The sequence below is a fragment of the Homo sapiens genome, chromosome 2 (genome assembly GCF_000001405.40).
Source record: "Homo sapiens chromosome 2, GRCh38.p14 Primary Assembly".
Taxonomy (NCBI): domain Eukaryota; kingdom Metazoa; phylum Chordata; class Mammalia; order Primates; family Hominidae; genus Homo; species Homo sapiens.
The window spans coordinates 157,707,712-157,951,504 of record NC_000002.12 but is presented as its reverse complement, the minus strand read 5'-3'; the positions used below and the strand labels follow the sequence as shown (position 1 = coordinate 157,951,504).

Here is a 243,793-nt window from a genome sequence, read left to right as displayed (position 1 = left end):
ATAACCCAATTTTATTTTATTTTATTTTTATTTTTTGCTGTTCCTTGCAGAGCTAATTCTTAGGCAGTGGGCCCAGGGTCAGCCCCAATTTTAAAATGGACCAAAAACCTGAATAAACATTTTTGCAAAAAAGACATACAAATGGCCAACAGGTATATGAAAAAATGCTTAATATCACTAATCATTAGAAAAATGCAAATTAAAATCACAATGATCTATCACCTCATGCCTGTTAGAATGGCTATAATAGAAAACACAAGTGTTGGTGAGGATGTGGAGAAAAGAGAACGCTTGTACACTGTTGGTGGAAATGTAAATTAGTGCAGCCATTATAGAAAAGAATATGGAGGTTCCTCAAAACAATTAAAAATAGAACTACCATATGATCCCGCAATCCCACTTCTGGGTATATATCCAAAGGATATGAAATTAATATGTCAAAAAGATATCTGCTTGCCCATGTTTATTGCAGCATTGTTCACAATAACCAAGATATAGAATCAACCTAAGTGTCCATCAATGGATGAATAAAGAAAATGTGTATCTATACAATGGAATGCTATTCAGTCTTAAAAAAGAAGGGAATCTTGTCATGTGACAACATGGATAAACGTGGAGGACATTATGTCAAGTGAAATATGCCAGGCACGGAAAGACAATCTGAAAAAGTCAAACTCATAGAAGCAGACAGTAGAATTAGAATGGTGGTTATTAGGGGCTCATGGTTCCCCGTTGGTCGGGAAGGTCATGACATAAAATAGCAGGATTGGAGATATAGATGCTAGTCAAGAAAAGTCAAGAAATATAAATTTTGAGTTAACTATCAGAAATACCTTCAGGAGATGTATGTTGCGGTGACTATTGTTAATAACATATTGAATATTTGAAAGTAGCTAAGAGAGTTGGTTTTAAGTGTTCTCAGCACAAAAAAATAAGTGAAGTAATGCATATGCTAATTAGCTTGATTTAGCCATTCCACAATGTATGCATATATCAAAACATCATGTTGTACACCATACATATATACAATTTTTAGTCATCAGTTAAAAAAGGGAAAGAAAAGGTGGCTCACATTTCTCCCATTGAATCTTCTTTTTTTCTAAGTGCAGTCATCCCTTCGTATCCTCAGGGGATTTGTTCCAGGACCCCCGAGGATACCAAAATCCATGGAAGCTCAAGTCCCTGATATAAAGTGGTGTAGTATTTGCTTATTATCTGAGCACATCCTCCTATACACTTTAAATCATCTCTAGATTACTTATAATGCCAACACAATGTGAATGCTATGTGAAGCATTGTTGTATTGCATTCTTTTGAATTGGCATTCTTTTTTATCATTGTCTTGTTATGTTTAATTATTTTTTTCCAAATATTTTCTAACTGAGACTGGTTAAATCCATGGATGGGGAACCACAGACACAACAAAGGACCAACTATAATTTCACTTGTATAAGTTCCTTATATGTGAGGAGAGTAAAGGAAAGAAAATTTCAAAGGTCACAGAATTATTAATTGACAAGGTAGAAGCTCAGCTTCCTTAAGTTCTAGCCAAGCTTCTTTGATATAGTAAAGTATTTACAAAGGAGTCAATGTTCAACTCTTATTAATATTATGGGTTTAAAATGTTTTCATTATCTAATTATACTTGGTCTCCTCTGATTTTGTTACCACTCCCCACTCATGCAACGTCATGCTCTCTTACTGGATACCTGATGGTTTCTTCCCTTTTATACTGGGATCTTTCCATTTGGCTCTACCAGACAAATTTCATTTAAGCAAATTATTAGAATCAGACGAGAAATTTTAAAGGCAATGTGACACGTTTTGCCTAAGACTTGGGCAAATGTCTGAAACTCTCTATACTCCAGTTCATTTTAGCTTCATATCTGTGATTGTTTGCTCTTTATAAATACTCACAACAGGGTTATAATATCCCAGGTATTAACTGAGCCTGTAAAACTGCCTGTGATTTTAGGTGGAGGATAAAGGGAAAGAGACAGAGCTGATTCTACCGGGGATCCAACAGAGCTTTGATGATATGGACTGTTTCCTGTTTTGCCTGTGAAGATTGTCCAGAGCTAAAGTAAGAAAACATGTGGAGAATATGGAGATAAAATATGAGACAAAAGGTAGAAAATGGACAAAAGGAAAATAATATATGTATTATACATTTTATAATTAAGAGTGTAAAGGATTAGCTGGAGGTAGTGGTGTGGGCCGGTAGCCTCAGCTACTTGGCAGGCTGAGGTGGGAGAATGATTTATAAGCCCAAGAGATGGAGACTGCAGTGAGCTGTGATTATGCCACTGCACTTTAGCCTGGGCAGCAGAGTAGGACCTTGTCTCTAAATTAAATTAAAGAATGTAAAGGGGAGCCAGGCACAGTAACACACATCTGTAATCTCAACTACTTGGGAGGCTGAGGTGGGAGGATTACTTGAGACCAGCAGTTTGAGGTCAGCCTGGACAACATAGTGAGACCCCATCTCTACATAAAAGAAAAAGAAAGAATGTGAAGGGGAATGCTCAGGTGGTATTGCTATGAACTACACTGTCACTATATCAAACAGATCAATTTTAGCTGTAAATGACAGAGACCTTAAAAAATGGTGACTTAACCATTAGGAAAGTTCTTCCTCAACAGACAGCAATCTGGAGGTAGGTGATCCCCAGTTGGGTGGGGAGCTCATGACATAGCAAGGGCCCACACTTTTCCCACCTGCTTAGAGGACCATCCTCTGCATGTCGACCAAGTTTCCCATTTTGATCATAAGGTGGCTGCTGGAGCTCCCAGCACAAAATTCTCACACATCAGCTCCTATCAATACCTAAGCAGGAAGGAAGTGGATATGGGTAAAGAGAGACTTTTCTTTTTCTATGCCTTTCTCTTAACTGAGAGGACAGTCTTTTTCTAAACTACTCAACAGAACTTAGTAGCATGCCCCTAGACCAACACAAAGAGAAATGGGATGGCAGTGTTGTAAACCAATCCTAATTCATGTCTTAGGATTAGACATACTACTATAAGAGAGAAGGTAGACTGGCCAATGGGTAGGCAAGCATCAGAATCAGTCACACAAATACACACACACACACAAACACAGAATCAATCAACTATCAGAATTAATAAGGGATTTGGGCGAGGTTGACAGACGCAAGACTATACTAAAAAACGGATTGCCTTTAGCCTCAATAACAAAATAAGAGTATTTTGTAAATTATGCCATTCATTTTTGCAACAAAAATAAAGTATCTTAAATTAACCCAGATATTTTGTTAACATTAGCCAATTGACCAAGAATACACAAGACATCTATGGAGGAAATTTTAAGACTTTTATAAAGGGCACAGATATGAATTTAGTACATGAAAAGACTTTATAGTCTCAAACATAATATTTTAAATATCTAATTACACTAACGTAAAAATCAATTAATATATGTAAAGCAGTTGATTAAAATTCCAGTTAGATTTCGTGAGGAAATTTATACTCTAGAATTTATATGCCAACTAATTTCCTAGACTAAGTTGCCATTTTAAATGTAGACTCCTACTTTGTAATATTAAAACATAAACAGTAGTAATAAGGAGCAGGATGGTGTTTATTTGAATAAGGAATTGAAAAGGGAAGCAGAATTTCTATTCATAGAATAATGGATTTACTATAGTGTTAAGCTTTAGGCAATTATGGGAGCTGGCAGAAGAGTCTATATAAGCTTTTGCATCTGCATCTAGTGTTGACCTCAAGCGTTTATAGGTCAGACAGACTAGCAGATGGAAAGGAAAGCTAGCTGTGGCTGAGAAGATGGGCAAACTGGAACCAGTGAAGACAAACTGGAGCTGGAACTGGAACCCACAAGACAGAGCAGAACCAGTGTGTGTCTCTTGCCATTTCCAACATCAGTGCTATGAGTGATCAGTAGAAGGTGGGACCTTTCACCATGGAACTGTCCACATACTTGGGGCAGAAATTGGAGAATCTGGTGGAGATTTGACAGGAGCTGGAGGAGCTGGATGTCTCAGTTGATTCAATAAGATAAGCCAGCAGATCAGTAACAATGCATGCAAGATGTTGCTATACATGGCACTTTCTGAGGACCTTCAGAGCAGATAGATGATAGATAGATAGATAGATAGATAGATAGATAGATAGATAGATAGATAGATAGACAGATAGACAGATAGATAGACAGATAGCTGCCCCTTCACTTACCACTTTTCAAGTATCACACAAAATGCCTCCTGTGGCCAAAACAAACTGAGGACCATAAGGAAAAAATAATTACAGGAAATGTAATTCCAGTAAAACTAATCTGACACAGTTCAAAGCTATCACAATATTGTATTGTTGGTTTGGTTCAAGAACAAACAGACAAAAAACAGAAGTGAGTGCCAGGGACATGTTTATACAGAAACTTAATAGACACTAAAGGAAAACTAGCTATATGCACACAAAGACTGGATCTTTATACAACATAATAAAAAATGGACTCCAGATAGATTTAAGAATAAATATGCTGTAATCCCAGCACTTTGGGAGGCCGAGGTGGGTAGATCACAAGGTCAGGAGTTCAAGATCAGCCTGGCCAAGATGGTGAGACCCCATCTCTACTAAAAATACAAAAAATTAGCTGGGCATGGTGGCGGGCGCCTGTAGTCCCAGCTACTCGGGAGGCTGAGGGAGAGAATTGCTTGAATCCGGGAAGCGGAGGTTGCAGTGAGCCAAGATCGCACCACTGCACTCCAGCCTGGGTGACAGAGCGAAACTCCGTCTCAAATAAATAAATAAATGAATGAATAAATAAATAAAAGAATAAATATGAATGTTATAACTATAAATTTATAAAATAAAATATAGAACATTTTTGTGACTTAGGAGTAGGGAAGGGTTACTTATACAAAACTTCAGAAGCACAAGCTATAACAAAAAGAAAAAAAGTAAAGTAATTTGATTACACCTAAATTGAGGCTTTCTGTTGAACAGAGAATACTTTGGACAAGATTGTGTAGTTAGGCCTGGGTGTGGTGGTTGACACCTATAATCCCAGCACTTTGGAATGCTGAGGCAGGAGGATCACTTGAGGCCAGGAATTTGAGACCAGTTTGGGCAACATAGTGAGACTCCATCTCTATTAAATTGAAAAATAAATATTTTTTAAAATAAAAATTTTTGAATGTACAAATAAAATCACAGTTGAGCAAAGGAATACAAAAAAACACTCAAGTGTATTAGCTGGATGCACACATATTTATTCCCGCCCCCATTGTGTAAAAGCAGCCCTACTGCCTCCTAAAGAACAGGGTCCGTGATCCCTGCCAAGATGATAACTTCTCTTCGTGTCTGCCAGTCCCTGGACACAAGAAGCATGAAATGCCTGGTGGTGGTTGTTGTCTACATTTGCTGGATCTCCTAGCAAAACCGTGCCTCCTTTGGTAACCAGGACCCTAACCCTTCAGAGCCTAGGGTTGTGGGGAGAGAAAGTTCAAGTCTCCACTGAGTCTTTAGGAGTGATGGTAAGTGGGGTCACTCCTGCTTCTATTCCTTAGTTCTTGGACCCCTGATTTTTCTTACTGGAGATACAGTGTCATGTAAAAATGTTTTGATTCAATCTTCTGGGAGATGGAAGCCAATCTATCCTGATGCCCAGTAGCTGGAGCTCTTTCTGGAGAATGAAACCCCTTTTTGGTAAAGTATTGTCTCTAAGCTAGCATTTCAACTGTGTCTTCGGCATGACATTTCAATCTCCCAGACTGCCAGCTTCTGAGTGGTGTGGTATGTGATATGACCAGTGGATCCAATTGTCATAGGCTCACTCCTATACCTCCTTTGCAGTAAAGTGAACTCCCTGCTCTAACAGTGTCAGGAAAGGATCCTTTCCTAAGGAGAAAACATTTCACAAATTCTTGGATGGTGATGGTAGCTAAGGCTGTGCATGCAGGAAAAGTAAACCCACTTCCAAAACGTGTGTTTATTCTTATTAGAACAAACCTCTGGCTTTTCCAAGTTCTAAGGGGCTTGTAGTAGTTAACTTACCACTAAATTGTCTCCTTGAGAAACTATATATCAGATGCTCAGCATCAGTGTCTGCCCCTGGCAAGTTGAACATTTGATGCCAGCAACAGCTAAATTCACCTTGGTAAGTGGGAACTCATACTATCTGGCCCATACATAACATCTGTCTCTCCTACCATGCCCATTTCATCATCAACCCATTGTGCCAGCACTGGGGTAGCTGATGACAGAAACTGGTGTAGTAATGCTGTCTACTTGGCTGTTTAGATCAATCTCCATGGTTAACGCTCTTTGGTGGATATGTGATACAAAGACTTTCTCACTTCATTCCTACTCCCATTTGTTCAACCACCTCCTTATCTCATTCCTTCAATCTTACTCTTTCATGGGCTCCTGCCCATGAGTCTGGATTTATTGTTACATCAAGCCGCTACTCCTTTTACACAAAGTGGATCAACAGGTGAATCATTCCAAGCTACCTATTAGAAAGATTGTCCTTGTCCCTCACTATAGTCTTTTAAAACCTCTTCGGAATGAGACTGCAGTTCAATTGTTTCCATTTTTAAGAAACACATACTAAGCTCTTCCATTTCTAAATCAAGCTTTGGATTTTGGTTCTTCCATTAGCTGGTCATGAGAGATTCCCAATATGATCATAGTGAGGTGAAGGAGAGGTCTTAGTATGCAGTGGTGAAATTCATGGGGGTCTGGGCTACATGCTTATGCTGCTTGTTTTTTGCTAGTCCTTCTTATGCTTGGAGCTCATGCTTATCTTTAGATAACTGCTGTGGCGCTTAAGCAACCTTATGATTTGGAGATTCTGTGTGAATCAAGCTCATGTTGGGCATTTCTTGGAGGCATGACCATTGGTGTCTCCTGGTCAGGCATTTTTATGAATTCTATGAATGCCGGGCAGTATCCCAGGAGTTTTGTTTTGGTTTTTTCAAGTATATAATTCTCTTTGCTCCAGAATCTCAGAAGCTGGCACTGTTATTCTCCTGCTGGGGCTTACTGTAGCCCCATTGCCACTTTGTATCTTTTCTTGCTACTGGTATTTCTAATACCACAGTATCTGCAGAGTCTTGTCGTCCAAGTAGTGGAGCTGCTAGTCCTCCACCTTGGATTTGGTACAGAAATCTTTTCTGCACTAGGACCTTCTTAAAGATGCCAATATTTCTTTCTTTTTCTTTTTTTTTTTTTTTTTTTTGACAGGGTCTTGCTCTGTTGCCTAGGCTAGAGTGCAATGGTGGGATCACAGCTCAGTGCAGCCTCAACTGCCCAGGCTCAAGTGATTCTTCTACCTCAGCCTCCTGAGTAGCTGGGACTACAGGCTCATGCCACCACACCAGCTGATTTTTTTTATTTTTTGTACAGATGAGGTTTTGCAAGGTTGCTCAGGCTAAAGATGGCAATATTTCTTATCAGTTGGTGCATGGGCTGAAGTATTCCCTAGTGCGGAATAAGCTATCTCCAGAATTGAGGGCAACGTATTATGCATAGAGGTTTCTTCCTTGTAGTGAAAGGTGCAAGATGTAATGGTTTGTCTTTTACTTTGAAATATGTGCCCTGATATATTAATACTTTTGACTACAGGACTCCTAAAATTTTGCTTACATGTCAGCCCCTGGTTCTCTATAGGCTTTATCTCATATCCTATGGAGCACATGTATCTTACTAAGTCCTCTAATGCGCTAGCCATTTTTTATTCATTAGCTCCAATTAACATAATATCATTGATGTAGTAGGTCATTGTGAAGTTTTATAGGATGCCCAGATGGTCCATATCTCTCTGGACTGTATTATTACAGAAAGCAGAAGAATTAGCATAGCTTTGGGACAAAACCATAAATATGTCTTTTTACCCATACCATGAGAATGCAAACTCTTTCTGATCAGAATATAAAAGAATGTTTTTGCCAAGTCAGTGGCTATGTACCATGTACCTGAAACCCTTTTCATCTCCTCTAGCAAAGGTATTAATTATATCTAGTCCTGTGGCTGAAATTAGGGAAACAACTTATTTAAGTTTGCAGTAAACTGACACTTTCCAGGAGCAATCTGGTTTCTTGTGGAGCCAAATTGGCAAATTAAATGGAAATATGAGAGCATCTATTATCTCTGCATCCTCAAAAGTAGTACTAATTTCTGCCATCTACCAACCTGGGGTGGTTATATTGTTTTTGGTCCTTTGATGATATCTTAGTTCATTTGTGCTGCTACAACAAAATGCCACATATTGGGTAATATTTAAACAACAGAAATTTATTTTCTTGCAGCTCCAGAGGCTAGGAAGTCTAGGATTAAGGTGACGGAAAGTTTGATATCTGTCAAGGGCCTGTTCCCTGTTTCCAGGCTAGCACTTTGTTGCTGCGTCCTCATATGGTGGAAGAGATGGAAGGGAATAAACCTGCTCCCTCAAAGCCTTTTATAAGTCCTAATCCTATCCAGGATGGCTCTGCCCTCATAATTTAATCACCTCCAAAAGGCCCTCCATCTGGCAGATCACTTGAGGTTAGGAGTTCAAGACCAGCCTGGACAACATGTCGAAAACTCATCTCTACTAAAACTACAAAAATTAGCCAGGCATGGTGGCACATGCCTGTAATCCCAACTACTTGGGAGGCTGAGGCAGGAGAATTGCTTGAACCCAGGAGGTGGAGGTTGTAGTGAGCTGAGATCACACCACAGCACTCCAGCCTGGGCAACAGAGCAATTTGCTGTCTCAAGAAACAAAACAAAACAAAACACCTCCCTCTTAATACTATCACATTAACCATTAAGTTTCAACACATGAATTTTGGGGGACACATTTAGACCGTATCAGATGGGATTGAGTAGAAGATGGGGTATTTTTAGAGGCTTCCACTTGGCATTTCCCACTATGAGATCCCTTACTCTACAGGCCAAAGACCCAAAGTTAGGGTTGTGCCAAGTACTACATAGGGCAATCCCAATTATACTTTTGTGAACCAGAGGAATGACAGCTAGTTGGGAAAACAAACCCAATAGGCCTGCTATAAGCAAGACTTTGGTCATAACACTGTAAGGCCTCATTCTAACAGGGAGACCATGATGTTACTTTGGGTCTCTGGATTTTGATGTCACCTCAGACCTTTGCCTCCCACAATGTCCAAAATATTTGGGATACCTGAGTAAGTGGGCATTTGTCCCTTTGGAGAAAGACTAGCAGGTATTATTAACACGTATATTTGGCTGGGCACAGTAGCTCACACCTGTAATCCCAGCACTTTGGGAGGCCGAGGTGGGTGGATCACCTGAGGTCAGAAGTTCGAGACCAGCCTGACCAACATGAATAAACCCCATCTCTACTAAAAATACAAAATTAGCTGGCCGTGGTGGCTCATGCCTCTAATCCCAGCTACTCAGGAGGCTGAGGCAGGAGAATCGCTTGAACCTGGGAGGCGGAGGTGAGCCGAGAGATGTCGCCACTGCACTCCAGCCTGGGCAACAAGAGCAAAGCTCCATCTCAAAAACCAAAGAAACAAACACACAAAAAAATGTATATTTGGCATGAGGTTAGGGTCTATCCTTCTGGAAGCCTGGCCCTTTTTTCAGTCAATGGGTTCTGTAGCTGAAAACGAATTTAGATCCAGGAGCTAAATTGCTCTCAATTTAGTTGTCACCCATATTCAATTTCTTCTGATAGTACAGGCCGAGTTATACTCTTACTGTCAATATATTTTGCCCCTATGGATACTGTATTCCAACCATCTCCTTTACTCTCTGACGGTCAGGCCCTTTTGGTTATAACCCTATGAGTCTGCTACTCATTTAGATAATTATGTCAATGTGGCTTCTGGCAGTTCCTACCATAACACACCCTCTATTGTTTTGGAATCCTAACATCCCCACTGCTTTTATTGAGTCTACTCTGTAATGGCCTCTCCTAATATTAACCCTGTCTAATAAAGAAATCCCAGCACTAAACATTTTAGTGATGCTGGTACCCCTCTCACCTGTGCATTACTATGGCCTTGCTAATGGTGTGCACAATAGTCCCTCTCATGGTACATAATCATCTGGTGAGTCTTTCAGCATTACATAGATATTTAATGCCTATTTCAGCATGCCCATTTCCTTAAGCTTTTAATCCTTTCCTCCACTGCCTACCATAGCAATTCTGGCATTTCAACTTTAGTATGGTTTGTTATTTTCTGCATGCTTCTGGGATCTATACTAGTAGTGAGTTGCTACCGTCTCCTCAGATCCTTGACAGAGTATTGAATCTTGTATTTTTGGAGAGTGCCCCAAATAAATAAAGTCTCTCCTATCCAATATATTGTTCCAGATTGCTTAATGGTGCACCCTCAGAATCCAGTGCCAATAATGCCAACCAATACATTCTGTTTAGGTCTTGCAATTCCTTTGGGTAGAGCTTCTTTTCATCCTTATCAAGCCCAGCAAATCTGAAGCTGTATTACGTTGGAACTTAACCCTGGTTATAGATCTAGTGGCCAGGAAGGGAAATGGGAGCAAATCAGGAGGCAAATCATGTGCCTACAGGAAAAGCCCTCTCCATTGTCTTCAAGCAAGAAGGATGTGCTAACTCTTGGAGAGGGATGGTCACTTCTGCAGACCAGGAGAATTCAAAGAAGCCTAGGGGTTCAAAATCTTAAATGACATTCACCCAAATCTCCCCAGCTCAAGGGACAGTGTCCTGTTTTTCCTAATCTTGGCCCTAACCTTAGCATAACAGAATTGCTTTAATTCTGCATTTCCTTTCTTGCCATTATTATTACTAATTAAGAAAAAAGCCCTCTCTGTCTGTATGTGTACAAGTGTACACACATGCATGTACATCCAATGAAGTGAATATGAATTTAAAGAAATCTCTAGAAGAAAATATCAAACTTTTAATACTGGTTAAATACATGAAGGAGAGTACAATGAAAAGCTTTGGAGAAAGAAATTTGCACAATTTTCTATACATTCTTCCATGTCTAAATATTTTTTGCAAATATTTGTATAACATTTTAAAGTATTAGGAAAAGTAAAAGGATCAATCAACGTAGGGGAAGAGAACTGGAAGAGGGAAGAAAACTTTAGCCATGTCCTTTATTCTCTCCTAAGAAGTTTGACCTCACTTCACCCAACCCAAGAGGAGAGAATGAATGGGTGATGGGCATTGAGAGCTTGTGCGATGAGTCATTTCCTTGCCCCTGGAGAAGGTGGGAATGAGGAGAAGGGGGCTTACTGTCCGTAGTCAGCCATACTCTTTCATTCCTCCTTCAGAAAGGGCCCAAGGGCTTGGGGATTGCAGCTCTGATCCAGGGACCATGGGAACCACATGAGAGGCATATGAACCTGGGTACATTGCAGAAGGATGATTCAACTAGGGACAGTCATGAGTGACACCACAGGAGGAGGTGTATCTGTGCAGAAACAGCTCTTCACAGCTTTTTGGAACATCGGCATGGTAGGAAAGGGCAAAATAATCTATATAAATAAAGTTAAGTTTCTGTCTGTTAAAACAATTGATTAGACAGATTTTCAATACATTTGACAAAGGTATTTAGAATCACATATTGGTTTTCTGTAGCTACTATAGTAACAAATTACCACAGACCTGGTGGTTTCAAACAACAGGAATTTATTCTCTCACAGTTCTGGAGGTCAGAATTCCAAAATTGGATTCATAAGGCAGAAATCAGGGTGTTGGCAGGAACATGCTCCCCCTAAAGGCTCTAGGGGCCTTGACTCTTCCAGTTTCTGGTGGCTGGCAGTATTCCTTGACTTGTGGCCATGTCACCCCAATTCTCCTATGACTTCACATCATCTCTCTGTGTAGATAAAACTTCCCTCTCCCTCCCTCCTATAAAGGCCCTTGAGATTCCATTTAAGGTCCACCGTAAATGTAATTTGGATAATCTCCCCATCCCAAGATCCTTAACTTAATCAAATCTATAGAAACTCTTTATCCTTATCAATTAACACTTACAGGTCCCAGAGGTTGCAACTTGACATGCTTGGGAGCCATTCAGCCTACTGCAGATGGACTGAATTAAAACATGCAACACACATGAAGTTAATGTTGGGAATTCTGGTTTTTCAAAGAGCAGTCTGCTTCTAGAGAACCCAAAATTGAGAAACAATAGCAGTTTCGTGTATCTGTCAATCAGAAGAGAGCTATGGTATGTATTAAGACACCAATTAGAGAAAATAATTGGTGGCTTCAAAGTCGAGCTCTGCCTCCCCAACTCAACCTATTGAGTAGAATTTCTGCATTTGATTCTTACCCTGACTAAAGGCATAAGAGTCGACACTGATGTGTAGGCTTCAGTTCACAGGAAGTCTGCTTCTCACATGAGCAACTCCCTATAGCTGACTTCTCAGTAATAAGTAGGGATTTATTTGTGTAACCATGTAGAATCCAAGTAGGAAGTCAAATTGTAGTAATAATACTAGCTAACGTTTCTTGAGCATTTATTATATCCCTTGTAATGTGCTAATTGCCTCTCATGTATTGTCCTATTTAATTTCAAAGCAAACTTTTGAGGTAGCTTGACTCACTAAGGCTCTTTGATTATATCCACCACAAGCAAACAAGATTAATTGGAAGGCCTCTGGGCTGGCTCACAAATCAGGAGAGCTGCAAAAACAGGGTTGGTAAGGACAGAAATAACAGCAGTTCAAGTGTGAAGAACTCAGTTCTTGGTGCTTTTCTCAGTTATCATTGGATAACTATCTAGATGACCTTTCACCTCTGTGGGTTTCCACTCAGAGTTTGAATTCCAAGCAGACTTAATCTCACCCTGGTGGGACAGAGCCACAATCATTGGCTTTGCCTGGGACAAATGCCCACCCTGGGCCAGGGGAGCAGGTTCAGACATGAAAAAAGAGTGAGGAGTCGGGTGCAGTGGCTCAAACCTGTAGTCCTAACACTTTGGGAGGCCGAGGCGGGTGGATCACCTGAGGTCAGGGGTTTGAGACCAGCCTGGCCAACATGCCGAAACCCCGTCTTTACTAAAAATACAAAAATTAGCTGGGTGTGGTGGCACATGCCTGTAATCCCAGCTACTTGGCAGGCTGAGACAGGAGAATCGCTGGAACCTGGAAGGCAGAGGTTGCAGTCAGCCTAGATCATGCCACTGCACTCCAGTCTGGGTGACAGAGCGAGACTCTGACTCAAAAAAAAAAAAAAAAGTATGTGTCTCAAACACTATTTTGCAAGCGTGAAAGAAGGAAGAGATAGAATTGTGACGTTAAGTTCCCCAAGTCACTAAGCAAGCTGATAGTGAAACTATAATATATCTTTCAGTCTGTGACCTTTGGAACTCTCTGATAAGATGCAGACTACTTTAGCCATGTAGTAGACAGCTGATGTTTTTGCTAGGCCAGTACTGTGGATTAAATTGTGTCCTCCCAAAATTCACATGTTGAAACCCTAACCCCCCAATGTGATGGTATATGGAGATAAGGCCCTTGGGAGATAATTCGGTTTAGATAAGGTCATCAGAGAAGAGTCCTCTTGATGGGATTAATGCCTTTATAAAAAGAAGAAAAAGTTACCAGAGCGCTCTCTCTGCCACATGAGGACACAGCAAGATGACAGCTTTCTGCAAGCCAAGAGTGTGTCCTCACCAGAACTCATCCATGCCAGCACCCTGATCTTGGTCTTCCAACCTCCAGAACTGTGAAAAGGGTCTCTGTTATTTAAATCACCAGTCTATGGTATTTGTTATAGTTGGTGCCCAAGCCAACTAAGACAACCATGCCATCCATGCCAGCACCCTGATCTTGGTCTTCCAACCTCCAGAACTGTGAAAAGGGTCTCTGTTATTTAAATCACCAGTCTATGGTGTTTGTTATAGTTGGTGCCCAAGCCAACTAAGACAACCATGCCATCCATGCCAGCACCCTGATCTTGGTCTTCCAACCTCCAGAACTGTGAAAAGGGTCTCTGTTATTTAAATCACCAGTCTATGGTGTTTGTTATAGTTGGTGCCCAAGCCAACTAAGACAACCAGCATCCGTACCCCTTATTTTGGAAGCAGCTTTCCAATTCTAGGAAGTATTTTTTTTTTTTTAGACAGAGTCTCACTTTGTCACCCAGGCTGGAGTGCACAGTGGCATGATCTTGGCTCATTGGAACCTTCGCCTCCCAGGTTCAAGTGATTCTCCTGCCTCAGCCTCTCCAGTAGCTGAGATTACAGGTGCCTGCCACCGTGCCCAGCTAATTTTTGTATTCTTAGTAAAGACGGGGTTTCACCATTTTGGCCAGGCTGGTGTGAAACTCCTGATCTCAGGTGATCCACCCATCTAGGCAGTCTTAATAGGAAAGTCAAGGCCCGGTGCGGTGGCTCACACCTGTAATCCCAGCACTTTGGGAGGCCGAGGCAGGCAGATCACGAGGTCAGGAATTAGAGACCAACTTGGCCAATATAGTGAAACCCTATCTCTACTAAAAATACAAAAATTAGCCGGGCATGATGGTGCGCGCCTGTAATCCCAGCTACTCAGGTGGCCGAGGCAGGAGAATGGCGTGAACCCGGGAGGCGGAGCTTGCAGCGAGCCAAGGTCGCGCCACTGCACTCCAGCCTGGGTGACAGAGTGAGACTCCGTCTCAAAAAAAAAAAAAAAGTCAAGCACAGGGCCCTCTACCAAACCAAGCCAATCAGACTCTCCAGGGAGAATGACAGAGAGACTCTAGGTGGGTGAAATGGGGTTATTCTCATGGCATGACCTAAGGAAAGAAGGTATGTATATTTCTGACTAAGATTCGGTAGCTTCCTGCTCCTCTTTCTTCCCAAGACCTGGCTCATCAGTGTTTCCTTTAATTCTGTAAGCTATAAAGTGTCCTTCCAATAAATTCCTTTTTCCATCTAGGTGAGTCAGAGCTTCTTTCAGTTTTTTGCAGAACTGATTCAGCAATGGTAGCTGGGAGTGAGCACTGCAAGCAACAGAACTGCTGTGGAAATAGCAGAATTAGGTGCAAGGCAATGAGAATTCCCCAGTGTAGTTTAGAAAGCTGAAGCCAGTTATTTTTCTTGAACTTCCCAATTCATATATTCACCAATAAATTTCCATTTTTGCCCAATCTAGTCCTGATTAATATAAGCTACTTATGCAAAATGCAAGGACTTATGCTAGTAAGGTGTTTCTCTTCTTGTGGTTATTTGGTGAATTGATGTGGGCTGCCGTTGTGTATGTGCCTGGAAGCACTTTTTTTAACCCATTAGAGTAGCCTCAATGCACATCAATACCTGGCCCCAAACCAAGCCTTTGGCTTTTATAACCCTCAAGCTAATAAATGAGAACTGGAAATTTAGGTGCACAGAGAAGTACCCAACCACACTCCCCTTCTAAGATTATTGTATTAGAAAGAGCCTATGGAAAGCAAAAAGGCAGAGCACAGCAGGCGAGCATAATAATAATGATGACCACTATTTGTTAAACCCTTACTATGTGCCAGACATTGGGCTATTATGTCACTTAATCCTGGAAGAGCAATACTATTATGTTTTGTTTTGTTTTATTTTGTATCTAAGGTTGAGCTGCAGAGTCTCAGAGCTGAATTGATTCAATCAGTCATTCTTTTCTGTTACGGGCATGATATAATCATCTGTCTAGACATGACCCCTATTTTTTATCTTCTTTATCCTTCATCCCCAAGTGTATCTAATGTGTGTCCTTCCAATCTACTTTCCATAGACTTACAGATCCGTAAAAATATGTAGTATAGTGTCTGCTTTTAAACTGTATATAAATGAATCATACTGTATGTCTCACTCTGCAATTTGCTTTTTTTACTCAGCATTATGTTTCTGAGATTCATCCACGTTGATATATATAGAGAGAGCTAGTTCATCTGTTTAAACTGCTCCATTGTATGTGATCATATCAATATACTGTACCTTACTTAGGTATTTTCTCTTGACAGATATCTAGACTGTTTCTAATTCTTTCCTAATACAAAAAAAAAACTTCAATGAATAATCTTGTACACATCTCTCCATGCATTGTGCAACAGTCTCTCTAAGATTTACCTAGAAGTAGAATTGCCTTAGGCTATATATATTTTCAGTTTTAGGAAATCTTGCCAAATTACTTTTCAAAGTAGCTTTACTAATTTACACTCCCACCAACAGTATATGAGAGTTCTTGAGAGAGATAATATTTAGTATCTACATTTTGCAGGTGAGGAAACTGAGGAAACACAAAAAATGTCCAAAGTAAAATACTGTATCTATCTGAACCATGTCTATCTAGCTCCAGAACTACATTACTCAATGTCATGATAAGATATACACTAATTAACATAAGAAATATATTCAGCTGCAAGTGACAGAACCATCTACCAGTAGCTAAAGCAGTATAGGCATTTACCATCTCACTTAACACCATGGACTGAAGAGAGGTAGTTCCAGAGCAAGTCAGTAGCTCAGCTCTGGCAACACAGGTACTCTTCAGTTTTTTTATTCTGTCACCCTTAGCTGTTTTCACCCTTATCTTATCTCTTCTCAGTCCTATGATGTCTGACATCGTTCTGACATTGCGTTTGAGTTCCAAGCAGGAAGAAAAGGGTTGAGGTGGTGGTGTATGCAGGCAGTGGTACCATGAAGCTCTTTGCTTGTTCTCCTTTTTATTGGAAAGAAAAATGCCTTCCTTGAATCTTCACTCATCCAAGCCTACTTCCTTTATCTCACTGGTCAGAATTTGGCCAGAGCCCACTGCTGAAAGAATTTCAGGTAAAGTGGAACGAGATGATCATGTATGGTTTAGATAATCATGACTCAGCTACTGGGGCTAAGGAAGGATCTGCTTTCCTGGATCTAAAGCCATCTTCAAGTCTAAAACCTGTTCTGTTAGTAAGAAAGAAAGGAAACAACTCTTGGATATTGACATGGTTTTTCTTCCAACTTGGTATCTTCTTAGATTTCTTTGCTGACATCCTCATCCCACTGAGTTGTTAAATTCTTGCTTGGTCCTGGTCCTCTTCTCTTTCCAAGATATTTAAAAGAAGGCCAACAGATGGCCAACAGGCCAAATTTGAGTTTTTAACCCCTGCTGTATGCTCCCTAGGCTGATAGTATCCATTTTTATAGTTTTAATTACCATTTACATATTGATGACTCCTAAATTTGTATCTCCAGCTTCCTCCTCTGCCTTGAGTTTCAGATCCATATGTACCATTGCCTACTTGGATATTCCTAAGACACATCAAAGTCAACGTATCCAAAACTGAGTTTTTCACCTCCCACCCAAACTTGCTCTTTCTTCTTTGGTGAATCCTATCTCAGTAAATACCACCCCCTTCCACTCAGTTACCCAAGTTAGAGACCTGCAAGATATCTTGGTATTTTCACTCACTTCCCACATAATAACTCTCAATTTATCTGCTTTTCTTCATCTCCATTGCAACCCTGACCTAAAATTTTGTGATTCAAGTGTTTGTAGTGTGGACCAGCAGCACGGCACCTGGAAGCTTGTTAAAAATGCAGAATCCCAGGCTCTACCTGAGACCCACTAAATCAGAAATCTGCATTTTAACAAGGTCTCCAGGCAAAATTCTTTAAAATTTGAGAACTTCTCTTCTCGTCTTCTGACATAGTTTACTATGTCAAAGTAAATCTCTGGCCCCCTAAAACTCTTCCTTTACACTGCAAACCTCATAAGTCACCTCCCTCATTAAAGCCCATAACTAGCTCCCCATTGCTTTAGAGACAGAATGCAAAAGCCTACAGAGTACAAAGCCCTGCGGAAGTTCCCCCGCTGCCTAGTCTCCAGCCCCATTCTGCCTTCCCTTGTGGACGCCAGCCACATTAGTCTCTTTCCAATTCCTGTGCCAGGCTATATTTTTTCCAACTCGGGGCCTTTTTTGCCTGCTGTCCACCCCTATACCCAGCATGATCTCAACTGCCCTGGCATATAGCTAACTCCTACTCTTTTGCTTCCTCAAAAAAGCCCCTTCTCTCACAGCCCAAATGAGATTAGCAGCTCTCCTGTTAAGCTCTCGTTGCACATCATGCTCCTTTAAACATTTATCACAGTTGTATTTAAATAATGAAGGGTGTGTTTCATCATTCAATGTCAGTCTTCCCAATTGAATTGAAGTTATACAAACAACTGTATCGGCTCTGTGCATTGTTACATGCTTTCAGGGCCTAGCACAGTGCTGGATGCACATTAGGCATTCAATCAGTATCTGTTGACTTAATGAATATGAATGAATAATCATTCCCTGGGAGTTGTCTTGGCTCAGGGTGGCCCCACTTTCTTAGTTCAACTGGAATCAAGAATCAGAAAAAGACCTCAGAGGGCCAAGGAAGTATAATTTGACCACCAGCAGCTAATCAGGGATGAAAATGTCCAATTCTGACTGATGGACCTCATGCACGTGCTGAAAGAAAAACAGAAGCAGCCCGCCTGAGGGTGATGGTAAACATTTTGTTCCCCAGCCAGTGCCCTCCTCCTCAATACACTCCCAAACTGACCTTTAGAAACACTTTTGTATAGTGGGAGGTCTCTTTTAACCTCCAGTGAATAGGGGTATGAAGTGGTGTTTGCTTTTTGCCCTTTGTTCTCTGACTGAGAAAAGTCTGGAGGCGGTGGAGTGAGGCTTAGTAATACAATTGCCTTCCCTTTCATATGCTAAAGAGGGTTTTTCCTCCTGGTTTAGTATAATCTAAGAGTTGTGGAGGTCTGGAAGGGATCCACTCCTCTTCCTTTTGGCATCTCATTTCCTGCAGACTAGGGGTAACTTTGCAATTAATAGAAAAACCAGAGCTGTAAAAATATCGTCAACATTGCCCACCAAGCAACTCTGTGAGTTGAGCCAGTGTAGGATCGTTAAATACTAAGTTTACAGGAAGGACATCCAGGTGAAATGCGGGAAAGTCCCGCCATCGTTGAAGCTGGCCAGAGATCCTTGCGTTCCTGCCATTCTCCACACCCGAAGGAAAAGTTGAGGTTGACTTGCTCAAAATAGCATGTTGTCACAGCCTTTGACTTCCATACAGGTGTAGATCTGGGTTTTGGGGTATTACATTTATACAGTTCGGAGGGTTCCCCAAATTAAGAAACAGAATCTTATGAATAAAATCAGGTTCAGGGCTTCGGAAAGATCTAGTGCGACTGAGGACAAGCTTTGTGATATATCCACATCTACCCCCAGCTGAATATACGGGAAAAGCTGAGGCTTCAAAGCCCTTGGGCAAGTGTCTCACTACCTAAAGGCTTTATCCAGTAATCTGTAAAATGGAACTCTCAATCCCTTCTCCACAGAGACAAGGCAAAGATGCGTAAGACAATGGCAGAGAAAGTACCCATTATTTGATAGGAAATACTCAGTCTTGTGGAGACCTCTTTGGGAATTTACAAATCCCTTCTGGGCTGCCTTCTCCTTCCCTTTAGTATCTCTTTTGCCTTTAAATTTTTCCAGGTACTTCTGTGATCAATCTAGGATATGTATTCTTACTGCAGACTTAAGGAAAGTTCCCAAACAGGCAGCTGAAGTCAATACATTTGTTTGGACATCACAAGATTTTTAAATAAATTTAATTTGCTTTACTTTTATTGTTTTATCCTTAGCTTGCTTTTTTCATATTTTTCTTTGTTTTACTTCATAAAGAGCCAGTGCAAGTTTATTTGGGTTTTTTTGTTTTTGTTTTTTTCTTGTTTGGTTTGTTTAATTTGATTTGTTGTTTAATTTTTTGCCACTGTGCAAAAGGCAATCCAAAGGTCAGTCTGGTGTGTGTGTGTGTGTGTGTGTACTGAATTAGGTCCATATTGTTTACCATCCCTAATGTTTACCATCCCTTACCAGCTCCATGTTTATAATCCCGAGGGCATCTGAGTTTATAATAAATCAAAATCTGCTAGCAAACACACAGAGGAGTAGGAAAGGAATCAGGAAAATGCTGTAAACTAACACATAGCAAGTAGGGAAACAGCACTGGAGTTTGAGGGAGCCTCTGGCCTGGTACTACCTGGTTCAATTCCCATTTTAGCCACTTACCAGCTTTTAACCTATAGCTATATTCATTTGAACTTTCTAAATCTCACTTTGCTCATCTAGAACACTGGGATATTTATAGAGCTTTCCTTAGAGTTTTGCTGTGAGGATTAAATGAGAAAATCCTCTCGAAGTGCTAAGAATAGTCAGTGGAACAGGGTAAACCCTCAATAAATGTTAGTTATTATTAACAGCACCTCCTGTGTAGCCCGTAGTGAGCTTTATATATGTCACCTCATGTCACAGCACTGAGAGGTTAAATGGCCTGCCCAAGATGGGGAAATGTAAGAGTTTAGACAAAGAAGCTATTTTTAATGAGTTTCCATTTACTGCTTTTTACCAAATCAAAGACTCATGGATTTGTAAGATTTGTAATGCCTATTTCCAAGCATTAAAACGTAAGAAAATTATATGTCTCAGAAACAAAAGATAATAGCGCTCTTTCCACTACACTACATCATGTATCTCCCCCCAAATTTCTTTTCATTAGCACATTGTCCAATGATAGATGTGCCCATTGCCAGCATTATTTATTAGCTAGATCATGTACAGATACCTCACTCTGGAGTCCTGTAGCACTTATTGTACCTTCCATTGTCATCACTTCAAGATGTGATCCAGATATTTGGCAGATCAAGCTGGGAAGGTCACCCTTCTCCCAACTAAAGAAAACCACTAGGCAACTGTATGGTAATGTTCAGTTTCTAACCTAATCCAAGTTTTATGCTGACCTACTCTGCAGAACACCTTAGTAGAGGCTGGGGAGACCTGACTGTGGAAACCACCCTGTGGAAAATGGGGTGATGTAGAAAATAAATTCAGAATTTGGTGTGAAGAACCTGAGTCCAGTGGCAACCTTTTCAACAGAAGTAACTATGAGACTTGGGGGAAGTGACATCCTCTATAAAATGACACTAATAATCCTACCCCGCTTACTTCTGATCAACAGAGTGAAGATCTATGATATGCAGGTTGAGCATCCCTAATCTGAAAATCTGAAATCTGAAATGCTCTAAAATAAGAAACTGTTTGAGCACTGGCATGACACCACGAATAGAAACTCCACACCTGACCTCATGTGATTGGTCGCGGTCAAAACACAGGCACATAACACAGAGTTTTTCAGCATTCCCAAAGGAAAAAAGACCCTCTCAGCCCCTCGTTAACTTTGACATCTTTTCCATACATACCCAGACTTCCCCACACAAGCACACCCACCAAGGTTAATAAAATGGCACATGTGCAGGCCAGACACACCAATGGCAGATTCCCCATGATGCCCTACACAAGGCCAAAACCTACATGCATTACTCACTGTGGGTTTTTGCTTATTCTCTGCTTTGTGGTGTGAAAATTTGTTGAACATGTCAAAAGTGCCTGCAGATAACTCCTCTGGGTAACAGTGATAAGAAAAAGAGGAAGCATTTATGTTTATCCAAAGTACACAGAAAGTCAAGCTGTTGGAGAAACTGGACAGCAGTGTAAGTGTGGAATGTCTTAAACAAGAGTATGGTGTTGGAATGACCTCCATATGTGACCTGAAGGAACAGAAGGATAAACTGTTTAAGTTCTATGCTGAAGTGATGAACAGAAGTCAATGAAAAATAGAAAAACACTGCATAAAGCTAAAAATGAAGATCTTGATTATGTACTGAAAGAGTAGGTCTGTCAGTGTCGTGGTGAACTTATGCCACTTAACAATATGCTGATCATAAAACAAGTGAAGATTTATCATGATAAACTAAAAATTGAAGGGAACTGGTGAATATTCAACAGGCTGGTACAAAATGTTTATGAAACCAATCAAAAATGATGTCCCTGGGGATCCATGTCTTTTTGTTAGCATAATAACGGACTGGTAAGAAATTCATTCCAGAAATTTAAGAAAAAACATAGCATTAAGTTTTCGAAAATTTGTGGTGACATACCAGGTACGGTGGCTCACGCCTGTAATCCCAGAACTTTGGGAGGCAGAGGCAGGCAGATTGCCTGAGGTCAGGAGTTTGAGACCAGCCTGAGTAACATGATGAAACCCCATCTCTACTGAAAATACGAAAATTAGCCAGGCATGGTGGCACATGCCTGTAATCCCAGCTACTCAGAATCACTTCAACCTGGGAGGCGGAGGTTGCAGTGAGCCGAGATCATGCCACTGCACTCCAGCCTGCACAATAAAGTGAGACTGTCTCAAAAAGAGAAAAAAAAATTGTGGTGGTAAAGCATCTGCTAATCACAAAGCAGTGGAGAAACTCTTTGATGAGTTTGCCAAGGTCATTGGTTATGAAAATTGGATGCCAGAACAAGTCTATAATGCTGATGAGACATTGCTGCTCTGGCATTATTGTCCCAGAAAGACATTGACTACAGCTGATGAGACAGCATCTACAGGAATTAAGGCTGCCAAGGACAGAATAACTGTGCTGGGATGTGCTAATGCAGCAGGCGTGCATAAGTGTAAACTTACTGTGATAGGCAAAAGCTTACATCCTCCCTGTTTTCAAGGAGTGAATTTCTTACTGGTTCTTTATTATATTAACAAAAAGAGATGGATCACCATGGAATCTTTTTCTGATTGGGTTCACATTTTGTACCAGTGGCTTGTGCTTACTGTAGATGGCTTACTGTAGATGGCTTGTGCTAAACTAGATGATCACTGCAAGATTTTGCTATTCCTTGACAACAGTTCTGCTCATCCTTAGTTGAAATTCTCACCAGAAATAATGTTTATACCATGTACTTTCTCCCAAATGTGACTTCAGTAATTTAGCCATGTGACTCAGGTATCTTTAGGTCAATGAAGAGTAAATATAAAAACATTTTCTTGAACAATATGCTAGCAGCAGTGAACAGAGGTGTGGGTGTGGAAGATTTTCAAGAGGAGTTTAGCATGAAAGATGACATATATGCTGTTGCCAACACTTACAACACAATGACTAAAGGCACAGTGTACATGCCTGACACAACCTCTGGCCTGCCACTATGTTCAGAGTTGATGATGAACAAAGTGGTGACTTTGAAGAATTCCCTAAGTCAAGTGAGAAAAAAATGTCTCTGACCTTCTTACATATGCAAAAAATATATTTTCAGAGGCTGTTGTAAGTAAGCTGGAAAAAGTGGATATTGAAGAAATTTTTAACATGAATAATAAGTCTCCAGTTGTTCATTTATCAACCAATGGTGAAATAGCTGAAATGACTCTGAATCAGTATGATGGTGATAGTCCAGGCATGGTGGCTTACACCTATAACCCCAGTGCTTTGGGAGGCCAACGTGGAAGGTCACTTGAGCCCATGAGTTCAAGACTGGCCTGGGCAACATAGGAGACTCCCATCTCTACAAAAAATTAAAAGTTTGCTGGGCATGGAGGCACACACCTGTAGTCCTAGTTACTTGGGAGGCTGAGATGGGAGAATCACATAAGCCCATGAGTTCAAGGCTGCGGTGAGCTATGATCTATAATTTGTGATCAAGCCATTGCACTCCAGCCTGGATGAAAGAGTGAGACCCTGTCTCTACAAAGAAAATTAAAGAAACAACAACAACAAAAAGATGATGGTGACAATGAAGTTGATCTTAACATTGCAGAAAAAGTACCTATAGGCAGCATGCTGAAAATGTGTGATGGGCTTATTGAAGGATGAAAGCAGCATGTATTCATAACAGAACAAGAAGTCATGTCAGTTAATAAAATCAGAGGCTTCTAAGACAAAAACCATTGTTAATGAGGCAGATGACTTTGGAGGAAACATTTTAAAAAGCTATCCAGCAGAATGTCTCCTCATTGCTAGAGGACCCACTTCCTGGTCCCTCAACTGCTTCTGATGTTTCTTCTCACCTGAAGAAAAAAAAAAAAAAAAAAAAAAGTACAGTGTACAGTAACCTTTTAATCCAAACCTTTTAATTGTAGGTGGAGACAGAAAGCCCACAGTTGTTTGTTTTGCTGTTGACAGTTGGTACAAATATCCTGATGATGTCGCTGTGCCGCTCAGTTACCCCAAACACATCATTTTTTCCCTGTATTAATTGTGTGTCATACTTTTTCCTGTATGTATGTGTGAATAAGTGTAAGAAAACAATTGCTTATCAGTAGCATATAAAGTCAAAGTCAAGAATGATGGTGATGCCAAAAAACCACACATTGTCCACATGGGTGGGTAAGATAGTGACACCTTTGCTTTCTGATGTTTCAATGTAACTGTTTCATACACAAAAATGACCAAACATGTTGTATAAAATTACCTTCAGGTATGTGTATAAGGTGTATATAAAACATAAATGAATTTTGTGTTTAGACTTGGGTATCATCCCCATGATATCTTATCATGTACATGCAAATAGTCCAAAATTGGAAAAAAATCTCAAACCCAAAAAATTTCTGGTTGCAAGCTTTTCAGATAAGGGGTACTCAACCTGTAACACTTGTGAAACATAATATGTGTGGATATGCTGTACAAATGTAACCTTTATTAATGTCGTTGTTAATTGCTGTAGCTTGTTACTTTTAGCAGGAAATAGGAAATAAGATGGTGGAAGTTGGGCAAATCACATACAGAAAAGGTATATGTATATGTGATTGTGTATGTATTCTGAAAAGTCTAAAAGGGTGTATTCCAAATTGTATATGGTAGTGGGGCTTACTTCCATATTTGTGGATTAAGTTGTTGTTACAACAAACATATTTTTTATTTTTTTAACATTTCTTTGTAATATTCAATAAAAATATGTAGTTTTAATAATATTTTTGTTTCAATAAATCTATAAAAACAACAAAGAATCTCATGCTAAGAAGAGGTTCTTTTCAGGCCAGACGCGGTGGCTCGTGCCTGTAATCCCAGCACTTTGGGAGGCTGAGGTGGGTAGATCACCTAAGGTCAGGAGTTCGAGACCAGCCTGGCCAGCCCTGTCTCTACTAAAAATTCAAAAATTAACCAGGCATGGTAGCACATGCCTGTAATCCCAGCTACTTGGGAGGCTGAGGAAGGAGAATCTCTTGAACCTGGGAGGTGGAGTTTGCAGTGAACCAAGATTGTACCATTGCACTCTAGCCTGGGTGACAGAGCAAGACTCCGTCTCAAAAAAAAAAAAAAAAAAAAAAGAACAGTAGCGTTTCCAGAAACTATGGTTTGACCAAATTGAATCAATTCTTAACACATCTTATTCTAGCCCACCACCTCACCCCAGTATGTTACAGATCATGTGAAAAAACAGCCCCTACTAACCAACTCTGTTTTAAATTCTATGGCCAGGTTTTTCTTTTTTTTGAGATGGAGTCTCGCTCTTACCGCCTAGGCTGGAGTGCAGTGGGGCGATCTCAGCTCACTGCAGCCTCCACTTTCTGGGTTCAAGCTATTCTCCTGCCTCAGCCTCCTGAGTAGCTGGGATTACAGGTGTCCACCACCACGCCCAGCTAATTTTTGTACTTTTAGTAGAGACAGGGTTTCACCATATTGGCCAGGCTGGTCTCGAACTCCTGACCTCAGGTGATCCGCCCACCTCGGCCTCCCAAACTGCTGGGACCACAGTCGTGAGCCACCGCACCCAGCTATGGCCTAATTTTTGATGGTTGTTAGTTTTGGTTTGTTTTTTTCTTACAAAACTTTAGTTAGATGTCTTCACTTAAGAAGGGAATCCCTCTTTTGAAGGAAAAACAATGAATTTTCATACCACTAATTATTAAGATTTACAATCAAAAGAATCTCAATTTGAGCAAAGAATCAGCAGTTTCTTCAAATGAAAAGCACAACATCTCAGAAATTGGAAATTTCTCATAAAATTTTAAAAACCAAAACAATTACCTTTTAAGAAAACTAAAAAATTCATCGTTTCACCTCCATGGCCAGTCTATGACAGGCTCTTTTGCTGATAGGACTTCCTCCTCTCACCTTTGAGATTGATAACATGCTTATAGCTCTCTCCTCAGACCTGGTCTTCTAACGGCCTCTTCTTTGGAGATCACACATCTGGTACCACCTCTTTGCATATAATTTCCAAATATTTTTTTCTGGCTTGAAACACCCTTCTCATTTCTGTAAAACTTTTCACTTATCAGTTAGCCCAATTTACACTCATTGCTAGTATCTCATCCCATACCTGCTCAGAACGAAATTAATCTTTCCTTCTTTTTGTTTTGTTTTGTTTTGTTTTGTTTGTTTGTTTTTGGTACACCGTAATTCTTCCCAGTCAACCAAGAGCAGCCAAGACTGATATGTTTTTCTTTGACTTCTTCCTTCTCTATGCCCCACAATTCTTTGCTTAGATTTTTATTATGCCCTTTGCTTCTTCCCACGTCTACTCCCACCTCCCTGGTTCAGGCTCTTGCTTTCAAAGCAAGCAACACAAGTGAAGAGAAACAAGCAATAGGAGGTGAGAGAAGCACTCACAATGGGTCTAGCATGTGACTGAGAACTTGAAAGATATTCTCCTTAAGTGAAAAAGGTATTCCAAAATAATAAAATAGCATCAATAGAGGCACCCCAGGCACAGATATGCCTGGCATCATGAAAGAAAAGGAAGAAGCTGGTGGGGCTTTTGTGTTGGGGCTGTATAAAGATTCTCAGGGATTAGGTTGGACAGGTAGGTTCATTCCAGAAAGACTTTGAATTCCATTCTCTAAGCAGTGGAAAAATAAACTTATGTGGCAAGAAAACCTGTTATAAAACTGGTGTGGGCCAGGTGCAGTGGCTCACACCTTTAATCCCAGCACTTCGGGACGCTGAGGCAGGAGGATCACTTGAACCCCGGAGTTTGAGACCAGCCTGGGCAACAAAGTAAGACCCTGTCTCTGCAGAAAATGTAAATATTACAACACAAAAACTGTCGTGATAGCCAAGGGAACAAATCATGGAAGTACTAATTATGGCAATAAGAATTGACACACAACATATTTGACTCTTAGAATCCACTGTTTTGGTGACTAGTTGCTTGTGGGAGAGGGGCAAGTGGGAGATGAAGACACTAGAGGTAACTGAGTTTGGTAGCCTGGGTACTTAAAAGCATGATTCACCTTGAAGAGCAATGCAAATTGAGATTTGCATTTCCGAATGACAGTAAAGTTCAGTTTTAGGCATGTAGATTGTGATGTGTCAGTGGGATATGCAGGTGGAGAGGTCCAAAACACACTATTACCTCTGTGAGTATGATCTCCTAGGAAATCTATTCCTAGATCCCCGTTGGATATATGGCTTTTATTTATATATCCCATCAAAACAAAGACAACCCGTCTAGCCCTGAACCTATCATGGTTTCTTTGCCACAAACCACCTTCACATTCCCACTGGTCTGTTTTGGATAATGATATTTTCATTTTCCAAAGTCCTTGTCTAGTACCTATAGGTTGTTTCCAATTCCTTTCTCCTTTAATGCTTATCTTTACTTAGGCACCAAATCTTATTAATTTTTTCTTTTACACTTTTCTCACATCCACAAATCTTCTGCCTTATCTAACTGCTGCTGCCTAACTCTGGCCCTTATTTTTTTTATACCTTAGTAATCACTTCCTAACAGGACCGTTGCTGCCAGGCCTGCCCCCTAACAACCCATTCTATCTCCCACAATAAGGTTACTCTTCCTAAAACCCTAAATTGATCTTGTCACTCCCCTTCTCACAAACCTTCATTTCAAAGCAAGCAACACAAATGAAGAGAAACAAGCAATAGGAGGTCAGAGAAGCACTCACAATGGGTCGAGAATGTGACTCAGAACTTGAAAGATATTCTCCTTAAATGGAAAAGCCTGGACAACATAGCGAGGCGCTGTCTCTACAGAAAATGTAAACAAAACAACACAAACGCTTTCTCACAAAACTTCATTGACTTTCTGTTATGAACAAGATAAAGTTCAAATTCCTTAATATGATTCAATTCATAATATATATAGTCTAGCATTCTCTCCAGCCAAACTGATCTACTTAGCATCCTAGGAAACTACTCTACTCTCCCCAGGTTTTACTTCATTGTCTGCATTTTAATCAGAGTATATGGAGGGCAAAAAATAATTTTTTTAGAAACACTTAATAAATACGTGGGTAAATCTCTGTTCGGGGCTCTCAGCTCTGAAGGCTGTGAGACCCCTGATTTCCCACTTCACACCTCTAAAAAAAAAAAAGAAACACCTTGAAATGTCAAAAGAGAGGTGCTTGGTGTCTTGGCATAGTCTCAGAAGGGACTCCATTGAACACATCTGGCTAACTTGCCATGCCAGGGGCTCCAATCACAGATCTAAAGACTACATAAAAGAAGGGAAAGAAAAAAGAAGAGAAAGTGCGGAATAAGTGAATAAAGAGGAGATCAAAGAAAGAGATGTGTAGGAGTTGGCCATAAAGGACACACATTACAGTTCTCAGCCCTTTCTAAATAACCAGTCTTTATAAACTTAAAAGTGATTAACCTCTTGCCTTGGAGTGCCTCAAGGGCAGAAATCAAGTCTTGTTTTGTTTTTGTTTTTTTTTTTGTCCTCAGCACCCAGCACAAAGGCTGGCACATAGATGGTGCTCAATAAATGATTCTCAAATGAATTGCCAGCAACTGACTCATTTTCAATTAAAGGATGTTGGTGACTTCACCATCCTCCCAGATTACATTCTGCACTTGTAAAGACTGCTTTTGCTTTCTGTGTGCCTTTTCAAAGATGTCCAGAACAACACTGAGGAAAAAAACAGCACTCGAAAAGGGATTTTTAAAAATACAGTATATATTGGGAAAATTGATTTACTTCGACATACTGCTATTTATTGGTCCTTTTTCTAGAATCATATTTGACTTTCTGTCTCATTTCCAGTTATGAGTAACTCCCACCATTAACTCTTTCAGGCAATAATCACTCATTGCTAGTCACTGTTCTTGCTATGTTGGTATAATCTGTTTTTCCCTCTTAATAAACGTATTACTCTGTGATAGTTGCTAATGAAGTTCATTCTTTCTGCCTCCACCTCTTCCCCATCTTGCCAGACCATTTGGAATTCTAATCCTGTCCTGGATGCTCGCCTTCCTAACTGACGATGGGTGTCATCTGCTAACAGCATGCTATCATCTGTCAGCTCTAGGAGCTTATTTTCTGTTCTATCCATGTAAATCATTGATGAAATATTAAAGAATCAGCCCCAGAATGGAGGCCTGTGGGACATGATTTCTAATATCGCTGAGTTTGACATGAGTATCATTGATAATAAATTTGTCGTAAAACTACCTACCACAGAGCCACACTTACCCCAGTGTATTGGCGGAATACACACAGTCTTGGGGAAGGTAATCAAAAGTCTTCCTGGGGCCAAATAGCCATGGAAAAGTTTAGGGAGAAAACTAACGTACTGACTGCCCATATTTCTGTTAAGCAGGCACTTCATGTATGTTAATTTAATGAATCCCTCCACCACTCTATAAGGCAGTATAGTATAGTGGTTAATGCCAGGGATCCTAAGGTTAACGTGTCTGAGGTTGAATTTTTACTCCATCACTCTCTAGCTGCATGAAATGGGCAATATATTGAAATTCTCTGTGCTTAATTTTTATCATCTGAAAAATAACAATAGAATTCACCTCAAAGAATTGTTTTGAGGATCCCATTGCATGTAAAGCACTTAAACAGTGCCTGGCACACTCTGAATTTTCTACAAATCTTAGCTGTTATTATTATCACATATTAAAGTTGAGGAAACTAAGGCTGGTATGTAGCAGAGCCAAAATTTGAGACCTGAGTGTGTCTGACTCCAAGTCTCAGCTCTTTCTACTCTATTGTACAGACTTTTAGGTTTATATTCAACATATTTCCAAAAGAGATTTCAGATAAAAATGGCTCTAGCAGTCAGAAATGCATTAGATTGTACCTAAGCCTCATAATTTAAGCCACTATTTATTTGTTGGGGAGGTATTTATATTTGGTTGAGTTCTGCTTGAAAAACAAGTTATTTTATAAGAGAAAATAAATGACCTGAGTATAAAATGAAAATCATATAATACTAGGTTTGAAAAACTTCAGGGATCAACTAGTTAAAACTATAGACTAATGACTAATGAAGGGTTCTTCTGGGATTTTTGTTAAATTTTTTTCTAATTACATAAGTGGTAAGTGCTCAAAGTAGAAAACTTGGAAAACTCTGACAAGCCCTAAGGAGAAAAATCACCCATAATTCAAGTAATACTGATAATCACTATTAATGTTTTCATGTGTGTACTTTCCTTAATATTATCTTTCTTTATAAAATGAAAAAAATAACAAAATGAAAAAATGTAGCTTTGTTTACAAAAATTTTCTTTACAAAGTTGTGTCACAGTATGTACGCTATTTCAGTAGGCTGCTTTTTCACTTAGCAATAGATCATCAGCTTTTTTTCTATGTCCTTGTCTTACTGATTTTTAATATTTGAAAAATCTATAAAAAACAAATCATAGGAAAGTACCATAAATAACTAATCCCCTTTTGTTGGACATTTAGGTTGATTCTATTTTTTCCCTTACTATTATAAATAAAACTGTCACGAAGAGCCTTGTATTATGTTGTTGCATAATTCTCTCATTATGCACAAATCCTTCTTATCCTTAACAGATGGTTAGCCAGCCTCTGTTTGATCACTTCCAGTAACAGGGAGCTCACTTCTTTGCCAGACAGCTCATTCCATTTATGGACAACTCTAATTGTTAGAAAGTTCTTTATTTTTAACCCAAATCTGTTCCCCTTAACTTACACTCATTGATTCTAGTTTTGTGGTCTGGAATTACCCAAAGCAATCTTTTTTTTTTGTACTTGGAAGCCCATCAAATACTTGAGGAAGGCCATAATGAAACTCCCTAAGTATTCTCTTCTTGAAGATAAATATCCACGTTTATAAGTCTTATGATAAAAAAGGATGAGAAATTGGTTGTGGTGAAGGGGTTCCTCAAGAAAGATATAAATTTGGTGACAGATCATATTCCCTTTTTGCTTTGGCCTCCTGGAAGCTCAGAGCCTACTTGGCTGCCCTGTTTTTGTAACAGTAGAACCTTGTCACCTGTTTATATGTGCAGTTTCTTTTCTCTTGGACCTAATCATCCTATTTTGCCTATATTTTTTCTGTCTATAAGTTTTCCTTAAAAAAAAAAACTTACTGGTAGATCTCTTGAAGATGGAAAGTAGATTAGTGGTTACCAGAGGCCAGGAAAGGTAGAGGGGTGGGGTGATAAAGAAAGGGGAATTAATGGATACAAATACTCAGTACAATAAAAGAAATAAGACTTGGTGTTTTGTAGATCAGTAGGGTGACTGTAGTTAACATTAGTCTATTGTATATTTCAAAACAGCTAGAAGAGAATAATTAGGATGTTCCTAGCATAAAGAAAAATAGTTAAGGTGATGAATATTTTAATTATACTGATGTGATTATAGGAATGCATCAAATGATCACACATACCGCTAAAATATGTATATCTATTATGTATCAATTAAAAACATAAAAATAAATAATAAAAATGTTAAAATTTACTGCAGGCGCTCATAAATCCTCTGTAGTACAAGATATAGTATAATCACGTAGGTTTCTCTATTATATTTAGCCACTCTGTACAAAATTAGTTGATCCTTTTGGTTCCCTCTTAGTATTTTAGTACACATGCATGTCTTTAACTTCCAAAAGCTATCAGAGCAAAGGAATAGTTTTAATTCCCTGCCCCTTTTCTCTGGTGGGGGAACTGAATGGAATGGGAGGATAGATAACAGATTCTCATTCCTCCTAATCATTAGTAGTTTCTCATATTTTCAATATCTCCTCTGTCATCCAATGGCATCATTTTCTGTTCTTAAAAGACACTGTAACACGTATCTCACTGACCCTCAGAGCAATGATCACCACGCATGACACTGCAGGGTTCACAGACTATCCATATACATGTGAGGATGGGTCATCCTCCCTGCAGCACCTCTGATAGCAAAGTACTATTATCCTCATTGCAGCCTTGGAGAACAGAGGCTCAGAGAGGTGAGACTTGAATCCAGGTCCTCTAACTCTGAATCTGAGAGCCCATCCATGCCCCTACAGTGCATGGACTTCAGAAGAGCTCCAGACAGACCCAAGCCAAGAGGATTTCACTCCCGTTGGCCAGGAGGCAGGCAACTCTGCATGTTCCTCCTTTCAGTCAGGAATCCAGCTCTGATGATCCTCTTCCCACAGAGAGAAGCGTGCCGGCTGCCAGTTGCATATGGCTTGACGAAGATAGGAGAGGACATAAAGACACCCCCCACCTCCCTGTGCCCCCGGAGGAAAATCAAGCAGATTGTTTCCTACGTGGAGGAAGTGGATGTGAGAAACCTAAGGCAGCAGGCAGACCTCAAATAGGTGAGAATCACAGTGACTCCCCTGACCCCCTTGCAAGCTCTGTCTTGAGGAGCCAGGTTCGAAGGCACCAGGGCTGCCTGTGGGCCAAAGAGCTAGACCATTTCAGCCCCAGGAGCTTCCTCCCCGAGATGCCCACCTGAAGAGAAGCCGCTCTTGCCTTCAGCCTCCCTGGAAGACCTCTGCTGCCGGCAGGCTGGTCGATGTAACAGCTCAGAGTTGAAACCCTCTTAAAAATAGCTCTGTTCCCTTCTGGGTTTAGCAACTCACACTTGAAAAGCTCTTTATTCTTTATAATGAATAGAGAGCAGGAACTTTTCATTGACAAAGAGGAGCTAAAATACAAAATAAAGGCAGAGCGATGGTAGTTATTCTTTTGAAGCGGTGGACAGAGAGGGCTTCAGTACTCAGCTTTCACAGCTATCAACCCTTTCCTTGGGTTATTCCTGGAATAGAGGCATGAAGAGGCTTTTGAGCGGCTCTTGCTGTCAAAAGCTCTTGTGTGGTGGGCAGTATTTCAGGTGACAGCATTAGCTAGAGACCAGCAGAGCAGCTTGAAGTTGAAATTTCAATCTAATTAATCGACTGAAGGAGAAAAAGACCTGAAAGAAGGGCTTAACTCTTTGCTATGCAGACCTCCAAGACTCCTGACCATACTGAGGAAGGGAGCAGGTCTGACAGTAACAGGATGGGAGTGAAAGGTCAAGAAGCCAATACTTATCTTGGTGGGAGGGACCACCATTAGGTATGTGTTGGGGAACCTTGTCTGTCAGAGAGGCCAGAATTACTCAATTTATGTCTTACCCATGAATCAAGAGTAATACAGATGGAGGAATAATGTCAAGTCTAGTTTCAAAGTAATTTATTTTCTTTAAATCAAATGAAATGCATCTCTCAGAGTCCCAGTGAGTTGGTGAGAAATTTGATCTCAGTTATTATTTGGGTCTTCTTCCCTCTTTCCAAATATAAACATCTGGGAGGCATATGAGTTACCTGGGAAAGAGGGAAAAGACATGTAAATTATGCAGCGTAATTGAAGCTGGTCATATGCCAAAAACTCCAAATCACATTGTCTTAAGATAGGATGTTTATTCCTTGCTCAGGCAAAGTCCAACGTGGATGTTCATGATCAGGAAGCCATCTCAGGCAGCTCTCCTCCAAGCAGTGACTCAGGGATCCAAGCCCCTTCCAAGATGGGTCTCTGTCATCATCTGGGCTTTGAAATCATTTGCTTCCTACCACTATGACTGGAAAGGAATTAGAGGTAGAGATAGAGAGATCATAAGGATATATTTACGAGTCAGGCCCTAAAGTGGTATATATTACTTTAGCCCACATTCAATCAGTCAGACTCAACCACTTAGCTGTAAGTTGATACAAGGAGGCTGGCAGAGAAATAGAATTTAACTGTGTGCCCAGTAAACAGAAATATCTATTGATAAAATTTAGCAATCTGTACCAATGTATCTAATCTTCAGGTCATATGGCTTTTTCTGTTAGTCTTCTCGTTCATTCCACATGGTCCATAGAAGCTTGGTGCTCTCTGTTTGTCAGAAGGATTCAGTGAGGCTGGAAACCACACCTGCTACAGTCTTGCTGCTTCTTCTGGAGAGGGGCATCATGGACCCGTCAAATTCTAACTCTTCTTTTTCTCTTTCCTCTGAAGCATCCTTTTCTCTTCTCCTAGGATTTCTAGTATAACTTTTTTTTGTTTTGTTTTTTGACACAAAGTCTTGCTCTGCCGCCCAGGCTGGAGTGCAGAGGCGCATCTCCGCTCACTGCAACCTCCACCTCCCGGGTTCAAGCCATTCTCATGCCTCAGCCTCCCAAGTAGCTGGGATTACAGGCGTGTGCCACCACGTCTGGCTAATTTTTGTATTTTTAGTAGAGACCTTTTTTTTTTTTTTTTGAGAAGGAGTCTTGCTCTGTCGCCCAGGCTGGAGTGCAGTGGCACGATCTCAGCTCACTGCAAGCTCCACCTCCCGGGTTCACGCCATTCTCCTGCCTCAGCCTCCTGAGTAGCTGGGACTACAGGTGCCCGCCACCACGCCCAGCTAATTTTTTGTATTTTTGGTGGAGATGGGGTTTCATCGTGTTAGCCGGGATGGTCTCGATCTCCTGACCTTGTGATCCGCCCACCTCGGCCTCCCAAAGTGCTAGGATTACAGGCATGAGCCACTGTGCCCGGCCACGAGACGGGGTTTTGCCATGTTGGCCAGGCTGGTCTCGAACTTGTTACCTCAGGTGATCTACCCACTTCAACCTCCCAAAACGCTGGAATTCCAGGCGTGAGCCACCATGCCCAGCCCCATGAGGCAATTTCTACTAACTCATAGAAAAAATATTTAAGTATTTTATTGGCAGAAATTATTTTAGCTGGAAATGACAGGGACATTGACATAACCAGCTTAAACAATAAAAAAAAATTAGTATTATTTTAAATAACAACAACAAAAGCCAAAGGTAGAGCAAGTATTATAATTGGAGCTGGGGATTTATTGCTTTGCTGTTCTTTGTGCTCCCTCATCCTCCAGATAGAGGCGTTTTCTTCAGGTTGATTCCTTCTGGTGACTGCCATCAGCTCTTGGAACAACATGCTTCCTCATTAGAAAATTCTTTATAGGCCAGGTGTGGTGGTTCACGCCTGTAATCCTAGCACTTTGGGAGACTGAGGTGGGCGGACCACCTAAAGTCAGGAGTTTAAGACCAGCCTGGCCAACATGGTGAAACCGTGTCTCTACTTTAAAAAAAAAAAAAAACAAAAATATTAGCCAGATGTGGTGGTGCATGTCTGTAATCCCAGCTACTTGGGAGGCTGAGGCAGGAGAATCGCTTGAACCTGGGAGGCAGAGTTTGGGGTGAGCCGAGATCGCGCCATTGCACACCAGCGTGGACAACAGAGTGAGACTCCGTCTCAAAAAAAAAAAAAAAAAAAAAAAAAGAAAAAAAAAAAAGAAAAATCTTTCCTCCTACCTTTGAACAAAAGTAGTCTGATTAGGCTCGTCTGTATCACTTGCCCATCTCTGATCCAACAGCAGTCTCTAGGAGTCATGCCATGCACTGATTCACTGAAGCCTAAATTCTGAAACCAATCACTTGCAAGGAGATTAGAGTTACTAGGATTGGCTTCAGTTGAGGATAGGGCTGGCTTCCTGAGACACTTGGGCACCATGAATGGGGTTGCAGTGGGGCTTTTGTAAATAACATTAGGGTTCTGTTTGAAAAAAGGAAAATGGTGGGAAGGATGCTAAGGAGGCAACCCTGGGAGAAGGAAGGTCTCTTGGGATGGGTGGACTTAGACATCTTTCCTTTCTCTCTTCCAGGAAAACCTAATCTCTCCTAGTGCTGTTACATTTCTTAATGTGGCAATAGCTGTAACTCATACCCTTAAAACCTTGCACAGTGCTGTGGATTCAATTGTCCTGCTTCTTTGTATGTGATCATATCACATAAATTCAATCAAGTGGGGGTTTGTAGGAAGGCTGATTGTGGTCAAGGTCCAAATTCTACCCTCCATTCTATGCTTACTGGAAATATAGTTGATCTTTTGATCTTCATCTGTTGGATTCCTATATCTATTTCTAATTAACTCATAACCGGGGGTAGGCGGACATGATTATCATCCCTAAAAACCTCAACATGTGTGCTCTTCAGAGCAAACCAGAATCTAAAGGATTTGGAGAACTGTCACAAAGAGGAAATGTAAAATTCAATGTTGAGACCTTGTGCAGCCATCAGAAAAAAATATCAAGACTTTCTGCTGCCATACATCAGCTAGATATATCAGATATTCGGTAAGTTCAAAGTGCACAAATTTCAGGAGCATAGCCATCAAGAAAGCTGCACTGCTAGTAATGGGAACTCTGTCTTTGGAAGTATTCATGCACTGACTGGATGACCATCTCCCAAGTATGCCTAAACATGGAATTCTGCACGTTTGGGAAGTGGAACACAGTTACTTTCATGATACGATCCAACTTTTTTTCCAAGTAATTCTGTTTTGCTAATTGTTTGACCTGTGGTTTTCAAAGTGTAGTTCCAGTAGCAGCATTAGCACCATCTGGGGAACTTGTTGGAAATGCAGATTAACAGGTCACACCCTAGCTCTCCTGTTATGGGTGGAATTGTGTCCCCCAAAAGGATATGTTGAAGTCCTAACACCCAGTACCTCAGAATGTAGCCTTATTTGGAAATAAGGTCATTGTAGATGTAATTAGATAAGCCAAGATGAGGCTGTACTAGCGTAGGGTGGGCCCTTAATCCAATGACTGATGTCCTTATAAGAAAAGGAGAGAGAGACACGGATACACAAGGGGAGACCTCCATAAGATGATAGAGGCAGATACTGAAGTTATATACCTGTAAATCAAGGAACACCACAGATTGCCAGCAAACTACCAGAAGCTAAGAAGAGGCAAGGAAGGATCTTCCCTATCGATTTCAGGGGAAGTGTGGCCCTGCTGACACTTTGATTTCAGACTTTGAGCATCCAGAAATAGGAGCTTGTTTTAAACCACCTATTTCGTGGTAATTCATTATGGCAGCCCTACGAAACTAACACACCTACTGAGTTAGGAACTCATATATTAGGGCCCAGCAATCTGTGTTTATAAGTACCCCAGATGATTCTGATATATACTAAAATTAGAAAATCACTGATTGATTCCTTCCTTCCTTCCTTCCTTCCTTTTATTTTTTTATAATTTCAACTTTTATTTCAGATTCAGGGGGTACATGTGCTGGTGTGTTTCATGGGTATATTGCATGATGCTGAGGTTTGGGGTACAAATGATCCCATCACCCAGGTAGCGAGCAAAGGGTTTTCCAATCCTTTCCCCTCTCTCTCCCTCCCTGCTCTAGTAGTCCCCAGTGTCTGTTGTTGCCATCTTTATGTCCATGTGAGTGCCTAATGTTTAGCTCCCACTCATAAGTGAGAACATGTGGTATTTGGTTTTCTGTTCCTGGGTTAATTTGCTTAGGATAATGGCCTCCAGCTGTGTCCATGTTGCTGCAAAGGACATGATTTTGTTGTTTATGACTGTGTAGTATTCCATGGTGTATATATACCTTTTCTTTATCCAATCCACTATTGATGTGTACCTAGGTTGATTTCATGTCTTTGCTATGGTGAACAGCGCTGTGATGAGTGCATGTGTCTTTTTGGTAGAATGATTTGTTTTCTGGTTTTTTTTTTTTTTAGACAAGGTCTCACTCTGTTTTCTAGGCTGGAATGCAGAGGTGTGATCGTGGCTCACTGCAGCCTCAATCTCCCAGGCTCAAGCAATCCTCCACCTCTGCCCCCCAAGTAGATGGGACTACAGGCATGCCCACCATGCCTGGCTATATTTTTTTTTTAAGAGATGGGGTCTCACTACATTGCCCAAGCTGGTCTCAAACTCCTGGAATCAACCGATCCTCCCATCTCAGCCTCTCAAAGTTTGGGGATTATGGATGTGAGCCATGACGCCCTGCCCTTCTTTTGGATATATACCCAGTGATGGGATTGCTGGGTAAAATGGTAGTTTTGCTCTTAGATCTTTGAGAACTCTCCAAACTGCTTTCCACAGTGGCTAACTAATTTATACTCCCACCAACAATGTATAAACATTCCCTTTTCTCTGCCGCCTCACCAGCATCTGTTCTTTTTTTACTTTTTAGTAATAGCCATTCTGATAGGTGTGAGATGGTATCTCATTGTGGTTTTGATTTGCATTCATCTGATAATTAATGATATCAAGCATTTTTTATATGCTTGTTGGCTGCTTGTATGTCTTTTTTTTGAGAAGTGTCAGTTCATGACTTTTGTCCACTTTTAATGGGGTTGTTTGTTTTTTGGTTGTTCAATGGTTTAAGTTTCTTATAGATTCTGGATATTAGAGCTTTGTTGGGTGCATAGTTTGTGAATATTTTCTCCCATTCTGTAGGTCTGTTTACTCTGTTGACAGTTTCTTTTGCTGTACAAAACCTCTTTAGTTAATTAGTCCCACTTGTCAATTTTTGTTTTTGTTGCAACTGCTTTTGAGGACTTAATCATAAATTCTTTCCCAAAGCCAATGTCCGGAATGGTGTTGACTAAGTTTTCTTCTAGGATTGTTATAGGTTGAGGTCTTACATTTAAATCTTTAATCCACCCTGAGTTAATTTTCGTGTATGGTAAAATGTAGGGCTCCAGTTTCATTCTTCTGCATATAGCTAGTCAGCTATTCCAGCATCATGTATTGAATACAGAGTCTTTTCCCCATTACTTATTTTTGTTGACTTTGTCAAAGATCAGATGGCTGTAGATGCATGGCTTTATTTCTGAGGAGAACCACTGTTTCCTTTTTTCTTTTTTAAAAGTTTTTTAATGAAACCCTTCATGAATTTGCATGTCATCTTTGCACAGGGGCCATGCTAATCTTCTTAGTATATATACTGCTGAAGTGAGTACAGAACCACTGTTTTCTATTCTAGATCTAGACCAATGCCTCTCTCACATTTACATGCATGTGAATGAATTGAGGATTTTGTTAAAAGGCAGATTCTGATTCAGTGGATCTGGAGTAGGACCTGAGCTTCTACATTTTCCAATATGCTCTCAATACACGGCCCAATATGCTCTCCAAGGACCGGACTTTGAGTACCAAGTGTTGAAATCAGTGCCGTCCAGTAGAACTTTTCATGATAATGGAAATGTTCTATACCTCTACTGCCCAATATGAAAGTCACTAGCCACATCTAGCTACTAAACACTTGAAATGTGGCTTGACTGAGAATTAAATTTAAAATTTTTATTTCCTTTTTTTTCTTTTTAATTTAATAGAGACAGGGTTTCCCTATGTTGCCCAGGCTGGTCTCAAACTCCTGGGCTCAAGGGATCCTCCTGCCTCGGTCTCCCAAAGGGCTAGGATTACAGGCATGAGCCGCCACACCCAGCCAAGAACAAAATTTTTAAATGTTATTTAATTTAAATAAATTAATAGCTACATGCATTATATAGTACAGGTCATCAGTTTCCTGTTTCTAGTCTTAAATGGCATGTTTTGCAAAGCTTTCGGGGCTCTCAACTTGTTCATCTTGAAATATCCATAATTTGATAGTCAGGACTGGTGGTGTTCCCTATGCAAGACTGTGTGTGCTCAGCAGTATATTAGGAGCCACTGGAGAGCATAAAATAAATAGATTGCAGGGTCTTTGCCCCTGAGGAACTTCCTGTTTATTAACCAGCTCTCATTGTGTTTTCTTCCAGTTTCTGCCAAGCCTGAAAGTGTTCAATGTTAAAGGGTGGGGGGAGGAGGAAATTAAGCAATAATTAGGAGAGATGATGCTTGGCAGGGGCTTTTTTATCTCAAGGCTACCAGATTTTGTTCATGGAATTTGAGAACATGAGTGATTTGCATATGTTGCATAAATTTGCATCTTGTATTCAAGAGACCTGACTCCAAGTCTATGAAGTACAATTTAATTAATTAGTGGAACCTGCTATAGCTGTATTCAGAATAGAATTCATGGCATAACACACATGAAATTGCTAGCTGTTGACAGCAATTCAGGAGATCCCAGACCAGGTCAGGAGACCAAAAAAAAAAAAAAAAAAAAACAGAGCAGAAGAGGTTGACAGTTAAGGGGGAAGAAAAGGTGCCAGGACCTTTGTTATCATCCCTGACCTCTGCCTTCTGTGCACCTCCAGCCTTTGTATATAGAGTCATTCATTTCCCACAAATGGCATTATGTAAAATGAAGTTGCACCAAAGAATGGAATTAGACCTCCTGTGCCCACTAGTGTCAGTTTCCTTATCTTTGGCATACCCCATACTTCCTGCCTTGCTTCTCTGCCTACAACTGAACTCTGCATGAGTGTTAGCACATAGTTTAAAAAAGGAAAGATAGAGTGAATGAGAGAATGTCTAAAGAAAGGAAGTGAAGAGTCAGGTAGTTTTTCCTGCTCTCTCTTCCCTTCTCTTTCTTCTCTCCTCTACTGAGCACCTACTCAATATCTGCGCCAGGTCTGTGGTGGGCCTGGGGGATACAAAGTTAAAGTAACACAGGCTTCTTGTCTCAAAGGAGCTCAGCACTGCAGCAGGGGAGATGGACTGGACATATGAGCAGCAACTTCCATACTGTGCATAGCAAGAAACGATAAAGGCGTGTCCTAGGAAGGGGACCCAGAGGAGAGAGAGATGCCTCTGTTGATGTGGAGAGGTAGTGGGGAAGTTTTCACACAGGAAGAAAGGTAAAGGATTTGAAGATAGAGAAAAGACTTAAAGAAAGAGAAGGACTGTGGTGGAACAGAGAACAGCATGTGCAGAAACAGCACGACGTGCTTAGCGTACAGTTAAGTATCAGAAATGTGAAGGGGAGGAGGGAGGTCAGGGAGAGGTACAGAATCCAGAGCAGCCTATAAATGCCTTATTAACTTGCTTTCAGGCACCAAGGGAATGGAACTAAAGTAGAGTACTTTAGACCATCTTACCTAGGAATGAAAACATGGCACCAACCCCAGCAGCAGGGCTAAAGGATCTTTCCCTCAGGAGCTAAGTCCTCCCCTCCTAGCATCTCTTGACCGATGTTAGCTGTAGATCTGCCCTTAACATTTCCTACTTGCGCCCCTTTCTAGGAGAACTTGAATTCTATTATGACCCAAGTTGACTAGAAATAGTCATCTGTATAATACATCCTCTATTTTTTGTCTGTAACCAAATATACCCACTGCCTGCCAGGCAGCCCACAGAGGTCAGGTGGAGCTGAAGGGTCATCCTGAAATGGTCATGTTCACCACCTGAATGATTCCCCTGATTCTCTCACCTCCCCATCGTGTTGGTATTTATTCCTTCTTTCTTTTCGGAAACTCAGAACCAAATGTGGCAACTGCGTATAGCCCCAGAGATACTAAAAACGCACCTGCTCCCCCACCACCTCCACGGCCAAATCTAGGAGCCATGGAGCTACCCCTCACTGCAGAGCTAGTGGGATGGCATAAGGATAGAGACTGTGTCTAGTGCCTCCTCCCACCTCGCCCATGTAACTCTACACTCTGTGGGAGAACTGGCTGCCATATTTCATTGATCTACTACTAAATGTTTTAGAAAAACAGAAAGCACAGAGTATACAATCACCAATTCATACCTGCTCCTCAGCTTAAGAAATACATTTCAATCTTGGCTGGGTGCGGTGGCTCACGCCTGTAATCCCAGCACTTTGGGAGGCCAAGGCAGGCGGATCACCTGAGGTCAGGAGTTCGAGACCAGCCTGACCAACATGGAGAAACCCCGTCTCTACTAAAAATACAAAATTAGCCAGTCGTGCTGGCACATGCCTGTAATCCCAGCTACTAGGGAGGCTGAGGCAGAAGAATCACTTGAACCTGGGAAGCAGAGGTTGCGGTGAGCCGAGATTGCGCCATTGCACTCCGGCCTGGGCAACAAGAGTGAAACTCCATCTCAAAAAAAAAAAAAAGAAATACATTTCAAATTCAACTGAAGCTCTTCTGTTTTCCTAATTAATTACCTTCCTTTCCTTCCTCTTAAGAAGTAATCATTATCCTGAATGTGGTATTTATTATACCAAATACTTGTATTTATATGATACTATGGTATATTGTGTTGTTTTAAGTATTTTAATATTTATAAAAATGTTATGCCTCAAAATGCCATCAACAACCAACTCTGTTAGTTTCTTGTGTGGGAAAGCTTCTGAATTGTGCGGTCTTGCCCCTCTGGACCCTATGGCTCTATCATAATAAAAAGATAGCTTTTGGCAAGACTTTATCTTATGCTATTGATCTACATTGTCTCATATTTTTCCTTTATTCTTGTATATTCTATGAATATGGTGCTATCCTGTCATTTAGTTATTGTAATATGTGTGAACTGCTGGGGACAGACTGATGTGAGTGCAGTTCTTAAACTTAAAAAGCCCTAGACATCACATTTGTGGTGTTTAAAGTATTAGGAACAGCCCTACAAACAGGGGTTGATTGTATTGAATATTCTTCCTGCTGAGCCCACCTTGTGATGGTGGTTGCTTAGGGATCTTGGAGCTAAAGAAATGGCTAATCATTCAATAATGGTCCTGTAATATTCATCACCCATGAGCAGTTAGTAAAGAATGGCTGCAAAGGCAGAGTTAGGCTACTAACAAGGAATTTATGTAGATGTGCCATGTCTAGCCTGTGTTCTGGAACCATAGACATGAATAAGGTATGGTCTATTCTCTCTGGAGGCTCATAATTGAATAAGGAGTATTAATAAGTGAATGATTGCAATTCAGCATGGCAAATGCTAAAATATACGTATGTAGCAGCTATAATAGGAACAGAGTAATAGGGAGAGTCAAAACCCCCAAAAAGTCAGGTATATAATATGTGCGTATTTTGTATATACATGTAAACTCTAACTATGAGGTAATAATCTCTGGTCTGTCCTTATTACCTGTGTGGATTGGGCAAGTTACTTACAACACTCAGCCTGTTTCTTCATCTGTGAAATGGTGATAATATCTAGTAATATCTAGTAGTGTTGATGTATGGATTAAATGAGATAATCTAAAAAAATGTTATCCAGTGATATCCTGGTAAATTGTTTAACAACAGGTTCTCTAGGAGAAAAAAGACAACTTAATTTAAAGCATCTGCCAATTTCCATGCTTACATACTCCCAGCATGGCCAAATTCAAATGACCACATTGTGTCAGTGAACAAGAAGTTAGGAAGAGATGACCCCAATACATGTAAGCCAGCTCTGGCACCCCACTGATTTATTATGTTCTTCATTAACTTGATTTTTTTCCTCAACATTATTATATTTGAGATTTGTTCATGTCGATACATGCAGGTCTAGGTTTTTTTTTTTTCTTTCACTTCTACTGCTATGTAGGGTTGATTGTATGAACGCACCAAAATTTATTTTTCCTGCCAGGCACAGAGGCTTATGCCTGTAATCCCAGTGCTTTGGGAAGCTGCAGTAGGAGGAACACTTGTACTCTGGAGTGCAAGGCTGGCTTGGGCAATGTAGCAAGACCCCTTCTCTACAAAAAAAAGTTTAACAATTAGCGGGGTATGGTGGTGCACACCTGTAGTCCTAGCTACTCTGGTGGCTGAGGCGGGAGGATCACTGGAGCCTAGAAGTTTGAGGCTGCAGTGAGCTATAATCACACCACTGCACTCCAGCCTGGGCAACACGGCGAGACCCTGTCTCAGAAAAAAATTAATTAAATAGTTTGTTTTTCCTTTTTTTTTTTTTTTTGATGGATATTTAGGTTGCTTTTGATCTGGGGACACTTGAAAATAATGCTGTAAAAATCATTTTTGAATGTACTTCATGGTGCACAGGTGTAAAAGATTTCCCAAAATCAGAGTAGAATTCATGGGTTTTGGACATACATGTTCCAACATGAGTAGATTTTGCCAGATTTTCCTCCTAGGTAGCTGTGATGATTTACTTTCCCACTAGTGTATCAGTGTTTCCATTACCTTCATTTTCTCCTGTTCTTAGTTTTGACAGATGTTATTGTTATAAAGTGAATTGTGTCCCTCCAAAATTTACATATTAAGTCCCAACCCCCAATGTGACTGCATGTGGAGATAGAGCCTTTATGGGGGTAATTAAAATAAATGAGGCCATAAGGGTGGGGCTTTAATCCTGTACAATTGGTATCCTTACAAAAAGAGGAAGAGGCCGGGCGCGGTGGCTCACGCCTGTAATCCCAGCACTTTGGGAGGCCGAGGCAGGTGGATCACGAGGTCAGGAGATCGAGACCATCGTGACTAACACGGTGAAACCCTGTCTGTACTAAAAATACAAAAAATTAGCTGGGTGTGGTGGCGGGCGCCTGTAGTCCCAGCTACTCAGGAGGCTGAGGCAGAAGAATGGCGTGAAGCCGGGAGGTGGAGCTTGCAGTGAGCCGAGATTGCACTACTGCACTCCAGCCTGGGCGACAGAGCAAGACTCCGTCAAAAAAAAAAAAAAAAAAAAAAAAGAGGAAGAGACACTAAAGCTCCCCCAACAACTCCACCCAACTCCCACCCTCTCCCCACTATGTGTACATAAAGGAAAGGACATATGAGGACACCGTGAGAAGCTAGCCATCTATAAGCCAGGAAGGGAGCCCTTACTAGAACCCGAATTTGCCAGAACCTTGATCTTGGACTTCTAGCCTCCAGAAGTGTGAGAAAATAAATGTCTCTTGTTTAAGCCACCCAGTCTGTGAGATTTTTGTCATGGCAGCCTGAGCAGATTAATGCAACAGACTTTTAAAATTTTGCCTTTAAACAGATGTAGTTTTTCTTTATTTTAATTTTAGAAACTCTTTGTTTCCTTTTAATCAAGCCTCGACTCTTATCTAGTTTAAACAAACTCCCAAACTGACCTCTTCCTTTATAACCCACCTAATTTACTTATTCCCAATTTACTTCATTCAGGCTGATTTTCTCAGATTCCCCAAATATACCATGCTCATTCTTATCTCTGGACCTTCATTAAAGCAGCTCTGCTTGCCCAGAATACCCTATCATTTCCCTGGGCATATCAATATCTTGCCCATTTTTAAAATACACAAGTCAAATCCCATTCTCCAAGAGTTAGGACTCCTTCTGGGTCAAATGAAAGAAAATCCAAACCAAACTTCTATGGCACAAAAAGGAAATTTGGTTTTACGAAAAACAGAACAGCTTGCTTCAGAGATGCCAGGGACCTAGACAGTGCTATTAGGTCCCTCTTCTCATATCCAGTCTCACTTTACCCTGCACTGGATGAATTCTCTCCTTCTGTAGACATCGTGCCTCCATACTGAAGGACCAGCACAGGGCCACAGAAAGCTCCACACTTACAACATCTTATGCGTAACCCACAAAAGACTTCCTCTCTCCCATCCTCCATTTGTAATATCCTGGCTGCGGGGCGAGAGCGGGGGAGTTTTCATTGGCCTGATTTGGACCAAATGGCATTTTCTTGTTCAATCATTCCATCTAGAATGGTGGGGTACTATGATAGCTAAGCCCAGGGTATACGCCCACATCTGTAGCCAGGGAGGTAGAGTATTATGACTGTCAAACCCATTAAAACCACATGGAGTGTGGAAGATCAAATCTCCTTGCTGTGGTCTGAATGTTTGTGTCTTCCTAAAATTCTTACGTTGAAACCTAATCCAGGGCCGGGTGCGGTGGCTCACGCCTATGATCCCAACACTTTGGGAGGCCGAGGCAGGCAGATCACTTGAGGTCAGGGGTTCAAGACCAGCCTGGCCAACATGGCGAAACCCCCGTTTCTACTAAAAATACAAAAATTAGCCAGGCATGGTGGTGGGCGCCTGTAATCCCAGCTACTCGGGAGGCTGAGGTGGTAGAATTGCTTGAACCCAGGAGGCAGAGGTTGCAGTGAGCCGAGATCCTGCCACTGCACTCCAGCCTGGGTAGCAGAGCAAGACTCTGTCTCTAAAGAAAAAAAAAAAAAGAAAGAAAAAGAACAGAAACCTCATGCCCAACATAGTATTAAGATGTGGGGCCCTTAAGAAAAGGTGCGGGTGAATCATCTTGAGCCTTGGAGTTTGAGACCAGCCCAACACGGCAAAACCCCGTTTCTTTTTTTTTTCTTTCTTTTTTTTTTGAGACAGAGTCTCACTCTGTCGCTCAGGCTGGAGTACAGTGGCACCATCTGTGCTCACTGCAACCTCCACCTCCGGGTTCAAGTGATTTTCGTGCCTCAGCCTCCCGAGTAGGGATTACAAGCGTGTGCTACCATGCCTGGCTAATTTTTGTATTTTTAGTAGAGATAGGGTTTCGCTATGTTGGCCAACCTTGAACTCCTGGCCTCAAGTGATCCACCTGCCTTGGCCTCCCAAAGTGCTGGGATTACAGGAGTGAGCCACAGCGCCTGGCCACAAAATCCCGTTTCCACAAAAAATACAGAAGTTAGCTGGGCATGGTGGCTTGTGCCTATAGCCCCAGCTACTGGTGAGGCTGAGGTAGGAAGATGGTTTGAGCCCAGGAGGTCAAGGCTGCCGTGATCTGTGATTGTGCCACTGCACTCAAGCAGAGAGCAAGCCCTCACCAGATATCAAATCTACTGGTGCCTCAATCTTAGACTTCCCAGCCTCTAAAACTGTAAGAAATAAATTTCTGTTAATTATTAATTGCCCTGTCTAAAGTGTTTTGTTATAGCGGAATGGACTAAGATATCCCTAAAGAAGGGTCCTTGACAGACACAAATGACAGAATCTATCACATGCATTATCCATGAAGCTACCCCATTTCTCCAGCCCTCACAGCTCCTCTTTACTTTTGAATTGTTATTGTATCTATAGCATCTCTCACTTAATTATCAAAGTATCTTTTGTTTTATGCTAAATCATAATCGTGTTAATATTAGGAATCATGTCTTCACTTACCATGTATCTTTCACAGTCATTTTTTTTTTTTTTTGAGATAGAGTCTTACTTTGTCGCCCAGGCTGGAGCACAGTGGCGCAATCTCAGCTCACTGCAACCTCTGCCTTCCAGGTTCAAGAGATTCTCGTGCCTCAGCCCCCTGAGTAGCTGGGACTACAGGCACCTGCCACCATGCCCAGCTAATTTTTGTTATTTTTTAGTAGGGACAGAGTTTCGCCATGTTCGCCAGGCTGGTTTTGAACTCTTGACCTCAAGTGATCCACCTGCCTTGGCCTCCTAAAGTGCTGGGATTACAGGTGCGAGCCACCATGCGCAGCCACCTTCACAGTCCTTAACAGAGAACTGAGTATGTATCAGACATCTGACAAATACTAATTCTGAGAACCTGTGGCCTGCTATTTCTAATGGAAGCAGATCTTTAAAATCCACTCCTATTGACTTCAATTGTAATTTAGCTGAAATTTGAATTTTGAAGCTACAATGCAATTTTGGAGATATCATGGCCAAAAATGTATATGGTGCATAGCAGTTTAGAAAATACTCTCACATTCTATGATTTTCACAAGCAGACAGAAGGCAGGTTCTGTCCCGTAGGAAACTGAGATTTACCCATCAATGCATGTAATTTTTTTGCCCAAAGTAGACTGGCTGGTGAGTAGCAGAAACAGATAAGCCACAGTTTGACTGGGCCTTGGGAGAAATTTGCCTTTTGTCACCACCCTATAGAGGGCTGAGTGTTCTGGCAGGTATGGTGAGAGACTCTTCTAGAAATAGTGCTCTAGGGGGTTGCCTCCAAGAAGCTCTGATTGCCCTCCATCCTGTGAGGGTTCCATGAATGAATCAGCCCATGGAAACTCTACCTACATTTGGACACTCACTGTCTGGAACATGTGTTTGGAGACTGGAACCAAAGCATCTCTGTGGCCCCGAATGTTACTGAGGAGAGATTCAGCCCACATCTAAATGCCAGATGATAGAAGCAAGTGGCCAAGCAGTGCAGGCATTTTTGCCAAGTTGGAATGGGAGCAAGTGTGACTAAGCCAATGGGACTAGAGGTGGCAAACAATTCGTGTCTGGTTGGAATCAAGCACTGTGTTGGTGATAACACTTCCAGAACAGGCAAGGGTGACCATAAACTTGCGTTCCAAGGCACCCTGCAAAGGAATGAGCTGTATACGCTCATGCTATTTAACAGAAATTCACCAATGAGGCCCATCTTTTAACGTCAGCTAGAACAGCAATGTCGACAATGGCATCACCAGGCTTCCCCTGCCTGCTGCTAGCCCAGCAGAAGCTTGTAAAGGCAGAACTTTCGGGCCCAGACGTCTTGTTTCTGTTGCTTTTGCCAGAGAGCTGCTCCAGAGGGGGGTTGCATTGTGTTATAATCACATGGTTTGCAAAATGATAGTTAAGAGTCTGTTAGCATTTCCACCCCAAACCTCATATTTTCAGCTGCTCGGAGTGACTCAAATATAAGAATTCTCTTTAGGCTGAAATTTGGCACACAGGGTCTCAGGCCCAGCTGGGGAGCAATTTCAACCTTTCTTGGGACCGGATTTCAATAACATCCATTTGGCTGTTTTTGAATAACAGCAGAAGTACAACAGAAGAGAAGTTAGCATTTTTATAGCAAAATGTTGCCATTGTGTGACTCAAGAATTGGTGTTGAGGGGTGGGTGGGACCCACCCTAGCAACTCCCAATAAACCCTGGCAGGTGATTAGCCTTCAAGTGGACTAAGCATGTATACTTTTCTTAAGTATATATTAAAAAGCCCAACTGCTAGTCTGTTGTTCAGAACAGAGGAGAGATTTTGTTTAATAACATATTGTGTTTTTGAAAAGCAAAGTTGACTCAGGAACAATGACACATACCAGTGGATACTGAATTTCTACTACACCCACTCCTTGGTGCAACTGGGGCAGTGGCAAATTGTAGGATGCAACTGAGTTCCCAAATGTACAGGAAAAAACTGCGAGGGGGCAGGAGAAAGGGAGGGGAGGGTAGTGCCATGACCACAAACATGATATGAGGAATATTCTTGATGATCTAAGATCTCAGATCTGGTCCTTCCTTCTGGAAGGAAGAAGACATCAGAACTCAGTTCCTCTTCTGCACCTCCCCACTCACTAATGACAATGCATCAAATTACAAATGACAGATTCCAAAAAGGCAAAATGATACCAAGCTTGTTTTTTTTTTAATGAAATATTCCAGGAAAAAAAAAAGCATAGAGAATAATAAAAAAACACACTCATGTGCCCACCACTCAGTTTATGAAATAAAACATTGCAAACATAGGCCAGGCGCAGTGGTTCATGCCTGTAATCCCAGCACTTTGGGAGGCCAAGGCAGGCGGATCCCTCGAAACTAGACATTTGAGACCAGCCTGGGCAACATGGTGAAACTCTGTCTCTACTAAAAAATAAAAAATTTGCCAGCGTGGCAGTGTGAGCCTGTAATCCCAGCTACTTGGGAGGTGGAGGTGGGAGGATCACTTGCTCTCATCTTAAAAAAAAAAAAAAAAAGCAAATACAATCAAAGTCCTATCTGTGTATTTATCAGCATTCTTGATGATTTCCTTGTTTTTTGTTTCTTTTTTGTTTTTTGCTTTTGAGATGGAGTCTTGCTGTGTCACCCAGGCTGGAGTGCAATGGTGCGATCTTGGCTCATTGCAACCTTTGCCTCCCAGGTTCAAGCGATTCTCCTGCCTCAGCCTCCCGAGTAGCTGGGATTACAGGCGCCTGCCACCATGCCTGGCTAATTTTTGTATTTTTAGTAGAGGCAGGGTTTCACCACGTGGGCCAGGCTGGTCTCGACCTCCTGACCTCAGGTGATCTGCCCGCCTTAGCCTCCCAAAATGCTGGGATTACAGGAGTGAGCTACTGCACCCAGCAATTTCCTTGTTTCTTAATACAAAGATTTATTATTGTTCTCTTTATATAGGATGTTATATCTCCAGCTTGTATTTCATAGGAGTAATTATCTATGATTCCTCCTCCTCTTCTTTCTACATTATTCAGATTTACAGAAATTCTGTTTAAATTTATGCCTTTTCTTTCCAGAAGTTCCTAGTTTCCATCACTGAGTGGTAATCAGCTATAGCAGGTTTGCCAATGTGGGATCCAAAAGCACCTTTCCTGGTTAAAGTCAAATGAAGACGATTTTCCTCAACCTCTGCTAAAATGATACCCCAACATACCTTAAGAATCTTCTGACTGTTACATTATAGGAATTGATACCCAGTCTCTAAATTCTAGACTTTATATACTTTCTGCTACATCAAAGTGCCTTTTCTGCAGTTTAGGAGACTGCCCCCTGCTGTAACCATCAGCTCTATCCCTTCTGTGCTGATCAACATCTTTGCAAATAGAAACCTTGATTTACAAGCCCCTTGTATTCTGCGTAAGCCACCTCCAGTTCTATCCTGATCTCCTAACCACGACCTCAGGGAGAGCTTCTAACTATAAATAAAGTGGTTTTTACCAACTCAGTCAATTCTCAGATTTAAAGATACATTGGTCCCAGTGCAGCAGGCTATAGAAGTCATGGTAGTTTCCCCTCTAGAAGCCATCCCCACCTATTCTTGGGTCATAGACCCCTGATTTTGTTCAGGCATCAGGTAGCCACATGCTTCAGGAAAGCTGGGTCCTTCTCCAGCCCCAGAGCCAAAAAACCAGCACTGTATTTCAGTTAAGAGTCTGGTCTCATGATTCCTTCATAGGCTCTTGTGTGACCTTAGGTAAGTTACTAAAACTTTGTGTGTCTTGGTTCAATTTCTTTTGTCAGGGATTGTTATAGCTGACTTGCTGGGGTTGGCAGAGTTAAAACAAACAAACAAAAAATCTGAGAACTTGTTAATGCTCCTGAGTCACTGAATTAACCAACCATAGAATATACGCTCCCTGAAGGCAGAGATTATTGCCTGCTTTATTCACTCATACATCACCAGCACCAAAAACAGTGCCTGGCACTTAGTAGGTGCTCAATAAGTACTGGTTAAATTGCATTGACTTGAATCTCAGACTCATTAAATTGCAGGCAAGACTTTTTGTTATGTGACATAATAAATACCCAGCCCAAAGCATCTTGATACATAAATACCCTTTGTCTAGTCAGTACCATTCTTTCCTAGGAACTGTCCCCTCCACATGTTTACAAATATGGCAGCGATGGGAGCTGAGTTAATACATTGTGACCCAGTGGCTACCATTAATTCATTCAGGGGTGGCTACCTGACCCAAATGGGATCAATCTTAACCCTTTCCCAGGAGTTTGGAATTAGACTAAGACTCAGGTCAATCTTGCTGCTGTTTGAAAAGGAAGAAACATAAGATGTGGCCTATTGGCAGTTGTGTTTCCCATGTGCACGCATGAACACTACAGCAGGTTAGCTGGCAGCAAGCAAAGAAGGAAGCCAACTGGCAAAACAAAGACAAAAGATGGACAGAGAGTGCTTGTGGTATTTAAGTGTGGTTAAGTGCGACCCACCTACATTCCAGTTCTTGGAGTCTGGGAAACACATGGATTTTCTTATGATAGTCTCTTTTCTCCTTAGGCTATTTTGAGTTGGGCTACTGTTAATTGCAGAGAAAAGATCCTAAGAGGTTTTTTGTTGTTGTTGTTTTAATTATAGTTATGAATTCTGAGTAAACCACACCTTACTTCCTGTAACTATTATATGCACCCATGAAAGGTAAACACTTTAAAAAAAAAATAGGGCCGGGTGCAGTGGCTCATGCCTGTAATTTCAGCACTTTGGGAGGCCGAGGTGGGCAGATCACGAGGTCAAGAGATCGAGACCATCCTGGCCAAAATGGTGAAACCCTGTCTCTACTAAAAATACAAAAATTAGCTGGGCATTGTGGCATGTGCCTGTAGTCCCAGCTACTTGGGAGGCTGAGGTAGGAGAATTGCTTGAACCTGGGAGGTGGAGGTTGCAGTGAGCCGGGATTGCGCATCTGTACTCCAGCCTGGTAACACAGAGAGGTTCTGTCTCAAAAAAAAGAAAGAAAGAAAAAAAAAAGAAATGCTGAGGGACAAATATAACCCGAAACATAACCATAAAACCTTTGGAAACTTAAACGAGAAACAAACTCTGAGTACACTTGTCTCAAGTCTACCTTTAAGCCATCCTCTACAGCCCTTGCACTCCAGTCCTCTTCTTTTGTCCATGCAAACATGGTGACCAATGAGATTCTTCACTGTTTACAATGGTGTGCTCCACTATCATCCCCTGGTTTTTCCATGTGGCAAACTCCGTAACTGGAAACCCTTTCTATTCTAGCTGTTTAGTACATAACTCCTAAAGTTCTCTCTTCTCGTCAGCTTTAAATGACTTCATGGTTGGTTTTGCTTTTATTTTTCTCTGAGGTTTCAATGTACAATTCCAGGAACTAGCTATCTCTATCAACCTGAAACTGTGCCTGGGTTCTACGTTGATAATTTTTTACTAAGCCACAGGGACCATCTGGTCTAAGGTCATGACTCTGTTTGCCATTTGTGCAGCTGCCTGCACATCTGTAGGTTCCGATGCATTCTTTTATTATTGTCTGCTTTCTATTGCATGTTGTCAAAGGCCTGGGGACTGCATCTGTTTGAATTTTGTCTGTAGGGCTCCGAACATAGAGCAGTGTGTGGTTGGGAACACAGAAAACATTACTTTCAGCAAACTGGATTCATAAAGAGTCATGATGAATGGAAATGATGAGGGAGATTTGAGCCCAGGAATAGGGACTGGGTTTCCTATTTACCTCCTCACTAACAATGATGCTTTTAAATGTTCTCGCTCTGAACAACTTTATCAATGCTTTGAGCTGAGACCCACTCACATAATGATTATTTCCTTGTAAGTACTTATTATTTAGTTGAGTTAGCTCTTTCAATATGAAGTTTTTATACTGGTTTTTAGAATTGTTCACCATACATTCTCTTTAACATGTATTCTCTTAGTCTCTCTTTCTGTCTCTGTCTCTCTCTACACACACACACACACACACACACAAACACACACACACGTTCATTTGAACTCAGGTTTTAATGCTGGGTCTATACTTGGCCAACATCTTCAAGGTCACTAATGTTACTTCTTGCCTCTGCTGTGTGGGAGCCAGAGTGTGAGTCATCAGGGTGAATAATGCCTCTGTGATACTACCAGATTGTGTTTGTCTCCACTTCAAAGCTCTTAGTTTTAACAGAATAGTATTTCTCCATCCCGCCCACCCAAACAGCAGTCTAGATGGCTGAGAGGCAACAGTTATATGAACAGTAGTATCATTTCCATAGGATGGGCTACTCCCCACCCGACCCATATTCCTCAAAAAACCTGCAGGACCCTTTATAGAAGTTCTCAGGCAACATTCTAGTCAGGTTTTGTTGACTAGAGATTACAGCTCATCACCTCTTTTTTTTTTCTTCTTTCCTTCCTCCTTCCTTCCTTCCTTCCTCTCTCTCCCCCTTCCCTTCCTCTCTCCTTTCCCTTCCCTTTCCCTTTCCATTTTTGAGAGGGAGTCTCACTCTGTCACCCAGGCTGGAGTGCAGTGGCGCAATCTTGGCTCACCGTAACCTCCGCCTCCCGGGTTCAAGCGATTCTCCTGCCTCAGCCTCCCGAGTAGCTGGGATTACTGGCGCTACCACCACACCCGACTAATTTTTTTGTATTTTGAGTACAGATGGGGTTTCACCATGTTACCCAGGATGGTCTCAATCTCCTGACCTCATGATCCACCAGCCTCGGCCTCCTAAAGTGCTGGGATTACAGACATGAGCCACTGTGCCTGGCCTCCTTCCTTCCTTTTCTTTCCATTCTTTTTTTGCCTCACATAGGTCTATAAATCTGCCATTTCTGATCCATCTTCAGTGATCTTTTTTTTTTCATAGTTCACTGCAACCTCGAACTCCTGGGTCCAAGCAATCCTCCCATCTCAGCCTCCCAAGTAGCTTGAACTACAAGTGTGCACCACGGCACCTGTTTTTCAGTTACTGCTCTTCCCTTTAATCTTTCACTTTCTTTTTCATTCACCAAAGACTTTATGACTGAGTTTGTCAAAAAAAAAAAAAAAAAAAAAGAGAAGCAGTGAAAGGAAGAACAGAAGAAAGGAAGCAAGCAAGCAAGCAAGCAAGCAAGCAAGCAAGCAAGCAAGCAAGCAAGCCAGACAGACAGAAAGAGAAAGACCAGACATGGTGGCTCATGCCTGCAAGCCCAGCACTTTGAGAGGCTGAGGCAGGCAGATTGGTTGAGTCCAGGAGCTCAAGACCAGCCTGGGCAATGTGGTGAAACCCCGTCTCTACAAAAAATACAAAAATCAGTTGGGCATGGTGCACATGTAGTCCCAGCTACTCAGAAGGCTGAGGTGGGAGGATTGCTTGAGCCCGGGAGGTTGAGGCTGCAGTGGGCTATGATCATACCACTGCACTCTAGCCTAGGCAACAGAGCAAGACCTTCTCTCAAAAACAAAAACAAACCAAAAAAAGTCTTTAAACCCAAGAATCAACTCCCACTTCCACAGCCTCCTTGTGGCTCCTCTCACAGGAACACTTTATTTTAAAAGTCATGTGACTCTGGTGAGACTACAGTGCAGAGTGGCCATGATGGAAAGAATAATGGTGGAACTGCTACCATTGAGCACCTAATCACAGTGCCAGCTGGTTTACACACCTATTTCAGTAACTCCCCAAAACTGAAGTAAGCCTTATTATCTTTTTTACCCATGAGTAGAGTGAGGTTCAGAGATACTCAATAACTTGCCCAAGATCATAGCCATTAAGCAGAAAGGAGGAAAATAACCAACTCTGTACGGTGACGAGATTCATGCTTTTTTTGGTCAGGGGAGGGGGGCTCAGTTGCTTGGTGAGAGAGGAGATATTAACCTGTCTAGACTTCCTAGTTTTTCTATGTCCTGCCTTTCTTGCTGCGAATTTATGGGATAACTTGAGAATATAATTTTCTCTGATCATTCCTATGTCACTTCCCAAAGCATTTCTCATTGTCGTCAATGGTATCTGGGTATATTTCCCCATACTCATGAATAACATACCTTAGAAATTTTGCCAGTCCTCATTCGTGTCCTACACGTGTTAATCAAATGTCTTCTAGGCCTAGGGTAATGGTGTATAATCTATCATCCAAACTGGGACACTTTTGAGATGAAAAAGAGTGCTATTAATAATTATGCTGGGCACACTGGGATGTATGGCCACCCATTTAGAACAAACTATAGTCAAGCTAATGTCTCCTATGGACAAGGAGGGTATGAGTAGAATAGTCCAGCCTTAACTAGACAGAGAACAGAGGTTGTGGGGGAGAGAAGCTAAATCTACCAAATTCCAACCGTTTTGTCTCACTAGCAGTTGTTGTATTTCTGGGCCTGAGTGTGTGTGGTGAAAGAAGGAAGGTAGCTGAAAACCTCTCAGAATTAGAATTATCACTATCTCCATTCCTTAAGAAAGTGGTGCTCAAACTTCAGTGTGCTTAAGAATTACCAGTTGTTTTTAAATAAAATGCAGATCCCTGAACTATATGCCTTAGAGATGCTGAAAATACAGTCTGAGATGGGCCCTGGAAACTGCATTTTAACATCCTCCTGTAAAGATTTTGATCTAGGTAATTTATAAATTACCCTGGGAAGAAAAACAGTATTTCCTTGATAGAAAAATTCCTGCATAATCACTCTACAAAGACAGGCACAATTTCAGAGGAAGTCCTTGCGGGACTCAATAACACAACTGTTTACAACACTGATATTTGTTCAAAGATACTGTCTATATGACCTGAATCACTACTTGAATCAAATAATTTAAACCACATTAACCTTACAATTACTTTCAGCATAGATTCTTAGGGATTCCTAGCCAAATATATATAATTTATCTTTACATATATGGTATTATATATATTCTTAGTATCTTTATATTATAGTCAAAGAAAAGAGAATAACATTTTCTGTGCTTTCTGATAATCACAGTAATAATAGTTTTTATATATTAAACATTGTTCTTCTGTCAGACATTTATATACATTACCTTGAATACAAAAAGCCTTGAAGGTAAGTCAGTCAAGCGAGCTCTGTTTCAGACAGGATGTACTACAGGCTCAGAGAAGCTAGGTGACTCGCCTGAAGCCTCACAGCTAGTAACTGGCAGAGTTGCCATTTAAAACCAGGTCACCTGCCTCACACTTGAAATATTTAGTGAACTCATAAGCACCCTGTGAATACTGAAAAATACTGGTTGGAAGGCCACATCATGCATGAAAGCTAGTATGACCTTTCTAGAATAATAATTCCTAGACAGAGAGAAGAACTGAATGGTGACTTTGAGACATGAAAAGGCATTTCTCTGAAATAAAAAGGCTGAAGAAAGCCGATGATCGGTTAACATTTGGGAAACTCTGAGGTACAGCTAACCATTTGCCAGGCTAGCCTTTGGATTTATTTCTTTTTTGTTGGCTGTGCTGCTGCTACGCTCTTTATTCATATTTTCAAGGAAACACAAGTAAAGCGAATGTTCTCTAATTGCGCTCCCTTCCTGCAGTAAGCCCGCTCCTCCTGAGCACCCGGGCTGGTTCCATACGCAGCTCGTTGTGTGGAAGGGCTGGTGGCAGCTGCAAGTTGGTGTGTGACACATTGAGTAGTCATATTTCTCTTCTCTGTGGCCCTCCAAAGCCCTTTCCAACATAACTTTTCCCCATCTGTTCTCGTTTGCACTGCATAATAGGGGACAGGTTTTGGAACTTGGGATTCAAAAAAACATTAAGAGAAAATAAAAATGAGATGGAATTTGAGTAGAAAGAAACTCGCTGGCTTTCCCCCCCACAGCCCCCTTCCTTAGTTGCTGGGATCATGACCAGAGTATTAAATTGATCAAGTTTTTACTCTCGTCTAGTTGGTTCTCTTTATGGGGTAGCGGGGAAACGTGAGAACAGTAAAACATCTCTTTAAACTGTCTGCAATAAAATAAGCACAGGGCTGAGTCATTAGTAGGAACAATGTTGCCCAATACCTGACAAAGTTTTTCCACATTTGCTTAGAATCTCTAATAAGTTACATTAATTGTCTCCTGCCTCAGGTTCCTTCTCTGTGAAAGGGATGCCTGAAGTGAATTTTAGGAATATTTAGAGACAGTGTTTTCCTGAGTGCCATAAGCCCATCTCTGTTGTATGCACTAAATAATTTTGGAAATGATACAAACATTTTTAAATTTTAATAGTAATAAATTTCTTCTAATATACATTAGGAAGAAAACTGGCAATAGCAAAATATAACCCTGATTTCACAATTATTTTTGCTTAAGAAGAGGCTAAACTGGGCATGTAAGTTTAAAAAGTGAACAAATTTAAAGAGGAATATTCAGTAAATAATAAAAGTGAATATGGCAAAACAGAGAGTACAAGAATGGGTGCTTAAAAAGCAACTATATCAAGGCAGTGGTTCTTTTATTCTTTATGTTTTGTGGAAAGCTTTATTTTATGGTGTGGGCCTCTCGTTCTAGGGTTGGATTAATCATAATCCTTGGGTCATGGCATATGCTATCATTGGTCTAGCAGGGGCTCAGAATCCTTAATGGATAGCACCCCTCTTTGAGAATCTGATGAAAGTTATGGGTTTCCCTGGAAAAATGTATATTCCCATATACAGACAAACTTACATAGAATTTCTAGGTTTTCAGGAACATTTGGAGTGCATCTGTGGGCTTCTGGAAGTTTCAGGTGCATTCAAGGTTGTGTCCACTTGCTTCTCTGCTTTCTTAAGCTCACAGGCCAGCCAGCAGCTGAGGCTTTAAGCCACACCTACTACATTTCTGCAAGGAACAGCATCTTCCCTCACTGCAGGCACCACCCAGCCTGCTGCCTGGGATCATGTAGATATTACGGAAAATATCCACCCCCCACCCACCTCCCCACTTTCGCCTTTTCAAAAACAGAGATGCTACAAAAATGTCAGTAGCCGGGACCAGTTGCTGTTTGCCCAGTTCACCTCATTATCCACTGAGATCTGCTCCTCCTCCCTTCAACGGCTTGCACCTGTGAGCACTGCTATTTCTTTCTCACTTGTCCAGAGACAGGCACCTGCCCCAAGCCAGACCAATCAGCATCTTTCCACTTCCCACATCAGAACTTGGAAAGAGAGGTACATGACATGAAACTCAGTGGGGGTGCTTGTTTGTTAATTCTGCAGAGAAGAGCACTAGGTGCAGACATGGGGTTCTATACATGCTTCTGATGATACTGATTCCTTCAGCATATGTCTTTGGAGCTGAAAAATTTTAAGTAATCACTTCCATAACTCCCACCACGATACTGCACACTGTTCTTCAAGTACTCAGTTATTTATGAGAAGGTTGGTGATAATATTAATCAGAAAGATCATGGTAATGCCTGGCATCTACTGGACCCAGGCACTGTGCCACCTCCACTGCATGCTATATGCATGCCTTCTCGCTCATGAGGCAGGTAATATTATCTACTCCACTTTACAGAAAAGGACTCTGAGGTTATGGTGTCAGAAAGTGCTAGAACCGGATGGGCATGGTGGCACGTGCCTGTAGTCCCAGCTACTCACAAGGCTGAGGTGGGTGGACTGGTTGAGCCTAGGAATTCAAGCTTTGCCTGGGAAACACAGTGAGACTCCATCTCTAAATAATAATAATAATATATACATAAATATATAAAGAAAGGTGCTAGAACTAGTATACAGACCAGGACTGCCTCGCTCCAGACCCTACAACCTTTTCTTCTTCTCAACTTTTGAATAGGTAATTTGTTCACATAGTCTTTTTTTTCTGTTCAAAATAGTGAAACATCTTGCCCTGTCCTTTCCTTCCTTCTCGTTGTTCAAAGCCCCATCCATTTCTGAGGATTTGTGTCCAATTATACTACCCAACATAGACGTATATCTCTTTTTTTATTTAAATGATAGCATATGGTAGCATACGATCTATTTTGCTGAACCTTGCAGGATTCTTTTTCCTACTTACTGCTAATTGAGGAGCTCAGTTCATATCGATACATTGAAAACAACTTTATTATTATTATTATTTTTAAAAAGCAGCTTCATAGTGTTCCATTGTAAGAATGTTTCATAATTTACTGACTCAATATCCTATTGATAGGCAGGTTGTTTTCAATCTTTTGCTTTTATATATAGTGCTGCAAAGAAAACCTCCCACATCTGTCATTTCAGAATTGGGTGAGTATATGTGTAGGAAATATTCCTAGAATGAAATTCCAAGGTCAAAGTGTATGTGAATTTATAATTTTGCAAGAGAATATAAAATTGCCTTCCACGGACCTTGTATCAACTTCCACTTTGACCACAATGTACGAGAGTAACTTGCAGTATTCTTGATGATTTCAAAGTCTTCTTCTACTCTCACATTTAGAAGTTTCATCCTCTCTAGAATGTCTTAAATTGCTTTACCAAAAAGAAAAACAAAGGGCTGGGCATGGTGGCTTGTGCCTGTAATCCCAGCTACTTGGGAGGCTGAGATGAGAGGATCACTTGAGGCCAGGAGTTAAGACCAGCTTGAGCAACACAGCAATACCCTTCTCCAACTCTCTCTATAAAAAACTCTAAAAAATAACAACAGATAACCAAAAGTCTTACAATCAGTTTCTCCCCTGGCCCCATCCGGCACGCACACACATACAGAATTTTTTTCTGTTGTACATTTTTACCTACTTTTCTTAGAGCTCCCCCAACTTTGAAAGGAAGCTACGAGGATAAATGGTTTAAGGGCTTGGGATTCTATCAGCAAGCCAGTCCTGCTTAACCACTCAAAGAGCTGATGTTTCATCTCCAAGCCATTTACCATGAAGTCTTTCCGAGGGGTCTCTGATACCATTTCCCTGTTCCCCATTGCCAACCCTCCCTCCATCAGCTCACTGTCAGGCATCTCCACTGCAAAGCCCTGGCCTCCAGCATTCCTGATAGTTTGCACCAACTACATCTTTGGGGCCCTGCCACTCCACTTATTATTCTCATTCTTTGGGAGGTTAATGACTTTGTGGAAATCTGAAACAGCCCCTCCTCAGGAAGTGGTAAAAGTCTCTTAGAATAACACAAACAAGTCTTGAAAGAGCTCTTGAGTTCATCTGCATTTTAGGCCAATTAAAATCCCTAAAGAAACAATGATATGCATAAAAATTCAAGATTATATAATTGGCAGTGGCCAAAATCTCATAAATTTATATAGATACTGTCCTTTACAAACAATGAAAACATATCTAAAGGGGGAACAGATGCCTTCCCCACTCTCTCTCTCTTCCTCACAAATTAATGACCCTTTCCCTCCTTTAAGTCATTTTAGATATCAATTATTTAGCCAAGAAGAACCAGAAGAGTATCTTCTTTGTAGTAATGAGGCTTTGTCTTCTCAGGAACTCAAGTTCAGTTCAGAAACTTTCAAACATGGTTTTAAAGGCTTTTGTGAGTCAACTGTTAGTGAATCACACAAAGGGGGCCTTTATTAATAAACATATTCTGTTCATTATAGAGAAATGAAAGCCTCAGAATAATTCGCCAAGTGTTTAAAGAGAAAACAAAAACAATGTGGTAAACATATCAGGCCTTGATGAGCTGTCTAGGTAATTGGTTGTTTCTGTGCACCTGGTTCCAAAGACAATATTTAATGTGTAATCTGTTTCATTTGCTTGGGGAAGTAAGTGTAACTCTACCCCCTGGATCACATCTGCATTAAAATGAGGGGAGGCAGAGTCTTGTTTCAGCGAGTGGAAATTTATGCACATGAGTTGTCTTTTACATGGAGACAGCAATTATACCCCTAGAAATGCAGTCTGTGGGAGAAAATGACATATTCAATACTGGGGAACAAAAGCCTAATGCTAAGAGGACATTAACAAGGTTGGGAACCCCCTCCCAACAATTAACTGATCATTTACAAAATCTGCAATCTATAAAATTATTTTTAAAACATGTTTTTCAAAACAATGTGGTTTTTCTCCTTCTTTCTCAAAGAAATAAAAAGATTCAGCAGCAACCATACAGAATCTATTAGCTACTCCACAATAACAAATAATGTTTTAAAATCTCTTAAAATATATCTGGGGATTGAAACAAACACACACCAGGGAGTGATAGGTGATCCCTGGTTTAACAGCCTTATAACGACTGAGGGGAAAAGTGTGGCCAAGAATTTTTCATTTTTACGTGAGAAAGTTGTGGTGTTTGAAAGCAACAAACAGAATTCCAGAACACAGACTCAAAAAAAAAAAAAAAAAAAAAAATAGAGCATATGCAAATAAAAGTTGTTAGTTAAAACTGTTTTTTTAAAAAATAATTTGTTGGTTGATTTTCTTAAAGTCCAAAAGGGCAAAGCTAGAACCATTTAAATGAATTTAAGTTTGTGCTTCTCCCTGTCTTCTCTGGAGACTTTAAGAAATGGATGAGGAAGGATTTGCTGTCTCTCCTCAATGCCTCTGTGTCCTTTCCACTTTTGTGCTTCCTGGGCACACGGAAAGGCTTTATTTCACACACCATACTTTATTTCATGTACTGATTGTATCACCAACAGAAAACTATGTGCCCTGCTTAACTAAGATAGAATACAGTAAGTCAATGAAAACTCCCATTTGTTTTTGAATTTTTCTAAGTTGATAATGCTTAATCTTAATTTTTGGTGCATGGGTATGTGCATACTCTTTAATTAGTCTTGCTACAAAATCTGAGTGACAGCACTAATACTTTTTATTGATTTACTCTGAGATTTTTTATTTGGGTTCTTGGAAAACTTAAGTTTTTCTATCAATTTTGGTATATTTTCAGAAAGTAGCATTGAAAGAGTAACTTCAATGGGTCAGGCTCTGGGGAAAAGCCAGCTGCAAATTCTAAATCCCGACTACCTTTTGGAAAAAACTAGGAATTGTAAATGTAAACAAATATGGAAGAAGGAGAGTTTAAAATGTGTTTAATATATTCTGAACCACCATAGCACTAAAATCATAGATATTGTAAAATTATGGCATGGCAATATGATATATTATAGAAAAGAGCATGATAGAATGGAATTAGAAAACCTGAATTCTACTCTGCATTGGGTAACTACTCTTTTGGAGGAATTCATTCAAACTTTAAGCCTCTATTTCTTCAGTAATTGAAAAAAAAAAAGTAAAATGGAGGTGGAGTCCCCTGACCTGGTTTCATCAAGTCAGTGGCATTGCCATCATGATCATCATCATCAACAACAACAACAAAAATGGGTAGGGTTAGGGGAATAGGGAGGACTAACTGATCTCAAAGTTAAAAGAGACCTAAAAGGCCAAACAGATAAATGCGATAAGTGGTCATTGTCTGGAGTCTGATTTGACAGAAGACTTTTCTGAGAATATTCAGGCAATTAGAATCTGAACTGGAGATTAGAGGATACCAAAGAATCATTAATTTTATTAGATGTGATAATAGCATTATGGTTGTGTAAGAAAATGTCTACATGCTTGTTTATTTATTTATTTATTTATTTATTTATTTATTACTTATTTATTAAGATAATGTCTTGCTCTGTCACCCAGGCTGGAGTGCACAGTGGCCCTATCTTGGCTCACTGCAACCTTCACCTCCCCAGTATAAGTGATTCTCATGCCTCAGCCTCCCAAGTAGCTGGGACTACAGGTGTGCACCACCACACTCAGCTAATTTTTTGTATTTTTAGCAGAGATGGGGTTTCGCTATGTTGGCCAGGCTCGTCTTGAACTCCTGGTCTCAAGGGATCTGCCCATCTTGGTCTCCCAAAGTTCTGGGATTACAGGTGGGAGCCATGGCACCCAGGTGTCCATATGTTTTAGAGATGCTTAGTGAAAGATGTTGGGATGGAATCACATGATGGCTGAACTTTATATTAAAATACTTTAAAAAAAAAAAGAAAGTGGGAAACAGACAAATCAAGTAAATCAATTCTGGCTTGATATTGATTGTTGTTCAACCTGGTGATAGATACCTGGCATTCATTATGCTATTTTTTCTCTTTTTGCTTATGTTTGAAACTTCATTAAACAGAAACCCTAATATCATCAAATTCACACAAAAAAATTGAGGGCTGTATTAAATTAGTTCAAAATTTGCTTCAAAATAGAAAATTCAATCATTCTATTTCAAAGGCTGAGTAGTGATAATTGTAAACATCTAAAGCAATTTTTGTTTTATTTTCAAGATCAAATAGTATCTAAGTAAACTGTGTTACGATTATTCAATTTCATTGGTGCCTAATATCTATCTAAATGAGAATCAAGTGGAAGCAGACAATTCACTGCAGAAAAACTTCCGATGAACACTTGATTTGCCAACAAATCCGCACTTGATTCGCCAACAGGGAACTTCTGACCTTTAGCAGCAACAGAGCAAGCTTTTCCAATTAAAAGCTCATCTCATCTCTACGAGAGGTTGTATGGAACATGTTCATCCAGATCAATAAATTGCCTTTTTCTTCTCCTTTTTCACCAAATAGATTATGTGGCCATTTTCTATCTAGGAATAATCACTGGCACCAACAATTTTTTTCCTTCAAGTATGCGTATTTCTTTTCCATTTCCAAGTCCTTTCCATTATGAAGAGATTCAAATGTTTTCACAATTCACATTTTGAAACTCCAAATTCTTAGATGTCATCAGTAACATCTTTAGCTGTTAAAGAGTGGGACGTTTATTTCCTTCATTCCAAATTGGATTTCTGTGTCAGAAACTGGAGGATTTGGTAACCTTTTGTACTCTGTTGTAGAGCACTAGGAGGAACTGAGTCATAGTCAAACTTCAGACCGTTCATTGGTTTAAAAACTCATGTTTGTCAAAGAGAAAAGTAAAGCAAGATTTGGTGCATTTTATAGTCTAGTACTATTTGGCTTGGTGTTGATGTTAACCTTGATAGGGATAGATGAATTTGGTTGAACACAATTTTTATGGTTACTTAGGAAAATCAAACATTACTTAATGCAGTTTTTATATTATTGATAGTATATACAATATTATTTTGGGAGCTTTAGAATATAATTGGCAAACAACCATTTTATCAAAATAAAACAAACTTTTCAGACTGTTCCCTCCCTCATCACTGGTGACTCCTTCAGTACAATAGAAATGAAAAGAGTTCCCAAGAGAAAGGCAGCCAGCCCCACTGCAAAGATGGGAAAAATAACAAGTGGAAACTAAGATAATCTTTAAAAGTTGTTTGCAGATTAGAATTTCTACCTGGTCATTCCTCAGCAGGAAAAAAACCCAAACCTCTTTATACTATTTTCAATAAAAATAATACTAAAGTGCTAATGGAACAGTAGGCAAAGGGCTTTAATGAAAAAGAAAATTAGAAAAATAAACAGCTAACATATATTTATGAACAAGTTACAATCTCATCAGCAATCATATATTCAGATTGAAGTAGCTAACTTTTAAAATTTCCAAACTGGCAACGATAATAGAAGGTGTGGTGACAAAGATGATGTGGTAAGATGGACAAGCCACTGGAGAGAGTTCCTGTTACTGGACAATTGGAAATATCATCTGGATTCCTACTTTTAAGAATCTATCCTGCTGGGTGTGGTGGCTCACGCCTGTAATCCCAGCACTTTGGGAGGCTAAGGTGGGTGGATCACTTGAGGTCAGGATTTCAAGACCAGCCGGGCCAACATGGTGAAACCCCGTCTCTACTAAAAATACAAAATTAGCCAGGTGTGATGGTGCGCACCTGTAATCCCAGTTACTTGGAGGGCTGAGGCAGGAGAATCACTTGAACCTGGGAAGCAAAGGTTGCAGTGAGCCAAGATCGTGCCACTGCACTCCAGCCTGGGCGACAGAGCAAGATTCTGTCTCAAAAAAAAAAAAAAAAAAAAAAAAAGAATCTATCCTAAGGAGATGATGACATTCCCCATCATCGTACTCTCATAGACTATCTAATGATCTGGGACAATGCTCACAATAAAACTAGAAGAGTCACAGAAAACCATGTGTATTTATATTTATATTTATATATAACATATGAATAATGAAAAAAGCAAGATAAATTTATCTAAAATATTATATCTATTTACATTGGACAGTAAAATCAGTTTTACCTTTATTGAAATACTTTTCTCTTTTTTTTTTTTTTTTTTTGAGACAGGGTCCCACCCTGTTGCTCAGACTGGTGTCTAGTGGCACGATTTTGGCTCACTGCAGCCTTGAACTCTTGGGCTCAAGCAATCCTCCTGCCTCAGCCTCTCAGCCTCCTGCGTAGCTGAGACTACAGGTATGTGCCACCACACCCGGCTAATTTTCTTTTTCTTTTTTCAAAGATATAGGGGTCTCACTATATTGCCCAGGCTGGTCTTGAACTCCTGATCTGAAATAGTCCTCCCTCTTCAGCCTCCCAAAGTGTTGGGATTACAGGATAGTCCTCCCTCTTTAGCCTCCCAAAGTGTTGGGATTACAGGAATGAACCTCTGTGCACAGCCTATGTTTATTTTTATAGTATATGTTGCATTAACTTTATTTGTAACAGATGTTTATTTTTATTATAAAAGTAACAATTATTGCAAGAATTTTAGGAAATACAAGATATGAATAAAAAACATATGACTACTCAATATATCCATGTAACAAAATTGCACTTGTACCCATTAAATTTATACAAATAAAAAAATTAAACTGCGGAAAAAATGTATAAATATGTTGAGAAACTGCTAATGGCTGCACGGATTCTTTTTGGGGTAATGAAAATATTTTAAAATTGACTGCAATGATGGTTGTACAGCTATTTGATATGTGAAAAACCATTGAATTGTACACTTTTAAATGGGTGAATTGTATGGTATGTATATGTATATTATATCCCAATAAAGTTGCTACCAAAACCCAAAAAAGAGGCTGAGAGTGGTGGCTCACATCTGTAATACCAGCACTTTGGGAGGTTGAGGCGGGCTGATCACTTGAGGTCAGGAGTTTGAGACCAGCCTGGCCAACATGGTGAAACCCTGTCTCTACCAAAAAAAAAAATATATTAGCCGGGCATTGTGGTGCATGCCTGTAATCCCAGCTACTCAGGAGGCTAAGGCAGGAGAATTGCTTGAACCCAGGAAGTGAAGGTTGCAGTGAGCTAAGATCGTGCCACTGCATTCCAGCCTGGGCACAAGGGTGAGACTCCGTCAAAAAAAGAAAAACATCCAAAAAAGTATAAGATCACCAGCACTGCCATCATCCCAAGATTACCACTGTCAGCATCTTGGCAAATAGCCCTCCAAGCTCATTTGTGTGCATCATATATGGTTGTTTAAAGAATAAAAATTAAATCTTACCAGGCATACCATTTAAAAAGTATTTTTAGCCCAGGCACAGTGGCTCTTGCCTGTGATCCCAGGGTTTTGGGAGGCTGAATTGGGAGGATAACTTGAGGTTAGGGGTTCACAGCTACAGTGAGCTATGATAGCACCACTGCACTCCAGTCTGGGCTACAGAGTGAGATTCTGTCTCTAAAACAACAAAAAAGTATTTTTTATTACAACATGTATAACTTTATAATCACAGAAGAACCAAGTTCTAGTTCCAGCCTTGCCTTAACTAGCTATGGAATCTGAAGAGTCACATGGATTTTCAGGAACAAACTTTTTCTGTGTAAAAGGCAGACTGGGACTAAATAAGATCTTCTGTCGCTTCCAAGTCTAGAGTTCTGTGCTTCCTTGAGGGAGGTGGCACTATAACAACAGTACACACTTGGATGTAACAACTGTGTTGAAATGATGAAGACTGTTTATCAATGGAGAACTACTAATCTTCAAGATAAACTTTTAGGTTTAATTTTAAAAAGAAAGCAAAGGATAGAAGAGTGTGGATAGCATGTTACCATCTGTGTTAAGACAAAAGAGAATACATGTGTACTTTCATATGTCTAGAACATCTCTTTAAGGATACATGGAAGCTGGCATTATTGAGAGGGAAATCAGTAGTTGGGAAACAATGGTGGTTCAGGAATTTATTTTTCACTATACAATATATCCTTTTGTGGGTTCCATGGTGTAAGTTAGCACTCTGGACTCCGAATCCAATATATCCTTTTGTACTTGTGTATTTTCTTTTCTTTTTTTCTTTTGGAGAAAGGGTCTCACTCTGTTGCCCAGGCTGGAGTGCAGTGACATGATCTTGGCTCACTGCAGCCTTGACCTCCAGGGCTCAAGCGATCCTCCCACCTCAGCCTCCCGAGTAGCTGGGACTACAGGCCTGTACCACCGCACCTGTCTTTGTATTTTTTGTAGATATGGGATTTTGCCATGTTGCCCAAGCCCTGGGCTCAAGCAATCCTCCTGCCTCAGCCTCCCAAAGTGCTGGAATTAGAGGCATCTGCCACTGCACCGGCATACTTGCATTTCTTTCTTTTCTTTTCTTTTTTTCTTTTCCTCCCTCCCTCCCTCCCTCTCTCTCTCTCTCTTTCTTTCTTCTTTCTTTTTTTTTTTTTTGAGACAGAGTCTTGCTCTATCGCCCAGGCTGGAGTGCAATGGTGCGATCTTAGCTCACTGCAACCTCCACCTCCTAGGTTCAAACAATTCTCTTGCCTCAGCCTCCCAAGTAGCTGGGACTACAGGAGCCCACCACCATGCCCGGCTAATTTTTTGTGTTTTTAGTAGAGGTGGGGTTTTCCCATGTTGGCCAGGCTATTCTTGAACTCCTGACCTCAGGTGATCTGCCCAAACTGGCCTCCCTAACTGCTGGGATTACAAGTGTGAGCCACCACGCCCAACCTTTCTTTTTTTAAACAGTAAAATAATTATTAGGAAAAAACGATTAACAGAGACATATGGACGTATTGGGTACAGTGATAAGTGATGTAAAGCAAATTTGTCACTCACTTCCTTGCTTAAACCCTTCTTTTCTTTTTTTTTTTTGTGACAGAGTTTTGCTTTTGCTGCCCAGGCTGGAGTGCAATGGCGTGATCTCGGCTCACCACAACCTCCGCCTCCTGGATTCAGGTAATCCTCCTGCCTCAGCCTCCCAAGTAGCTGGGATTACAGGCATGCACCACCACGCCCGGCTGATTTTGTATTTTTAGTCGAAACGGGGTTTCTCCATGTTGGTCAGGCTGGTCTTGAACTACCAACCTCAGGTGATCCGCCTGCCTCAGCCTCCCAAAGTGCTGGAATTACAGGCGTGAGCCACCGCACCTGGCTCACTTAAACCCTTTTAATCACTTCCCTTGATGGTGACTTGTGCGACCTGCATAATTTGGCTAGGCTACTTCATCCTCCTCCATGGCCATTTCACCACATGCTCACTTCACTCTAGTAACACTGGTCTTCACTAAGTTCCTAGAAATCTTAAGCTCTTCTTCCTCAGAAACGTCAAATGCAGTATCAGCAATGTCAAACAATTAACTTCCTACGATTTCCAACTTAACTTGAGGAATTTCAAAATGCAGAGACCTCCAAGGTGCAACCCACCCCTCACTCTACACCTGAGGAAAAACTAGGCTCTGAAATCTGAAGTTACTTGCCTAGGGTCACACAGCTAGTTCTCCACTACATATATGTAATTAACCTTAGCAGTTGCTCTCTGGAGTTTCACTGAACAAAAGTAGGTTAATAAAAAGGAAGCCTTTGGATTTTAGATATTGGTAGAATGGGGCTACATTAGGACTTAGAAAATTAATCTGATTTCTTATCCATGAAAATGTCTTCATGATGCCATTGCTCAGAGGACCCATCAGGAAAAAGAATGCTTCCTAAAACTGAAAAGCCACTGTAGTGCTGGGTTCTACCAAGAGCCACACAGTTATATTTGAAATGCATTTGTTTAATTTGAGGAAGAAATTAATTTGATCTTCCCGCCATGGGACTAGCTTTTAAAATCCACATCTCAACAATGTAGCTAAATTAACAGTAGTTAAGTAAATTAGAAACTCAAGGAGCTTCAGAATGTGAGCAAGACCATGGACAGTCCCGATGGGCATCTATCCCTCGAGGCTACAAGGAGGTTGTCACAAAGAGCCTGAGATGCAGGCAAAGAAGCAAGTCAAAGCTCTATGAGTTCTTTGAAAAAATTTCTTCTGAAAGAGATGGACTTACTACCGGAGAACAAAAATGTCAAATTTGAATTCCATTCACAACACCGCACCTCCCACTTCACAGATAAAAATCCATATGCATTCCTCACCGGTTAGGTCTTGTCCCATGATTGTCAGACCCTTTAAAAATATGTGCATTTCTATTTTTATAATGTTTATTATTTCTGCTTATAAAAGTGGTACGTTATAGAAAAATTGGAACACATAGATGTGTAAAGAAGAAAATAAAAGTCAGTCGTAGTTCATGTAAGTATTGCACGTCCTGGAATATTTCCTTCTAGTCTTTTTTCTTTGTGTATACATTTGATGGATGAATGTGCTTATAAGGGTTATGGAATTGGAATATTACCTTTGTCTTCTATTTTTTTTTCAACTTAGGCTTTATTGTTGGAATTTCAGAGTTATTAGATAGTAATTATTCTTTTACACAAATTTTTGTGCGATTAATAATAATTATTTTCATGGCATAAATTTCTGAAATGGGATTAAAATGTCCAAGGGTATAAATCTTTTAAAATATTTGATACATATCACCTAATTATCTTCCAGAAATTGTTTTCCAGTTTACACTCTCCATAGCAACTATGTCCTTTATAAAGTCAAATTTACCAATAGAGAATATGTTTAATTGCTGACAAATTGTGTGAAATAATTATATTAAATATTTTATCTCAGTTTTGTTTGTATGTATTATCTTTTCTTAGAACTTTGGAGATGGTAAACTTTTTTCCTAAATCTTATATGTAATAATTTAAATTTTCCTTGTCTAGTCATACTATTTGCTTAATGCTCTATTAGACGGTACATTTTGTTTATTTGAAGTTTTTTTATAATTAAAGATTTTAATCCTTTGAGCATTTGTTGAAAATACAAAGAAAAGGCCAGACACAGTGGCTCACGCCTGTAATCCCAGCACTTTGGGAGGCCGAGGTGGGTGGATCACGAGGTCAGGAGATCGAGACCATCCTGGCTAACACGGTGAAACCCCGTCTCTACTAAAAATACAAAAAATTAGAGGGGTGTGGGGGCAGGCGCCTGTAGTCTCAGCTACTCGGGAGGCTGAGGCAGGAGAGTGGCGTGAACCCTGGAGGTGGAGCTTGCAGTGAGCCGAGATCACGCCACTGCACTCCAGCCTGGGTGACAGAGTGAGACTCCGCCTCAAAAAAAAACAAAACAAAACAAAGTAGAAAATACCTTCTTTTGTTTGATTGTTCCTTAAAAATTTTTAGGGAACATTTTGGACAAAAATCAAAATGTTAGGGAAATTTTTTCCCATAGTAAAGCAAATCAACTTTTATTCTTCCATGGCTTTTATTTAGAAAGTTCTTTTCCCATCTAAAGATAAATATTTACCTACATTTGCTTCGAGTTAATTTTATGATTAAATATATGTATATATATTTAACTTTTTATTCCTTTTGGAAATATTTTCAGGAATGGTTTGAGGGGAGGCACTAACAGAATTTTTTTCCAAGTGCCTCAATACCATTTAATAAATAATCAGCATAATTTTGTAATGCCTCTTATATCACACTGTTGGCCCATAGTCACACAGTGGTTTGTACGTAGCCTCCTATGCCAGGAGTGACTGCATTGACACCCATTTCAACTATAGGCAGCTTGAGGACTCTGTGTATAACTCTCACAGTTCCCAGAATATGGTAGGTGGCCAGTGAACTCTTATATGAAATGCACAATTAATGAGTCATTGATACACCTGGGAAAGTTTAACTTGGAAGATAAACAAATGTCTGTCCTGACTGGTTTAAATGTTTACCTTTTGAGAAAAAGGGTGCCAAGTCAGACACGACTTTTAGTGATCCTTTCTGCTTATGATTTTCTCTTCCACCCCCTACTATTTTGATCGAGTTGCTTAGATCTTTAGAATATAATATTGGTTTCTTAGGGCCTCAGGATTAGGACTAAATTTAAGATCTCAAGGCCTTATAATTCATTTTTCTCCAAGAACAGTTATGATGCATCTGGGCTAGTATTTCTCACATTTGACTGATATACACAGCTTTAAAATGTATGTACCTTTTAAAAAAAAGGACCATGAACCTTCAGTAATGCCTTATTTTTATTAAAACATCATTTAAATAAGGTGCATGTCCTTTTAGGCACATAGCAAAAAAGACAATGGGGTCATGGTTGCACGGTAGACACTCATATGATCCACAATATACCCAATATTAAATTCTTTAATATATTGTTGTAAAAACATTGTGATTGACGCAAAAGCACAAATTTCAAGAATTCATAGAGAACCTGGAGATCTCCCTAGGAGTATATATAAGTCATTATTCTAGTCTAACAAAACAGAAATTGGAAAATTATTTTACCATATACCACATTCAACCCTCAACCTTTGCTGTTTTTCTAGGCTGTATGGATGCCTACTGTATAAACTCATCTGCATGTATTGTAACCATTATACAACTATGAAACTAAAGCTAAATAAAAACAAAACTATAAAACCTATGCTTCAAATAACCTTATTTAATGAGACGGACGATATTGTTTGCTCAACAAAAGTGTCTGTTCACATCACAAACATGGTACTATTGTCTTCTATAAGCAGCGATTTTTTTTTTTTTTGGTTCTACATGCCCATTACTTAGTGAACAGACTTATCTGGATTTGTTTGTTCCTTCCTTCCACTATTAATCTTTATTTTTCTTCAAGAAACCTTTATTAGTTGAACAGCACATCAATCCATCAGGATTTTCATGAATTATCACCAGCTGTCAAATATCCCACCAATATTCTGAAGAATTTGCTTCTGGAAGTTGATAATTAAGCTGATTTTTGCTTTACAGATTTTAAGAAAACATGCTTTTTTTTTTTTTTGGAGACAGAGTCTCGCTCTGTGGCCCAGGTTGGAGTGCAGTGGCCCCATCTTGGCTTACTGCAACCTCCGCCTCCTGGGTTCAAGCGATTCTCCTGTCTCAGCCTCCCGAGTAGCTGGGATTACAGGCACGTGCCACCACGCCTGGCTAATTTTTGTATTTTTAGTAGAGACAGGGTTTCACCATGTTGGCCAGGCTGGTCTTGAACTCTTGACCTCAAGTGACCCACCTGCCTCGGCCTCCCAAAGTGCTGGGATTACAGGCCTGAGCCACTATAGCCAGCTAAGAAAACATGTTCTTTTATCCCATTATGAAATAAAACCTCTCTCTGAAACCAAAAAGAAATGGTTCCAAGATGAAAGAAAAGTACTCAGTGTGGTTAAATATGTTAAATAATTTTTAAAAATTATGACTTACTTATCGTATCACTTACAATCTCAGTACAAAGAGGATGTGGTTATTGTTTGTAAGTCTAAAAGCTTAACACACTGTAACAGAGAAGCTGTTTTTATTTATTTATAAAATTTATAATTTATTTATTTATAAAATAAATTCCCCCAATTTTATAGAAAAATATCATACAGGACTCTTAGGTTGCTCAAGACCCTGTTTCCTAATAGTTTTTGAAAGCTGTTGACTTTTAGAAATGAACATGTTGATCTGGGCGTAAAGGAGGAGGATATGCAGAAAACAGAAGAGATGCCAATTCACAATGCAGCAGGCAATTAATTAGCAAGAGTCGTGCTCCTTGAAACATATGATTGAGGAGATCTGAAAATCTTAGAATAACAGAAGATATATTTCCTCCAAGTAACTTTACTGGTGTGATTTTCCACCAGAGTTCAATCAATGAATTAGAGTAAGGTTGTGGTTCTCAACAGGAGGTAGTTTGGCACCCCCTCCCAGAAAATATTTGGCACTGTCTGGAGACATTTTTGGTTGTCACAACTGTGGCGGGAGGGTGTTCTGGCAGTTAGTAAGTAGAGGTCAAGGATGCTGCTAAACATCTTACAATGCACAGGACAGCATTCACAACAATTACCCAGCCAAAAATGTCAATAGTGCTAAGGTTGAGAAACCCCGGATTAAGGTGTCCAAGCCAAAGGGCTGTATCCTTGTGTGCACAGGGCTTGTGTGGAAGGCTGTATCCTGCTGGAGGAGTGGAGGAGCCTTTTGCCTCTTGCTTTACACACACACACACACACACACACACACACACACACACTTTATGTCGAAAGGCCACAAGTACTGTTACAGGACCCCAACACTTACCCAAAGGTAGCCGTTGGGTCAGGGTTTCTGCACTAAAGTCCCTTCTGTGGTTGCCAGGAATATGTTTTAGGGCAGGGGTCCCAATCCAGACCCCAAGAGAGGGTTCTTGGATCTCACGCAAGAAAGAATTCAGGGCGAGTCCGCAGTGTAAAGTAAAAGCCAGTTTATTAAGAAAGCAAAGTGGTGAAAGGACACCTACTCCATAGACAAAGTAGGATGTTGCCGAAAGTAAGAGGAGGAACGATTCCATGCTAGGTACATCGCTCGTATATATAGGGAGATGTGCTCTGCTACAAGAGTTTGTGATAAATAAATAAATTACTATATTTTGCAAGAATCAATATTATCTTTAAAGCAAAATTAGGAATGCCTTTGTTCTCCAGATATCGGGATATCTGGACACTCCCAAGTCTGGGTTTGTTTAGTAAACACTATTAATTTGTTCCCTTAGCTGTAAACATCTAGAGGCTAAGAAAGCCTAACTTCCCGAGAATGCAGCCCAGCCAGTCTCAGTCTCATTTTCCTAGCCCTCATTCAAAATGGAGTTTCTCTGGTTTGAATGCCTCTGACAGTACCATCCAGAATTCTCCCAGTCTCCTGGCACACTAGTAAGTCACAGGAGGTTGAGTTAGAGTGTTTTTCACTGAGCCAGCCATACAATAAGACCACTATTGAAGGAACTGCTTAAGGAACAAATAATAGGAACTGTTCAGAGCATAACAGGATTCATTAATTCATTTATTTACCTACTCAGCAAAACTTTATTGAACACCCACATGAACCCTTCTGCTAAACATTGTGATACATGATGAATACAATCAGACCTGGTCCCTGCCCTCTTGCAGCTTACAGCCTGGGAGGGAACTCTAAAGGTTACCAAGAAGGGCCAGTTTGTACAATGAGGACTCCATGAATGTACATCATTGAGCTTCACAAGCTTTCACGTTTGTAATCTCATTTGAACTGCACAACCACCTCACGAGACAACCTGTATTCCCTTCTTAGGTTAAAAATGTGCCCCAGTTCAAAACAGTTTGTAAGTGGCAGAGCTGACACTTCAGCCAAGTGACAATGAGGGCCCTGTTACATCATTCTATAGAGCAGGGATACATATAGGTGCTCTTGCCTTGATTGGTACTGAACTTGCCTCTCCTGCTCCTCACCAATCATACAGGTACAAAGCTCTCTTTATGAAAAAAATGCTCCCACCTACTCCATCCTTTTGCTTACAGCTGGGGATTCTAGTTTTTTCACGTATATATGCCTTGTATTTCTAATTAGATTGTAAACTCCCAACCTGCAGGGACCAGATCTTCCATTTCCTTTGCAACCTTTTGCAGTACTGCAGTCACCCAATAAATGCCCTCTGCATGAATGAACCTGTAGAGATAAAAATACTTTATGGCATTCCCATTTATAGGTTTCATGTTTTTATTCTGCTTTGTGATAGGACTGTACATTATAAGCTTCTAGAGGGCAGAGAAAATGGCTTAGTGCTTTCCTTTACACTCAGCAGGAACCATGCAAAATTTGATCCTTGCATGCCTTTTTGATGCTCTGGGTAATATTAGCACACTGGGGTGTTTTTGTGTATCTAAGGACCGAGGTTATCAGACTCTCTGCAGCGGAGAATGTTCCTGCATTTCCACTGTAAGCTCCCATGGCGCCTAGGACAGGGCTAGATCACTGCAGAAGCCCCTCCATGCTTATTTCTGTTACTAAGGAAGCCAAAGGCGAACATGGCAAGCTCTGTCATAACCCTAGACCTTGCAAGGAAATGAGCAAAGTGGAAGGGGATCTGAAGGCAGGTCAGAGATGGCCTGGATGAGAATGCTAAGGCTTCTCTCTGAGAATCCAGCCCAAGTCTGACATGCAGGGCTCGAGTAGGTGGCCGCCCGCAGTCGCCGGGCCCGGGATGCCCGCCCGTCCGCCCGCCTGCCCCGCGCGCCCTCGGGAGCTGTCCAGACGGCCCCGCCCGCGCCTACCTGGGCACTCACCCGTGCCGCGCGGCCTCTTCTCCTCCCACCCCGGCCACAGGAGCCCAGCTCGGGCCTGCCCCGCCGCCTCCGAGGAGCCCCGCTGGCGGCGCGCTCATAGCTTCCACCCGGGCCAAGCGACCGGCCAGACAGCGCCAGGCGCGCCGGGGGCGGCGCGGTCAGGCTCGGCGGGGCTCGGCGGGCTCGCCCTCGGCCGGGCGCCTGCAGGGGGCGCGGGGACGGCCCCGCCCCGCCGCCTCCTCTCTCCCCTCCCGGCTCCCTGGATCCGCGCCGGGAGGAAATGATGTGTTGCTGCCTGGTTAATCACAGCTCCAGACACTCATTGGCCGAGCGCTCCGCAGCCACTTCCTCCTCCTCCTCCTCCCGCTCCTCCCGCTCCGGCTCCTGCTCTTTGCAGCCGCCGCCGCCGCCGCAGCCTCCCCCTCGGCGCAGGGGGAACTTTTCTACTCTCTGTGACGGTCTCCCCCGCCGCCCCCGGGGGCAAGCCCAGCTGGTCCGCCCGCCCCGCCCGCGGTCGTGCTCCCAGCCCGAGCCTCTGCGCCTCGGGAAGTTTATTCTGCCCGCCCTCCTCCCCTTCCTCCTCCTCTTCACCCCGCCTCCCCGCCCTCCCCCGGCTCTTTCCCCCGGGTGGCTGCCGCTGCCGCCGCTGCCGCTGCCAGCCTGCTCCTCGGCCAGCCGCGCCGGCCCCAGGGCCGGGAAGCTCCCGGCCCCACGCACCGCTCCGCTGCAGCCACCGCAGCCGCCGCCGCTCTGGGCCGGCCCTCGGCCCCCGGCTCCCGGCCCCGCAGAGTTCCGGGCTCCCTCGCCGGCTGCACCGCCCCGCCCCGCCCCGCGCCGCCCCGCGCCGCGCCGACCTGCAGCGCCCGGCTGCCTCGCACTCCGCCTCCCCCGGCTCAGCCCCCGGCCGCGGCGGGACCCGAGGTGAGCGCAGGTCGCCGGCCGCGCCTGCTGGAGCCGGGAGGACTGAGGGAGGAGGTAGCCTAGCGGGAGAAGAGGCAGGGATCGGGGGTGGCAGGGTGGGCGTCTGCGGTGCCTCCCCCTCGCTTTCATTCCTTTCTCCCCCAAGCTTGATCCCCTCTCCGTGGGGGAAGCAGCCGCGGAACAAAACTGTCTTGCTTTGGGCCTGAACTGCTGGTGGGATATGGGGGGTGGGGGGGCAGAGGCGTGGAGCGGGGGTCTCAGGTTTGTATTGGGGTGTGTGTGAGTGCGTGTGTGTGTGTGTGTGTGTTGTGAACTCCTTCAGGGTGTGCGACTCTGACTTGTAAATCGATCTGGCCGCGGGGCCACGGGGCTTACCTTCCTAGCTGAGCTTGTAGAGAGTAAGGAGATAGATAGGCGAATTTCCCCCACCCTCAAAATATCCATCTCTTCCAAGAGGAATTTTCTGCTGGAGAGACAGCCAATAAACTCTGCTCAACTCCCTCCCTCCCTCGGTTCTTCCTAGCTGCAGTTTCAAAAAGCTTCAAAGCCAGGAATGTGGGATTCATCTTCCGATCCCCAGAAGGCAAATGTGGTTACAGATGTTGCACGGTACTTTGCCAAGTTTAAAACCCTTCCTTCAACACTGTAACCAAAACAGTGAGGCTAGAACCTCGGGCGCACTAAGAAGAGATGTGGGCCTCTGGGGCCGCTGGATTCAGTAACTTCCGTCGGGTTCTAGACTGGCTCGGCTCTGTCCAGTTTGTGCCAGATAGTCTCCCACCCCCTCCCCACCCCTCCTTTCCCCTGGAGATTTGAACGCTGCTTGCATGGGAGAAAAGCTACTTAGAGAAGAAAACGTTCCACTTAGTAACAGAAGAAAAGTCTTGGTTAAAAAGTTGTCATGAATTTGGCTTTTGGAGAGAGGCAGCAAGGTAATACAATGGACTTGTCAATTTTATTGGGCTTTTCTTTCTTTTTTGAGGGATGTATGATAAGAGTTAGATGATGGGCAAAGGGGCCCGTTCCATACATGTTTTTACATATTTTTGAGAAGAGGCCCATGAATTGAGACATAACCCAGTGGTTTTAAAGAATCCTGTCCCAGAGATGCAGATTGCTCTGACAGCCCAAGGGAAGGCGGTGGCAAAAAATAGACACCACCTCCCTTTTCCCCAAAAAAATTCTTCCTGGAAAGGTGGTGTTAAGAAATTTCAGAGATGGGCTGATCCAAGTGGCGGGCCTTAAATGGAAACACTATAGTATGTCCTGGCACTTGTCTCTGGAGGTGGGTTGCTGGCCAGGGGCCCAGGCTTGGGCAGCCAGCAGACACTAGACTTGTGCTGACCTCAGACATCGGCCTCGCCATGCAGCTTCATAGTGTGCAGACTGCTTAAGTTTGAAATATGGGCCTCATCCATTTCACTGATGGGGACATAGGGGTCAGGAGGTTATCTTATGCCTGGATGGGACCTCGATCACTTATTTTATGATTCACTTGTTTTTATTTTCTGTCTTGGAATTTTAAAAAATGGAATTCTTTTGAAGCTGAAATCTAGGCCTTAAGTTGATGTAACTGGGTGTTGGATAATAGCATTTCTGCTATTACCCCTTATGCAGGTACTCACAGGTGGTGAATGATGGATAGATAAATTCTGGATAGGTGACAAAGACTAAGGATTGGGATGATTATAGATTGGGTTCATGCCCTCCTTTTCCAGCTGTGTTGTTGAGTTTTACTTGAAATGGAGAGGGTGGTTTTAAATAAAACTTGATTTAGATAGTAGTCTTACAACTTTTGTACCTTGGAAGAGAGTGATCATTTGAATTCTAGCAAGTTTGTTGTTATCTGTGAGGAATTTAAAGGAATATTAAGGATTCAGAGTAAAGATGCCATATTCAGGAATGTAATGTATTAATTTCAGAAGTGAGGAACTTAATTTGATTAATAGATTTGTAACGAATTTTTTTCAAAGTAGTGATTTGCCAGTTTTCTTCATGTGTCCAAGGAAGGTATAACAGAGATTGAGTCAGGAGATAGAGGTTATGCCTCTATCTTGCCCTAGATTGGACTGAACTAGTCCCATGATTGTCATGATAGGCTTCTAGGTAATTCTCAGGCTTGGATTGAGTAGTCCAGTCTTCTGAGGGAGGGGGGACAGGACAGAAATGGATTTGAAAAATGATTCTGCTCTTCAAGGTCATGAGGTGAAGATGGAATCAATGCTGGGGCTGGGAGCTGTAGTCTGTGGCTTGTTCTGCTCTTGGATCTCTGCATCTTGATTTATTTTTATGTGAAGCGATCTCATGCCCAACTCAGTAGGAATTCTGGAGAAGCAAACCACTGATGGTGGCAAAACTCTTTGATATGTTTGGGTGGCTTTAATGACAGGATAGTTTAGGGGTGCTGGATATGTGCTAGGCACTGGGCTCAGCTCTTCACAGGTACTTTTTCATGACATTTCCACAAACACCATATGTCTTATTATTATTTTACCGTCCTACAATAAGAAATTGAGGCTTGGCAAATTTCAGTGGTAGAATGGGGATTTGAACCAGAGGTCTGCAGGACTTCAGAACTCATGTTCTTGGCCACTTTTGCCAGTGATTGTCAAAGTTCATTCACTCACATACTGTCTTCCTGAGTTTACCATGGCTGAGTCCCACTTACTCTATTAATATTTTTCTTTAAAGCAATGATTCACTTAAAGAAAAGAACCTAAAGACATCATTTTTTTGAGAGGAAATTATGTATTACTACCATATTTGGAAAGCCAACTCACTTGTTAGGAATAGGAGGTAGTCATAAATATGCGTTTGTACTTGCACCGAAACCCCAACTTCAGAATAATGATTATGTGGAGTGTGTGTATGTTGCAGGGACCTGGAATAAAAATGGAGGAAGTAGGTAGATGATACAGTGTTGGTGATGTTCTGGTTTTTGGATTGGGTGATGGGTTCATAGGTGCTGATTTTATTTTTAGACTTTATAACCTACATACACAATACATTTTTTCTAAAATGATAAAGAAAATTAAACACATAACCATTAACATAATGATTACTTAGGGAATATTTTACTGCACTATGCTGACTATAGATTTAGCTTGGTGCCTTGTTTGCAGTGGGCACACAGTAACTACTGGCTGATCGATAAGACCCCAGGAAATAATTGTAAAGCAAGCTCATTGTTTGTTATATTTGAATAAGGTTGAGGTATGTCCCCCTCCTCCCCTATTTTCTCCTGCTTCTACTCTCCTTTCCAATATTGCAACTAAATAGTGTGGGCTGCAGTGAGGTTTCACCTGGCTGTAGTTATGGGAGACACAGGCTGGGCTGAAGCTAGCACTTTTCAGCATCACCTTGTCTTATATATCTAGCACTTGGGATGGGGCAAAGAATACTGTCATGAAGTGTTAAGACACCTTCCTTTTTACCCAGTAGTAAGGTGTGACCATTCAGAGCTGGAAGCAGTATTTAAGTTAAAGCAGGGCCTGGATGAAATGTTAACAACATTAAACTGGTGAGGCTGGGAAATAAAGCCATCAGAAATTTTAATTGGAATCCGCAGAATCTCCTGTTTTATTTTCCCAAGCAAGCACCGGGCACTGTGGCTTTATTCCTGGAAATGAGGATTTGGAATTGGGTTTCCTGGTACAAAATACCTTCTTTGATCTTTTGGAGTGAAAACTTTGTGTTTCTTTCTGTGGCCAATTCCAGCTCTCAGAAGAACCAAATGGAAGATTTACCTCCTCATTTTTAGCAGTTGGCCATAGAATGCTCTTGCTTGCCATGTTAAGTTTAAGAATCAGAAGTTCTAAACTAGGGTTTGTCTGTTGGAAGGACATTCAAATGAAAGACTCCTTTTGAAAGAGCCTCATCAGTTTGGTGTGGTTGGCACATCACAGCCTTTGGTTCAGATGGGAGGTAGTTTTGCTTGAACTCACACTCTCAAAATTAACTAATAAGATATTCGGCAGCTTCCTTTTCTGAGTTAACACAAATACACCCTCTGCCCCTAATATTCAAACTAACCACACATTCGAATACTATTCCTGTGCGCTTCTAGGCAGTTCTGGAAATGTGAGATTGTTTATATGTATAAAGGCTCTTATGTGATCCATCAGAGCTTTGTTTTCCAGAGCCACGGCTATTCAGTTGTTTGATTTTTGGGTTTCACTCTCTGACCAACATTCCACTTTGCCCATTAGAGTTACTTCATTGTTGACTCTGGGTATTTGGCCTTTATTTCTGTGACTGGGAAAGTAACTTTAAATTTCAGTCTTCCTAAATTTTGTGGAGGTTTGTGCAGTAGGTGAAAGTTGTTTTGAAGAGGGGGATGGGGTGAGACCACTTTTAGCATAAGTGTCCTGAGGGATCACCCAAGGTCAGTTCTCATTCATCTTGAGGCCAAACCCTGGCTGTTCTGGTCTCTGCATTGCCCCTCACTCCCCTCCTTTTTGGGGGACCCAGATTCTTCAAGGCTCAGAGTAATCTTACTGCAAGCAAGAATGCTTTCTGGATTTTGCCATTTTGCCTTTCGACAGTCTCCTAGGTTTTATCATCCCCATTTCTTATTCTGGGATGTGATTGATCTCTTTGAGGGCAAGGACTTCAAGTTGTTCATTCCTCCATTGATTCTTTCTACACAAGTCATTGCTCTTCACCAACTTAAAACCTTTCAAATTCTCTCCCTGGGCTCCTTGAGGCAAGGGACTGTCTTATTCATCTTTTGTGTAACTTTTGCACCTAACACAATGCCTGGCCTAGACCACACAGTCAATAAATTGTTTTTGAATTGCCGAGAGAATGAATGGATGATTGCATATTAAGGGAGCAAAGGGACCTAGTCTTCTAGGGAACCAGGGAGATTGCTGACAAGATGATACCAGTCACTGTGGTCCGTAAGGATGAGTTTGGAAAGTGGGGACGAAAGACATTCTATGTAGAAGGAACTGCTTTTGATACCTCTTCTCAGTGCTTAATGTTGTAACCTGTGCTTAGTCAATTCCACAAACATTTATTGTGTTCTTTTCAGCATATGTTTCTTTCTTTCTTTTTATATTTAAGAGTGATGCTTCCATTTTTGAGAAGAATATCTCACTAATTTTTTATATCCCACAGAGCAGGGAATCCTTCATTATTTATAGTTAGGACCCAGACACTCAGTGAATCAATTACTTTACTCTTGACTTTTTCCTGTTGCATATGTTTCCAAACAGTTGACAGTGAAAACGTAGTGGTGGGCCATGCTTATGTGAGAGGTGGAAAAATGTAGGTGACCTCTTTGGAAAATGGGTGGAATCCAAAGTAAACTCCTCTTTTGAGAGATTTTTAAGGGCTGAAATCAGTGGACATACCACATATAACTTTTCATCTTGAATACTTGATGGGTGTGTGCTTTTGCTCATCTATGAAAGCCAAGATTGGCTATTAATATCACCATGCCATCGAAAAGCAAGATTACTTTGATTTGGGGGATTCCGTTTTAGCCAGTTCTGGAAGAATATTGATAGGCCCTCCAAAATATAACCTTGAACTTTAGAAATGTACAGAGGGGAGAACGAAGGTGGGGTGATCTTGGGCAAAGTTGGATATTAGAAATGGGACGATACTTGAGAGTTTGGAACGTGGGTACTGAGGAAAATGTGCAATAAGAAGAACTTGAGAAAAAGCATTCTGGAATAGAAGGGATGGGTTGAGTGATGTTTTAAACCAAGTTCCGAAACTTCCACTATTGCAGCTATTGATGAGTGTTGGCTACGCTTGGGGTGAAAGTAAGATGTGCTTGATTTACTCTCTGTAAGTAGTGAGTTAATGCATATAAGCAAACATGACCATAAAGGCAGGAGCTTAGGGATGAATATCCCTTGTCTTGATGTCAGGGACTTACACAAGATAGAAATATGCATAGGAGTGAAAGTGTAGGTGGTTATCTAGAGTGACACCTTCCTTTTCAGGAGTAAGGGACACATGTGCCCAGTGCTATTTTTCATACAGTTTTCATATGCTTATCTTGAACTTGAAGAACCCAAGTTGTTGTGAACAATAGGTGGCAAGAACAAATATATTATGAGGATGGCCTAGTAAAAAACAGAAAAGCTCAGTCAGCAGAGATTACTTTATATAAACATAAATGTTCTATTTCAGTATTTTTAAAACATTTTAACACTCAGCAGTACATTTTATATCATGACCTGGTACACACACAAACACATATGCATGTGCACAGGTGTTAAAAATAAAGCTGAATTACAAGTTCTACAAAAATATTATAATGCTTTTTAATTAATATTCAATTTTTATTTTAAAAATTCTAGTCTTTATATACTAAACTGATTTTACAACTTGCTAATGGGTCCTAATAAGCAGTTAGAGAAAAAACTGTTCTAGGTATTGTGGAAATTAGCCTTAGTTTGTTTATTGAATAGTTGCTAGTCTGGATGAGACTTTCGTTTTCTTTTTGTGTGGATTTCTGTCATTCTATAGAAAGTTCTTACCCCTATGCCCCTCTCCCTTGCCAGATTATTTTTTCTGTGTATTGTTTCCAAATCAGATTAAAGTGAGTAATACGTGATTTGGACCAGCTCCAGTGTGCATCATCATCATCATCTTGATCCCCATCAGCATCAAAGGTGGGGCTGATTCATTTAGAATGGTGGCAGGAGCCACTTAACTCCCTGTTTATTTAGATTATACTTGAAGAGGTTGTTGACTTTCAGGAATAAGGGGAAGCTGAGGTTACACACACCCAAAGGATGAGAGGGAGGTGGGGAAGATGACCCCCATATATTGTTCAGAAATAAAAAATGAAAGCATGTGGTTAGTAGGGACAGCTCTTTGCATTCAAAGACACAAGAGCTTAATTGTTGTCATTGTCCTTATCATTAAAATCTTGCTTTCCTCTTCCTTCATCTTTTCCCGTCTTCTTTGTCCCTTATTTATTGAGCATTTATCAAGTCTTCCTCTAGGTAAGGTTGGGCATAGAAAGCTCAGTTATTGTCAAGTTAATATTAAGGTGCACTTGAGTAAGGGAGTGAATAATTATACATGTAACTATTAGTGGCAGAACTCTGAATATCTTGGTCACAAGTTACAGAGGATCAACCAACACCTTTAAGGAGGTGGCTGTTTGGCTGGCCTCTGAAAGAGGTACCAATTGGATGTTATTTTGAGAGGTATCTGTATGTGTATAGGTTGTAGCATAGGCAACATTCCAAAAAGAGAGAATGGGGCAAGTAAATATAAGGGGCTTGTTTTTTATTTAGAGGCCAAGTTATAGAAAAGATAGTTGCAGATTTTTTTTTTTTTTTTGAGATGGAGTCTCGCACTGTCACCTGGGCTGGAGTGCCGTGGCGCGATCTCGGCTCACTGCAACTTCCACCTTGGGTTGAAGCGATTCTCCTGCCTCAGCCTCCCGAGTAGCTGGGATTACAGGCACTCACCACCATGCCCAGCTATTTTTTTTTTTCATTTTTAGTAGAGATGGGGTTTCACCATGTTGGCCAGGCTGGTCTTGAAGTCCTGACCTCGTGATTCACCCACCTCGGCCTCCCAGAGTGCTGGGATTACAGGCGCTAGCCACCGTGCCTGGCAGTTGCACATATTTTTAATCACTAGTCTCAGACTATGTGTCCTGGGATGCAGCTTCTCAGGGTGGCATGCGAGACCTTAGACAACCGAAAGGAACAGCACATTCACAGTTAAAAGTGCTTTGTGATGTGACTTGACTCTGTAGAGCACATCAAGATGAGCACCATAGGAGCAAGCTTAGAAAGGGAGATTTAGAGGCACATTATGGCTTACTTTGAATGACAGGCTGGAAGTTAAGGCATGAAAGCAGGCCTTGGTCTGGCCCCTTTCATTATCTCATTTAATGCTCACTCACACTCCATGAAGTACCTGCTCTAATGCCCATTTTATAGAAGGAGAAACTGAGGCATAGAGAGGTGATATGAATGTCTAAGGTTACACATCTGAACTTTAACTCAGGCTGTAAATTCCCACATCACCATCAGTGCACCAGAGCAGAGGTTGAAAACTGGTGGTCTCTGAGCTCAGTATACCTCAGAGTTCTGTCCTGTTTGATACTGTATTTAAAACATTAAAAAAAAAAAAACATGGTTGCTAACATGTAAAAATGGGGGACATTTTCATAAAAAAAAAATCGAAATGTCCAGCTGCTCCTGCAACACTGAAAACTCTGGCAGCCCCAGGGCCATATTCCTTCCTGCAAGAAACTGCCAGATCTTTTGACCATGTCTGTCTGAGGGAGATGTGTGTGCTGTGGCTGCTACTGTCTCAGTTCATCCTGTTTTCTCCCAGACACTGAGGCTCGGTGTTAGTTGCTGTTTATTGTTCTTGCACTGACAGGTTTGTTTGTTTGTTCCTGTAGGCTAACTGGATTGACCCTATAGGTGTATGAGTTTGAGGCCTTGGCACATAGCCTTCTGTTAGCCAAGGATGATTGGTCTAGTGGAGTGGGATGCCCAGAAGCCAGGAGGAAATGAGAATAGATGGAACTAGGGTTTTAGCCTTGGGCTGGAGAAGCCATAGGGCTTGGTGAATAAATTACTTTTGCAATGAGAGGGAGGGTAGGGGTTGGGCAAACATATGTGACTTTTGGAACCTGGATGACTGGGAGAATGGTGTTGCTCTTAAAAGAAAATGGAAGGTTGCCAAGAGCACCTGGGTTGGAATGGATTGTGGCGTTGGGTTTGAGGTTCTGGGAGAGCAAGAACCCAGAAGAATGCTTACTTGAGCCCTGTGAGAAGCTGGGAAAATGGAACTGAAACTCTGGAGATAGGGTTTGGGGCTTTGGCTTTGTATTGGCTATTGGATTTGTACTGGTGATTGGTGAGAGGATGAGAATGTCCTGGGGGAGAGCTTCCTTTTGGAAATGGGAAGAAGTGGGTTGAGGTCTGAATGATAAAATGAACCAGCTACAAACAGTTCAAAGTCTGTTATTGACTTTTTGGGGTCAAGTGCCATATCTTGCAAATAAATCAAATGTTTATCCGAATAGAGGAGTAAAATAACAGTCTCCAACTTTTGAACATGGGAAACTGATAAAACATCTGCTCATAGAATCAAAGGCAGACATGCTGTTTGATGGGTGACACCTGTATCTTATGTCTGTGCCTATTTCACTGAGCCTTATTAAGGTAAAACTGATTCTAATAGTGACCTTTTCTTGGTATCATAGATGATATAAAATGTGAAAAAGAAGTTGCCGGAGCTCCAAGATGGGGAAAAAAATGCCAGAGGAAAATGCTCTCTGCTTGAGATTTATCCTTGCTTTTAACCAGTTTAGAATGGAATGTCCTTTTCAAATTCAGAGAAGCTTTCCCCCCCGCCTCCCTTGGCTTGTTTGCTTAGGATTCCCTCCAACTTATTGTTTCTTAATCAGCTGTGTCCACCTCAGCTCCTCTCTCTTCTCCTACTTGGTTCCCTTTTGATCCCTAAAAGTCTTATTGTTTTAGGACATTCTAAGCCCAAGTGCGGTGAATCTGTCTCAGATGTGAGTGTTGTACATGGAAATCTTCCAGGAGGGCATTTCTTTTGTTCTCATAGAGGCTTGTCTCCTTCTGGGGCCATACAACTCTGACATTTTTGGTTTAATTCAAATTGGTGTTTTTGTTTTTCGTTCCTAGATAGCTTTATTTCATTACATGTGCACAGTAATATGAGTTCCTATACATTTTTTCCTAGAAATAAAATAACTTTATTATTTTGTTTTATGTTTTTGATACTAGTCATATTATGACAGGAATATGTGTGCACAATACAAGATTTGAAGTACAGGAAGGGTGTACAGTGAAACCGTTTTAATTCAGGGACTGTCCATAGATAGAGTTCAGTACTACCTGAGGTTTCGGGCATTCACTGGGGGTCTTGAAATATATCCCCACGCCTGCAGAAATCAATCAGTCAATCTATCTATCTATCTATCTATCTATCTATCTATCTATCTATCTTTTTTCTTTTTCTTTTTTTTTTTTTTGAGATGGAGTTTCCCTCTTTTTGCCCGGGCTGGAGTGCAGTGGCGCGATATCGGCTCACTGCAACAACCTCTGCCTCCCGGGTTCAAGTGATTCTCCTGCCTCAGCCTCCCGAGTAGCTGGGATTACAAGCATGCGCCACCACGCCCGGCTAATTTTTTATTTTTAAGTAGAGACAGGGTTTCTCCATGTTGGCCAGGCTGGTCTCCAACTCCCGACCTCAGGTGATCTGCCCGCCTCGGCCTCCCAAAGTGCTGGGATTACAGGCGTGAACCACCGCGCCCTGCCTATCTGTCTGTCTATCTATCTATCAATCATCTATCTCCTGTGTATCTGGAGATAAATACCAAGGATTGGAATTGCTGAATCAAGGGATATTTGCATTTTAAATTTCAGTATAGGTTGTGCCGTGAATTGGATTTTTGCTTTTTATTTGTGAAGCAATGTGGTGTGGTGATAACGAGAGGATGACCCTTAAGACTCAAATGCTAGCCTGTTGTCTGGTGTAAACCAATTGTGTGGCCTAAGAAAGTCATTTTCTTAACCTTTGTCTTTGTGGTGCTTTCCTTTCCTCATTTGTTAAGAAGGGCACAGGCTTAGTTATTTCTAAAGTTTAGTAATTTGTTGATTCTCTCAGTCTCACTCTTTTTTGGTCCTTCCAGTAAATGGAGCTTTATGATTTTTTTTTTTTTTTTTTTCCTGTGTAAGTTTGAGTCTATAAAGAACTCTGGGCTTTGGAAGCCTTGCTAAGCACAGCTTTACTTTGATTGTTTTAAAGCACTATGTCTGGTGTGTGCTTTACATTAAAAGCAGAGCTTATATGGCTGATCACCTTTTTAAAAAAAAAAAAATATGGTGAGTGGTAAGTAGGCATTTAGTGACCAGGAAACTCATATAGTCAGCTTTTTATTATTGATCAAGAGTGGAGGCAATGGATTTTTAGACTTAAGGAAAAAGTTTTATTTTTATAATAGCTGTAAAAAAAGCAGTAGGGCTATGATAGACAGTTTTTAAGAAACAGCAAAATTTTATTTATGACTTCGGAACAGACCATAAGAGGTAGCTTTTGATCTTTTGAACTGATCTTTTGAATTTGATCTTTTGAGCTTTTGATATTTTGTAATGTGAAGGTAAAATAGGAATTTTTGGAAATTTTGAGATATTTAGCCAGTATTGCTTAAAAAGATGATTGGATTTCCTGCTGATTGTCAAACTAGATCTATTTAAAAACTGAAACCCAAGTAAACAAAATTTAATGGGAATTTGGCCAAGTGTGGTGTCCAAGTGTGATTATAGTGGATCACACCTGTAATCACAGCACTTTGGGAGGCCAAGGCAAGAGGATTCCTTGAGTGCAGGAGTTTGAGGTTAACCTGGGCAACATAGTAAAACTGTGTCTCTACAAAAATTTTTTTAAAAATTAGTAAGGTGTGGTGGCATGTGGCTGTAGACCCAGCTACTCAGGAGGCTGAGGTGGGAGGATTACTTGAACAGGGAGGTCATGGCTGCAGTGAGCCATGATTATGCCACTGTACCCCATACAGGCTGGGTGACAGACTCCTGTCTCAAAAAAAAAAATAATATAAATTTCTTTATTTCCCATACTGCATTTTTTCTTTAGAATTTGCTCCTGCAAGGCAGGGCACGGTGGCTCACGCCTGTAATCCCAGCACTTTGGGAGGCTGAGGCAGGCAGATCACGAGGTCAGGAGATCGAGACCATCCTGACTAACATGGTGTGAAACCCCGTCTCTATTTAAAAAAATACAAAAATTTAGTCGGGCATGGTGGCATGCATCTAGTCCCAGCTACTCGGGAGGCTGAGGCAGGAGAATCTCTTGAACTCAGGAGGCGGAGGTTGCAGTGAGCCGAGATGGCACTCCAACCTGGGTGACAGAGCGAGACTCCATCTCAAAAAAAAAAAAAAAAAAGAATTTGCTCCTGCAACATTAAGCAATGTATTTGGATTCCAAGTTAAAAGACTTGGAATTTGGGTTGTTAATATAAATGCATTTCTTCTGGAAAATTTTTGAGCCCTTAGTTACTCATTTTAGGAAAATCACTTACTAAATCTTTCTCTCTCTCTTTTTATTTTTTTTCTTGAGATGGAGTCTTGCTCTGTTGCCAGGCTGGAAGTGCAGTGGCGTGATCTCGGCTTACTGCAACCTCTGCCTCCTGGGTTCAAGCGATTCTCATGCCTCAGCCTCCTAAGTAGGTGGGATTACAGGCATGCACCACTGCACCCAGCTAATTTTTGTATTTTTAGTAGAGATGGGGTTTTGCCCTGTTGGCCAGGCTGGTCTCGAACTCCTGACCACAGGTGATCCGCTGGCCTCGGCCTCCCAAAGTGCTGGGATTACAGGCGTGAGCCACTGAGCCCTGCCTGAATCTCTGTAAGTATACAAATGTATTCAACTAGGTGTAGAGTAGCAAAAAAAAAAAAAAAAAAAAAAAAAAAAAAAGAGAAACAATTTAACTGTTCTATAGGCTGGGCATGGTGGCTCACGCCTGTAATCCCAACCCTTTGGGAGGCAGAGGAGGCCAGATCACCTGAGGTCAGGAATTCGAGACCAACCTGGCCATCATGGTGAAACCTCATCACTACTAAAAATATAAAAATTAGCCAAGTATGGTGGTGCACACCTGTAATCCCAGCTACTTGGGAGGCTGAGGCAGGAGTACCTGGGAGATGGAGGTTGCAGTGAGCCGAGATCGCACCACCGCATTCCAGCCTGGGTGACAGAGTGAGACTGTCTCAAAAAAAAAAAAAAAAAAAAAAAAAAAAAAGTAAATGTTCTACAGCAGCGGTTAGGTTTATATATATTCATAGAATGGAATTTTATGTAATCACTAAAAATACTATTTTTGATGAATTTTCAGAGACAGATCTCATTTTAAAAGTAGTTACCTTTTCTTTTTTTTTTTTTTTGAGACGGAGTCTCGCTCTGTCGCCCAGGCTGGAGTGCAGTGGCGGGATCTCGGCTCACTGCAAGCTCCGCCTCCCGGGTTCACGCCATTCTCCTGCCTCAGCCTCCCAAGTAGCTGGGACTACAGGCGCCCGCCACTACGCCCGGCTAATTTTTTGTATTTTTAGTAGAGACGGGGTTTCACCGTTTTAGCTGGGATGGTCTCGATCTCCTGACCTCGTGATCCGCCCGCCTCGGCCTCCCAAAGTGCTGGGATTACAGGCGTGAGCCACCGCGCCCGGCCAGTAGTTACCTTTTCAAAGAGGCTTTTGTTGGCTATTCCATCTAGTTTGAGCCTTAATTATTTTCCGTATCTTACAGATACTACCTTATATATATATTAGTAAATACAAGGTATGTCTGTTTTGTACTCTGTGTGTGTGTGTGTGTGTGTGTGTGTGTGTGTGTGTATGTGTATATGTTTATCCTGTGCCTAGTATGCTGTCTTATGCATAGGAGGCACACAGAAATTGTTGCAATGAATGAATGACTATAGAGAGTACACAAAATATTACATGAAAAAAGCAGGACACTCAAAACATAGTATAATTCCTTTCATATAAATTATGTACAGTTCTGTAGTACAGTTCCATAAACATAAACATGAAACATAGTACACTTTCATATTTGTAGTTAACGTATATATATGGATGTAGAGAAAAAAAAGATTGGTAGGAAATAATCCTAAAGTTTAGCAGTTATCTCTGTGCTGTGGGTCATGCATAATTTTGAAGAGACAATCTTTAAATACAAATGGATAAAGTAAATATTCAAAATTATGTCAGCTAGATAATGTATTTTACCCTTTCCACATTAAAGGTGGTCACCTTACCTAAAATGATGTATTATAATGCCGTGGCCTTTTATCCTCTTGAGTAAAATGTACTGTACCTCTCTAGTGTGACAGGTTTTATATCTACTTTAGGATTAAATTATGATCTAAGAGTTGCATTTTTAAGTAACTAGCTTTAATTTCACATCAGTTGAAGTTAAAGGGTGGTGAAAGTATATTAGATCTGCTACAAGTGTGTAATTATAATTATTGACACATTTTCAAATGCTCTCTTAAGTATGATGCATTGCCCGTGATTTTGACAGCTGTGACTACATTAAACCTGCTGGAATACTCTTTTCACAAAGATTTGTTTAAACTTAGAATTGTCAGAAGGATTCTCCATAAAGTGGATGAACACAGATTTAGAGGTGAAATGGTGGTTCATTTCCTACTGTGCCTGTTGATTTTTAGTCTGTTAAATGTTAAACAGAAGATTACCTGGATTTAGTTTTCATGTCAAGAAACCTGGGAATTTTATTTTATTTTTATATAGTATAAAAATGCGTGGTGCTATTCCTTTGTGATAGGACTGTATGCAATGATGGCATAGAATCTCATTCTGTCTCCTGCTGAAGGTCCCCAACCACACAACTCCGAACTGACAGACTTGATGTTGCATAACAGCCTTATTTTCTGAACGTCTCCTTCAACAAAGTTCACATATTATCTCCTTTTCATGGCCATTCTATCCTTCTATATAGATTTATTAAGTAGCTACTGTGTGCCAGGCACTGAGGATATAGACAGAAAGGCTGTCAGAGAGCTCAGCTTGGCAGAGGCAGAAAAAGAAATAGCCAATGTACAGTAAAGTGAAGTGCCACATTAGAGCTCTAAACATAAAATTGGGATGTACAGTTCTGTTTGAGGGCACTGGAGGTCATCTCAGGGAACTGATGTTCTTGAGTGTCTTCAAGGTTAAGTAGGATGTTGTCAGGTGGGGAAAGGGCCTTCTAGGCACAGAGGCTTTCAGTAGAGACAGCAACCTTTAAAACTGAATATGGCTAGAACCTTGCTACTCAGCGTGTGGTCCTTGGGTCAGCAGTGATGGCATCAATAGAAACACAGAGTCTCAGGCTTACCTCAAATCCTGCTGGATCAGAATCAGCTTTGCAGCAGTATCCCCCAGTGATCTGAATGCTTCTAAAAGTTTGAGAAACATTGGACTTGAGCGTAGGAAGGGGTAAAGGATGGGAGAGCTTGGAAAGTCGACCACCTGCAAAGGAGATTGGATTTTTTTTTTTCTAGCAAAAAGTTGATAATGAAGAAGTGACATTATTAGATTTATATTTTCTAAAAATTGTCTGGAAGTATATGTAGAGCAGCATCTGCCAAGAAGCTTTCTTGAAACCTTAATAGTGTATAAGGTGCTTCACCAAAAAAGGTCCTCAAATAAGTTTGAAAAATGCAGGATATTATATTCTTCTCTTGGACAATGTAAAGTATCATAGTAAATTGAAAGTTTTGAGAAATTGGCTTTGAAGAAAACCATTAGCTTAACCACTTATCCTGGAATATCCCTAGGGTGTTCCACATTTGTTCCACAGTGGAAGTCTTTGTAGCCTCACAGCTGTTAATACCCTAGGGGTGGTGGGTAGCATTCTGCTGAACACATTTTGGAGAATGCCAGCGCTGCTTCCTAAACCTTAGACACTTTGCCTTACCTGAGTAGGGTGACTGACTGTCCGGGTTTAGCGGAGACTGAGGGATATCCTGGGATGCCAGACTTTCACTGCCGAAGTGGGCAAATTGGGGTGGAGTTGGTGGGTACCCTTCCTGGCAGTTTACCACATATATTACTATTTGCTTTATTTTCTTTAGGTGGGCTCAGCCTTCTTTCCTTCAATTCCTGTTTCAGTCTCATTTTCATGGACTGGTCCCCAAACTTGTCTGCATTGGAAGCACCTGGGGAGTTTCTAGACCTGAGCCTGTGCCCACCTCATGAGGTTGTGATTTAATTGGTCTGGGGTATGTATTGGCCCTTGGGGTATGGGGTAGACTTTTCAAAAGGTCCTCAGGTTATTCAAACGTCATGAAAGTTTGTTCAAAGCAATTATACCTGTGGAAATGTAGTCTTGAGATGCTACTTAAGAATTTATTTCTTAAGTATAATCTATAATACAAAAAACGACCATTAAAAAGAAAAAAAAGTTGAAGAATCACCTAGCAGCATGTGAGGCGACCACCAGTTGTACATGTTCCACACTTTGGGAAACACTTAGGGGGATAATCGAAGTGTGGGCACAAATTAGGGGGCTGGAACTTATTTGGTGAGTGGTGTGGCTGGAAAGGATATTGCAGATTTCAGGGCTGTTTGGGAGTCTGAGCCCATGAGATGTGGTGATTGATCTGATCTGTAGGGTGGAATAGAGTAGGAAAAGGAGAATCTGATAACTGCAGGCAATCTGGGGGTAGATGATGATCATGTTACTGGAAAGGGGTCCCAATCCAGACCCCAAGAGAGGATTCTTGGACTCGCGCAAGAAAAAATTGGAGGCGAGTCCATAGAGTAAAGTGAAGCAAGTTTATTAAGAAAGTAAAGGAAGAATGGCTCCTCCATAGGCATAGCCCCCCAAGGGCTGCTGGTTGCCCATTTTTGTGGTTATTTCCGAATTATTTTTTAAACAAGGGGTGGATTATTGATGTCTCCCCTTTTTAGACCATATAGGATAACTTCCTGACATTGCCGTGGCATTTGTAAACTGTCATGGCGCTGGTGGGAGCATAGCAGTGAGGACGACCAGAGGTCACTCTCGTCACCATCTTGGTTTTGGTGAGTTTTGGCTGGCTTCTTTACCGCAACCTGTTTTATCAGTGAGGTCTTTATGACCCGCATCTTGTGCCGACCTCCTATTTCATCCTGTGACTTAGAATGCCTAACTGTCTCGGAATGCAGCCCAGTAGGTCTCAGCCTTATTTTACTCAGCCCCTATTCAAGATGGAGTTGCTCTGATTCAAATGCCTCTGACAATCACATAACAGAACAGGAAGGTGTGGGGAATGCAGTAAGGTGACAGGCTGTATTTGAGAGGACTTGGGATGTCCAAGTAGAGCTGTCTGGTGAGTTGTCGGAAGAAAAACAGATGGGGCATGCTGGCTCATGCTTGTAATTCTAGCACTTAGGGAGGCCGAAGCAGGAGGATTGCTTTAGGCCAGGAGTAGGAAATCAGCCTGGGCAACATAGTAAGACCCTGTCTCTATTAAAAAAATTAAAAATAGGCCAGGTGCAGTGGCTCAGGCCTGTAATCCCAGCACTTTGGGAGGCTGAGGCTGGCGGATCACCTGGGGTCAGGAGTTCAAGACCAGCCTGGCCAACATGGTGAAACCCCGTCTCGACAAAAATAGAAAAATTAGCAGGGCGTAATGGTTATGTAATCCATAACCAGTAGTAATCCCAGCTAGTTGGGAGGCCGAGGCAGGAGAATCTCTTGAACCCTCAAGATGGAGGTTGCAGTGAGCCAAGGTTGCGCCACTGCACTCCAGCTTGGGTGACAGAGCAAGACTGTGTCTCAAAAAATAAAAATAAAAAGAAGAAAAACAATTAATATATTTAATAGCTTAGAGAGGAAAGGGCTAGATACAGATGAGAGCCTCTGCTTCCTGGTACAGGAGGCGGTAAAGTTCAAGTGGGGATCAGAATTTCCTGAGAGAAAGGGGAGAGGGTGGATCTGTCACCTTGGTCCAAGGGATGAGTTCTTGGAGAAGGACCTTGAGAGAAGAGTCTGGGAACAGCCTGAGAGGTAGGAGGAACACTGAAGAGAGGCTCCTATCGCCATAGAGAGGAAGGGAAGGCTCCTCCCAGGTAGCCCTGAGAACCCAGTAAGAGAAGAGCTCAAGAGGGCATTTTGTTGGTAAGTTAGTCATCATTAGTAGTGTTCGTAAGTTTAGCATAAAGGAGGAAACCAACTTTTAGTGGGTTGAGAGGGAGGAGACCACTAGATCGAGTGACTTTTTTTTTTTTAAGTTTTTACTGACGAAAAAGCCTGGCATAGTGTGGGACCTTAGGGAATAAATATGGGTTTGTTTGGGGAGTAGTCATCTTCTGGTTACTCATGGAAGTTATGTCAACAAGGAAGAAAAAATTACAAGGAGCATTCACACATTCACAGAAAAAGTGCCAGAGTTACCTGGGGCTCCATAAAATCCCTTTATTTTGAAATCATAACTACTCACCTTTTCTCTCCATCTTCCCTAAAGTTTGCTCTGTTATTCTCTAGACACAACAATCTCAATTTCTGAATTGATATTCTTATAAATGTCATTAGGATTTCTTACGGTGCTGACAAGGCTGCTTGTGATTAAGTATTCAGCCTTTGTCTATATGTGGTACACATTTCTGGAGGGCTTTGTAGTTTACCAAAGCAACACTGCATTTTACATGATCCTCTTAATAACCTTGTACGGAGGCAGGGCAGAAAATGATATTATTTTATTTTACAGGGAGAAAAAAGCCTTTGAGGTTTAAATATATTAAGGAGGACCTGCTGATGATGAATGATTTAGTGATGGATCCAGGGTGCAATTCTGGTCTCTCTGGTACAGTATTTCTTCCTTATGGTGGAGGAAGACGGGGGAAGGGTATCTTCTTCTTTTTTTTTTTTTCCAATTAGTTTATAATTTCCTTGAGGACGGGGACCATGTGTTCATTGTTGAGACCGTGGGTGTCGGAGATGGGTAGGAGAGCCCTTTGGTCCAAGCTTTACCACACACAAGGACTTCACATTGTCTTGACATTACCTTTGTATCACAGAGTCCCAGAAATATCCAGAATTGTGTATTTTCTTTTTCTTTCTTTTTTTCTTTGAGTCAGGGTCTTACCCTGTCACCCAGGCTGGATTGCAGTGGCACAATCATGGCTCACTGCAGCCTCAACCTCCTGGGCTCAGGTGATCCTCCCACTTCAGCCTCCTGAATAGCTGAGACTACAGTGCGTACCACCACACCTGGCTAATTTTTGTATTTTTTATAGAAGCGGGATTTCACCATGTTGCCCAGGGTGGTCTTGAACTCCTGGGCTCAAGCAATCCACCTGCCTCAGCCTCCCAAAATGCTGGGATTACAGGCGTAAACCACTGTACCTGGCCCAGGATTGTATATTTTCAACAGGATTGAAAGAAGGTAGCATGGATCATGTAACCTTGAACTTGCGTCTCAGTATCGGACCATGTAATTATCTTGAGACCAGCCCAATAGTATTGCTTGGCATGTTTTGTAAATATTTAAAACATACACAATTTTTGTCATCCTATTTTTACATTTAAAAAATATTTTTTGATACCAGAAATCATCTATAGTGGAAGCGGCCCAAACCTCTCTGGACTTCAAAGGGACCCTTCTCTGTATGTGCATGGAAGGACCTGAAAATGAACTAGCCCCTGTAACAAAGCTCAAGTCCAGTAAAGATGATGTTTTGTAACCACCACGGGGCACACCACAGGCACTCAATAAATACTTGTTAGTTTGAATTGAGGGAGGTGTTGTTTTGTGTTAAACATTCTCCACATTTATCACAATGGGCCACTGACAAGTTTTAATTTTTTGTAATGATCTTTCCCATGAGTCATTATAGATATGGCACTAGGATTTGGGGAAGGAGAATGATGAAAGAGAATACAGAACTGGGATCAGCAAGTTTTAGGACAAGAGATGAGAAGTTTTGAGTGAGTGAATAGTTGAAAGCAGGCAGGAGTTGCTCAGGGGAAACTGGAAATAGGTGGAGGCACTTTTAAGACAGCAGACCGCACGGATATGAGGATGAGATTGGAGTAATGCAGAGCTGATGATATCTTAGTGGGGGAACTGAAGGCTTTTTTCAACTTTAATTATAGCCACAGGAAAAAAGCACATTATAGCACTTTTTTTCTACCTCTACTAAGGGCTGGGAGGATATAATCTGTCTCGTAGAGTCTTGTCAAAGAATCTGTACTTCAGACTACACTGAAATGTATTTTTTTTTTTAAGTTTTTGGGGTGTCGTAGGTTGAGGAAGAGGAATAAGCATTTGATTCCTTGTGTTTACATTAAAATTTCAAGCTACTATTTCATGATGATGCGAGGAACTTTTTAGTCATTGAAGAGATTTAGGCGGATGAGTTAATGTTTGGTCATCAGAAAATGTAGCATGAGGAGCATGTTCCTCTTGGGAGGAAAAAAAAGTATGAGTCAGACAAAACATCAAGTCATTTCCCACCACTCGATGCAGCCACCCTTTTGCTGAAGGACCATTGACCCTGCAAGTATAATTCAGACAGTAATGACCACTGGCATTTGAGGCAGACTTTACAGTTTATAAAGCTCTTCCCCCAGACTTTACAGTTTATAAAGCTCTTCCCCCTCAAGACCACTCACGGTGTTGCTGACTCTTTGTATAACATTGGCACTTCTGATGAGGGGGGCACAAGTGAGTTATTCTTCTAGGGAAGGTGCTTTGATTTAAAACCTAAAAATGCCATCTGTAATTCAAATGGGACAGAGTTTTCCTTTGTGAGGACTCATCAGTTGTTCATTGACATTGGCATGGACTGTTGCCCAGTCTGGAGTACAGTGGCGCGATCTTGGCTCACAACCTCCACTTTTTGGGCTAAAGTGATCCTCCCATGTCAGCCTCCTGAATAGCTGGGACCACAGATGAAAGCCACCACGTCCGGCTAATTTTTGTGTGTGTGTGTGTGTGTGTGTATATATATATATATACACACACACACACACACACACACACACACACACACACACTTTTTTTTTTTTTTTTTAAGAGACGAGGTTTCACCATGTTGCCCAGGCTGGTCCCAAACTCCTAAGCTCAAAGCAGTCTGCCCTCCTTGGCCTCCCAAAGAGCTGAGATTACAGGCGTCAGCCACTGTGCCTGGCCAGTTCGTTGGCATTTTTGAAAAATGCTAAAAGTCAGTGTACTAGCCTGTAACATTGGGAGAGTGTAAGGTTTGTCTTATATACTTATTTTATTTTTGAGATGGTGTCTTGCTCTGTTGCCAGGCTGGAGTGCAGTGGCACGATCTTGGCTCACTGCAACCTCTGCCTCCCGGGTTCAAGCGATTCTTCTGCCTCAGCCTCCTGAGTAGCTGGGACTACAGGCATGCACCACCATGCCCAGCTAATTTTTGTATTTTTAGTGGAGTTGGGGTTTTACCATGTTGACCAGAATTGTCTCTTATCTCCTGACCTTGTGATCCACACACCTCAGCCTCCCAAAGTGCTGAGATTACAGGTGTGAGCCATCGGTCGCACCCGGCCTGAAAAAGATTCACTCTTTTTTTTTTTTTTTGAGACGGAGTCTCACTCTGTCCCCCAGGCTGGAGTGCAGTGGCACAATCTCGGCTCACTGCAAGCTCTGCCTCCCGGGTTCATGCCATTCTCCTGCCTCAGCCTCCCAAAGAGCTGGGTCTACAAGTGCCCGCCACCATGCCTGGCTAATTTTTTTGTATTTTTAGTAGAGATGGGGTTTCACCGTGTTAGCCAGGATGATCTTGATCTCCTGACCTCGTGATCCTCCCGCCTCGGCCTCCCAAAGGGCTGGGATTACAGGCGTGAGCCACTGCACCCGGCCGATACACTCTTTTTTCATTTTGGATTTGCCAGTGTGATGGCAGAACACTGTCATTGTCTTCCTCTATCTCTGTTCTTGATCTTTCAGTGATGTTTTTATGTTGTGTTCCATTTTGCTGGGTATCAAATAATCACCAAGTCTTTGTGCAAATCAAGAGAGATAACTAGCTAGAAATATGTGTGTGGAAGATAGGTATGAAATGTTAGGAAGAAAAAAATGCTTCTTTTTTTTTTTTTTTTTTACTCCTTTAGGGTCTGATTGATTCATGCTTTTTTATTTGTTGAAATTTTTTGAATACTAACTATGTGCTAGGCTCTGTGTTGATTATGTGTTGGTGACACTGAGACCAAAGGTGCTATTCCTGGCTTCAAGAGAATTCATGGCTTAGTAAAAGGAACACGTAAATCAGTGATTACAGTACAGCTTGGCAAATGCGGGTGTGCACAATGTACAGCAGTGACCCAGAGGGGGAAACTTAACCTGCGTTAGGGAGAAGGATGTAGGGAAGCTTCTGACCCTGGAAGATATTAAGTGAGGACTTGAAGAATAAGTAGAAGTTAGCCTGGTAATGTAGAGGAAGGGCATTTTAGCATAGGGAAACTTCATTGTAAAGATAGAAGGCATAAGAAGAGCATAGTACCAGCTGGGAATGCAGGTAGTTTAGTTGAACTGTAGCTTAGGGTGCCTGTGGGAATTGATGTGACATAAGGCTGGAGAGGTGGGTAATGGCTATGTCATGAAGACTACTTATTGCTTCCTAAACAATTCAGGTCTTATCCTGAAATATGCTAGCTATTGGATTTTAGGGAGGAAAAGGATCAGATTAGATTTGGATTTTGGAACGGTTATGAGCAGCAGCTTTAAGAAGGTTCTTTTTCAATGGTGTCTATTCATCTGAGCTTTAGACTGAATTTTGTCCTTCCCAATTGATGTGCTGAAACCCTGACCCTCAGTGTGATGCTATTTGGAGATGAGGTCTTTGGGAGGTAATTAGCTTTAGGTGAGGTCATGAAGGCGGGACCTTCCTGATGGGATTAGTCAGCTTGTAAGAAGAGATATCAGAGAACTTGCTATCTCTTTCCACATGAGGACACAGCAAGAAGGCTGCCCCTGTTAGCCAGGAAGAGGACCCTCACTAGAACCTGACACTAGGCATCCTGATCTTGGACTTCTAGCCTCTAGAACTGTGGGAAAGTAAATTTCTGTTTAAGCCACCCAATCTATGATGTTTTATTATGGCAGCCTGAGTAGACTAATACAATCTATTTATTTTTTGGGTAATTGTGAAACTAGGAACAGGAAGGATATTATAGTAATTCAAGTAAGTAGCAATAATTTGGCTACTCTATTTTGATTTAAAAATATTTGGGCATGGAACAAGTCGTTATTTAACTGAACTTCTAGTTTTGAGATCTTATTGTTAGGATATTACTAGCTACAATAAGTTTTATGAGAGAATTTTCTCCCTTGAACATCTCCACATCCTACCTTTTATTAAAGTAATCCACTGATGCCCTTTACTATAGAGGCTTTGGGTCTTTTCATTGTTTTCCGGTCAGCAGGTTGGTACAGCTGAACTCTCAGTACCTAGTGCCTGAGTGTTAAATCTGTTCGACAGCCCTCTGCTTTATCTAATTTTGATACTATGACATTTATATTGTTTTAAAGGAATCTTCTGTGGATGGTTTTAGGAGTTCTGTGGGAATTAATACCATTTAGAGGATCATATAACTATGGCAGATGATGTTTGTGATAAAATTGGTACCTATCTTGTGTATGTTTGAATAACTATTTAAAATAATATTTTTCATAGTTTTGTTTTTATGTCTGAAGATCTGTCTTCAACATTTTATGCAGCACTTAACTTGTGCCTGATATTTGAGTCTAGTTTCCCTTTCTTTTTCCAAGGTCTTGCTCTTTTTTTTTTCTTTTTTTTTTTTTTGAGACAGGCTCTCGCTCTGTCATCCAGGCTGTATAGTACAGTGGCATGACCTCTGTTCACTGCAGTCTCCACCTCCCTAGTTCAAGCAGTTCTCCCACATCAGCCTCCCTATAGCTGGGACCACAGCCATGCACCACCATGCCCAGCTAATTTTTGTATTTTTTATAGAGATGGGGTTTTGCCATGTTGCCCAGGCTGGTCTGGAATTTCTGAGCTCAAGCGATCCACCCGCCTCGGCCTCCCAAAGTGCTGGGATTACAGGTGTGAGCCACTGCACCTGGCCTATTCTTTATTTTTTTCAACTCTGTTCTTTCTCCCCAATTCTCTCTAATTTGTCCTCTTTATTGGCCTTTTCTCTTGAGTTTGGAAATAGGCTTAAGTATTCTGTCCTTTAAAGTGTTTTGATGCCTATACCTCTCATAAGCCCCTTCCTGAGGAAGCATTTTAAAAAATGAATCCACATTCAATGCTCTTGCCTCTTCAGCCTGTAGTCTTCTTCAGAACATAATAATCTTACATTGCTCCCATGTATTACATGTTTCGGAAGTGCCTACCAAATGCCAGGACTGGGCGGGTGGGGTGGGGGTGGTGTGTGTGTGTGTGTGTGTGTGTGTGTGTGTGTGTGTGTGTGTGTGTGTGTGTTTCTCTGTCTCCCTCTCAGGAGTCCTCTTTTTAGTGGTAGGGTCACAAGATTGGGAAGAGTTATTTAGCCCATCTCTCCATTACCTGCAGTTGCTCTGCATTTTACCCTCTGAGTGAATCCTCAGCCTTCACTGAAATTCTACAAAGTTAGGGGATGCGATATCTACTAGGAGCCCACTCTGCCTTTGGAGTAATCTGACTGACAGAGGGTTTTTTGGCCTATAATAAATGTAGCTTCTATTTATCCTTTGATCACAGTTCTTTTCAGCTATACAGAATATAGAGTATAATAGTATTTTTATGTGATTAGAGCTGTCATATTCACCCCTAATATCTTTTTTCTAAGAATGTCTCCATAGCTTCCACTGGTCGTCACCATCCTGCCTGCCTTGTTGCTCATACTTCTGTTTGATTGAGTCTTTAAAAATTGGTTTCTAGAGCTGATTGCAATATTCCTGACTGGGTTTTCTCTCCTGATTTTTTGACTTCCATGCTTGTATTATGCAGCTCAAACTGCTATATTTCAGGTGGCCACTTGGTTTTACTTGAAGAGTTGATCACCCACAGAAATCTCAGTTTTTTTCCATAGATGGTACTGCTAGGTCCTGTCTTCCTCAACCTCTCCTTGTCTGCTTATACCCTTGTCTTTTATTCTCTTTACTGCATATGGGATCTTAAATTTACCTTAAGTTAACTTTCCGTTTGCTAGGTCCTGCCCATAGCAGTTTGCATTGGATTCCATTTCTATCATTTTAGGGAAGATATGGGTTTTTTGAAATAGCACCCTTTGAATGTAGTAACTTAACAGATCTGTCTAATCTGTTAAGATAGATCTGTTAAGTTAAGATGGATCTGTTAAGTTAACAGATCTGCTAAGCTAACTTTTCTTTGTTTTTTTTGGAGACACAGTCTTACTCTGTTGCCCAGACTGGAGTGCAGTGGCGCGATCTCGACTCATTACAACCTCCGCCTCCCAGGTTCAAGCAATTCTCCTGTTTCAGCCTCCTGCGTAGCTGGGATTACAGATGTGCACCACCACACCCAGCTAACTTTTGTATTTTTAGTAGAGACGGGGTTTCACCGTGTTGGCCAGGCTGGTCTCAAACCCTTGACCTCAAGTGATCCGCCTGCCTTGGCCTCCCAAAGTGCTGAGATTACAGGTGTGAGGCACTGCCCCTGTCCAAGTAAACTTCTTTTTCTTTTTATCTTTTGACTTTTTATTTATCTTGATCACAAATATTTCATAAGAGATGTTGTCAAGTCTAGATGTATATGTTCCCTTGAACTGCCAGCTTAGGAATCTTAACGAGAAAAGGAAACTGGGTTAATCTTGTATGATTTGTTCTTACTATTAGGGTTTGCAGGGATTACTACTTTCTAAGTGTTTAAAATACATTCTCAAGTCTTGCCTGGGACTTGGTCTGAGTCTATGTAGTCTGTTGGCATTTTTCCCTCTTTTTTTTTTTTTGAGACTGAGTCTTTTCTGTCGCCCAGGCTGGAGTACATTGGCACGATCTCAGCTCACTGCAACCTCTGCCTACCGGGTTCAAATGATTCTCCTGCCTCAGCCTCCCGAGTAGTTTGGACTACAGGTGTGCACCACCACACCTAGCTAAGTTTTGTATTTTTAATAGAGACAGGGTTTTGCCATGTTGACCAGGCTAGTCTCAAACTCCAGACTTCAAGTGATCTGCCCACCTCAGCCTCCTAAAGTGCTGGGATTACAGGCATGAGCCACCGCACCCGGCCTTCTCATTTTAATTTTTCTGAAGCATCTAGTGATTACTTGTTCCTTTCTGACTTCATTCTTTGCTGACCTCTTTTCTCCAAGTTTTGGAATTTTCTGAGGTTGCTTTTCTTCTCTTTTTCAATCGCATCTTTTAAGATTCTCTATGCTTGCATTGTCCAGTAAGGTAGCTACTAGCCACAGTCAACATAGAAATGTTACTGGTTTAAAGAATCTGCTGATTTCAAGTTGAAAGCCAGAACAGGAAACACTGACACCTGGGTAGGAGGTTAAGGTTGACTATTCCAGGAATGGAGAGAGGAGCAGGAAAGTGGCCACAATTTAACTAGTTACACTTGCTTGTTGGCTGTTGCCAGGTTATCCGTGTATGTTCCTGGCCCCTGTCTCCTGCTAACAATGAGTCATTATTGCAAATAAAGTAAATATTAATAAATCTATGTGTAGAATATTTTTAATAAAAGCCTATGTGTAGTGTGCCAAAAGATAATGAGGTTTGGAAGCAAAGTAAGTTCTTAAATTGACAGTTTCGATGCGTGATTCTGTGTAGTACTGCTAAACTTGCTAGCTTATTCAAATACTATACAATAATGTTTGTAGGCATTTCCTAGTGTTTGGATATTTTCTGTAAGCTACAGTTTTGATATATACTACTATACTTCACATTTTTTATTAAACAGTTTAAAAAGTTTATAATAGTGAATGAACACTATTGGAAGTATTTAAAAAATAATTTATAATTTCAGAAATTCCAATTTTTTCCCTGCAAATTTTGAAGATTGATATTGATAGAGAGTTTGAAACAATAGTACATAGTGCTTGTCCAACGAACTGTTTGTTTCTTTTGATAATGTGATAGGTACAGAAATTAAGATAGTGTTTAGAGACTGTTATGGTAATTTGACATTGCCATCAGTACCTGTGATCAGTGGATTCAACCCATTGAACAAGGAGTTTTACAAAAGTATTGGTCCATTACAGATAGTAATTTAGTTGTATAAGTACTGGTCTAGGTGAGAGGTAGTGATTTCTTGGACCAGACTTGAAAGTATGAGAAGAGATTGGTTGGAATCAGGATATACTTTGAAGACAGAGCCAATGGGATTTGCTACTAGATTAGATGACAGATTATTCTAGATTATCTTTCCCTCTAAACTGCTTCATTTGTAAAATGTGTGTAGTTATGACAGCAACACTCATTTTTGTTGTAGCTTCGTCAGCTGTTTCTTTGAGCTTGCTGGAAATCCCTCATGTTCATTGCTGCTAATAATCATCTTTCTAATCCAATCATGTAATTCCCTTGACTTTCAACCATCAACTGCTCACCATTATATAGATACAAGAAATATTAAACTGCTTAGGTTGACTTTTAAGATATGAGGTGCGACTTCTTTCAGACTCTTTTCCATGTCCTCTTTTGCTCCTGACAATAGCCCAACTAGACTGCCTGCTGGTCCAGTCAATCTCTTTCTGCATAATAAATTATCCCAAACTTGATGGCATAAAACGACAACCATTTTATTGTGCTCACAGTTTAGTGAGTCAGGGATTTGGAACATGCACAGCAAGGACAGCTTGTCTCTGTTCCACAATGTCTGGGGCCTCAGCTGGGAATTCTTGAAGGTTGGGGGCTGGAATCATCCAAAGGCTCATTCACTCGCATGTCTGGCGGTTGATGCTGGCTGTTGGCTGGGAGCTCAGCTGGGGCTGTCAGCTGAAACACCTACATGTGGTCTCTCTGCATGGGCTATTTTGAGCTTCCTCATAGCATGGCGGCTGGGTTCCAAGAGCAAGTGTCTCAAAAGACAGGAAGTGGAAGCTTCCAGTTTCTTAAGATCTGGTTCTGGAAGCTGTTACAGTGTCACTTCCACCATATTCTGTTGGTCAAGCTGTCACAGAGCCCCGTTAAAGAGAAGGAGATATAGATCCCACCTCTTGATGAGAAGAGAGCCAAAGAATTTGGGGGCCATTTTTAAACAATCAAAGCTATACTTCATTCAGATTTCCTTAGTTTTCCCCAGTGTCCTTTTTCAGTTACAGGATCTCACCCAGGTTACATTACATTGAGTTGTTATGTCCCCTAGGGTTCCTCTTGGCTGTGATAGTTTCTCAAACTCTCCTTGTTGTTGAACACCATGACAGTTTTAAGAATGCAGCTCTGGTATTTTATAGAATGGGGTGGTGGGGGGATATTTTTAAATGGCCACATCCTACTATTCACCAGACTTCTCTGTCTTTCTGAGTCTCTCTGTCAGCTGCTCTCTGTCTCCACTCCTCGCCCCCTCCCCAGTTCAAACTCCATCTCTTTCTCCATGCAGTCTTTGTCATGTCTCATCCTCTGGCTAAAATCAGTTTTTCTCTCTTCTGTGTTCCCATAGTATTACTGTTTGTAATTCTTGTGTGGTTATTTTTCAGTGTTTTTCTTTCTTGGTAGATTATAAACTCTTTGAAGGTAAGAACCATGTCTTGCTTACCTTTGCATATCTCATAGCAGGTAGGTTTTTTGAACGGAACATTCAATATCAAACTGAGTCTCACATCTGACACCCAGATGGGTTGGGACTTAACAGTGGTTAAATAGAAAATATAATGAGAAAATTTAAAACATTCCTTAAAAACATCGTTTCTGATGTTGTATTTTAAGGCTTTTAAAATGGACTCTCTGTTGTAGAGTAAAACTTCTAATTTTTTTCTCCCTTAGCCATAAAATTAAAAGAGAGTAGCTTTTTTTGATATTATCAACATCTTCCTGCTCAGGTCAATCTCTGATAGGCATGTCCTAGTGTTTTTTTGTGAACTTTAGATCTCAGTCCATTACTGGATCAGTTTAGGGAGTCACACCCAAGACTAGAAATAAAAGGAAATTGAAGTTTTGAATAAAGCTTGTGAATTGCAAGGGTAATAATTGTTTCGTTAAATTTGTGTTTCAGTTTTATATGCATGTGTATAATAAGTTCAAATGTAAAATAGGTATTAAAATTTTTTGAAAGATACTCTCCTGTGCAACATCATTCTAAACTGTTGATGTTCTGGTTCATTTCTTTGGCTTTTTCTGTTTTAGCTTATTTCTTCTGGTTTCCTTTCTGAGGGCTTATATACATACATATCGATTCTGGGGACCATGCACACATGTTCCTTTAATCTTTACCTATCCAGCCTCTTTTTATAATAGAGGAATATAACTGCTATTCTCAGTTTCCTAGAATAGCACATGTTATGTTTTCTCTTCTCCTTTGGAGACTTTATACCTACTCTCCTGCCCTCGAGGCCAGGAGGTGGAATTAGCTTATTCTTTTCTTTTTTCTTTTATGTGTTTATTGAAGTATAGAATCTATACAGTGAAGTGTACAAATCTAAAGTATACAGCTCAATAATTTTTTGCATTTGTATTTATCCCTATAAGTATCATTGCAGATGAAGATGTAGAAACAATTTCATCCATCCAGAGGAGGTCAGTTTATTCTTAAATTGTTTCTGGAACAAGGTGGTGGTGTGAGTAAATTAGTAGATTCTCTCTGATTCCTTCATATGGCATATGTAGGTTATAATGTTTAGTTCTGAAGGTCGCAAAGGTCTGAAGCATCTGAGTTAGGAAGTGTTAAAACAGGGAGATGGGATGTTGAATGTGAGCTTTGGCAGAATTAAATGGGATGAGCTTGAGTGAGCCAAGGGGAAAAGCAAAGAGGAGTCATTTCATGAAGAATTCAGGAGAAGCAAGGTTTATTTGAATTTCAGAAGGGAAAACATTAAACTCAGTTTGCCACTGCTGCTGTAACAAATCATGACAAATTTAGTATCTTGAAACAGCACAAATTTACTTTCTTCCAGTTTTGGAGGCTCTTGGGAGAATCCACTTCCTTTGGCTTGTGGCTCTTCCTCCATCTTCAAAGCACATTCTTTCCATCTCTGTTTCCATCGTCTCACTGCCTTCTCCTCTGTGAAGTTAAATCTCCTTGTCTCTTTCTTAAAAGGACATTTGTGATTATATTTAGGGCCTACCCGGATAATCCAGGATAATCGCCTCATCTCAAAACTCTTAATTTAATCACATCTGCAAAGTCCCTTTGTCACATAAGATAACATTCACAGGTTCTGGGGATTAGGGCATGGATACTTGGTTTTGTTTTTCAAGGATCTTTCTTCATAAAGGGAAGGTCTGCTATATATTTCCTGCTAGTTTATTCTCCTTTTTAATGCTAGATTAATTTTTCTAAAACAGCACATTGTACATTTTATTTCTTTGCTGAAACATCTTTGGTGACTCCCCATTGGCTAATACAGTTAATAGGGCCTAGACTGACATTCAGATGGCTATTGAACCCCAAGTCACATTTCAAGTTTTTCTCCTCCTCTTTCATCATGGATGCAGCAGCATGCATTTTCTCATTGTTGCCTCCATGACCGGCTTGTCTTTGCTTGCTCTGACTTTTCCTCCTGCCTGTGGGGCCCTTTCAGGCCTTCCCAGCAGCATTCCCCTCACCATCTGTATTAGCTTCCTAGGGCTGCCATAAGAAATTACCACAAACAACAGCAATGTAACTGCCAAAGTTGTGGAGGCCTGAGGTCTGAAATCAGGGTGCCAGTAGAGTTATGCTCTAACTGATGGCTTTAGGGGAGACTCTTTCCTAGCTCCTTTCAGCTTCTGGTGTCTCCAGGTGTTTCCTGGTTTGTGGCAGCATGACTCCAATGTGTACCTTCATCTTCACATGACCTTCTCTCTGTGCCTCTCCATGCGTCTCTCATAAAGATGCTTGTCATTGGAGTTAAGTACCACCTACAGAATCCAGGATGATCTCATCTCAAGATTCTTAAGTTATTTACATTTGCAAAGACCCTTTTCCCAAATAAGGTCACACTCACAGGTTCCAAGGTTAGAACGCAGACAAATTGATTGGCAGGCTACTGTTCAACCCACTACACTACCTCAGTCAGCAGTCATAACTTATTTCTGTGACCTCTTGACATGACTGGCATGCCTACACAACTTATTGGGACCCCATCATCTCTATCTTACTATTTTTGGATAATTCTCACCTCTTTCACTAAATCATAAGTCCTTGTCTTAGTCCATTTGTACTGCTGTAACTAAATCCCTTAGTCTGGGTAATTTATAAACAATAGACACTTATTGCTTACAGTTCTGGAGGTTCAAAGATAAAGGTGTGGGCAGGATTTGGTGTCTGGTGAGGGCTCACTCTGCTTCAAAGATGGCACCTTCTTGCTGTGTTCTCACATGGTGGAAGGGGGGGCCCAGGGAGCTCTTTTTTTATAAGAGCATGAATCTCCCTAATGACTTAATCACGCACCAAAGGCTCCCCCCCTCTTAATACTATCTCATTGGGTATTAGGTTCCAATGTATGAATTCTTGTGGGGACACCAACATTCAGACCACAGCAGCTCTTGAGGTCAAAAGGGTTTCTTTTGCTCTGAAACCCTCAATTCCTAGCAGGGTCCTAGCTCTGTGGTGCTTCAGAAACAGCATCTATCAGATGATCAATTTTTTTATTTTTAAATAAAATGAAAAGTGTCAAGTAAAAATCCTGGTGTGATTATCAGAATTTTAACTTGAAATATCACAGGAGATTTTTCTCATCCCAAGTTTTTTTTGTTTGTTTGTTAATTTCTGGTACTGTACTTTTGGTGTGGAGTAACTAACCACTTTTGATTCCCTGGAACCTTAAGTGAGTAGGCAGCAGAGCTGATGGTGGAGTAGCCAAGCTGAGAAAGGCCTCTGGAGGGAAGAGCAAACCCAGTGGGGACAGGGTGGGTTTGGAGATCTGCCAGATACAGCTTGGAAGTCTTGGGGGCAGAGCTGTCACTGTTACTTGGGAATTTGTCTTACCTGGGCTCTTGGCAGTCTTCATCTTCACTGGAATCCTTTCCAGTGGGTTTTACAAACCTGGAAGACACTCTTGTGAGCACTTGAACTTGATCTCCCACAGCACAGTTGGAGGGCCATGCCGAGGGCGGCCCCCAGCCTTGCTTTCCATAAGGAGATGATGGTTTCACAATGTCTTCTGCATGACAGGGCCTCCTTTGCCTGCCCTGTAAGCACAGCTGCTCTTTGAAGCTTACCAGTGAGCATGGGTCTTAGGCTGTTTTCCCAATTATTCTCTTTTCTTTATTTGGCTTAATTTCAAGATTATCTGCGAATAGCTCCTTTTTTCTTTTTCGTCTTTGAATGGATGCTGGCAGTCTAACCCCATTAAAGTTTAAGTACTGCTCTCATGTTTTTTGTATTAAGCATTTGAAGGTGACTGATTTTCAGCCTTTGGTATGTTCAGGCTCATATTCAATGGTTATCTTCATTTAGAGTTTTACTATATCCATGAATCCTAATATAACTGCTCAGGTCTGTGCAACATAACCATTATTTACAGTGCCAGTATTCTATTGCAGGGTTGGCCTAGAAGGTACATGTTAATCCTTTCCCATGATATCATGGGAGAAAAGAAAGGCTGGAAAAGAATCCAGAGACTGTGACATAATGGGTAAGAATGGCCTATGGTGTCAGGCAAGTGTGGGTTTGAATCTCATTCTGTCACATCCCAGCTTTGTGACATTAAGGAAGTTACTTTTCCTCTCTGAGCTTCAGTTTTATCACCTGTGTAATGGAGATGATAATTGCTATTATGTCATTATGTGTGTTGGGAGGATTAAGTGTGGTAATATGGATGCAAATCTCCGTCACAGTGGTGTCTGGTACCTTGGAAGTGTTCAAAAAACTGTGGCTGCTATTATTACTCATTTTTTAGGGAAAACCAAGGCACTAGTGATAATTATGGAATGTTTCCAAGTCACCCACAGTAAAAGTCTAACTTGTGGGATTTAGAAAACAGACTATTAGTGTGTTGAGTAATGCAGTATTGAATATGTCAGTTACTGCAGTCTGGCTCTATGGTATTTATTTGGTTAGTTTGCAGAAAGATAGACAAATGACATGAATAAAAGCACACTTACTGACTTTCTTACTGATCTGAAGCATTTATCATGCTAGCTGTGTAAAGCTATACTTCCTCTAAGTTCAAGGCCTCTACCTCCAAATTCAATGGGAGGATAGAATTTAGAGTATGGTTTAATTATTAGTGTTAAATTTGTATTCTTAAGAATAATTTTGTGACTGTTAAAGTCTGAGAGGTTTATTCTGTATCACATGGCTTTTATAATAGAGATGTGATTAAATACACTGTTCTTTGTACTAGGAAACCTGGAATCTGTACACTGCCTCGCTGGTTTTCAGATCAAAGAAAAAAAATCATAGTAGATGAACCTTAGAACAGTCCCCTGCCCAGAGTTAATATTTTAGATTAAAATTACATTCCTTAAATTCCTCTGTGTAGCAGATTATTTCTGAAATTTTCAGGGGGTGGGGGAAGCAGGAACATAAAATGCTAGAAATTGAGTAAATTGCATCATCTTTGAACCTTAAATATTGATGTTGTAACTGGATGTTGAAGACTTTGCCAGAGTTCATTGATTCATGAGTTGAAGAGTTCCTTATGCAGGGTCGTGTGTTCATACTTGGAGGAAATCTTCTAAGATTTGGAGTCTGACAGCGGGAGATACAGGGCTGGATGCATGAAAGAACTTCCATGTGGAGTTTTCTGCCTGAATGTAAACTCTGAGGGCAGGAACTTGATTGCATTTGATGTCATACCTCCAGTGCCTAAATCAGTGCCTGGCTCATTGTAGGTGCTCAGTACCTCCTGGCCAAAGGCATGAATGAATATGGGAAGGAAAGGCAGTGAACTTGCTGCAGTTCAGAACGCTTTCTGTACTCTGTACTTTATGCAGTTTATTTCTGGCTTGGCCTTTGTTAAGGGTCAGGAAGTTGGTTGGAAGAGAGATCCATCCACATGTTAGAACATCAGCTGTGTGCCAGCACTGTGCCAGTCCTGGAGATGATATGGTATAAAGACCTTTTCCAAGGTCTTCTTCAGTATTGGACTGTTGGGGGTTCTACTTTTTCTTTTGACAGTGATTGTAACAAGGGATGTTTCCCTAGAATGACTCCCCCTAAAGTAGCAGAGTGATCCCTGAGTTCAGGGGATTGGATTAATTGTTAATTTTTTTTTTTTTTTTTTTGAGATGGAGTCTCTCTGTGTCGCCCAGGCTGGAGTGCAGTGGCACGATCTGGGCTCACTGCAAGCTCTGCCTCCCGGGTTCATGCCATTCTCCTGCCTCACCCTCCCAAGTAGCTGACCCTACAGGCGCCTGCCACAACGCCCAGCTAATTTTTTAAAAATATTTTTCATACAGATGGGGTTTCACTGTGTTAGCCAGGATGATCTCGATCTCCTGACCTCATGATCTGCCTGCCTTGGCCTCCCAAAGTGCTGGGATTACAGGTGTTAGCCACCGTGCCCTGCCAATTTTCTTTTTTTATAAAGAGATGGGGTCTTGCCATGTTGTCCAGGCTGGAATGCAGTGGCTATTCACAGGCAAGATCATGGTACACTATAGCCTCCAACCTTGAACTTTTGGGCTCAAGCAATCCTTTTGCCTTAGCCTTCCTAATAGCTGGCTCTACAAGTGTGTGCTGCTGCACCCAGCTCTGGGTGGATCTTTAACTGTAAGTTTAAGTAAGTCCTGACAATTTTGTTTCATTTTATTGTCCCTGAGAAGCAGCTAGGTAAATGCGGTCGTTAAAATACATGTCTAAGCAGTCTTAGTGGCCTTCTTGGTCTTCCTTTGCTCCTCCCAAGTTAGAAGTCAGGGCAAGTCTTCCCCCCTGCTTCATCCTATCCCCTTATAACTTCAGATAAAATAATGACTATAAGGATTTGAAATCCCTGTGATTGTCGAAGGAGAAGGGTTGAGAGTGAGTGGGTCTTATTTTCCTCCCTACCTTCCTATGTCAATTTTGAGCCTGTGTATTCTATAGTTTTTTTTTCTCAGCATCAAACTGAAATCTTATTTATATCTTTTTCAACTTTAATATCCCCACTTTTTGATCTTTGGGGATTAGAAGCCAAGTATGGACAAGAGGAGAGTGGCCAGGGCATTGAGTAAGCATGTATGTACATTTCATAATTTTTGCCATACCTGGTAGGTTGTGCTGAATTTCTTGGGCAAAAGGCCTGAAGTTCTGTTACCACCAGGGGAACAGGAATTGTGGTTGCCGTCGGGATCACAGCCAGGAGGCTATTTATAGTCTGTAGTGAGTGGCTGTGAGCCCACCATGGTTCTGAATATGCCTCCTGCCTTAAAGTTCCCAGTGTTCTTGAAGCGGACCCTGCCCTTGCTGGCCAGACAGTAGTTAATGATAAAGTGGACGGCTGCAGGATGTGGCGCGTGATCGCCTTGGCGGCTCACAGCCTGCAGGTGCTTGTGCTTTGGCTGACCTGAACCCAGCCGGAGAGCAGGTGCTCCCTGCCCCCATGCTGGCTTCCTGGCCTTTTTCTCAGCTGGCTTCACTGACATGGAGCTGATGGACCACTCGCTAACCAGAGTCCACTTTCTTTATTCCACATGTGCCATGTCAGGTTAAGATTTATAACAGGTCATGAATTTAGCTTCCTCATCTCTCTGAGTTCAGGTCAAATATCTAGATTTGCCTTGCAAAAATGGCCAAGATCAGGTGACACTTTGCACTTTTAGCTCACATTAAGGTATATGGACTAGAAGGAAAAGGTGAAAAAGTAAGTTCTCACAAGAAATAACCAAGAAAGGAAAACTTTTTTCTTGCTTTCATAGCAATGTATGATATGCGTATTTATGTTGATTCCTGGATGCTCTAATGGTGGAGTGATAATTTATGCGTTCGTTTGCGTTTGCAGGTGATGGAAAACTCCAACCCAGGCGAGCCTTAATAAGATGAACATGGAATGGCTGCCATTCTGTGGAGTCCAGGGTAAAACAGGTTTTAGATCTGGGTTGACTCAGGGCTCAAGCAGTGTCCCTAGAGCCCTGTTATTTCCCCTCCACTTCTTCTTTTGTCAGTTCCATCCTCAGCAGGTTCTCTTTTCAAGGTAGCAAAATGGCTATGGCATATCCTACATTCAAGTATAATGAGAAAATCACACTTTCTTTTCTAGTAGTTCCTGTAAAATCCCAAGAGTCACTCTGATTGGGTGGGCTCAGGTCACGTCACACCCTGGAATCCAGTGCAGTGTGATGATTGGTTTTCAACCACACCTCAGCATGCAGAATAGGAGGGGGTGTATCCCAGACCCAGTTCAGGAGTTGTTGCCGAGAAGGAGAGAGGGAGGAACTGAGGAAGCATAGAGTTTCTGCAGAATGATTCCATGAAGCACATATTGGGGACTTTCATTCTCATAAAAAGAGCACTGTTCTTGGGACCTCATACAGTGTTGCTTGGTTCTCAAAAAGTACTAAGTTCTTGTGTGGTTTCTGGGTAAGTCTGGCATCCCCCAGAAGCAGGGAGCCAGTGATTTTCCTGATGCCCTTGGGATGTTCACTGCATGGTATCAGATTACAGTAGGTCATAATGGATGCCATGCCTGGTAGTTGTGTGGTGTGACATTAGATCAATTAGCTTTCCCTGTACGCCATTACATCAAAGAGTGTCGCTGGACAGCTATTCTCAACATATGTTTTGTTTGTCTCTGAAAACACGTGTTCCATTTCTCCCTGGGCCATTCAGATTCATTTTGGGTGACTGTCTTGTCAGCCTGGGGCTGGGGAGAGGGGAGGACAGGCTTCATTTTGGCAGTGCTTCAAGCTTGGAGCAGCATCCTGCAGCCAGCACCATAAGCTGTATAATTTGTCCATGGAGGCCTATGCATTATAGAAATGAAAATTCCTTATCTGACAGCATTCATTGCTTAGCATGCAGCAATTTGGCTGTCAGAAACAGCTGGCCCTGCAGGGTGGGACAATAGAAAGGCGAGACCCGAGAGAGGCCAGTGCTTACTCAAGACTCCCACTGTGAGAGGATCAGGTTACTGAGACTGTCATTAACAACAGACTGCAAGGGGCTCTGGGCACAGCTTCCAGTGAGCAGGAGCCTGTGGCTCAGACAGTGAGTGATTTTCCCCTGTTTTGCTGAATGGAACAAAAATAAATAAATTAAAAATAAACCATTAACCTTTGCTGACACTCAGATGTTCAGTTCTGATTTTGTCTTCTACTGGGTGATGAGCATTTCTGGGGAAGTAAGTCCCTTCTAACCTAAGTATAGTTATTGGTGCATTGCAGAAAACTCAAAAAGGAGTGGGGCTGAGGGGCAGGATGGATTGCTTGACACCTGCATGTTGGAGGGCTGTAATTTTTAGGTTCTACTTACCTAGAAACAATGCTGAAAGGACCAGGATTGGAGACCTTATGAGGCAGGTTTAAACATGAAGTAGAAATGGGGTTGTGCGTTCTCCCCAGATGTACATACTTGGAAGAGCCATGCAGCAAGCAGAGGAGAGGAACAGAGGAGCTGTGTGGCTTGACCCTCCTCGGAATCTGCAGTGTGGCTGGCTCTGTGTGCTTCCTGTATTGATTCCATGACTCACGGAGCATGAGCTAAGCAGAAAGCACACTTAAACTACAGAGGAGACAGCTGTCTGTTACAGAAGGACATATTTTCTGGGTTTAATGGCGCCACATTTTTCCTAATAGTTTGTACACTGGGGATGTACTTACTAGTAATGTCTGCTAAAGGGTCTTTATTGTTTTTTCCTTTTTGAATAAAAAAGACATTCTTTAAAAAAATCACCTAAATATTATTCTTGACTTTTATTTCACAACAGGACTTCCCTTCTAGGAAAACAGTACCAATAAGCAACTTGTCACTATGGGTTGTTTTTTTTTCCCCCACCTCTTGATAGCAAGGGTCTATCGGAAGTTTAAAGCAATGCAGCGGGAAGTACCTTGCCTTTTTGAAGCGAATAGCGTTTCAGAGATATTGGGCGGCTCAAGGTTAGTTCTCCTGTTGGAATTCGTTTGTTGTTCAGTGCGACTGGAACTGTACTTTCTCCTGCTCTCCCTCTAAATCTGTTTCGCTTTTACATGATAGAGGCTGAAGTTCCCAGATGTTGTTTGGATTAAAGAGTGTGTGTGGGGAGGGGGGGAAAAGCTTTCTTGATGATAATAACAGAGTCAGACTGGCTGGTTCTGTACTGACAGGAAAATGGAGAGATAAAAACTCCATTAATGGTGTGTGCATTGCCTAAGTAGCCAATAAAACAATGCTGTCCTCACTGGAAGCCGGTCCCAGACTGGCAACGCTTCGTGCCAACTGCAGGAGACAACAGCTGCAAAGAGGGGCAGAGAATTCGAGTCAAGAGTCCACGTTCAATGACTGGCTTGCGGGGCAGTTCTTTTGTTCTCTACCTCCTCCTCTCCTCCTCCTCCTCCTTCTCCTCCTACTTTTGCCCATTTTCCTTGATGAGCCCCTCTTAATGCTCACTGTTCCAGAAATTGAACCACATCTGATTAAAACTTAATGGTTACTCACAGAATGAAGTTGGCTGGTAGTTTCCAAGCCTGTTTGTCTGGGTTGCTTTGAGTGTGTGACAATAGAAATTGTTATTTTGAATAAAATGTATCTGAGGGTTACAGTCCTTAAACTTTGACAGAACAGTCACTTATCACAGATGTACCGCTCTATTTTCCCTCAAATATCTTTAAATTTCCGTGCTCGAAATTAAATTAAAAAATTTAAAAGTTTTTTTTAAAAAAGCATCTCATTTTAGAAGATAATGGAAAATGGTAAAGGCTTGCCTTAGTCAGCTTTCATTCTATATGTACTTCCTGAACCCGTTCTCTGAGTGAAGCTCTCTTCTGTGACTGTGGGCCAGGTAAGGCTGTGCTCAGACGAGACCTGACTTTGGGAACTTACTGCCTCATGGTCAGGTAAATCCTTCGATCTCCAAAGGGAAAGAAAGACATGCTGTTTGAGTGATTTAGAAAAGCATCCCTGTAAATTCAAAAGAGAGATGAGCTGATTACCTAGCTCTGCCTCTGTTACATGTGAGTGTAAAATTTAAATTACTTTGACTTTTATTCATTACTATACATGGGGAAGGGAAAAGATATTTGAGTGTTTATCTTTGTGCCACATCCTGTGCTATGAACTTTATGTATATTAGGAAGTAGGTATCTGTAGCCTCATTTTACAGGCGAGAGAAACGTAAATCTTAAGGAGCTCATTTACTCAAGGCTGCAAAGTCTGTTCTTCCTGTTCATGGGTGCAGATGTAATGAAGCACATGATATGAACCAATTCATCTGGTATTTATTCCACCTAATTACAGTAGATATCCAGAAGAGGAGATGGAGTGTTCTTTATCTAGGCCCTTCAGAATGCTGGTGTTGTGGGGTAAGGGCACACATTACTTTTAAATTCTGGAAGCCTTATAAATCCTGGAAGGCTTCACAGAGGAGGAGAGACATTCCTTTATCTTGCAGCACACCCCCTTGAGTGTGCTCACTGTGTCAGGCACCCCGGTAGGGACTGGGGACTCAGTGCTAAAGAGGACAAAGTCCTTCTGCTGTCAGAAGGTGGTGATGATTTCCTGGTTGGGAAAGCCATGGGAAGGGAGAACAAGGGTGGGTATCCAAGCACCCTGGAGGAGATGAATCTTGAGTAAAGTACCTGGCGAAGAGCTCAGCTGGGAGTGACGCTTGTCCTGGTTTCCTTCCTGAAATGGAGGACTTTGTGTGCAGATATAAGGTGGTGGATAAAATGTGTAGGGAGGAGCAATAAGGAATGCTTTTAGGTACAACCTGTGTTTCCTTTTTGGAAACCCCATGTAGATTGTGAGCTGTCTCAAGGTTCCTGGCTGCGGACTTCTCACTCTCAGGCCACACCAAGTGGCCAGTGGCCACAGTATCTCAAGCCTGGTTTCTTCTCTCATCACTAAAGATGGCAAAGTAAGGTCACGGGCAAACCTTGTTCTTACAGATAAAGCCTTTATGTTAGGCATTTCCAAAAAAGTATTTGCCTCTTCTGACACAGTTTTAATTTACACAGCAAAGTAGAGAGCCTGCTCTGAGGAAATACGACTCCCCATGATGAATATTAGATATTGAATGGCCTTTAACATGTCATGCATGCATTACTGTGCCAGCTTGTCTTTTTCTAAATGTCAGGTCGTCACTGTTAATTTTATATGTTTAAAAGATTTGGGTGAATTCCAGGTATAACACTTTGGTTTTCATTTTTACATTTCATAGTAGTTGAAAGGCTCCATGGTATTCTTGATAGATGCTTGTCTGCGTCCATATTGATGAAGAACAGTAGAGTATATTAAATTAAAGGGTTGTTGGCTGGTTGTTTGGCAGTGACTTGCTTTCTGTTTTCTGTTCACTAGAGGATGCTTGGAGGATGTAATCTGCATACTGGTTATCAATGTGAAGGTTTCCCTTTGTTCTGTCAGTAAACCCTACTGGTTAACAGATCCTTGTTTTCAACCACTGGTTTTCAGCCCTACTGTGGGGCAGAGCTACACTGCAGTGCATTGTGAGTATTGCTAAGTAATTTATTATTCATTATTGAGGTAAAGAAATTTTGACATACGTTGGAGCTGATTCAGCACAATACTCTCCCATGTGTTCCATTATGTCTTTCAGAGTGAGAAAAAAATGGAACTCAAAGACAAGTCAAAGAACTGTATGTTTTAGTTAGTAAAATATACTATTAAGAAAAAGAAAAAGTGTTAAGGAAAGAAATGAGTATCACAAAAGTCAGCATTATGGTTATAAGAGCATCAATAATATTAATAACTTACCCTTTAATGGTGCTTATATCATGTTCTGTTGTGAGTGCTTTACATATATTAACTCATTTAATTCTTAGGATAATTCTGTGAGGCAGGTATAATTTTTAATTGAAATTTTTCAGATGAAGGGAATGAGGCACATTAAGTTAGCTCCTGAGGCCTTAAAGATAGCGCATGGCAGGACCGCAGTTCTAACTGGCTCAGTTCTGGGTTTTAACCACAGTGTAGGGGAGGAAGGGGGCATAGTGGTTGAGGACACATGGGATGTGGTGGGATGTGGAGTGCTGGCAGTTTCCTAAAAAGGAAACATCAGGACCCTTACTAAAGGTTTTAGTTGCATTTTTAGTCTATATGGATTGTTTTAGTCCATTTGGGCTACTGTGACAAAATTCCAGAGGCTGTGTAGCTTATAAAGACCCGACGTTTATTTTACACAGTTCTGGAGGCTGGGCAGCTCAAGATCAAAGCACTGGCAGATTCAGTGTCTGGCGAGGGCTTCTTAGGTCATAGTTGGCATCTTCTTGCTCTGTCTTCACATGGTGGAAGGGATAAGGTAGCTATCTGGGGTCTCTCTTATAAGGGGACTAAATCCACAGGGGCACTCATCCCACGAGGCCCTGCTTTCATGATTTAATCACCTCCGAAAGCCTCACTTCCTAATGTCATCCCATTGGTGATTAGGTTACAACATATGAATTTGAGAGGATACAAACATTTAGACCATAGCATGGATTGAATAGATATAGTCATATACTATATGTTTTTATATATGTATATATGAATATATTTATTTATTTGATATACATCTGCATGAATTCATACTGTATTTGAGAAATGGCAGTATAAATGGCACATATGTGTGTGATATATATAGCTCTCTATTCTTGCTGTCTGATGTATTCATACAATAAACCCCACAGTTGGGACCTACGCATCTACCTCTAGAGAAAGAGCATATTCACATATGGAAGCTTTTTTCAACCCTGGAATGCCCCTACTTCTGTGTAGCATTCACATTTATTTGCCTCTTAAAAAAAAATTACCAGGCTGGGCATGGTGGGTCACGCCTATAATCCTAGCACTTTGGGAGGCCGAGGCAGGCAGATCACCTGAGGTCAGGAGATCGAGACCATCCTGGCTAACACGGTGAAACCCCGTCTCTGCTAAAAACACAAAAAATTAGCTGGGCATGGTGGCACGCACCTGTAATCCCAGCTACTCAGGAGGCTGAGGCAGGAGAATCGCTTGAATTCGGGAGGCAGAGGTTGCAGTGAGCCGAGGTCACGCCACTGCACTCCAGCCTGGGCGACAGGTGATTTTAAATTTAATCCAAAATTATATTTAAAAGAAAATAGCTTCTAGACATGTATGTGACCTGCCCTTTGTATGAACAAAGTATTATTAAAAAACTGGAAGGATACCTCATGGTTGTGTTAAACCAGTCTAAATTTGGTTAGAAGTTCTAAGAGACTCAGTTGAATTCATGCTAGTATGTGTTGTCTTAAGCCTGAGTGCACAGCAGTGCTGGCAGAACCAACAAAAGTGCTGCACATGAAACAACTAAAATGGATTTTTAAAAAAGCTGTTATCTAAGAGTTACCTCCACCAATACTTAACGCATTCAAAATTAAAACTAACAGGAGCTAGCCTTTTCCTTCCTGACAGTGTTAGAAAATAAGCCATTCTAAAACTTACAGAAGATTATCATTTCCCTCTTGGATTTAGAAAGTAAAAAAAAAAAACAAAATCAGGTAGACAAATGTTTATGAAATGGACTAAGGTTTAGTGACCTGAAACTCGTTGAATTTTTCTTGTAATTGTTGACAGTGTGAATGGTAAACAGAGACAATTGCTAACGTTTTATTTCCTTTTTATATGTGTGTTGTACTTTCATGTCCCATCATATTGAAGCAATCCTGAAAGTATTAACTGTTTCTTACCATGTCTCTCTCAGTGATACTCAACTCCCAGCTGCTCATTTGAGTCACCTGGAGAGTTGGGACAATGGCCATCCTCCATTTCCACCAGAGAGCACTCTTAGGCACTTTTAATGTACAGCCAAGGGTGAGAACAACTGAGCTCATTTAGTCCTTTAACCCTGGGGTTTTGGGTAATGCTTGTCTGCCCTTCCTCTTCAGTCCACAGAGCTCAAGTATATGCTGGACATCAGGATATACAAAGATACAGGAAGCCAACCTGTGCAGTATGGAGACAGTTTGTTAACTTACTGGTCTCTGGAGGAACTTCTGAGAGAATTCAGCTGGCTGTAGTATCACCTCTACCTGAGGAAGGATAGGGCTGACAATTTGCTAGTCTCTAGCTCTTCTTGAATTGCTTTTGAAGGGTAGAAATGTGTGACAAAAGGCTTATATATGTGTGGGTTTATACACACATATTCCTTTCATTGTTGCTTGGATAAATAGAGCACATTTTAAATGAGAATGGTGTTAAAATGGCTATGAAGAATTAATTTCACATTAGAAATTCTGGCCCAAATTCTGGGAATTTGGGTTATTGATAAATATAGATTGTATTAATTGTCGGGTAAGTTGCTTCTTAAGAGTTGCAATATCACAAATGATCAAAAAGCTGATGTTTCAACCTGTGCTTATGTAAATTAATCACAGGTGTGGAATCTTGAGGCTTGTGAAGAAAAGACTCCTAACAGTCAAATTCAGGCATGTTTTATGTTATAGAATTAATCTATAAAAAATGAATTCTGATGCAAAGCTATGTGTTCTAATTAATAGTAACCCAAATCAAGAGGCTAAAATTCCATTAGTGGACTGAATGCTGAGTGACACTTGAGGAGAGTAAAGTATAGAAAATGTCTCTGTTTTGTGGTTACTCATATAAAAGGTCTTGCATTAAAGAGTCCAGAGATTTATGTATCATAGACAAGGTCATCTTGATAATAGCACATAATTCTGGGAGCAGACACATCCCCATCTTCCCACCCCATATCACCCCTACTGCAAAGCATCACTGGAATCCCAAAGAGGATTCCAGGTAGGCTGGCCTCAGTCCTGACTCTTGACTTGCCATCATCCTTTCTCGTTTTTGTCTTTCCTGTTAGTTTCTTCTGATACCTCACGTGTCCTTTGGTAGAGGCTGTTTCATTTTAATTATTTAATTTCATTTTAATTATCTGCCATTTACTAATGTTAGTCTGAAGTTGGCGGTGATTTGCAGATTCTCAGTAGTAGTTCTCATCTGATTGGGGGGTGGTGTCTGCCTGTTTTATAGATGGGACACAGGCAGAGAGTAATGTGCTTAAGATACCAATGCCTGGGAAGTAACATGCCTAGGTTCATTCCTCAAGCTGTGCGATTCCAGAGCTTTTGCTCTTTTCACAAAAATTAACTGGGAGACAAGCTGTGTCCAGGTGGTGAAGCTAGGTCCAGGAGTACAGCCCAGCATGTACTCGAGGTCTAAGTTGTACAAAAAAGGCTGTAAGACCTTTCAAACTGATTTTTAAAATAACAGTTTTATTGAGTTAGTTCATATACCAAAAACATTCACCCTTTTATAATGTACTATTCAGTGGTTTTTAGTGTAGCCACAGAACTGTTCAACTGACACCACTATCTAATGTTAGAACATTTTCACCACCCTGACAGAGAAACTATTAGCATGTAAGACTAATTTTAAAGCTAACATTATTGGAGTAGAAGCCAAGGATTGGGCTCTCCTGATCATCCTGTGAACTGAGTGAGGGTAGAAACCAGTTCCTGGCCCAACCCTGCAGTGGGCACAGAGTAGACACCAGTGTTGACTCTCACAGAATCCTCCAGAACAGTGAATTCTCAACTTTTGAAATTTTAACCCAGTCCCAATTTTGGTAAACTAAAAAATCTCACTTTACTCTGCCCACTTGTTTTATGAAAACAATAGGATTTAAAATTGTTTTCTAAGCACCTATTTGTTTTTTGATTTTTCTCGGGTAGATCTGCCACCCTCATTATTTTGATTGGAGAGTCATTGGCATCTCAAGACTTCTGGGTTATTTTCATTGCAGGTTTGCTTGAACACATGAAATGATTCAGTGCAGTCATGAGTTCAGATGACTCACGCATTAAGCAATTTCATGTGTAAAAGTGATCCCAGCCAGCAAATGCTAATAACAGCCATTTATTATTCCTTGGATCTTCCTACTCTTTTCTTTAACATTTGTCTTTGGCCATTGCCTCCTTTCTGTTACCTTTTTCATGCTTATTAAAGTAAATTGAATAACATTATATAGCAATGTGTGTTATTTGTCTTTTCTTCCCAGTGTGATATAAACAGTCTGGGGCTGAGAAAATGGGTAGTGGGGTGGGGAAAAACCTTTAAGAAGGTAAAGGCCAGGTGTGGTGTCTCATTCCTGTAATCCTAGTGCTTTGGGAGGCTAAGGTGGGAGAATTGTTTGAGACCAGGAATTCAAGGCTACAGTGAGTTATGTTTCTGCCACTCCACTCCAACTTGAGCAACAGAGTGAGACCCTGTTTCTAAGACAAAAAATGTAGCAAATGTAACATTGTCATGGTGAGAGGAAGAACACTTCTTTTTCCTACTTGAGCTCCCTCAGTCACCTTGACTGACAACATCTGGAAGCAGGCCAGCCAGTGAGAGCTTAGCCAAGGGAATTGTATGGGGGCATGAGTCCAAGTGACCATCTTGGGAATAATTCTCTGGGAAAAAATTACATTTTTTTTTTTTTTTTTTGGTGAAACAAAGCATCTCCCTTCTTACATTTTATTGATAACAATTTAGTTTCCAGTAATATTACATTGTTAGCATGGTATATAAGTATTTCAAGTTTTGTTTTCTCTCTCTGTGTGTATATAAAATTTAGAAAAAAGATTATGTCCTAAAATGTTAGAGTAGGGAATACTTTGTTTTCAAATGTAAGTCACAAGGAAGCTGTGGTTGAGTATATACACTTAGTTTACACATTGTCTTTTTGTATGAAATCAGAAACGTTGGTAGTTCTCTTTGTCTATAACTTAGGGTTTGGGGAAGTTTGTTTTGTTTTTTAGTTTGAGTTAAAAGCCATGACAACACTGAAAATGGGTTCCAGTAGGTCTACCTCCTTTTTTCCATTAGCATTATTATTTCTTTTTCATTTTTTAAATTGTTCATATTTCTCTTGGATGGTATCTTTTCTGCTTTGAATCCATTATCAGGGTACATCATTTATTATCAACATTTATGAAGGGCCTTTTATTTAATTTTATTTTGAGACGGAGTTTGCTCTTGTCACCTAGGCTGGAGTGCAATGGCATGATCTCGGCTCACTGAAACCTCCGCCTCCTGGGTTCAAGCAATTCTCCTGCCTCAGCCTCCCAAGTAGCTGGGATTACAGGAGCCTGCTACCACACCTGGCTAATTTTTGTATTTTTAGTACAGATGGCATTTCACCATGTTGGCCAGGCTGGTCTCGAACTCCTGACTTCAGGTGATCCACCTGCCTTGGCTTCCCAGACAGAGTGTTGGGATTACAGGCGTGAGCCACTGCGCCCAGCCTCTTGGCCTATTGTTTATGACTATCCTTGATGTTTCATAGGTGAAAAATACTCTTACTTTGAAGAGTCCACAGACTCACCAGGGAAATAGTAAAATTTAAAAATTAAAATGCACTTTTAAGGGCCACAATAGTTAAGTTTGGGAAAAACAGATGAGGGGGCATGTGTTAATATTTCAGACAGGATGTAGACATGGGGGCTTTGGGAGGTGATGCTGGGGCTGATCCTGAAGCATAGGAGTTTGCCAGATGAAAAAAGACATTTCAGGCAGACAAGTGCAAAGGCAGAAGGTGAACATGGTCATGGTGTCCCCAGGGAGCTGTAAGATACAATTAGGGTGAGGGTACCTATGAGATGATAACTCGATGATGTTGGAGATGTCTGGGGCCAGATCATGAAAATCAAGAAATCTACACCAGCTAGGAGAACCATTGATGGCTTTAAGCAGAGGAGAGGCACTAGTGAGCGTTACTCAATGAACAATTTACTACACTCATGGCAGGGATGTAGAGGAGACCTTGAAGGAGTCAGTTGGGCCACTGCTGGTGGGAGAGGTCCTGGGCTGGGTTGTAGGCAGCGATGGGGTTTGTAAGGCAAACTTGGTTTCTGGCTTTGTCTACAAGATTCTTCAGTGGTTCCATTGCAGAAGATAGGACATAAAGAAAGATTAGTAGATTTGGGATGGTGGGTGACATGGACAGGATGCTTTCAGTCTTGGGAACCTGGATGTATTCTTTTGCTCCCTTGAGAGACTGTTCTTGGTAGACCCACTGTTACTGTACTTCTGTTTGTACATTTTCGTACTCAGTTATCCTTCAATTGGAGAGCAAATGATTGGTGAGCAAATTAAATTAAAAGCAAACCTCAGTCAGACACAGTGGCTCACGCCTGTAATCCCAGCACTTTGGGAGGCTGAGGCAGGTGGATCACTTGAGGTCAGGAGTTCGAGACCAGCCTGGCCAACATGGGGAAACCCCCATCTCTACTAAAAATACAAAAATTATCTGGGCATGGTGGTGGGTGCCTGTAATCCCAGCTACTCAGGAGGCTGAGGCACAAAAATCGCTTGAGCCCGGGAGGCAGAGGTTGGAGTGAGCCAAGATTGTGCCACTGCACTCTAGCCTGGGCGACAGAGTGAGACTCTGTCTCAAAAAACAAACAAACAAACAAAAAAACAAAAAACTAATCTCTGAGTTAAGAATGAAACTGCTAAATTAAATAAAAAGTATTATGTTATTTTTACATTTTTTTCTTTAATTAGTGGGTTGGGTGCCATCGCAGTACAGAGGTAGATTGGAAAGCTATCTTTTTTTGGAAACAGAGTTTTGCTATCCCTCTGTTGCCCAGGCTGGAGCGCAGTGACATGATCTCAGCAGCCTCTGCCTTCCAGGCTCAAGCAAGCCTCCTGCCTCAGCTTCCTGAGTAGCTGGGACTACAGGGACCCACTGCTATGCCCACCTAATTTTTTTTTTTTTTTTTTTTTTGAGACGGAGTCTTGCTCTGTTGCCTAGGCTGGAGTGCAGTGGCGTGATCTCGGCTCACTGCAAGCTCCGCCTCCCAAGTTCAATCGATTCTCCCGCCTCAGTCTCCCGAGTAGCTGGGATTACAGGCATCCGCCATCATGCTTGGCTAATTTTTTTTGTATTTTTGTAGAGACGGGGTTTCACCATGTTGGCCAGGCTGGTCTTGAACTCCTGACCTCAGGTGATCTGCCTGCCTGGACCTCCCAAAATGCTGGGAATACAGGCGTGAGCCCCAGCGCCCGGCCTTTTGTATTTTTTTGTAGAGACGAGGTTTTGCCATGTTGCCCAGAAAATTCCTGGGCTCAAGCAATCCGCCTACCTCGGCTTCTCAAAGTGCTGGGATTACAAGCGTGAGCCACTACACCTGGCCCAAAAACAGCACCTTTAATTAAAGAATACCCCTTGCTGTTAGCATAATTCTTGAGGAATCCTAGTAACAATCATGAAAGAAATACCTAAGAAGAATCTTTGAGCTAGAAGGAAACGTAGTGACTTGGGCCACTGCTCTTTCTTTATAGTTAGGATAAAAGGATAACAGAGAAGGGTGAGTGAGAAGGGTTAGTGACTTCTGAGTGTCACACAGCAGTGGTGCGGGGGCATGTCTAGCTCATCGGTTCAGTGTTACCTCCATCGACCTGGATGACTCCCTGCTCAGTCCCATAGAGACGATAGAGCTGAGTTGAAAGACACTAGTGCTCAAGACCACCAAGTCAGCGGTAGACCCAGAGTTGCCTAAATTCTTGACTTTAATCTTATTTTAAATTAACTCACTGTTCATAGGCCAACAAGTATTTGTTGACTGGTTAGTATGGAAGGGATACTACCCCAATTATTACACAATCAGAGATAAGTAAGAGACTATTTTTCTTTTCAAGAAGTGTGCAGGTTAATTTTTCAGATTAACTCATTACAGGACTGGCAAACACTTATACAATTCATGGCTTGTCTGACATAATTATGGGTATGTAGTATATACACACACAAAACCAATGAGAAAACGAGGCCACATAAAACATTGTTCATTTTTCTTTTCTTTTTTACCTAACTTTATTGGATTTTGTTTTCTTTTGTTTTTTTGCTTGTTACCTTGTTCTCTCTGCACAGTGGGCAATCAGTTTCTAGACTAGCTTTAGAAATGCCTACATGCTGGTGGGCAAACAATAAATAGAACCAAATAATAAAAAATAATATTGATTGTCTTTTTTTCAGTTTATTCTTGTTCAATCATAATTAGGAAGCATGATCTGGTGAAAATTTTTCTTAGGTTGGTAATGACATAAATACTTGCAGGAAGGTATTTGGTACTTTCTGCTACTGCTTTGAATTTAAGCCTAGGGTAGAAATTTAGCCATTTCTACCCTAGAAATGGTAAGAGTGATAGAGAAGTTTCTTTTTCTTTACCAAGTTTATGAGCTTGAAATTATTAATGCTTTTTGTTTTTTTTTCTTTCTTTCTCTTTCTCTCTGTTTCTCTCTTTCTTTCTTTCCCTTCCTTCCTTCCTTTCTTTTCCTACCTTCCTCCTTTCCTTTCCTTTCCTTTCCTTTCCCTTCCTTCTTCTTTTCCTTTTCCCCTCTCCCCTCTCCCCTCTCCCCTTTCCTTTCCTTTTCCTTTTCCCTTTCCCTTTCCTTTCCTTTCCTTTCCTTTCCTTTCCTTTCCTTTCCTTTCCTTTCCTTTCCTTTCCTTTCCTTTCCTTTCCTTTCCTTTCCTTTCCTTCTCTCTCTTTTTCTTTCTTTTCTTTTGTTTCTTTTTTTTTTTTTTTGACAGGGTCTTACTCTGTCGCCCAGTCTGTAATGCAGTGCTGTGACCATAGCCCACTGCAGCCTCCACCTCCCAGGCTCAAGCAGTCCTTCCCCCCTCGCCCTCATGAATAGCTGGGACTACAGGTATGTGCCACCCATGCTTGGCTAATTTTTTGGAGATGAAGTCTCACAGTATTGCCCAGGCTGGTCTCGAACTCTTGGGCTTAAATAATCCTCCTGCCTTGGCCTCCCAAAGTGCTGGGATTATAGGTATGAGCCACTGTGCTCAGCCTGTTTTTTCTATAATTTTAAACTTCATTCATGCCACAAATATTTAAGTAGTTTGGCATGATGCTAGACCAGGCACTGGAGATATAGCAGCACATTGAATACACAGAGTTCCTACTTTCAAGAGGCTCCTCGTTGAAGTTTTGCTAAATATCTGTCTAGTGAAGGTAAATAGTACAGCCTAGGAGAAACAAAATGCCAGACACTCCATTAGAAAACCAGAAAATCTGGTCCTGGCCTGGTGGGTGGCAGTCTTGCGAACTCTTGTAAAAGTGCCTGAGATCATGAGCTGATGAAAGCCTGTATAGTCTTATGTGTGAGTATAATCACCAAGGATTACCACATTCCTGCCAGGCAACAGTTACAACACGGATGTCTCATGGTAATGAGGAGAGCTGGAGTGCTGCTGCAATGGGGTGTACACACGTGAAAGCTGAGCCAAACAGACAGAAAGGCGATCTAATTACCAGAGAAGTCTGATTCTGTTTAGGGAGTCGTGTGTTGGGGGAATGGAAGAAGTGGCCATTTCCTTCTTTCTTCTCTTCCACTTGTTCTCAATCCCTCTTCACTCAAGATGCTCTGATTCTTCGCTGAGAACCATTTGGAGATGTACATATAGCTGGATTAAAGCTACTTGGGGTTAGCCCAGGACAGCAGACTGATTTCATGGAAGACATTTTTTCTACGGATGGAGTAGTGGGGAGGAAGAGGTATGGTTTCAGGATGAAACTGTTTACATCAGATCACCAGGCATTAGTTAGATTCTCATAAGGAGTGTACAACCTAGATTCCCCACATGTGCAGTTCACAATAGGGTTCGCTCCACTGAGAATCTAATGCTGCCACTGATCTGATCTGATAGGAGGCAGAGCTCAGGCCTAATGCTCACTTGCCAGCCCCTTACCTCTGCTGTGCGGCCGGGTTCCTAACAGGCCATGGACCAGTACCCGTCCACAGCCTGGGGGTTGGGGACCCCTGGCCTGATGAGTTGTCATGAAACTCATTTCTCACTCAGGAATTGATTTGACTCCATGGAACCACCACAGACCTGTTAACTGGGTAAAGGCTGATGGAACTTGAAAAAAATGAAGGAGAATTAGAAAAATAGGGGGAAAGTGTGATGGATCCATTGGATGTCTATATTGAGCTACTAGCTGCTCTAAAAGGCTTATAGAAAGGCCTCCTGTGTAATTGGTAACATCAGTTAACCAGAAAGGCTGTGTTTATTTCCTTCCTAAACTAGTTAATCAAAGATTTCAGTGGGCCTTGCATAGGGAAAGAAATAAGGATAGAAAAGGGAGAGAGCAGGAATAAAGAAGAGAGAGAGAAAGGAGTGGCTGGGCGTGGTAATCTCTCACTCCTGTAATCTCAGCACTTTGAGAGACTGAGGTGGGCAGATCACTTGAGGTCAGGAGTTCGAGACCAGCCTGGCCAACATGGCAAAACCCCATCTCCACCAAAAATTAGCCAGGCGTGGTGGCATACGCCTGTAATCCCAGATACTCAGGAGGCTGAGGCAGGAGAGTCACTTGAACCTGGGAGGTGGAGATTGCAGTGAGTGGAGATTGTGCCACTGCACTCCAGCCTGGTTGAGAGAGTGAGACTCTGTCTCAAAAAAAAAAAAGAGAAAGGAGTGAGTGACATGGGTTACTTATGAGTGAGGAGTGCATGTGTGTCTGTCTTTTGTGGAATCTGATCTTCTCTGAAGTCACACCTCATATCTGGTGAGAAGTTGACTTAAGGGGGTATTCTATTTTAGTCTGTAGCCTTCCTGTTTGGTGTCTGGATTTTTTCTAAGTCACCACCAGTGGAAGAATGAGTATTGGGCTATTAGTCTTTCATGTTCTCTTTTCAGGCTTCCTATGGAGCCCTTTGTAATATTTATTTCAAAGTTGCTTATTATTATTATTACTTTTTTGACAGGATCTTGCTCTGTTGCCCAGGCTGGAGTGCAGTGGCATGAACATGGCTCACTGTAGCCTCGAGCTCCTGGGCTGAAGCAGTCCCCCCATCTCAGCCTCCTGAGTAGCTGGGACTACAGGTGTGCACCACCATGCCAGGCTAATTTTTAAATTTTTTGTAGAGATGGGGTCTCGCCATATTCCCCAGGCTGGTCTCCAACTCCTGGGCTCAAGCAATCCTCCTATCTTGGCCTTCCAGTGTGCAGGGATTACAGGCATAAGCCACTGTGCCTGGCCCTAAATTGCTATTTTGATGAGTCAAAATGGTCAAATCTCAGCAATTTTGCATAGGATTCAACCTAATAATTCAACCCTGGTAATCGTCACTTCTCTTCTTATAGCTGCTCCTTAAATATTGAGTTTACAACATTAGCTACCATTTATTAGCATCCACTGAGTGCCATGTACTTCATACGTGGCAGCTCTGCAAGGGAGTCATGACGCCTGTTTTGCAGGAAAAGATTACATGGGCCAGGGCTGGGACCCATCTCAGAACCTGTTGGTTCAAGCATGGAACCTTCTTTATGCTACTGTAGCCCACTCACTGCCTTTGTTGCCTCAAGTTTTCTCCTTGATTCCCTTACTTTATATTTCTGGCAGGAGTAAATGAATCTTTGGCTGGACAGATGAAAGGGATTTTGATGGACCACCAAACCACTTCACTTGAGGGTTTCGAGGTTACGGAGTGTAGGCAGATTATCTTCAAACGTGTAGTCTGGTACTTAATTACACTCTGTAATTAAGTAAACCATAGCGGGCCCCTTTTGTCTTAGCCAAATTGTACTTTAAATTCTGGAGGAGAAAGGTGCTCTAATATTTCGGCCAAAACATTAGGAAAGCCCATCTTCACTGTATTTCCACTTTGGCCTGGTTGTCTTTCTAGGCTGTAAGGCAGACCTGAATCTTTTCCTTAAAACATCTTGGAGATTTTGTTTTTCCTCATGCTCTGCCCTCGTTCCCCGGCTTTTTTTTCTTCATTATCTAGAAGTCTGACATATTTGATTCCTACTCTGTCTCTAGATATACACCTGGAGAGAACAGTGTTTCTGTCACAGAATTCCTTCTCAGGATTTCTTGGGAAATATATATGTTTTTCCAAATCCCTAGAAAAATCACTTATGAGGTAAATGGGAAAAAGTGTTATAATCCTCCTGTGAGAATTGTATGAGTCAACACAATGACAGTAGAAAGAATTCACTGATGTCAAGTTGAAAGCAAGAACAGGAAAAGCTGACTTGCAGAGTTGAAGGATAAGATCCACCTTTTTTGGAGCCAGTGCAGGATAGGAGCATGTGGGAGAGAATGGGTCATGATTTCTTCTCGCCGTTGCCATGTTAGAAATGTGTCTTTGTGGCCCAATCTGCTACTACCATTGATGTGTCATCCTTGCAAATAAAATAAGTTTATATGCATAGCATACTGTATACATATCCTACGCTTGGTATTGCAAGAAATAAGTTTTAGAAGTAAACTGAGTCTTTAAATTGGTGACTTCAACATACGAATCTGTGTAGTACTGTTAATTTGCTTGTAGATCTGAATGTAGGTTATTGCAGTGGTCAACAAAGTCTCTTTCTAAAGGGCCAGGTAGTAAATATTTTCGGTTTTGCAAGCCATACGGACTCTGTTACAACTATCAGTTCTACCATTTCAGTGTGAAAGCAGTCATAGACTATACTTAAAATGAACAAGTGTGCCTGTTGCAATAAAACTTTTATTTACAAATCCAGACTGTGGGCTGGATTTTGCCCGCTACTGGCATAACATCCAATAATGTTCACTAGCATTTTCCAGGATCTTAGTATTTGCTATGCTACAATTCTTTGTAAATCCTACTAAGTGTGATAGTTCCCATTTAACAATGTTTTTGGATATCCAAATAATGAGTAAAGAATGCAAGTATTTTAAGAAGAATATATTCTGGAGAAATTCCTGGAAATTCCCATTTCTCATGGTCATTCACATTTTCTTATGTATAATTTGGGAATAGTATAAGCTCTCAATTTCATTGTTAGGATTAGGTCAGACAATGCAAGTAATGTGGTTAACACAGTTATAGAACTAAGAGCTCACTAAATGATAGCTGCTATAATTAGTAACTAGATGGGGAGTATTTACCCCATTTCATGGAAAAGGAAACTGAAACTCAGGGGTTAAATGATTTGCGGAGGTCACATTTAATAGGTTGGAAAACTGAGTTTGGCTGCTTCCTAAGTCCATGTTCTTGCTACCATATCCTGCTTTCTGAAGTAGTTCTGGTTAATGGCAATTCCACGGCAAGATACACCTTGATTTATTTGGTTTATGGGCTGGGTGAACAGACAGGGAGAGTATGGAATGGTTCTTGAAAGGGTAAGGATTTTCAATGTTTAGAAGCCACAGTTTCTAGAAGCCAAGGATATGATTGTAACTAAAGAGCTGAGAAAACTTGTCTTGATTTTTTTTTTCCCCTGTTGCTTAGCTGTTGTGTGGACTGCCAAGAGCTTGTTTGATTTTAAGTGCTTTTTATGCTTGCCTGTTACTCAGGTCCCATCATATTGCAACAACTTTTAAGAAACTATGCATGTTCTTTTAAACTGGATTGAAGAAAACTGTACTGTAATGTTAAATGCCCAAAATTAGAGTTAGAAAATTTGATTGGATTTTCCTTCTCCTTCTTCATGGCCATCCTCCAACCACCTGCACAGGAATGTGTCTTTGACCCTTTAGGGTCAGACTTTTACACAGCTTGATTAGCTGCCAAGAATTGAAACTCCATCGCCAAATAAGTTGGCTAAATTTTTGGAAAAAAACTCAGCTCAATGAATGGTTTTTGAAAATTTGCTAGAGTTTACTATATAGATATTCATTTCATGGCACTGATTTTTTTATTTTATTTTTTTATTTTTTATTTTTTTTAGACAAATTCTCCCTCTGTTCCCCAGGCTGGAGTGCAGTGGCGCTGATCTTGGCTCACTGCAGCCTCCACCTTCCGGGTTCAAGCGAGTCTCGTGCCTCAGACTCCCGAGTAGCTAGGATTACAGGTGCCTGCCACCACGCCAGGCTAATTTTGTATTTTTGGTAGAGACAGGGTTTCACCATGTCAGCCAGGCTGGTCTTGAACTCTGGACCTCAGGTGGTCCACCCACCTCGGCCTCTCAAAGTGCTGGGATTACAGGCATGAGCCACAGCCCCTGAACAATAGCACTGATTTTAATTAGTGTGTATATCTTTTTGGGGAGTTGGTTTTTATATTTTCAGTCCCTCTTGGGATTTTGAACACAACAGTTTTTAGCTACCTTTCAGGTGTGCCGAGCTTGCCTATTGATAGAAGGGTATTTGTGGGGAGATGGGTGCCAAGTAGAACATTTGAAGAGTTAAGTATCCAGTTCACGTTATTTCCCATTTTACCAACCTTGTCTTTCTTATAGTACACCACAGTTTTGATTTCAGTCCATGGTTTATTTGAGAGTCCAATGAATTTTAAAACAAATGTTAAATTATATTTAACTTGGAGATTTAATTTTTATCTAGTTAACTCTTGAGTACCAAGTATATGCTAAGTATCGTGAAAGAGGGCCAAACAGTGAAGAATAATATGTGATCTTTACCTAGTTTTGAATTGGTTTCGAGAAACCCAGTGCATGGCAGAGAATTAAGTGCTAGGTTGTTCGTCATATAGAATATAAATACCAGGGGAATTAGAAAGATCTGGGAAATATAAGAATCTTTAGAGAAGACTGGACAGAGGCAGGAGAACCCAAACACTGTCTTGAAGGATGAGAAGGAGTTCCATGCAGTGAAGATGATGGGGCTGGGATGTTGGATGGCAAATTAGTAGCACCTTTATAATGAGAAAAAAAAAAAAAGAGAGAGAGTCTCTGATTTTTAAAAAGAGAATCAGAAAAATATATACCAGTGTTTATTTTCTGGCTTATCTAAACCTCTTCCTACCAGTACAGTAACTCTCACTTAAAGACATGGTTGACCCTAGGCAGGACAGCTGAACACTGGCCTCCTCTTAAAATGCGGTTAGACTTTGGCAGAGGGGAAAGCAGCTTTAGTGTGAATCTGCCAGATTTCCCTGGCCCCAGCATCTTGGAAAATACCAGTATTTCAGCAGTTTGTTCTGAAACTCAAGGGTTTGCGGGTGCGAGTTTGTTTTTAAGGATGCCCACTTTAGAAATGCATTTTTGCTCTTTCACTTTGCTAAGTGATTGCTGAAAAAGACAAATTTCTGGTTGACCTCCCTATGGAAGATAGTTTTACATGTCTTATTCTTACTGTGCCTTACGTGTCTAGATTTTCTTTTCAAATAGATTGTGAGCCTCAATTTAAGCTGAAGTGAGGAACGGTTTGATAGTATCTGTAAAACATTTCCCTCGAATTCCAAGGTGGATGGGAAGATTTTTCCCCATAATTATTGCAGAATGCTGCATTTGGGGCTTGTTTTCTGGTTAGATTTATTTACGTGAAGGTTTTCTTGGCAAAATGTTCCTTGAGGTTAAAAAAAAAGGCGCTGTTTTCTGAAGGCAGTAAGTTCTTCAGTGTTTTGTGTTACTTAACTATTTGAATGGGAAAGTTTGGTTCTAATAAAAATTTCCTCTTCCTTTGGCAAATGTTGATGTTTTTCAAGTCTTCCTAAAGGAAAATGGGGCCTGGGTGGGTTTTTGTTTTTTATTAGTTATCTAGAGCCTCCCCTCCTCTTCCCTTCCGCTTTGTACTCCTTCCCCACCATTGTTTTATGAGCCTTTGAACCAGATCTGTCTATGCCAGAGAATTGTTGCTTGAAAATAGACCAAAATCAGATATATTTGAGTGGATATACAAGAAATTGGTTACTCTGGTATACTGGATGCCTCTAGGAGGGGCCAGGGATCTTGGAACGGGAGAAAGACTTTTCATTCTGTAGTTTGTACTGCTCAAACTTTTTTTTTTTTTTTTTTTGAGACAGAGTTTCGCTCTTGTTGTCCAGGCTGGAGTGGAATGGCGTGATCTCGGCTCACCGTGATCTCGGCTCACCGTAACCTCCGCCTCTCAGGTTCAAGCGATTCTCCTGCTTCAGCCTCCCGACTAGCTGGGATTACAGGAATACGCCACCATACCCAGCTAATTTTGTATTTTTAGTACAGACGGGGTTTCACTATATTGGCCAGACTGGTCTTGAACTCCTGACCTCATGATCCGCCTCCCTCAAATGCACACAATAGTACATGCAGGGTCAAAATTTTTGTTTGATTTTGTGTGTGGCAAGGGAAAGAGAGGAAAGGGCTAGAGTACATAGTGTATAGGCTTTAAAAGAACTTGATTTTGAAATGTGCTGACTGCAGATCTTACTGGTTTTTTTTTTTTTTTTTTTTTTTTTTGAGACGGAGTCTCGCTCTGTCACCCAGGCTGGAGTGCAGTGGCGGGATCTCGGCTCACTGCAAGCTCCACCTCCCGGGTTCACGCCATTCTCCTGCCTCAGCCTCCCAAGTAGCTGGGACTACAGGCGCCCGCCACTACGCCCGGCTAATTTTTTGTATTTTTAGTAGAGACGGGGTTTCACCGTTTTAGCCGGGATGGTCTCGATCTCCTGACCTCGTGATCCGCCCGCCTCGGCCTCCCAAAGTGCTGGGATTACAGGCGTGAGCCACCGCGCCCGGCCGATCTTACTGGTTTTTGTGTTTAGAAAAATATTTAAAGACCAGTACAGATCCATAACCTCCACACTCTTCCTATCAGTGTTTTCAAACTTTTCTGTACTTGCTGCACTTGTAGATCAGCTTTGTTTTGTGGTCCTAATTGAAAGGCGTGCCAAATGTGCACTTCCTTTAGCCACCACATTCACAACTGCAGGATTTTCTTCTGCTTAGCTGGTTTTCTTTCTTCTTTCCCTCTGCAGCCTGGAGCATTGGTAAGCGTCACACTGCCAAAGTGAGAGCTGCTGGAGAACTCATAATCCCAGGAACGCCTCTTCTACTCTCCGAGTACCCCAGTGACCAGAGTGAGAGAAGCTCTGAACGAGGGCACGCGGCTTGAAGGACTGTGGGCAGATGTGACCAAGAGCCTGCATTAAGGTAGCTGAGTAAGCTTTACCCAGGAGCTCTCAGAACGGCATTGCCAGAACCAGCAGTGCAGCCACTTCAACAAATCACTTCTTTTAATACTCTTTGGCAGAGATCAAATCTACAGGGTAAATTCTTTGCCACAAATGATTATTTTGTTTTTTTATATGAATCCAATATAAGAAAGTTAGGACCAGCCTAATAGTTCTTAGTTCTGGCGTTGCCTTCATAGTAGGCTTTGTTGGGTGGATCTGCACAGCTATTCTTTAAATTTGGCCAAGTTTTTCAAATAAATACTACCAGTGTTTCCCTGCCTATAAAATGCCCCTGCCATCCTTTTCACCTTACAGGGCCACTACATTAAGTTTTTCTTTTCTTTTGTTTTTTTTTTTTTTGAGACGGAGTCTCGTTCTGTCACCTAGGCTGGAGTGCAGTGGTGTGATCTCGGTTCACTGCAACCTCCACCTCCCAGGGTCACGCAATTCTCCTGCCTCAGCCTCTTGAGTAGCTGGGACTACAGGTGTGTGCCGCCACAGCCAGCTAATTTTTTTTGTATTATTAGTAGAGACGGGGTTTCACCATATTGGCCAGGCTGGTCTCGAACTCCTGACCTTGTGATCCACCTGCCTTGGCCTCCCAACGTGATGGGATTACAGGTGTGAGCCACTGTGCCCGGCCCTAATTTTTTCTTTTAAAATAGACCTTATTTCTTTTAGAGCAGTTTTAGGTTCACAGCAAAATTGAGCAGAAAATAGAAAGAGTTCTCATCTATCTCCCCAACACCTCCCCTACTGTCAATATCCCACACCAGAGTAGTACATGTACTACAATCAATGAACCTACTTCGACATATCATTATCACCCAAAGGCAATAGTTTACATTAGGCTCAGTCTTGGTGTTGTACATTCTGTGGGTTTGGACAAATGAGTAATGACATGCATCTACCATTATAATATTATAGAGAGTAGTTTCAGTGCCCTAAAGATCTCCGTGTTCTACCTATTCATTTCCCATCCCCACTAGCCCTTGGCAATCACTGGGCTTTTTGCTGTGTCCTTGCATTTACCTTTTCCAGAACTACATTTTAATAATACATTTCCCGTGGAGTGCTTTGAAAGCATAAAGAAGCCTTGAGCCAGGCATGGTGGCTCATGCCTCTAATCCCAGTGCTTTGGGAGGCCAAAGTAGGAAGATTGGTTATGCCCAGGAGTTTGAGACCAGCCTGGAAAACATAGTGAGACTCCGTCTCTACAAAAAAGAAAAAAAAAATTAGCCAGGTGTGTTGGCAGGTTCGTGTATTCCCAGCTACTTGAGAGGCTGAGGCACATGGATTACTTGAATCTGGGAAGTTGAGGCTTCAATGAGCCGTGATTGCACCACTGCAGCCCAGACTGGGCAACAGAACAAGACCTTGTATCAAAAAAAAAAAAAATGTCTCGCTATCCAGGATGAAATGCTTTTAAGAGTATGATAAGTTATGGGGGTAATATGAATACCTACTTGGAATAGAGTCAGTAAGATGTTTTGTGAGGGGAAGCCTGAAGTGCAAAATGTTGATGTGTGTGTCTTTCTGAATTTAACATTTGAGTTGCTCAGATATGGTTTGAACCATGTATGTGGAGACAGAAGCAAGGGATTGGGGATTAAATTCTGCCAGGGTTGGTCTGTGCAGCCTCCTTAGATTTAACGCTTTTGAGGAAAGTCTCTGATGTGGCTGTTAGGTGCATTCTTTTTAAAGGAAAGTCCAATGTATTATTATAAAACAGCCTTATTATTATTATTATTATTATTACTATTTTGAGGCAGGGTCTCACTCTGTTGCCTAGGCTGGAGAGCAGTGATGCAATCATGGCACGCTGCAGCCTCAAACTCCTGGGCTCAAGGGATCCTCCTGCCTCAGCCTCCCAAGTAACTAGGACTATAGATGTACACAACCACGCCTGGCTATTTTTTTTTTTGTCGTTTGTTTTTTTTTTTGGAGACAGAGTCTCACTATGTTGCCCAGGCTGGTGTTGAACTGCTGGCCTCAAGTATTCCTTCTGCCTTAGCCCCCCATAGCTTTATATTTTATGTAAAAGTTAATTTTGATTATTTCATTTCAGATAATACGAAACAGTATAAAGTATAGCCATATATAGAGATAAAAGTTCTTCCCTTCTCTCTTTCACCTTTGGCTAAAATCTTGGAATACAAACTTTCCCATTTACAAACCTTTTCTTATACAGATATTTTTATATACAAACAAATATGCATATTAATTATGTTAAAAATTGGTGGAACATGACCATACATTCTATTTTACAACTTGCTTTTTGGCTTGACTTGGTATATTGTGGATATTTTTCCTTTTAAGCAGAATTTAATCTCAGGGTGAGTAATGCCTGCCTAGTGTCCCTTAAATGGCTATACTGTAATAATCACCAGTCCTCAAGTGAGAGGTTAGTTCATAATTTAAAGGGGGTAGGCGGGAGACCTTTCACATTAGGGACAAAACCAAGGCCATGACTGTTGACATTGGACTTTTGGTCACTAAGGATGTATGTTTTTATTTTCCAAGGCAGACGATGCACGGCTTGGGGCTGCTGCCAAGGTGTCAGTTTTGTGAAATTTTTATTTTTTGGAGGCTGTTAATATATTAGCATAGTTGTTAGTTCTGGCTACCATCCTTTGAGCATTTTGAGACACTTCTATGCCCATTTAAGGTGGTGTGAGGTTGAATTAGTTTTAAGAGGAAGTAATGAATAACAGAAATGGAATTAGGAGACAGACTTTATTTTGTGTATATGTTTATTTGAGGGAGAAGGAGATGATGGCTGTAGTTAATTGCTACCCCTGTGATTCTTAATTATGAAACAGGGTTAAAATTGTTCAGCTCAGTAGTTTCCTAATGTGGTTAACAGTGAGAGTCACCAGAGAAGTTTTCCGGTATCTGGTGTTGGCAATGAATATTTGTATTTTTCTTATTTTATAAAGTATTTATTTTTAGAAAGGTAATGTAATTAATGTATACAAGATTAAAAAGGCACAAAAGAGTGTAGAGTGAAAACTAAGTCTCCCTTTTCTGTCTCCCAAGTACCCAGTGGCCCTTCTAGAAACAGCCACTGTATTACCATTTTCTTGTGTATTCTTTCAGTGATTTCAGAGTATATATAATATACATGCATATAATATACATGCATATATTACAATTTTTCTTTTACACACATGGTAACAGTATCCACGGTTTTATACGTTTTCTTATTGAAATAATATTTCTTGGAAGTTCTTCCATAGTAGCGCTGCATTCTTTTTATTTATTTATTTTTTTGAGACGGAGTCTTGCTCTGTTGCCCAGGCTGGAGTGCAGTGGCGCCATCTTGGCTCACTGCAAGCTCTGCCTCCTGGGTTCACGACATTCTCCTGCCTCAGCCTCCCAATTAGCTGGGACTACCTACAGGTGCCCGCCACCACGCCCTGCTAATTTTTTGTATTTTCAGTAGAGACAGGGTTTCACCGTGTTAGCCAGGATGGTCACGATCTCCTGACCTCAGGTGGTCCACCCACCTCGGCCTCCCAAAGTGCTGGGATTACAGGTGTGACCCACCGTGTCGGGCGCATTCATTTTTAGTAAATACCTGGTATTCCATTGTAGAGATGTGCTGTCATTTACTTAACAATATTGATGGGTATATAGATCATTTCCAGTTTTTATTATCGTGAACAAAGCTATAGGGAATAACTTTGAATATACATCATTTCAAACGTGTGAGTGTATCTATGGGATCCATTTCTAGTAGAATTGCTGGGTCAAAGGTTATACACATTATAATTTTGGTAGAAATTTATTGCCAAGTTGCTCTGTTTATAGACCTTGACAGATTTTAGATTTAACAACGATGGGTGAGAACAGTTTTCTCATGCCCTTGCCTGTCAAGTATGACTCCCAAGTGATTATTTTATTTATTTGCCAAAGCAATAGGTAAAAAATGGCAGTTTAATGTGCTTTAATTTGCATTTTTCTTAGTTTGATTGAGATTGAGCATCTTTTCATAAGTTTAAAAGCCACTTTTATTTCTAGTTATCTTTCTATGCTTGTGTTCGTTGTCTATTTTGCTGTTTGGTTATGATTTTTATTATCAAAATATGACATCAAAATTATTGGTCCCCCCTTTTTATCCTTGTGATATGTGCTATTTATATTTTTCTCCGTTGGCCATTTGTATAGAAATAATTATTACTTTGTTGTGCAGGTTATTACAAATTTTATATAGTTAAAATCACCAATTTATTCAAGCAACAATTATTTATTGAATGCCTCTTGTGTATGAGAACTTGTTCTAAGCACCAGGCTATACAGTAATGTAAAAAACAGACCCTAATTCTTGCTCCACAGCGGAAGTTACATTCTTACTTACATTGGAGGAAATGATCAACATCCTAGTATCGTAGTTAAAAGACCTTTCATTTTTAGATTTAAAAACTTACTATCTCCTGGTTCATTCTAATGTCATGTGGGGTTTTTTTAGATTGAAGTCTTTGATCCATCTGAAATATTAGGTATGAATTCAAATGAATTTTTCTCTAGATGCTGTATTAATTAGGGTTAGGTTGAATTGCTGTAACCAAGGGACTGAAATATGCTATGGTTCAAAGAACACAAAAGTTTATTTTTTCTTCACTTAACAGTCCCTGTGTAAGCAAAACAGGTCAGCAGAACCTCCCACATCCACTGATCATTCAGAGGCTTGAGTTCCTTCTGTCCTGTGGTTCTAGTAATTGTTGCTGTGATTATCTGCATGGTCATATCTGAGTTGCTGCTGTATCTGGGTCCTCTCCATGGGAAGGGCAAAGAAGAAAGTCCAGGGCTAGTGATCAGAAACGGCAGACATCACTACAGATGAAAACTATAGTGATGAGAACTTCATTATATGGGTACATCTAGCCGCAATGCAGACTGAAAAGTGAAGTCTGTGTTGGCCGCCTTGTACCCAAGAAGAAGGAAAGAAGGGATTTTAGTGGAAAATTAGCAGTCTCTGCCATATTGGCTAGTCATTCCAATTTTACTGAACAGTCCCAACTTTTCTCCTTTGGTTTCTTTTATAGTATAAATTCCCATATAGATTTTGGTCTATTTCTGGGATAACCGTTTAGTTTCATTAATCTGTCTGCCTATTCATGCAGCAGAATCGCATTGTTTTAACTTTTGAGGCTTAGTTTTTTTTTTTCTTTTTCATGGGGTAAGTCTCCCCATTTTAAGTCCATTTCACAGAATTTTATTACTTGTGTGTGTGTGTTTGTGTTTTAAAAATAGGAACTTTAAAAGAATCATACCCAGTTACCACCCTCTCCCCCCATGAAGAAAACCTATTATTTTTGGGATTTTGTTAAATGTATAGACTTCATTAGTGAAGGTTCACTCTTTATGATGTTCATTTTTCTTATTTGACAATAGTGTTGCACAATTCCTTTGAAAAACACTGATCTGAACCCTAGACTTTCTATATCCTTTGACCCATGACACTTATTGAAGTACGTGGGAGGAAGGACCACTTTATATGATGTGTTAATTTTATTTTAATACATGATTTCTGATTATGACCAGGAAACATACTTATTTTGCTATTCTATTAAAAATAAACTTGGAACTTGTAAAAACAATTTCTTCAGTTTGAAGATAAGGAAGAGTTGATATTTCAGAAGTGTATTGCACAAACTTATTTGTAATGTACCAACCTGGGCTAATTGTTTGCGTATATATGATGCACAGTGCTTGTTACTTGCTTAGTGTATGTGTATGTGTGTATATATTTGTAACAACATGTATTCAGCTTTTGTCCTTTCCTTTTTACCTTTTTTAATGTAAAATAAAACACGAAAAGAAGCATACATAGTTTAGTTAATTACAAGGTGAATTTTTTTTGTGATCACCATGCAGGCCAAGAAATAGTATATTATGTAGTATATACACTATAGTAATTGCCTCCTTGCCTTTTTTTTAATGGGTCCATCAACCAGGTGTTCAGACCTACAGATTGGTCTCGTATTATCTCTTTATGTTTTGTAAGTCTCTTAAACCTGGGGTTTCCCCCTCCAGCCCTTTCTTTCCCTTACAGTTTCTCTGTTGAAGAACCTGGCCATTTGACCTCCAGCTTCTTTCTTGCTAGATTTTGGTGATTGCATCCACATGGTTCAATTCAATTTGTTTTTCTTTTAGTGGCATATGTTATATTAACACCACAATCTGGGCACCAGGGATGCTCACTGCTACTGAGTGGGTCCTTATTTCTAGGCCCGTTTAGTGGACCGAACCAGGAATTAAATATTTATAAAATACTTCATGAGTTCATTCTGATACTTTGTGATTCAAATTCAGTTTATAAGGTTTTAACTTAACCTTTTCTATATAACATCTTTATCTCCTTTATTTGACACAAAATTCTAGTCCTCAAACACAACGGGGTGATAGAATACTTCATAGGTACTTATTTGCTTTCTTCCACATTATACACACAGTATTCTCAGAAGTGCCACAATGCTAACACTATACTGCTAGTTATGAAAACTGAAAACAATTTCTTTTTTGTATTCTATTTCCATTCTCCTTCTTTTTGTTGTTGTTGTTGTTGTTGGAGGGTGTTTTAGTTGTTGAAAATTGGGCAGATTTAACACTGATTAGCTCTTAGATGATATTTGAAGGAGGAATAATTTTAACTTTGTTGGGTGAGATGTTGGGTTTTAGTTATGTTTAGAAAAAGTCCTTATCTGTCAGAGAATTTGTGGGTGAAATGATATGACATCTGTGATTCTCATTAAAATACCTCAGGAAGAAAATGGGAATGGAGGAAATAAGGCTGCTTATTTTTGAAACTGGGGGTAGAATGTTGCTTATTTTTGAAACTAGAAGATTTTAAAAGAAGGCATATTACGCTTTCTGTTTCTATGTAACTTGAACTATCTGTAATAAAAAATTTAAATATTAATTTTATAAACAGTGAAAAGAAAAGAACATATGGGGAGGAGGGTAATAAGGAAAGAATAGACAGGGAGTGGGGAAATGACTAAAGAATGGGTGATTTCATTCTCAACCTGGTGGTCCAGCCTGGTGGCCTACAGTGGTTCCCGAGTCTAAGAAAACGAGTAACATCTTGAGTGAAAAGAAAAGGCTGAGCTGTGGGGCCTAAACCAAGATTTAAGGCATGAGTGACAGAAGAGGAAGCTTCTATGCAAGGAAACTGAGAAGGATCAAAGCATTAAAAGTAAAGATACCTGAGAGTGCAGCCCACAAATCCCAGCTAGGGAGGAAGCCAAGGGAAGAAGGTGGTCACAACACCACATCCTACATAATCAGTGAGTGAGACCTCCTTGTCATTCTCAGCATCACCCGATTTGCTGGAGGGTGGGGGATTCCTAGGCCTCGTCACAGATCAAAATCTCTAGGGGGTGAGGCTTGGGAATCCATATTTTGAGGAAGCTCCCTTGTGAACCTGAAGGATAAGGTAAGACTAAAACGACGTAGAACCTTAACAAGGGGTATTTCACTGGATTGACTAAGGCAGAACACTGTGGACTGAAGACTGGATGGGGGACATGGAGGAAGCCTGTGTAGTTGCTGTTCTAGAAAGTGTTCGGTGAAAGGATGAAGAGGGTGGATATTGGAGACCTTGGGGCTGAGGAGGTGGTGGTAGTTGAAATTGTTGCTTATGATGATGTAAGAGAGATTGCCTATAAATGGGAAGGATGTGGGTGGTTTTCAGTGCAGGATAACTGAGTAGTTTGGCTACACATGTGCTTAGGCCCCCCACTGCCAGAGAGATTATTTTTTGGAAAGAGAGATTTTTGATGGTTCAGGGAAAGCTTGGAAATGTTCATCATGGATTAGATGTTTCTTTCACTTGTTAGCATTTTGAATTACATATTAAGGGAGGAGAGGCCTCAAAGCCTTCTCAGTGCCTTTCCTTCTCAAGTTCTTATTGGGCCTTTCTGGCCCATCCTTGAGAAAGAAGGAAGGAATGGGGCCTGGCACACTGGATACAGGGACCCCTCCCTGCCACCTGTCCCCCATCATGTTCTTACAGTTTTCTCTTTCTCCATTTCCTTGCCTCATGTTAAATGGCAGTCTTGTATATGTAGAACCTCCTTAAGGGATTGCCTGGTACAGAGTGGTGTTTTTCAGTCATTATACTTTTGGACTATTGGAAGGATTCCCACGTTTCCACAATGATTTCATAATCACAGTGTTTGAAGGTTGTGGACAAGGACTGAGGTGAGAATACTATTCTCCTCTTTTCCACTGCCTTGGGGTCTTTGTTTTATTTTTAGTTTTAATTTTACATATTTTTTAGAGATAGGGTCTCACTGTGTCACCTAGTCTGGAGTACAGTGGCATGATCATAGCTCAGTGTAACCTTGAACTCCTGGGCTCAAGTAATCTTGTCGTCCCAGCCTCCAGAGCAGCTGGGACTACAGGCCCACACCAACACGCTTGGCCAATTTTCTTTATTTTTTGTAGAGATGGGGTCTCACTGTGTTGCCCATGCTGGTCTTGAGATCCTGGGCTCAAGTGATCCTCCTGCCTCAGCCTCCCAAAGTGCTGGGATTACAAGCATGAACCACTGTGCCTGACTGCATTTTATTTTTAATAACAGATCAAATTCATAATTTTCTACTCTATCGGCTTTCTACCTTTGTGTTCTTGGGCGCATCACCTATTTTTAAGATTTCATTCTTTCTCCCTACTTCATAGAGTGCATTTATTTTTACTTTTAACATTGTTTTCTTATTTAGGTCAGTGAGTGTTTCTGGTCGAGTGGGTGGTTTTTTGGTTATATCCGTTCTCCAGTCTCTCTCCACCCGGTATCCATCCAGAACCTCTCCCTGCCTCCTCTCCCTGTCTCCTCCTTGTTTTCTGTTGTGGTTACTTGGATGCTAACCCATTCAACTTGTGCACTGACCCTGGTACATGGCTCGTTTTCTTTCTCATGATCATATTTATACTTTTGATGGATATATTTAAATGAACAGCTGTGTGTTTGTTGAGTCATACCACAATTATCTGATTCTGCTTTAGCTGCTTGACTGGCAAAAGCATATTTCAAGCTAAATTGTGAGAGAATTCCATTAATCACATTCTATTCGGGGGAGGGGAGAGGAGACAGACCACTAAGAGAATTCTTTTCCAAGGTTAATGTTAATTAGTGATTCCATTATTTAGAGTAGGTTGATCTGGTTGCTATTTAATGTGTGACTTGGAGAAACTTTACAAAGTTTAAATAACTGTAAAAATAACTATGAAAGGTTTAATGATAACAGCCGTGTAGGCAAAATTCCTTGGAATAAATTGATGTGCAGATAAAGTTAGTTGCTGCTGCTGGTCTATTTAAATAGATAAGGGGTCTTTCAAGAGTTCCTTTTTGTAAAGACCAGGGTTCTTGCCTCACATTGCTGTAATTCATTGGCTAAGTATTTTGTTTGAAGCCTCCTGAAAAGATAACATCTAATTCAGAAATGTTACTACTTTCTGTTTTTTTTTTTTTTTTTAAATGTATTACTGACTGTTACCTCTGGTCAAGTCTTTGGCTTCCATCAGCCGGATCTATTTTTCTCCTGACACTTCCTTGGGGTTCTCTCTGAAGGTTATTAATAGGCATGGAAGCATGGCTTTCCAAATAGCGTCAATAAATGTTAGAAGCCTTCAGGGGAGATAATATGTCAATTTCTGACTTGTAGGAGATGTATATTCAAGAGACAGACGCTGTCTCAGAGGTCATTAGGGATGGCTCTGGGCCTATCAGCTGGTGTCTGCAACTAGAGATCCAAGCAATCCCTTCCAACTGGGATATTGTCCACCAGGGAGTTGTCTGGTACACCCAAGGTCTGCCAGCCGTCTTTTTGTTTGGCTGCCTCTCTTGGATGACACCCTTGAAAACTGGAATCCAAGTTACAAATGATATCTTTTAATTTATCTCAAATATCTGCTTGCTACTATATTAAACTGGGGACATACAAACCCACCCCTGCCCCCCATTTCCTTGCTAGGCTATATAAAACTTAAACTTCACCTTCCTCTCTCCACACCAAAGTGTAGCCAAGGCTAAGATGTTAAAATGAATATGTTTTAATTTATATTGTGCACCTGGTAGGTGCCAAGCATGAGTATGTAGCCATGAGCCAGGCAGAGTTCTTACTCTCATGTTGCTTACATTTTGGTGTGTGGAAGAGGGAGAAACACAATAAAAAATTTATTTATTTTATTTTAAACTAGTAAGTAAGTGACAAATCTCACCTAGTTGTTAAGTGCTAAGAAGAAGATATGGTGGGATAATATAGTTTATGGGGGTGGGTGAGAAGGTCTGAGACAGGAATGGGCTTGGAGTGTGGGAGTGAGACGGAAGGCTTTGGTTAGGCCAGTGTATAAAGGGTGGTGTTTCTCACTACCACAGAAAAGTGCTCCAGTGTCTCTCAGTAAAGACAGAGAGAGAGAGGGAGAGAGAGAGAGAGAGAAAGAGAGAAATGTACCTCTCTGGCCTTGACATTCCTTTCATCTTATACCCACCCCCCCCCCCAAATTATTATAGATTAATCACATTAGCCTGAGAATTGGGACAGCTGTGTCAGATGAGCAGTGCTTCTAACACTGTAAGTCATGGGAGGGAAAGAAAGGTCTGCACTGTTAGGTTAGAGGGGAAACGTCAGGTCAGGCACAGCTAGAAATGAGACAGAGGACTGAGACAGTGTCTACCTGAGGACTTTGGGAAGAAGCGGGATTTGAAATGAACTTCAGAATTACATATCTAGAAGAGCTTTATGGGAAGGGATAATGGGGCTTTTCCTACCAATAGGTAAAAAAAAAAAAATGGTCCAGTCACAGTTTGCAAACAAGGGATAGGGAGTGAGCTGTGAGCTGCGTTGGAGAATGTAGCAAAATAGCAGGGAGATGATGGAGTCCTAGCAGTTGAAACAAAGCAGGTGGACCGTGGCTATTTGAAACAAAGGAATGAAGTGGAAAACGAGGGACAGTCTCCATATAGTCAAGCCTGGTGAAATAACACCTAGTTTTGAGGTACGAGTAAGGCACGCAGCAAGTGATCAAAACACTGGATTCTCAGAAATTTAGTGTAGGTATTCTGTGTATATCTGGAAGGGGTGTAACAAAGTCAATTTCATTCTGTGTACAGTTAAAATAAATTTACTGGGGAGCCTTTGATTCTTACATAGTAGCCTAAGCTAGACCTTTCACTTCCTTTCACATTAAGCCTTATCTTTTTTTCATCTTTTTTCATTTTACAGATCATATTGTTTGCTTCCCTTCCTTCCCAAACCATATCTAGGGTCCATCTGTTACAGCTGGAATGTTTATAGTGTAACTCAGTCAAAACCCATTCTTTCCTGAAATAATCCATAATTATTTCCTCTAACTACAGGATAAACGGATCCAGGGCCTGGTTTTCAGTTCTATAGGACTTGTCCAAGAAGCTATTTGTATTCATCTATCATGAAAGATCAAATTACATGCTAATATTCTGAAAGTAACACCCCGCCAGAAACCCTCCAGCAGCAGTGAAGTCTATATAAAACCAAGCCTTGGCAATTTGCACATTGCCAGTTCCGACAGAGTGTGGTGTTAAAAATATTTAACAGGTCATTTTTGAACCGTAGAAAAGACCCTGACTTAACTTACATGGTATGATAGCTTCGGTTTAACCTTTCTTTGCAGCTATTACTGACAGCCCATGTCTCATTTCACTCCTCCCAAAGGCCCAGGTAGTTTGGCACAAGCTGCCTTTGGGTTAGCTCATTGCCTTTTGAGCATAGAAGAGATATGACTGTTCTTGTATTATCTAATCAGTTACAGTGGCTGATTTTGGCCCCTCTTCGTGGTGGTTGATGTAAGTCTATTTTCCTTCAAAGTTTCATGTCTACAATTTCCCTTGCTGGGCCTAACTTTGCCCCTAAATATGCCTTACACTAATTTCCGTTTTTATTTTGAGGGGTGAGTTTACAAGAGAACTGAAGAGTAGGGATGGAGGATGGGGGCTAGAAACCACTGATGCACTATCAAAGAGGCTTGTTTTTTTCTATGATATCAACATCTTTTCTGGGGGCAGTGGGAGGGAGGAGATGATTGGGGGTCACAGAGTAATATGAAATTGTTTAAGGTTAGGGAAATGGAAAGAAGGCATGATTGAATGGTGTATTAAATAACCATGAGTAAAGGTTGTTCTTTAAGAGGAAAATAAAGATTTTCAGTTGAAGTTCAGAAGAATTGAGGCTTGAATAAAATGTTAAGGATGGCGGAGCATGGTAGCTCCCACCTGTAATCCCAGCACTTTGGGAGGCCGAGGCAGGGGGATTGATTAAGCCCAGGAGTTCGAGACCAGACTGAGAAACATGGTGAAACCCCACCTCTACCAAAAAATACAAAAATAATTAGTCAGACATGGTGGCATGTGCCTGTAGTCCCCACTACTTGAGGGGCTGAGGCAGCAGGATCATTTGAGCCGAGGAGGTTGAGGCTGCAGTAAGCTGAGGTTATCCCACTGCACTCCAGCCTGGGCCACAGAGCAAGACCTCGTCTCAAAAAAAAAAAAAAAAAAAAAGAAAAAAGAAAAAAAAAACCCAAACAAACAAACAAACAAAAAACTGTTAAGGATGACAGAACAAGATTGCTAAACTGTGGCTAGCTAGTTAAGTGAAAGTTGTGTAGAGTGGTGGTGGGTTAAGACCTGAATGTTCTGATCTGGTGGTTTGCGGTTTGACCTGTGTCCTTAGGCAAGTTTCTTCTACCTTCCCAGAAGACTAAGAAAAAGCAGGATTCCATAAATTATTTTTCCACATTGCCTCTGCCTTTTATATTAAAGAGAATTATTATTTTTTCCTTATGGAAGGCATAGTACAGAATGCCTAAAGATATATAAAGAAAAAAACTGTGATGGAATCATAGTGAGAGCCCTTACCAATGGTGAGCAAGCGTAGGTTAGAAAGTGTCTTCACGTGGATGATGTAAAAGTCATTCAAAATAGGGGTGGGTGATTGTATGACCTGTCTTCCAAGATTCTTTCTAATTCACAGATTGTTAGAAATTGAATTGAGAAGAGTATCAGGAATGTCCTTATTGAATGAAGGTACTCACTAAAGTATGTGTTGAAGAATGAGTTTAGGCCATCAGGCAAGATAAATGAACATTTTGTCAAATTTTCCAATGGGAAAGAATTTTAGAGTTCATCTTACAACTTTCCCCTCATCCTCAATATTATAGTTAACTGTATGCTACCCATAAGTCTAGTTTTCAGAAACATGCTGTATTATAGATTAGCACTTAGATTGCCTGATATGGGTTCTGAAAGTTGCATATAGAAGTGTATTATATTCTCAGTTATTCTGTGACCAATACCACAGTAAAATTTTGGGTAGTACATTGTGGGGTATCTGTGGCTTTATCTAGCTGTAAAATTGTGATGAGCAAAAAAAGTGCCAAACTTGGTTTCAAGCCCACATACATTAGAAATTGAGCTAAGCGCTAGCTTCTTAACTACATACAGTCTGATCTTTAAGTGGAATTTGAAAAGTAACATGGGATTTGGAAAGTCGTTTTGTACTACCCTGGTGATGTGTCTGTTTTTAGTAGAATATCATGGGAATGTTCTGTCTTCTAAGAAAGTAGGCCTGAGACATTGTAAGAAACAGTATTGATTTAAAGAGGGTACCTTAGTTAAGGCAGGAGGTCTCTAACCATTTTCTGAATAGCGATTTTTCTTGTGTCTGACATACTAAAATCAGTTACCAGGGATAGACGGTCTTATCCAAGAACAGAAGGGAGATGTGCGTACACGAGAGGCACGGATTCATACTCTGAACCCTTCAGATAATATTTTGCAGTCCCCAGTAGCCTGTGATTTTTCAGTTAGAGATTTTGGCATTACAGCCTTGCACAAGGATTTAGTTGAACCCAAGCAAGATATGCAGCTATGACTACCTTCATACAAGTTTATATCCCATTTCAAAAATATTTAGCTGTATTCATAAAATATTATTCCAACATTAAAAAAAATTAAAGCTTTCTTCCTTGACTGTTGGACTTGTTGACGTCTGTGATGTTAGAGAGGTTAATGAAATTTCTAAAACTGTAGAACAGTGTCATTTTTGTCAGGTATCCGCTAAGTGCTCAGTCTAAAATATCTGGTACCATCTGGTTATCTGATATAGTACAAAGACTGAGCATTTAAGGACTAAGGCAGTTACTTGAAGTGTTGTCCAAGAACTCCAAAGGCGCCTGAGACTTTCTCAGGGGTTTCACAAGGTCCTCCTTCTTCCAATGATATGTGTGATACTGGATTTTCTATATATAGTTCAGCCAGTACATGTTGTAACAGAATGAATGTAGATCATATATGAGAATCCAGCTGTGTTTTATTGAACAGAGATTTTCTAAAAAGCAGGAAAACAATGCCACTTTTCTCATAACATGTTTTTTAAAAATACATCATAGCTCTTTTAAAATAAAAAAAAAATAAGGTAGTATGTTATTGTTATTTTATTATGAATATAATATTTTAAAAATTCTGTTTAAATTTTTAACACTGTAAATATCAAGAGATGTAGCCTACATACACACGCTTCTCAGTAATTTTCAAGAGTTTAAAGAGATTCTGAGACCAAAAACATTTAAAAAATACTGGAGTAAGGCAATCCCAGAACTATTGAATTATTGCCACTCCCATTTTCCACTACTAGTTTCTCTTTCTTGCCAACTTACATATGAACGCTCCTTAGCCAAAAATATTTGAGAGCAGGAGAGTTGAAATTTTACTTTTAAAAATGCAATTTTCTTTTTAGTATATTTTAAAATTAAAAATAGATCCTTGGGACTTCGGGTTGAGATTTTAGCGTATTGATGTTTCTTATAATTGAAATATGGTCAGGAAATACCAGAACATTCCCCTTTCCACATTCTTTTTTTCTTTCCTTTTGGGGGTGCTGTTTTTAATAGCTGAGTTTACTGGTCAGGATAAGCACTGCAGACCCTGAACAAAATGGCAACCAGTAAGTTGACTTTTTTCCCAAAGATTTTTGGCAGATTTTGAGCTGTCTTTAAACACTAGAGACGGAATTAGTCCCTACTGTTTGAGGGTCTGAATTTATAATTCTTTTTCTGTCTTCTATTTATGAGCCTAAATTATTGTTTTAATTTTGTTCGCACAATGATAATCTGTTAATAGGTATTTGGGACGTGGGCTTTTGCTGGCTTTGTGACGTGGAAAATATGCCAGTGGTGATTGTTTCTTAGATTTTTTTTTTTAATAGTAAAAGGAGTCTTGATTTGAAGCTTGTTAACTGTTGACTTTTACTATTACTTGAGCTAAATTCTACAGATTAAAGTTATAGAGATGATAAATCTCTTAATCTTGCCATTCCTTTGCAGGTCTCTCTGTGTGTGTCTGTGTGCATGGTGGGGAAGGGATGCTACTAATTCTTTAGAATTTAAACTTAAATTGAGTTGATTAATTCAGGAAAAATTCTAATTAAACTGTTATTAAATGTGCACCTACTTGGCTCTGGCAGTGATGAACAAGATAGACTATAGATTTTCCTCCCGTGGAATTCACAGTCTAGTGACAGAGACAGATGTTCAAAAGCACACACAGTTATGAATACATAATTATTAATTAGGATGATTTGTATGAGTGAAACTTAAAGTGATCTATGAGAATGAGCAGAGAGTACTTAAGGGTTTAGACAGGCTTCTAGAAGGTGGTAGCCTTTAGAGAAGCCATTGAGACTTACGGGATGAGTAGGAATTCAGTAGGTTGGGCCCTGAAAGAAGGGCCCAATCATAGGGAGCATCACGTACAGATGTCCAGAGATAGACAGAAAGTGGCTGGTGGGGGTGATAATAATGGGTAGTGGGGACTGAGGAACTATGGAATGATGGTGAGAGCCAAGGGGGCAATGAAGATAGGTGAGTAGAGTGCCTAGAGTGCCTTACCTCCGTTCTGACCTTTGCCTTCCTCTCTAGCCTTCTTGGGTATTCGCCGACTCTTTGTGACTCTTCCAGACCCTTTGTGTCCTGGCCATTCTTGCGTTTTTTCAATCCTGAGGTTTGCCCTAAGTCCTCAGGACACACCATGCTTGCTCTGGCCACAGGCACCTCAATAGAAGTGCCTTTTCCCTTAAATATTACCCTATCTGTGTCCTGTATTCACCCTCTCCCACCACACCTCCCAACACACTTACCCTTTTCCTAGTACCTCTACTCATCCTTCTGATTCCTGATTCTTTTCAGATGTTACCTCCCCAGGGAACCTCTGCACCCTCCAGAAAGTCTCAAGTTGTTTTGTTAACACAGTTATTTTAACTATGTTTCTTCCCAACTCTTATTCAGTTTTTAATTATGGAATCTTGGATGATTATTTGATTACCACCATAGACATATCTTGTAAGTGCCACGATAGCAAGGACCCTGTTTATATTTACTATTTTAGGTTCCTAATATGTAGCACATAGTAGGTTTTGAGTAGTTCTTGAATGCATGAATGCATTAATGAAGGACTGGGAATTCAGATAAGACTGAGATAAGAAATAGTTTAGTTCAGCAATTTTCAATGGTTTGTGATGACATATCCCATAAAAAGTTTTCTGATGCACCCTCAATGTGTAAATTGGCCATACATTTTATATAAAATAAATAAGTACATATTATAAAACATACATAAAATAGCAATTAAATAAGGATAAAATATTTAAGGTGTTGCTAATGGCAGTGGAATCATACTATCATCAATGAAAGTCTCAAGCCACTCAGGATAATGTTTACTATCTATGACAGTAGTTGCAAATCCGTTTTTCAAATATTTTCAAATTTTGAATTTGGGGAGATTGTTTCATGTCAGATTGAACTGAATATTACTACTTTTCTCTAGTAAAGTGGTTAAGGAAGAACCAGTAGAAATAAGCGATGTTAAGTCTACTGTTTTCTTACTCTTCTTTGGTGCTTGCATTAATAATATGTGCAATCTCTAGTTTCTGTAATGGTTTTAGAACACTTGTCATTTGGGAAGGCTCATTTCACTGTAAGTAGCCAATATAACCTGTAATTCCACTTGAACGGACCTTCAGAACTACAAGTACATGGTTGTACTCTGTAAATAAATCATGTCCACGCTAACATTATGTAACTCCTAGTCTTTCTGAAAGATACCTCCTGTACTAGACTGTCATAGAGAACTGAGATAGAGACCAGATTAAGTCTCAAGTTATTTTCTACTTTATTAGATTAAAACATTCTTATGAAAAAACAGTTTAATAATTTCATTCCATAGCTCAATGAATGACCCTTGCTTGGTCCTTGGATGTGCATACCTGTTTTGGAGATGAGTGGACCAGTGCTGGAGACTGCCCTAGACAGATGATTATGATTCCATGCCGGGGGCTGATATCACTGCTGAGGGAGAGGTTTTTCACCAAGGGCTTACCTTTGAGCCGGAATCATGTATGACAGGAGGAGGCAATGGGGTTGGAGAGGGGTGGAGGAGGGGGCTCAGGGCAGTTCAAGCAGAGGGGAACAAAAAGCATATTCATGTCCAAAGGTACAGAGATGTGTTGGAGGAGTCACATTCTGGTTGTGAGGGGCCAAGATGAAGGATTTGTATATCCCCAAAAGGATCCACTATAGGAAAGATCTATGTGAACATGGAAATAATAAAAACAACAACAGTAGTAGGATCTTCCTCAAGTTTCATATGCTTTTAAAAATAGAAAAGGAAGGTAAATAAAAATCCCCTTTACCTCCTCCCTTACCTTGCTTTTAGGAAAGGGATTGACTGAACTATAATTATGGAACCAAAGAGAAATAAATTTAAGTGAAGGGTGGTAAGATATGATGGAGGTATGGTTTGTAAACAGACCGCCAGCCAAAAAAATTGATTTTTTTTTAATTTTAAAAATAATTAAAAACAAATAGAGATGGGGTCTCACTGTGTTGCCCAGGCTGGTCTCAAACTCCTGGGCTCAAGTGATCATCCCACCTCGGCCTCCGAAAGTACTGGGATTACAGCTGTGAGCCACCGCACCCAGCCTAAATAATTTGATTTTAAAGGTCAACACTCCAGACATGCTAGATAGCAATGGGCTTCCACTCTTTGCTTTAAAGCTGAAAGAGTACAAGCACACTAACCTATCATTAAAGAACTTTACCAGCTTTTTGTTTATTTTACCATCCAGAAAATTGCAACTAACCAAACTCCCATCACATTCCTGATGTTTCACATTATTCAAATGGAAAAGTTTGTTTTTATTTTTACATGATTTTAGTTGTTGTCTATCCTTGTTAAATTTGTTTAATGCAGAAATGCATTGCTTTGCCTTAGATGGGGTAAAAGTTTGTATTTTTTTGTTCTTTGTTTTTGCTGTAGGTCTGTATGTTGATGTAGGTTGCTCTGCCTCCAGTCCTTTTAAAGGAGAAGTAAGACTCTAACATAGTAATTTGGCTTGAATTATTCAGTCGTTTAATCCTTAACATCATGTTAAAATAGTCTATTCATGCTTCTCAGGTTTTTTAATTTAGTACCAATTTTGCATTCAATGGGGTAAGATAAAATTCAAACCTAAAATCTTTTGGGACTGCCTCACTTTGTAGCTGAAAATTTTTTGTTTCCTTATTGATTTCTTTGTAAGAGAGTAGACTTAGAAACTATCCTTGGAGTGACTACCAGTTAGAAGTGAATATGACTAACTCTTTAAAGTGATATGTTTAGGTCCACATAAAAGGTATGTGTTTAAATGTAGTAAGAAGTAAGGCAATATATCTGAGGGTGATTAGTAAGAAGGGCCTTGAATGGCAGTTTGAAGGTGGTATGCTTAATTTGTCTTCCTGCAGTTAGATATTTATGCTTTACTTACATCTCTTCTTTTCCCTTTACAGTTGTACAATGGTAGATGGAGTGATGATTCTTCCTGTGCTTATCATGATTGCTCTCCCCTCCCCTAGTATGGAAGGTAAGTGACTCACATCTTTTTGGGTTAAGATAAGTATACTGTGATTTTTTTTTTTGGCTTACTATAAACTACTTCTTAAGCCTATCAAACTTAAAACACTCTTTTTATAATAAATATTTGGTGATTATTGACTATTTTGAAGGAAATTCTTATATACATTATATCTGAATATTTACATACACCTATTTTTTTAAAAAATTCAACCTAATTTTCTACTTAAAATAAATATAGGGCCAAGCATGGTGCCTCACGCCTGTAATCCCAGCACTTTGGGAGGTCGAGGCAGGTGGATCACCTGAGGTCAGGAGTTCGAGATCAGCCAGACAACATGGTGAAACCCTGTCTCTACTAAAAATGCAAAAATTAGCCAGGCATGGTGGCGGGCACCTGTAATCCCAGCTACTTGGGAGGCTGAGGCAGGAGAATTGCTTGAATCTGGGAGGCGGAGGTTGTAGTGAGCCAAGATCACGACATTGAACTCCAGCCCGGGCAACAGAGCGAGACTCTGTCTCAAAAATAAATAAATAAATAAAAATATAAAGGAGAAATAAGAGAAAATTCTGTAATTAACAATAAAACATGTGTTTAAACAAATGCGAGGCTGGGTGCCGTGGCTCATGCCTGTAATCCCAGCACTTTTGGAGGCCAATGCAGGTGGATCACTTGAGGTCAAGAGTTCGAGACCAACCTGGCCAACATGGTGAAACCCCATCTCTACTAAAAATACAAAAATTAGTTGGGTGTGGTGGTGTGTACCTGTAATCCCAGATACTTGGGAGGCTGAGGTGGGAGGATCGCTTGAACCTGGGAGGCGGAGGTTGCAGTGAGCTGAAATCACACCACTGCACTCCAGCCTGGGCAACAGAGCAAGATTCCATCTCAAACCCCCACCCCCCACCCCCTCCAAAAAAGCCCAAATGTGATATATTATGGTGTAGTTGGGCATGAGTCTACAAGAAGACATGATGAAGTAATACATGCTTGCACCTATATAGGTAATAATCTTCAACATCTTCGAAAATAGATTGGTACTGGTGTGTTATATTGGTGGCTTAGTTGTCATAAGTGGTCTCTTACCTTCAGTGATTGAATTTTCTGAATTGGTGAACAGATTTTGGTAGAATTAAAAAAAACCAGAACCGTTGGCCCTTGATTTATATACTAGTTATATGTTTGGAATATTTAGTATACATGAAGGCAGTGTAAGACATACATACTTTGTGTTTTTATGTATGACAGGGTTAGGTGCTGGTTTCAATTCTACAAAGATTATTCATGAAAATGAATGCTCGGTGGGATAGTTGATACTTGTAGTGCAACGGCCATGTCTTGGCCTATTTGGGATGTTACAACAAAAATACCAGAAACTGGGTGGATCAAAAACTAAACATTTATTTCTCACAGTCCTGGAGGCTGGGAAGTCTAAGTTCAAGGTGCTGGCAGATTCAGTGTCTGGTAAGGGCTCGTTCCTCATAGACGGCACCTTCTCTGTGTTGTCTCATGGTAGAAGGGGCTAGCTAGCCCTCTGGGATCTCTTTTATATCAGCACAAATCCCAATCCTGAGGGGTCTGCCCTAATACCCTCACCTTGGCAGTTAAGATACTCGCATGAATTTTGGGGAGACACAAACATTCAGGCCCTAGGAGTCTAATTCTTAGTTGTGTGGCACCACCCAGGCATTTCAGTGCCTTTGGCATCTCTGACCCTTGCTTACTTACTTTCATTACTCACTTTCCCATCCCCTCATTTCCAAAAAGTTGCTCAGGGATGGTCCTGCCCTTGTTGAAAAGGACAAAATAGATAATCAAGAGAGAAAGATAGTAAAAGTTACTCATCATTCCCTTCACTTACATGTAATTGCTTTTAACATGTTGTTATATATCTTTCTAGATAGAGAAAGCCTAAACTCTACTCTATTGCACATTGAGCAGTGCCCACTTTATTTTACAAGTGTTCCTCCATGAAGAGTGGTGCTTATTGTAGGAATCTCAACCTCTTTATGATCAGATGGGACAGTAAGACTAATGCCCTTGTTACAGGTTCTTTGGGGTATGGTCTTCTTTATATAAATGATGAGTTTCCAAGGAGGCATATAATTTGACAAGTTAGTATAGCCAACAATGTGAAAAAATCAGTACTTAGAATATTATACATCTATTTCATTATATATTAGGTTCATAATATTTGATCTGTTCCTATCTCCTTCTCATACTTAATGACATATATTATACTTCTCCATTGTCCTATATGGTAGCTGATAGTCACATATAGCATTTGAAATGTGGCTAATATGAGTGGAAATATGCTGTAAATGTAAGATACAAGCTGGATTTTGAAGACAATAAAAATGTAAATTTCACCTGTTTTTTCCTACTGCTGTGATAAAACTTAAATTACATTAGGTGGCTCACATTTTGTTTCTGTTGGCCAGTGCTGTTATAGACCATTTTAGATATCTAGTTTATATTCCACTCTAAGCAGTGTTGTTAAAGATATTCCCATAATATGGCAGTTGTGTCAGTTAGTGCCAAGAAGGTATGGGGAAGGGATCCTGAGTGGCAATGTTGAAGGAATTAATACGAGGAAATGGGCTTATATTAAAGCTGGGAGGATTTGGTGAGTTAACAGTGATTTTTCAATTGGGGTAGTTTTATCCCCCAGGGGATACTTGATAATTGCTGGAGACATTTCTAACAGTCAAGTTTCTAGGACTTTTTTTTTTTTTACCTCTTTTAAATTGGTAAATAATGATTATTATTTAAAAATCTAAGGAATATTGAGAACTAAAGTCCCTCCAAATTTCACTGCCTTCCTTAGTTACCATATCAATTCTATATGATATTTTTGTTGTTACGGTTTTGTTGTTGTTGTTGTTTGAAACGGGGTCTCTTTCACCCAGGTTGGGGTGCAATGGTGTGATATCAGCTCACTGCAACCTTCTCCTCCCAGGCTCAAGTGATCCTCCTACGTCAGCCTCCTGAGTAGCTGGGACCACAGGCTTGTGCCACCACAACTAGCTAATTGTTTTGCATTTTTAGTAGAGACAGAGTTTTGCCGTGTTGCCCAGGCTGGTCTCCGACTCCTGAGCTCAAGTGATCCACCCACCTCGGCCTCCCAAAGTGCTGAGATTATAGGCTTGAGCCACCTTGGCCGGCTATCGATTCTGTATGATATTTTGCCTTTTAATTTTTTTTTTTTTTTTTTGAGGCAGAGTCTCACTCTGTCACCAGGGCTGGAGTGCAGTGGCACGATCCTGGCTTACTGTGGTCTCAACCTCCTGGGCTCAAGCATTCCTCCTGTCTCAGCCTCCCAAGTAGCTGGGACCACAGGCAGGGAACCATGCCTGGCTAACTTTTGTATTTTTTGTAGAGCTGGGGTCTCACTGTGTTGCCTAGGCTGGTGTCCAACTCCTGGGCTCAAGCAGTCCGCCCACCTCTATCTCCCAGTGTGCTGGGATTACAGGCGTGAGCCACCACACTCTGCCTCTGTGGTATGGGGCAGTTCAGATGATATCATGGGTGGACCTGTGATGTAGGCAAGGTATGAAAAAAGAGAGAAGAGACAAAGAAGTGGAAATGTAGTATGAGGAGAGAAGGAGAGGTAGAGAGAGAATGGGGAAAAGAGTGGGGCGGAAAAAGGGCAGTTATGGAGCAATGCTAATAACCATGCCGTTGGTTGTTTTTTTTTAATCCTGCTTTCAGCTCTTAAGCTGAAATAACCTCTTAATGCCACAGTGAAGACATGTAAAACATGTAAAAGTTAGTTTAGGCTGAAATGGAAATGGAAATAGATCGACCCTTAAGGTTTTGCTATTTAATATACCACCACCATTAGGATGTTTACAAGTATGGAAAAGAGCATATCATACTTTAATTGCAATTGCTGTTTTTTTAAAAAAATGGAATATCCAGTGAGTGCTATAGCCTAGCATACTCTAATCATAATAGCAGTTGCCTTAGTGCCGTCTTTCCTCTGTGACTCAACTCCCTATTGTGTTTGTGTGTGTGTGTGTGTGTGTGTGTGTGTGTGTGTGTGTGTGTGTGTGTGTTCTATGGAAGGCATTTTGTTTTTATATATTTAGTAGGAAAATTTTAAAAACCAAAGAGAAACCCTATTTATAATACACTCTAGTATCCTCAACCTTGGTTAAAAAGCAAATGTTAAGTACTAATACTTAATCCAAAAGAGATAAATAATGGGGCCGATAACAGAAATCTGTAATAGCAGTGTAGCTTGTCTACTGCTGAGCAAGCTTTAGACGACTGCGTTTAAAAGGAAATAGACCCATATTTGATGTTTGTAGAACAGATAGGCATCCTATTAATTGTGCTGTAATGAAGCTAGATCACATTCTTGGGACATAAATAAGAGAGTCATAGAGATTTTGTTCTAATACATTTTGTTGGGTAGTGTACTCTTCTTAGTCTATTTAAAAAAAAAAAACTTTTACCCCTTTGTCTCCGAAATGTCTAATAAATATTGATTAGAAATAGTGGTAACATTTCAAATATTAGTTCTAAACAGTGATTTTTTTTTTTTTGGTAGAGTTTGAGTGTACTTCAGAACATTTCTCAAGTTCTATGGAATCCTAAATGCTCTGGGCAATAAAAGATTTTTTCACCACTTATATTTGGAAAATGCTTTCCAATATAATGGCCTGTTTGATGATTATAGGTAATATTTAATGAGTGCTTAAAATGCACCAGATATTGGGCTAGCTTTCATGCATAATTTCCTATAATCCTCACAAGTGCCCTCATAAGATACATTGTTTTTGGATGTGCTTTTGGATTAGTTAAAGCTCTTGCTTAAGGTTACACAGCCAACAAAAGGCATCATATACTTTGAGGAATGGTGTTCAAGAGCTCCAGTCATTATCAGTCCTCTTCAAAATTTTTCATTTTTTTTTGCCCTAAATTAGCTACATCCACATTCATATTATGTCTGGTGCATGCTAGAATCCAGCTCGATCCAGTCTGTTTGAGAGCGTGAGAAGAGAGTTTGTAATAGCAAATGATGAGGCCCCTTCACCTGGGGTTGTGTTTCTTACTTTTCTTGTCTCTCCTACCAGTAATCATTTTTCATGTTCATTATATATACAACTCTAGCTGCAGGAAGAGTTTTATTTGCTCTCATAGAGAAGAGCACTTGAGTCCTAATTACCTGTATATCCTTCCCTTTCCTTCCCATTAATAAGACTAATCATGCTCTAATACTACTATTATACCACCAGGGTGAAGGCAGAACCTCCATGTTTGGCTTTTCTTTTGTCCCTGTACACATTTGCAGGTGAAGACTATGACACAATTACTTTAAAGGGAATATTGCTCCTTTGGAAATATTTCAAAGCTGAGACGACCCACATTTTATTAAATTTGTAAGCCACAGTTAGATTTTATTATAGCCAGGAAGGCCAGACTTATGCAGAATTTTTTCGCAAGAGATTTCGGCCTGTTCTAGAGAAGACTGCTAGGTACTAAATTATTTTCTGAGTTATCTTGATTTTAGTATTTACAAAGCCATCACTACTCAGACTTTCCAGCCCCACTACCCAATGATGGAAGGAAGGAGATAACTTCAATGGACTTTTTGTTAGGGTTACAAAGGTGCCCCTCTTTGCTGCTGGGGGGAAGAATAGAATAAGCCTTTCTTTGATTTTCTCATTATTAGGGATTCAGGAAGTTCTTGAAGGGGTGAATGAATGGAAGAGAAATGTCTTAGTATTACATTTGTTTCTTCTTCTTCTTAGTATTACATTTGTATCTCTTGTTCAGAATAAAATCTTTTTCTTTGGCATATCATCAAACGGAAGATGTTTTTAGGGAAAGGGATGACATACTAAGGCATTTGCTACTACTGGGACCTAGAATGTAAATATCTGATGAAGCATCATACTTTTAAGACACTGCTTCTTTATTATCAAGTTTTCTTATTTTACAAAATGATCCTATACTAGTTGATGCAAGGTGAGCTGTGACAAAGCATCCTTTTAGCCTTTCCTTCCTGGGAAGTGTTTGTTTCAGCCATGAGTAGTTAAACTAGTGCCACATTCTTTTCTTTCTTGTTTTTTTTTTAGTGGACAGTATAAGAGGGGTATGGATAGCAGTAGGGTGTGGGAGGATGCTAAAAATTCATTCAAAGAAAGTCAAATATTGAACAGATGAGAAAACAAATTCAACACCTAAGCTCATGAAATGATTTCCTTGTGGTCAACAGTGTGCAGTGCAGTCACTTCTAAGTGTTCTCTTTTATAAAGACAGGTCTCCAGAGTGAGAGGATGAATGCCATCTCCTCTTTATGGAAAAACTTGTAAAGCAGAAGGTTTGTAGGCATGTCATATATGCCACTTTCACTCTTGAAAACACCAAGGAAAATAAAACACACTTAAAAATTAATTTGTAACTCTTAAAACACTGCAAACTGTCCTGCGGAACTTTCCTCTGCAGCCCGGGATGAACTCAGGCAAGATTCCATACAGAATGTTTATTCCTAATAGCCATAGTGACTCAGAACTCATGTCATTCCAAGATAGTGTAAGACACAGGCGAGGTGGCTTTCAAACTTTTGACTGTGACTCACAGCAAGAAACATTTTGGAGTAAGACCCACTGCATAGATAGTGCCCACACACATCTGAAATGAAAATTTCATGAAACAGTAATTACTCTTACTATGTTTAATGTGCACCTATTTCTTGTCTTTTTAAATTTTATTCAGTTTTATTTCACTTGAAAAGACAGAAAGAAACCTTGTCTTAAACTACTGAGTTGATTTTGCTACCCAATAGTGGGTCATACCCCATATTGAAATTAAAAAAGACAACACCAGTCTGCTTCAAGGGTTCACTGTGCAGGTGTTCCTACTGCCCTCATGTGACAGCTCTGACACCTGACCATAGGTCATCTGGTGTATTCCTCAACAAAGCTGGTCTAGAACCTTTTATTTTTTCACAACTCCATGTAGCCTGACCATCCTTTCTCTTTAAGTCAGTGATTTGGGAGGAAGAGGGAAGTTTACATTTGCACCTTCTCAGCCTGGGTCATAACACTGGAGCAGCTGTGGCCTGATTCTCATCAGCTGAATCTGAGCCCTGCAAGCAGGGTGTTTCCTAGAGCCATGGTTAATGCTACATCTAATTCTTTGTTACGGGCTAGAACAGAACATGGACTTTGCTGAGAATATGTATATGGGATGTGGGGAGGAGAGTTGTGGGAAGGAGAGAAACAATAAAAGGAAGAATGAGAAATTCCTCTTGGGCACATGATGGTGACATTCACCTTAAAAAAAAAAACCTGCCAGTATTTTTTAAATTGGTGATTTGGGGGATTGGGGTGGGGATGACTCCTTCGTTTTATTTCTTGCTGCATTTGTTTTGTCTTCTGAATTATGGTACCTACACCAAATTAGTTTTAGTTGAAAAACAACAGCAAAACAGATTCATTCAGAAAAGTTACAAAGAATGGGTAGAAAAAAAATTACCAACAGTCCAGTTTAGAATTTGACTTCTCTGATATATATAATACTGTAGCATGCCATGTAGAGTTACAGTAATGACTTCTTTTTATCCTTAACTTCACGTCCCAGTTCATATGCTTCAAATTTCAGTTTTGCAGAGGGTTAGGATCATGTTTGACATAGTATTGATGGTCAGAGTCAAAGAATGTGTTCTGAAAGGAAGGCTTTGGCCATGCATAGGAATCAAGCCTTTCTCAGGAAAGAGACAAGGCCAAAACACCACCGTTAGTCATCCTCTGTTTCACTATGTCTTTGCGTATATTCTCCTTCGCCTCTCTGTGCTTGTTGCCACCTGGTACGATGGAAACAATAACGGTACCCACCTTGTTGGGAGGAGTCATGAGACTACATGCCGAGTGCCCGGCACACAGTGAGCCCTAGAGCGTGAGAGGCCAGAATGTGGAGGTATTCATTGTTTTATCCCTAGTGTCTAAGACATTACCTGGTGTGCAGTTGGTGCTCAATAAATATTTGACAAATGAATAAATAATGTTGGCTAGAATAATAATTATGGTATTAGAGAAAAGATAATAAGAGACAGTGGGACTGATCTGGGCTGATCACATGCACTCTTTCAAATAATTTATTATGAGTTTGGGAAAAGTGAATCAGTTATAAGACAAACTTATGTTCTTTTAGTCAATTTAAACAGGAGTACCAGTTGACAACACTGGTAGGCATTGGTGACGTAAACATAAGCAAGAAGTGGTTCCTGCTTCAAGAAGTCATAGTCCAGTTGGATACAGCAAAGGTCACAGCATAGCATGAGGCGTATGGACAGGAAAGGCCTGCATTCCACATGGAGCTGGGTTTGGGGCTGGTGATGCAGGGAAGCTAAGTTTTGAAGGATAAGTAGCCATTAGACCAGCCGAGGAGGGACTAAGAAGGACATTGCAGGCAGGGGAAGGGTGAAGTCCAGAGACGTGAGATCATGAGATCATGAGCGGTCACCATGTCATGAGACGGAATTAAGGTTGAGAGTTGAGCCCTGCAGGCATGGCAGAGCCTTATGCTAAGGTGTTTGTCTTCTATCCTGAAGGCAATGGAGAACTGTGGAGAGATTAAGTAGGTGCAGTTTGTGTTTTGAAAGAGTGGTGTGTGGTGAAAGTGGATCATAGAGTGTGGCAAGATGAGAAGTAAAGGGATGGGAAAAACTAATCCTCCTGCAGTTTAGGGACAGGCAGGCACACATACTCCATTTTCAAAGGCATCCCAACTGTAGCAACTAAATGGTGGCAAACAAAACAAAAACAAAGCCTTAGTGCGAACGTAGAACTGTTACAGGTGGCTCACAAATGATATTAACAGTGACAAAACAACAATAATCTAATAATAATGCTATTGCTAGTTTTATTATGAAAGCAGAAGCCAGAGCTGCTGACTTTTCTAACAACTTTTGCAGGACATTTAAATCCCTCTAGCTGGCCCTTTGTTCCTGTGTTGCCATGGAGTGTCAATAAGCCCAGCTCAGAATAACCCAGGCAGTGAAATGAGAGGTACAGCTTGCTCACTGGCATGTTGGCTGGCCAGGTTACACTGTTTTCATTGCTCCCATCTTGGGAGGAGCACTGGGCAGCTGGTTGCCCTGGCAGCTGTGAAGGTGTATGTCTCTTGGCTGCCCAGAGTTCGAAACGGAACCAAAACTTGCCTGCCTACTGAGCATGTGCAGCTCCTGACTGAGCTGACAGCAACTGAAAAAAGCCCACTGAGCACCTGTCCCTTGTACACCAGCCCCTGGCCGACTGCCATTTAGGACAATGTGGACTTACTTAGTAGACAGGTGAGGTGCTGAGCAGATTTTAATGGTCTGAGGAAGATCTTGGGAACTTTGGCCCTACTTAAAAGGAAGAAAAAAAAAGCAGCAGGCTTCTGAGCAGTTCCATTTGGTGCTTCTGTGGTTAGTGGGTGGCCACACTGGCTACGTATGTACAGTATGTGCCTGAAGACTTCATATTGTTCTCCTTACAGCAGTTCAGTAAACTAAGTAAGTTTTCTCTTTGAGAGAAAGGCTTTCCTAAAAGTCTCCTAGTGGTAGCCATCCATGGTTTATACAGCCTCAGCTTTAGAAAGTTTTGGAGTTAAACTATTTTGTTTCATTTTATACCTGCTCTTTAATCCCTAGTGATTGTTAGTCATTTCTACAAGGTGTCTCTTTGCTAGATTATTATTTCTCAGTAGTCCAAATATTGGCACAAGTACAATCACAGAATAGAATCCCAGCATGTCAGGAGCTGTCTGTTCCCTTTTGGGATTTCTTCCATTTCCTTCTGGACTTTAATCTCCTCAGTAAGCTTGCCATTGTTGGACAGACTTGGTGGCCAGTGTGGATGGAAGCAGGCTCTGGAAGGAAATGCTTCTGAAATGACTGGTGGCATTAAAGCTACTATTTAAAAGTGACCCTTTGTAGATACTTGGGTTATCTTTAGGCTGTCAGTGATCTGCAGCTACAGGAGCCAGAGGGAATCTGCGGAAACTCTTGTTTGTTGCTCTCGCCTGGATTTGTGTTTAGATATTCTTGCTCCCCAGCCAGTGGCCTCGTGACACATCTCAGATTTAGCTGGCTTTCTTCTGCCAAAGTCCAAGATTATTGTGGAAACTGGGAATGGTTTGCCATGGCACAGATTGAAGGGGAGGGATTGTGTGTTTGAAAAGCCAGTTCAGCTTCACAGCACTCAAATGAGATGCTTTCTGTTTCTACCTGGAGTGTAGGCACCTGGAGCCTTTCTGTGGGCCCAGGGGTAAAAAAGGACAAGCTCAAAATGACTCAAATTTAACTGTCTCATTGTGACTGTAAGATCTTTATTCTGTGACTGATAAGCCAATCTTGTTCAATATGTTAAACCTGAGAATTAATGAATTGTTTTGGACTATATTAATTAGACTGATAGGGGAAAGAAGATATGTAAAGCAAAGATCAAGTTATAAAGGCTGGGATACAGAGGCACAGGCACATCTTCCTGGGGTTGAAGACATGGGATTCCTTTCTTCATTAACCTTTCATGGAGTTCTGGACTTGGTAGGGCCTTGGGAAATGAATGGGGAAATTGGAGGATAGGGAAGTAGCATTATCAGAGGCTTGGACTCTGCCCCAAGTTTTTACCCTTTTGACTGTTATTTTAAAATCGCTTTGGCTTCATCTAGGATGGAAAGTAAATACAGTAACCCCCTATTTATCCATGGGGAATACATTCCAAGACCCCCGGTGGATGCCTGAAACCACAGATAGTATTGAACCTTATCTATACTACATCTTTTCCTATGTCTAGGATAAAGTTTAATTTATAAATTAGGCACAGGAAGAGATTAACAACAATAGCAAAGTAAAATAGAACAATTATAACAATAGGCTGGCATCACCACTCTTGTGCTTTGGGGCAGTTATTAAGTAAAGGAAGGGTTCCTTGAACGCACCTGCAATACCATGGCAGTGGATCTGGTAACCAAGACATCTGCTCAGTGACTAGCAGGATGGTAGCATCTACAGTGTGGGTACGCTGGACAAATGGATGATTCATGTCCTGGGCAGGATGGAGCTGGACAACGTGAGATTCCATCATGCTACTCAAACAGCATATAACTTAGAACTTAGGAAATGTTCATTTCTGGAATTTTTTGCTTAATATTTTTGGACTGTGGTTGATGGTAGGTAACCGAAATAGTGGAAAGTGAAACGGTGCATAAGGGGGGATAAGTGGGGACTACTGTAGTCTGGAAGTTACTTTGTTCACTCTGTGCTTTTCTGTGGGGCAGGATAGGTTGTGGAGCTAGGGAAGGGGAGTTTAACTAAGTCAGGACATTTTCACCTTTAGCTGTGGGTGTCACAGTGCCTAAAGGCTGCATTTCAAGACTTGTTAAACAAATTGGAGCCCTGCTTAACTTTTGAAGGGTTTGTCTCTGTAGTTTGAAAGCTTCCAGAAAGGCTGTAGGGGTGTGGTGGAGGCTCGCTGATGGTAACCACAGCTAAGATTGGCAACCTTGGAGGAGGCCCAGTCCATGAATCCCAGAGAGAGAGGTAGAGTAGGAGGCAAGAAGAGAAATTGAAGTGGAGAGCTAAGCACAAAAGCCACCTGCTGGCTTTTTCTCCACTGTTCTATCTCATCTAGAGCCCATTGTTAAATGTTTCCTGTAAAACCAAAATTCTCAGTGTAGAGCCCAGGTAGGAAACCCTTACTGAAATGCCATACACTCTCTGGTTAGCCCGAGGAGGTGGGGGAAACAACGAAAAGTGATTCCTCAGAATCAACCATTCTTCCTGTGGCGCGAACAGAGCTTCCAGCCTGAGACATTCAATCGATGGAACCACATTCCTGGCTCTCTCCTAAGACTAAACAAGGAATGACTTCTGAAGTGTTTACAATTCACTGGGACTTTCTTCCCTGTTCCTCCAGATTATTCTACTCTCTGTTACTCTCCCTATAACTAGAGCTCCACTTAGACATGGCCATTGGCACATACGCTGAGGAGACAGTATTTTTTGGTTTTTAAAGTATTCCTCAGTAGGCAGTTCCCGGTAGGCCTTGTAATCCTTTGTTTCTCCAAAGCAGAGATTCAAGAAGTTTGAAGACAGAATGAAGAAAGGGGTCATTATTTTCTCCCGTATTAAGGAGTTAAAACAACTCCTTAATATGCTGTATTTGTTAAAGCCAAGTCTTTGCAACATTCAGAGAATCATAAAAGGCATGGAAAAGACAGACGAATATCGTCTTAGGTCATTACCTCACAGTGTTCTTTAATTTGTTAGTCACTTGAAAACAGGCTGAGTTTTTTGGCTTCTAAATAGAAGGTGTGGCTGCTGCAATAGGCTTAATTTACAGGGATTATTTCAGAGACAAGGAGTCAGCCCAGACACAAAATAAACAGATGGCACTTTTTTTTTTTTCTCAGCTTCAGCAGTTCAAGTGCAGGATGACTTAGGAATCCTTATCACCTTCAGCAGAGCAAGAAGGGGAAGATGATGTAATTCTCTCTTCCCCACTCCCTATTGAAGGTGCCATTATTTCACCGATAGGGATAAAATATGGCAGCAAAGACCAGGGAAAAAATGACAGCAAGGAGCAGGGGCAGCTTTTTCTCTACTAGGCAGCCAAGTCCTGCACTGACCCCTCCAAGCTGACGAGTTGCAGGTATGTGTTGTGTTTTGATGATTCTAATCACCATAGCCCAGAGTCCTCAAATCAACCATCCAGAGAAGGACCACCCACAGAGCCCAGCTGTTCTATTAATGTATTAAATAGTTCCTCATTTTTTTAAGGAACACTTGTATTTTACCTGTTCTTTTAACAAATTAACAAGCAAACAATAAACCTACCACACCACAAAATATTAATCTTCTATATTCGTGAGCCCAAGTAGGTGAACAGATGTGATGGTATGGCAAGCTCTTCTAGGAAGAAATGGTTTGCTCAGGCATGCCGGCTTGGTGACTAAGCCCTGCCTTAAGATCTGTGCTGACATTTAAAGACTTTATGGGCTCAGCCTGCTCTGAAAACCAGCATCAGGTCTCTTTCCACCTCTAAATCCTTTCTGTGAAGGGAAAATTCATTCTGAAGCAAATATTCGTCAGGCTTGCACTCCTGCCAACCACTGACGCTGTTGTGGGGTATGTAATGAACGGTGAGCAAAGTATTAATAGATGCAACTCACCCTCATGGTGCTTACAATCTATAGGAAAGGTGACATTCAACAGCCATGCAGACACAAGTATGGCTGTAGCTAAAGGGGGGTTCCTACTTTAAATCTGGGTGTGTGAACAAAGGCTTCTCTGAGGAAGTAACATGTAAGGTGAAATCTGCACAGTAGAAAGGCACTGACTAGGTGGAGAGGTGTTGACTGGAGGGAGATAAGCATTCAAAGTGGAAGGAATTCCATACTTAAAAGGACCTGAGATCCCTAAGCAGGAAGAAGAGGTCTTTTAAGAACTTCCAGTAACTGAAGAGGAAACTGAAGAGCATGCAAGGATCAGGTCAGCCAGCAGTTGTAGGCCAGGTTAATGACTGGTCTCTACTTTGAGTGTGATGGAAGCCCGAGAGAGTCAGGCTTGTGTATCTGAATGAATGGGAATGCCATTTCCTGAGGCAGGGAACATTGGCGGAAGAATACATCTGGAGTTCAAAATCATGGAAGTTTTTGTTGTTGATATTCAATTTATATGCAATCTTCTTTGAATGCCTCTATTTGCCCCCATAACTGCTGAAATACATTTTCTTCTTGGCTTTACAACAACTAGGTGTCAGTCTCTCGGATAAGGAAAAAAAATGATTTGAGTTCCCTAAATGAGTGTTTTATAATGAGAGATTATTTAGGCACTGGGTGTATTTTATCCCTGAATGTATAGCCTGTCCTCTTGTCAGAGGATCAAATGCCCCTCACTAGGCATTCCAGACGGACCTTTGTGTCTCTGTCTTAGGAGCTGGCTTGCTGGCAGTGATACCTAGCATTGCAAAATCCTTCTTAAAGCCTTTGTTTAATGCCAGAGATCTCAAATGCTTTCAATTCTGGAGAGGTGCCAAACTGTGCTCCCGGATTAGGAGACGATGGAAGGACTCCTATAATCTATAAACCTCATATAAGCTTGCCATTTCAAATGAATGAATTGTTTAGAGTGTTGGAAGGAGTCCAGGGATACTTGAGTTCCTTTTTTAGCTATACAAATTTTGAGCTATTGGACTTTTATAATTACAGTCTAATTTCTGCATTATGATTTGTACTACTTTGAGGTGAACTTGTAAAAAATTCAGCCTGTTCCTTTTGCTGCCCTCTAGGACAAATCATGGCCATGGGCCGGTTTGTTTACTTGTAGCATTTTCTTATTTGTCTTTTATGTCAAAGACATTAGTGGGAAATGTTGGTTTTTGTGCACCATTTAGAGTAATACTCAGTTTCAATGCCTTAAAGCATTGCAGAGTGCATGACTGGGCAGGCGTGAATAGGTAAGTCCACAGTGTTGTGATTGCTAAAGTCCCACTTAAACATAAATGTGAATACTTTTACCATGAAGTACAAGATTATACCAAATTGTGGACAGTTTTTAAAAGTCCACGATGTTCTTTGGTCTGCCTCTCTCTCTGCTAGTCCGGCATTAGACTCGGAGGAGGTGTGCCCAGGTGGTGAACTGAGGATCATACAGAGCAGGAAAAATCTTTTTAAAGAGCTGGCCATGGTGAACTCCTGGGATTCCCAGCCTGCACCGCTGGTTTGTGGAGCCAGCCCCGTATTCTCCCTGGCGGTTCCGAAGCAGTCCCTGTTTGTGGTCAGAACTCCCTGCTGTTCCCAGCCAGCCCAGGCTGCGAGTGTTTTCACACGGCTCTGGCTCTGGTGATACAAAGGGCACGCAGTGCCAGCCATAACACTGAGTAATGCCGGGAGGTGCCTTCTAGAACAAACAATGTGGGTGAGCTCTGCAGAGAGGGAATACCTCTGGCTTGACATTTAAATTACTGAATTATTCAAATGAATGTCAATTAGGTGGAGTAGACTTTCTGCCTTCTGCCAGGGCACTTCCTGGATATTCGCACAGGCAAGTGTAAAATACTTTACATCAGATACGGTGCTTCCTGTCAGTACTGTTGAAAATCAGTCACAGAATCTGATTATCTGTTCCTTGGTGTTCCTTGATGTGTACTGTATTTATATCACAGCCTGAAAGATTAGGAGTCCACACACCCATACCTGTGGCCCTGAAAGGGGTTTTGTGATCATTCTCGAACCCCACCCCCACTCCCACACCAAATAAAATATCACAGGCCCACACATGTTATGCTTATTCCTAAATTTGACAAGACTGAAAAAGTGAGTCATGGACATTTGGAGTCCCGCTGTCTTCCTTAGAATTGTGGATATTAAGATCCGAGAATGCTATTACTACCTTGCTTTAAACCTTCTTTGTTGACTTCATAATTCTAGTTCAGAAAATACTTCCATCTACTCCACTCTGTCAGATGAAATTGCCAAGGTGGCACGTAGCGAATGTGAGTGTGTGCATGCATGTGTGTGCACCTGTGTGGTCATCCTGTCATTCTTATGAATTTAGGGTCTTCATTTATATTTGGGTATATATAAAAAATAAATACATGATGAAGGACTTTGCTAATTAGTTATATGGGAATATACAAAGTAAGAAGATTGAACAGTGGATGAGGAACAGAATAGGAAAGAGAAGTTAGTGAAGGTTTTGTACTTCCCTGTTAGCTGTTAGACTCAGCTCAGGGTTCTTTCATATCAGAGATTGAGTTAATTATTACGTATCATTAACAGTTGTCTTTCCTTGCCTTTTTCCCCAGTTGTGGAGGGTAGGTTATGAAAACCCTGGTATTTCACATCTTACTGAAAAGAATCACCAACTTACAGGCAGTTAATCCCTGGTTGTCCACATACAACTACAGGAAGTATATAAAGAATTTAAGGAGAGTGCTTAATAAACAGATGAATCTCTTTGATTTAGTTTGTGACCCTGCAGGATTAAAGCCTAGGTACACCACAGAGTTAGGTATAATGAGTTAAATTTTACTGAAGGTGATATTTACTTGAGGCTGTCACGTCTGGCAAACTCTTTAGGTTATAGTCCAAACGTCTGCCAGGCTCCCTGCACAGCCTGTCAAAAACTAGAGACCTTGGAAAAGCAGTGCCCCTTCCTGCATCTGTGTACTTAGAATTTAGTTTGGGATGGAACTTTAAAAACAGTTTATTTTGAGAGCACATTAGAGAAATGATTGTTGTTGTTACTTTATTTTTTTAAAATTTGGCATTTTTAAATTACAAGCATGGGTGTCCTTAATCCTTTGGTTCCCTGGACTGTCCGTTTAGGACCATTTAGGACCAATGATGAGCAGGCTCTCTTCTAGTCTAGCGTTGCTGGTTTATTGTTATTCTTAGCAGCCCATACGTTCAGCGAGCTGAGTAAATCATACTCGTCAATTCATTGTCAGTCCATGAACAGCTCTCTCCTACTTTATTTTTATTTTGCTCCTTCATCCCAGTGCTAACCCCTTATCCCCAAACCAGTGTCAACAGGCACATACTCTTCAATGGGTTAGGTATATATCCTGGGGTATCTATGATCTTTTAAAAGTACTCGGGATGTTAAAATACATGTTTGTGTTTCAAATTTACATAAATTGCATTATTTCAGGTTTAAGCATAGTCTTTTCAATTCTCTGCCATAGATCACAAGCAAATTAGTCTGACACCATGAACTCTCCCCCTCACTCCACCCATCCACTTCCCTCCAAAGAATCATCACCTGTTGGGCAGCATAGTTGGCAGCCCTCAGCCTGCTTTGTGCCATTCAAGAGTGGCAAGCATGTCTAGACTCCCTGGAAATATTATCCTTCAGCTCTCTTTTGGCAAGTGTAAACTTTTTGCTGGATTATGTCAACAGATATACATGTTTCTCATCCTCATAGAAATAGATTGGTGCTGGAATTTCCTTCGGATTTCTCCAGGCAAGGAACATAAAGACTATCTCTTTGCTCATTAAAACTTTTGCTCATTAAGAATGTTTGAGGGCTCTTGATTCTCAGGGGTGAGACTGGTGACATACATAGACTGTCAGCGGCTATTTTGGATTTTCTGCTTTCAGGCATGTCTTTGCTCTTGGATGAGCCCCTTGTGGTTTTCAAAGGAACTAGCAAGTCAATTATAAATAGAAGGCTGTGTCTGTGTGTCTGCATGCACTTACTCTGTGGGACGAGGCACCCACATTACAGTGGGCAGTGAACTATTTTTCCACTTCTTTGAAGAGGGAAGAAGAAAGATTAAGAATGCTTTTCTCTTTTTGAGATAACCCACATCTCTACACACACCCACACAAATCTGTGTAAATGAACTTGACATTTTCAAAGACCTTACCTTAAGGTCTCCTCTGGAAAGCACAGCCACCCAACCTGTTATTTTAAGAAAGAAGCATTTATCTCCTAGACCCACTACTGAGGGTTCAGGGATTAGAAGGCAGCCTCTATGTGCCATAGACCTTTGGAGGGAGCTCTGAAAGCTGAATTTCCTAATATGAACAGTGCTTCGGCAAAAGTGGCCTCAGCTAACTAATCAGTGGCCTCTAGGACTTGGCTGTTTACATTTTATCCTCTGTTTCCTTCCCCACTAGTAGAAACTGTGGGACCAGCAAGTCTAAACTAATCATACTGACAAGGGAAGAGAAAAGAGTAATGTGAAAATGCAGATGCAAATAAGTATTCTCAGAAAGAGACAATTAAGCAGAGTGATTAGATGTGCTTCCCTGATCATCCGTTTCTGCCTCTTTCCATTGCACCTTGAACTCCCTAGGTGTGTATTCTTCCAGTGGTCCCACCTGTCACCTTACTGTTCAAACATTATTCGGTTCTCTTGGTCTCCTTGTGCCCTCATTCTCCATATTTGGCACCATTTTTTTCCTGCCAGCCAAAAATTCTTAAGCAGGTGTTAATTCCCACTATAATCTATGTAAACTTTAGTGTTACCACTAGTGAAAAAGTTAGTCTAGGCATCTAGCTGGAAATATTGGTACCATGGATTGTAATTATAGATTGTACAGCCTTGCAAACTCTTATTATATTACAGGTTGAACATCTCAAATCCCAAAACCTGATACTTGAACTGCTCTGGAATCCAAACCTTTTTTAGCATTGACCCAATGCTCAATAGAAATGCTCATTGGAGCATTTTGAATTCTGGATTTTTGGATTTGAGATGCTCAGCCAGGATAAATACAACTATTCCCCAATCCAGAAAAATTTTTAAATTTGAAACTTTTCTGGTCTCAAACATTTCGAGTAAGGGATACTCAGTTTGTAGTATATTTCTGCCATGTACCTGCAAGAATGTCAGCATTCCTTGTTTTACGAGTTGATGGGGATTTGTACAGAGCTAGCAAAAATTAGTATTAATAGCTGCCATATATTTAGGAGCTTTTTTTTTGGAATAGAATAAAGGTGATAAACATTATGTTCCAGTAAAACATTTTATTTTGATGCAGTAATTGGGATCTTAGAGCCAATCACGCTGAAGGTTATATGAACACCACAGGGGGAGAAGCTCATTTTCAGAAGTCTGTGGACAGATGATAGCCAGTCTTTGTCCTAATATGATCTAAAAGGGTGCACAGCTTATATAAATGAATCGCTATGTTGAGAGGCAATTATTATTTGTTGGTTGGTTAGGTGACAAGGTGACAGAATGTGGACCTCATGGTTGATGGTGATGCTTAGCTTGACTTTCTGTTGATAGAGGTGTTTGGAATGGTCATTCCCTCAATGAAGGTGAAACTCATACGGTAATTCCTCTTTTTTTTTTTTTTCCCCTTCCTTTCTCTCCTTTGCAGATGAGAAGCCCAAGGTCAACCCCAAACTCTACATGTGTGTGTGTGAAGGTCTCTCCTGCGGTAATGAGGACCACTGTGAAGGCCAGCAGTGCTTTTCCTCACTGAGCATCAACGATGGCTTCCACGTCTACCAGAAAGGCTGCTTCCAGGTTTATGAGCAGGGAAAGATGACCTGTAAGACCCCGCCGTCCCCTGGCCAAGCCGTGGAGTGCTGCCAAGGGGACTGGTGTAACAGGAACATCACGGCCCAGCTGCCCACTAAAGGTTCCCATGGACTTTTCTATTTCTAGATCAAGGGGTTTTGTTAGTGTTGTCCTGGGTCCGTGTGGGTTAAAGATCTAAGTAGCTATGAGGCATTCCACCTACATTTTGAATCAGAGGCGAAGAGCTACAAGGAAGGTCACCCTGGGTGAAGAAGAGAAAGGAACAGCCTTTTGGCATCTAAAAGAAGGATGGGCATTTTGGGGAATGTAAGCAAGGTGATGTCCATCTTGGGGACAGCTTAGCTGACCAGTTAGCTTTCTCTTGGTTGCTGTGACTCAGGTGAACAGCTCCCAATACCTTTTTATGTTACTGACCCATGATGTCATTCATAATTTCTGAAACAATTCTGCTAGTAAATACTCATCTCTGTGTCAAGTGTGTAGGGAGGAAAACAGAACGGACTGGTGACTGAGTGGAATGCCTTTCCTGTTTTATGAGGAAGGAGATAAAAGAAGGCTCACTGACCTCTTCTCCCATATCTGATGCCCAGTGACCCTATCACTGAAATTTGAAGCAGGATGAGATTTCGCACAAACCCTGTAGTTTTTGTGGAATCTTCTCTCTACCATCAGTACAGATTGCATATGCTAAGGAAACCAGTCCAGCTCTGAAACTGTTTCCCTATTAAATGAGCCCTAAATTGCAATCTTAAAGTCTCTGCAAACATTTATGTAAACTCATTCCAAGCCAAATTTATTCTCTTACCATATAGTACATTTTTAATAGGTTTAGTTATTTAATTTTGCACTCAGAAAAAAGAAACAAACCAAAAAGTGGAGGAGAGGTAACGACGAGCATCCAAAACTAGAAATGTCAGCCAGCAAGAAAGGAGGCAGAAGAACAAAAAAGCTGATGCAAGATCATGTTCTAGTAATTTTGAAGTTATGGTGATGACTTTAAGGCATATGGAAAAGGTTAAATTCTGACAAGCAAATAGGATTGAATAATCAAAGAGGGTTTTAAAGGAGATCAAGTATTTACATGGTTAAAACTAAAAGGGTCCTTGATGGAATAAAATTTACTGTTATACTTTGTGAGTTAAATTTTTATTAATTGGGTGGATGGACATAAACAAATGTCTGAATTCATACAAACATTATTATACCAACTGTGAAGTTTCTAATCTGCAGATCACTCTGCTAGACCTTGAGTTTTAATAGAAGATTTTTTTTTTTGAATTTAAGGACATTCTAATCTGATTAGCGTGGCCACAGTATTTATAATTCAGCGTTGCATTTTGTTAGTTTTACACTTTCTCATGCAAATGACATATGCCATGGAGTATGATGTATGCCAAGCTGTTGATTAGTTGGGCTTGGAAAGTTAAACAAATACGTAAAGGAAGTTAAGCTTGTGATTGGATGGCTGAAGAGACCAGTAATATGGAAATGGGTAAGGCCTCTGTAGGGAAGAACAGGGCCTGATGACATAATGTCATGGAGAGGTCTGAACCCAGGGAGTGAATCAGTGAATGAATGTCTGAATAAGCGAGTAAATGAAGAGAGGAATGAATGGGTTCCTAGGCAGAAATTGTGATGTAAAAAAATCAGTGAGAAACCAGCAGTAGACACCCAGGATATATTAAAGACAGAGACCACAGATGGGTAATTTGGTTTTAGCTCAGGTAGCCCTTTCTCTTAAGGATAGTACAGTGTCTGTAAGGGCTTGATGGCGAAACATACCAAATCCAAGTTAATGAGAGTAATATCAAAGATTTGTACAGTACTTTATATTTTAAAAGCACTCTCACATTCATACATTAATGCAATTGATTCTCAGTGGAATTTTTTCAAATTCTAGTTGTGTCTAATTGAATGATGGTTAAAATGTCTGGGCCATTGGCCAGGCATTAGGAAGTGTTTTAGTTTTAATACTTCGTGAGTTGTGAGACTGTGTGGTCAGGATCAGGAGCTACTTGTTAGGATATTGGTTATGCTAATAATAAGTAAGCAGTGATCCTTACAACTAATTCCCCCTTTTCCCTCCAACTCCAGGAAAATCCTTCCCTGGAACACAGAATTTCCACTTGGAGGTTGGCCTCATTATTCTCTCTGTAGTGTTCGCAGTATGTCTTTTAGCCTGCCTGCTGGGAGTTGCTCTCCGAAAATTTAAAAGGCGCAACCAAGAACGCCTCAATCCCCGAGACGTGGAGTATGGCACTATCGAAGGGCTCATCACCACCAATGTTGGAGACAGCACTTTAGCAGTAAGTCATGACCCCACAGGAAATCCCAAGCATAAGGAAGGTGTCTGGAGACACGTTCTTATTTCGAGCATGAAACGCTAACCAGTAATGAGTGACTGAACAGTGTACACACATGCTGTTGGTTACTTATGTCCTAAACAAGCACATGCTGGCACCTGTGTAGTCTTCCCATATCAGAACAGCCATTTTAGATAGACATTTAAATAAGGGATGGGATTTATTTTAGTAGTGTTGGTAGTTAGTTACTTTTCTCTGAGGGGTAAAGCAAAAGAGACAGAGAATGGTTGCCTACAGTTTTGGAGGGTTGGAATTTGTGGTCTTCAGTTACTCTATTTTTAGCCATAAAAGTGCTCCTTTAAAAAGGCACCTTTTGCTGAATATTAAATATTAATTTCCTTTCTAGATTATTTCAGCATCCTGTAATTTAAGGCTTAAAAACTTGACATCCAAAAAAGCAGCTTTTAAATTTTGTATGCTCCTGTGGTGCCCTCTTGTGGAGTGCAGTCATTTGGTTAAACCGGTGTTGTCCAATAGAAACATGTGCATCACATGTAATTTAAAATTTTCAAGTAGCCACCTTAAAAACAAACACATGAAAAAACCCAAAAAGTTTCGTAAAAGTAGATTTAATTTTAACAGATATTCAACCAAATACATACCATCTTTGTCATTTCAACGTATAATCGATTAAAAAATTATTAATGTAAATTTTACATTCTTTTTGCTTTTGAAGTAAATTTTCAAAATCTTGTGTGTATTTTACACCTATAGCATATATCAATTCACACCAGCCACAGTTTACTTGCTCATGGCAATGTGTGGCTAGTGATTAACCCGCTGGACTGCACAGTGTTAGAAACTATTGTATTTATACATTAAAAAATTATTCTTTTGCATATTTTTAAATGATAAAATCACATTAAAAAATGACTATCTCCTTCTATTTACCTTTTAAAATTGCTTACCAAGTGTTCATTTTAAAGACGCTTTGAACTTTAAGTGGGGAAAGGGTATCACTTGCTCTAAATAGAAGGTTATCATAAAGTGCAAAAGAAAAAATAATAACATTCTGCATGGATATTATGCTGAGTCTGATGCCTACTCTGAAAAATTTGAGATTTGTGGGTGTTAAGTGAGTGCAAGAGACATGCCAATACCAATTTGAGACTCCTTGTCACAATCCGATTAATTGAAAGACAATCAAAGTAATAACTTTCTAATGTGATTCAGTTTTACTTAATGCCATTGCCCATGTGTATTTGAAATCATTTTGCAGTAAGTCTTGTTCTGCTAGACAGCAAGCTTCAAAGTGTCTGATAGTTCTGCAGTTACACTTGCCCTGCAGCTCCCCTTATGCTGGAGAAGACTTCCCCTCACCAGTGACCATCTGGGTAGCACAGATGCTACACCTGGACAATTGCAGGACCCACCTGTGGCAGGTTGTCACAGACATTTGGTAGTGCCTGATATGGGCTGGGAAACATCCCATTCTACTGCCTGCCCCATCCATCACTGGGCCACTTTTTGGTATGTAAAAGGGGGAAGTAACCTTCTGTAGCTTCCATTTACCTACTGTTTAAACTGTGGTACAGTGGAACTGGGGAAAGAGAATGCAGTATAAGGACATTTCATTTCAAAAAGTAGAGAAATACAATTTTTTTTGTTAGATATATACTTAGAAGTCTATTTCAAGCTTTAAGGAAAATTAAATGAGTTTATTGAGTTAGTAGCAAGAAGATGTGAGGATGAATCCTGACAAAGCTTTAGCAAAGCAAGATTCTAAAATAGGTTAGTTAGAACTTCATTCCTCAGAGCTGCTAACATAACTAATTACCAAGGGCAATAATAGGAATATCTGGTATAAATTACTGTTTAAATGGCTTTTAGAATTTTGAGAGAGGAATGGAGCATATGCCAAAATAGTCCTTTAAACTCAACCATGTCATGTGACAGTGTATCATGATATAATAACACAGTAAAGAACACTATTTAAAACAAGTTGTCATTATTGGTCTACATACTTGCTTATTTAAGCAATATGCTCATTTGTATGTTTCAACAAAGCATGCCCTTACTAAACAGCACGTCTACATTGAAAAACAAGCCTTGGCCATGCATGGTGGCTCATGCCTGCAGTCCCAGCACTTTGGGAGCCCAAGGGGGAAGATCACTTGAGACCAGGGGTTAGAGACCAGCCTGGGCAATATAGTGAAACTCTGTCTTGAACTAAAGAAAAGAAAAGAACAAAAAGAAGGCTTGGCATCTGAGAGTTGGGATATACGTTTGTTAGTCTTGGGTTGATTTTTTATTTTTCTTTCCTTAGGTCTGTGAACAGGGTTTAGAAGCAGGATCATACATTATGGAAAAAATAACACATTAGTTTAATTTTCAGAATTATTCTTCTCGAAAAAGAATGAATGAATAAGGAGCAAAAAGAACCGCAAGAGAGAAAATGGTTAGGGAGATATGAAACTCTGCTTCATCTACACTCATTTTCTTGTTGATTATCCCTTTTGTGGTTTTTAAGGGTTCTAAATTTCTTCCGTTGGATGCTCAGCTTTTGGTAATTTTGCCGATCAACAGTACTTCACAGTGGTGCTCAGAAGAAGTGAAAGAAGATGAAATTCACACAAATCAATGTATTGCTTTAGTAGGCCAGCCAAAATGTTTGGGAAAGGATGAGCTTTGGGGAATATTAAGTCAATATTACTGCAACTCTACCTTTATCACCCATCGGCACAATATTGTTTATTACAGATAATCTATGCCTGATACCTGCTTCTTGGCTTATGCTGAGAGTAAGAAGGAAAACCTTATCAATGAACTAACTGGGAATCTTTTTGCCAACACCTTCATTTGTAGACATTGACTTGGGGCACTGGTTTTATGTTTTCAATGAAAGCTTTATTTGTTTTCTTTTCTGATTTGTGAGTGATTCACATTAAGAAATGATAAGTAGGTGTTGATATAGTTTTGCTCCTCACCTGCCTAAAAGGAAACCTCCATCCAGGCAGCCCGTTGCTGCCTGCGCTTACCAATTTAATGATCCACATGGTCATTGGAGTCTTTTCGTTACAAATCACATTAGAGTTGTTTGTTCCTTATTCCTAGTTTGTTTGTTCCTAATTAGAGTTCCTTAGTTGGTATGGCAACTAAAGTGAATCATTTGACAGATACTTAGTGAGAATAGCAAAATATGTAAATTATACCCAGTTCTTGAAGTTGAAAGGACCCCCCCCACCCTTTTCTGTTCCACCTGCTATTCTCTCTACTGCTTTCCTTGAGATCATATCTGCTTCTTGGGCTTTCTGATTTACACCTTCAACTTTGTCTGCTCAGCTTCTTTCATTATATATTTTATTTGGAAACTCTGTGTATAAGAAAGGACTACTTATCCTTCGGGAAAACCTATCATATATTAGGTGAAGTGCTAGCTTCTAGTATTCCGAAGAAATAAAACTTTTCCTGGCCAGGCGTGGTGGCTCATGCCTGTAATCCCAGTGCTTTGGGAGGCCAAGGCAGGCAGATCACCTGAGGTCAGGAGTTTGAGACCAGCCTGACCAACATGGAGAAACCCCGTCTCTACTAAAAATACAAAATTAGCCGGGCGTGGTGGCGCGTGCCTGTAACCCCAGCTACTTGGGAGGCTGAGGCAGGAGAATCACTTGAACCCGGGAGGTGGAGGTTGCAGTGAACCCAGATTGCGCCATTGAACTGCAGCCTGGGCAACAAGAGTGAAACTCCGTCTCAAAAAAAATAAAAAATACAAAACAATAAAACCAGTCCTTCTTCCTTCTTCCAGAGGAGCTTTACATGTACACTAACAGGCCACGTGTCCCGGATTGCTGCCCTTCATGTGAGTTACAATGTCATGCATGCTAATACTCCAAAGTGGGAGCTATATTGCTCAATCGTTTCTTTTCCCCCTTGTCTTAAACCACAGGATTTATTGGATCATTCGTGTACATCAGGAAGTGGCTCTGGTCTTCCTTTTCTGGTACAAAGAACAGTGGCTCGCCAGATTACACTGTTGGAGTGTGTCGGTAATTCTTTTTTTTCCTTTCTTTGTGGGTAATATGCAATGTTAGTTTTGTTTTTGAAGTAAAAGATGGAACTTGGAAAATCTGCTTTTTGTTACCTGTTGTTTCCTTATTAAACTTATGAGATGTGGTCTCTATTCTGTATGACTAATGTTGGAGCACCTGAACTTGTTTAAGCTCTTATCAAAGGAGTCCATCACTAATGAGTACAGAGAATGCAGAGTCAAAAGCTTTCAGTTGTAAGTGGACCCTTTGGGATGATGAGAGAATGCCCAAAAAATGAATTGATATGGTTGCTCCTTACCATAGGTATTGGATACTCTGAAGTAAGTAGGCTTTTGGACAATGAACTTCTTTATTGCAATTCTTTAATTCCTCTCATTCTTTTCTTCTTTTTAATGGCAATAATTAATGAACATAATTAATGAAACCAATTCTAGCAAAGGGATCTTTATAACTCCTTTATTTAAATATGAGCTATATACATTTCTCCATGGCCTCTCACATTTTCCCAATACATGAACATATTTGTATGTAGACATAATCATGTTGTATATATAATTTATGTCCCTTTTTTCAGTTTTAAGCTCATAAACATTTCATGTGTTTGTACACATCACAAATATTTTTGAAGATTATGTAGCAGTCCGTGGAATGATAGTGTAACTATAACCATACTGCTTGAAAAAGATTTTGCACACATTGCTTCTTTCTTTTGAGTTCTCAGAAAAAATTCCCAGGAACTGGGGGTTCCTGGGTCAAAATTTGTAAATGTTTTTTACAGCTTGTTTTATATGCTGCTGATTGGCTCTCTTGGAAGATGGTACAAAGTGCCTATTTCCTGATTTTTGTTAGCTTTACTTTTATGTGGTAGGTATTTGCAAGTTCCATAATCATTTTCCTAAGTTTCTCTTTTAGACGGCTTGCAGGGATGGCTGCAGTAGCAATAATGGGTTGGCAACCTCTCCACACCCTCCTCCTAGTGCTCATGGTTTCCGAGGGCTGGATTTTGCAGCTCCTGCCGTTGCATCTTTTGCTTTTGGGAGGTGACCTATAAGCTGCCCCCACCACTTGGCTGCTGTTCTCCAGATTTTCTTCTTGTTTTCATGGAAAGAGGGACACCCCCAGTCTGAGTAGTAGAAACGGGGAAGGGCAGAGGTAGGAAGAGCAGTGGCTGCTGCCCCAAGGCACAGGAGTAACCAGCGGGAGCTTGGTTGTCCTTTCTCTAGGTCTACGGCTATTGTCACTGTTTGCTGCTTCTCGCTTCTCCTCCACGGCAGATTGTGAATGGAGAAAATAAAGATGGAAAAGCCCCAAATGTGCTCATTAATTTCAACCAGAGTTGTCCTCTTGTACTAACTAGTATCTTATTTGATTATGAACAAGATTATCTGGATAGTGGTGGGAAGACATTGAAGGGGTACATTTCCCTGTCTCATCTCCCCTCTCCACTACTATTCCATGCAAGCTATCTCAAGATTAGTCTTCAGAGATTGGCTCCAGAGTCCAAATGGCAAAATAGTAATGCACCTTTAAAGTATGTAGTTTCTGGTTCTATAGATATTCCTCAGCATTCTTTTGAAACAGTATAAATATCATTATTGCATTTTCTTGGGTTAGGACTAAAGACTTTAATAAAAGCAGTGCCTTTCATTAGCTTGTAGTTAGTGTGTTCATGTGGTACAGCTTTTAGTAAAAATATATGTGATGAACTGCATGGATGGTATGTTATTTTTGGTTCAAAAACATGGGAAGTTGGGTTAGGGGAGTCATTTCTGGATGACGATCAGTGAAACTACAAATTTCAGGTGCCTTAAGGGAGCCTTTTTGTGGGGCTCCATGGCCAGGGCTTTTGGGCAGCTCTGCTTTTGTTTTAGGGGCTTCTGCATAATGATGAATTTGCAAAAAGCATTTAACAACTTAAAAGCATTTGAAAACCATTGAACAATATTTCTATTTTAATTTACCTACCTCGACATTCATCTTCTGTTTTCTTTAAAACAACAACCAAAAAAAGGATTTGAGGTAATTTTGTATCCATAATTCCCTGGGATATTTTGCTCTCATCCCTAATGACAAAATGAGGACAAAGGGAAAATAAAGATACAAAACAGAACCAAAGGCAGGAAAAGATTAGCATACCATTTTCTGGCAGCCAGTATTTGTAGTATCTTAGCACTAGGCCTCATCTTGAGCTATAAATGCTGGCAAATTGCTATGGCTTTATTAAAAGGAATCGTGTACTAAATTATATTTGTGTGACCCAACAGTGGCCCACAATGAGCACTTGTTAGCCACATTGAACATCCTTTTGGGTTAGTTGTTGGTATTTAATAGGGACATGATATTCTTGTCAGGTAATCTAGATTTAGTGGTTGTGATTATGATTCAGGTGTGTCTCCTGGACAGAACTGCTTCTCTCTCCATGTTTGGGTTTTCAGTGACTTAGTGTTCCAGCAAAGAACTGTATTCCTGTATATGCAGGTGGTGCTGCAGCTGCTTATTAGAAGCTGTGTGATTCCAGCAGTCACTTGCCTGGGTAGAAAGCCCCACTGCCCTGCAAGTTATATCTCTTGCCTTGTTATCTAGGCTGATTATACCCCTTGTTGATCCTCATAGTCTTGTGGTAATTACCTCCTCCTCCAACCTCCCTGATCACCCCTACCTATAATTAAAGAGAAGAATGGAAGAGGGAGCATGTAGTTGACAAGCTGACAAGTGTGTTGCTGCTGCAAGAGGGGGCCATGCACCAAACAGATTAGATCACAAGTAGAGTTGCCACGTTTTCCAAAATGTATTCTCCAAGTAGCCTTTTCAGTGTAGCCCACTTGTAGCATCACAGGAGCTGTCTGACAAACAAATACCCATGACCAGTATCAGAAGAAGTCAGAACTCTTCTGGGATTATGTATTTAAGACTTTGCAAATCCTCTTTTTGAAATACATCTTCCGCCAAGAAATCTTTATGGATGCAGTGGCTGCATGTCGATCTTCTAGCAGCATTGTGTTTTGGTTTGTTTTTGTTTTTTAATCCTTAGAACACACATTTTAAACTTAATTGTTCTCCTTTGTGGAAAAAATGCATATCTAAATTCACCAATTTGGACAGTGCCTATGTTGATCCTGTGTGAAGGGAAGGAACCAAGGAAGGAATTCAGTTTACTGATGTACACTTTTTTGGCTTTCAGAACACAATTGAAATTTAATAATCTGTACCATTTCCTAAGTTTTACTTTCATGTGTTTTAAAAGTCATATGCATTTTATACCTTTCAACAGAGGAATTTAAATGTAAACTGAGTAATTAGCAGCTAATTATACAATGCAGATACAGAAGGCAGTTTGTTATCACAATATGGTAGATGAGAGGGGCAGCTTCCACCTTATTTTTGTATGTCTTTATAGGCCAAAAAAAATAAAAAATAAAGGTTGTGATATTTATATTCCCAAGCTGAGTTTCTCCAGTAAGCAATGGAGGGATTAAGAGTTGCATGCACTAAATTAATTATTCTTAATGATGGGCTGGCTGCCTCCAAAATGACTACTGTTCTGTGTCACCTATGTTTTGCTTTTCATAGGGAAAGGCAGGTATGGTGAGGTGTGGAGGGGCAGCTGGCAAGGGGAGAATGTTGCCGTGAAGATCTTCTCCTCCCGTGATGAGAAGTCATGGTTCAGGGAAACGGAATTGTACAACACTGTGATGCTGAGGCATGAAAATATCTTAGGTAAGTACAAGGATAACCCCCTCATTAATTGTATCTAGGGAGAAACAATTGTCTGCCTTTGCTCTCTCCGTTTTGGTGAATGTGAATTCGAGAGTGTCTCCTAAAAAGCAATATAGGGATCCTTAGCATTTATATGCTGTTTAATTTTCTCAAACACCAGTTTCTTATTTAAATCTGCAAATAAGTTTAAGACTCTCTGGATGATGAAAAGGAAATCCACTAGTGCTAATTCTTATTCCTACATCTGCAGATCGTTATTTAAATAACAAAAATTTGCCCCATATTGTTCACTTCAAGGCTCATTGGTTGTTCTACTCACCCCACCCTTTTTGAATATTTATTACTTGAATCAAACTAAGAAAGATCTTTGGACTATTTCCTAGAGATTCACAGCTCCCAGGGATATCGTAATTAAATGCACATTCCCTCAAACTAGGCATCATTTTTAAAACCCAGATTTGCAGAGGGATTCAGGATACATTTTAATTTAGAAACTAAAGCTTAGCAACATTTGTGAAATATGTAAAGTGCCCGTTGAAATACTGCTATGGCAGTATAAAGGGTGAGCACACTCCTTAGGCCCATTGACTTCTGTATTTTTGAAAAGTTTCTCTAAGTGTGTTTATACTGATACATGTATGGTGAATGCTGCCTGGAGTGCTTCTTCAATAGTGGATATAAAGTTTATATAGAATTTAACTCTGTATAGGATAGTGTTGGCCACCTTATGGCTATTGGATTAGGTCTGGCTCATAGGAAGGCCATTGCCAAAATTTATTTCTATTTTAGCACTGCCAATTTAGTATTTAAATGAGTCAAGTTGTCTGCAAATAATGATTTGACAGTTGTCCAAAGCTTCAAAGCTTTGCTTCCGTGGTGTGGTGGTGATGTTCCATCTCAAAATTTTTTCAGTTTCTGTAGTTGATTTCTCACTTTTGCTTACCCATCGGGTCCTAGTCATCACTTAATCCTCCTCACCTCAGCTGTCAGCTTTCCCTTTCCAATTCATCTCTCCACTTGGAGTTGTCTTCCACTGGGGAGCAGAGATCATTCTGTTCAGTGTCTTTGATGGCTCCCAAATTTCCTGCAACACTTGTGACTGGTATTCAAGACTCCCTGGTTTGGGGCTCCCAGGAATCACTTAACCATCCTTTACAAGTATGCCCCATTCAGTTACTACTAATACTGACCATTCCTTGAGATCGCCACAAACATTTAGGTCTCACTGTCCTTTCTCAGGTTGCTCTTGATCACTCACTATCCTTTTCACATCCTCCAACCATTCCTTCCTCCGTCAAAACCTCTTGGCCCCTTTTAGTTTTGCCCAGTGGAATTAATTGTGCTTTTCTGCATTCCCCGACTTTGTACCTCTGCTCTAACTCTTACCACACACTGCCTTGTGTTGCAGTTAAACGTCTCTGTGTAACAAGAATAGCAACAGTAGTAACAATAAACATGCAATGGATCATTACTACGCGGTAACCACAGGTGCATTATGTGCATTTTGTTACAGAATCTTCACCATGACCATAAGAGAATAGGTACTCTCATTTTCCCAGTTTTAAATGTTGAGGTAACCAATATACAGAGAGGTTAAATAGTGGAGGTGGAAATTACATCAGGCAGCCTAACTCTTAACCACAGTTTTGTACTCAAAACACAAACATTCTATAAAAGTACTCTAGAATCATGAAGCAAAGGTAGTTATATAATTCACGCTTAAGAGATAAACAGTTAAAAAGAAAACCCTGCTTATTTAAAAGTAATTTTTTTCCTGATGGTCTAGAGCATAATTAATGGGACAGATAAACTTCTTCCCTAAGACCTAAGGGGCTTAGTGAAGGTGAGATAATAAAAATGTATTCGTTTATTATTTATTTATTTAATCAGAAGCTCCTTTTTCTTGGGAGAGGAAATCAGTAGAGGCTACACAGATATATAACAGTAATTTAATTTCTTTTGAGTGGTGCTGTTAGAGTTTGGGGTATTTTTTAAGAAAATCATTAAAGATTAGTATTATTTGGTTCAAACTGTTAAAGCAGAAACATTTTCTTTATTAAGAATAACTAATGTCCAAGAACACATTTTGATGCATATTGTGGCCAGCTAAGGGCTCCAAGAGAAGCAGCATCGAGGGGAAAAGCAGACTGGGGAGCAGGGAAGGAGTGGGAGACTCAGGGCTGGCCATGGGAATAGGCTTAGAGGAAGAGAGAGAAAGAAGTAGAGGGTGAAGGTGCTAAAATATTATTCAGTTTGCTTTGCATATGTCCCATAGGTGAAAATGTGAAATTATTTTTTCTCTGAGTAGAAATCAGTTTGTTTGGGGACAGTATGGCATAGTCAGTAAGAGTCTGGGTTCTAGAATCAGACCTACAGGAACCTAATATCAATTATGCGATCTACTTACTTCATGTGGTTTTTGGAGGATTGCATATAAAGTTCCAGGCATGTAGTACTCAATAATTATTAGCTGCCTCTGTTGTGGTTGCCGATGATGATGATGATCAAATAGGGGACCTTTCTTGGCTCACAGAGCCTTCCTATGCAAGGTATCAGGACAGCTAGCACTAAATTCAGAGTTGATAGCAACTTAAATAGCTGTGTGATCCTTGGCATCTCCCAGCACCAACTTTATTATCTGTAAAATGAGCATAATGATGTCTTTCTTACCAGCTTGTTGGGAAAAATCTCATGAGAAAATATATGTGAAAGTGACATAAATTTTATATAAAGTACTATGCAAGTATAAAGCATTTTAATGTATTTTCTCTTACATTTTCATAAGTCATTTAATTCTTCCTCAAGCCATATCCGTCTTAAAAAATTTTTTTTCTCACCTCTTTTTAAGTCCCAAACTTCACTGTCTACCAGCGTGGTTCATATATGTGAGAATAATCCTAGAAAGGCACCTCTGTAGCAGAAAAGGCAAGCACACGTCACAATTTATTTCATAAGATAGGAAGTGCCCCTAACTTCCAGACAGTCTTCTGCATGCTCAAAAGTTCCCTCCAGATGTCTAGAAAAATCTCTTCCGGGCTGATCGCGATGTCTCACGCTTGTAATCCCAGCACTTTGGGAGGCCAAGGCAGGTGGATCACCTGAAGGTCAGGAGTTTGAGACCAGCGTGGCCAACGTGGGGAAACCTCATCTCTACTTAAAATATAAAAAATTAGCCCGGCGTGATGGTGGGCCCCTGTAATCCCAGCTACTCGGGAGGCTGAGGCAGGAGAATCACTTGAACCCAGGAGGCGGTGGTTGCAGTGAACCGAGATCGCGCCATTGCACTCCAGCCTGGGCAACAAGAGGGAAACTTCGTCTCAAAAAAAAAGAAAAAGAAAAAGAAAAATCTTCTCCAACCTCTTCATCCACATTTGTCAGTCACTCACTTTACTTCAAGACCAGTTGAGTTGCCACTTCCTAATGGAAGCCTATTGTAACACCTAGTCTGAATTACTATAATTTCCTGCTCTGGGCTCATGTTGCCCTTTGAAGATATATATTATAGTACTTTTCGTATTTTATTGTAGTGTTTTCGTTTTTACATCTGTCTTCTTTAGCCAGCAAACACTATCATCTTGGTTTTTCTGTGTGTGACTGACAGATAGCATCATAAATACTCATATATTTGGTTGGTTTCTTTTTTTATTTCGTGAATCAGTCAATCATTTAATGTAAACTTGCCCCCTTTATTTTACATCTGAGCAGATATAGGCTAAGGAGCCTAACTGAGTTGCCCAGTATTAGACAAGTAAATCACAGGCAGAGTCAGGACTAGAATACAGTACTCAGGTTTTAGATTTGATGTTCTTTTAGGATGGTTGATGAATGGTCTGTTCCTAAAATATCAACATGCTGAAGGGCTTGGCACTATCATTATGGGTGAGCACAAAGATATTATTGCTATCTGAAACTTAAGGAATGTAAAATATCTTTTAAAGTATTACTTATAATGAAATGAATATGAAATTTTCCTATTAGCAGTGCCCTTTTAAGGAATAAATGCTATTATTTTTCTCTGTTGATGCTTCTGTAAACCTCCTCTTAGGGCAATTGGTCAGTTTAATTACTTTTTGTTACAGATGACATTTACTGTGTAGGTCGCTATTTCTAAATACTTTAAGTTATAATGTGGAATCCTCATGTATATTAATTTTTTTCTTGCTCTCTCCAGGTTTCATTGCTTCAGACATGACATCAAGACACTCCAGTACCCAGCTGTGGTTAATTACACATTATCATGAAATGGGATCGTTGTACGACTATCTTCAGCTTACTACTCTGGATACAGTTAGCTGCCTTCGAATAGTGCTGTCCATAGCTAGTGGTCTTGCACATTTGCACATAGAGATATTTGGGACCCAAGGGAAACCAGCCATTGCCCATCGAGATTTAAAGAGCAAAAATATTCTGGTTAAGAAGAATGGACAGTGTTGCATAGCAGATTTGGGTAAATTTCTAAAAATATTTTTTTCCTCACCAGTTTTATTTTTGTTTCAATGGTTAGGTGAGTTGCATCTCTCCCCCACAACATGTTATGCAAAATTTCAAACATGCAGAAAAGTTGAACATTTACAATGAACACCTTTATACCCACCACATAGATTCTCACATTAACATTTTACTATCCTTAAGCATTATTATGTATTTATTCATCTATTCATCTCCCCATCCATCAGTCCATATCAACCTTTGATAGAGTTGAAAGTAAATTGCAGACAAAGGAATTCTTTCTTCTGATGATTTCAGCATGTACACTAGTATATCATTGACAAGAATGCATTATTTGCTTTTTCTTTTTTTCAGGTAAAATTTATATACTGTGAGATATACAAATCTTAAGAGTTTTGACAAATGTTGTAAAACCCAAATCCCTGTCGAGATACAGAGTTTCCCATTACTCTTGACAGTTACCTCAGGCTCATTCAGTCAGTCCCTGCCACACCCCACCTCAGAAGTAACCAGTACTGTTGCATTTTGGTTTCACTAACCTTCACATAAAGTAGGTGCACAATAAATACTCTATAGAATTAGTTTATCTTAAAAGTGGTCTCTAAAATCATTCTGTAACCAAGGCAAAAGAATCAAGTTAAGAAATAGGAAAATAATCCCCGAACTGATTCACTCTTTTCCCTGTTAGGATAGCTCATTCTTATGGTGTTAGAGTAGTACTCAGTGTAGCTTTAGTTGCATTATAAATAAGAGTATTTTCATTTATAGTGGCATTTTATATAAAACCATGTTCTTCCTGGATTCCTAGAATATTGGCTAAATAATTGTGCTAATGAGAATTCAGGGCCCTCTACTTGATTAAACATGGTTTATATGATATTTATATTATTGCAATTATTGTTAGCCTGATAAAGGTTTAGACAAAAATAGCTTTAGTTATGTAAATAACAAAGTTTATTTTTGTTTGTTTTTAAACATAAGGGATTTGACATGTTAGGAAAATTTATTTCCTTTGAATCCCTTTAAAGTCTTTGCTTTTACATTGAGAAATTACAATGTTTCCCAAGTAGGAGACGAAAGATTTTAGGATAAGCATTGAAAGAGCATGGCCCTAAAGTTTTTTGCAGGCATTTTTAGTTGTGGTGTAGAGGACTTTTATGGCTTATTCCATGGCTCTTAGAGCCAGGGCGATTTGGGTTTAAATTCTGGCTTTCTCAATTACCCTGTATTTTTGTGCAAGTCTATTTATCTATTTACCTGGCCCAAGTGCTGACACTGCTTTCACTCAGTGAGACAGGGACAGTGAGGGCGAAGGCGGATGGGGTTGGGAGTTAGCCAAGAGGAACTCCAGGGCTTGACGCTGTGCCCTGTACTTCTGCGTTGTTAGAAACTTGCATAACAGTGTGATCGTGGCCGGGCGCGGTGGCTCACGCTTGTAATCCCAGCACTTTGGGAGGCCGAGGCGGAAGGATCACTTGAGGTCAGGAGTTCAAGATGAGCCTGGCGAACGTGATGAAACCCCATCTCTACTAAAAATACAAAAAAAAAAAAAAAAGAAAAATAATAATAATAGCCGGGCGTGGTAGCGTGCGTCTGGAATCTCAGCTACTGGGGAGGCTGAGGCAGCAGAATTGCTTGAACCCAGGAGGCGGAGGTTGCAGTGAGCCGAGGTCGCGCTATTGCACTCCAGCCTGGGCGACAGAGCGAGACTTCGTCTAAAAAAAAATATATATATAGTGTGATCATATATTACTCATGTAACTAAAAAATAAGCCCACCTCACCGGATTCTGGTAAGGCCCAGAAGTATTATAAATGTCTGGTAAACAATAAGGATTCAAGTTGTAGCTTCTGTTATAATCCAGTGGTCTGGGGAGGGTGGACAAATTGAGGTGGCTCTTGGTTTTGGTTTATGGGACTTGGTAGGGAAGGAGTTGAGGGGAACTTTGCAGTAAGTCCAGCTAATTAATTCTTCAACTACATTTCTTTTGGCTTGTAACCTTCCAATTAGATATATGGGTTTGTATAAAAATCTGTTAAGGCGTTATTATTCAGGATATGGTAAAACAATGCAGTGCAGGAAACAACTCTTATAAGACCATAATTTGTATATAACTTACCAGTATATACCTAGCAATTAAGGATCATGTATTAGAAATAGTGTTCTATGATTAATCCTGCAAAAAGATCAGTATTATATTGATTAATTGATTGAGAGAGGATCTTATTCTGTTGCCCAGGCTGATCATAGGTCACTGCAGCCTCGATCTACTGGGCTTAAGCAATCTTCCTGCCTCAGCGTTCCAAAACAGCTGGGACTACAGGTGTGTACCACCACACCTGGCTAACTTTTTTTTGTTCTTAGTAGAAATGAGGTCTCACTATGTTGCTCAGGCTGATCTTGAACACCTGAGCTCAAGTGACAATCCCATCTCGGCCTCCCAAAATGTTGAGATTACAGATGTGAGCCACTGTGCCTCGTCTGTTTTTCTTTTTATTATTAAAAAATTCAAATGTTATAATGATCACTTAAATCCCGAACACCTAGATTCAATAATTGTTAAAACTTTGTGATGTTTGCTTTATCAATCTGTGACCATGTGTATATTTTTGCCAATCCATTTGAAAATAAAGTGTTACAGGCATCACAACACTTTACCCCTCAATACTTCAAAATTCATCCCTTGAAAATACTTAAAAATGCATCTTCTTCATAATCAGTTTTTCATATCTACAGATTATTGATAATTCTCTAGTATCATTTTATATTCATTTTCAGATGTTTTCAGTTTTTTCAAAGAGGAACTCAGCCAAAGTTTACAAATTGCATCCGGTTGTTTTGTCATCTTTAGTGTAAAAATTACTTATTACTAAGAACAAATCACCTGTAAAATTTAGCATCTTAAAACAACACAGATTTGTTATCTCACACAGTCTCTTGAGAGTCAGGAATCTTGGAATGACTTAGCGGTGTGGTTCTGGCTCAGGGTCTCGTGGAGGTTGCAATCATCTGAACGCTCAACCAGAGCTGGAGTTTCCAACTCTGTGAGGACACACTTAAAGCCATGATTGGCGGCAGGTCTCAGCTCCTTGCAGGGGGACCTCTCCACAGGGTTGCTTGAGTGTCTTTATAACATGGTGCATGGTGAGCTGAGAGGGACAAACAGGAAGCCTTTTATAATTTTATAACATCTGTTATATCCTAACTGTGAAGATACCCACTGTCACTTATGCCATAGTCTATTCAATAGTCCAGCATACACTCAAGGGATGGGGAATTATGCCTCACCTGGAGATCCTAGCAGTGGTGGCTTTAAAATATGTCCACAAGTTCTTTGAAGCTTCTCCCATCTTCAGAATATCTCCATGTTCTATTTAACCTGCACCTTTTAAATATTCTGATATTTTGACTGTTTGGTTCTGCAAATGGTGGAGGGGCATACAGTAGTCCCCTCTTTTCCCTGAGAAATACCTTCCAATACTCCCAGTGGATTCCTGAAACTCAGGATAGTACCAGATTCTATATATACTATGTTTTTTCCTATTACATACCTATTATAGTTTAATTTATAGATTAGCTACAGTAAAAGATGAACATTAGTAACACTAAAATGGAACAATGATAGCAGTATGCTATAATAAAATTTATGTGAATATGGTATCTCTCTCAAAATACTTAATTGTACTGTACTTACCTATTTTTGGACTGTAGTTGACTGCGGGTAACTGAAGGATAAGTGGGGGGACTATTGCATAGGATTTGGGAAATGTTCACAGTGTCCATAGAATCTTGGGGTTGATTATAAAAATAGGTGAAAGAGGAACCTGTCTGTTTTAGTGTAATGCAGTTGCCAGTATCTTTGCTAATTATTAAGGATGAGATAAGGTGTGCTAGCTCCCTGATGTTATATGAAATTGTCATCCCCCACATTCAAAGCCGTGGAGTGGAAGGTGAAGCATTCTCTGTAGATGGCTTGAGAGATCAACAAGGGATATTTGCATTGCAGTGGTTTACAGGGACTGCTTGCTCCAATTTGGCACTTTTCATTACAACAAATGTTATAGGAATCATTTTCAGTCAGTCTGCATATGCATCAGTAACATAAAATCATCCACAAATAAAGCATGCATGTATGTGTCTCCCCACTGGCCAGTGAAGAAAGCCTGTCTCCCTAATTGACTGAGGAATTCTGGAATGAGTCATGGTTTAAGAAAGCATTTGAAAGCCATTTAACCTGAGAGTTGTGCTTTCAATTGAGGTCCAGTTAAATGCTGTCTGTTTCCATGATTCTAGAGAAAAGGCCTGTGGGTTTGGTCAGCATTACTGCTCAGATAAGCAGCTCTTCCTTTAGGAATAAAGCAGTGCTTATAGCAATCTGCCCTTTATGTAGTGATAAATTACTTTAAATGCTCTATCTCACACTGTTGGAAATTTGTGTTTGGAGACTAGTGAGAGCAGTGGTGGAGCTTGAGAGCTTAATTTGCTTCTTGTTAAGCCACTTAGAGGCTCACATTTAACATGTGAGCCTGTTTTCCTGTGGACCTCAAACACAGGCCACATTGGTTTAGTGCATTGGTCTACAATTTACCCAAAACTTTTTGTCTCTTTGAGGTTCATATATTAACCTGATAGCCTTAGAATGTTTCTGACATTTAGTCCCTTTTCTGCTCTCACCCCGGAAATAATCACAAAGGGCATTCTAGGGATCATTCTGAGTGTATTGCAACAGTGACCCTGGATCCACAAGAGGGCACTTTTGATTGGGGTTGGTTTAAAATCCTTCAGCAGCCTCTTATGAGAAAGGAAGTGGGTTGATTACATTGTTATCTTCTTCCTTTCAGGCCTGGCAGTCATGCATTCCCAGAGCACCAATCAGCTTGATGTGGGGAACAATCCCCGTGTGGGCACCAAGCGCTACATGGCCCCCGAAGTTCTAGATGAAACCATCCAGGTGGATTGTTTCGATTCTTATAAAAGGGTCGATATTTGGGCCTTTGGACTTGTTTTGTGGGAAGTGGCCAGGCGGATGGTGAGCAATGGTAGGTATCTAATCTAATATAATATTGTCTTAATCCAAGTTCTCTTGATCCAGCTACCTTTAAAAGGGCTGAAGGGACTATTGAAATTCACATTGTTCTTTGAATCGTACGTGTCGAGTTATAGGCATTCATATTTGATTTATGGCTGGTAGATGGAGTGTAATGGCTTTTATGTTTGAAATATACCACAGTAAGTGATGGTTGAAAACCAGTATTTCTGGAAGAGACCAGCCATTCCTTGGTTTTTCTTTGGATTTGTTCCAGATTTCTTTTCTTTTAAATTTTTAAAATTGATACGTAATACTTGCGTTTATGGGGTACATGTGATATTTTGATAAATGTATGTAATATGTAGTGCTCAAATCAGGACATTTAGGCTGTACATCACCCTGAACTTTTATCTTTGTGTTGGGAACATTTCAAATAGTCTCTTCTAGCTATTTTGAAATACATAGTATATTATTGTCAACTATAGTCATGCTACTGTGCTATTGAACATTAGAACCTATTTTTTCCATCCAGCTCTTATGTTTATAGCCATTAACCAACGTCTCTTCATCCCACTGCTATCCTCACCCCTATTCCCCAACCTTCTCAGCTTCTGGTAACTATGATTCTACTCTCTACCACCATGAGATCAACTTTTTTAGCTCCCACATATGAGTGATAACTGGCTGTATTTATCTTTCTAGATAAAAGATTATGTCACCTGCAAAGAGGGACAATTTGACTTCCCTTTTTCCACATTGAATGTATTTTATTTCTTTGTCTTGCTTGATTGCTCTGCCTAGGACTTCTAGTACTATTTTGAATAAGAATGGTGAAAGTAGGCATTCTTGTCTTTGTTCCAGTTCTTAGAGAAAAGGCTTTCAGCTTTTCCCCATTCAGTATAAATTTACCTGTGAGTTTGTTGCATATGGCCCTTATTATGTTGAAGTATGTATATTCCTTCTGTACCTGCTTTGTTGAGAGTTTATATCATGAAGGGATGTTGAATAGACACAGAACTTTTTCTGCATATATTGAGATGATCATGAGGTTTTTGTCTTTGATTCTGTTGATGTGATGTATCGCATTAATTAATTTGCATGTGTTGAACCTTCCTTGCATCCCAAGAATAAATCCCACTTAATCATGATGTGTTATCTTTTTTATGTGTTGTTGGATTCAGTTTGCTTGTATTGTGTTTAAGATTTTTGCATCTGTGTTCATTAAGGATATTGGCCTGTAGTTTTCTTTTTTTGTTGTGGTTTCCTTGTCTCGTTTGGTATCAGGGTGATTCTGGACTCAGAATGAGTTAGGGACAATTCAGTCCTCTTCAATTTTTTGGAATAGTTCAAGAAGAAGTTCTATTTAAGTTTGGAAGAATTCAGCAGTAAAGCCATCCAATCCTGAGGTTTTCTTTGTGGGAATACTTTTTATTACCGACTCCATCTTGTTATTCATGGTCTGTTCAGATTTTAAATTTTCTTTTGGTTCCATCTTGGTAGATTATATCCATTTCCTCTAGGTTTTCCAATTTGTTTGTAATAATCTCTGATGATTTTTGTATTCTTGTGGTATCAGCTGTAATGTCTTCTTTTTTGTTTCTGATTTTATTTATTTGAGTCTTCTCTCCTTGTTTCTTGGTTAGTGTAGTTAACAGTTTATCAGTTTTCTTTACCTTTCCAACAAACTAACTTTTTATTTCATTAATCCTTTGTATGATTACTTTTTGGTCTCTATTTTGTTTAGTTTTGCTATGACCTTTCTTATTCTATTAATTTTGGGTTTGGTTTGTTCTTGCTTTTCTAGTTCCTTGAGGCCCATCTTTAGATTCTTTATTTGGAATCTTTCAGCTTTTCTGATGTAGGTATTTATTGTTACAGACTTCCCTGTTACCAATTCTTTTGTTGTATCCGATTGACTTTGGTATGTTATGTTTCCGTTTTTATTTGTTTCAAGAATTTTTTTTATTTCCTTCTTAATTTCTTCATTGACCCAGTGGTTGTTCAGGAGTGTGTTTTTGAATTTCCATGTGTTTGTACAGTTTCCAGAGTTTCTCTTGTTACTGATTTCTAGTTTTATTCCACTTGTTGAGACTTGTTTTGTGGCCTAACATATGGTCTATTCATGTGCTGATGAGAATAATGTGTAGTCTGTAGCTGTTGGATAAAATGTTCTGTAAGTGCCTGTTAGGTCCATTTGGTCTAAAGTACATTTTAAATCCAATGTTTCTTGGATTTTTCTGTCTAGATGATCTGTTCAGTGCTAAGAGTAGGATGTTGAAGTCCCCAACTGTTATTGTGTTGGAGTCTATTTGTCTCTTTAGGTTTAATAATATTTGCTTTGTATAAAAATGCTCCAGTGTTGGGTGCATATATATCTAGAATCATGATATTCTCTCTTCCTTTATGATTATACAGTTGACCTTGCACATCACAGGTGTGAACTGCATGATTTTTTCAACCACACGTGAACAACAACAACAACAAAAATACAGTATTTGTGGGATGCAAAACTGAGTATATAGAGGGCCTACTTTTTGTATCTGTGGGTTTCACAGGACGAACTGTGGTATTGAGTATCTATGTATTTTGGTTTAGACTGGGGTCTTGGAACCAATCTTCCATGTATACTGAGGGAGCACAGTATACTGACCTTTTGTGGTCTCTTTTTACAGTTTTTGGCTTAATGTCTGTTTTATCTGATAGAAGTATAGCTACCTCTGTTTGCTTTTGGTTTTTATTTGCATGGAATATCTTTTTTTATCCCTTCACTTTCAGTCTATATGTGCCTTTACAAGTGAGGTGGGTTTCTTGAAGACATCATGTAGTTGGGTCTTGTTTTTAATCTATTTAACCAAGTCTATATTTTTTAATTGGGGGGATTTAATCTGTTTACATTCAAAATTATTATTTATAGGTGAGGACTTATTTCTGCCTTTTTATTAATTGTGTTCTGGTTGTTTTGAATATCCTTCATTTCTTCTCCTTTTACTGTTTGTTTTTGTGTGTGTGTGTGTGTTTGTATATTTTCTCCTTAAATTTGAATTTTTTCTCCTTCTCATTTTTGTGTCTGCTCTACCAGTGTTTTATGCTTTCATGTCTTTTTGTGATGGCATATATCACCCAGATATAGCATTTCCTTATGTGTTTCTTGTAGGGCCAGTCTAGTGATGATAAATTCCCTCAGTTTTTGTTTATCTGGGAAATACCTTATTTTTCCTTCATTTGGAAAGGATAGCTTTGTGTTGAGTGTAGTATTCTTGGCTGACAGTTTTGTTTTTTCTTTCAACATTTGAATATGTCATCCCATTCTCTCTTGGCCCGTGAGATTACCACTGAGAAATCCACTGTTAGTTTGATGGGAGTCTTTTATATATGACTTGATGCTTTTCTACTGCTGTTTTTAGAATTTTCTCTTTGTCATTGACTTTACAAGTTTGACTATAATGTGCCTTGGACAATACCATTTTGGGCTGAATCTTTTTGGGGATCTTTGAGCTTCCTATATGTGGATGTCTATTTATCTCTTGAAAGATGTGGGAAATTTCAGCTTTTTTTGGGGGATAGGGATAAGTTTTCTATGCCTTTGCCCATTTATTTTCCTTCTGGAAAACCCAAAATTTGAATATTTGGTTGTATAATGATGTCCCATATATCACGTAGGCTTTGTTCATTCCTTTTTGGTTGAGTGTTTGTTTGTTTGACTGGCTATTTCAAAAGACATCTTTTCAAGTTCAGAAGTCTTTCTTCTGCTTGATTTAGTCTCCGGATTGCATTTTTAAATTTCCATTCAGGTTGCTGTGAATGCCATTAATTCATTCTTTTTATGGGTTAGTAGTATTCTATTTTATATATATATATATATATATATCAAATATATATATATCTCAAATATATATATCTCAAATATATATATATAAATATATATAAAAAATACGTGTAGATAGATAGATAGCTCACAATTTCTTATCCACTTGTTGATTCATGGACATTTGGGCTAGTTCCATATTTTTGCAGTTGCAAACTGTGCTGCTATAAATGTGTGTACAAGTATCTTCTTCGTATAGTGACTTCTTTTCCTCTGGGTACTCAGTAGTGGAATTGCTGGATCAAATTGTAGTTCTACTTTTAGTTCTTTAAGGAATCTCCAGTGTTTACCATAGTGGTTGTACTAGTTTACGTTCCCACTAGCAGTGTAGAAGTGTTTCCTTTGTGCCGCATCCACGCCAACATCTGTTATTTTTTGATTTTTTGATTATGGCCATTCTTGCGCAAGTAAGTTGGTATTTCATTGTGGTTTTGATTTGCATTTCCCTGATCATTAGAGATGTTGAGTATTTTTAAAATATGTTTGTTGACCATTTGTATATCTTCTTTTGAGAATTGTCTATTCATGTCCTTGGCCCACTTTTTGATGAAGTTGTTTTTTTCTTGCTAATTTGCTTGAGTCCCTTGTAGATTCTGAATAATATTCCTTTGTCGGATGTATAGATTGTGAAGATTTTCTCCCACTCTGTGGGGTGTCAGTTTACCCTGCTGACTGTTCCTTTTGCTGTGCAGAAGCTCTTTAATTAAGTCCCACCTATTTATCTTCGCTTTTATTGCTTTTGCTTCTGGGTTCTTGGTGATGAAGTCTTTTCCTAAGCCAATGTCTAAAGGGTTTTTCCAGTGTTATCTTCTAGAATGTTTATGTTTCAGATCTTAGATTTAAGTCCTTGATCCATCTTAAGTTGATTTTTATATAAGGTGAAGGATGAGGATCCAGTTTCATTCTCCTACATGTGGCTTGTCAGTTATCCCAGCACCATTTGTTGAATAGGACATCCTTCCCCACTTTATGTTTTTTTTTGCTGTGTCAAAGATCAGTTGGATGTTAAGTATTTGGGTTTATTTCTGGGTTCTCTATTCTGTTCCATTGGTCTGTGTGCCTATTTTTATACCAGTACCATGCTGTTTTGGTGACTGTGGCCTTACAGTATAGTTTGAAGTCAGGTAATGTATTATTTCCAGATTTTTTCCTTTTGCTTAGTCTTGCTTTGGCTATGCAGGCTCTTTTTTGGTTCCATATACATTTTAGGATTGCTTTTTCTAGTTCTGTGAAGAATGACGGTGGTATTTTTATGGGAATTTCATTGAATTTGTAGACTGCTTTTGGCATTATGGTTACTTTCACAATATTGATTCTACCTATCCATGAGCATGGGATATGTTTCCATTTGTTTGTGTCATCTGTGATTTCTTTCAGCAGTGTCTTGTAGTTTTCCTTGTAGAGATCTTCTGCTTCCTTGGTTAGGTATATTCCTAAGTATTGTATTGTATGGTACGGTATGGTATGGTATGGTATGGTATGGTATGGTATGGTATGGTATTATTTGCAGCTGTTGTAAAAGGGATTGAGTTCTTGATTTGATTCTTAGCTTGGTTGCTGTTGGTGTATAGCAGAACTATTGATCTGTGTACATTAATTTTGCACCCAGAAACTTTGGTAAGTTCTTTTATCAGTTATAGGAGCTTTTTGGAGGAGTCTTTAGGGTTTTCTAGGTATACGGTTATATCATCAGCAAACAGCGACAGTTAGACCTCCTCTTTACCAGTTCACATGCCCTTTATTTCTTTGTCTTGTCTGATTGCTCTGGCTAGGACTTCCAGTATTATGTTGAATAGAAGTGGTGAGAGTGGACATCCTTATCCTGTTACAATTCTCAGAGGGAATGCTTTCAACTTTTTCCCTGTTCAGTATAATGTTGGCTGTAGATTTGTCATAGATGACTTTTATTACATTGAGGTATGTCCCTTGTATGCCAGTTTTGCTAAGGGTTTTAATCATAAAGGGATGCTGGATTTTATCAAATGCTTTTTCTGCATCTGTTGAGATGATCATGTGATTTTTGTTTTTATTTCTGTTTATGTGGTGTATGACATTTATTGACTTGCATATGCTAAACCATCCCTGCATCCCTGGTATGAAACCCACTTGATCATGGTGGATTATTTTTTTGATATGGTGTGGGACTTGGTTAGCTAGTGTTTTGTTAAGGATGTTTGCATCTATGTTCATCACGGATATTGGTCTGTACTTTTCTTTTTTTGTTATGTTCTTTCCTGGTTTTGGTATTAGGGTGATACTGGCTTTATAGAATGATTTAGGGAAGATTCCCTCTTTCTCTATCTTGCAGAATATTGTCAGTAAGATTGGTACCAATTCTTCTTTGAATGTCTGATAGAATTCGGCTGTGAATTCATCTGGTCCTGGACTTTTTTTTCATTGGTAATTTTTTAAATTACCATTTCAGGCTTGCTGCTTGTTATTGGTTTGTTCAGAGTTTCTAATTCTTCCTGGTTTAAGCTAGGAGGGTTGTATATTTCCAGGAATTTATCTATCTCCTCTAGGTTTTCTAGTTTATGCACGTTAAGGTATTCATAGTAGCCTTGAATGATCTTTTGTATTTCTGTGGTGTTGGTTGTAATATTTCCCATTTCGTTTCTAATTGAGCTTATTTAGATCTTCTCTCTTCTTTTCTTGGTTAATCTTGCTAATGGCCTATCACTTTTATTTATCTTTTCAGAGAACCAGCTTTGTGTTTCATTTATCTTTTGTATTTTTTGTTTCGATTTCATTTAGTTCTGCTCTGATCTTGGTTATTTCTTTTCTTCTGCTGCGTATGAGTTTGGTTTATTCTTATTTCTCTAGTTCCTTGAGGTGTGGCCTTAGGTTGCCTGTTTGTGCTCTTTCAGATGTTTTGATGTATGCATTTTAAGGCTATGAACTTTCCTCTTAGCACTACCTTTGCTGTATTCCAGAGGTTTTGTTAGGTTGTGTCACTATTATCATTCAGTTCAAAGAAATGTTTAATTTCCATCTTGATTTCATTGTTGACCCAGTGATCATTGAGGAGCAGGAGATTTAATTTCCATCTATTTGCATGGTTTTGAAGGTTCCTTTTGGAGTTGATTTCCAATTTTATTTCACTGTGGTCTGAGAGAATACTTGATGTAATTTCAGTTTTCTTAAGTTTATTGAGACTTGTTTTGTGGCCTATCATATGGTCTATCTTGGAGAAATTTCCCTGCATTGATAAATAGAATGTATATTCTGTGGTTGTTCAGTAGAATGTTCTGTAAATATCTGTTAAGTCCATTTGTTCTAGGGTATAGTTTAAATCCATTGTTTCTTTCTTGTCTTTCTGTCTTGACCTATCTAGTGCTATCAGAGAAGTATTGAAGTCCCCCATTATTATTGTGTTGCTCTCTATCTCATTTCTTAGGTCTAGTAATAATTGTTCTATAAATTTACTAGCTCCAGTGTTAGGTGCATATATATTTAGGATTGTGATAGTTTCCTGCTGGACAAGGCTTCTTTTTTTTGAGATGGATTCTCGCTCTGTCGCCCAGGCTGGAGTGCAGTGGTGCAATCTTTACTCACTGCAACCTCCACCTCCCAGATTCAAGCGATTCTCCTGCCTCAGCCTCCTGAGTAGCTGGGATTATAGGCACCCACCACCACACCCAGCTAATTTTTGTATTTTTAGGAGAAACAGGGTTTCACCATTTTGGCCAGGCTGGTCTCAAACTCCTGACCTTGTGATCTGCCCGCCTCGGCCTCCCAAAGTGTTGGGATTACAGGCGTGAACCACCACACCCGGCTGTCAAGGCCTTTTATCTTTATTTAGTGTTCCTCTTGTCTTTTTTAAATGATGTTGCTTTAAAGTTTGTTTTGTCTGATACAAGAATAGCTACCTCTGCTTGCTATTGGTGTCCATTTGCATGGAATATCTTTTCAACCCCATTTACCTTAAGTTTATTTGAGTCCTTATGTGTTAGGTGAGTCTCTTGAAGGCAGCAGATAGTTGCTTGGTGAATTCTTATCTATTTTGCAATTCTGTATCTTTTCAGTGGAGCATTTAGGCCATTTACATTCAAGGTTAGTATTGAGATATGAGATGCTATTCCTATTCATCATGCTATCTGTTGCCTGAATACCTTGGTTTTTTCAAAATGTATTTATGGTATTTTTTTGTTTTATAGGTCCTGTGAGATTCATGCTTTAAAGAGGTTCCGTTTTGATATGTTTCCAGGATTTGTTTCAAGATTTAGAGCTCCTTTTAGCAGTTCTTGTTAGTACTGGCTTGGTAGTGGCGAATTCTGTTAGCATTTGTTTATCTGAAAAAGACCGAATCTTTCCTTCATTTATCAATCTTCGTTTCAAGGGATACAAAATTCTTGGCTCATAATTGTTTTGTTTAAGGAGGCTGAAGATAGGGCCCCAATCCCTTCTAGCTTGTGGGGTCTCTGCTGAGAAATCTGCTGTTAATCTGATAGGTCTTGAATCATTTTTTGGATTTCCTTAATTTGGACTTCACCTTTCTCTGGTGCCTCCTTGATTAGCTTAATAAACGACCTTCTGAATTCTTTTTCTGGCAATTCAGGAATTTCTTCTTCTTGGTTTGGATCCAGTGCGGGTGAGCTAGTGTGATTTTTGGAGGTTGTTAAAGAACCTTGTTTTGTCATATTACTAGAATTGTTTTTCTGATTCCTTCTCATTTGGATAGGCTATGTCAGAGGGAAGGTCTGGGGCTCAAGGCTGCTGTTCAGATTCTTTTGTCCCACAGGGTGCTCTCTTTATGTAGTAGTACTCTTCCCCTTTTCCTAGGGATGTGGCTTTCTGAGAGCCAAACTGTAGTGATTATTATTTCTCTTCTGGATCTAGCCACCCACACAGGGCTACCAGTATCCAGGTGGTATTGGGGGGTGTCTGCACAGAGTCCTGTGATGTGAACTGTCTTCAGGTCTCTCAGCCATGGATACCGGCACCTGCTCTGGTGGATATGGCAGGGGAATGAAATGGACTCTGTGAGGGTCTTTAGTTGTAGTCGTTTGATGTGCTAGTTTTGTGCAGGTTGGCTTCCTGCCAGGAGGTGGCGCTTTCAAGAGAGCATTAGCTGTGGTAGTATAGGGGAGGATCAGGTGGTGGGCAGGGCCATAGAACTCCCAAGAGAATATGACCTTTATCTTCAGCTACCAGGATGAGTAGAGAAAGACCATCAGGTAGGGGCAGGGTTAGGCGTGACAGAGCTCAGACTCTCCTTGGGTGGGGCTTGCTGTGGCTGCTGTGGGGAATGGGGTTGTGGTTTCCATGTCAGTGGAGTTATGTTCCCAGCATTATGGCTGCCTCTGCTGTGTCATGCATGTTGTCAGGGAAGTAGGGGAAAGCCAGCAGTTATAGGCCTTACCCAGTTCCCACACAACCCAAAAGGCCTGTCTCACTCCCACTGTGCTCCCCACCCCCTCAACAGCACCAAGTTTGTTTCCAGGCAGTGGGCCAGCAGGGCTGAGAATTGCTCCAGGCTACCAGCTTCCCAGCTGAGAAAGCAAGCAGGGCTTGCACGCCTTCCCACCTGTCGAGTCTGGACACCGGATTCCTGCCCTCCCCTGAGTTCGGGCAAGGAAACTTTGCATTCGGTTAGAATTTTTACACAGTTCAGCTGGAGGTTTCCATCTCCCCGTGGTCTTTTCCCAGTTCCTCCGGCAGCCCTTCCCAAGGACCGCTGTAAGACAAGTCAGAAATGGCTTCCCCAGGGACCAAGAGAGCCCATAGGGCATTTCCTGCTGCTTCCTGTGCCCCTGTATTTCATTCAGCTCTCTAAATTGTCTCAGCTCCAGGTAAGGTCAAATCCTTCTTCCATAATCTGGACCTTCAGGTTCCCCAGTGAGGGTGTGTGTTTGGGGGTGGACAGTCAGTCCTCCTTTCCCACTTTCACAGTTTGGGCACTCAGAGTATTTGGACTGTCTCCCAGGTCCTGCAGGAGCAGTCCACTTCCTTCAAAGGGTCCGTTGATTCTTTCAGCTTTCCTGGTATATTCCTGGAGTAGTTATTGGAGCAAAGGTTTATGGTGCGAGTCTCCACACGTTGCTCTGTCCATCTAAGTGGGAGCTGCAATTTAGTCAGGCCTCCTATCTGCCATCTTTTCCCCAACCTCTGTTTGATTTTTTTTTTTAATGATACCCATTTCTTTAATTTGCCACAGATCGTGAATTGTTTTTCCAATTTATTTGTGTATTTTTAACTTGTGTTCTCTTATATCTCACTGAGCTTCTTTAATATTATTTTGAATTTGTTTTCGGGCATTTTACCTATTTTTTCTTCATTGGAATCTGTTGCTGGAGACTTATTGTGTTCCTTTACTGTGTCATGTTTCCTTGTTTTTTTCATGTTCTTTGTGTCTCTACGTTGATATCAGCACATCTGGTATAACCTTTGTTTCTCCCAATTTTATGGTTTGGTTTTTGTAGGGAAAGACTGTCTCCTATATTGGGTTGGTAGGGCGCTTTGGTTTTGATTCTGGGTGTGTTCACTAGTGTAGTATCCATATGATTACTTCAGCTGTAATTGGCATCAGTGGTGTCTGTGAGTCCTTTTTGGTTTAGGCTGAAATTAATGGAGGCTGTGGTGAGGGTTTTCTTGGGATAGGGATGCCAGGAAGACTGGTCCTTGGGCACAAGTGGTTGTGGCGGCAAGCCAGGCATGCTGGTCCTCTGCTCCTGGATGGCATATGTGAGCACCAATGGAATCGAATGCAATGGACTCATCCTTGTGTCTCCAGGCATCTTGCTCAAGGGCCAGCAATGGCAGCGGTGGTAGACAGGCTCATCATCAGGCTTCTGGGTGGCTTGTGTGGCATTGATGATGACAGTAGTGGAATGGGCCAGCCATTGGGCCTCCAGGCAGCAAGCTTGGGTACCAGCCTACTGGGAAGGCCAGTCCTCAGGTCCCCAGGAGGCATGCTCAGGCTCCAGTGGTGACCAGCAGGGCAGGTCATTCCCTAGGCTGTCAGATGATGTGTGTGCGGGTGCTAGCAGGCTGGGCGGGCTCATCCTCAATCCCCCAGAAGGTATACACACACACCAGTGGTGGCAGCAGGCTGAGCAGACAATCCCTAGGCACCCAGATGATGCACATGGGCCCTGACAGGGGCAGCACTGGGCGGGATGAACCTGTCCTCAGGCCTCCCATTGGTGCACATGGGTGCAGGCTGTGGTGGGTGGAGCAAGTTGATCCCTAGACCCTTCGAAATTGTGCTTAGGCACTGCAAGTGGTGACTCTTGGTGGCGGAAGCCTTTCTTCAGACCTCCAGATGGCATGCTTGGGCCCTAGAGGTGAGTGGGGCAGGCCTGTTTTCAGAGCCCCCTGATCGTGCCTGTAGACACCAGGGATAGTAGGTGGACTGGTCCGTATTTCATTCTTGTCTTTCTCCAGCTTCCTGTTTTACCTTTCTTCCCACCCTCCTTCCTTTTTTGTTCTTCTCACAAGGGAGTTTTAACTTGAGGAGAATGATCAAGTGAATCTGAGGGTGAATTCTGCTATTTTCTAGGTATTTTGACTTGTTAAGTTTGGATTGTTGAGAAAAGTCTCAGTTTTTGCACTCAGAAGTCACTTATTTATAATGAGCAGACTGTACCTACTGAAAGAGTCAAATTTAAATGCAGGAAGCCCTGGATAGATGGCCTATGTTGATCTGTTTATAAGTAGTTTTATTAAATGGTGATGCCTTAGCAGTTAAAGAAGCACTTGTCAATCATTTTTAACCTATGTCCCCCACAGTGCGCTCTCACCCTTGCCTTTCATGTACCCAAATCAGCCACAAATATACTGTTGAACTTTACTTTAAGTACATTGTATTCTGAAAGCACTAAGTATACTCTTTCAAATTGGGCATGCCCCAACTACCCACAAAGTGGTTTTTATAGCAGAATCCCTTGAATTAACTAGATGAACCTCTTCATATCTTCACAACTGAAAATCTTATTTCACAGAGCATGTGTCTGAAACTATTCCAGGAAAACAGAAGAAAATGCCATATATTTAGATTAATGTTCATTTCCAAAAGATGCTTTACATTTTAGCCTCCTGTGACCCATTGGAGTCCTGGATTAGAAGAAATAATGCATGAAGTCTCTAATAGCTGTTTCCATTCCACATTCCACTGATGTTTTCTCCTAAGGATTGAGGTTTGTGGGCAATCATAATTTTCATGAATAGCACAGCCAGAGATGAGGACTTTCTGTGAGGTAGTGGAATTGGGGTAATTTATATAGTTTTAGTGTACAATAATTAAAATTGGCATGCCTTTAGGTGGTTTTTTTTCCTAATAGCAGAGTGGATCTGCTTTGAACAAACCTTCTGAGGGTATCAAAGTAGGTGTTCAGATTAAACATACATGGATTGTAAATTGACAGTTCTTTTTAAAGTTGTTTTTTTTTTTTAATGGAATCATGAACGTTTTCTTGGTAATTGTTTCTCAACCACTGGGAGCTGCTGCCTTGCAGTTTCTGCCCTTGATGCCCCTTGAGAATTGTTTGCAACAGAGAAATTGTTTTGCAGATTTATAAAGTTCTGAACTTTGCCTGAAATTGCACGTCAGCTTCATTTCCTCACCCCCTCCCCAATCATTCTTAAACACCTTCGAACTGAAAATTTTAATTCTGATTAGTTTATCTTAACAAACAATTTAGAGAAGGATTGGTGTCCAAATAAACTGTATGATGTGGAACTTGCCCCAAATGAAGAGGAAGTTGGCATTCCATAGCTAGACAGTAGCATTTCCAGCTGTGGGGGTGCCAGAGCTGAGCCAAGCAGGCCTGCTCAGCAGAGACTTGGGATTCAGGCTTTGTAAGAACTCGTGTTGCAAACCCGTTCCCTGTGTTGCAGGCATAAACCCAAGTGGCTTTTAAAGATCAGCTGTGATTAATAGTAGTCAGTTGGAAGTCAGAGTCATCAGTTTAAAATTTAGCTCAACAAATGGTGGCTTGCTTGGTAGTTCCTGTGTTTAACATTATTTTTGGAAGAAAAAGAAAAAAAAGGAAGGTAGAGGAAGGGAGAATGTTTTGATTGTTTTCTAATTTATTGATCTCTCCCTTGCATCATCACCAAGACTGTTAACTGGTTCCCAGAATGTTGTGGGTTGAGCTTCTGTGCTGTAATGTGGTTTGATTTTTTTAGAGGGGAGATAAGGGTATCTCCTGTCTCATTTAAAATCAGCCACTGTCCTTTGGCAATGACTAATTTGATATTTTCTCTTTTGTTCTCTGTTCCCTCTTCTATGAACATTCACGTGTGTATACACACAATGTACACCCCCCCACACACAAATCAGTTTATCTAAACTTAAACCTGAAAGTATTCAATGCTGCTTGCAAACCTGTTTTACTACTGTTAGTCTTTTAATTATTACTCTCCCAAAACAGAAAAAAAATGAGTAGGAGAAATTGTGCCTTCAAATTTTAACATTCACATCTTTTTCTACTTCTGTATGCACCCATTTTTAAAACTTAGTTGTAATCATATATAGATATAATTCCGTATCATCTTTTTTATTCGTATTTTTTTTAATCTTGCTTAATAGGCTGTTTTTATTTTAAATGGTCACATGACATCTTATTAGCTTAACCATTTCCATATTGTTAGATATCCTGTTTCCACCATTTGGGGCCTATTGTAGACATTTTTGTGCACATGATGATTTCGTTCAGGGAAATGATTCTTAATCTGAAAATAAGTAGACTTAATAGGTCAAAGAATGTGGATGTTTTTATGGCTTGACACATATTGCCAAGTTGCTTTTCATAAAAGCTGTACTAATTTACAATATCCCCCATACCCTAGGGTGTGATGTGCCTATTTCATTTTCTTAGCAGCTTTAGGAACTGTCATTAAAAGAATATATATTTTTGAAATTATTGCATATAAAATGTATCTCATTTAAATATATGAATATCTTCTGTGAGGAAGGTCATTATAATGATACATCCTTTGAGTTTCTGAATGCATTATAAAAATTGATGACCAGATAGATCTCTTGGAGTAATATGATCCTCAAGTGAACCATGAGCATAAAAATATGTTGCATTTTTATATTTTTTATTGGAATTTTACATTTATTTGCTACTAATAATAAACCTCATGCTGTTTCTTTACAGGAAATGAGAGTTAAGTCCATTTTTGCATCTGAGCATTTCTCAATAGTGTCCTTTGGAATTTACTTTTGGTGTTTAATTTGACATTGAATTTGGAATTGGTAGGAAAGAAAACGGCTTTCTTACCTTCCCTGTGTGAATTTTCCATATGAACTTAAGGCAGGGGTTCACTCGGATCGATAGTTTTTAAACTGGAATGTGCATCACAGTCACCTAGAGTACTGAAGACACAGATTCCCGGGGCCCAGCCCCAGCATTTCTGATTTAGTAGTTCTAGGGTAAGAAAATGTGATGCCGAGGCTCCCAGCCAAATACACACGAGAGTTTTTGAAAAAAGACGGTGTACCCAGATTGAATAGACAAACACCAATTTGGTTGGATACATTAGCATGATGTGCTTCTGTCTTCCTTGCTGTGGTTCTCTTAGGGCCATTGCACTGCATACAGAAGTCTGTGTGAAGAGTGCACTCCGGAGCTGTGTGGGGTTTGTGCTGGGTCTGTGGGAGGCAGTGAAGTGGAATCACTAACATTCCAGAGTCTGACGTCATACTCTCTGACTCGATGACTTACATCAGTTTCGTTATTTAAAAAATAATAATATCTACTTTAAAGGGTTATGGTGATTAAATGAGATCGTATATGTAAAGCATCTCATGTGTGTCTGGCATATAGAAAGTGCTTTGGTATGGTTTCCTTTCCACGGAAAATGGGTGATGAAGGCCACCCAGGAGCTTGCAGATCACAGTGGCCGTCTTCTGCCTCTTGTTTTGCTACCTCTTGGCCCTAGTACATTTGTTTCCCCTCTTCACTGCCCACAGGAAGGCTCTGTGGACATACTCTTGTTTCACTGTTACTGGCTTTGATTATTTTGTGATGGAATCCAGGGTTAAAATGTGTCAAAAACCATTTGTATCTTGTAGAAAAATCCTTGCTGACCAAGTTGTGCCTCTTATGGGGTGGGGACTAGGACATACTTGTTAGAATAAGCTTATATTTGGTGCACTTACTTTGAAAAAAGAACCTCTTCTAATGAATCTTTGAGTCAGCCAGGGAGCTGCTTGTGCTTCTGCTCCTAAGTGCAATGGGGCTTGTGTATGGAAACCATGACAACTCCTATTTTTGTCAGCAACTCAATATCCAACATGTTTCATGACGTTAATTACCTACTTTTGTGTGTATTAAGGTTTGCATAAGAGGATAAATCATATTAGGGCCAATTTTTTGTATTCATTAATTTCAGTTTTTTTGTTTGTTTTAACATTTAGGACAATGACTGGGGGCAGGAATATGGAGGTGGGGTGGGAGGGAAGAATTATTTTCCCCCTGACTTCCTGGAATTTCATGTCCCTGATTTAGAGATCCAGAACAGAGGAGAGTAGTCAACTAACCTCATGACAAAATAAGTTGAAGGCTGCAAAACTTTATTGGCTGCTGTTTACTGACTAGTAGTCTCTTTTCCTTGACACACTTCTAAAAGCAGTCTTTCACCAAGAGAAATATCTGTATCCTAAACCTTGTAACAGCCACAACATTCAGTGAATGATACATTTTTCTGAAGAAGCCTTTCTTCATAGCTACCAAATGTTTGGAACTCTTGTGGTGCTCCTCTCTTTCTCGATTTTGGAGGTATGCAAGCTCTAAGGCTGTCTTGTTCATAGTTTAACCCAGGGAATAGCCATGCAGCATCTCTAGGCTTTTTGCCCTCTCCTTTGACAACTTACAGTAATATTGACACATGCTTTTAGTAGGGTCCAACTACACAGTAATCTATAAACCATTTACTTTTGCTGTGTTACATCGATGAGAATTCCAACAATAGAAATTAATTTTATAATTTTAACAGATTCCTGAGAATGCAATTAGTTTGGACTTTGAGTAATGTACATGGCTCCGTAAGCCCATGAATTACAATGGGCTAGAGGGGCAGGACACAGCTGTCACAGCATGTACTTTACCCAGCATGGGACAAGGCTGTCTTTCCAACTCCTGTTTTCAGGAAGAAGTGCCTGCCATGAGTTACAGGAATGCCTGAGGTACTGATTCTCATAACCCTCTGGCAGTGTGGCCGGGCCAAGCGGCCAGAACTCGGGCTGTCATCCCCTCTGCCATGAACAGCCTCATCCATTTATTCATTAGTCATGTTTTATCTGTGCCGTGGCATGAGAAATATCTCGAAGCCCTCTTGTGAGGTATGTTAGGTGAAGTAACCCAAATATTGGATATACCTTTTTGAATCATGTCTCACCAGGAAGAATGATGCCTTTCTGTGAACTCAGTGTTTCCCAATTCATTCATACTGCCCTCATCATTTTTTTCCATATCCAAATGCTACTTTGTGCCATCATTTACAGAATCTTTTCCTTCAAATTGGCTAACTCTTTTCAAAGTTAATTTTGTTTTGAAAGGAAATTATTATCACTGCTGGAAATGGAAAACCAGTATCACATGGCATAAAATGGAAGATAACTATGAAAATAAATATGTAACTAATGAGATGAAAAAGTTTAGTCCATGAACCACATCAAATTTTCTCACGTGCCACACCTGAAGGAAACACTGTATTCACTTATAGTGCTCTCAGATGCCAAATATGGGCCATTTTCTTTTTTTCCCTCTCTAAAATAGCTTTACTTCTAATGCTCTGTCCTCTGAAGGATTTCAGCGCTTCTGTAGGAGTTAATTGTTAAAAATAGCTCTTTGTATGGATATACATGCCAGAGACTCTGTCCTCATTACCTGGATATCTGATGTGACTACCCAAGTTGGAGGATTATGAAGAGAGTTTGTAATGAGAAGTAGGCACACTGTGGCATGAGATGCAAGGAGAGAGAGAAATGTCTTTCATTATCCCATGGGTGGCTTGTAAGGGAGAATTCTAGAATATAAACAGAAAATTGGATTCTAGTTTAACTTTGCCATTAATTAGCTGTGAACTTGAAAAGTACTTTTTCCAATGTGACCCTCAATTTCTTTTGAAGGAAAGGAAGGATGGAATTCTCATGGCTCTAACTTCCCATCAGTTCCTCTTTCCCTTACCTTTGGCTAATTCAAAGCATAGCCAGGTCCACAGTTTCTTATCTGCAACTGAGAAGTCCCCAAAACTTTGAAACTCGAAAGCTTTTTCATAACTTATTTGACAGAACACTTGACCTGAACTCATGTGATAGTCAAACATGACCTGAATGGACGTGTGTCAGTGTATAACCTTTATTTATTCCATCTAGTGTGACTGGTCATATATTTTGCTGAAGAAATATATTTGATCATGGGGATACTCCTTAGACTTTGCTGGGGATGTTACATAAAATATAGGGTATGCTATTACCTTTATAAAATGTAAAAAGTTCCAAATTTGGCAAATGCATCTAACCTTGAGAGTTTTGAAAAAGGATTATGGACATATATAATCAACATTTATTTGTGTATCTAGTGTCTGTAATACACTAGGTGTTGTGTTAGGCTCTGGGGAAGCACTTGGGCAAAAAATCCCCAGAATATCCGATTTAAAGGTGCTCACATTCTTGTTGAAGAGTCAAATTATTATAAATAAATAGATCAAGTCACTGTGGTTGAGGTATACAGGAAAGTGACTGAGTATGGGGGTGAGGGCACTGAACTTTGTCTAGGCCCCTGTGTTGTGGTAGCAGGATGGGACAGTCTTCTCAGAAGGTGAGAAGCATGAATTGAGTCATCTGTGGGTTGAATAAGAACCTAGTTGGACAAGCTTGGGAGGATGTGAGGTGCAGGTGGGAATGAGAAATAAAACTTGACCACGATGACAGTTGGTATGCCAGACAAAAGGTAGGCTGAAGGATCCCATAAAGGTGCCCTGTTGATGGAACTACAAGTAATTCTGGTGTGGCTGATGTCCAGGTATGTGAAGGACAGTGGTGGGGAATGGACTTTGGTGGGGAGGGAGTGGGCTCCCATGGACGGCACTGATGGAAAACATGCAGAGGAGGGGCACGGTGAACTCCTTTTTCAGCTTTCTCCTACAGATCTCACTGAGGGCAGTGGGATAGGGTGGAGGTTGGCAGGGGAGGACTGATGCAGAGAGACCTGCGGGTCCCACATGCAGCTGTCAAGCGGAAAGAAGATGGCTGTCTAGTTCAGGACCTCGGGGGCAAGATCTTGAGGAAGGACTTGTTTCTGGACATTTGAGAGGCTACTGGCGTTTCATGCTTTTCAAAGTGCATGTCTAGGACATATTTGATCTGCACGTTGGCTTTGTGGTGTGTGCTTTAAAGGTATTGGAAAACTAAGGCCTGGCAGCTAAGGGGTTTACTCAGAGCCATATAGCAAACTAATGGGAGGGATATTGGTTGATAAAGATAGGCTTACCCCAAAAAAGAGAAAACTTTCAACTAGACATATGCCCAGGAAAAAACTATTGTATAAATCAGACACCCCTGCCAAAAGTTGTGGGGGAGTAGGTTATGAATAATGTTTTTTATTTCTTTCTCGTGGCCCTTTGAGTCACGCTGGCCGCCTTACATGGGAGGCGAGGCCTGGCTCAGTCTGTTCCGTCCCTGGCCACCATTTAAGAGCGCCTCTTCCCCTGCCTTCCTGTGTCATTTGTTGTTTGCACTGCTCATTTGGCACTTGAAGTGCTTTGTATTTTTAGTTACTTGCCTGAATTCATGCTGTGCTCTTTGCTGGCTCACGATTTGGCAGTAACTTCTTGGGTGCTGCCTCTAAAGGACTTAGAGTTCACTTTTTTGCCTGGCTACGCTGATTATCGCTTTCTGGCAGAAATGAGGCACTGTTGTAAATCAGTCATTTCCTACCTTGACAGCAGGTGTCACCTCGCAGTCTGGCCTCACCTCCTGTCCCCTTCTTCTCCCCCGGCTCTCCTGCCACCACATGCACCTATTTCAGCCCCAGAGAACTTCTCTCCACCTCTCCAACGTCAGAGGATGGTTTGTCAGTTCCTGTCCTTGCCCCATAGCCTCCCTCTGCCTGGAATGCACCCACTCCGTAGGGGTTTCTCTTCCCTGTCATCTTTTCTGCCTTGCAAACTCTTGACCTTTCTATTCTGCCCATGCCCCACTTCCCTCCTGGAAGGCTTACCTGTGCTTCCACGGCACCCAGTTTATATATGGGGACTTGTGATACCATGGAGGTGTTTCCTCCTCTGAGCCCTGCCAAGTGCCACTGTCCCTCCCCACTGTCTTCTCTGTTCTCTTCCCTCTAAAGCTAGTCTGTAATTTTTTTTCTTTCACCTTTCTCATTATTCTGCTCCTCATTACCAACACTGCATCTTTTTCTTTTCTTTTTTCTTTTTTTTTTTTCTTTTTGGAGACAGAGTCTCTGTCTGTCACCAGGCTATAGTGCAGTGGCACTATCTCGGCTCACTGCAACCTACGCCTCCTGGGTTCAGGCGATTCTCCTGCCTCAGCCTCCCTAGTTGCCTGGACTACACGCACACACCACCACACCAAGCTAATTTTTGTATTTTTAGTAGAGACGGGGTTTCACCATGTTACCAGGATGGTCTTGATCTCTTGACCTCATGATCTGCCCACCTCAGCCTCCCAAAGTGCTGGGATTACAGGCGTGAGCCACCGTTTTTTCATCTTTTATCCCTCCTGCCAAGCACAGCCTCGGGCACACCCAGCTAATCAAAATGGCCATTGAGTCAATTTAGGATCTCACAAGTGAAAGTAGAATGAGAATTTCTAATATAGTTTTGCCTTTCAAGGTACAAAGTAAATGGGTGAAAAAAGATTTTGAGGTTCTTTTTGACAAGATTTCCATTGTCTCAGGGAAAAAAAAATGAGAGACTTGTCCTGCTCTTCCACTAGACTTTTGATTTCCTTGGAAAACAAGAGCATGTCTTATATTTTTATCACTCTCAGCATTTAATACGGCATCCTACCATAGCAGTAATGCACTTTCAACTGATTTATTGCTTGATCAGAGGGAGTTCGTAGTGACTGTTAGAGCTTAATCCCAGGTTTATTTTATTTTGGAGAAGCATGGCCAGCGTCAGGTGAAAACAATCAACAGTTGGCCAATGATTGAGGAAAAAGAGGCTTGACTAAATCCCAGGGATAATCAGTTAAATGGTCTTTTAAAAATACTTGACTCCTTTTATTAAAACATGGGGACATTTAATAAAATTGAAACATGGGAAACGGAAACACAAGGGCAAACTTCAGCTTTGTATAGTGAAATTCATTGTTTGGTATCACCAGATCTCATGTTTTAAAAATCCAGCCATGCTTTGTTTCCTTTTGCATTTATAGAAAACTTCAACTTTGTATTACCGTTCACATTCACATAACCCTTTCTAAGCTCAACAGGTAAATTACTCCAAAAAGATGGCTGTTATGCTAGATTTTTAAATATTAAGCCAGGCTATTAAATATATTCTCTTTCAGAAAAATTGAGAGATGGTGAAGGGCACGTGTCTTACTGTTTTCTGTAAATTCTTGTGACCCTAGAAAACGCATAAAATATCTCTCTAGGTCCATGTTCAGCTGTATTTTAGATGGTGTCTGTTAGTACTGAAAATAATTAAAAGATTTTTGTTTGAATGTTTCCTGGGATCCTTACAGGAGAAGAAGGGCCTCTAAGATGAGGTGTTCCAAGATTTCTGAGAGTAGCAGTTTATACCCAATATGATGTTTATGATTTGCCAGGAAAGGTTTTAATCCACTGACTGATATGCATTTCAAATGCAGTTACACAATGTGGGTAAGTTATTTGGAATTAACTAGTTTTTTTTTTTTTTTGAGACAGAATCTCACTCTGTCACCCAGGCTGGAGTGCAGTGGTCTGATCTTGGCTCATTGCAACATCCACCTCCCGGGTTCAAGCAAATCTTGTGCCTCAGCCTCCTGAGTTAGCTGGAACTACAGGCACGCGCCAACACACCCGGCTAATTTTTGTATTTTTAGTAGAGACAGGGTCTTGCCATGTTGCCCAGGCTTGTCTCGAACACTGACCTCAAGTGGTCCACCCACCACGACCTCCCAAAGTGCTGAGATTACAGGCGTGAACGACCACACCCAGCCTAGATTTTTAAAAAATATAATTTAGACTTGTTTCCATCTCAAATATAAACCTTTATTTAGCCAAATTTGTGAAGTTTTAAAAAGATATGTAGCATTTCTTGAAAAGATGCTCCTTATATCTAATCTTTTGCATAAATGGTTTGTATTTGTATGGAATTTGTAAGGATGGATTCCCACTGTTGAGTAATTTCTGTGATAAATGAAAAGGGAATTGAAGCTTTTCAGGTGGCTTGTAGGAACTAGAACAACCGAATTACAACTTTCCTCACACTCCTTCTGTCGCCTCCAACAACTTCTTAGGTATTTAGGAATAGAAGAAAGTCGCCTGGAGGAAGAAAAGAGAGCAGTAAACCAAGTTATTACCTCATTGTTTGAACCCTTTGTTGAGGGAAAGGAAATAATAGATGTCTTGGTTTTATTTCTATGAAGGGGAAGAATCCATTTTCTAATTCCAAATGATGAAGTTAAAAATTTTTCTGTTTAAGGAGTTGATATAATTCTGCTGGAAAAGAAAAAGTTTCCAGGCCATTGGAAATCATGCAGGGGCAGAAGCTGGTATTAGCTACTGTTCATATTTGCTTTTGGGCAGAGGAAGAGTTCATTATTTATCCTTCTTTTCCTCTGCCTTCCCACATGGCTATCCTCTTTACATTTTATTTTGTGCCTTCAATATGATAGTAAATAATAGAGCCATCAGTCAGACAGCTGTGCCTGTAGTTAGAGGGTACTCAGTACATGTAGAATGAATGAATGAGGAAATGAGTATTTCCTATGATATTATTTGCATCCCTCCTAATGGAAGAGATTAATTTATAGCAATGTTTTTCTTAACAAAATACTTTTCTAACAAAGAAAGGGGTATTTTGATGATGGTCTTGGTTTATTACTCCCTAGCTCTAGTTTGTGGACAACTTTTTATTTCTATTTATGGTTTGAAACCACTAGATTCAGGTACTTTCCATAGGTAGCTTGGGTGGTTTTTATCACCAAAGGAATTTTTGTTCTATGTCTCCAGTGCCCTGTTGGGCGTTACAGAGCTGTTAATATACACTGTTGGAGAATTTTGCTAATAGTTATGATTACATGAGAAGTTTTCACGTATTTCCTTCTAACAATTATCCTTCTTCCAATACCATGCAGGGTGTGTATTTATTGCCTTTTTCTCCCACCTGTTTTAGGACCTACCTCTAGCTTCCAGGACTGCCCTGAGGTATGAGGAAGGTGATTAGTATTTTCTTCTGTCACATTATAACCTGTGACACCCATCAATGAAACCTTGGGGCAACCTGTACTCTCTTGCTAACCGAACACAATTCTTGTCCTTGTGTGCAGGTATAGTGGAGGATTACAAGCCACCGTTCTACGATGTGGTTCCCAATGACCCAAGTTTTGAAGATATGAGGAAGGTAGTCTGTGTGGATCAACAAAGGCCAAACATACCCAACAGATGGTTCTCAGACCCGGTAAGAATGCCAGTTTCTCAGTTTTAGAGCTCTTTTCCATTGTTTGCTATTTGTTTCCCTTTGAGTTTCAACTGGTATTGCATCTGAGTGATCTGTCCCGTGGATCTGTTGTTTTCTCTTCCTATTTTATATAGAAGGGTTTAGATCTAGAAGAGTAAGTTCAGAAAAATACTCCATTCTTGAAGAAGCCATATCTCATAGGGGTTGCTAGTGAATGACAATATTTGTAAGAATTTCTGTGAATATGCAGCTTCAGGAATCGGGAGACTCATGACTACTGCTATTAGCCCTAAGACTGCATGTATAAACCAAGAGACTTTAAGTGAAGCTTTTAACCTCCTTTCCATCTCTGTATATCTGAAATCCCAAACACAAGCTGCTGGATGCTGAAGATCCTGTATTGCTACTCATAAGTAGTAGCAGGTATAAAACAATGAGAAATGACCCTATTTGGAAATTTCAGGATTATCTCTAGGTTAGTATTGCTGCTTTTGGCACCCATAAAATCATTAAGGGGTCCAATCTGGCCTATGTCGTTTACCTAATAAATTGGTAGCATTAAGAGTCCAAAGGACAGAGTTCATGAAATTCTAAGAATGGCCTCTTTATCAGTGGTTAAAGGTTGAATATTTGCTTGAAGAAGATGACAGTAACATAACTCTAATTTCACAAGACCTGCGAGTTCTTCAGAATAGTAGACATGATATCAGCCCAGCTTCCAGGGCCATTAAAAAGCCAGTTTGTCATTGTGGTGTTTGTTCTTTCTCTCCTCAGACATTAACCTCTCTGGCCAAGCTAATGAAAGAATGCTGGTATCAAAATCCATCCGCAAGACTCACAGCACTGCGTATCAAAAAGACTTTGACCAAAATTGATAATTCCCTCGACAAATTGAAAACTGACTGTTGACATTTTCATAGTGTCAAGAAGGAAGATTTGACGTTGTTGTCATTGTCCAGCTGGGACCTAATGCTGGCCTGACTGGTTGTCAGAATGGAATCCATCTGTCTCCCTCCCCAAATGGCTGCTTTGACAAGGCAGACGTCGTACCCAGCCATGTGTTGGGGAGACATCAAAACCACCCTAACCTCGCTCGATGACTGTGAACTGGGCATTTCACGAACTGTTCACACTGCAGAGACTAATGTTGGACAGACACTGTTGCAAAGGTAGGGACTGGAGGAACACAGAGAAATCCTAAAAGAGATCTGGGCATTAAGTCAGTGGCTTTGCATAGCTTTCACAAGTCTCCTAGACACTCCCCACGGGAAACTCAAGGAGGTGGTGAATTTTTAATCAGCAATATTGCCTGTGCTTCTCTTCTTTATTGCACTAGGAATTCTTTGCATTCCTTACTTGCACTGTTACTCTTAATTTTAAAGACCCAACTTGCCAAAATGTTGGCTGCGTACTCCACTGGTCTGTCTTTGGATAATAGGAATTCAATTTGGCAAAACAAAATGTAATGTCAGACTTTGCTGCATTTTACACATGTGCTGATGTTTACAATGATGCCGAACATTAGGAATTGTTTATACACAACTTTGCAAATTATTTATTACTTGTGCACTTAGTAGTTTTTACAAAACTGCTTTGTGCATATGTTAAAGCTTATTTTTATGTGGTCTTATGATTTTATTACAGAAATGTTTTTAACACTATACTCTAAAATGGACATTTTCTTTTATTATCAGTTAAAATCACATTTTAAGTGCTTCACATTTGTATGTGTGTAGACTGTAACTTTTTTTCAGTTCATATGCAGAACGTATTTAGCCATTACCCACGTGACACCACCGAATATATTACTGATTTAGAAGCAAAGATTTCAGTAGAATTTTAGTCCTGAACGCTACGGGGAAAATGCATTTTCTTCAGAATTATCCATTACGTGCATTTAAACTCTGCCAGAAAAAAATAACTATTTTGTTTTAATCTACTTTTTGTATTTAGTAGTTATTTGTATAAATTAAATAAACTGTTTTCAAGTCAAACAGTGAAATTGTTTTTCAAAATATAAAAAAGATCTGTGTAACATTATGCATTTTCTTATGGGAGCAATAGAAGCACAAAACTAATTTGTAAATTGAATTTGCTTTTTAAATCTACTCATGAACTTATGTAAGACATCATAAGGATGTCTTACAGCTTGAATTTGGTATAAGAAAATTTGTTTCTTCCTTTGGCTGTGATTTTTTTGTTTTTTTGTGTTTTTTTTTCAGTCAGTTTCTCCAGCTGTAAGGTGAGGGTAACAAATCTCTCTGACCTGCCTTTCTCACAGGGGGGTGTTGTGAGTGTAAACGGGAAGGAGGATGTTAAAGCATTTTGTTGAGTGAAAGGTTCCACGTGAGTGTAAAGTGGTCTTATGCATCCGCCCTTGCTGCTTGGGAGAGTCCGTTCTCGGTTTTTTCACTGCTTGTACACAAGATTAAAAGGTAGAGTTAACAGTAGCCCAATAAGAGAAGAGGTGTGAACATGCCGGAATGTCTTCCAGAGGTAAGTTAATAACTTCATTAGGATGTATTTACTTGGAGGGTATATATTAGAATGACATTTTTTTAAATTACAAATCAAAATTTTAATTTGTGTTACAGATAACATAAAACTTACTAATTTTTAAGTGTATGTTAAGTGCATTCACCTTGTGCTACTATCACCATCATCTATCCACAGAACTCACGTGAAACTGAAACTATATCTGTCAAACAGTAACTCCCCATTCCTCCCTCCTTGGTCCCTGGCAACCATTATTCTACTCTGTGTCTCTGTGAGTTTGGTTACTCTAAGCACCTCATGGAATCATGTAGTATTTGTCCTTTTGTGAGACTGGTTTATTTTACTTAACATTATATCTTCAAGGTTCATTCATGTTGTAGCATGTGTTTGAATTTCCTTCCTTTTTCAGGCTGAATAATACTCCACATTTGTATATACAAACTGTTTATCCATCCATCCACTGAGGGACACTTGAATTGCTTCCATCTTTTGGCTTTTGTGAATAATGCCACCATGAACATGAGTGTGCAAATGTCTGAGTTCTTGCTTTCTATTCTCTTGGGTATATGCCCAGAAATGGAATGGCATTACATTTAACTTTTATTAAAATATTACATATATCAAAGTATACATATATAAAAGTGTACAACCTGATGAATTTTTATGAATTTATTACATCCATGGAAGCAGCACCCAGATGAGGAAGCAGAGCATGCCAGAAGTCTCCCTCTTGCTGCTACCTCACTCTCCAACCCCAAGAGTAACCACCTTCCTGACTTCTAAAAGCATTGATCATATTCTTTTCTTACTGAAGACTTTATAAATGGAATCATACCAGAAGTGTGCATGCAGGAGTGCACTCTCTGGGTAATAGGGTCCAGTGTATGTTAGGCTTTAGTAGATGTTACCAAACCATCTTCTTCACAAAGGGTTATTCAGTGTTTATTCCCATTAGCCGACTATGAGAGTTCTGGTTCTGCATCTTCAACAGTACTTAGTATGTTCTTCCTTTTCATTTTAGTCTCCATCTTCAACAGTATGTCCTTCCTTTTCATTTTAGTCTTTCTGTTGAGTATTATGCATATTTCAGCAAAACAAAGACACAAATGGGAGAGAGTGAATAACTCATTCTATTTAAAGAGCTCTTACCATTCCCCTCAAGCGAGTCTTTTTGAAGAGACTTGGCCCTTCCATCCTGCTTCCTGTTCTGTCAGCCTCACCCCAGCCTCCTTTCTTAACCCCGGCAGCAGCCATTTTTTGCAGTAGCAGTAGGTGAATCTAGTTTGCAGTTGTTCTAAAATTTGCAGAAGCACCTTTATTGTGCCCTTACCTCAGAGATGCCAGTATTGACTGACCAGGGTTCACACCTCAGACGGCTGCCCTGCCTTCAAACTCAGAGACACCAGTACCAGCTCAACAGGACCTCCTCCTCAGAGGCCCAAGGATCAGCTCTCTGGGTGCTCCCCTTTAAACCTCAAAGTTCTGGTAATTCCAACCACTTCCCTTTGTTCCTTTAGCCTTGGTGTAGCTGTATATTAGTCTGTTCTCATGCTGCTATGAGGATATACCCGAGACTGGATAATTTATAAAGGAAAGAGGTTTAATTGACTCACAGTTCAGCATGGCTGGGGAGGCCTCAGGAAACTTACAATCATGGCAGAAGGAGAAGCAAACACATCCTTCTTCACATGGTGGCAGGGAGAAGAATGAGAACTGAGCAAAGTGGGGAGCCTCTTATAAAACCGTCAAATCTCGTGAGAACTTACTGTCATGAGAATAGCGTGAGGGAAACCACTCCCATGATTCAATTACCTCCCACTGGGTTCCTCCCATGACACATGGGGATTGCAATTGTTATGGAAACTACAAGATGAGATTTGCGTGGGGACACAACCATACCAAGCTGCTGTCTCTAGTTGATTCCTCTGTGGTACTTTTTGTTTTTGTTTTTGAGAAGGGGTCTTACTCTTTTACCCAGGCTGGAGTGCAGTGGTGCAATCACGGCTCACTGCAGCTTCAAACTGGGATCAAGTGATCCTCCCATCTCAGCCTCCCAAGTAGCTGGCACTACAGGCGTGCACCTCTATGCCTGGCTATCTCCATGCCACTTTAATGTCTTTTTGGCCTTTTCTGTTATGTAACTAATAATTTGTTATTCCTAGTCAACTATTCTCTCTACTGAAAAACAAAAAACTGATGTAGTATCCTGACTGGACTTGGACTGATGGAAGCATTATCCCATTCATTATCTCTTTTGTGGTACTCATTAAGGTAGGTAGAACAGGTGTTATATCTCCAATTTACACACCAGAAAGTGCTGCAGTGATGAAGTGTGATTGTTCAGCTTATTAGTAGCAGAACTAAAATCAGATAATTACTACGTTTTTAGGCTAGAGCTCTCTCAGTTACCTGTGACTCCTTCACCTCTATCCCCACCCTTGCCTTTCAGTTTATATATTTCCCTAGGAGAAGGACTAAGAAAATAAAGGGCATTTGGCCCGACATTTGTTGTTTTATTTCTTAATGTGTTTATATTTCACAGGAAGATCAAGTGACACAAGTCCTGGGCAAATCTCTTTTTTTTCTAGAATATTTGCTCCCCAACAAGAAGGGATGATCTTCCTGTTGCCTCTCACCCTATCCCAAAATAATTTCTTCACTGAAATTGGAATGCCCTGAAGGACTCTCTCAATCGCTATAGGCCTGTGTTATATGTGAGCACTTCTTTGGGTCCCAAGCTTTCTTTTCAAAGCATTCTGACTCTTATTCTCCTTCTGCCAGGGACCGAGGATACAGTAGACTTGTCCCTCGGTATACGCAGGGGATTGGTCCCAGGACACCAATTCATGCACACTCAAGTCCCACAGTTGGCCTTGCAGAACCCTTGCATAGGAAACGTTGGCCCTCCCTATATGCAGGTTTTACATCCTGCGAATACTGTTTTTGATTGAATTTGTGAATATAAGTAGACCCATGTAGTTAAACCCGTGCTGTTTAAGGGTCAGCTGTATTTCAAAACCTAATGAATTCACATTTTTGAGGAGTGTCCTATTGTGCAAGACCTACACTGTAGAGTGTGACCTGCTGCACTGTCATTTTGACAGTTTCCATTAGCCGAATCACTCTGAATAACTGTTACCCTCTCCATGCAACTCTCTCTTATTGGATGAGGTCACTAAAGTTGCTTGGAAACTCCTCAGCTTGGAATTTAAAGTGCATCCATGATTCACTTATTTGACAAATAAATTTTAGTGTCAAATACCAGAGAAGAGAGGCTTCTGTCCTGTGCTTCCTCTCACACTGGTGACCCTTTGCGTTTGGCTTTGTTAAATCCCTTTGTTTATTCTGCTGGCCTTACGTATTTTTGTTTTGTCTCACCCGTTAGATAGATATTAATCATAATAATTACAATGCTAATGTTTACTGAGCATTTACTACATGCTGGGTTATTTGCTTACTGTTGAACAGGTATTCCTCATAGAAATATTAGGAGGTTGGTACTATTATTATTTTTATTTTACATTTAGAGAAGCTGAGGTTTGTGGAGGTTATAATAGTGTCCATCACACAACCAAAAATACAGTTGAGTTGGGATTTGAGCCCAGGTAGACTATTCTAGCACCTGGACTCTTAATTAATATGCTGTATGCTGCTGTTTGTTAAAAGAGATTACACATTTTTTCTACTTTTTTTTGCGTGAAAATGTTATCGACTTCTTTTCAATAGAATATGCATACTGAATTGCTGTGTTATGAATTGGGAGAGGTTGGCTTTCTTTTTCCGGCAAATGATCTTTTCCTCTTATTTAGTTTTAGTGTTTTTATAAATGAATTCAGGATACCAATTTACATGCCAGATAGGAAGTCAGTTGTTGAAAAAATGCCTAGAAAAAAGTATCCAGTTATACCAAAATATTTAACATGATTATCTCTGAGTGGTGTTGCTCTGTGTTATTTCTTCATTTTTTTTGTAGTTTTCATCTTTCTAAAATGAGATTGTATTTTGGAAGGTTGAAGTTATGGGAGTATTGTGCTGATTTGGGATGTCAGGTGGTCTATAGTGTTCTACAAGGTTTATAATAAAACCCAGCAATCCTGGGCTATTTTCTGCTTTCATTTTCCCCTTCCCCAGTAGCAACAATTTTCTATTTTTTTTTTTTTAGTTATGCTTTGAGTTCTGGGATACATGTGCAGAACATGCAGGTTTGTTACATAGGTATACACGTGCCATGGTGGTTTGCTGCACTCATCAACTCGTCATCTACATTAGGTATTTCTCCTAATGCTATCCCTCCCCCAGCTCCCCATCCTGCGACAGGCCCCAGTGTGTGATGTTCCCCTCCCTGTGTGTCCAGGTATTCTCATTATTCAACTTCCAATTATGAGTGAGAACATGCGGCGCTTGGTTTTCTGTTCCTGTGTTAGTTTGCTGAGAATGATGGTTTCCAGCTTCATCCAGGTCCCTGCAAAGGACATGAACTCATCCTTTTTTATGGCTGCATAATATTCCATGGTGTATATGTGCCACATTTTCTTTATGCAGTCTATCATTGATGGGCATTCGGGTTGGTTCCAAGTCTTTGCTATTGTGAATAGTGCTGCAATAAACATACATGTGCATGTGTCTTTATAGTAGAATGATTTATAATCCTTTTGGTATATACCCAGTAATGGGATTGCTGGGTCAAATGGTATTTCTGGTTCTAGATCCTTGAGGAATTGCCACACTATCTTCCACAATGGTTGAACTAATTTATACTCCTACCAACAGTGTGAAAGTGTTCATATTTCTCCACATCCTCTCCAGCATCTGTTGTTTCCAGACTTTTTAATGATTGCCATTCTAACTGGCATGAGATGGTATCTCATTGTGGTTTTGATTTGCATTTCTTTAATGACTGGTGATGATGAGCTTTTTTTCATGTTTGTTGGCTGCATAAATGTCTTCTTTTGAGAAGTGTCTGTTCATATCCTTTGCCCACTTTTTTATGAGGTTTTTTTCTTGTAAATTTGTTTAAGTTCCTTGTAGATTCTGGATATTAGCCCTTTGTTAGATGTATAGATTGCAAAAATTTTCTCCCATTCTATAGGTTGCCTGTTCACTCTGATGATAGTTTCCTTTGCTGTTCAGAAGCTCTTTAGTTTAATTAGATTCCATTTGTCAATTTTGGCTTTTGTTGCCATTGCTTTTGGTGTTGTAGGCATGAAGTCTTTGCCCATGCCTATGTCCTAAATGGTATTGCCTAGGTTTTCTTCTAGGGTTTTTATGGTTTTAGATCTTCCATTTAAGTCTTTAATCCATCTTGAGTTAATTTTTGCATAAGGTGTAAGGAAGGGGTCCAGTTTCAGTTTTCTGCATATGGCTAGCCAGTTTTCCCAACACCTTTTTTTAAATAGGGAATCCTTTCCCCAGTGCTTGTTTTTGTCAGGGTTGTGAAAGATCAGATGGTTGTAGACGTGTGGTGTTATTTCTGAGGTGTCTGTTCTGCTCTGTTGGTCTGTAAAGCTGTTTTGGTACCAGTACCATGCTATTTTGGTTACTGTAGCCTTTTGTTATAGTTTGAAGTCAGGTACCATGATAACTCCAGCTTTGTTATTTTTGCTTAGGATTGCCTTGGCTATACAGGCTCTTCTTTGGCTCCACATGAAATTTAAAGTAGTTTTTTCTAATTTTGTCTAGAAAGTCAATGGTAGCTTGATGGGGATAGCATTGAATCTATAAGTTACTTTGGGCAGTGTGGCCATTTTCACAATATTGATTCTATCCATGAGCATGGAATGTTTTTCCATTTGTTTGTGTCCTCTCTTATTTCGCTGAACAGTGATTTGTAGTTCTCCTTGAAGAGGTCTTTCACATCCCTTGCAAGTTGTATTCCTAGGTATTTTATTCTCTACCCCAGTGGCACCTGGAACATTTTCTGTTATTTAAATGATCTCTACTGGTCTTTGCTTTGATTTTCAAAATAGCATATTTGCCCTTCTGTTTATTGTTTTTTTTTTTGTGAGTTGTAAACATTAATGGAGCTCTTTTACCATCATTTCCTCACCCTCATGCTACACACATATATACATCCTCCCTCTTATAGACTCGTCGTATTTATTCTTAAATTCAACATATACTTATTGAGCACCTACTATGTGCTTGGCACAACTCTGATTGCCAAGAAAAAGCAGTGAGCAAAACAAGTAAAAATCTCTTCCTTCATATAGCTTTACAGAGTATAATTGTGAGTTAAGTCAACGTGTGCTGTTTATTTTATTGTCACCAAGTAAATATTAATTCACTAGTGATTACATTTCCTTTCCTATACAGGCATTTTGTCTTCCCTGTAGTCAACCATTTTCTTTTATTTGCAGTTGCTAAGTTTTTAGTGTACTATCATTAATTCCTGACCAAACACTTTCCAAACAGTTCCCCTGGTTTGTTTTATGTAGGAACCCTGGTTTCTGGTATCTTCCTTATCATTTACTCTGTTGTTTTATTGAAGTGCATCTTCCAGTAAGATCCTTTGTGACCTTTCAGATCTGAAAATGTCTTTATTCTACCTTCACAACTAATTAGTTCTGTATCCCCAGTGGGATATAGAATTCTAGGTTGGACTTTTCTCTTAAAATTTAGAAGATATCACTATATCACCCAGCTTTCCCTGTTGATGGTGAAGTCTTGTGTATCTGATTATCAAATCCTTACAAGTGACATATCTTTTCTCAGCAGAATTTGTAGGATGTTTTTCTTTGAGAGAGCCCTAGTTCTCTCAATCTGGAACTCCTGTTATTTGGATGTTGGGCCTTCTGGGCTGATCTTCTAATGTTTAGAAAATCTCTTCTCTCTTGTTTTCCAGATCTTTATCTTTGCAGTATAGCATAAAGATTAAGAACATTGACTCTACTAAACGATGGTGCAATTATAGTCCTAGTCCTGCTGCTTAGTAGCTGTCTAACTTTGGGCAAGTCACTGTACTTCTTTAAGCTTTTAGTTTCTTCCTCTTTAAAATGGAGGATAATTATAGAATAGTACTTATTTCATAGATTTGTTGTGAGGATTGCATGAGTTAATATCTGTAAAGTGCTTGGAACAGTGCCTGGCACTCAGGAATTCTTATGACATTAAATAAAGTTTTACCTTATGACATTGTTATTGTATATTTAATAATATATATGTTATTTCCTAGTATGTGATTTGTCAATATTTTAATTTCCAAAAGTTGTGAAAGGACCTCCTTATTTTACTTTTATTATTTTTATTTTTATTTTTATTATTTTTAGAGATGGGGGTCTCAGTCTGTGATCCAGGCTGGAGTGTAGTGGTGTGATCACGGCTCACTACAGCCTCAACCACCCAGGCTCTAGTGATCCTCCCACCTCAGTCTGGCGTAACTGGGACTACTGGCATGCACCACCATACTCGGCTAATTTTTTGTATTTTTTGTAGAGATGGGGTGTTGCCATCTTGTCCAGGCTGGTCTCAAACTCCTAGTCTCATGCAGTTCTCCTACCTTGGCCTCCCAAAGTGCTGGGATTATAGCTGTAAGCCACCATGCCCAGCTGTGAAAGGACTTTTTTAAAAAAGATTCTTGTTCTTGTACAGGATGCTGCATCTTCTTGTATCCCTCTGAGAATGTCACAGATTTTTTTAAAGTCTTCTTTAATTCCTTTTTTGTTTCCACTTCTTCAGGATTCTTCTTTTTTCCCCTTTATCTGTTTATTTTAGTTTCTGTGTTCTTCATGAGAGGAATTCCGTAACTAGATGAAGATCCTTGACTGTTCATTCATATTTAAGGGTAAGATACTAGAAAGCTGATTGGAAAAAAGAGTTATGTTCAGGTTCATTATTAAAAATAGTGTGTATCTACCTATGTTTAAAAGTCATCTTGGGTAGTTTTTGTTTGTTTGTTTGTAGGTTTTCCCTCTTGGCTAACTTGTTTAACCTTATTCGGTAATAATACTTTTACCTGATAATGTGACTCATGCATAGCTCAAACTAAAATAGGAAAAGTGTCAGTTTTGTGATGTTCTTGTTCAGTTTTACTGGCATGACTAGTATTACATTTAACCTGCAGTTTCCTTCTATCAATCTTTTTAAGCCAGTTGTCATTCTGTGATGACTAATTTGACCAGAGATAAATACATACTTCACAACTCCTCATAACTGAATTAAACTTCAGAGCAATTTGTTTTAATACATTGAAAGCAAACAGTGCTTTGGGGAGGGTTACTCTGTTAGCTCTTCTGCATTGGGGATCACCCTCTATTTTGTCTGATATATGACACAGTAAGGCTATCAGTGCCCACCCCTGAATTAATATTAGTAATGCTTAAAGTCTTTTTTCTAGATATAATATATATAGTATATAGTATATATATATATATAAATTTCTTCCCATCCCCCAGTGGATCATCTTGTACACCTCCGTGATGTATGGACCCCAGAGCCTGCATTTTGGGGACTCTTTCTCATCATCACTGGGTCAACTAATTCAGATCCCAGGCAGTCGGGAGGGTGTAGTTAGAAACTTAGCTGCACATCAGGATTCTCTGGAACTAAGGACCTAAAAATATGGATTCTTTGATAATAATGCCAGATATGTAATTCTGGCTAGAGCCTGGGAGATTGTAATTTTTGACTCACCTTAGTGATTCAGAGAAAGTGGTTGCCATCCACATTCATTTTGGAACAAGTGGTAGGGAAAGAACATTAGGTGGAATTAGGAAATTCAAGTTCAAGTATTTCCTTGCCAGATTACTTACATGGATAAGGCACTTGACTTCTCTTCATGTCTCTCTTCAGTCAAGTGAAAAGTCTGGGTGAGAAGTGATCTAGCTTAAGGTCTTTTACAGTGCTAGCATTCCATTAGTCACCCACATGGCAGAAGTTGTTTTTTCTTTTTCCCTCGATGGGTTGAAAATTGTTTATTGGAATTAATGTTTTCATTGCCCAGGATGTTTGTAACAGAAGATGATCTCTATCCTTATAAAAATGTAAAAATTCAGGTCCAGAGAAAATAATCCCTAAGAGTTAACCAGTATGTCAGTCCACAGTCAGAAATTGAGCCTAAGTTGAATTTAGTGACATCAATCTTTTGTTGTTCAATGGTAGATTTTTAAAAATTGAGAGGCATTGCATATATGGCAGTATAACAGTATAAATTGACAGTAATTGGTCAAGGCAGTGATTTTTGAGCAGGGCCCTGAGTAAACAAACTATATGGAAGAGCTCAACAGATTCTAGAAAGAAGGAAGAAGAAATATAGAGCCCCAGAGGCTTGGGAGAGGAATGAAAATGTGAGGGTGACTATAATGAGGTTGAAAAGCAGACGAGGTGGAGTTAGAGAAAGCCAGCAAGGGTAGAGAGTTTATGCTTAATGACTAGAAGTAAGCTAGAAAAATACAGGGAGAAATTGTATACCCAACTGGGTATTGATGCAGTATCTCTGAAGTTCAGTTAGGGGCCTGATTAACTCCACAGAAACTATATTGAGGCTTCATCTGCAGAAAGAGGCCTATAAAATACAGAAATCTGACATACAGCCAATCTTTGAGTCTAAGTGACCCTTAACTGCTATACCTCCCAGTAGCAGATTTTTAAACCAGTCAGGAAACCAAATATAACATAATCTCCACCACCAATCCATTTGTTTTGATTACTGTGATTGGCATAGAGCATCTGAAGAAAGAAATTGTACTCTTCGACGACCAACATGACTCATAAAATCCTGTTCCCTCTTTTATCCTTTGTATCTTATATTTCTTACAGTAAAGCAGTTGAATGAATTTTTCATTTGGTTCTTAGAAGAACTACAACTGTACTTTGAAGAAGTATGAAGGACTCTGAAGAACTGTGAAGGACTTCATGCCTCTGTGGTTGGGTGGTCAAGGTCATGAGATACTCAGAGGATCTCTGCAAGCAACTGCCTGCAGGAAAGCAGCTGCCTTCTTGGGATTTGCTGATTCATTTTGACTTTTTTTTTTAGTTTTTCTCTAGCTTCACTTCCAGCTGTTGCAGACACAAGAGATGAATGTCTGTTTGATCAAGAGGAAAGGAGTAAACTTTGTTCTCTCGTATTATTTCTCTGCATTAGTGAATGTGCTTGCTTCCTAAATCCTCATTAGCAAAGTATCTTCTTATGAAGAAATCTGTTCTGTCCTTGCCACTGGATCCATCTCTATAAAGACTCTAGCAAAAAGTTCTATAGGCACAATCTAATAATATGCAAAAATAAATGCATCTTAAAAAACAGCCTAAATTTATTTTTGTGCTGCTGTTTGGCCAGGAAAAGGGGGAAATGCCATTAGGTGTAATTTATTTTTGACCACTCTCAAAAAGGGCAAAATTGGGGAAGGTGCTTAGAATTTAATAAAAATGTAAATGTGCACCCTGTATGTAGATCAACATGTAAAATTAGAAAAGACAAAGCACTAGATATAAAACATATAACACCTAAATTTCCTCTATTATAAGCATCCTTTTGGTTAGAAAATGGAAAAAAAATCATATGCTTTTTTTATGTTGGTAAAATATGTAAATCATAATATATACCATTTTAACTCTTTGTAAGTGTATATTTCAGTGGCAGTAAGTACATTCTCTATGTTGTGTAACCACTGCTATTATTTCCAGAATGTTTGTATTCCAAAGAGAAACTACTCATTAAAAAATAATTCACCATTCCCCCTCCTCTTACCCCTGGAACCACTATTCTACTTTGTTTCTATGAATTTGACTATACTAGCTACCTCATGTAAGTGGAATTATACAGTATTTGCCCTTTTGTGTCTGGCTTATTTCATCTAATAATGTTTTAAGGTTCATCTAGGTCATGGATATATTCCTTTTTTAAAAATTGTGGTAAAATATGTGTAACATAAAAGTTGCTATCTTAATCATTTTTAATTGTACAGTTCAGTAGTGTTAAATACATTCACATTGTTATGAAACCAATATCCAGAACTCCTTTTATCTTGAAAAACTGAAACTGGATACTCATTAAACAACAATTCTTCATTTCCTTCTACCCCCTAGTCCCTGGCAACCACCATTCTACTTTTACTGTTTTTATGAATTTGACTACTATAGGTATCTCACGTAAGTGGAATCATACAGCGTCTTTTTGTGACTGGCTTATTTCGGTTAGCATGGTGTTAACATAAGTTCATCCATGCTATAGCATATGTCAGAGTTTTCTTTCTTTTTGTGGCTGAACAATATTCCATTGTATGTGGATACCATATTTTGTGTAGTCATTCTGTGGATAGATTTTTGCATTGTTTCCTCATTTGGGCTATTGTAAATAATGCTGACCCAAGACTTTATTTATTTATTTATTTATTTAGAGACAAAGTCTCACTATATTGCCCAGGCTGGAGTGCAGTGTCATGATCTCAGATCACTGCAACCTCCACCTCCTAGGTTCAAGGGATTCTAGTGCCTCAGCCTCCCAAGTAGCTGGGATTACAGGTTTGTGCCACCATGCCTGGCTAATTTTTGTATTTTTAGTAAAGACGGGATATCACCATGTTGGCCAGGCTGGTCTTGAACTCCTGACGTCAAGTGATCTTCCCACTTCAGCCTCCCAAAGTGCTGAGATTATAGGCGTGAGCCACCGTGCCCGGCCCCTAGACTTTTTAGAGTATATCATACACATACACTATTTACCTCACTCCACTTCCAACATTTGTGTCCAAAGTTGCCTTTCGAATGGAGCATATTATAAATGTCACATGATATAAAAAAATTTAAGTTGTGATTTGTCAGATATGATCAAGTATGGCTTTGTCTTGGTTCAAAAGAGAGAAAGATATGCTAGGGTTAGGAGTTTGGACATTGTTTGAGCAGGAATATGGTAATAGTGGCCATTTATTGGGTACTTACCATATGGTAGGAACTGTGAGTGCACTTTAGGCTTTCTAATTTGATTCTCATGAATTCCCATCTGTCCTCTGTTACATAGGAAAGAACAAATTCAGAGAGGTTAGAAACTTACTGAAGATTATACTTTTACTAAATGGCTGAGCTGAGCCTTCACTACCTGGGTCAGTTTGAGTCCAAAGCCTGAGTGCTTAAAAAATGTACTTTCCTCTCTATCAAACAATGGTTCCTTTACATTTGTCATTTTGTAATTTGTAGAACTCAGGATAGAGTGGGAAAGTTTGAAGGGAGCTATGATAACAGAGGTCAGACCGAAAGAGGCAATTTCCTGCATCCAGAAGGCAAGGATTATTTCTATAATGTGATTCTGGCTATTTCTGGGGGTTGGAGGGGACCCAAAGAAATCCTCAGGAATCCTCGTGAATAGTTTTTGGTTTTTGTTTTGTTTTTCTATGAGAAAACCATGCATTTAATAATTCTAGATTTTCTACAGTTGGTTAACAAGAGGCTAAAAATTTTTGTTTATAAAATAGATTTGGATGTGGATAATACAGACATAAGATTTTTGGAAAATGAATGACAAAGGATGATTTGATAACCCTAAAATAAGAACCTGAGCAAGAGGAAAATATAATTTTCTGGGAAGAGTAACAAGGCATACCTGAAACCCTCCAGAAAGTGGGCAGCTTCTTAAAAGTCAGTTTAAATGTAAAAGCTGACTGCATAGTGACTCATGTCTTATTAAAACACAACCCTTATTTATAAAGTTAAGACTCCATGTTGAAATTTTTTCTGTTTTATTGAAAAGACAAGGGCATGTGGGTTTTATGCTACCTATCAGTCTTCCAGGCCTTTGTTCTTCTTCTTCTTTTTTTCTGAGACGGTGTGAGAAGTTGAGAAAAAAGAACTCATCCAGATAATTCCTAGTTACCCAGAGAGGCTGGATGGTAAGTTTTAATTGTTTAAATGCTAATTTTGAAATCTTATGTACTCACCCTTGTAGCCACCATATCCAGTGCTCTTTTTCCTTTGTGTAGATCCATACTTTCATCTCGTGTCATTTTCCTTCCTCCTTTAACATTTCTTATAGTGTGCATCTGCTAATGAATTCTTCCAGCTTATGTATGTCTCAAAGGTCCAGTTGAAAAAAAAAATGTTTTCACTGAGTATAGTGTTTTTGGTTAACAGTTTTTCTTTCAGTACTTTAAATATGTTGTTCCACTGTTTTTTCATTTGCATAGTTTCCTGTGAGAAATCTGCTGCCATTCTTATTTGTCTTCCTTTCTATGTAGCATATCTTTTTGTCCCTCTTGTGACTGGTTTTAAGAGTGTGTTTCTTTCACTGTTTTTGATAATTTGATTATGTTGTGCCTTGGCGTCAGTGTTTTGGAGTTTTCTTTCATTTTGCTTGTAGTTGGTGTTTGATATTTTTGGAACTGGGAGTATAAGTCTTTATCAAATTTGGCACATTTTTATTATTTCTTCAAACATCTTTTTTGTTTTTCATCTTCTTTATTTTGGGGACTTTCATTAGGGAGCACAGATATTAGGCTGCTTGAAGTTTTTCCACAGTTCACTGATTATCTGACCTTTTTTTTTAAAAAAAAAAAGTCTCTTTTCCCTCTGTTTTATTTTGGATATTTTTTTTATTGCTGTGTTTCAAGTTCATTAATGTTTTTCTTCTGCTATGTCCAATTTGCTATTAATCTCATTTAATGTATTTTTCATCTCACATATTGCAGGAGTTTTTTTTTTATCTTTAAAAGCTCAAATTGAGTGTTTAAAAAAATATCTTCCATGTCTCCAATTAAAGTTTTGCCTATGTGGAATATAGTTATAATAACTTTTAATGATCTCATTATAGGTTATATTTTCTTGTTTCTTTACAATCTCAGTAACGTTTTATTGGATGCCAGACATTGTGAATATTACCTTACTGGGTGCCAGATATTTTCGTATTTCTATAAATATTCCTAAACTTTGTTCTAGAATACAATTAAGTTACTTGGGAAAGTTTGGTCCTTTTGATTCTTGCTTTTAAGATTTTTTAAGTATTCTTTTTTTATGATTTGTTAGGTGGGACTACAGCAGTGCTCAACCTAGGAGTAGTTATTCTCCACTGCAAGAACTATTCTATGCAATTTGGCCAGTGCCCCATGAACAATGAGTTTTTCAACCTTACCTGATAGAAACAAAGCTATTCCTGGCCCTGTGTGAAGACTAAGGGCAGTTGCTTGTAATCCTTCCAGCTTGTTTCTTCTTCAGTTTTAGATAATTTCTTTTTCTTTTCTTTTCTTTATTTATTTTCTTTTTTGAGACGGAATTTCACTGTTGTTGCCCAGGCTGGAGTGCAATGGCATGATCTTGGCTTACTGCAACCTCTGCCTCCTGGGTACAAGCGATTCTCCTGCCTCAGCCTCCCAAGTAGCTGGGATTACAGGCGCCCACCACAACACCTGGCAATTTTTTTTTTGTATTTTTAGTAGAGATGGGGTTTCACCACGTTGGCCAGGCTGATCTCGAACTCCTGACCTCAGGTGATCCACCCACCTCGGCCTCCCAAAGTGCTGGGATTACAGGCATGAGCCACCAAGCCTGTTTTAGATAATTTCTTCACACACATACTGATTAGTGCCCAGGTGAATACTGTGCATACAATTACAGGCCTTTGCCTCCAGAAAGTCCCATTTGAAATCTTTATATTGTTTTGAGTGATACTAAGTGATTACTTTTTCAGATTTTGAGTCGACACCTTAGGGCAGTGGTTCCCAACATGTGGTTGCTAGTCAATGGTATCAGTATCACCTGGGAATTTAATAAAAATGCAAATTATTAGGTCACAATTCAGACCTACAGAATTGGAAACTCAGGGTGAGGAGGCATAATGTAGAGCCAACAATATGTCTATTAACAAACCCTCTGGATAAATCTGTTAAATGCTAAAGTTTGAGAACCAGTGCTTTAGAATCATAGTTTGAGTAAGTGGGGGAAGGAGTCTTAGGAGACATTTTAAGTGCCCTTGAATCCTTGTAATCAGGCAGCTGTCAATCTTACCTGCACCCAGGTTGGCCCTAATCAGGCAGATGATTGAAGAAGACAGGAGTTACTTAAGCTGAAGAGAATATAGGGAATAGAAAACATCTTCTTGGAAAGTTTTTTGGTTAGAAAAATTCTCTCCAAATCCCCTCCCAGCTCATAGCAGAGGGAGTTTGGGAGATACGAGAAAGTTCAGCACTACTAACAGTAACTAATTCTATTGTGCATGTAGTTTTCAAGGCAAATAAGCTAAGGGACTGCCCAGGGACCATGTCCCTAGCCTTTGAGATTTCTTAGTTCCTGGTGCCTTGTCTGGTCAACAGGCTATTGGCTCCACAGGGGGAAGTTGGCACCATCAATAAAGAGGAGAGGAGTCCATGCCATAGGGCAGCATGTATTGGACAAGAGTTGCAAAAATGTTGGGCAAAAGCATTTTTCCTGAGAAAAATGGCCATTTAACAGCAGTGGGCCAGGTTCCCAGGCAGGCAGATTTGTCTGAAAGGACTCACTCTCGCCTCTTGATCTGTCTCCCTTGGCCACATCATGGCCCCTCCTCTCCTCTCTGTCATTCAAGGATGAGTCAAGAAGAACAGAGAAAAGGAGACAAAAGTTACTACTCTCTTTATTTCTGTAAATAGTTTCTTTCTTTCTTCCCACAGGGTAAAATTATTCGCTTTAAAATAATGGGGCTCTCTGGCCGGGCGCGGTGGCTCACGCCTGTAATCCTAGCACTTTGGGAGGCCGAGGCAGGCGGATCACGAGGTCAGGAGATCGAGACATCCTGGCTAACACGGTGAAACCCCGTCTCTACTAAAAAATACAAAAAATTAGCCGGGCGTGGTGGCAGGCTCCTGTAGTCCCAGCTACTCGGGAGGCTGAGGCAGGAGAATGGCGTGAACCCGGGAGGCGGAGCTTGCAGTGAGCCGAGATCGCGCCTCTGCACTCCAGCCTGGATAACAGAACGAGACTCCGTCTCAAAATAAAAAATAAAATAAAAAAAATAATGGGGCTGTCCTTGGACAGATGCTAATTTGGGAAGGAAAGACTGGTAACCTGAGAAACACCTTGTATCATGCAAGAAAGTGATGTAATATATGTAAAAAGAAAAAGAAACTGATTTTGCTATTGGCTGGATGACATACGCATCCCCAATTGATATAATTGCCCCAAAGTTGAAGTATTTAGGAACTGAATAAATAGCTACCATATATCATTCCCCCATAGGCTGTTGACTCCTCTAGCTGGTGCTCATTTACCCTCATTCTAGGCTCAGCCTGGCCACTCCCAAGGCTAAGGTGTCAGTGCAGATTGAACTGTCCTCATTCGTTCACATACTTCATTTTTCTATAATCGTCTATGATGATCTACTAAGAGCCAAGCCTGTAGGAGGTACAGGAGACAAAAAACAAGAGGTATCCTTGCTGCTTTCAAAGGAGACAGCCATGCAAAAATGCAAAGGATACTCTCCGTGTATCAGGAGTCCTGAGCCAGGGGCTCTTTATTGCTTTGGCAAGGTATGTACAGCCTCTTTTGCCTGGGTACAGTCACTGAACTCTGCGCATGTTCCCTGTCACCAAGTCTGCCTTCATCTCTTGTCCTCACATTCCCTCACCTCACCACCACCATAATCAAGTTCTTACCTTAGAGCCCTGTCTTAAAGGTTACTATAGTATGATCATTGTGATTTAATGACTAATATTAATAAGCCATTTGATATATGCCAGCAGTCTCTAAGGGCTTACCATTAATTCATCCAATACCTCAACTCATTTAATTCTCACAACAACCCGATGAGAGACTATCTCCATTTGCAGATGAGGAAGTTGAGGTATACAGAATTTAGATAATCCTCATTCCTGCCTTGCAGCGACAGTCTCCTCTGGTTGTTGGAGTTTGGGGACATGCAGATTTCCATGTCTAAATGTATATTTCTTGTTCTGGAAGCACTCAGTGTCTGCCTAGAAGAACACTAGTTGCAAACAAGAAACTGTACCTTAGCTAGGTCCTGGTGTATATTTTATTACATCTGGGTTGTTTGTCTTTATTACACCTTGGTTCTTCTTCTAGAATGTGAGTCACTTGATAGCAAGAATCATTTGGGATGTACTTGATACCTAATAAATATTATTTTTTTTCTCCCTTCATAGTAGATACTGAATGAAGGTGTCATAAATGCTGCTGGACCTTCCTATAGTACCAGCGTTACTTGGCAGCTTTGTCTGGTTCAGCGCTCTTACATTTAAATGAATCAGGTAGGCTAAGGGTAAGACAAGAGGGAGTGGTGGGGCCTAAGACACACTGGAGAGTATATGTCTAATTAATGGAGGTAGCTGCTGTTCACTTCCAGCTAATTGCTGCCATGCAAAAATGATGACCCCATGTTGCCAAATTTTCTAGTTGTTCAAGATAAGTCAGGAATCTGGATTATTATGTAAAATTTGCCTATTTTTAAAAACACTGTGCTGATCCCAGAAAATCCAAGGTCCAATTTTTTTTTCTTTTTTTTCTTTTCTTTCTTTTTTTTTTTTTTGGAGACAGAGTCTCATTCTGTCACCCAGGCTGGAGTGCAATGGCACAGTCTCAGCTCACTGCAACCTCTGCCTCCTGGGTTCAAGCGATTCTCCTGCCTCAGCCTCCCGAGTAGCTGGAACTACAGGCATGTGCCACCACGCCCGCCTAATTTTTGTATTTTTAGTAGAGACAGGGTTTCACTATGTTGGCCAGGCTGGCCTCCAACTCCTGACCTCATGATCCACCTGCCTCAGCCTCCCAAAGTGCTGGGATTACAGGCGTGAGCCACCGCACCCAGCCCCGAGGTCCAAATTTTTTATATGAATTCCACATGTTTTACTTTGTAAGAAAGGTAAATCACAGTTCTGTTTTTTAGATGATTTGTTATATAAAGACACACAGACAAATTGAGCACTCAAAAATAGTAGTTTATGATGATATCCAGTAACAGACCAGATCAGATGAAGCAGTCATGAAGCCAGTAAATGGGATGCATTCAGATGAGTCAACTTACAGGCAAAGATTTCAAAAGGAGAGAGAATGAGGTAGAGAAAGATGGAGACCAATGAGAACAGCTCTGGAATGATGGGGAAAATCTAGAAAATCTCCACACTGCCCAAACAGGGCATTCTTTCATTAAAGTGGCTGTTCATAGGATATAGCTAAGAAAGTGTGATACTTTGTCATTGTGGTGTCAAAATGGCAGGGTGGCAACTTTTGGTGGTAACTTTATCTGTTTTCTAGTTAGAGGGAATGTCTTTGTTGAGTTGCTTCTTGGGGCATCTGCTGCTTTGTGGAAATGTTTTCTAGAAACTCCTTTCGCCTGCAATCACACCCGTAATCATGATTAATGTTTACTACAAGCCCATAACAGTACACAAGGTTTGAAAGAATAATTTTTCAAAAGGATGATTTTGAAAATATCATACATTCATATGAAATATGTTAAGATTGTTTTGGAGGATGACACCATCTTCAGGAGAATGAGAAGCATTTGCTGATTCTGTTTCTGCAACACCTGTTATGCACTAGTCATGGTCATAAGTAACTTTTCCTGAGGAACAACAGGTAAGAAGAAATAAAAGTTGTGCTGTCTATATTTTCAGAAATGTACAATTGGCTTGGGAAGAAAACACAGCCAGCCACAGGGGAGCAAGCTCAAAGAAGTTGCAAAACGAGAAGGAGATGAGAGAAATCAGAGAAGGAAGCAAGCATTCTGACTTTTGACTGAGAGTCTCTGCCAGTTTTGCCTCACATATGAACACTTATTTACTTTGCACACTATTGCAATCTGTAATATTGCAAAACATAAAGTCAAATATTCTTCCCTTGTTTTAATACTCAACAAGACCTCAGCCTTATTAGCTTTTACCAACTATTACGAAAACTTAATATGGCCTCCAAGTAACATCATTCTCAGACCATATTCCCAGTTGTGAATATTGTCCCTAGATTGGACCTAGGTTAAAACATTAGATGTTAGTATCAAAAAGGAGAATTATAACCAAATAAAAACCAGAAAGATCCCACATCTTAGAAATGAAGATGTTCATCTATATAAGCACATAGCTTTATAGTAAAATCTGTAGCTACCATACAGGAGATAAACTATAATGACTCTCTTTATATCTCTACCTATCTGTCTATATATTTGCTATAACGTATATTAAGATAAATAACTGACCAACATATAAATATATAAATGGGAATTTTAAATTCACTTTCACATCTAATTCACAAAAATACAAAATGAAAATTAATTTTATGCTTTACAAAGTTTATTGCCAATGGTATTTTTAAGACTGTAAACACCATTTGTAGTAAGCAGACTAATATCTTCCCTCAAAGATGTCCCCATTCTAATTGCCAGAACTGTTACATGGCAATATGTTAGGTTACATGGCATGGCAAAGGGAAATTAAGGGTCCAAATGGAATTAAGACTGCTAATCAGCTAAATTTATTTTATTTTTATTTATTTATTTATTTATTTTTTAATGATATGGAGTTTTGCTCTTGTTGCCCAGGCTGGAGTGCAATGGCACGATCTCAGCTCACTGCAACCTCCACCTCTTGGGTTCAAGCGATTCTCCTGACTCAGCCTCCCAAGTAGCTGGGATTACAGGCACGTGCCACCATGCCCAGCTAATTTTGTATTGTTAGTAGAGACTGGGTTTCTCAATGTTGGTCAGGCTGGTCTCGAACTCCCTACCCCAGGTGATCCGCCTGCCTCGGCCTCCCAAAGTGCTGGGATTACAGGCGTGAGCCACTGCACCTGGCCTAATCAGCTAAATTTAAAATAGGGGGATTATCCTGGATTATTCACAGGGACCGTATGGATCACAAAGGTCCTTAAAATTGGAAGGAGACAGAAGAGTCAGAGGGAGATCTGACTATGAAAGAAAGGCCTGGGAGATGCAATGTTTCCGGCTTTGTAGATGGAGGAAGCAGGTCTCTAGAGGTTGTAGTATGCAAGAAAACATCCTCTCCTAGAGCCTCCAGAAAGGACTGCAATGTTGCCAACACCTTGTTATTTTGCCCAACCTGTGCTGAGCTTCTGACCTACAGAATTGTAGGATAATAAGTTTGTGTTATTGTAAGTGAATAAATTTTTGATAGTTTGTTATGGCAGTGAGTAGAAAATTAATACACCTTAAAATTAGTCAGTTTTGTCAAATTAGACTTGTTTTCAAGTGTTAATAAAATTCACCTAAAACACAGTAGATTTCTGCTTCTGACTCTGAGAAAGTATTTAATAATAAAGTTCAAAATTAGCCTTTTGCCATAAATAGAAAACTGGACGAAATATATGAAAAGTCAGTTTTAAACATCAGACAGGACTGTGATGCTCTAAGGAAGGAAAACAAATGAAGTCAGCCTTATAATCGTACCCACTTCCTGCTGTAGAAAGCAGAACGTCAAATGAGGTAAGCCTTACAAATCAGGTAAGCCCACATGCACCATATTTCTATAATATATATTTCTATAATATAGAAATGGAGAAATCAAAATATGTTCACAATATTGCTGAGTTGAGGAGATTGGAGAAACCAAGGCAGCCAGAATTTGTGAGGCAACAATAATGGTGAAGAAGGAGCTATGCAGAGAAAGGGCACCAGAAATGTTTATAGGGATGCGCTTGAACCTTTGGGTAAATAACAATTTACACATGTTTAGGCTAAAACCCCAAGAGACTAGACAATAAAAACTGCTAAGGAATAAATGATCATAGGGCAGCTATAAGCCCAATAATTCCCTAAGCTTTGTTCACAACAACCAGAATGAAGAATCTTCATTGAATACATGAAACATTCCATAGACATTCCAAAAGGGTTAAACCCTAGTAGCAGGGCTAAATTAACCATAGAATAAAGGGTCTTGTGGGATTACTCTAAAGAATAAAAACAAGCATTCTAATTAGCAAACTGTTTCACAAATAAATATTCTTCAAGTCAGAGTTCAAAATTCTTTAAAGATCTCACACTCAGCAATGTAAAATTTACAAAGTCTAGCATAAAGTAAAAAATTACACATACAAAGAAACAGGAAAATGTGATCTGTTACCCAAGGAACAGGATAATATGATCCATTACCAAGAAAAAATCAGAAATCTATATAGACCACGAAATGGCAGAGATGATGGAATTATGAGGCACGGATGCTAAATCAGCTATTCTAAATATGTCTGATTTGTTTGTGAATTTAAAAGAAAAGGTGAACCTAATGAGAGAGGAAAGAACAAAATGAAACTTCTAAAGATGAAAACTACAATATATAAAATGAAAAATGTACAGGCTAGGATAGCAGCAGATTAGACAGTAAAAATAAAAGTCAGCAGACTTGAAGACATAACAATAAAATAACATGAGATGAAGTCCAGAGAGGAAAAAAATACTGGAGACCATGAAGAGAGCCTCAGTGATTTTGAAACAAGTAGTCTAACATACCTATCATTGATGTCCCAGAATGCAAGCAGGAGAAAGAAAATTATTTTAAGGAATAATGACTAAAAATTTTACAAATATATGAATGCTATATACATACATATCTAAGAAGCTCAAAAAACCCTAAGAAATCAAATGAACACAAAACCCAATAAACAGTAATAAAACCACACACCAACATGTGTCATAAGCAAATTGCTAAAATTCAGTGATAAGAGAGCATATTAAAAGTGGCTAGAGGCTGGGCGCTGTGGCTTATGCCTGTAATCCCAGCACTTTGGGAGGCCAAGGCAGGCAGATCACCTGAGGCTGGGAGTTCAAGGCTAGCCTGACCAACATGGAGAAACCCCATCTCTGCTAAAAATACAAAATTAGCTGGGCATGGTGGTGCATGCCTGTAATCCCAGCTACTCAGGAGGCTGAGTCAGGAGAATCGCTTTAACCTGGGAAGTGGAGGTTGTGGTGAACCAGGATGTGGTGAGATCGTGCCATTGCACTCCAGCCTGGGTAACAAGAGTGAAACTCTGTCACACACACACAAAAAAAGTGGCTAAAGAAAAAACAAACCAAAACATTATGTTCAGGGGAACAAAGATTAGAATTAATGAAGGCTTCTTTTTAGAAGAAGCATGGTTTAGAAACCGTGCAAGCCAGAAGTCATTGGAATGACATTTTTAAAGTGGTGGATGAAAAACCATGTCAACCTAGAATTCTATACCCAGTGAAAATGTCCTTCACAAATGAAGTTAAAATAGGGCTTTTTTCGGATAAAACAAAGCTGAAAGAATTAATTAGCAGCAGCTTACATTACAAAAAGCTTTAAAGAGGTTCTTCAGGCCAAAGGAAATGAGACCCAGTGGAAACTTGGATATACAAAGGAATGAAGAGCACTGGAAAAGGTAAATAAAATATATTGGTTAATATAAAAGACTTTGTCATTTAAAAATTTCTTTACAGGTGGTTGACTAAAGCAGAATACCACAATGTATAATTGAGTATATAACATGTATAGAGATAAAATATATGACACAACAACAGGAGAAAAATGGAAATAAACTCTTGCGTATGTACATATACATGAAGGGATTAATATGATTTGAAAATACTCTATCATAAGTTAAAAATGCATGTTATATACGCTAACCACTAAAAAACACAAAAAACCCAGCCTCCCAGAAATATAGCTTAAAAGCCAATAGCAGAACTAAAATGAAACTCCAAAACATTATCCAAAAGAGAGAAGAAAAAGAGGGAAAAAAGAATGAAACCCAAATAAAACAAATAGAAAAAAATAGCAAAATGGTAATTTTTAAATCAATAATTACATTAAAGGTAAATGATCTAAATCTAAATGGTTTAAATGTTCCAATTAAAAAAAGCAAGACTCAATTTTATGCTGCCTGTAAGAAACTCACTTTAAATATAAAGATACAGATCAGATAAAAGTAAAAGCATAGAAAAAGATATATCATCTAGGTTTTATTCAGAACAAAACTGGTACCATATTATTAATATTAAACAGTGGATTTAGGGCAAGGAGTATATCCAGAGATAAAGAAGGACTTTTCACAAAGGGTCAGTTCATCAGAAGACATAAAAATATCATAAATGTGGATAGACCTAATAACAGAGATTTAAAGAATTAAAAAGAGGAGTAACAAATCTATAGTTATAATTGGACTTTTCAATATTCTTCTCTTGGTAATTGTGAGATCAAAGAGACTTACAGAATTTAAACAACTTTATCAACAAACTTAACCCAATTGCCATTACAGAACTCTCCAATCATCAATTGTAGAACACACAGTCTTTTCAAGTACACATGGAACATTCACCAAAAGAGACAACATTCTGGGCTGTAAAAGAAGTCTTAATAGATTCAAAATAATTGAAATGATACAGCTTATGTTCCTTGACCACCCATAGAGTTAAATCCAAAACAAAAAGAAAATTAGAATATTACTGATAATAGTTTGGATATTTGTCCCCTGCAAATCTTATGTCAAAATGTAATGGGAGGTGGTGACTAGTGGTTGGTTTTGGGTCATGGAAACAGATCCTTCATGAATGCCTTGGTGCCCTCCCTGCAGTAACGAGTCAGTTCTTGCTCTGTTAATTCATGTGAGTTCTGATTCTTAAAAAAGAGCCTGGCACCTCCTCCTCTCTTGCTCACTCTCTTGCCATGTGACACTACTTCTCCTCCTTTGCCTTCCATCATGATTGTAAGCTTCCTAAGGCCCTCAACAGAAGCAGATGTTGCTGTCATGCCTTTTGTGCAGCCTGCAAAACCGTGAGCCATATAAACCTCTTTCCTTTATAAATTACCCAGCTTCAGGTATTCCTTTATAGCAACACAAATGACTAACACAATTACCAAAATTTGAATTGAACAACCAAGTAACCAATAAATCAAAGAAGAAATCACAAGAGAGAGTAGAAAATATTGTGCACAGGCCAGGCGTGCTGGCTCACACTTGTAATCCTAGTACTTTGGGAGGCTGAGGCAGGCAGATCACTTGTCAGGAATTCAAGACCAGCCTGGCCAACATGGTGAAAAGCAAATTAAATCCAAAATAAAAAATAAAGGAAATAAATATAAGAGCAGAAATCAGTAAAATAAAATGAACAAACAAAATGAAAATGCTGCTTTAAAAAGCTCAATAAAATGTATAACATTTAAAAAAATGTATGAAATTGATAGTTCACGACTATCAAGAAAAAAGTAAGACACAAATGATCAGTATCAGGAATGCAAGAAGGAATATCATTAGAGATCCTACAGACATTCAAATGATAGTAAGAAAATATGAATACACTTATGCCAATAAATATGGTAACTAAAGTGAAATGAACAAATTCCTTGGAAGACACAAATGTGCCTGGCTTGTTTCATTTAGGATAATGACCTGCAGTTCCCTCCATGTTGCTGCAAAAGACATGATTTCATTCTCTTTTAAGGCTAAATAGCATCCCATTGTGTATATATACCAACTTTTCTTTAACGTTTGTACATTTATGGACACAGGTTGATTCGTGTCTTTGCTATTGTGGATAGTGCTGCAATAAGCATACAAGTGCAGGTAACATTTTGATATATAGATTTCTTTTTCTTTGAGTAGAGGCCTAGTGGTGGGATTGCTGCATTGAATGATAGCTATATTTTTAGTTCTTTGAAAAATCTCTATACTGTTTTCTATATAGGCTGTATTAATTTACATTCCCACCAACAGTGTGTAAGAGTTCCCTTTTCTCTGCATCCTTACCGACATGTTATTTTTTTTTGTCTTTTTAATAGTAGCCATTCTGATTAGGATAAAATAACAACTCATTGTGGTTTTGATTAGCATTTCTCTGATGATTAGTGATATTGAGCAGAGTTGAATATATCGGTCATTTTTATGTCTTCTTTTGCAAAATGTCCATTTGTTTCCTTCGCCCACATTTTAATGGGATTATTTGGGAGTTTTGTGGAGTTGTTTGAGTTCCTTCTATATTCTGGATGTTAGTCCCTGTCAGATGAATAGTTTGCAAATATTTTATCCTATTCAACAGGTTGTCTCTTCACTCTGTTGATTGTTTCTTTTGATGTGCAACCACTTTTTAGTTTAAGTCCCATTTGTTGATTTTGTTTTTGTTTCCTGTGTTTTTGTGGTCATAGTCGTAAATTCTTTGCCTAGACCAATGTCCAGAAGAGTTTTTCCTAGGTTTTCTTATAGTATTTTTATAGTTTTTATATCTAATGTTTAAGTCTTTAATCCATCTGAGATGACTTTTGTATTAATATATGGTGAGAACAGGGATCCAGTTTCACTTTTCTGTGTACAACTATCTAATTTTTCCAGCACCATTTATTGAAAAGGGTGTCCTTTCTCAAATGAATGTTCCTAGTACCTTTGTCAAAGATCAGTTGGCTGTAAATATGTGGCTTTGTTTCTGAGTTCTCTATCCTATTTCATTGATCTATGTATCTATTTTTTTTATTATTATACTTTACGTTCTGGGATACATGTGCAAAACGTGCAGGTTTGTTACATAGGTATACATATGCCATGGCGGTTTGCTGCACCCATCAACCCGTCATCTACATTAGGTATTTCTCCTAATGCTATCCCTCCCCTATCTCCCCCCAACCCCCAACAGGCCCTGGTGTGTGATGTTCCACTCCCTGTATCCATGAGTTCTCATTGTTCAACTCCCACTTATGAGTGAAAACATGCGGTGTTTGGTTTTCTGTTCCTGTGTTAGTTTCCTGAGAATGATGGTTTCCAGCTTCATCCACGTCCCTGCAAGGGACATGAACTCATCCTTTTTTATGGCTGCATAGTATTCCATGGTATATATGTGCCACATTTTCTTTATCCAGTTTATCATTGATGGGCATTCGGGTTGGTTCCAAGTCTTTGCTATTGTGAATAGTGCTGCAATAAACATACATGTGCATGTGTCTTTATAGTAGAATGATTTATAATCCTTTGGATATATAACTAGTAATGGGATTGCTGGGTCTAATGGTATTTCTCGTTCTAGATCCTTGAGGAATTGCCACACTGTCTTCCACAATGGTTGAACTAATTTACATTCCTAACAACAGTGTAAAAGCATTCCTATTTCTCCACATCCTCTCCAGCATCTGTTGTTTCCTGACTTTTTAATGATCACCATTCTAACTGGCGTGACATGGTATCTCACTGTGGTTTTGATTTGCATTTCTCTAATGACCGGTGATGATGAGGTTTTTTTCATCTGTTTGTTGGCCACATAAATGTCTTCTTTTGAGAAGTGTCTGTTCATATCCTTCACCCACTTTTTGATGGGGTTGTTTGTTTTTTTCTTGTAAATTTGTTTAAGTTCCTTGTAGATTCTGGATATTAGCCCTTTGTCAGATGGATAGATTGCAAAAATTTTCTCCCATTCTGTAGATTGCCTGTCCACTCTGATGATGGTTTCTTTTGCTGTGCAGAAGCTTTTTAGTTTAATTAGATCCCATTTGTCAATTTTGGCTTCTGTTGCCATTGCTTTTGGTGTTTTAGTCATGAAGTCTTTGCTCATGCCTATGTCCTGAATGGTATTGCCTAGATTTTCTTCTAGGGTTTTTATGGTTTTAGATCTTCCGTTTAAGTCTTTAGTCCATCTTGAGTTAATTTTTGTGTAAGGTGTAAGGAAGGGGTGCAGTTTCAGTTTTCTGCATATGGCTAGCCAGTTTTCCCACCACCATTTATTAAATAGGGAATCCTTTCCCCATTGTTTGTTTTTGTCAGGTTTGTCAAAGATCAGATGGTTGTAGACATGTGGCATTATTTCTGAGGCCTCTGTTCTGTTGCATTGGTCTATATATCTGTTTTGGTACCAGTTCCATGCTGTTTTGGTTACTGTAGCCTTCTATTATAGTTTGTTTGTTCTTTTTGCTTAGGATTGTCTTGGCTATACAGCCTCTTTTTTGGTTCCATATGAAATTTAAAGTAGTTTTTTTCTGATTCTGTGAAGAAAGTCAATGGTAGCTTGATGGGGATAGCATTGAATCTATAAATTACTTTGGGCGGTATGGCCATTTTCATGATATTGATTCTTCCTCTCCATGAGCATGGAATGTTTTTCCATTTGTTTGTGTCCTCTTTTGTTTTGTTGAGCAGTGGTTTGTAGTTCTCCTTGAAGAAGTCCTTCACATCCCTTGTAAGTTGTATTCCTAGGTATTTTACTCTCTTTGTAGCAATTGTGAATGGGAGTTCATTCATGATTTGGCTCTCTGTTTGTCTATTATTGGTGTATGGGAATGGTTGTAATTTTTACACATTGATTTGGTATCCTGAGACTTTGCTGAAGTTGCTTATCAGCTTACAGAGATTTTGGGCTGAGATGATGGGGTTTTCTAAATATACAATCATGTCATCTGCAAACAGAAACAATTTGACTTCCTCTCTTCCTATTTGAATACGCTTTATTTCTTTCTCTTGCCTGATTGCGTTGGCCAGAACGTCCAACACTGTGTTGAATAGGAGTGGAGAGAGACAGCATCCTTTTCTTGTGCCAGTTTTCAAAGGGGATGCTTCCAGCTTTTGCCCATTCCGTATGATATTGGCTGTGGGTTTGTCATAAATAGCTCTTATTATTTTGAGATATGTTCCATCTATACCCAGTTTATTGAGCATTTTTAGCATGAAGAGTTGTTGCATTTTATTGAAAGCCTTTTCTGCATCTATTGAGATAATCAAGTGGTTTTTGTCATTGGTTCTGTTTATGTGAAGGATAACATTTATTGATTTGCATATGTTGAACCAGCCTTGCATCCCAGGGATGAAGCCAACTTGATCGTGTTGGATAAGCTTTTTGATGTGCTGCTGGATTCGGTTTGCCAGTATTTTATTGAGGATTTTTGCATCGATTTTCATCAGGGATATTGGCCTGAAATTTTCTTTTTTTGTTGCGTCTCTGCCAGGTTTTGGTATCAGGATGATGCTGGCCTCATAAAATGAGTTAGGGAGGAGTCCCTCTTTTTCTATTGTTTGGAATAGTTTCAGAAGGAATGGTACCAGCTCCTCTTTGTACCTCTGGTAGAATTCAGCTGTGAATCTGTCTGGTCCTGGACTTTTTTTGGTTGGTAGGCTCTTAATTATTGCCTCAATTTCAGAACTTCTTATTGGTCTATTCAGGGATTCGACTTCTTCCTGGTTTAGTCTTGGGAGGGTATATGTGTCCAGGAATTTATCTGTTTCTTCTAGATTTTCTAGTTTATTTGTGTAGAGGTGTTTATAGTATTCTCTGATGGTAGTTTGTATTTCTGTTGGATCAGTGGTGGTATCCCCTTTATCATTTTTTATTGTGTTTATTTGATTCCTCTCTCTTTTCTTCTTTATTAGTCTGACTAGCAGTCTATCTATTT

The 243,793-nt window shown here is 40.2% G+C and overlaps 1 protein-coding gene, 3 long non-coding RNA genes and 1 pseudogene across 11 annotated transcripts, besides 17 other annotated features; 2 read left to right on the top strand and 3 right to left on the bottom strand.

Moving 5' to 3' along the window:
- Positions 17,435–18,144: an enhancer, noted in NCBI's record as "OCT4-NANOG-H3K27ac hESC enhancer chr2:158789873-158790582 (GRCh37/hg19 assembly coordinates)". NCBI's record gives its function as "activates a minimal SCP1, AML or CMV promoter by ChIP-STARR-seq in naive H9 embryonic stem cells {active_cell/tissue: H9 hESC(naive)}" and the evidence as "EXISTENCE:reporter gene assay evidence [ECO:0000049][PMID:30033119]".
- Positions 18,145–18,856: an enhancer, noted in NCBI's record as "OCT4-NANOG-H3K27ac hESC enhancer chr2:158789161-158789872 (GRCh37/hg19 assembly coordinates)". NCBI's record gives its function as "activates a minimal SCP1, AML or CMV promoter by ChIP-STARR-seq in naive and primed H9 embryonic stem cells {active_cell/tissue: H9 hESC(naive and primed)}" and the evidence as "EXISTENCE:reporter gene assay evidence [ECO:0000049][PMID:30033119]".
- LOC105373714 (uncharacterized) lies at positions 33,131–74,921 on the bottom strand. Of its 2 annotated transcripts, none has more exons than XR_923517.3 (2): positions 74,777–74,921; positions 33,131–33,532 (listed from the first exon to the last, which is right to left on the bottom strand). It is a non-coding gene; the product is annotated as an uncharacterized LOC105373714 (long non-coding RNA). The 2 variants fall into 2 exon arrangements; XR_923518.3 differs by having other exon boundaries at positions 74,789–74,921.
- On the bottom strand, positions 38,620–38,733 carry RNU6-436P (RNA, U6 small nuclear 436, pseudogene; annotated as a pseudogene).
- Positions 74,614–74,803: a silencer, noted in NCBI's record as "silent region_12034". NCBI's record gives its function as "represses an Ori minimal core promoter by ATAC-STARR-seq in GM12878 lymphoblastoid cells {active_cell/tissue: GM12878}" and the evidence as "EXISTENCE:reporter gene assay evidence [ECO:0000049][PMID:35858748]".
- Positions 74,824–75,063: a silencer, noted in NCBI's record as "silent region_12033". NCBI's record gives its function as "represses an Ori minimal core promoter by ATAC-STARR-seq in GM12878 lymphoblastoid cells {active_cell/tissue: GM12878}" and the evidence as "EXISTENCE:reporter gene assay evidence [ECO:0000049][PMID:35858748]".
- Positions 74,824–75,343: a biological region, named in NCBI's record as "Sharpr-MPRA regulatory region 13798".
- Positions 74,934–75,228: an enhancer, noted in NCBI's record as "tiled region #13798; HepG2 Activating non-DNase unmatched - State 4:PromP, and K562 Activating DNase unmatched - State 1:Tss". NCBI's record gives its function as "activates a minimal TATA promoter and a strong SV40 promoter by Sharpr-MPRA in HepG2 and K562 cells {active_cell/tissue: HepG2 | K562}" and the evidence as "EXISTENCE:reporter gene assay evidence [ECO:0000049][PMID:27701403]".
- Positions 75,124–75,343: a silencer, noted in NCBI's record as "silent region_12032". NCBI's record gives its function as "represses an Ori minimal core promoter by ATAC-STARR-seq in GM12878 lymphoblastoid cells {active_cell/tissue: GM12878}" and the evidence as "EXISTENCE:reporter gene assay evidence [ECO:0000049][PMID:35858748]".
- Positions 75,175–215,059, top strand: ACVR1 (activin A receptor type 1). 7 transcript variants are annotated; one of them, NM_001347665.1, is made up of 12 exons: positions 75,643–75,709; positions 132,016–132,102; positions 132,946–133,120; positions 152,005–152,078; positions 170,905–171,168; positions 173,163–173,374; positions 177,318–177,417; positions 180,991–181,137; positions 185,309–185,584; positions 190,428–190,625; positions 212,935–213,065; positions 213,840–215,059. In NM_001347665.1, exons 4-12 carry the CDS (start codon positions 152,012–152,014, stop codon positions 213,972–213,974), a joined length of 1,530 nt encoding a protein of 509 aa, NP_001334594.1. In that variant the 5' UTR covers positions 75,643–75,709; positions 132,016–132,102; positions 132,946–133,120; positions 152,005–152,011; the 3' UTR covers positions 213,975–215,059. The 7 variants fall into 7 exon arrangements, with proteins under 7 accessions (NP_001104537.1, NP_001334594.1, NP_001334593.1 ...); NM_001347664.1 differs by lacking the exon at positions 132,016–132,102 and adding an exon at positions 124,859–124,977; NM_001347666.1 differs by lacking the exon at positions 132,016–132,102 and adding an exon at positions 91,326–91,472.
- Positions 75,354–75,403: a silencer, noted in NCBI's record as "silent region_12031". NCBI's record gives its function as "represses an Ori minimal core promoter by ATAC-STARR-seq in GM12878 lymphoblastoid cells {active_cell/tissue: GM12878}" and the evidence as "EXISTENCE:reporter gene assay evidence [ECO:0000049][PMID:35858748]".
- Positions 75,494–75,703: a silencer, noted in NCBI's record as "silent region_12030". NCBI's record gives its function as "represses an Ori minimal core promoter by ATAC-STARR-seq in GM12878 lymphoblastoid cells {active_cell/tissue: GM12878}" and the evidence as "EXISTENCE:reporter gene assay evidence [ECO:0000049][PMID:35858748]".
- Positions 88,127–93,042, bottom strand: LOC124907899 (uncharacterized). Its single transcript, XR_007087271.1, has 2 exons — positions 88,926–93,042; positions 88,127–88,614 (listed from the first exon to the last, which is right to left on the bottom strand). It is a non-coding gene; the product is annotated as an uncharacterized LOC124907899 (long non-coding RNA).
- Positions 112,161–113,360: an enhancer, noted in NCBI's record as "MED14-independent group 3 enhancer chr2:158694657-158695856 (GRCh37/hg19 assembly coordinates)". NCBI's record gives its function as "activates an origin of replication core promoter dependent on BRD2, BRD4, P300/CBP and CDK7 cofactors, and independent of MED14, by STARR-seq in HCT116 cells {active_cell/tissue: HCT116}" and the evidence as "EXISTENCE:reporter gene assay evidence [ECO:0000049][PMID:35650434]".
- Positions 119,969–120,470: an enhancer, noted in NCBI's record as "NANOG hESC enhancer chr2:158687547-158688048 (GRCh37/hg19 assembly coordinates)". NCBI's record gives its function as "activates a minimal SCP1, AML or CMV promoter by ChIP-STARR-seq in primed H9 embryonic stem cells {active_cell/tissue: H9 hESC(primed)}" and the evidence as "EXISTENCE:reporter gene assay evidence [ECO:0000049][PMID:30033119]".
- Positions 189,535–190,126: an enhancer, noted in NCBI's record as "NANOG hESC enhancer chr2:158617891-158618482 (GRCh37/hg19 assembly coordinates)". NCBI's record gives its function as "activates a minimal SCP1, AML or CMV promoter by ChIP-STARR-seq in primed H9 embryonic stem cells {active_cell/tissue: H9 hESC(primed)}" and the evidence as "EXISTENCE:reporter gene assay evidence [ECO:0000049][PMID:30033119]".
- Positions 191,044–191,864: an enhancer, noted in NCBI's record as "OCT4-NANOG hESC enhancer chr2:158616153-158616973 (GRCh37/hg19 assembly coordinates)". NCBI's record gives its function as "activates a minimal SCP1, AML or CMV promoter by ChIP-STARR-seq in primed H9 embryonic stem cells {active_cell/tissue: H9 hESC(primed)}" and the evidence as "EXISTENCE:reporter gene assay evidence [ECO:0000049][PMID:30033119]".
- Positions 199,445–199,944: an enhancer, noted in NCBI's record as "H3K4me1 hESC enhancer chr2:158608073-158608572 (GRCh37/hg19 assembly coordinates)". NCBI's record gives its function as "activates a minimal SCP1, AML or CMV promoter by ChIP-STARR-seq in naive H9 embryonic stem cells {active_cell/tissue: H9 hESC(naive)}" and the evidence as "EXISTENCE:reporter gene assay evidence [ECO:0000049][PMID:30033119]".
- Positions 201,029–201,538: an enhancer, noted in NCBI's record as "H3K27ac-H3K4me1 hESC enhancer chr2:158606479-158606988 (GRCh37/hg19 assembly coordinates)". NCBI's record gives its function as "activates a minimal SCP1, AML or CMV promoter by ChIP-STARR-seq in naive H9 embryonic stem cells {active_cell/tissue: H9 hESC(naive)}" and the evidence as "EXISTENCE:reporter gene assay evidence [ECO:0000049][PMID:30033119]".
- Positions 201,539–202,049: an enhancer, noted in NCBI's record as "H3K27ac-H3K4me1 hESC enhancer chr2:158605968-158606478 (GRCh37/hg19 assembly coordinates)". NCBI's record gives its function as "activates a minimal SCP1, AML or CMV promoter by ChIP-STARR-seq in naive H9 embryonic stem cells {active_cell/tissue: H9 hESC(naive)}" and the evidence as "EXISTENCE:reporter gene assay evidence [ECO:0000049][PMID:30033119]".
- Positions 216,381–217,580: an enhancer, noted in NCBI's record as "BRD4-independent group 4 enhancer chr2:158590437-158591636 (GRCh37/hg19 assembly coordinates)". NCBI's record gives its function as "activates an origin of replication core promoter dependent on BRD2, P300/CBP, MED14 and CDK7 cofactors, and independent of BRD4, by STARR-seq in HCT116 cells {active_cell/tissue: HCT116}" and the evidence as "EXISTENCE:reporter gene assay evidence [ECO:0000049][PMID:35650434]".
- On the top strand, positions 231,398–234,502 carry LOC124907898 (uncharacterized). Its single transcript, XR_007087270.1, has 2 exons — positions 231,398–232,714; positions 234,080–234,502. It is a non-coding gene; the product is annotated as an uncharacterized LOC124907898 (long non-coding RNA).
- The last annotated feature ends 9,291 nt before the right edge of the window (positions 234,503–243,793 follow it).

Coding starts and splice junctions, on each gene's coding strand:
- ACVR1 (NM_001111067.4), top strand. CDS start 152,012: ATGGTAGATGGAGTGATGATTCTTCCTGTGCTTATCATGATTGCTCTC. Junction 171,169..173,162: donor GGCCCAGCTGCCCACTAAAG/GTTCCCATGGAC, acceptor CTCCAACTCCAG/GAAAATCCTTCCCTGGAACA. Junction 173,375..177,317: donor TTGGAGACAGCACTTTAGCA/GTAAGTCATGAC, acceptor CTTAAACCACAG/GATTTATTGGATCATTCGTG.